The following is a 288,358-nucleotide window of genomic DNA, read 5'->3' as shown; positions in this document are numbered from 1 at the left end:
TCAAAGCAAAAACCACACTTTGAATGTGTGTCCACAAGAGGTTTCAGAAGCAAATATGAAAATAAAAGGCGCAGAAGCAGGCAACCAAAATGATCAGGGATTTCAAGTACTTTTCTTATGAGCTGAGGCTACACCATTACTTTAGGGGGGGAAAGGTGACCAAGGGGGTTAGGATAGAAGCTTATAAAATTCTGCATGATGTAGAGAGAGTGGATATAGATAATTTTTTCTTCATCTCTCATAACATTAGAACCAGTGGTCATCCCATGAAAATATTGTCAGGAAATTTAAGACTGCCAAAAGGAAGTACTTTTCCACACATAACAAAATTAATCTATGGAATTCTATGCCATGGAATCTGATGATGGCCACCAGCTTAAATGGCTTTAAAGAGGGCTTAGACAAATTCATGGAGAACATGTCTATTAATGGCTACTCGTCTTGATGGCTACAGGCTACCTCCAGGCTCAGAGGCAGATCACCTCTGAATACCAGTTTCTGGGGAGGGTGCATGCCTTCATCTCCTGCTTGTGGCCTTCCCAAAGGCATCTGGTGGGCCACTGTGGGAAACAGGATGATAGACTAGATAGGCCTTAGGACAGTTTCAGTAAGGCTATTCTTCTGTTCTTAATTGAACCATATAGTGCATAATTATGCCAAAAAGCAATAATGCTTTGAATTTCCATTAATTTAGACTGATGTCAGTGCTTTTAAATAGGTGATGCATGGTTAAGCCAATTGTGCACATAATGTGCAATGATTATTCAGATCAACTTTGAAAAATGCACAAATATGGATCAACATTCAATCTAACAAAATGGAAGGTGAAACCAGCTGCTAAAATAAAGGGACAGGTTTTTGTACATCTTTAGCAAATGACATTCACATGCTGACTGACCAGAAAATAATCTGCCAGCAATCCTCACCATATTTATATGGAGGTAGTTTCCACTGAAACCAGTGGTACAATTCCAGGTAAATATGTTTAGTATTTGGCTGTCTGTCAACTGAAATCTATTCACTTGAAGAGGGATTATGTGCTGAGGAGTACCATCCATCTCAAGCATTCTCTCTTGAGTTATAACAAAAGTTGCTAGATTTGGGTCAGAACTCTGCTCTTACTGGGATAGCACCTTAGCACCCCAATAAACATACATGTATATAGATTGAATGCGCATTTCTGAATTGCATAGACCAATTGTATTTTTTGTTGATTTTGAGGTTGTTGTGTCTCTCCGTACATGAGAGACCTGTGTATTTCCAAATTAATTGAGATATCAAGCTAGTTAATATCCGGAGTTTTTAAACTCTCCTCCAAAATGGATAAACTTTGACAAAACACAAAGAAGTTATATTTCAGTAGAGAAATTATGGGGACTGCCATAGTATATTTAACTTGAACTTCTAATAAAAATCAAACCACAGCTAGAGGGGTTTTCATTTTATGCCTCAGAGGGGAATCATTTTATTAGAATTTAAAACGTACAGATTAAATAAGGACTTTCTAAAAATTCTTAAACTTACCTGCTCAGCTAAATAAATTTTCTGACTCTGCACTTGGGATAATTTTAATAGAGTTTTTGATCCCTGGGTGGACAGATATAACAGTCATATAAATCCAAGATTTTCTGCATCTTCAAAGACATAAAATGTTTATGAGAGAATATGGTTTTAGAGACATCTGGTGGTTATACAATCCTAAGGAGAGAAATCTACAGTGACAGTATTAAGCATAAATTCTCATTTTCAACAAAAATGTCTTGTAAAGAGAAAAAGAAATTAGCTTGTGTCATGTTATCTATGAATACCAAGTCAATTTGCCACATGAGGTGACCTTGTTTTATGAGTAACAAAGAACTTATTTTAAAAGCAGGAGAGAATCTTTTTGTTGTTGTTTTAAAAAAAAGAATGTGCATTATTTCAAACAAACATGAAACTGTCAAGCAAAACAAAATATCAGAAAGCTGGATGTTCATTAAACAAAAATAAAGATTGCATCACACACGGGGTGGGGATTGGGTGTCCTGAAACGGTAAGCAAGACCAGCTCCAGGATTGAGGAGGCCTGGTATGGCATTCTTGTGGTTCCACCCCCGCTATATTGGTGCCCTATGTAGGCCCAAAGCTTACCAGGGTGGGGGCAAGTACAGCAGCAGCACTATAACAAATACAGGAGGGCTTGAAAGAGTGGGAAAGTGCTGAACATCGAAAGCAATGATGACCAAAAAGAGGACAGTGTGCAGCAGCTGACAAAACACCAGAAGGCTGAAGAATGCACATCATTTTAATTCTCCCACAATGCTCACCACCCTGATGTCGTGTTGCTCTTAAGTGGCACTATGTCAGGGCCAGACACTGGGGGAATAAAAATGCTTCAGCCTGCTTTTGCTGCCCTGCTCCTCAGCAAAAGCAGGAGGAACAAAAGGCTGTGGCAAAAGCAGTTGCAGCATCAAAAGTGCTGGGAAGCTGGAACATGTGCACAGTTTTAATTTCCCAAATGCCTACACCCAGTACAGCATTGCTCTGGGGCCACACTGCATTGGGACAGGGGGGGTGTAGTAAAATTTGCCCTGCTAACTGGGCAAAGAGGCACCTGTTAAACATGGTGATTCTCTTTATTTAGCAGGGGGAGAGTAACTGGCCCTATCCACCCCCAGCACAGTACTTCCAGTGACTGTTGCTGGTGTGTGTCTTATGTTTCTTTTTAGAATGTGAGCCCTTTGGGGACAGGGAGCCATCTTGTTTTATTTCTCTTTGTAAACCGCCCTGAGCCATTTTTGGAAGGTCGGTATAGAAATTGAATTAATAATAATAATAATAATAATAATAATAATAATAATAATAATAAATAGACTAACAAAAAGCTTTACAATATTTATTTATTTATTTATTTATTTATTTTTACATTTTGTATCCCACTCTTCCTCCAAGGAGCCCAGAGCGGTGTACAACATACTTAGGTTTCTCATCACAACAACCCTGTGAAGTAGGTTAGGCTGAGAGAGAAGTGCCTGGCCCAGAGTCACCCAGCTAGTATCATGGCTGAATGGGGATTTGAACCCGGGTCTTCCCGGCCCTAGTCCAGCACTCTAGCCACTACACCACACTGGCTTGGAGACAGCAATCTGACCAAGGTACCTGGCAGGCTTGATGTTAAAAACTTGAATGCCCATCATCATAGATTTGGTCATATGGCTCAATTCTGTTTGCCATTCTGTGTCGTCCACTAACTGTTTAATCATTAATCTAGCCTTTTCATAGCCCGTTGATTCAAGAAAGTCGAAGGAAAAGCCCTAACGACATAGTTTCCTTTCTAACAAACGTTTCCAGTAGATGAACATTTATCTGCATAAAGGCATGAAAGGATGCAGCCAGGCCAGGGAGCTCCTGTCCTCAGCTCCCAAAAAGACCGAGACAACATTTTATTAATCTGTTATTTGCTTCTTTTAATATTGTAAACCGCTGTGGGTGCCTTTGTCAAGGCAGAAAGGTGGTATAAAAATGGAGTAAATAAAATAAATAGATAAATCTAGTAATACCAAAGGAAGATAAAATTTTAACTTTAACACAATTAAAAAATACTAGGCTCCTACTTTTGTGACACTCACTTCCAAGCGGAGTCCTGCATTTGGTGTCAGCAACGAGGTGTCAGCAATAGCTCCTCAATAACTTTGACTGTTGAGCTTCAAATTTTGCAGGATTTGTATATGGTCCAATTTGCCCCTTGTACAGAAGCTGTGTACGGGACTTGGCTAAATATAATTTAACTGCAGCAGGCACAAATGGAGCACACTTGGATCAACAGATTGTTAGAGCAGCCCTTGTAGACCTCTGGGCATTTTGAAGGACATAATTTGCATGTGCTTGCACATCTACATCAAGATATAATGGCTTGGGTCCAGACTATTTGAGAGAGTGCCTCCTTTGTCGTAATCCCTGCCCACCTGTTACAATCTTCTGGAGAGGTCCGGTTATATTTGCCACCAGCTTGTTTGGTGGTGACCCACGACTAGGCTTTCTTTCTGGCTGTCCCAGGGCTTTAGAATAAGCTTCCTGGTGAAATAAGATCATCTTCTTCTCTGTGTGTTTTCAGGAAGAACCTCAAGACCCTCTTGTTCTCTCAGGCTTTTAATTAGAATTAATTTTAATAATTTTAAAAACTTGTTTTAATAATTTTATTCTATTGTTTTTATTGTAATGTATTTTATTTTGTGACTTTTAAATATTTTAAATTTTGTACACCGCCTAGAGATATACATATCAGGCGGTATAAAAACATGATAGATAGATAGATAGATAGATAGATAGATAGATAGATAGATAGATAGATAGATAATCTGAAGCAGGTAACCTGCTCCAAAGTCTGATTATTCAACAGCCATTTTCTTATTTTAGATCTTTTCCCAAATGCCATTATTTTATTTTTATCATAATTTAAGACTTGCCTTAAAGCAATCGATGTCTGGGAAAGCAGAGTGGCATCATCCACATAAAGCAGAATCAGTAAATGCCTATCAGCCAGCTTTGGCAGATGGTATCTCAAATCCTTTAGATAGGAAACAAGAGAATTAATATTAAAATGAAATAGTATCAGTGCCAGAATACAACTTTGTCTGACTTCTCTCGTGGTTGAAATTTATTTCATAAGATGTGTAATGGTGTTATTACACCATACCTTCAAACAGAAATCTTCATATACCTTATAGATTGATAGAAAAAGATGATGGTTAATTGTGGAGTCCAGCAGTTTGCATCATAATTTCCCCTTTCAGACTGAGTCAAAAGCACTCTTCAAGTCCACAAAAGCAGAATTCAGTCTATTTGGTTTCATGGAATACTTTTCAACCAAATGCTACAGTACTAGGACTTGATCTATAGAAGAACAGCTGGCCCTAAACATCCACCAAAATATCTTCTGAATCAATCCAGTCCACCAACTTTCATACAAATGTTGAGCATAGATCTTACTCACCATACTTAGTAGGTTAATGGGATAGTAATTGTCTCATTTTCCTTTCTTATAAAGGGGAACTATTACTGCATTTCCCCAGTCTTGTGACACTCTGGCAGTGAAATCAATTGCTGTAAAAAGAGACGCCAACACAGGTGCAAGGATTTGCCTGTTTTGTTACTGGTGGCCATTTTGGTATGGAATCCTTGTCTAACTCAAGAATAAATTCATCAACCTCTTCCACAGCATACAAATTACAAAACTAATCCTCCTACATTTTAGGTGGAATATTTATTTATTTATTTATTTATTTATTTAACGTATTTGTATACCACCACAAACCAAAGTATCAGGGCGGTTCACAACAACAAAACACTAGACAGAACATTAAAATCAATTAAATGCTAAAAACAGTTTAAAACAAATCAATAAACAATCTAAAATTAAAGAAGTTAAAAAGCCTGGGTAAAAAGATGAGTTTTCAGACATTTTTTAAAAGCCACTAGAGACGGGCAGACTCTTATTCCCACGGGAAGAACATTCCAAAGTCTCGGGGCGACAACAGAGAAGGCCCATCCCTGGGTGGCTACCAGACAACAAGAAGGTAGCCACAGACGAGCCTCCCCTGATGAACGTAGTGGACGATGGGGATCATGCAGAAGAAGACGCTCTTTTAAGTAACATGGACCGAAGCTGTTTAGGGCTTTATAGGTTATAACCAACACTTTGTATTTTGCCTGGAAACTTATTGGCAGCCAGTGCAACTCCCATAATATAGGAATAATAGGGTCTTTTCGAGATGACCCGGAGACCAACCGGGCCAACCCAGAGATCTATGACAAACTGGATGAGATGGACCACAGGATAGTTGCATTTGAATAAGTCTCCAGAAGACCAAAGTATTTTGGGGGCATGCTGCAGCAACCAATTGCTGTCATTACATTTTAAAGGCATTTTTCTTTTTGGAGTTCAGCAACAATTTATATTTCCTTTTCTGGTTTAAAAACTCTTGAGGAGGAGGATTTGCTGAACCTTCTCCATAAGTTTGATAAAGCCAAAGTTCCTTCTTTGTATTGTAGCATTTCTGATCAGACCATTCTTTAGACAAATGGGTTACATTTACAACTTTCCTTGTACTAAGTGATGTCAAGACAAGCCTTAAGACCTGAATCAAATTTTCATCGTGGTCTGAAGTAGAATTTCTCTTATCATTTTGCCAATACTGCAATATGTGCATTTTGCAACAAATCCAACTGGAGGCTGAGGTAAACTGACCCTTTACCCAGTTGGATTTGTTGCAAAATGCACATATTGCAGTATTGGCAAAATGATAAGAGAAATTCTACTTCAGACCACGATGAAAATTTGATTCAGGTCTTAGGCTTGTCTTGACATCACTTAGTACAAGGAAAGTTAACTCCAAAAATGGCTGCCTTTCAAATTGACTAAGCTGTGATAGCCCAGGAAAATGTTCACTATCAGGGTGATTAGTGTAGAATCCAAGGGAAAGAATTGTGGTATGCAAGGACAAGGCAGTGGAGTGGAATCAGGACTATTAATAATTAATTGTAAATGCCCAGAGACACAAGTTTTGGGTGGTACAGAAATATTTTAAATACATCAAATACAATAAATAATAGTCTGATGAAATAGATATTACGTATGGAGAGCCAAGTGCAGACTGCTTTTCAGTGTACTTGCTTCTGGCTGTTTGTTAGCTCCACCTCTACTCCAGAACTGGAAAACAAGTAACTAAAGCCCCATTCAAAAGCTGGCTGAGATCAAGAAATTGATTAACCAAACCCACCACAATTAGCATCTCTAAAAAGGTACAAATAAACTAGCACGTTTCACAAAACCATAATATAATCAATCAGGGACATTTCAGACCCAACCCAATAGGTGAATTATCCAGGGAAATAATCAGGTGCTACACCATTGAGCAAATGCAACTCCAGTTTGACCATGGCTTGTGGGGATGTGTGAACCGGCTCAAACTTGAGCTGGTTTGACATCAAACTGGCCCAACTTGAATTGGCCAGCTCGACAATGAACTAGCCTCAAGCCAGACCGGCCCCGGTTTGGCTCAAGGTCAAGCTGAACCCCCCTGGCTGGCTTAAAAGATTTTTTTAAATTACTCACTGACTCTGGTGGGCACTGCCGCAGTCACAGGGGAGTCTTTGGTGGTTTTCCCTCCCCCCACAAGGAGTGTGCACACTCCTACTTGACATCCCATCCTTTTTGTCCTTATTGACAAAGTGGGAACCATAAAGTAGAAAGCAGGATTTCCCCAATGTAGTTCTCTCTCTTTACATGCACTGAACACAGCAACTCAACGTCTCTGTTGCTGGGCAACAGCAGGAGGAGTGCAGAGATTGTAGAGGGTGGGGCAACTGATTGGAGAGGCAGCCAGCGAGAAATATGGTGGGCATAGAGCTAATGCGTTTCTGGGCTGGTCTGAGCCATCCTCTCTATGGTTTTTGGAGCAGATACAGAACAAAACCCAGGTTACAGCAGAGTCAGAATTTGGGCAACATTATGCTGCCTTCAGACATGAGGTTTCAGATGCAAAACCCACTACAAACTGATGTTTCAGATTATGGTTTGGGCTCAAAAACCTTGGGTCCAAAGGCAGCCTCGGTCTCCCATTCTTCCATGTTATCACTTTGATGCTCGGATGGTATATTCACCATGCCTTGGACTGGTTTAAAGATGCTCTCCATATCTTCATCTCTGGCCAGTAAGTTCTCCATCTGAACAGAAGTACATCCTTGTCTGTCCGGTTGGCTACCTGCCCAGAATTGCCTTCCTTTGAAGATGCTTTATTAAGGCAACTGGGCACAGCTAGTTTCAGGCAGCCATCCAAAGCATCTGACTCCAATCTGCAGGATTTGTTGATGGAATCTTTTAACAAATTTAAATAACTTCTATTTCTATTTTTTTTTCTTATTCAATTTTAATTTTCAATCTTCTCACTTGTTATCTCGTCAGCCGACCTAATTTTATTATTCTGTGTCACTAAAGGCACTGGAGTTATATCAGAGAATACTCTTCATGGAAAACTTTGGAGTGTGGCCAAAAATTATCGCATTTTAATTAGCATAGTTGGAAATAGATTCTGGTGGAATGAGAGCAAAAGCCCTCTACCTGCGGGTCTACAAGGTAATGCTTCATATGAAGATAAATCAGTATCACTGATTTGACAACACAGAAGCTGCCCAAGAGATTGTACCATGTACCATCTGTTACGACACCTCTCAAAATTTAAGGTGTTATTCACTATTATGCGTGCAACTTGTCTAGGCTGCAATACTCTACTAGAGCCATAGCTTGTTGTTTCCTTATTTAGAGTTGATCCTTGTTTTATATCCACAAATGGAATTGGAATTTGAAGAATAACCTGATTCTCATCCCTCCATTCAAACTGCGACTGTGTTTGACTCAGCACAACATGCCATTTCCAAGCTCTCTCTTTTTGCTCCTCCAGTTTTATGTCCAGTTTTTAATTTTAATTATGTCCAGTTTAATTATGTCCAGTTTAATTATGTCCAGTTTTTCTGAAACTTCTGTTAGCCCCGGACATATAATTTTCATAGTTTGTGCTGTGAAACTATTTCATAGTTTGTGCACAGTTTGTGCTGTTAACATCCATCATGAAATTGCCATCTCAGCTGCTGGAAACAACGGTATTCCAGATCCCTCACCTGAGTTTTCCTCATACTTGTTAGAGGCTAACAAACTCTCCAAGTTCATCTGCAACTTTCCAGCCATTTCCAGGCTCCCAGCTGAACAGTCACCAAACTGGGTCAAATCCAACAGGGTTTTTGTATACAAACAGAAAAGAGAATTTTTCCGATCAGTATCAACTTTTTCAACCACAGCAGAGTCTTGAGAACAGATAGTATTTTTCAACAATTCATTCTCTAAAATGGCAAAGTTGTTTTATGTTTCAAATGTATCCACAATACTCAACTATCTCCTGGGAATTCAAATAATTTTCCATCTTTGCTTGTTTGGGGAGTTTTGTTCTCATATCATTAGGGCTGTTTTGCTGATGTTTACTATTTTTCTTTTATTTATTCACCATCTCACAGGAAAAAAATCCACAACACTACACTGTATCTTCTAGTGCTGTAACAACAGCTCCCAAAAACAATAATGATCCAAGGGGGTGGGGAGTAACAAGTAAATTGACTCATTTAAAACTTGCTGCCAAATAGGCAATCCATGAGGCAAAGGAAACAGGAGGAGTAAAAGTCTTTCTGAGCCAGCATCAAAAGCTGCCACCTTGTCAACATCTTAACTCCTCCTCCCTCTGCTTTATCAATAAACTGTATTTCTTGGTGACAAAAGTCTTGTCTCTGAGTCTGAGCCTTCTCTGAGTTACTCTAATGCAATTGCCTATGTCCAGACTGTACTCCATTTGTTATGCACTCTTACAAATTTTGTGTTGAACTAAATCCCCCCAGTTTGTTCTAAAAGCAGAGATACATACTCTCTGCTCATGTAATAAACAGTACATGAGGCTGCTCACACGGTCTGCAAAAATTGGGCTAAGGGAGCCTAGCCCAGTTTTTGCAGACCGTGTAAACCACCAGGCTCGGCTGCAAGCCAGGTGGTTCCTGAGCAAAAGTAACCCTCCCAGCTCAGGGGTCTCTCCAGCATGCCCTGCATGCTCGCGCAGGGCATGCTGGAGCTTCCCCACACGGCCCCCAAACTCCCCAGCCCCCGTCGACTCTGTCACGGAGCCAGCAGTCGTGTGGGCAGCCGATCCAGCCGCCCCGGCAGGGCTTCTGCTCATCTGTGGGGGGAGCGGGCTTAGCTAACCCGCTAACCCAGACAAAGAGGGTCTCACTGATCGTGAGACCCGCCTCCTTGTGTGTGAGCTTGTGTGGAATTGTTGCTAACCTGATTTGACAAATAGATGTGCCATTGATTGATTGATTGATTGATTAAGTGCCATCGAGTCGGTATCGACTCTTAGCGACCACATAAATAGATTCTCTCCAGGATGATCTGTCTTCAACTTCGCCTTTAAGGTCTCTCAGTGGTGCATTCATTGCTGTCGTAATCAAGTCCTTCCACCTTGTTGCTGGTCATCCTCTTCTTCTCTTTCCTCTAACCTTTCCCAGCATTATGGACTTCTCAGGTGAGAAGTGTCTTTCTATTCTACATATCTTTCCTTAGGACCAGCTTTATCATGAAGTGAAATGAAAACAGTCTCCTTCAGGAGGCATGTTGCAAAGGTTTCACCATTTTCCTTCTTCAATCCTATTTCCATCTATGTATTTAAAGAAAATGAGTCCAAGGCGAGAGTGAAATAAGAGTGAAGGGTCACTCATTCTTCCTTTATAATTGTCGATATATAGCCAGATTTGAAAAAGAGATGAAATAATCAAGAGACTGCTATTAGTTAGTTTGTGAGTGCAATGGGATGAACAAAGCCATGTATGTAAGTGGTTAAGCAAGGAGCTTGGACCTTTGTACAGAAATCCATAAAGATGAAGCAGGTGTATGAAGATCTGAAAAGTACAACATTGGAGTGCATTTATTTATATATTTATCAGTGAACTAAGTGGACACAAGGTAATATACAATGATATCACAAAAAATCAAAAGCAGCAACTATCAAACCAAACCAGAGGAAAGCAACAACTAACACTATGATCGCATTTGCACATAATGTGAAACCAGAAGTAGACAAATCTGTGGTTTCAATTTGAAACATGAATCACATCACAGACATTTGGAAGCCTCTGGTTTCAGGTCAGGGTGGTCCCTGCCTGTTTTTATCACTGAAGCCGTATCCCAGGCAGCTGCTCAATGCTTGCGTTGCCAGACTGAGGGCAGAGCATCAGCACATTGTCCAGGTGGCCACCATTGGCCACCATTCAAAAGGGGGGTGTCGATTGCACTCCCCTTGCTCTGGCTTTGCTAACTGGCTTCTTTGGGCTGGTGACAGTTTAACCCTTTCTTCACTGTACTCCCAGCTATGTTATCTTAACCAGTTGATATTGGCTAAATTCTTGACAGCAGAGGGGCACATCTTGATGGAGAGGTGCAGGGTGGGCACAGGCAGGGGCACTGTATGATTTGAAGTTCCATACATTTTGCTGGATGTGAATGGTATTGGGATGGTCACATTCCATTTCACCTCCATCTCCCTCCACACCCTTTGCTTTCAGAACTTGGGGACCCATTGGCCAACATGCTGGGCCCTCTGCTCTCAGAACCTGGGGGCCCACTGGTCAACACACCTCCAGCTTGAGCAAAAGCAAGCCCTCTGCACACTATCCACCCCCAGAGCAGTCCATGCTGTACACAGTGAGTCTTGGTGTGGGGTGGTGGATGCCATGTCCCTCCCAACCACCCAGCTGTTTATCGCCCTCTCCGCCACTGGTGAGGGATATCCCCTGTCCTCCCCTAACCCACCCAACCCTCCAAACCACTCAGCGCCTCCCCATCACTGGCCAGGTGTGAGGGGGCAGTTCTGCACTTGCAATTGGAAAGAAACATGATGATTTAATAAAGAATGTTTTCACTCTTTTAGCATTAATACACTGGCAGTCCTTTCATTAGCAAGGCAGGAACAAGTGTCTCCAGTCTCCGATCCCGCTGCTGCCATAGGTACAGGCAATGACCCCGTGCTAGCGTCAACTATTTAAAGGTTGGCTTGCCCTTCCAACCCCATGCACCTGCCTGCCCTGGCAGTGGGCCAGAGAAGATGCCCCCAGGCATGTCTTGCTCTCACTGCTCACGCCTCCCTGCTGCTGCCAACGGCCCTCTGGATGGGGAGGCCTGACAGCACAGCATCCTCATCTCCATCAGGTGCCTCTACACCACTGCCCTCACCCTCTGGATGTGCAGCTGGGTCCACGGACTCCTCCAGCAAGTCATCTCCCCTTGACTCACATATGTTGTGCAGTAGGCTATGATCACATTTGGCACAAAATCCATCTCCCCATACAGCAAGGTGTGGAGGGTACACCACTGGGCCTTAAGCCTCCTGAACACCTGCTCCACCATGATCCTCACGTTGCTGTGCCTGTGGTTGAAGTTCCTCTCCAGGGCATCTCTGAGTGCACAATATGGGGTGACCATCCACTCCTTCAGGGTGTATCTCTGGTCCCCAAATATTATTGGCCACTGACCTCCATGGGCACAACATTCACCAGGTACTGCTGCAGAGTATTGAGATGAGTGGGGAGGTCCACACAATGTCTGTGTCATGGCTTCTTCCCAACACCTCTGTGTACACATCCATGAATCGGCCCATAGAGTCCACTACACCTGGCAGGGTCATGGTATAGTAGTGCTTCCACCTGAAGCTCTCATCTGGCTGGGGGGGGGGGGACCACAAAAATCTCCACCTGCATACCATCTATACAGCTGAGAATACATGGGAACCCCTTCTCCTGGAACCCCAACATCACCTCCTGCAGGTCACCCATGCACATTGCTTCCTCCAGGAACATCTCCACTAGGAACTCCACCAATTCCTTGACTATCTCACAGATGGTGGATCTTCCAACTGCAAACAGGTTGCTCAGGGACAGGTAGTTCATGTTAGAGGCCAGCTTGTAAATGGTTATGGAGAGCCACTTGCATGCTGACACTGCATGATGCATCACAATGTCCTGCTGGTGGAACACGGGCTCCATCTCACTTGCCAGGAAGTCCAAGGTCACCTGAGCCATCCGAAAGTTGTCCCCAAAGTGCTCGTTTTCCCTCTCGTCCATGTCCTCCATTGAACTCCAGGTGCTGCGTACCTTGGCAGCACCCACCTCCTTTCCATCGTCCTCTCTTCCTGCAGGACGTTGGTAGCAAGGAGAGAGGGCCAACTGTCTCAGGGCTGTTTCAGTGGCTGCCCTGGAGCATGCTATCAACCCCTCGAATCTGTTGGAGACCACAAAGAACCCTACAGTCTCCATATGAGAAGCTGCTGCACCTGTGTACACCCCAGTACCCACAGCAAGCGGCTTCTTTGCTGAGCTCTTCTGTCCTGCTTCCTCCTCCATAATGCTGAGGGCCATCTGCATCATGGTGTGGACCGCAATGCTAGGTGCTGTGCCGCCATGCCAAAACCTTCCCTCTCTGTGTGTGGGCCCCTCCCCCCGCACCTGCCAAGTACCCAGACTTTGATCCCCTCCTTGGCAGGGAGCCTCTGCAAACTGGACAGATAGAAGGAGCAAGCCTGCTTTCTTTTTCTGTTGTCTCCAGGGAACCCTTCAGGACATTGTTGGCAGGTACATGCTTCTTCTTTGATACCTTCTGGGGGTGCCCTAAAATACTTGGCACACTGCCATTTGCATGCAGCTCCCCATTGTATCAAAGCTGCCCCCCCTTCCAGCAAGGACTGGGATTTTTAACAAGTGTGTGTGGGCATTGCTATGGAAGCTCTGTGCAGGCTTGAAAGCCTGTGGTTTCAGGTTTTGCAAACTTGTGTTGGGGGGTTTATAACTGCTGTTGGGTGCCTTCTAAACACAAGGCAATGCAAGGCAGAGTGCAGATGTACCTGCTATATGGCAACCTCCTACTCTGGGGTACATACTAAGAGGTGGGGGGAGGAGTGGATGGGGGTTTCCTACCTGTGGGAAGAGGATTGGGTGGGGCTCTTCTTGGAATCCCCCCTGCCTATTCTTTTGGATCAGTGGCCTGTGCATTGCTGTCACCCCTGTATCCCCCTTCTGTATCCCCAAGCAAGAGTGTGGCTGTGTTGGGCCTCCTTGTACTGCAGGCTTCTTGCAAGATGAGGAGCGGGGGTGGGTGCATTTCCCCGGTGCATGTCCCTGGACCCCCTTGGCCTCAAGGCTCCTGATCTGGGGTGGTGTGCTGCACATGAACCTTATCTGGGCGAAGTCCTTGTGTGGTGGGGGTGGCTATAGGGCCACACCAGAGGGGGACCCTGAGGTGCAGGGGACCCTGGGGTGCAGTGCCCCCGGTAACAGAGATTCCCAGATGTTGTTGACTACAACTCCCAGCATCCCCAGCTGCAATGGCCTTTGGCTGGAGACTATGGGAATTGTAGTCAAAAACATCTGGGAATCCCTGATACAGGGAACACTGTTGGAGTGTCAGGTGCAGAGGGGCTTGTGGTGGGGGCATATGCTCCACATGCATAGGGGTGCTGGATTGCTGCCCTGGCACATCCACTGGGCTGACACCTGACGGCCCTGCACTTGGCCCCACAAGGGGGGGGTGTCTTAGGGGTGTGTCAGGCATGGATGGAAGGTGGCTAGCCTGTGGAACCCTGAAGGCCCCTGATGGTGGGCCAAGTGGCATTCAGGCCTGTGTGTGCTCCTACAGGGGAGAAAAGAACTGCCCCTGCGCTCCTTGAGAGGCTAGAATGGGAGTGGCTTGCTGGCAGGTTGGGCCTTTGCATCAGCAGCTACAGTTGTTAGAATGGCTCCTGAGGGGCAAACTGGTTGGTGAGCAATTCTATGAAGCAGGCCATGCATTCAAGGTAGCCAGTGTAGGGCTCGAACTGCCTCTCAGCAGCCACGTCAGACCACTCTGACCAAGGCACCCACCACCTCCCTCACAGTGTGCTCATAGGCACGCACTATCCATTCTGTGGCCTCCTCAAAGACCTGCCTGTCCTCCTCACGCTTCCCCCCCCTCTCATGTCTAGCTCACACAGCACAGCACAGCAGGGACCTCTTCTCTGCATGTTGCGTGACCAGGTCATTTGCAGGCTGTTGTTGATCAACATGCCTCCTGTTGTGCGGCTGAGCCACACGCTTGGCATTGGTCACTGGCCTGTGTGGGGCAGCATCCACAGGGGCAGGAGTGCTGGTACGGTGGACACAGCTGGTTGTTATGGTGGTGGTAGTGGCTGGCCAGGATCTTCTCTCTCTGGTGATGCTGCAGGGAGGGAGCAAGAAGAAAGAGAGCACCATAAAGATTTAGCTAAAATAGACCCTGTGGTGTGGCATGTCCTGCCCTGGCACGTTGTTGACTCAGGAAGTTTTTTCTTTTCCCTCCCTGATGGGGCATGCCTCATCCCCAGACTCACCTTTCCCTCCATACAGATTCTGCACCTGGCAACTCCACAGTGCCACCCACCCTGGATAGAAACGTGCTCTGGTGGAGAGCAGATAATGCACCCTACACATGCACCCCTCCTCCCTGCTCTGGTCCCACACTGCACAATCTCAAGAAACATGGTACTAACACACCCATCCTGCTACCATCAATGGGCACCCCCCAGAACACCCAACACTACTTCCATCCCGCTAACATAAACTGGTAACACACCACCCCAGCCTGCTCCCCTACCCCCAAGCACCACATGTCCCATTGCAGAGCACATATTCACTCACCTGGCCGATCCCGTAATGTGAAACCTTGATCCCCATGGGTGTGCTGGATGGACCTTGCACCTTCAGCTGCCATCTCCCAGGCTGGCAGTCCTCAGGCACCTGTGCTGGCCCCAGCACCAGACACCACATCAGGGTGAATGTGGTGAAACATTTCCTCTGAAAGGTCTGCTCCTAAACATTGGTCCTGAAGGCTTCCAATTCCAAGTCCTGTCCCCTGCAGGATCTTAAGCTGCAGCATTGAGGGCTGGCTGTCTTCCTCGAAGAGTTGGGTTGGGGACAATGGTTGCAGGTCCCCTATCTGGGTGAGAGCTGGCTGAAAGAGGAGAGCTGATCTTGTGGTAGCAAGCATGACTTGTCCCCCTAGCTAAACAGGGTCCACCCTGGTTGCATTTGAATGGGACCAAATGTGAGCACTGTAAGATATTTCCCTCAGGGGATGGAGCTGTTCTGAGAAGAGCAGACACTTTCAAGTTCCTTCCCTGGCATCTCCAAGATAGGGCTGAGAGAGATTCCTGCCTTGGAGAAGACACTGCCAGTTTGAGACAATACTGTGCTAAATAGACCAATGGTCTGACTCAGTATACGGCAGCTTCCTGTGTTCCTATGGCTCTCATTGTACTCATTGCCCAACTCTATGACATAGAGGGGAGTTTGAAGGGGATGTCCAGCAGAATCCATGAACTAGGCAACCACGTGTTCCCCATGGCCCCTGGCAGACCCAGCCCTTTGCACTCCTGCCTGCTGCTGGGTGGCTGCAGGTGCGTGTGAGAGACTGGGGAAGGTGGAGCTTGCAGACACCTCCATTGTCCAGGAGAGTGTGGTGGACATGAGGGGCTGGCAGGGCACCATAGTTGTCGCCACTGGACCACCAGGACCGGCAGAGGAGGATGCAGTTCCAAAAGAAGGGGCAGTGTGCTGTCCAGGTGGAGACCCAGGTGGAGCCTGAGCCTTCCATTGCAAGAGGTCCAAAAGTGGTCATGGCCACATGGGACACCATGGATGTGCCCTATGTTCATGCTGGGGCAGGCAGTGGAGGCTGTGGCCAGTAGTGCTGGAGTGGTGGCTGTGGTGGCAGAATGTTGAGTGGGCTTGCTTATCCCCTGAACAGCTTCAAATAGGGATGTGCAAGCCAGCTCGACCTCAAGCTAGTTTGGCATCGAACTGGTCTGGCTCAGCTCAAGGTTGAGCCGAGCCGAATACCCCCGCCTGGCTCAGGGCCAGTTTTGTGCACACAGGACAAACTGGTTTTGTACACACCCCTAGCAACAAGGATGGACATCTGGCTGACCCTCAGCCTCCTCCCTGGCATTGGATGCCCAGTCCCCACCACAGCTCCCAGGGTGCCATCCCTCCTGTCCAGCATCATAGTAAGCCATGGTTCTGCGCTCCATTCTGGAGAGCTTGTTGTGCATGGTCACTTCCCTGATTTTTTTCAAGGTGCTGCAGCCTCTCCTTGCACTTGTTGGCAGTGCGATGGTACCCCTGGAGAGCCTCTGGTCTGAGATCGAGCCATAGGTGGCCTCGTTGCAGAACTGGTTCCGCAGCTGGGCTTGTACCCCCGTGCTTGTCCACAGTTCCACAAAGACCCTGGTCTCAGCATCTGTCCAGAGCTTCACTCAGACCTTTCTGGAGGCATCCCCAGCTTGACCACTCCCCATGGTGATGGCAGTGACAGTGCCACCAGTTGATGCTGTGGCAGCAGAAGATTGTTGGGACTCCATGGCTGTTTGGAGCAGCTAGGCATTTGTGTGAAACCATAGGTTGTGGGCCACCAAACTCTTGTGGTCACATGACTGTCAATAGGAGCGGGTGTGTGGAATGGGCCATCTGCTGCATGCACACTCATGCAGAACTGGACATATGTGGGTGCGGGCAGGCAACCAGTTACCACATAGCAGGAAAGGGCCAGGTGCAGAGACATAGCCCTCGTGCCCTCAAGGCCTCATTTACTGCAGACATTGCCTGATAGCGCAGTAGAGCGCGCATCAAACAAAGGACCTGATGCTTGGCAGTAGATACTGCCAAGGACAACTGGGGTGGGCATTGATGACAGATTCAATGAGGAAGGAAGAAGGCAGCGGGCACAAACATGGCTGAGGGCAGCCTTTGAAGGCACCTGGCTAAACATCTGTGCCCTTTGCTTGGAGCAGGACAAATTTCCTTTCACACAACAAGCTTCTCATCCAAACATCCCCGCTGGTTCAGAACTTAATTAACAATAGTGAGGCAAATGCATTGGAAAACAATGGAAGGTGCAGCAGCTGTGTGAAGGGGGTCTGGGGGGTTTGTGAATCATTCATTCATTCATTCATTTTTACACTTATCGGCCTCTCTTATTTGCTCTTCGGACAGTTTTTGGCCTTCCCTCCTCAATGAGGCAGCCATTTTGGAGGCCCATTGTGCAGCTGCGGCAGCCTCCAAAATGGCCACTACACCGAGGGAGGAAGGCCAAAAACTGACCAAAGAGCAAATAAGGGAGGCCAGTAGGGAAGGGGAAACCTCCACGGGACCCCACCACCACCACCACCTTGGACAACTCTCCTGGAGGAGGTAAGTGGGGGAGATTTTCAAATTTCTAAAAAAATTGAAAACCGGGTGGGGGGGGGCTGGTTCGATGTCAAACACGTTCTACATTGAACCTGGATGCAGTTGCACTCCCCTTGAAGGAGCAAGTACGCAGCTTGAGGGTACTACTGGACCCAGCTCTGCTTTTGGAAGCTCAGGTGGAGTTGCTGGCCAGGGGTGCCTTTGCACGGCTTCAGCGAGTGCGCCAGCTGCATCCCTTTCTCGAGAAGGCAGATCTGGCCACAGTTACCCATGTCTTAGTGATGTCACTGCTGGATTACTGTAACACGCTCTATGTGGGGCTGCCCTTGAAGAGTATCTGGAAACTGCAGCTAGTGCAAAATGCGGCAGCCAAGGTTTTATCTGGAGCTGAACGGTGGGAGCACATCACACCCAATTTGAAAGAGCTGCACTGGCTACCAGTTTGTTTACGGGTCCAATTCAAGGTGCTGGTTTTGACCTTTAAAGCCCTTAACAGTTTGGGCCCGGGATACCTAAGGGACCGCCTTCTCCCAAGGGTTGCTGCCTGCTTGATGAGGTAATCTGAGGGCGCTCTCCTTCGGATGTCAACAATGAGGGAGGTTCAGTCATGTACTCGGGACAGGGCCTTCTCTGTTGCTGCCCCCAGACTCTGGAATGCTCTCCCGGCGGCTGTCCGCTCCTTGGTCTCCATCACAGTTTTTAGAAAGCATGTTAAATCTGGACTTTTTACCCAGGATTTTATATGATTGTCTCTACTGCTGCTTCTTTGTATTTTGTGCTGTCTTTATGTTTGTGTCTTAAATTTTTAATCAGATTTGTTTTATATTTTTAGCTTAATATTTTAATTGTGTCATTTTTATAATTTTGTTTTTAATTCTGTGTAAACTGCCTTGGGATTTTTTTAATGAAAGGCGGTATATAAATTTAACAATAAATAAAAAATAAAATAAATAAATCCCTAGCAAGGGCAACTTGTGCCCCTTTTGTTATATTGTTCTGCTTCTGGAGAAGAAAGCCCATGCTGTGGGTGCATTGACACCCATGCCCACCACCTTCTATCTGGCCAGGACACCAGCAATGGTGACTGCTACTGGTACACACCTGTGCAGCAGGTAACACTTTTCCTTTGCCAGCCTGCCTAGGATGGGTGTGGGTGGGAAAATGGCATGGTTTGTCCTGCAAGAGGCATGGTCATGTTAGGGACAAAACCACAGAGGAATTTTTGTGGAGTGCCATGATCAATATAAGGGGGCCCTGCTGGGGTGCAGTGCTGCAGTACAGCACTGTGTTGTGTGCACATGTGTTTCTGCACAGATGGCCAACAGCTTGGCTGGAGTGGTGAGACATGTGCAGCCACTTCCACACTGTTCACCGTCCCCATCTTTCACCTCCCAAAAAACCTCGGGGGGGGGGGTGCCTGGTCACCCAGTCCCCCTTGACAGCAGTGGAAAGCTGGAATAGCCAAAACAGTGGTGTCTCTGTTGCCAGGCAGAATGGAGAAGAGAAGGGAGGATGTCAGGGTTGTGGCACTTTGGCCAAGAGGTGGCCATCGAGAGCTGTGGCTTGAACAGAGCTACCCCGTCCCTGGGTGGCTCTGGGCTGCTCTCTCTATTATTGTGAATCCAAAATCAGCACAAAATCACAGTAATGGTTTGGGTTCAGACATAATTCTTCAGCAGCCAAACCTCAAGTCTCAGCAGCAAACCTTAAAGCAAACCGGGGGGGGGGGGGGAATCCACTGATTGTGGGGTGACTATTCTGGTCATGGCGGGGGACAGAAGAAGTAAAGTTGTCAAGTCAGCAAGTCGTTACAGGGGAAGGGAAGTCAGAGATTTATTAGCACCCCTTCCAGCTGCCCTGCCAGCTCTTTGACCTCCCACAGACCCTCACCTTGCTCCTCAGGACTGACTCAGGTCAGTCCAAAATAAGTTAGAAACCATCCATGATTTGATTCCGGATGAAGGGGCAGACCTGGTATGTATTACAGAGACTTGGTTGGAGGAGGCTGGTGGCCCAGTCTGGTCCCAGCTTCTCTCTCCAGAGTAATCTGTTGAGGGGACGTGGGCGGGACAGGAGGGGACATGGGCGGGGAGGTGGAGTGGCTGTGGTCTATAAGAATAACCTCTCCCTGACCAGGATCCCTGTTGAAGTGTCTGACCATACTGAATGTGTGTACCTAAGTTTGGGGACCAGGGATAGACTGGGACTTCTGTTGGTGTACCAATTGTCCTGCTATGTGATGGAGTCCCTAACCAAGCTGACAGACTTGGTCTCGAGTTTGGCTTTAGAGTCCCCGAAATTTGTGGTGCTGGGGGAGTTCAATGTCCACATTGGGACCAATTTATCTGGGGCGGCTAAGGAGTTCATAGAGGCAATGACAACTCTGTGGGCCTATCCCAAAGGGTCTCGGGACCGATGCACATTGCAGGTCACATGGTTGATCTGGCCTTTCACTCTGATCAGGGTGGTGTTCCATGGGTGGGGACTCCTGTGATTTCTGCATTGTCATGGACGGACTACCATCTGGTTAAGGTTGGACTCACAGTCACACCCTACCTTCACAGGTGCAAGGGACCCATTAGAATGGTCCACCCGAGAAGGTTATTGGATCCAATAGGGTTCCAAGAAGCCTTGGAGGGATTTAGTGTAGGCTCTGCTGGTGATCCTGTTGATGCCCTGGTGGAGAATTGGAACAGCAAACTCACCAGGGCTGTAGACATGATCGCTCCTAAGCGTCCTCTCTGACCCACTTCAAAATTGGCCCCTTGGTATACAGGAGAATTACGGGTGCTGAAGCGGCTAGGTAGATGACTGGAGCACAAGTAGAGGAAAACTTGACTCAAATCTGACAGATTACAACATAGAACATATTTGAAGATCTACGCTCTGGCAATATGGGTGGCAAAGAAGTGATTTTTTTCAGCCCGTATAGCGTCCACAAGTTCACATCCTGTGGAGTTGTTCAGGGTTGTGAAAGGGCTAGTAAGTGCCCCACCTCCCTTTAATCAGAATCTGGAACCATCTATTACCATCTGTGACGTATTTAATGATTTTTGTGTTTGGCCGACGTGGATTTAGACCATACAATAACTGCATTGTCTGAAACAGAGGTGTCCAGCGACTCCTCTTATGTGGTCAGGCTGGATCAGTTTCAGTTTATGACTCCTGAGGATGTGGACAAGCTGCTTGGAGCAATGCGGCCTATCACCTGTTCTCTTGACGCTTGCCCAACATGGCTAATACTATCTGGCAGGGAACTTGTTGTAGAAGACCTAGTAGAGATCATAAATGCTTCTCTGAGGGAGGGCAGGATGCCTCCTTGCCTTAAGGAGGCAATTATTAGACCGTTTTTGAAGAACCCTGTCTTGGATTCATCAGAGTTGAACAATTATAGGCCTGTCTCCAACATTCCATGGTTAGGCAAGGTAATTGAGAGGGTGGTGGCCTCCCAACTCCAGGCAGTCTTGGATGGAACTGATAATCTAGACCCGTTTCAGACCTGCTTTTGGGTGGGCTATGGGGTGGAGACTGCCTTGGTTGGCCTGATGGATGATCTCCAATTGGGAATTGGCAGAGGAAGTGTTGGTCCTTTTGGACCTCTCGGAGGCTTTCGATACTATCGACCATAGTATCCTTCTGGAATATCTGAGGGTGGGGGGTGGGAGGCACTGCTTTGCAGTGGTTCCATTCTTACCTCTCGGGCAGATTCTAGATGGTGTCCTTCGAGGTCTGTTGTTCTTCAAAAACTGAACTTCGGTATGGTGTCCCTCAGGGCTCCGTATTGGCTCTGATGTTGTTTAACATCTACATGAAACTGCTGGGAGAGTTCATCAGGGGATTTGGTGCAGGGTGTTATCAGTATGCTGATGACACCCAAATCTACTTCTCCATGTCAACATCATCAGGAGAAGGCATAACCTCCCTAAATGCCTGCCTGGAAGCAGTGATGGGCTGGATGAGAGAAAACAAGCTGAGGCTGAATCCAGGTAAGACAAAGGTACTCATTGTGTGGGGTCAGAACTCAGGAGATAATTTTGATCTGCCAGTTCTGGATGGGGTCATACTTCCCCAGAAGGAACAGGTACACAGTCTGGGGGTGCTTCTGGACACAAAACTCTCCCTAGTGTCTTAGGTTGAGGCAGTGGCCAGAGATGCCTTTTATCAGCTTCGGCTGATACACCAACTGCATCCATTTCTTGAGATAAATGACCTCAGAACAGTAGTACAGTCTGCACAGCTGACAATAATTTAAAATGCTGTTATAAACAGAGTCGTTTTCAGCCTCCATCAAAAGTAGGAAAAGATGATGAACTTGAGCTCAGGAGGAAGAGAATACCACAAGGTAGGGGAGACTACAGAAAAAGCCCGCTCCTATGTCATCAACAGCTGCATCTCTGATGATGAGAGAATACAGAGAGTAGGCTCCCTACAAGATCTTATGGGCCAGGCAGATTGATGAGGCAGTTTAGTAATTGGCTACATATCTTGATCAGGTTATGATGTGTAGAATTACAATTTTTTTAAAAAAATTATAGGATTTTTATTTTTTTGCTATAATACATTTGCAAATTACTTTTAACAGTCCACACATTCATCTTGTTAAAGGACTACTTTGAATTATGCTATTTACAGTATACATGAACACATAAATTGTTACTTCCTTCCAGACTGGTGCATGATCACTATATTGGATTTAAAATATTTCCCAATCCATACCATTCCAACCCACATCCCAACTCCTAACTCATTAAAATATGTGTTGTTAATCATCATGGTTTTATTTGTTGTTCTTGGCCTACTGTACACATTTTTCAATAGTTTATAGTGTGTGCTTGCAGGGGTGGGGCGGTGTCCTAGGCTTCCTTGCAGCTAACCATTAACTTTCTTTTCCCAAAGCTTACTTTTCCATACTTCAACGGGTTAGAAATTCAGATTTGACATAGAGACTGAAGCTGCTCACCAAGCACTAATACCATCCAAGCACTAATCTGTTTACTTCTAACGTATATATAAGAAAAGTCATGTGCCTCCAGTGCATCTATATCCCTAGCCAGAGGTTCTCTTGACCACATCTAGCCTCAGAGGCAAGATGCCTCTAAATACCAGGGAAGTTGCAATTGGAGAGAGGGTATGCCCTCACCATTTCCCTGTGGGCTTCTCAGAGGCATCTGGTGAGCCACTGTGGGAAACAGGATGCGGGACTAGATAAGCCCTGGGCCTGATCCAGCAGGGCCGTTCGTATGTTCAAAAAGTTCTAACTCTGCAGTATGGAAGGGTAATTTCTCTTATTTTCTGTACCTATCCTAAGCAAACAAAGGACCTCTTGGACCTTTACAGCCCCATTTACAGCCTTCTTAGCCCCTTTGACAAAAGCATTTCGGCTGTCACTTATGGTGTTTGCTGTGTTCTCATTTGCTCCCCCACAGGTTTAAGTTTAAAGAAGTGTTTTTGCAGAAGTGCTTTAGCAATAAAATTGTGTTTTGGCAACAAAATAGTGCTTTCAGCAAGAACATAGACATTGAAGTGCAGTGTAACCATGAGGACAGAGTTCACAATTTTAAAATATGCTCACATTTAAATGCTCCTGTTGGGTTCCCAAGAGATGTTGAAAAAAACCTGTCAGAGTGATGAATCTCCAGAGACAACCCTTAGCACTAAAGAGCAGCAAAGAAGCATCTTCCAACCTTGTGCCTCATTATAGGTAATAACTTTTTTTCGTGCACATTGGAGTTTGGAGACAAAATTCAGTGCCAGACTTGTGTACTGCTGTGAAGTTTTGTTATTTTGCCTCACAGACACTTCTCTTTCTTTAAAAGTGTCACTAACAATGGAGAAAAACAATTCCCCAAATATCTATTTTGCATGAGAGTGAGAAAAAAGAGACAGCCCTTAAGAAAGTTGGGTCAAAGGTGTGTACACTTCCCCATGGCATGCATGCTCTTATCTTTTGTCCTGCATCATTTGTGTTCATATATGTTTTTCAAGAATTCAGAAATCTGCTAACCTCTTTATCAGAGGCAGAAGTGGAATGAATGTACACCCCATGAGAAGAAATCCTTATTTAATATTTCTTTCAACTCTCTGAGAAAGCAATGGGTTTTCTCCACCAAATATACTTTACAGTTCATTTTACAGCACAAACCTATGCAGAAGCAAGTCCCACTGTGTTCAATGGGCATAGGCTTGCAGCCTCCATCAGATAAACCAAGCATCAATTAATCAGTTCTTTTGTTTCTCAGCTATAATACAATTATCCTTTGTATTAGTGATCAAGTGCCTCAACCTCACCCAAATCATTAGTTAAATTATCATCATTTGTCAACTCACAGCTTTTCTTCTAATCCGTGGTTAATGCTAATGTTGTGTAATAAGCAACCTGCTGGGAGATAGTTTTTAAAATGTTAGATGGTGTATATTGAAATGCATTCCTACATCATCTCCATCAAGGCACCCGAAAATCATTTCCAAAGCCTGGGAAGTTAGGTTAGTGTCAGAATTGATATGAGTTTTGTAACGGTTTAATTCTGCTTATCTGTAAACACTGGCCAGCACTATAGTCCAATATGCATTTCTTAAGAGCAGGGGTTGCCCCAGCACACAACATCCCCAGCTCAGCATCCTTCCAGTAACGGTTGCTGGTATCTGCCTTATGTTTCTTTTTCGATTGTGAGCCCTTTGGAGACAGGAAACCATCTTATTTATGTATTTATTTTTCTAGGTAAACCACTTTGAGAACTTTGGTTGAAGAGCGATATATAAATCAATAAATATCCTTACTAGTTGCCAACAAGGTTGCCAACCCTTCTGCTTCCCCATGCTGCAGCCACACACTTTGTCCCCATCTGAGGATCACTGGCTTGTAACAGGCAGCCTCAGCTAAGTGTCTGCTGCAAAAGGGTGTGGGTGGGTGGGTGTGGCGGAGTGAAGACCTTCTTCCTCTGCTCCCATTAAAATGTTGAGATGGACTACTCCAGTCTTCCTGGCTGACTTCCAGATTAAGCTATGGTGGTACAATCCCAGAAACTGACTGTATGTAGGGAGAATTCACACTATAAAGGCTTCACAAGTTTAGCAGGTGCATGGAAGCCTGAAAAATGGGGACACGATTGGGACTATCTTAACCCACAGAAACAAAGCTCCAAGTGGAGGAGATCAGGAAGCCTCGATGGTGTGCTGCAACAGAAAGCTGCACAGAGGGACCAAATGACTTCAGAACGCAGCTCAATTGCTGAGGCAATGAAGCTTCAGTCACTGAAGCACAGACTCTCATGCAGGTTGGAGGCTGCCTCACCAGAACTCCTGTAGCACAGGCCAGCTGTGACAAATGAAGGTAACCCACCCCTCCTTCAATAGGTCTGAGGTTTGGGAGCTGAAACATTTGGAGAAGGTCAGCACAGCAGTAGCCAACAGATGTAGCCATGGAGAGGGCAGCCCCAGTCCCCAACAGGTGTACCACAGTGGCACACTTAGAACTAGACTTCGGGGATCAAGTCCGGTCCTCATTGCTGGAAGTGGGACTCCAAATGTCCTGGGGGGGGCTCTCCCTGCAGTCCCCACCATGTCCCCATGCCCACCCCTCCACCTCATCGCTTTCTTTCCTGTGCCACCATGTGTGCAGCTGGGATGGGTGGGAGCCAAGTGGGCCTCCTAAGCTCTTGGGCAGGCTAGTGAGCCTCTTCGGGCCTGCTGGAGGCCCAAGCACAAGCAAGCCTCTCCCGCACACCTGTGAAGTATAAGTTTCAGGCGCTGCAAGCACATGATGTTTTGGGCTTGTGACATCCAATACTCACACTGCCGCTTGCTTGTGCTCGGGCCTCCAGCAGACCTGAAGAGGCTTACCAGCCCAGCAAAGCCCAGCCCAGCGAAGGGTGCTGGCAGCATGGAGGAGGCCCGCTTGTCTCCCACCCACCCCAGCTGTGGAAAGGAAAGAGAGCGGTCCGGTGGCGGGGTGGGCAGGGGGCAGGGGGGCAGCAGGGGGCTGCAGGGAGGATGGGGGCCTCGTGGGGGGCCTCCCTAAAGTGAGAGGGGGGCTGGGGGGGACTCACAGGGGGGGCCTCCAAAGCCCTTTAAGTCCAGGCTTCCAAAATGCCTAAGTGTGCCACTGCACATATACCTCTACTACATACATGAACTTTTATAACACTCGGGTAAATGGCTCTAGAAAATGTACTTGATCCCTGGGCCTACAGGGGGAAAAACCCCAAGACTTTAATTTAACAGGTGGCTGCAGTGACTATGTCATGTGTTTATTCTACTTCATGCAAAATAGTTTAAGAATACAGCTTCGTTAATACAGCTAAAGTAAGTTGTGATTAAGTCACCGTGAAACCAATGGAAGAAGATAGTCACAGTTAATTTAAGTCCCACTTCTGTCAAAAGGATTTAGTGAGGACTAACTTCAGCCGATCTAGGTCTCTGAGAATACAGAATGCCCATTACCATGGTGCTAACATTGGTTAATCAGGGTACTTGCTGGATGAACATATAGCAGATTTAATATAACAATGCAAACTTCAGAGACTCACGCTGCCATTTTTTTATTATTTATTTTTTATTTGTTTGTTTGTTTGTTTGTTTGTTTGTTTTTACATTTATATCCCGCTCTTCCTCCAAGGAGCCCAGAGCGGTGTACTACATACTTGAGTTTCTCTTTCACAACAACCCTGTGAAGTAGGTTAGGCTGAGAGAGAAGTGACTGGCCTAGAGTCACCCAGCTAGTTTTATGGCTGAATGGGGATTTGAACTCGGGTCTCCCTGGTCCTAGTCCAGCACTCTAATTTTAGAACATTACTCCTAAGTCAACTTTTAACAAGTGACAAATCAACACACAAACCTAAGTGGTTTGTATGTGTGCACTCGCATGCATGAGCATATGTAAATTTGATGAAGACAATCCCAAATAATAATGGGAATAGCCTCTAAAGAACAAATGATTGCTTGCCTTCTTGCTCAGAAATATGAAGGTGCATAAAACATTAGAAATTATGAAGACAAAAACCTCATGGGTCTTTCGAGCTTCTGAAAATGTAGAATCACTTTGAGTCTGGATTTTGGAAGACAGATCTAGGAGGAAAGAGTTCTAGGGCTTTTACTCTCACTGATTCACTGTTTCTTATCTAGATTCTTTATATTGAAAACTAGTTCACTAAATATTATCTATTTATACTATGTGTTCTGCTTGTGCCTATATAACACTTCAAGATTATATCTCTGCTTTGGGACAGCGCACCAGCCATGGAAATTAATTGAATGATAAAATTCATTGCATTGATGCTTGCTTTTCACTAGCATTATCTATTTATTTCATATCTACTTGAGTATATTGGCTTCATTTTAACCTGCTGCCATTATCATATTGTCAACTTTATATATTGGGGCTTCTGAGAAAATATTAGAGCTGATCCAAAATTTATTTTAGGAGCAGTTTTGATGCCATCTGAAGGTGCTGAAGGGTTTCAGGATGAAACAGGACAGCAATTTCAGGGAGGGAAGACATTCTTGTAACATTTCTTGTAAAGTTCCCTAGTGGACATTTTACCATTCTTTGGTGTGACAACAGTATGCCTCATTTTTATTTTATTTTTATTTTTAATAACATACCTCTGTAAGCAGTGGTGGCAGAACTAGTCATGATTGTGGCTGGGTTCAGACATAACACAGAACTGCAAGTCCAGGGTTCCGTGTCCCCCTCTCCCCCCACTCTCCCGTCCATGTTCAGATGTTGAGGAGAGGAGCTTCTTTACAGTCAGCGAGACTGCAGAGAGGCAGGAGAGCTGGCTGTATAGACTTCCCGCTTTCCTGAAGGACAGCCACACAGACAATAGCAGCTGGAGCGAGGTAGGAACTTCCTCCCTCAACTCCGGTTAGGGATAAGGCTAAAAATGGCGCCAGCATCAGATGTACCACTGGCCCTGCCAAACCGGAACTTGGGACAATGGAACTTAGAGAGAACCAAAGGTAACAAATGGAGTTTGGAGAGGAAGACTGCAGGTCCTCCTCCCCCCCCCACTTTAACTGCAGTTTGCCATGTTTGGACATTTGGTTAGTGGAACCGTAGGTGAAGGGACCTATGGTTTTGTGTTACATCTGAAGCCAGCCATAGTGTCGTTCTGACAGAAATCCTGGAAAATAATGGTGGCTGCCAGTAGGCCCAAAATTTTCTCTAACCTATGGAAGAAATTCATGTAATTGGTCTCCCATGTTCACCATCTGACAATGAAAGTGGGAGGTGCATTTCTGGATATGAGAGAATAGGGTGGAAAAATGAAAAGAGCATTTCAGAGCAGCATTAGAAAATATCAAGAAATGTGATTTTGCAGTATAGGACCAAATTAATTAGACAATGCAGATAAGCCTTATTTTATTATTAACTAGATGACAGCCCATCAAAAATGACAGATCATGACAGAGAACAGTTCTTGGTTTTATGTGTCACTTTCTCCCTTTCTGCTTGTGTTAGACTCCTTTCCCTCCCTCTCTTTTTTTGTTCTCTTAAGTTCTTTGTGCTGGAGAAGTTTCAGCCGCCGCCTCCTCTTCCTCCTCCTTGTTCCTTCCTTCCAAAATTTACTTACAATTCCTTCTTGCATTCTTCTTTCTTTCCTTCCACTCCATCTCTTCCTTACCTAAATTCGCTTTACCTATTCCTCCATCCCAGCGCACCACTGTTCCCTCTCTCCAGCTCTTCTCCTCCTCTCTCCTCCTTTTCTCTTGTCAGGTCCTCATCCCTCCCTCCCCTCCCTTTTCCAGGTGCTTCTCCTGCTGTGCAACATTCCAAGAGTGTTGTGTCATTAAAGTGAATCAAACATCTGAGTTGCTCATTTTGTATATGGGCACATGCTGCCCATCAGATGTCGACTTTGTAAATCTTTCAATGCCCTGGTAAGTGAGGGGAAGTCGGTATTTTGAGGTGTGAGCAACCAAGCCACAAATGCAAACATTTAAATTATATAGGATAAAAAATTTAGACAGAATGAAAAATGTTTTAAAACATATATTATGATAAAGAAACAATGAATGATAAAATTATTTCATGTTACAAGTTCCAAGAATGGTTTACAAATTATCTGAAACTTGTCATGAGCTTCTCTCATAAAATAAGCAATTCTCTCATAAGCTGCCAAAAGCAATAAATCAGAAATCCATTCTTCTACCTCAGGAGTATCCTTAGAAAAACCTTGATTAGTTTTTGGTAGAGTTTTACCACAATGCTTGTACAGAGAACAAGAGCACCAGGGCTTTAATAATGATTTTTCTATGCCAGTTATGTTACATTAAATTGCTTCACAAATCTCAGTAGTCCTCTTTACAACTACCTTGTATTGCACATGAGTATTACAATCCTCACATGAAATGGGGGTTGAGGCTAATGAAAGAATGGATATTTCCCATTGAATCACTTTCTTGTTTATTTGGTTGGCTCTGCCACTTGTTCTGCCCCTTGTTCTGCCCTGTCTTTGGCTTTAACTTGGAGAAGTTATCATCTTAATTTTGGAACTGGTGTATGTGACTTATATACATATACAATCACTTATATACATTGATTAGAATACTGGCCCTCTTTATTCACAGTGGTTCTGTTCTCGCTTATAGGCACAAATACAGAAACCACGAAAAAAGAAACCTTACCTCTGTGGGAATCTAGGGGTTAGGTTCCTACACTTACAGAAAAGGCTAAAAACTGGGGAGGGGGATAAATAAGTGTCTCCAGCAATGCCCCCCAATTCCTCCAATTTTTGTGAAAAATTGTGGGGGGTCTCCAGCAATGCCCCAACCCCCAATTCCTCCAATTTTCATGAAAACTTGGGGGGGCGGGTCACGAAAATGGCTCCATGTTGCCTCAGGACTGAAAATGACACCAGAAAATGACACCGAAAATGACACTGAAATTACTCTGGAAGTCATTTCCGGTGGCCCTGAAATCACAGATAGATGGAAATCGCCTATTTTTGCACCTGCGGACATGGAAACCAGGTCTCTAGGACCTCACCACAGATAAACAAAACCACAGTTGCTGGGTTGCTGGACTGCGGATAATGAGGGCCTCCTTTGTGCACCAAAAGGAATGTTGATGCAATTACACAAGAGCCTCAGGATATCCTTTGGTGCCGTTTTAATAAATGCACCAAATATAAGGTGGGGGAAAGCAAAGCAAAAACTGCTGCCAACAATACATGTGAATGTGAAGTCCCAATTCAAAAACAGAAGAATTGGTGGAGGGGAGGCACTAAAACAATCAGTTACTGCTCCATAAACATTATAAGGTAATTGATAAATTTCAAATCTAGGAGAAATTAGAAATCCCTAATTTCAGAGATGCAAGTTTTGGGTGGTTTAAAATCTGTTAATCTGCCCCTTGTTCTGCCCTGTCTTTGGCTTTAACTTGGAGAAGTTATCATCTTAATTTTGGAACTGGTGTATGTGACTTATATACATATACAATCACTTATATACATTGATTAGAATACTGGCCCTCTTTATTCACAGTGGCCCTCTTTATTCACTGGCCCTCTTTATTCACAGAATGAATGAATGAATGAATGAATTCACTAAGAAGAATTTTGTAACTATCCCTAAAATCATGACTAGCCTAAGGTGAAGTAGGTCACCAACTGAGTTCATGGCTGACATGAGATTTAAAACTGGGGACTTCATGGCTCATTGATTACTCTAGAGTTCCACTCTGCACCAATTCTATTTGGGTGCAGTCTACCAATAACTTCTTCCATGCAACCCATATTTATTTCAATGAGTTTTCTTTGGGTGCAAGTATTTATTCAATTCTATCTTCCATAGCAAAGCCCATATGAAAATGCCTGAATATTGCATGTAAATGGGAGGAAAACAATATTGCATTGTCAAATCTGTGAGAAAAATATAGTTTCTGTATTTATTCATTTGGTCAAGTACAAAGCCCTCAAAATATCTATTTACACTTCCTTCATACTTCAGAGAGTAATGTCAATTGTTCATCAAAAGAGACCATAGTTAGCATAATATTTAGAGAGAGAGATAAAAATCTGCATTTACAGCCATTGCTGTGGGAGTATTACCAACAGAAAATTATATGGCCTATTAGTATGAAACAGTGAGAAAGCTGAAAGGGGTAGGTTATAAAAGGTATTGCCTCTTTTCATACACAGAGATCAAATTATGCGTTAATGTGGGCTACACAACTGGGGAAACAATATGAATGTCAGATTGCACCACATTCAAATGATAGGTTTTAATTTCCAGCAAAATGAGCACAGCTAAATCAGTATCCTACTGGGAAAATAATACAATATACATTTCTTCTCAGCACAGTACATCAATTACAAATGCAATTGGCTTTCATTCTCTGTGTGGGAAATTGCCCTCTATGTAGAAAGCCATTCTAAGACCTGCACCCTTACCTAAGCACATCAGCTCTAGTACACAAAGGTGTTGAGGATCTTTAATGCAGCAAATACTTATGTGCTCAGTAAAAACTACCATATAAAGTAGTATCTGAACATGTATGTGAAAAGTGAGCCACATTGCTCTGCTTGTGAGGACATTCAGATTCAGGAAATAGTCTGAAGCTACCCCAGTATGAATATATGCTTCCTAATCCAGGCTCAGGGATCTGATTCAATACAGTAATATTTACATGCTTATTTATTAAAATAATTTCTTCATTTTTTAGACAACTTTCCAGTAGGCTTATGAAATCACCTGGCATTCTGTGTGTCCATGTGTCCATGTATGTGGCCCCCCATCAACTTTGCAATGCCTGGACCAATATGAACCAAAACAGGTACAGTTGTAGGGACACATAGGGACACCTCAACGGTGTAATGATGTCATCCACCCCAAGTCAAGATGGCAGAAGCATAAACATTTGAGGCACAAGTGGGCTAACGTGAACCGCCTGATTTGAACCAAATTTGCAATAGCTGTAGGGACACATAGGGATGCCTCAATGGCATATTTTGTGATGATGTCATCTACCCCAATTCAAGATGGTGGACGTATGAACATTTGAAATGCAAGTGGGCTAACTTGCATACCATCTAGCCGATTTGAACCAAATTTTCTACAGCTGTATGGACAGAGAAGGACACCTCAATGGCATAGTTTGTGATGTTGTCATCCACCCCAGTTCAAGATGCCAGATGTGTAAACATTTGAGACACAAGTGGGCTAACTTGTGGACCGTCTAACCAATTTGGAACCAAATTTGGTACAGTTGTAGTGAGTGACACATAGGCCACCTCAGCCCCACTGCCCATTGAGGTTGTTTGGAGAGATCTGTCTCCAGTTGCCGCCAGCTCAGCTGGTGGCCACACAGGGACGAGCTTTCTCGGTTACTGCCCTGAGACTGTGGAATGTGCTCCTTACTGAGATACAATCCTTCCCATTTCTGACAGTTTTTTAAAAAGCATTTGAAACCCACCTCTTCACCCAAGCTTTTTCAGTTCTTTAACATTTTAAGGTTTTAATTTGTGGGTGATTTTTAAATTGTTAAATTGTTTTACGTTTCTGTATATATTTTAACTGGTTTTATGCTATTGTTAACCGCCCAGAGACAAAAGTTTGGGGTGGTATAGAAATTTGATAGATAGATATTTGGTGTAGAAATTTGATAGATACATAGATAGATAGATAGATAGATAGATAGATAGATAGATAGATAGAGCCGTTTGTAATGATGTCATCCACCCCAATTCAAGATGGCGGACATGTGAACGTTTGAGGCACAAGACGGCTATCTTTAGGACTGCCTAACCGATTTGAACCAAATTTGGTACAGTTTTAGTGTGTGATACACATGGACACCTCAACAGCATGGTTTCTGATGTCATCCACCCCAATTCAAGATGGCAGGCACGTGAACATTTGAGGCACAATTGGGCTAACTTGTGGACTGCCTAACCAATTTGAACCAAATTTGCACCAGATTTAGTCCAGTTGTCGGTACAGTGATAGGAAAGTAGGCAGATTAGTTCTTATTAGAATAACTTGTTAATATGTGCACCATCCCAATTGTGGGATGGAGAAGGCTTAATAAATATCATCTTGCTTTATTTTTCTTCATGGGACTTCGGTACTAGGATAAATATGGTTTACAACCCCTGCTAACTGAGCCAAGCATACAACCCCAGCAAACCCCTGCTAACTGAGCCAAGAGGCCCCCTTTAAAGTGGTGATTCTCCTTACTAGGCAGGGGGAGAGCACTTGGCCCTATCCAGTGGCTGATGCTGGTGTCTATCTTATGTTTCTTTTTTAGATTGAGAGTCCCTTGGGGACAGGGAGCCTGTTTATTTATTTATTTATATCTATGTGAAACGCTTTGGGAACTTTGGTTGAAAAGCGGTATATAAATATTTGTCATATTCTTATCAGAATGGACCAGGTTTGCACCAGATTTAGTCCAGTTGCAGGGACAGTGAAAGGAAAGCAGGCAGATTAGTTCTTATTAGAATAACTTGTTAATATGTGCAGCAGGCTTAGCTGTGGGATGGAGAAGCCTTAATAAATATCATCTTGCTTTATTTTTATATTTATCAGGAATACATTAAAACTCATTGACTGACATGCAGGGTTAGGAGGGCAGACCAAGAGCTCTGTCCTTGCAAGGAGCTGATAAATGATCCATGCTCCAGGCTTGCCTCACAACACAGCACATGGGCAAGGGAATGGAGACAAGATTTTTGATTTTTTTTTTCCCTCTTGCCACAAGGGGCAGAATATGCTCTGAGGTCCATGTGACCCTCAGGAACCTTTTCCTGGTAATGAAAAGGGTATTTGCAGGGAGGGGGAAGAGAAGCAGAAATTGTGTCTCCATTTCTCTCTGCACATACTGTGCTGCCTAGCAAGTCTTGAATGAAGCTCGTTTATCAGCTTCTTGTGAAGACGGAGGTCTTGCTCTTCCCTCCTAACATTGTGTAATATGTTGGCCATTGTGTAACATGTCAGCCATTGGAAACAATCCAGCAAAACTTAGTAGTAATGAAATGCCATTTAGGGCTGTGCATCAAATTGGAACAATAATTTTATCTGATTCAATACAGATCCTATCAGCAATATTTTGCATCATCTTATTTTCCATGTGAAATTGCTAATATCTGCACCATCTGATACAATATTTTGTGTAATCTATCAGACTTTATTGAACTTCATCAGAGCATCAGATGGCTGTTTTAACTCTTTTCTCAGTTATTTATTTATGCCCCCCAAACTGCTTATTTTTAATCTGGTGATGTCCCATATATGGAAAATGCTGAGGGCCAAAAAGAGCAGTTATGTGATTGCCATCTGTAGCTGCACATTGCTTCAACGCTTCCTTAGTCTTGCACTGCTCAAGGCATGTTGCAATTGGCTCATCTACATCTCTGTTCCCTTCCAAACATAGTGCTTGTAGGAAGAGACATAGAAATACCCTCCCTGCCTGTCTCTGTATTAATTCTGCTTGGTCCCCTCAGTCTTATCAGAGCAAAGCAGAAATGAAAGGGAGCTGCACCTTCTTCTGCACTATGGGAAACCAAGAGGGGCTGTGAATGTCTTCAAGCATCCAACTAAAGCAAGGATGCAACAACAGGACTATCTCAGTATTGTGGGCGGGGTGTGTGTGTTCAGTTCTCTGCAGTTACCACCATTACAAAAACGGAAACTGTGAATACTGAGTTACTAAGTCTATGGGAATGTGGGGGTTAGGTTCCCGGAGGTTCAAAAAATTGCATTTAAAATTCAAAAAAGGGTGAAATAAAGTGCCCTACCATGCTGGACCTTCAGCAATCCAGCAATGCCCCCCAGAAGTCAAAATTCTGCCTTTCCCCCATGGAAAACAACAATTTTGTGTTTGCGGCTGAAATTTTGGCCAGAAATGAGCTCTGAGGTCATTTCCAGCCGTCTCTAAACCATGGACACAGGAATGTAACCTTTTTATGCCAGGTTGTTGTAGGGTTTTTGCGCATGTCAAGGTCGGGTGTCAATTATCCAACCACAGATAAATGAAATTGTGGAGGTCCATCTGTATCTATTCAGAGTAGAAGAGCAGAAGTATGAAAGGGGTGGGGAAGATTTGCTGCTTCTAACAATTCCAGGCACTTCTGCAAGAAGTGGGAGTATTAATCAAGCTCTAGCAAGGATCTATCATCAACTCTAACAAGGGTCTATCATGCTTGGAATTTTATCCCATTCTGACATACAATTATATATTCTATATCATTATTTACATTTACATTTACACAATAAACGAAGTTCCTGAAGGAGAAATATATTTATAGACATTTTGATTATTTACCATTATGTCCTATGGTCCCTTATATCCCATGGGATGGTGCATTGGACCTGTTACTATGCATTGTCCAATTCAATCTGGGCTGGTATTAATATCAGATGAACAATACAATACGCCATCCCTCTGCCTTGTGCCGGGCGGAGGGGTAACTCTTTGCCTCACCTGAGTCCTTGGCCAGCCTCCAGGGCAGCCCTGATTGGGTATCTCTGGAGAGGGAGCGGGCTTAGTGGGACTGTTGGCCAGGGCTTGCTACTCTCCTCTCAGTTCAACATCAGCGCGACATTCCCTCCTTCCCTCCCTGGGGTACAGAATGGGTTTTCCCGGTCATCCTTTTGGGGGCCAGGTGGGAATTTCCCCACCCCACTGATGGGCTGTGCTGGGCAAGGGGGGGGGTTCTTTTTGCCTACATTCTGTTTCCCCTTGTTTCCCATTAGTTAGTTGTAGGTCACAACTGGGCAGGTGCAGTGCAAGCTGGGTGGATTTTTAGTTGAGTTCTGGTATTGGCAAGCACCCTAGGGCTTTAAAAGGGTTAATGATTCATCGACCCCTAGGGGCTTCATGGCTCAGGGGCTGCGATTGGCCTTTATACCTGCTTCAGGGCTTCACAAACCTTAAAGGCTGTGCGGCTTGGGGGAGGTAACGCCCTTGCAGTTGCTCTGACATTATGGGTTGGCAAAGATGAGGAAGTAGCAGGTCCATGTAACTTTCCCTTGGCTTTTCTTTTTTGATGAAAAGCAGACAGTTGAGTTTGCAATCCAAAGTGGAAGGAGGGTGAGTGGGGGGACATGCTCAACATTTCCTGCAGCAAGATGTGTTTTTCTCTCAAATTACTCTTCCAGAAGCTTTTCCTCTCACATGAAGAAAAACAGCTTGAGTGGAAAAACAGTCAGCAGGGAAAGGATCAAGCAACCTGCTCCAGCCTTCCTTCACTCCTTATTGTGGTCTCCAACAACCCTTTTCATCCTTTCCCCCCTTTCCTTTTCAAGTCAAGAGAAAGGCACAGAATTCCATGCAACATGTATGTCACCTCCTAGCCCTGCCATGCAGCCAATGGCAAATGCAGCCCCCACCTAGCAATGAGCCCAGCTACCAACCAAGCAGGCTTCTGCTCCCTCCTTGGCTGCGCTGAGTTGGCAGTGATGGGATGTGTGTGGCAGCTGGAGTGGAATTTAGGAAAGAGAGGAGAGGAAGTATTGCCTCCTTGGCAGCCAACCCTACTTTTTGAGGGAAGCAAGTTTTATTGTAATGTTCAACTGGAACATTTTTGTGCAGTGCCAAAAATGAAAAGTACAATGGAAGTGAATTTTGAGTGCAGTTGGATCTATGAAGTTTGATAAGGAAGTATGCTGTTTCTTTAAAAGAGAGAAGAGAAATTAAAGAGAAAACATTCAGAAAATAAGAGAGAAAACATCCAGAAAATCCAGATGAGTACTGTTTCCTTTCAATCTTCATAACCGTATACAAAAAATAATAGAGCCTTCGTTTCTTCTCTCCCATTCTTTGCACTTCATTTTCCTTGCTTTCTCTCTCTCTCTTTCTCATATTTCCCATACTTTCTTCATTATTTTTACTTTCTACCTTCCTCTTTCTAATCATTTTCATTTCCTTTTCCATCTTCCATTCTGTTCAAAAATTCTGGCCTAAGGGAGTGCTTGGGATGTGGTGGGCTACACCCACCATTAGTGCAATAGGAAAAAGCTTAGAATAATTAATACTGGGAACCAGTTGGGAGGAAGATTAAAGCAGCAACAGTAGCCAGATAGGGCCTACTACCTGTACAATCAGCCTCTAGGAAAATGAAAGTCTGTGGGAAAGCACCAACCACTTTACCTCCAGGTCCCTGGGAAAAAACCCATGGTCTGAGCGTGATGGGAAGCTACCCATTTCTAAAGAGACCTTTGGGAGCTGGTAGAGAACTCAGGAATCTTCACTTCCTCTGACCCAGATCAGGGTCCCTTGAATGGGTTACTTTACAAAGCAAAAACCAGCATGCTGTTGCAGAGTATGTCTTTCAAGTAATGTCTACTTTAGCCCTCCTTCTTCAGTCTGATGTGGTACACCCAAAACACAGGCTTACCACCTGCTCTGGTGAGACGTATTCATCTGCTCTTTGGCAGAATGGAGTTATGCTGCTGAAGACCCTGATGGTTTCAGATGAATGTTGATTCATCTAATTGTTTTGATGTTTTATTGCATTCATTGAATTGCTGTTGTAGCACTGCATGATTTTAAATTTGCAGCAGCATTAAATTAAACAGCAGCATTGTACTGTTTTAAATTTGTCATGAGCCACCTTGTGGGCCTACAGGCCACATGGCAGGATAGGAGTTTTAAAATACGTACATAAAAACAACTTATAATCTTATAATGGAATGATTGCAAATACAAGTCTCTCCACAATAGTCTAAAGAAACTGTTTATCCTTTTGTATTTTTCTGTCATGTACTTTGTCAACATTCAAGTCCCACCCCCACCCCCATCTCCCTCCCCATTTTCATAAGACGGTTCTTTCTTTGGGTAATCAATAGTTTTGAAATAAAAATCTTTTGCTTTTAAAACACCTAGGAAAAAGTCCTGAAAACGTCTACCACTTTGTTTTATGCGGTCTTGTACTTTACACAGCTGTTGCCATGATTTCTGTCCCTCCAACCCTTTTTCCCTATGGGCTTTGGGAAATAACTGCTGTTCCTGAGAATTCTTATTGCTTGTTTGATATCCACCAAATGTTAGCATGCACTGTAAGTTAATTATTTAAACTTTGCTGTGAACAAGTGCCGTTAACTTTTTCCCCCTTGAGTAGCGTTTTGATTAGAAAAGTTTTAGAAACATTTTTATTTTCTTTTTTCCCATCCGGAGGCTCACTTTATCATTTCTCTGAACTAGCACAGCTACTCTCATCAGTAAAAACTACAACTAATTTAATAAGGAACAAGGCTGCATAGAACTGAATATTTTAAATAAGACATTAGCTAGGCATTCATTTTTGGACACTTTGGTCTGGGTGCTTTATTTCCCCCAAAAGTAATTTTCTTTAATGAAAAGGAAATTTGAGCATATAACCAGTATGTAGATAAGTGAAAATATTTTCAAGTATTTTTATTTATTCATTTATTCATTCATCCATTCATTCAATTTCTATACCGCCCTTCCAAAAATGGCTCCGGTCAAATGGCTCAATGTCAAAACTAGATCAGGATGAACCATTTGCTTAAGACTTACTTTAATAGTGAATTTTCACAACTAAGCAGAGGATAGGCCGCCCAGAAAAGAGAGAAAGTGGGACATTCTCAAAAGAACTGCTTTATGCTACTCACCTAGTTATAGAACCTAAACATCCATCTTTATTATGTGTACACACACATATTATGTGTGCACACACAAATGCACACACACGTATATTTATGAAGATCTTCAAGATGTGTGCGTCTCTGAACACAGGAATATTTATCTTCATATATAATTCTCTAAGATATAACTGTGGCTAATCCCATCCATGGCAGCTCTTGCGAGATTTCAGAGAGCTGCCAGATAGCCACGGGATGAGTGGGGGAAAGAAAATGGCGGCAGCAGCGGCTGGCCAGCCAGAAAGTAGTGGTTGACTGCGGGGTGGGAGAAGGAGCCAGCGGGCAGGATGGAGAAGAAGCCGGCCAGAAAGCGGCCAGTGGGTGGTGGTGGCAGACGGAAGAAGAAGCCAGCACCCAGCTGGGCAGAAAGCAGTGGGGCGGGGAGAAAGAAAAAGGCGGCCGGCAGGCCAGTGGGAGAAGAAGCTGGTGGGCGGGTGGGCCAGCCAGCCGGCCGGCGGTGCAGATGCTCTGTGCCCGGCCCAGCTAGTATAACATATTCTCCCTGGCATCCCTGTTGGTTATAGGGTACCCACTGTCATGTTTTGCCTCCATTATAATGTTTTCCTCAAATACACTACTTACCTTTCCCACAAAGAAATGAATGACAGCTATTCATGTTTATGGAAGAAACTAAAGAGACACTTTGATATCATTATAAAAGAGTGTTTCTGTGTAGAGTATGTGTCTATCCATATGCTGCCTGTGCTGGGAGAGGAGGGGGCTCAGTCTTTCAAAATGTCTAACATTTCAGATGTTGGAGCACTGAAAGTAGTAATGCTATGTACCCTGTTGTGGTGGGAGATACAAATATGGGGTGGCAGGGCTTCAGTAGTCTCATTGGGCAAATGATACACACTAGTCATCCCATGACAGAAGGAGGGTTGCAAGTCTGCAAGAAGCCTTCAGTGTCCCTGCTGAAAGCTTCTTTCCACAGTGGACTGGGCATGAAGGGGAGAGGGGAAGCCATTTTCAAGTCTCAAATTCATTCCTAAGCACTGTCTAACCCACAGGAACATTCATACAAGTTGAAAGGGCTTTGGGAGGGAGGGGAGAGATGTGAAAATTATTCTCCCCTGCCCCTCATTACCCAGATCACTGTGTAGGGATTATCAGGGCTTCTTGTGGGCCCACAGCACTCCTTCAGTCACCAGAGGGCTTTGCCCAATGTCATCCACTGGCTTTATTAGAGACCCAAATCACTTGGAAAAGGCATTGAAAAAATCTTGAGTGAATATACAGGTTCAGTTTCATTCCTCAGGCCAGAGCCTACACAACTTGTACCTCTTTGAACTGAATACAGCACAGCAACCAGGGATGCAATAAACACCTGCCAGAGACTGCAAAACAAGGGATTTGTCTCATCGTTGGCATGGCACAATATATGGCTTGGGAGCTGTGCAGCTTGGTGGGTTACATTGTGTAGGCTTGTTCAGATGTGGTGGTTTGATCATTATAATCTAGACTTTAGCTAACTATCTCTTCTTTTATTATAGAGTGATAAATACTAATTGGCAACAACTTTATAGCAGAGTGTTGTCTCTTCAACTGCAATTGCCCTTTTCTTTCGATGAAAAGAACTGACTTTTGCCTCTTCTATATATTTACTATTAATTTCCATATTATCTTGACATTTCCCATGCCATTTGACATTTAGTTTGCATGTTTCCCTCCAGTAATGTTTTTCATTCGCTGCATTTTTTGTAAACTACAATTAGAAGCTTGGTAAGGTATCTGCTAGAAACTCACCGCCTGCTTTACTAGCTGAGTGTCAATATGCTTGTTTGCACAGCAGTCTGGTAATTAAACATTTTATTATAGTGGGGAAAAGATACTTCTCTGAAGTGGTTGTTCCTTATTCTAGCCTGATTTCTGAAGGCTAAGGACCAATTTATTAGCCTACTTTCCAGTAGGCTTATGAGTTCACCTGGCATTCTGTGTGAGTGTCTGTGTGTCCGTGTGTTCCTCCCTATCAACTTCGCAATGCCTGGACCGATATAAACCGAATCAGGTACAGTTGTAGGGACACATAGGGAGACCTCAACAGCATAGTTTGTGATGATGTCATCCACCCCAATCCAAGATGGCGGATGAGTAAACCTATGAAGCTCAAGTGGGCTAACCTGTGAACCACCTAACCAATTTGAACCAAATTTGCTACAGATGTAGGTTCCTACATCCCCACATAGGGATGCCCAAAGGGTGTGGTGTGTGATGATGTCATCCACTCTAATTCAAGATGGCAGCCATGTGAACATCTGAGGCACAAGCGGGCTAATTTATGGACTATCTAACCAATTTAAACCAAATTAGGTACAGTTGCAGTGAGTGACACATAGGGACACCTCAACAGGATAGTTTGTGATGATGTCATCCACTCCAATCCAAGATGGCGGACACATAAACTTTTGAGGTGCAAATGGGCTAACTTGTGAACCATCTAACCAAAACTTTTGATGCGCAAGTAGGCTAACTTGTGAACCACCTAACCAATTTCAACCAGATTTGCTGCAGTTGTACAGACACATAGGGACACCTCAATGGCGAAGATTGTGACGATGTTATCCACTCCAGTTCAAGATGGTGGACATGTAAACATTTGAGGCACAAGTGCACTAACTTGACTGTCTAACCGATTTGAATCAAATTTTGAACAGCTGTAGTGAATGTCACACAGGGACACCTCAGTGGTGCAGTTTGTAATGATGACATCCACCCTGATCCAAGATGGTGGGCACATGAACATTTTAGGCACAAGTGATCTAACTTGTGGACTTCGATTTGCACCAAATTTAGTCCAGATGTAGAGACAGTGAAAGGCAAGAAGGCTGAATAGTTCTTACTAGAACAACTGATTAGTTCTTACTAGAACAACTTTTGATCCACTTTTTTCTGTTCAGGCTAAACCAATTTCGTTGTTAATACTGCTCAAGGACTGTAATAAGGAATTGAATTGAATTGGACTGGACTGAATTGAATTGGATTGCATTTCAAACTCTGGCATACCTGCAGCAAGTGGTCATCTGAATTTTCTATTGCAGGCAAAACTAGTAATTAGATTGTCACTACAAACTGTAGAATGATCAAAGACTTTTGCTTCTATTTGGTTTTCACAGATGTTCCATATATAATATCTTTTCATGTGTGTCATTTACTTGTATGAGCAGGATAACATTAGAGGGCAAGATTTGCAAGAGAGTGTTCTTGCTCACATTCAGAAAGTTAGCAGGGCAGAGACTGTATAAATCACTCTTGCTAGCAGGGGCGTAACAAGGCTGGAGTGGGCCAAGAGACAAAATTTTAAAATGGGCCCCTTGCTGATACACACACACACTTCACAATATATAGTCATGTGACTTGCCTCTAGGCATGGGGGGCCCCAGGCAGCCGCCTCCCCTTGCCTAATAGTAGTTACGCCCCAACTGGGGCCATGACAGAAAAAGCCCTGCTCCTACTAGAGGCTAACCTAGTCTCTTCATTGGATGGAATTTGAAGCAGTTTGCACAGCCCATGCTAGAAGAATACCAGTGTGAGAAGCCAGTTACACTTACAATGCAATAATCAGTTGTCATAGAATAGCAGGCAGGGCTTCCTATTAGGGAGCAGTTCATATTTCCACCTTCAAATAACTGATCATTTTTAAAACAATCATACCATAATTATTCCTAAAGTGAGTTAGGAAGCTGCATGCTGAATTGTGCCTGTGATCAAGGAGTTTTCCAAGAATTGCTTTGTTACGGGCAGATGAGAATCTGGTCAGATGAAACATACCTACCTGGATTGAAAAGTAAACTCTCCAGATCCCAAGGTGATGTTAATTACCCCAGACCAACTGTATGAGTCCTAGTATTGTGGAGCAGTAATCAAATATTGCGCTTTCATTGTTGGTAGATAAATCATTGCCATCCAGATCTAGCAATGAACATCTGTATGATGAAACACCCTTCCATGTATGCACGCATCCAGGTGATGCAGATGCATTGTGCAACTGCAGATGCATCCCCATTGCCATCCTCATCTCATGTAGGCTTTAGTGGAATGACTGCATGAGATGCATCTTTTGATGAAGATAGAGAAGCACATACCCATCTGTAGCAGACGAGATAGTTTGGAGCTAGACATATTTTTCGGCCCATCCAAGGAGAACTAGAGCAGAAGGATCTAATATGATAGTCATGAAAGACCTGGATACTTTGGAGAAAAGGAACATTGTTACAAGAGATCATGCCACTAGCACTATCAGTACGAAGTAATACCACTGGATTTGACTTGATCTGGAAGCATACATTTACTTATGGTGCTTTCTAATGTATTTCTAGCTTTGGACTAATCCATTTGTGTTCATTAGAAATTTATTAATGCATTTCTTATTAATTCCCTCTCTTCCAAGGGTCCCTTGAGAACTGATGGTATTGCAGGTGGAAGATGCTTTGCAATTTAGTTTTAGTACAGGCACACAGCCAATGTGTTCCCTGATAATTTTCATAAACACAGCTAATCAGCCTAACTTTATGCATGTCTACTAGGAAGTAAGACCCACTGAGTACCAGACGGCTTATCCCTGTGCAACTCAGCATGGAGTTGCAACTTGTTTACCTTCATCACCATCTTATGCTTTATCTGGAAAGAAAAATGCCCATTCAGCCCTCAAAAGGAATCAGTGAAGCCCATTTTGTGCACAGAGTGGGGAGGTAGGGGAAGCCACTCAAGCAACAACTGAGGTGTTGATGTGGAAGCATCCTTGAACTGTTTGGCTGGTCACACCCCAACCCATGGTGACCCCTGCAGTTTAATGCCTTCCTTTAGGGATGTGCGAACCGGTTCGGATCCGAACCGGTTCGGGTCCGAACCGGTTCTGGTTCGGAGGTTCGGATCGAACCGAACCACCCCTGGTTCGGTTCGAATCCGAACCGAACTGGGGGTGGTTCGTTTCGAACCGGTTCGGACCGGTTCGGAAAGCTGAAAATTGGTCAGATGGTAGCTGGCACCCAGGGGTACCTGTCACCCAAACCCCAAAGCAATCGGACACTCGTACGATTTTTTATGAATTTTTGAAAAATATTTTTATTTTTCTCTCATAGGATATAATGGGACCCGAACCAGGCCATTATTTCTTATTGTGGAGCACTCATGGGTGCCAACAACCATGCAAACCCTGAAGCAATCAGACACCCCTATGATTTTTTATGAATATTTGAAATATTTTTAATTATTTTTCTCATTGAGTATAATGGGACCCGAACCAGTCCATATCCCCTGTTGTGGAGGACCTAGGAGCACAAAAGCAGGGTGGGTGGTAGACAGGCATGGGTGCCTACCACCCAAAAAATCTCAAGGCAATTGGACACTCCTCTGATTATTGGTGAATTGTTAAGTGTTTTTGAATTCCTCATAGAGAATAATTAGGATTGCAGCAAATGTATAGCTTCACGTCGGGGGGAAAGGGGTGTCATAGAGTGCAGTGTGGTGGGTGGTAGTTCCTAGGGTGGGCAAGGAAGCTATCAGAATTATTTGAAAGGAATTGGGCAAAGAGGTGATTTTTAAGTGATTTTTGAAGTTTACGCGTCTTTAAGGTTTTTCCTCATAATAAGTTATAATGGAGCTTTCAGCAGCCCTATAAGTGCACATGGGGGTGCTGGGGTGGCCCAGAGCAAGTGGTGGTGTAGTGCACATATGGTGCCAACCACCCCCATGGGTTTCTAACCCATGGGGTACAGGGATCTCTGGTAGGGGCACCCCCATGGGTACAGGGTTCTCTTGTTTCTGAGGTATTGAGTGTGGATTCTATGATAGCAAATGAGATTTTCAATGAGACACCATCAATCCACTCTAATATGCTATCATAGAATCCACACTCCGCCTCCTGCTTCTTCTCTGTGTGTGTGCTTAGTAGGGGTGTGCAATTTGGGATTTCGGGTGATTTGGCTCGGACCCGAACCGAATCACCCCCATTCTGTTTTGTGCCCAAATCTGGGTCACCCGAATCACCCTTGATTTGGTTCGGATTCGGATTTAATCCGAATCCGAATCGATTCGGGGGGGTAAAAAGGGGCCCAGGGGCAAAATTTTGGGGTGGGGTGGTAGTGCCCAATGGGTAGAGTCTACCACCCCAATTTCAGGGGGATTGGGCAAAGGGCTGATTTTTGGTGAATTTTTAAAGTTTTAGTGACTTTGGGGCAGTTCGGGGGCATAGCATGGGATCTGGGCAAAAGGAGTGGGGTGGGGTGGTAGTGCCTAATGGGTGCAGGCTACCACCCCAATTTCAGGGGGATTGGGCAAAGGGCTGATTTTTGGTAAATTTCTGAAAATTTCATATCTTTGGGGCATATTGGGGCATATTGGGGCAGAAAGTGGGGCCTGGGGCAGAATAGTGGGGTGTGGTGGTATTGCCTAATGGGTGGAGGCTACCACCCCAATTTCAGGGGGTTTGGACAAAGGGGTGATTTTTTGAGAATTTTTGAAGTTTTAGTGACTTTGGGGCAGTTTGGGGGCAGAAAGTGGATCTGCCCCAAAATAGTGGGGTGGGGTGGTAGTGCCTCATGGGTGGAGGCTACCACCCCAATTTCAGGGGGATTGGGCAGAGGGCTGATTTTTTGAGAATTTTTGAAGTTTGGGTGTCTTTGGGGCAGATTGGGGGCAGAAAGTGGATCTGCCCCAAAGGAGTGGGGTGGGCTGGTAGATAGTGCCTAATGGGTGGAGGCTACCACCCATCCCCAATTTAAGAGTGATTGGGCAGAGGGGTGAATTATGGTGAATTTATTTGTATGAGGTTTGTCTTCATAAGGTGAAGTGTGCTAAATTGATTACTTCCTCATATTATTCATAGGAAAGGAAAGTGTGAAAAAGTGAAAGTGGGGTCATGAGAGTTGTTTAATTGAAAAATATCTCATTTGCTATGATAGAATGAGAATTCACACCTTTTCTATTCACCATAATTCACCCCTCTGCCCAATCACTCTTAAATTGGGGATGGGTGGTAGCCTCCACCCATTAGGCACTATCTACCAGTCCACCCCACTCCTTTGGGGCAGATCCACTTTCTGCCCCCAATCTGCCCCAAAGACACCCAAACTTCAAAAATTCTCAAAAAATCAGCCCTCTGCCCAATCCCCCTGAAATTGGGGTGGTAGCCTCCACCCATGAGGCACTACCACCCCACCCCACTATTTTGGGGCAGATCCACTTTCTGCCCCCAAACTGCCCCAAAGTCACTAAAACTTCAAAAATTCTCAAAAAATCACCCCTTTGTCCAAACCCCCTGAAATTGGGGTGGTAGCCTCCACCCATTAGGCACTACCACCATACCCCACTATTCTGCCCCCGCCCCCACTTTCTGCCCCAATATGCCCCAATCTGCCCCAAAGACATGAAATTTTCAGAAATTTACCAAAAATCAGCCCTTTGCCCAATCCCCCTGAAATTGGGGTGGTAGCCTGCACCCATTAGGCACTACCACCCCACCCCACTCCTTTTGCCCAGATCCCATGCTATGCCCCCGAACTGCCCCAAAGTCACTAAAACTTTAAAAAATCTCCAAAAATCAGAGGAAGGTCCAATCGACTTGAAATTTGGGTGGCAGGTAGAACACAAGGTCCCCTTTCAAACCAGCTATTTTTTGAGATCCGAACCGGTTCGGTTCGGATCCGAACCGGTTCGGATCCGAACCGAACCGGGGGGGTGGTTCGGCAAAACCAAAACCGAACCACCCTGGTCCGGTTCGGACCCGGTTCGGACCCGAACCGAACCGGGAGAACCGGTTTTATGCACATCCCTACCTTCCTTTAACCTTGCCTCACTCTAAGCCAATACCCCCTGACACAAGTAGCATTGCCATCTGGCAACTTTTGGCCTGGATTCTCCACCATCTTTAACCCTCTCCAACTATTTCCATCTTAGAAAGAGTGTCCAGGCAGTCAGCCACCAGCCAGCCTTCCTGTCCTCCTGGCAGCACCCACTTGCACTGCTTATATTAATTTTGAATGGCACACCCAACCACCAGCCAATTAAAGGCACTCTTGTGAGCACAGGGAGCCCTGCTTGGCTCCTCGCCCACCCAACACTAGCAATGGGCCATCTTCAGCATGATGTGCTTGTGCTACTGCACACTGTGATTGCACCACCAGTGAGCAGCCAGACTTCCTAATGCCACCGCCAATTAGAAGCACTCTCACAGGGGAAGCTCCTACAGCAAGCATCAGTCACTGTTTCACTCTTAAAGAGCGCAAGCACATGGCAGCAGCCAGTGTTCTGCCCACATGCGCCCAGGTCAATGGTCAACTTGACTTGGCATCCATCGCTGCTGCTTCTGCTGCTTAGCTAGCCTGCTGCTGCTCGGCTCATAGCTCTTCTAGTGCTGCTCCTGACCTGTGCTGCTGCAGAGCTCATTATTGTTTCAGCCTGCTGCTGTGTGCATGCTGGCTGCGCGTGTGGTGTCATGTAGAGCCCCTGGTGGCGCAGTGGTAAAACTGCCGCCCTGTAACCAGAAGGTTACAAGTTCGATCCTGACCAGGGGCTCAAGGTTGACTCAGCCTTCCATCCTTCCGAGGTCGGTAAAATGAGTACCCAGAATGTTGGGGGCAATATGCTAAATCATTGTAAACCGCTTAGAGAGCTCCGGCTATAAAAGCGGTATATAAATGTAAGTGCTATTGCTAAGTGCTATTGCTATGTGCTGCTGCTTGGCTTGCCAAGTGTTTTGCAGAACCCGGTGGCTGCATCCTCTGACTGGCTCAAGGATGGACTACTTGATTCCTTCTGCTTCTTCTCTGTCTCTCTGTCTCTCTCTATTCTGCACTCCATCCATCTCAGGAAACTTATGGGCTGCCCCCCACACACACACACACACTTATGAAATGCACCACTGGAGGGGAAACTGGTGTTTGAACTGTGGAGAAGGGACATGTTGTGGTTCTGCTTTAAAATAAAAAGAAAATGCACCCTTTGTCCCTTGGGATTCTATGAGGAGGCTAGTGTTTGAACTGTGTGCAGAAAGGATGTGTGGTGGTTCCAAACCTTGTTTCTGCATGAATCACTGTACAGCGGGCCAAACCACATGTTACCCTAAGACAGGGATGCACTAATCAAGTGTCTCATTGGGCCAGAACAACCATGACTTGGTGTCGGGGGGCAAAGTCAATTTTCAGCAAATTATTATATTAAAATTAATGATTAAAAAGATTAATGAAAGTGAGGGGCCAGAGGGTTGGAGTCAGGGGGAAAGGTGAAGGGATAGAGGGGTGGTGTCCATGGGCTTCAGCCCAGGGGCAGGGAGCATCTGGTTTCAGGGTGCCAATTGTGGTGGTGGTGGTGGTGGTGGTGGTCAGTGGGACAGGCCAAGTTTTCTTCACGGCTCCTGCTTTTGCTGCAGGATATTCCTACCTTCAGGCCAGCAGATAAGTCCCCATAGACAAGATCTGACGACCCCCAGGCCTAATGTTGTGCAGACCTGCCCTAAACAAATCATTTGGTCTTCTGTGTGTGGTGGTGTTATTGTTTTAAGTTAAAAAGCAGCTTAAAGAGGGGTTGATAAAAGCCAGGACAGTGGTGGTCAGGGAGGGGAAGAAATGTGTACATAGGAACACAGGAAGCTGCTTTATACTGAGTCAGACCATTGGTCTATCTAGCTCAATATTGTCTACACAGACTGGCAGTGGCTTCTCCAAGGTTACAGACAGGAGTCCCTCTCCATCCTATCTTGGAGATGCCAGGGATTATACTTGGAACCTGCTACATGCTGTGTTTCGTTCCCAATGAATGATGCCCCAGAAGTGCTTTTGTTCCAGAAGAGAAGCTTCCTTTTGCACAAATAGGTGCTTCCTTGATAATACTAATAGTAGCTTTGGGGAGGCATTTCTCCTGAGACTATAGCATAAGGAGAGGATTCAATACCCATGATCCCATACCTGATCAGCCCTCCTCCTCACAGCTATTTAAATAAGCCAAACTACATGTTTAACTTAACATGCATTTGGGCCCCAAGTGGGACTCCTGGTCTGAAAGCAGCAAACCCAGGTCAGTGTCTCATGCCAACACTGCAAGCAAAACTACAAGAGGTCTGTCTCTGAAGCAGCAGGAATCTACTACTAAAAAACAAAGAAGCTGCATATTGCTTATTCTGAAATTCAATGCCCTACAGCTTTTGAGCTATTGTTCTTCCTCAACAGTAATTGTTGAAAAATATTTATTATGTCTTATCAAATATGCCATATACAATCCAGAAAAAGTGAAAAGCATTTCTCACAAGTAACATTCCACACACTAAGAGAGCCATGAAGTTAAAAACAACAACATGACACAGTATACAACCTTTCAAGAAAGAAAGAGTGCCATATTTAAGAAAAGGAAGAGCTCATAGATGTCAATTGCTTTTGAAGATGATTTGGAAATTACAATTCGTACAAAACACAGCAGCTAGACTGCTAGCTGGTATGAATAATTGGGAACTCACTTTGTCAGTCTTAAAGGAGCTTCATTTAATTTTGGGCCCAATGCAAAGTCTTAGCTTTTAAAGCCCTAAATGCCTTGTGAACTAGGCACTTGAAGGACTGCCTGAACACACATGAGCATGCCCACTTTTAAGACTGTTTTCAGGAGATCAGAGTACCTGACCTTTCTGAACTGAGGTGGGTTCAAGGAAGAAGAATTGACATGATGAGGGAAATCACTTAAAATAGGTGATACCTAACCTGTCTTTTTAATTTCAGAGGGACTACTTTGAGTCTATTATCTCATGGCAGCCAAAGGCTGAATTCAGATACAATATGAAACCAGACTTAAATGGAGCAGAGGTTGGAACTCTATTACATCTGAATTCGTGAAACAGTGGCTTCAAGCCATAAGCATTCTGCAGTTGGCCTCGCCAAACTCCTATCTGAACCTTCGGTTTGCAGTAAGGTTTGCTGCCAAGGCCTCCAGTTTGACCATCAAAGCATTACATCTGATTGCGGACACCGCCATAATTGCAGTTTCATGCCAGTATTCAAACCATAATAATAGAGATGGCAGCACAGACCCATCTGGGATCATGGCCACTCCATGGCTGAGGTGTTTCTCATTGGCTGAGCACCAGCTCCACCCCTCCTGTCACCTATCCAGCTATACAGTTGCCTAGCAACAGAGATGCTGCCACTTCCCATCCCAATCTTGTCATCCTGTCAAGTGGCACGGTCACATGGGGCATTCCCTCTTCCCACTCTATCTCTTGCTCCCCCTACCTGGCAAGCAGGAGGGGAAGGGGATGGGAGGATAGGATGGGCACTAAGTACTTGAGCCCCGAGAATGAAGTGATAATGTTGTATGTTCACAAGCACAAACACTCCAGGTGACAACATTAGCACGGCACCCCATCACAGCACCGGGTTGGGAACAAATGGGTGGGAGGGAACCCAGGGTTGGATTTAAAGGGCAGTCCCAAACAGGGATGCTCGAGCAGCTAAGTTCTATTTTTTTCACAGAAAGGTTGGGGAAGGGGGCCTCAGCCCCTTGCCCTTGGGAGTTTGTGATCCCTAGACTTACACATGAGCAGGGCTGAGCAGCACGATCAGCATTGCTCCAGTGAAAGGAGCAATCCTTCATATGCTATGAGGATGGATGTAGACCTGGGGAGGACTGCACTTGTTCAAGATCGTGCCAGGCACGGGAACACCCTCTCACAACTCATGAAAAGAATTGTCAGTGGGGAGAGAGTTGCCAAGCAAAATCACTAATAATGTGTGATGACAAAACAACCCCTTCTTCCACCGACTGCTCTCTCATAAGAGTCTCAGGCCATTGGGGTTCTTTACTGAGCCAGGTTGCTCTATGAGGAAAGCCATGGGGATGCTTTAAATAGTTTATTGTGATTTGTAATATGTTGGGAGCCATTTTGTGTGTGTTTTTAATTAAGAGAAGGGGGACAAATGCAGCAAATAAACATATAATACTATAATTATGAAAATAAGTCATTATTGTGTATATAGTCCTTGTCACATGAAGCATAACAATTCTAACTTACAGCATCTGTTAATTTCTATTTCATAATTACACAGTATACTGGGGGATATTTCTTAACAATTTAAGACAAAATAAAAAGCAAAAAATACACCTATATTCCTTGTCTATCCAATCAACTTATGGAATTCCAAAGAAAAGTTGCACAGAAAAAACATAACATAAAAGTAGTATCTCTATGTAGGGATGTGCACAGAACCACGGCTGGGTGGTTCAGAAGCAGCGGGGGTGGTGCTGTAAGGGTGTGGGGAGGATGCACTGACCCCTCCCGCTGCTTTTCCCCTGCCAGCAGGGTTTTTTTTGTAAAAATCTTCAAGGTGGCAGCATCCCTCCGGGCCCATGTGTACACATAAAAGGGCCTCCAAACAGGTTCGTGCACATACCTATCTCTATATAATCCAGCCCATTCAGCAAGAAGATTTGCAAGGGTTGAAAGAACGTGAAGGACCTTACTCTGACTTCAACACAAACTGTCTTCCCATACCTAATTCTAAAGACACCTGATTCTGATGAACAAAGAGCTTACAACAAAGAAGATTTAGAGACCAGGCAAATTATCTACTCCCAGTGGAGGCTGAGGAAGGAAACAAAACTGATGGTAAGCACAACATAGCAAGACAGGGAGTACTGACTGAGTTCCTTCAACACATTTCTTCTCTTCCACCTTATTAAGAGTGAAAGCAATGACAGCACTTCTTTTAATTAATTAATTTAATTAATTAAAATTGCCTTCAGGCAAATTGGCCAGGGCCATCTACAACAATTAAAAACTCAAACTAAAATGGAATGCAAACAGAATAGTGCAGAATTAAAATAACAGCAGCAGCTATATACCAAAGTGCCATGAAAGAAAGAAACCATAAAAAATTCAGCAGAGCAGAATAAAATACCTAAATTCATGGGACAAAATTTCTGAGCAAATAAAATTGCCTTCCCTGGGTAGAGAATTCAACAGCCAAGCTGCCATAATTGAAAAGGTTCGCCATTTTGAATTGTACCCAAAAACTGACCATTAGCTAGTGTAGCTATTTAAGAACCAGCAAGGTATATTCAATGGAACAGAAACTTGCTCATATCTTGGTCCCATTTAGTAAGCTGTGACATTTTGGACTAACTGAATTACTGTGGGCCAGTCACTCTTTCTCAGCCTTACTCTTTACCTTACAACATTAAAGTTAGCAGTCATGGGATAAGGGGACAAGTACAAAGAAGTGGGGTGCCCCAGGGATCTGTACTCAGACTGAGTACAGTCTGATTTAATTTCTTCATAAATCATCTAGAAGTAGGGGTAAGCAGCAAGGTGGCCAAATTTGCAGATGATACCAAAGTATTTAGGGTAATGAAATCCAAAACAGATTGTGAGGAGCTCCAAAAGGATCTCTCCAAACTGACTGAGTCCAAACTGACAAAATGGCATATGCGGTTCAATGTCGGCAAGTGTAAAGTGGTGCACATTGGGACGAAAAACCCCAACTTCATGTATACGCTGGTGGGATCTGAGCTGTCGGTGATTGACCAGGAGAGGGATATTGGGGTTGTGGTGGACAGCTTGTTGAAAATGTCGAGTCAATGTGTGGCAGCTGTAAAAAAAGGCCAGTTCCATCCTAGGGATTATTAGGAAGGGGATTGAAAATAAAACAGCTAATATTATAATGCCCTTATACAAAACTATGGTGCGGCCACACTTGGAGTACTGCATACAGTTCTGGTCACCATATCTAAAGAAGGACATTGTAGAACTGGAAAAGGTGCAGAAGAGGGCAACCAAGATGATCAGGGGCCTAGAACACCTTCCTTATGAGGCAAGCCTACAACACCTGGGGCTTTTTGGTTTAGAAAAAAGACAACTGTGGGGAGACATGACAGAGGTCTATAAAATCATGCACGGTGTGGAGAAAGTGAATAAAGAGAAATTCTACTCCCTCTCACTAGAACCATGGGTCATCCCATGAAATTGATTGCCAAGAAATTTACGACCAACAAATGGAAGTACTTTTTCATACAATGCATAATCAACTTGTGGAATTCTCTGCCATAAGATGTGGTGACAGCCAACAACCTGGATGGCTTTAAGAGGGGTTTAGATAACTTCATGGAGGAGAGGTCTATCAACAACTACTAGTCAGAGGGTTATAGGCCACCTCCAGCCTCAGAGGTAGGATGCTTCAGAATACCAGTCACAGGGGAGCAACAGCATGAGAGAGGGCATGCCCTCATCTCCTGCCTGTAGGCCCACAGTGGCATCTGGTGAGCCGCTGTGTGAAACAGGGTGCTGGACTAGATGGGCCTTGGGCCTGGTCCAGCAGGGCTGTTCTTATGTTCTCATTATTGTTAGGATAAAAGGGGGGAGGCAGGAATCATGTATGCCATCCTGCATTCCTTGGAAGAAGAATGGATAAAATTGAAATGAAATAAGTAAATCTCCTTGAAATGTCATTTCAATAAAATTCAAATGAAATAAGTAAATGAAAAAAGTAAATTTTTATAAGTAAAAATAAGAAGTCTTTAAAGGCAGTCCCACATGGAATGCATTATAGTAATCAAGTCCTGATGTTACCTGTGAATGGACCACAGTGGCCAGGCTATCACTGTCCTGAAAGGTCATAGCTGGCCCTTTGCCTTAAGTGTCATTACCAGACAGCAATAGTTACATAGTTTCACAACATCATATTCACTGAAGTTGTTCTCACAACCATTCATGCCAGGACTGGGGAGAAGGCAGGAAACTACCTATCTTCCTCCACGTGATCCTTGCCACTCCCAGCTCTGCCATGTCGCATACCCACAAGTCCAGTGTGCAAGCAATTCCCCATTGCTGGGCTGCTCCTTCTGCCTGGCTGTACTATGGAAGCTCCGGCTGACAGCAGCCCAAGTTTCCACATGACCGGGTGGTGAGGTAGGAGGTTCTGGTTGTGCCCTCCTACCTCACCTTTAGCCCAGGTACAAAACATGAACTACCTGGCAGAGTAGTCCCACTCTGGCCCTCCCTGTGGGCCAAAATAATATATTTGGTTCTTAGCTCATAATAAGCTTTTATTTCTCATTTTTCCTCTTGTGCAGCACATCCTTGTAACACCTAGCATGTTTAAACATGTAACTTAAATACCAAATTATTTTAAAAACAATTACCATGTTATTTTTCTGAAGAGAATTCCACAAAAATCTATCTCTTTAAAAGATACCATGTTGTTTTGTGGGTTTTTAAAAAGTCATATAATGCTCTTCTGTCCTCTTCCCCCCAATATGTAATTTCTATGTAAAATTTGAGTCACTGCTCTTAATTTCGAGAGTGTCTTTCAAATGCACCTTGTCCATTTTCTAGTGGTTGCTTGTTTCCAAGAACCTGCAAATGGTAACTTTAGAGTACACTCTTGTGTTTCCACAAATCAATGGTCTTTTAAGGAATAAATAGCCCTTTACTGCTCATTTCTCTCTGGAACTCTTCAGTTGGTGATTGGAAAACCATCACACTCCATCAATGTGCCACTAGATTAGTCACCTACTGACGCCAGCTGTAAACCCTCTAATTTTCTACTGTAGTGTAATTAGCAGGCCAGGAAGAAGCCTGACCTACTTGTGTGTATGGTCTCATCCTGTAAAGGGAACATGTCTACCAGGATGACCCTGAACCTGTTGTGGAGATGTTCAAGTGATAACCAGTGGCTATCATCCAAAACAATTTCATTGTGCTTTACTGCCTGTCAAAGTCCTATCTTTTTTCCTTAAAGTATTATACCCATTAGTCCTCTGACACCAAAACAGATGTCCTCGTTTCAGCTTGCTTGTACACTATCTGTAAGAGAATCAGTTGGCAGGGGCCTCCTCTTAAAGGTCACTTTTATCTTAAGGTTTTGGTGGGGGTGCAGAGCCTGCAATAGAAACTTGGATTTAACATGTGTTTGACTTAGGAAAGCTTAACAAGTCATTGGGGCTATGCACATCACCATTGAGGCTATGCTCACACATGGTCAAGCAGGTGGGGGGAGAAGGCAGGGTTGAACCTACCTTCATCCAGATGGCAGCGAGCTGGTCTTGGGGTAGCAAGCATGACCCTTAAGCTGTTGCTTATGAAAGGGAAGCTAGAAGTGTGAGCACTGTAAGATATTCCCCTTAGGGGATGGAGCCGCTCTGGGAAGAGCATCTAGGCTCCAAGTTCCATCCCTGGTATCTCCAAGATAGGGCTGAGAGAGATTCCTGCCTGCAACCTTGGAGAAGCCGCTGCCAGTCTGTGTAGACAATACTAAGCGAGATGGACCAATGGTCTGACTCAGTATATGGCAGCTTCCTATGTTCCTATGTACCTCTGCAGCGTGCAGTCCACACGTCCACACAACCAGCGTGGATAACGCTCTGTGCTGCTCCCAGAAGTGCTGGTAAGCAGAGGCTGGGACAATGAGTCGAGCGCAGTGCACTGGGGGATTCCCATAGGAGATGGGCACTCCATCTCTATGTCAGTGCAAGCTGCAAGCTGCCCGTACTGACACAATCTTTGGAGCCAGGTTAAGGGAGCATTTTTGCCTTTAACCTCGGCTAAGTGCCGGGCTGCGATGCTGGGTTTAGCACCACGGCACTGCTGGGATCCGCACGGATCCTGGCGGTTCTCGTGGGCAACCTTGGCTGAAATTGCGCCCCCCCCCCCCCTGTCCAAGCATCTGACACCCATCTTTCAGATAATCTTTCAGATATCATCTGAAAAATACAAGTCAGGCTCGTTAATCTTTTAATATTTTTAAAACTATTTAGCAGTGGATGTAGCCAGACCAAAAAATGCTGGAAAACTACAAATTTCAGTATGCTGAGGCTCATGAAATACTCAAATACTGTGTGGAGGTGTACTTGGAAAACTAAACAGAAGTGCCTGTCTAATTCTCTACTATGCATTGTAGCATCACCATTACATAAGTTTTAAAAATCAATGGAGAATTTGACTTTTCCCAGATACTCTGAAAATAATTAAAGGATATGCAGAGTAAACTGTGTTACTGCTTGGAATATATTCTAGTCTTTCAGAAAGACAGTTAAAATGAGAGAAAGAGAGCAAGAAACTCCCAGTGGGCCTTAATACTTTCACACTGATTCAAAGACAAACTTACCATTAATAGCCATATTAGCAAGACATCACATTTAACTCACTTATCACAAGAAGCAAAGTAAGAGCAAATGAATACAATCCTAGCTCATAAGCGTCAGCTCAGTATTCACAAGCTCTGATTCTCTGTACATAGTGCCAATCTGAATATGTGTACAGTGTCTTATATTATTATTTTTTTAACCTGTAGTCCCTTTGGGGGGCTTCCTAAAGGCTGTGGGGGGCGGTTGCAAAGGTTCCCCCTCCCACCACTGCCCTCTAGGGCCTCGCAGGTACCATTTGAGCATGTGCGGTGGCCATTAAAAAAAAATCTTTTTTAAAAAATGGCCACTGAAAACAAAATGGCCACCGCACGTGCTCAAATGGCCTCTGCAATGCCTGGCATGACCTAGGGCCTCACAGATGCCATTTGAGCATGCACGGTGGCCATTTTGTTTTTGGCAGCCATTTTTAATTTTTTTTTAATTTTACAAAATGGCGCCCCCCCTTCAAGTGGTGCCCGGGGCACGTGCCCTGACTGCCCTACCCTAGCTACGTCCCTGGCTTGGCTGCATGTGAGAACAGCCTCATTACCTCCACTGAAATGCAAGACAGTTTTAAATCTACATGAAATGGTGTTTTCAAAATGCCCATTATTCTATTCTACTCATCATGTGCTTTGTCTGCTTACTGTTTTAATGCAATTAAGCAGGGGAAGGAAACAGAAACAACTCCCCTTTAAGGAACTATCTGTGTAGCTCCTAATACTTTCTACCGCATTCCACATAAATGTGTGGGAAATGTCTATAAGGCAAAGGTAAAGAACAAGCTTCACATATCGAAGTTCTTAGGTTCAAGCCTTAGCATCTCCAGTTAGATAAAAGAGCTCACATGACAGAGCACAGCAAGACCTCATCATAAATATTTACTGGAGTTATTGGAGAAAGTGGCCAACATACAGCACAATGAAGCGTTGGTGGTTGAGCACCATCCACTTCTTCATGTGCCTAAAACACCGCTGGCAGTGTGGCAGAACAGGGCTATTCCACTGTGATTTAGAACGGCGCATGTGCAGCTGCGTAACACTACCACCATTATTCCCAGTGGCAGCAGCATCACACACCTGTGCTTGTGCAATTTTAAGTCACAGCAGAACAGCCCTATTTCACTACATCACTGGTGGTGTTTTAGGCACACACATCAGCACAGTTGGTGCTCAACATTCAGCACTTTGCTGCATTGTATGTCAGCCACTATGTTTAAGGACAAATGACTTGCAGTAATGATTTCTCCCATTAGTATTTAATGGAGGCAGAACTGATGGTTTGATGTTGAATTCACACGGCACCAGGATTTCCCTCCTCACTGTACAATTATGGGTGTGGTCCCTGGACAACTATAAAGTTGATTAAATTGGCCCTCCAAACAACTGGAGCTTTAAAATGGCCAGAAAACTTTCAGGATTCATCCCCCAGGATGAACTTCAGACTTTAATGTGATTGACTCTACACACCTACAAAGTGTTTCTCTACCACTAAGGCATTGGCTAGCTGTCTGCTAGAGCATGCTGCATATGCTCTAGCTCTGAATTTCCTGCATCAAACAAGGGTTGGAGTAGGTAGCCTAAAAGGACCTCTCCAGTTATATGAGTTTATGTATCATACTTTATGTTGAGTATATGGTGGAGGGAGGGTGTGCACCTGCTCCTTTACAATGGGAAGACTATTGCTACCCAGGTAAATGATCAAAACGTGCCTAAATGCTGAGTAGTCAAATGATGAACATGCCTATGTGAATGTACCCAGGTCAACACAAGCTTTGAACTATGCTAAATGGATACATAGGAGCATTGATCCAAAGGTGTTATTAAATACAAGACACTTCTGCTTGAACAAGGGAGGGCCCTGAATTTATTTAGCAATTGCCCTTTTCAGCCACTGCACTTAATTTAATTTAATTTAATTTAATTTAACTAACACATTTGTATACCACCCAAAATGCAAGTCTCTTTGCTTCTATTTGCCCTTCTGTTCTGGAAGGTGCCCACAGCCTCAAGTTTCAGGGGGCACAAAGGGCTGAAGAAGGAAAGTGCAGGTGAGAATATCCCAAACTAGAACCCAATACACTAACACAGTTGATTGCCTCCATCAATGAATTGGATTTATTAGAGAGATCTGTTGTTCCTGCTTCTATAATTTGATAGCCAAGCTAATGTTAGTTCATAGGATACTGATTCCAATCATATAAGTATACATACATGTACTAAAGACTGGAGCAACATGCTGTCATGGTCCAGACTATCACAAACCCTGCTCATACAAGTTACTGAGTCAGACTCTGAAGAAGCACAGTGAGCACTAGCCCCAGCCTTGAACCCTGGACCATGAGGACAGAACTGGAGGAGGCAGGACCAGCAATAGCCTCAGTCCTGGATCACAAAACCAGAATGGAACCTGAAAGAGTCCTGGGACTGGGATCCCCTGAGAAAGTTCCCTCAGGACCTGTGCTCCCCTAGAATCCACACCCATTAAAGAACTGGCCTCTCCCATACTATTATGCCCCACCACCAATGTCTGGAGCAGGTAAAACAGAGGAGTGCCAATTCCCAGAAGGCTGTTTCTTTAGGGCTTTTCCTCTCCAGGCAGGGAAGTACAGCCCAGGAAGGATAATTGTTCAGAAGTACTCAGGGGCTCCATCTATCTCTGAAAAGCATTGAGTCAACTTGTTCCCTTGGAGCTCTCCAGGGTCCTGCAGAATGTCCTCACCTCACCAGCAACCAGGACAGGACTAATGCAACCTGTGCTAACTCTTTATTCAAATACAGTCTGACTCAATGAATTTAAAACACAGAATTCTTATAAACTATATAAACTTATTCTCATCCAGCCTGGATTACGCATTACCCAGTTTCATTACATTGACTGAATTCATTTAAGGACATCTGCTTATTTCCTACTTTCTGAATAGTATCAACATTATAGTGTATTTAAATTCCACACTTCCATCACTTCATCTTTCAGCCTCAATTCATCTTATTTCCAGCCTGGCAATTTCCTTCCTAGAGGAGGCTTTCAAAATTATATCAAATCAGTGAACAGCAGTAGGTCAAGATGGCTTAAGTTAGGAGATCTCAGGAGAGCTTTGGAGCTGGTTCAAGATATAGATACTGTTTACACTTTTAACAAAGTAAATTCCTTGAAGCTGTAATAAGATTATGTCAGGGAAAATGAGTGAGGGGAGAGGTCATTCAAAAGCATATTTTCTAATATTTTAACTGTTGTAGTGCAAATTAAAATAATCAATCATTCCTTGACAGGAAGTAGCTTTGAAGAAATAGGGTGCAGACTTTAACTCTTATGAGTATTTTGAACTTCTTACACACTTTTCATATTGCTACTAAGTAGAATGGCAATTCCTATATACTGCAAAATCAAGATTTCAAGAAGATGCTAGTTTAATTCCCCAAGAATGAAGCAAGAGACGCTTTAGAAAACCCTCAAAATTCCCAACTCTTCTTTTACGCTAGCTAACATCCTGACTAAACCTGCATGCACACAACAAAAAAGCATGTGTGCATGCAGCGCCAGCATTCTTGCTTCTGAAGCACAGAGGCTCACACATGGGAGGGTTGTCAACCCCCACCCCTTTCCCTGGAAGTGCTTCATGAGACCCAGAAATAGGTTCCAGAGAGATGCATGGCTCTTGGGGGCCTACTGCTGGGGCAAATGGAGCAGTTTGGGGGGAAGGGGAATCACTTCCCTCATGTGTGAGCCCCTGCACTTCAGAAGTAGGAACATTAGCACTGCGTGCATTCTTTTGTTGTTGTTGCATGCACAGAGGTCAACAAGGATGTCAGTCACTGAAAAATTAGGGAAACATTAGATGATCCCAGATGTCATTATAGGCTAAATGCAGATTCCACCTACAGCTCTCCAAAATCACAACATACTGAAATGGTTCTCGAATCTTTCAGAAAGCCTTGGCTCCCCTCAGTTTGCATCTCACATTGACAAAAAGTATTATTTCTGCTGCAGAGGGCTATACAATCCTGGAATATTCTGTTCTCACAGAAAGCATCATCGGCAGAGCATATGGCCCTTTCCTCAATGTCCCAGCATATCTATGTCCAAAAAAAAAAAAAAAAAGATAAACTTGTGTAATAGAAAGTAATTCTCTGTTAGTTGTTCACAGTGTGGACAGCATGCAATCGGTGAAAAGCTGCAAGGAATTGTGGTGAAAATACACTAAAAAATAAAATGGAAAGCCCTTTTGACATAATTGAACATAATGAAACTTGTGAGAATACACTGAGATGATTCACACAACCATGCATGGTTCAACCTACCTTCCTCCAGATAATCCTTCTTGATCCTTTCAGTGTGCAAGCTGCATGCCCACTCAACCTGCACTGCTGGGAGCAGCAGGGAGCAACACAGACTCGTTCTCCTGGCCCTCGCATATCCCACAAGGCACTGCACAATGAACGCAGTGCATTGTGGGATTCCCCCATCAGACAAGCACTCTAGACACCCATCTCTGTGTCTCCTCAGCTCAGTGGAGCCAAGAAGACACACAAGCCCAGCAGCCGGGTTAAGGAAGCACTTGCTCCTTTAGCCTTGGCTAAGAGTGAGGCATCGGAGTGGGGTTAGGCTGGACAGAAGTGCCAGATCCATGCAGATCCTGGCACGCCACACAAGCACAAGCAGCCTAAACCAGGCTAGGCTGCCCAGGAGAACAGCCTCACTGTTTCATAAAGGGTATAAAGGTCTATGGCTGTTAACAGATTTTAGACATATACTGGCAAATGGTTTGCACTTTAATGGGGGACTACATATGTAAGATATTCCCCTTAGGGGATAGGGCCTCTCTGGGAACAACACCTGCATGCTTCTTCCCTTCCTGGCATCTGCAAGATAGGGCTGAGAAAGACTCCTGCCTGTAACCCTGGAGAAGCTGCTGCCAGTCTGTGTAAAAAATGCTGAGCTAGATAGACCAATGGTCTATTGGTCTATGGACCAATGGTCAGTATATAGCAGCTTCCTATGTTCCTAAAAATCTTAGCTACTGGCTACATTTCATCTTCATTTCCATCATTTACCAATAAAAGACAGCATTTATCATGACAAGTTGTTAAATGTCCTCAATAGGCCTTGTGACTAAAACATTTCTAACATTTACCAAAAACATCCCATAGCCAAGCAATACTTTTGGCTAATGACTAGACTTTCCTTCATAGACAATAGGACTGAATGTTGCTTTCCAAAATGTTTTACTACAACTATCTCCATCTTCAGAGCAACCTTGCAGGCTAAGCAGCAAATTACTACCACTTTACAATGTCCAATTCTACTTTCCATGAATGTGAATGTTTTCCATCATTATCAAGTATATATTTATAGAGATGGGGAACTGAAGATAAGAAACAGAACTTGCAATGAAAATCTCGTGTGTGTGTGTGTGTGTGTGTGTGTGTGTGTACGCACAGATGCACACACACACCAAGAATTATACTTTTCTCTGTCAAAGGGCTCGCTCCACTCCTCTCTCCAGTTTTTAGCCTTTCATTCTGTTCTGTCAGATTTCAGGACAGATCATGCCTTGAGGCCCCATGCTATAGTGATTTGACAAGACCAATGTATATTTATTTTCTACATCCAGATGTTCCACTGACCTACCATTCCCTTCAGCTCTCTTTGAAACTCAGTAGTCAAATTCACAGACATGGTCTGGTTGTTACGTGCCACTTGGTGACACAAGGCAGCCATAAACAGAGCTAGACACTCAATTAAGCAGAATTTACAGCTGATATGTTGGACCAGAGTGGTTCAAAAGCTGCCCCAGCCTATCTGGCCATACATTTTTTAATTAAACTAGCCTAAAGACCGATGGTGTTATCAGTTCATTGGGAGAGTCTTAGCATTTGAGGCAAGCTTCAATATGTAGTTGGTGTTATGGGAATGGATTTATAGTCTCTTCTTGTCTTCTCTTCTTGTCCTAGGTGCTAACAATTCCTTACCTCACAATCTCTTGTTTTATGGCAAATGATATGCATAAGTTGATAGATAAATTCATGGCTCCATGTCTTTGGTAAAATGCCCTAGTGTATCACTTGGCAGCTTTCTGAAAATTATTACAGGAACATTAAGATATGTACACAAGTCTCAAAGGAAAATGTATTCTTTCTAAGAGAAATCAAACAGCAAATCCTGAAGTTAGGCTAATCAGTTTCACTCACCTTTCATTCTGTGACAACGTGTAATGTAACTTTTTTTAAAAAAAAACTTTTATGACTTACTTCTGATATATTATCCTACCCTTTGTTTTTTCCTTCCTCTTTTTATGCTTGAACCAAATACATATTTATATCCCACTAAAATGAATATAATAGAATTTTCTGCAATAAAAAAGCAAGATAATGTACATTCTAATGCAAATGCCAAAACATAAGGGCAAGTTCGTACAGATGTATTCATCACACAATGATTCCTACATCAAGTTGAGTCTTGCCAGTGTGAAACAGCCAAATCAAATGCCACAGACAGAATATTCAGTTTGTGAACACAAACTGTTCTCACACCTCACATGAAATACTTTTCAGTCAAGACAGTTCACATGTTCAGCAGTGAAGTGATGATGCATACAGAAAGAAACACTATTCATTTTTTTTAAAAGATGGCACAGTTCCTTCCCACAGGAACGTACTACCTAATGCAGGTGGGGAAATCCCATATTCAAAAACTCCTCACTCAACATGGAACTCTAGCACAACATGGATAAATATTATTATGGCTTCTCTGTAACATGCTGGCTGGCTGTCTCCATATTCAACACATAAGGGAGTGTTAAAACATACAACCCCTCCCCTCTGCATTCTGAAGTGGAACTGTTTGTGGTGGCAGGTGGTTCCTGAATATGCAGGCAACATGTCTCCCTCCCCACCCTGTCAAATCATGTCTACCATACTTTCCTCAGCTCCTCCTTTATGCTGTATCTTAGCCCTCCCCATGGAAACCTCTTCCTATCTGTTACGATAGAAATATGGAACCTCCATGATTCAGAGGTAGCATGCTTCTAAATATCAGGTGTCGGGGTCAAACAATAGAGGAACACAATGACCCTATTAACTTCCTGAAGGCATTTGGCTTGACTGGCCACTGCTGGAAACAGAATGCTGGACTTGATACAAGTCACTTGACCAAGATCACAACAAAGTATAAGGCAGAGTTGGGCCCCAAACATTAACCATCACCTCATAAATTTTCCTTTTCAATCAATTACTTCCCCCAAAACCATGCCCTCGCAATCAATTTTCCCTCCATTGATCCTCCCCAAATATTAAAATTCTACCCAGAACCCATCACTTTAATAGCCTATTTCATTGTTGCAGGAAGTGTGAATGTTGTACCAAGGTACTCCAACAACAATGTACCCCAAGTCCTTGTTTTAAGATGCTCTGAGTTAAGATAAAAGGAACTTGAGATGTTTGCTAATTGCCACCTTGTTTCAACTTTACAAAATTCCATGCAGGACAGGATGCACCACCAGACAGCTGCTGGTACATGGACAGAGGAGAAGGAGATGACAATGCTGGTTCACACTCACCTTGTCGTTGAGACTGGCAGTCCGTGGCAGTTGCTGCTATATCTGAGACTGTGGAGGGAATGGCTGACTTGCCAGCCCAATATACTGTCCACACTTCCACCATTGCTGCTTCTCCTTCTCCTCCTCTGGGCTCAGTTGCTCTGCTTTGAAGGTGAAAAGGAGAGGGCTGAGCCTGATCTCGACCCACAGACCACTTCTTGCTTACCCTCCTTTCTTGCCTGTCTAACCACTGCCCAGGAACAGCAGGAAGTGGAGGTAAGCTATCCAGTTCCCTCTCTTTCTTCTACGGAAAAGTGAGAAAGAGCCAGGATGGGACTGGGAAGCCAGTGGGTGGCAAGGGTGAGCAACCTCTGAGATTCTCCAACATCAATCTGCACATCTGTAGCTGACACACCACTAGCTTTCACAGCAGCAGTGGGTGGGGAGGATATCTGGCCTTGATAGTGTGAGGGAGGCTGCTCCACCTCTTTCCTGTGTACTACCTCAGCCTTTCTCTGAAGAATATCTGGAGGATTTTAGCCATTTCAGTTGTCCAAGTGATTTCTGCAACTGAAAAGGCTAAAATCCTCTAGAATTCCTTCAAATCAAATCCTCTTTTGATTAATTCACCCCCAAAGACAATAACTTCTCCTCTTAAAATCACCACTTTTTCTTACCTTCTTTCTGGATCTCTTTCAGTGCAGCCCAATCCTTTCTACTTCTGCTTTAAAGAAGCGAGACTGAGTAAAGAAGATATGATGGGTAAATGCTGCCCTGTTGGCTGTGACCCAGAGTGCACAGATAGCCAGCCAGCCTGCCTCCACCACCACCACCATTCCTGCACAGCATCGCATGAAGAACTCAGTGGCACCTTTGGAGAAACCAGGAGCAAACCTGCAAACCTTTTTCATGTTCTAGCTTGCATTGCTGCACTGGCTTTCAACTTTTAAAATGTCATCAACCGTGGTATCTGTTTTGAAAGACACTCTGGGCTCAGGCCTGGAAACACTATGTTTCAGTGGTTCAGTTCCTACCTGGAGGACTGATTCCAGAAGGTGGTGTACCGTTAATAAGACAAAGGGAGACAAGTGTCTCCCGGCCCCACAGCCTCTTAGGGCGCCTCCAGCAGTGGTGCCTGACTCCATTGTGCACCGGGGCAAGAAGCAGACAGTCAGTGAGGAATCTTAGCACTTAGCACAGTGAGGAATCTTAGCACTTAGCAGAGGTGTGGACTTTAACTCCACACCACTGAGCAAGCAAGCAAGCAAGCAGTGCACACCACATTGCCCAGCAGAAATAATCTACAAAGCTCCTCTGCACCCCGTAGGCTGGCTGACCAGCTGGAGGGAGGAAGGGAGAGAGGGAAGGAGGCAGGTCAGAAAGCTTGGGAAATGCACGCAAGCTGAAAAGTTTGAAAACATGGGTTGAAAAGTAGCAGCCTGCTGCTGTCGCTGCTCTGCCCAAGTGAATTTCACCAACTCTTATGGAGCAGCTGCTGCTGCTTTTGCTGTAATCAACAGTCACTCCCTTCCATTACCCCAAGATGTTGGGATTTTGATAGGTAGGTGATCAGTGGGGGTCATGGCCACGTCTCTCGTCTGCCCCCTCCCAGCCCCCGCTGTTTCCATACACTTTTGATTTCGGGAAATAAGTCCTACCAAACATTGAGATTTGGAGCCAAAAGAACAGCCTGAGTTGTGCTTGAAGGAAAAAGAGGTGGCTGGGGAAAGAAAGAGAGGGTGAAGCTAAACGTGCCTGCCTTTGGACCTAGGAGGTGGGGAGAAGGAAAGAGCAACCACAGGCTTCCTGTTTGCATAAGGAATCCAGTGGTCGACAGGATCTTCAACTTCGAAAGCTCTTTGATGGTGCGAGGGAAGCTTTCCTGTTTACAGTTGGGACAGATGGGACGTTCTCCTGACCCCCCCCCAGCCGCCACCACCCCCCACCAGCAAATGTGATGAGTGTTGGTCCCTGCATTAAACAGCATTCTTTGCAACGCCCGCTCAGTCTGTGAACCCCTCTTTGATATTTCTTTCCCCATCTCCAAGGGAGTAGCCTCGATAGCCTATAACAGCTAGAAGGCACACACACAGCTCTGCCGCTTGTGGGAGACTCAGTGGCAGGAACCTTTCTGGGATATGGATAGATAGATAGATAGATAGATAGACAGATAGATAGATAGACAGACAGAGGCTGCATGATCAACCAGAAACAAATTTGGAACTTCACCATTAGTTCAATAGTGTTTTTCCTGAGATCATAGTTCTATTTATAACTATATAGTTATATTTATAACTAACTCTAACTCTCTCTACACACACACACACCACCATATTCATATTGGGGATGTGAGTGTGAGTGCACTAGATATTGTGAAGTGTGTGTGTGTGTGTGTGTGTGTGTGTGAGAGAGAGAGAGAGAGAGAGAGAGAGAGAGAGCGAGCAGGGGGGCATTTTAAAATCTCATTTCTGGGCCCACTCCAACCTTGGCACGCCCCTGAGACTACTGCTTGGCTCCATGGCATTTATGCTACAGAATCCTGCATAGCTATATCTTGTTCTCCATGCCTTTCAAGATCTATCTAAAACTGCTGAGAGCTTTACACTGAAGGGCAGCATTATAAATAAATGCATACATTTAATCCAACTATGAAGATCAGAAGGTGCTCTAGGTTGTGTTTCTAAACCTCCTTTTAAAAACTTGAAACTCTATTTTGTGTAGCATTTAAAGCTGTGGAGTCTGGATCTCATTTGCAGATCGACCTGTGTCCTCCAGACCTCATTTTGAGCACACTAATCACAGGCCTTCTGGTATCTTCCTACGATTATCTAAATTTATATTTGTGTGAAACAGGAATATGAGTGTGGTCTAGTACAGGGTGCAAGAGTGGCACACGAGGTGATTCCGCACAGAGGTGCTCTTATCCCTAGACTTCCGGGCCAGGGAAGTCGTAAGATACTCCATACTCCCGGGGGGGGGGGGCAATCCTCTTTAGTCTGTCCCAGGTAGTGTGGTCGCCGTGCCATGCCACTGGCATGTGCTGCACCAGCTGTGACTGTGACCTGCGCCAGGTGGCCGAGCATGACCTCTGCTTTAGAGACAGAGAGGGGAGTGGGGAAAGAAATATGTGGAATGGGAATCTGTTAAGTTGTGAGTTGAAATGTTTCTGCTAATGCATATTTGCATAAATATACCTGTTTCATCTTCTTACATTCTTGTGAGTTCAGTTGCTGTTTGTGCCCTCAAGAACATACATGTTAAAAATACTCTGTGTGTGAGACAGTGTGTGTGTGTGTGTGTGTGTGTGTGTGTGTGTGTGTGTGTGTGTGTAGGGAGATGATGCTTAACTTGCAGTGGGGTGTGAGGCCTTCAAAGGCCTTTTGGTCCAGGCTCCAAAATTACCTAAGTGTACCTCTGAGTCTTCATGGCATGCAAAGGTGACTGGCTGCTGGCTGATGCAGGTAAAAGCTGAAGAAGTACACACGAAAGAGGTGGAGCAGGCTCCCTCACACTGACATCAGGGGTGGGACCAGTCAGTCTCCTTCTTGTACACTTCCTCAGCCTCTCCTGCCTGGCTTACAGCCAGTTCACTAGCTAGGAGGCTTCCTCCTTCGAGAAAGCAAGCCTCCCAACCAGCAAATTGGCTGCAAGCCAGCCAGGACAGGCTGAGGAAGTCTGCAAGGAAGGAGCAGACTGGCCCTGCCCCTAATGTCAATGTGAGGGATGTGTCCAGCTGTCCAGGAACATGGTTGGCTTGGCCAGCATCTGGGCGCTGCCGCGGGATCTGGCATGCCATATCAAAAAGTTTGCCAACCTTGGTCTGGTATCTATAGAGTTAAATGTTTGCTAATGGATATGGCAGGCAGTAGACTGCATTGGAGTTGTTGTTGTGTTAAAGCACAGAAATCCAAAAGGGAGAAACAACATTCAAAAGTGTTATAGATGTAGGTTTAATCCCACAATCCACAAGTGAGAGTTTTCTACCATAATCAATGTGTATATTCATGCTAATTGAACACTATGTAAACTGCTGTCATATGACCAATTATTCTATCTTAACGAAAGAATATTTTTCTGTACTCTAGGGTTGCCCTAATATATCTTACTATTCGTATCATATTATTTGGACATTTTTGTTAGATGAATATGTCTCTTGAGGTTCAAACAATTGATCACTTTAATTCAACAAACCTGTCCCTTTTACTTTCTCTAAAGATGGATTATACTTAATGGAAACATTATGTTAAAATGGAGCATTCGAGAAATCTATAATGTCCTCTGTGTTAAAGTGGGAGAGAGGTAATGAACTGCCAGATGTATCTGGAAACTTACTTTTCATGTTTAAGGTGTTTAAAAGTTTTACAGTAATCAATCTGCTGAGTTACAGAAGATTCATTACAGTTTCAATAATTTTGTTGTTATTTAGTGAGGTGTATAAATTAACAGTAACAACTAGCCAGATTTTGTAAATGCAATCTCTGGCTCTTGACAATTAAAAACATAAGCAATTATAAAAGTGGGAACAATAAATGGAAATATATTCTAGTTGTTTAATTAAAACCATAAACACACTGAAGAGCCATCATCCTTTTAATTTGCACAGCTTGTATGAACTTGCACAAAAGAGAATAAGTAATAACTTGATTGGTTCAACTGCTCACATGAAAGGTGAAGGTCCAGATTTCCAAGGGAACAATTTTTTTTTAAAGTAGAGTACATTCCTTTCTTCCTTCACCTTAGAATAATGAAAGTAGCCTGACTGGAGGTCTTTAGCCTCAATGCAAAGATAAATATGGTGGGCTTACATCCAGATAAAAATATTCAATAGTAGTACTCTGGAGCTATTCTAAAGGACTACTTCATTTCAAAAGAACTACTCAGGAGTAATTTAGTCTGGATGTCAACAGTGGGCCTAGCAGAGTAAGTTCATATGGCCTTCTGACATCTGAGGAAGAAAATCCTCATGTAGCTATGTAATGACAGTCATTAAATGGCCATTAAATCTGCAGCCAGTGATGATGTCAGGTCTTAAGCCTACTAAAGGTGCTGGGGGGACCTAGAACATGCCAGGGAGGGCTTCAGCCAGCTAGCTCTGGACTGCGAAACTCCCGTCAGACTACTGCTGACTTCTCTGTGGCAACCATCTCACCTTTGTCTTCATCTATGCTTGGCTTCTGTCTTGGTGTGATGAATGGAACCTTCAGGCACTGTAAGAGGCACTGATTTCTATTATTTTGTTGCAATATTTTTTAATTTTGTTAGCTTTTTTCTCTAGAAAGAGAGGTTGGATACAAGTGAGGATGAAGCTAGAATTGCCATTTTAAAAAATTATAGCCACTGACTGAGAACAAGATCCACAGAATATGACTGACTTCTAGTTATTGACAGTACTGTAATATTGTGGCTCAGTGAAGTCTGTGCAGTCCCTCTCCTCAATCTAATAGACATGACTGAGATGCAAAGACTTCTTCCACACAACCACAGGTGGCTTTAGAAACAGCAGCTAGAGGCCCCCAGCCAATTTAACATCAAGGCAGTGTGCACTCCTAGTCAAGGAAGTGATTTATTGGTCCATGGTAAATGCTATAGCACCTTCTGAATAAGAAGAATGAGAATAGCAACAAACAAATCCAACAGACTGACCTTAAATTGACAAGCAAACGCTGCCCACGGATTTCTGTATTCATTTGGAAATTGCTTGTCATGACAAGCATTTGAGGAGCTGTAAATTTTTGAAGACAAAAGCCCTGACTTGCACTTTGACACTTGACTTGCAACAGGATTATATAATGAGACAACAATGATAGCCACGCCTAGGATAGCCATGATAACAGCGGCAGCTAGGGAGATGCACAAAACTGGTTTGCCCAGTATGGATCAAATCCAAAGCGGAACAGGCATGATTGGTTTTGACATCTCCGAACTTGGGGACCAGTCTGGTTCAAATTCGAAGTGGTTCTGGACTGGTTTGGAGGTGCCATCCCTGTTAAAATTAGTGTTGGAGCAAGGACCCTGACAGCATCAACTCTCCTCTGCAATGTCTCATAGTGACCACTGGGGGATTTTAGGGTTATGGATAAAAGTGCTGGACTCCTCCCCTCTTTGTTCTTCCATTGTTAGTCTCCATTTTGTCTCTCTAGAAATGGATGTTTGTTTAGTCTCTTCTCCCCTTTCAGCCTTTAGCTCAGCTTTCCTAAACTTTTGTATCTTCTAAATAAATCCTTGTTGTTCTTCAAACTTAAAGATTTGTCTCCAGACCTCTTGCTTGGCTGAATTCTCCCCAAACTGGCTTTGCTCTGCTAATGGGAGTTGAACTGCCATTCTTCTTCTACAAAGGGTTATGGGCCCAGAAGCCAGTGAATAAAAGACAAAAGCATAAATAGAACACAAAGCAAAGAGAAAAGCTTTGAATATGGAGACAGCATGAGGATTCCAGATGATTGAAAAGTTGCAAGGTCCTGAGTATGAGCTCTGGTCTTTCAAGATGGAGATGCTCCTCAAGAGTCATGGACTTGGCAGTGTTCTGCACACCCAGCATCCTGCAGGTGTAGGTAAGAAGCAGAAAGAATGGGACAGAGCAGATGAAAAGGCATCAGGAATTATTTGTTTGGTGGTGAGTGACCCAATCTTAGTGCATCAAAAAGAAAATGCAAAGAATATGTGGGAAACTCTGAAGGGATTATATTAAGAGGTCTGTGGTTTCCAAAGTGCATCTAGTAAGAAAACTGAGCAGTAAGTGAAGGAGTTCTGTCCAAGCACAAAAATGAAATGTTAGAAATGTCTAGGCAACTGCAAGCTCAAGAAGTAATGCCAGATGCAGTTTTGATAGGATTGCTGTTGAATAGTTTGCCACATTACTTTGATAGTGTGACTAGTGCCTTGGAAGTCAAGGAGGATGCAGACTTACAATTTGTAATTAACTGTCTAGAGGACTTTGATTTATGCAGAGGGATGATAAGCAACCAAAGGAAAGTGAAGAAAATGCATTTAGAACTTTGCAAAGAAATAAAAAATTATTTATTTGTGGAAGCCCCAAACACTTGTAGAATAAATGTCCCAAGAATAAAGAGTTTGCAGACAAAAGACAAGCAAAACAAAGTTGCAAAGAGAGTGAGTCATCTGGGAACACAGAGTATAGAACTTACAAGCAATCAGGGACTAAAGCTAATAAGCAAAATATATACCTTGCAAGGACAGATAAAGTTTTGGAAGTGAAGTCTGAGAAATGCAGCAGTGACATCTGCATTGACTCAGGTGCTACAAGCAACCTGATTAGAGAACAGGAGAGATTTATAAACCTAAATACAAATTGTAAAATCCCTATATACTTGACAGATGGAAAACTAATGTATGCAGAAGGGAAAGGATCTGCACAATTGCTCTGCAAACTGGAGAAAGGAGAAACCATTGGATTAATAATTGAAGAAGCTTTGTATGTGCCTACTCTAGAAACAAGTCTGATGTCTGTAAAATATACAGAAAGGGGCTAGGAAAAATTTTAAAGGAAGATACTGTTTCATTACTCATAAACAGGAATTGCTTATGAAAGCAGCTTTACAAGAGAATGGATTGTTTGAAGTAGAATGTGTGACAGAAAAGGCCAAAACTTTGAAGGAATGCACACACAAAGGATGTCTGAATTTGTGGCACAGAAGGTTAGGCCATAGAGAGGCCAAAATGATATGTCAGGCTGAAAAGTTGGATTTGGTAAAGGGTCTAAAAATAGCCCCCTGCTGCACTGAATCAAAGTGTGCATGCTATATGAGAGCAAAGGCAACTCAGCCTGCTTTTCTTCCACATAAAGAAAGAGAAACACAGCATCCTTTGGATCTGATTTATAGTGATGTTTGTGGACCTATGCAAGTTTGTGGACCTATGCAAGTGATGTTTGTGGACCTATGCAGAGCATCAAGAGGGAATAAATATGTTCTTACTTTCATTAATGACTATTCTAGATACACATATAAGTGAAAAGGGACAAGTACTAGAAAGACTAAAAGGATACGTTGCAAGAGTGAGCAACAAGTTTGCAACAAAGCCACAGATCCTCTGCACTGACAATGATGGTGAATACACTGGGAATGATGTCATAAGACTCATAAAGGAAGAGGGCATTGGACACCAAAAGACTGTTCCTTATATTCTGGAGTAAAATGAAGTGGCAGAAAGAAAGAAATGTTCGATTATGGAAATGATGAGATGCATGCTTGTAGAAGCTGGTTTGGCTACTAAATTTTGGGGAAAGGCAGTGATGACCGCTACTCACCTGCAAAACAGATTGCCAAAAAAGGCCACAGGAACAACGCCACATGAGTTATGGTATGGCAACAAGCCCACTTTGAGTCATATAAGAGTGTCTGGATCTAAAGCATACACCTATATAACAAAAGTCATAAGGACCAAACTCAACTGTAGATCTGAGGAAGGAATACTTGTTGGCTATTCCATAGGATGTAACAGATATAGGATTTTAGATCTTGCCACATAAACATTTAAAATATGCAATGCAGCATACTTCAGTGAAAATGAAAAACCAACCACTAGTGAACTGCCAAACTTAGAGCCCAATTTTCAGTTGGAGAAAGAATCAAGGCAATATGACCGAAAGGAAGGATCCACTGTAAGTTTTACACCTGGCAGCAATTCAGCAGAAGAGGATGCCGATGATGAACAAAGGGTGTGGTGTTCAACATGACAAAATAAAGGAGTTCCACCTAAGAAACTTTCCTACATTGCAAAGGGAAAAAGGTTTCAAGAACCAAGCACGTGGAAAGAAATTGATAACTTACCTGCAAGTGAAGCACAAAACTGGAAGGAAGCTGTATAAGAAGAAATGGAATCATTGCACAAAAATAACACATGGACACTCACAGAGCTACCTGGGGGAAAATGACTATGGAGTGCAAGTGGGTTTTTAAAATTAAGCAAAATGCAGAAGGAGATGTCCAGTGTTACAAAGCTCGGCATGGTGGGCAATGGCAAGAGGGGCCTGCTCCCAAAATCAACCCCACTGGTGTTGTGTGCAGGTTGTCCTTGTTGGGGAAGCCGAGTCCTGCCGAACAGCTGCCTGTGGCAGCTGAAGTAGATAGCTCTCTCCATCCACCCCAACCCCCATTGGCAGTGTGACTCCCCTGGCTGAGACTGAGGAGCAGCAGGAATTACTTCCTGGACCTTCTCAGTCCCAGGTGGAGGACAGTTATGGTGGCGGCCCCCAGAATGGACCTGCAGCCCCAGTACTACCATCACCAAAATGGTCCTGGACTGATAGCACCCTGGCATGGGACCACTGTAGGACACAGGTCAGCAGAGGTAAGGACCCCAAGCATCTGACAATGACAGAGATGCTGCAGGACCTGCAACAGCAATAGGCATGGTGTGTCCTTGAATAGCAATAAGGCATCCCCTCCTGCTCCCAAGCACAGGAAGTGTGCCTGCATGGTGGGTACAGTCAGTGCGCAAGTGGTCTGGTTGCCCAGAGCCTCATCCCATCACCCAGACCATTGAAAAGATGATTGCTAAGAATGACCAGCCATTCCAGGTGGTGAACGTTGGCTTCCACCAGCTGCTCCCACTGCTTGCCCCCAACTACGACATCCCCTCACACATGACCTGTACCAGGCATGCAGGTAGGCCGTGTTGGAGCTGCTGCATGCAGCAGCTCCTGTAACCAGCATGTACTTCACTGCGGATCTGTGGGACAGTCCCAGTGGACTGGTGGGGACAGGAGAGTGAGGGGCAGATGCTGATGGTGGTGTGGCCAGCCCCTCCCATGTAGCAAAGCCCAGGTGGGCTGTGCTGCATGTGGAGGTGCTGGAGACTAACCGCATGACAGATGAGCTATCAGCCGCAATAGATTTTGAGGTGAGGAGATGGCTGTCCAGGCAGCCAAACCTTTGTCAAGGTTCATAGTCACCGACAAAGCTGCCAACATCACAAAGGCAGCCAAACAGGGTAGGTTTGTGTCCATCTGTTGTGTGGCGCACACTCTGAACCTGGTTGTGCGGGATGTGCTTGGCCCTTCTGGGGCTGTGGCCAGGTGAGGCATCCCTGCTACAGGTGCTGGGTGCCATCCTGTTGCTGCCACAGCTGCTCTTGTGGAGAGGTGCCTCAAGATAGCAGCTTTCTGCCACCGGGGAAAAAAGGTAAGGCATATGCTCAAGGAGAGGCAACCTGAGCTGGACCTACCTGGATACCTGATCCCTCAGGATGTTCCCAGCCACCTTTCTCTTGCTTCAGTGCCTGCAGGAGCAAGAGGTGGCACCCACAGCCTGGCAAGGAGGCCTGGCTTGTAAGTGTGTGACCTAATCAACCAGGACTGGGCACTCATTTCTGAGGTTGTCTTGGCACTTGAGCCATTCGTTTTTGCCACAAACAGCTTGTGTGCCAAGGCAGCAGCACTGATCCAGGCTTTGCCTGCCACTCTTCTCGAGAAGATGGTGGGCGAGCTGCAGACCATGCTGCCCACTGGGGAAGCAACTGCCCTGGCAGATCGGCTGAGGGCTGGAGTGGTAGATTGGCTCAGCACACCCTTGTGTGCATTGTCAGTGCATGTTTTGTCCTGCTTATGTTTCCCAAGGATGAAGTCCTGGGCCACCCCTGGGCCACCCCTGACCAGCTGCCCAGGTGGAGGGACCTCCAGGCTGCAGAGGTTAGGCAAGCAGAAGAGAGGGTGATGAGGACGCTACTGCTAGTGTGCAGTCTACTCTTGGCAGCTGCATCACCACTGCTACCTCCAGCAGCACGTTATCCCTGCCAGCAGTTCAACCCAGGTGGTTCATTGAGAGGTTCTTTGGAGCCTTGCCAGGGGTACTGGAGGAATCCACCAAGCCCTGCAGCAGTGCTGAGCAGTGTGTGCTGCTGTACCTACAGAAGCCCGTGGCAGGCCAGGAGACAGAGCTGATCCTGTTTTGAGCAACGCGTCACCAAGTCTGGCTGGACTTGGCAGCAGTTGCTAGATGATTTCTCTCATGCCTACCAACCAGCATCCAGAGTGAGAGGATGTTCTCCATGGCTGGGGGTGTGGTGACATCCTATTGAGCATGCATGGATGCCAACATAGTGGAGTGGCTGGTCTTCCTGAAGACCAGCCTCCACCTGCTGAGCTATCCCAAGCTGGCTATGGAGGGTAAGTGATTCATGGTCACCCCCAGCCACTGCAACACCACTGGCAGCTCGCCCCACCCTGACCAACCCCAAATCCAGATATGTCACAGTCTGCCCATTAGTGCTGTTGATATATGCAGATGCGCATGCAAGCCACCACCATGGCCAGTGATGAGATGATGGACTGGTGTCCTGACCCATGTATCAGACTGTCAGCCAGTCCCAGCACCAATCTGAGGCCACGGTGTTATCCAGACACAGGGATGCAGGCAGGGATGTATGCTAGAGAAGAAACAAGACTGTAAGAATAGAGTATAAGCTTTGTTTCTTGTCAAACTATTGATCCATCAAGCCACAACTGCTCTGTTGCAAAATTTGTGCACTCTGCTTGTTTCAGCCACAGGGAAAGCTTAATTTTTTTAAAAAAAATTATCCTTTCCCCTGTCAAAAAAACCCCCTAGGATCCTATGGGTTGTTGTTGTTGTTGTTTTTTGAAACATTAAATTTTTTCTTAAAATCACCTGCTTCCCATTTCTTTTGTGGGTTCATTGGTAGATAGCACCTATCACACCATGCCACCCAACCCACTTTGTTGTCCCTGTGATCTAGCCATGGGGAACAATGGGGTAATTCAAGTTCCCCATTGTTCCCTATGGCAGAATCACTCAAATTGATTTGAGTTGATTTGTCAAAACAGCCGACAATGGCCACTGTTTTGACATATTAATTTGAGTATTTGAGTAAAATACAATTCATGCACATCTCTAGTAAATGCTAGCCTCCACACAAATCCCTTATATATGAAAGCATTAACTTTTCAGAGGAAGGGGGGGAAGGTCTAAAGGCTAAAATAAATTCTTAAAATATGAAGATGACAACAGCGTCATTTTCCAGGCGACTGTAGTTTTGAAATATAAATTCAGCAACATTAGGTGATTAAAAGGTCTCGCTTCCAAAGTAAAGAACAATTAAAATCATAACAGATTTAGCTCTTCATCTTTATTTGGCGTTTTATTGCATTAAAAGTATAATAAAAAAATTAATGAGACTGGATTTCAATACCAAGCTATGACGTTTGACTCATCTCTAATATCTGCCAGCACCAAATGCATTAATTAAAAAGTTGTTTGGAACCACATTGTGTGACTTCCTACTGGAAGCCTCTACAAGCACTGAGGCATGATTTCATGTCTAGAGATGGCAAGCTATTCAGTAAAATCTTTCAGCTACTGCTACTGCTAATGTAACTATGGAGGAGGATGCAAATGTTCAACATTTCCAAGACAGTTCAGTATAGTGCTGAAGTTGCCAATGCTATACAGTAAAGGTCAGCAGCTAGGATCAAGCGCCTGGACCAAATCTGGCCCCTTGATGACTGCTGCTGCCTTCCTCTCCAGTTTCTAATCTGAAGTTAAACCATGAGTGGAGAATTTGGCAGGTGTCCATGTCAAACTTATATGCCTCCCATGCATTTTTCATTTCTTCTGTAGTAATTGTTGATAAAGAACCTTTTTCCCCAAATGGGTGACGTTTTCCCACATAAGTGGAATGTCCCACATGAGACAGTGGTACAGTCTCGTGAAAGCACTGTGCCACCTGAATACTTCAGCCTGCACTCAGTCATTCTTGCAACAATGGTTTTATTTGAAAGAGTTACTGCAAAGCCCACCAGCATAATACTAGTGACCTCTAGTAAGCATTTGCATTTCATTAAATATAAATTTTCCAAGTTGTGGCCTGAAGGTTCTCTTTCCCCTTTCAACTTGTTTATTGAGGAGATAAGGCAGCCATGGCTGCTTCTACTCATTTCCTCCCCACCCTGACATTTGTGCTCCCCCACTGCCACTTCTCTGCCTACTGATTACAGCAGATGAAGGAGGGGATAAGCAGAAGTCATGGATTCCAAGAAGGATAAGCAGGATAGATAAGCAGAAGCCATGGGTGCCAAGAAGGAGATGGAAACTGAGGCAGAAGCAAACTGTCCTCTCCCTTGGTCTGGAAAGGGAGTTAGGGCAAGACAGCAGCAAAAGCTGTGGCCAAAAGGTGCTTGATAACAGAGCTGTTGCATCAGAGAAGATAGTAAGCCCATTGGGCCACCAGGCAGATACTCTCTTCCGGAGCTCTGCTCCAGCCCTTTGTCACTGGAGCTTCTGGTGTTCTAGATGTAATGGAGTGGGTTCTGGAATGAACAAGGATCTCACTGAGGTGCAATAAATCCTTGGTGCCCCCTTGGTGCCACTTCTGATGAGGTGACTATAGGAAGAACAAGTTCGGACTGTTTAGGGTCCATGAAAGCTAAGGGGCTCTCATCATGATTGGAAGTCCCAGCTGGGACTTTAATCCTCCTAAGAGGGCCTCGGGATCTGAGCCCAAATGGGTCTTGACAGAGAGACAGAGATGGAGCAGAGGACTTGGGAACAGGCTCTCAAAGGCATTCAAATTGATTTGTGAAGTTTCTAACATAAGTGGGAAGCCTTCCTGGAGCTCCCCTTCCTGGAGCTAGCTTGGTCTGGGTCCATGGCACTCACTTCCATCTTCCAAGTAGCCTCATATGAAGGTAAGCCCTGGTGACTTGGCAAGTGCTTCTTCCCTGGTTCTGAAGTTAAGCCCAAGATTCAATATCTTCAATGTTCCAAGGGTTGATGGAGGGTTCTAAGAGGTTGGAATATAGGTCAGCTAGAAAGCACGAGATCACCCAAGTTTCTGGGCTTATCAGAAGGGTCATCCACAGGGCCTCTGATCTCTGGAGAACTCCCATCAGTACTAGAAACACCTGCTGGGCCTGTTCCTCCTCTTCCCTGGAAGAGACCAATCTTAGATCAGGATATCTCTTTTTGCTGTCAGAGCAGCAGTAAGATGAATGAGCAAAGGAGAACAAGCAGGATGAACAATTGGATTTTAGCCAGTGCCAGATTTAGACACAAGCTAAGGAAGGTACAGCTTAGGGCCTCATATTATGAAGGGCCTTGGAATACAAAAACGGACAAAATTTCAAGTTTTACATAACTGGTTGAAAAAATAAAGGAGAAAGGGGGGGAAATATCAATGAACATGTGTGCTTTATTACTGATGATTTTGAGGTAGTGTTGTTTTAAGAGATAAAGGCTGTTCTCATGAGCAGCCTAATCCAGGCTAGGGCAGCCGAGTCTGGGTTAGGCTGCTCATGTGCAGCACCAGGATCAAAGTGGATCCCAGCGTTGCTGCGGCACCTAACCCACCTTTTGGACCTGGCGTTTTACTGAGGTTAAGGGTGCGAGCATACCCTTAACTCCAGCTCCAAGGTCATATGACCACTCGGGCTGCAAGCAGCCTGAGCAGACACAGAGACAGGCCCCTTGATGGTCCATTCCACAGGGGTATCTCCCAATGCACTGAGCTCATTGCATATGGAGACGTATCCCACAATACACCAACCCGGCCTCCACATCATCCATGCAGCAGCATGGATCATGTGGGAGTGTGGTCCATGCTTCCCACCACTGTTCCGGGATCATCTGGGGAAAGGTAAATTTAACGCAACTTCTCCATCCTCCCACCCGCTCCATTTCCGATTGCGTGCATAGCCTCGTGATGTTACATTTAGGAGGTCAACACTCTAGAATGCAGAGGGAGGCAGGACAAAGACCAGGATAGAGAAAAATGCAAGAGTGCTCCATCTGTTGGTGAAAACAACAGAGAGTCCTCCCCATCACTCAAAGCCCAAGGTACATAGTGACACCCGCTACCCACAGAAGAGCCTTCACCCTGCCTCCTCCAGAAATATCTCCAGAGATCTGCACTGCCGGGAACCATGCAAATTGAGTGGCCGCATGTGCCACACATCTCACACATGGATAGTGATCTCTTTGGGTGGCAGCAGGGAGGTAAGCTCGACCTAGCATCACAAAAATGATAGCACATTGGGGAGTTAAAATTGAGTGGTGGGGTTCAAACTGACCTAGAATCAATTAAGTTTTTGCTGCTCTTTCAGCAAAATAGCTCCATTTGCTAAGTCTAATTACAAATCAAGCTGTGGGGGAGGAGCTCATCATCACTACTGTTTTGTATCCAGCAGCAGTTTTAAAGAAAAAGGCAAAATCTCTAGGTTGCAAGCTGGCAACCCTATCAATATTTGTCATATGTCCATAGTCATTTTCAGCCACTGGACTCCTGGATACTTATTTCAACATTTGGTAGCAGAAAATAAGCTACTTCATAAGTAGTTGCCTGCCCAAAACGAAAGTACTATCAACAGCTCTTTCTGCAGGATCAGCAATATCTCCTTCCAAGGAACATCATATTGACAGTAATTGCCAAACACCATAATTATCATATTGATGGTAATTACCAAACACCAATCTAGGTTAATTCAATTACCATGAAATAACACAAACTTCAGGAAGAAAAGTCACTCTTTCCCCCATCCTTTCATTTCTGAAAGTCACATGAGATTCTCATGAATGTATCTTTCACAGCAAAACCAGAAACTTTGTTTAAAAAACCCTGCTCTCCTTTACTGTTATATCTCTCATTTTACAACACACACAGTAAGTCACTTAGAGCAGCAAATCACTCTAATTGCATCTGCTGCTGTTGAAGGGTGGCTTTTTTTTTCTTTCCCCAAAGCTGATTCCAGCATTTTTTGATGGCACACTGTATAACATTTTATTGACCAACAAAGAAACATCATGAAATACATTTCCATCTCCCTAATATTGATTTAAGTCAAGCCTGGTAATCATATAAAAGCAAGAATTTTATAGTCTGCCAGAATCAGAAGAAACTAAAATGCCAAGCTAAAAACAATTGTTTTGCAGACAGACTTACTTTCATTCAAACCACAAGTCAAATTCTTAGAACACTGTTTGCAAACTTCTGATAGCTATTTTGCGGAAATCAAATTGGAGGCACATTTCATAGTTAGGTCTGCAAAAAATGGAAGTATGCTCAGTGGAGTGACTCGTATAAGATGCAGCAAGTATTTTCCTCTGAATACAATTCTGGTGCCTTTCTACATTAGGTGTGTCAGTTCTTTCAATGATTTTTGATGCAAAGAGAAAGCAAAATTACTTGCCCTTAGAGGAGGCTTATTACAAGCCTTATGGCACAACCCAAACCTTTAATTATTTAATTTATTTCTCACAGCACATAGGACTTTTCTAAACATAGGTTTATTTCCTGCCGAAGGAGAAGGAGAAGAAGAAGAAAGAAGCAGCTCTCACATTACTTAACAACAGCCTCTCACACAGGCTGTACTTTAAAGTGTTACAAAAAGAGATAAAAAAGCACTGGCAGGTGGCACTACAAAAATAGTGTGTAACTTGCAAGAAGGGACTACAATTTTCTTCAGAACCTGATGTAGGCATCTGAAGACCATTGCTAAGTAAGATGGGAAATTAAAAAGAAAAGAAACAAACCAATATGTGGCAAAGCCCACAGTCAGTTCCCTCAAGCACAGTATGGAGAGGATGTCTTAGAAGTAGTGAATCTCCACAAAGTTTCAAAAGCTACCAAATACCATTTCTAGGACTATTTGTTATATTAAGTGTGTGGCATTTTCTCAATTTAAAAAAAACCTTACAATCCTAATCTGAACTTTAAAAAAATTAGGGAATTCTGCCTAACTCAGCCTGACAACAAACAAAAATCAAACATAACTGCAGTTTGTGACAAAAATATACCTATGGCAATGATTCATATCACAGATTCAGACAAACAGGTTGATTTCATCACAATATTTGCATGGTGCTGAGTATTCTCCAGATATTATCTAGCTTAATTATTATGTGCCAAATATTTGCTTTCTACACATGACACCCAATGATATTTAATTTTAATATTTGATACTAGCTTAACCCACGCAGAGCATCTGAGTACTAGTACTTGATTGCGCCCCTCACCACCTGCCACAGCCCCGCTCACCTCAGAGATCTCCCCACCCTCACCTGAGCCACACTGCTGCTGCTCCTCTTCCATCAGGTTGCTTCCATCCCCCCCACGCCTCTTGGTCATTCCTCCATCCCATTATTTATTATTATTATTATTATTATTATTATTTACATTTATATCCCGCTCTTCCTCCAAGGAGCCCAGAACGGTGTACTACATACTTGAGTTTCTCCTCACAACAACCCTGTGAAGTAGGTCAGGCTGAGAGAGAAGTGACTGGCCCAGAGTCACCCAGCTAGTTTCATGGCTGAATGGGGATTTGAACTCGGGTCTCCCTGGTCCTAGTCCAGCACTCTAACCACTACTCCATGCTGGCTCTCCATCCCCCTCACCCCTCTTGGTTGCGGCTGCAGCGTTTCTGGCGCCTATTGGCCAAGCTGCAGCCCCCTATCCCTAGAGACCTCCCTACCCTTACCCAAGCCCCACTCCTGCTCCTCTCCACAGGAGCAGCAGCATTTGACCGGGCCCTTTCTCGCTGCTGCCACCACCATGGAAGCTCATTCCCTTCAGGCTGCTAACAGGCCCAGGCCTGTCCCTTGCCTCCCTGCCTCTCTCCACCAATGACCTCGGTAGCCTCAAACAGCAGCAGTGGTTGACTGGGCCCTTCCTTGCTGCCAATAGACACCACCACAGCCAGGGATCCTCAGCGTTGGGCCCCCAGATGTTATTGGACTTCAACTCCCATAATCCCCAACCAAAGGCCACTGGGGCTTGGGATTATGGGAGTTGAAGTCCACTAACATCTGGGGGCCCAACATTGAGGATCCCTGACCATAGCCACTCGTCCACCTCAGGCCACTGACAGGTTCAGGCCCATCCCTTGCCCTTCCCTCTTTCTATCTTCCCCTCAAAAATGGTGCTCATAACGGGGTCAGAATGTTCCAACTCAGAACGGGTCATTCTGTTCCGAGCTTGAAACAGGCCCCCTTTCTGGTGTGTTCTGTTCCAAGCTCAAAACATTCAGAACTCTGGAACGTTCTGCACATCCCTAATACATATTCACAATGTTTTTCAAACATTCTGTCTCCAGGAACCTTTTGCTTATAGACATTTTTATCAAACAGTTCTTGCATATCAAAGAGAATTCCAAGGAACGTTCTAAGATGCATACTCAGTTCAGACAGAATATTAATAGACTTAACTATTGCCCATTGTGAAGTGAGTGTGTGCCTTAGAAAACATTCAACTTTTCCCCATGACAGGATATTGCAGAGATATGTTTCATCTGAACGCATTTGATAGGTTACATGCACTGATCAGATTTATGTTTGATAGCTTACAACTTATGACATTTCATATTTAAAGCCTGCCAAACAATAGGAGAATCCAACACATTCAGATTTGAATTTTGAGGTAAAAATTGTACATCCAAATGCTACAAATTGTAAAGTAAAAATTGTACATCCAAATTCAGCTTGTGAATATATGAAATACAGCAAATTTGGAATAATTCTGAATACTGTATTCATTCCATCTCTACATTTATTGCCTCACATTTATTAGGCTTCACCTAATATTGGATATTCTGAAGACAATCCTTTTTGAGGCCTTTACTAGAAGTCTGACTGGTCCCTTCGTCAGTTAGTTATCTTCAACTCAGACTTTTACAAGCAAACACTGAAATTAGTTTTTACTTCCCTACCAACATTATAATCTCAGATGAATAGCTTGCATCAGCTCTACTTATTTACTGGCACAGAATATCAACAAAAATCCATAGCGTATAAGCATCCAAGTCTGCATTCCTGCTCCTGCCTCCACTGGATTGTGCAGAATACACTTTGGGAAGATCTTGCATTGAACTTTATGTCACTCTTGTAAGGAAAGGCACAAAAGAAAACGTCTTGCATGTTAATCATTTTTGAAGCCTTGTAATTGTTTTCTGATGAAAGCTGGTGCTGGTGTGATAGTTCTCCAAAGACAACAAATGACTTTTTCCTATTGTCTTCTTCACAGGATTCAAGCATGAAGAAAAGAGCACCACATTTCCCCTAAGAGCACTAAAGGTGAAATTTATACTTGCACAGAGTCCTGTGTATCACATAAATGACACTTAAAACACATATTAAAGGATAAATCCTACCTTCACCTCCTCCCAAAGGTAGCAGGGAATGTTGGGCTGCAGAAATAATGGGCTTCAACTGCACCAATGGAAAGAGTCTAGGGACCAATCTCAGGAGCTGTTGAAATTCTGTGAAACTAGGCTTTAGATGGATGCCTTTTACACAGACCTTGGAGGTAAGCAGAATATTCATTTTAAAATATAGACATCTGGAAGTCAAAAGGTCTCAGTCCTTCACTCATGTAATTAGAGATATCACCAAAACTCATCTTGGCTCAGAAATATGAGCTTTGGGGGTTTGTAATTGTCAGGCCTGAACTGTGGACATCTTCCTCGAAGTTGCACAGGGTGTGAGTCAGCACCAGGAGGGTCACACCAGGAGGGTCCAGCAGGCAATCAGGTGTCAAGGAACAGGACAGAAGGTGAGAGCCAGAGTCAAAGCCAGGGGTCAAAAACTGAGTAGGTTAACCAGGATTACACAATGAGCCATAGATCTGGGGCAGAGCCAAGGGTTGAGTAGGATAAACAAATCAGACACCAGAGATCAAGCAGTTAAGATGTCAGAGAAGTCAAGTAAACAAACCAGAGAAAACAGACACAGGACCAGGTATCACAATCCGTGAGACCTGGTTTAGGGTGCTGAGCAGGGAGGGAGCCCAGGGCGGCCGGATTGGCCGCCCACACGATGGCCGGCTCTGAGATGGAGCCGGCAGGAGCTGGGGAGCTCGGGGGCCGTGCGGCCCCCAGAAGCCCCAGTATGCCCTGCGCGAATGCGCAGGGCATACTGGGGAGACCCCTGAGCCGGGAGGCTGCTTTTAAGCCTCCAGGCCAGGGGGTCTACTTGTGAGTAGCCATGGCTACTCACGAGGAGATAGCCCAGGTTTGCGGAGCACTCGCTCCGCAAACCCAGGCTAAGGGGCAGGCTACAGGAGCGGGTTAGCCACGCCAGAACCACCAGGTCTCGGCTGCAAGCCCAATGGTTCTTACAATCACAAAAATCAGGCTAGGATTTTCCTAGCCCGATTTTTGTGATCGTAAGAATAGCCCCACACTGTACTACAACTAAGAAGAACTTTTAATTAAATAAATAAATAAGATGGCTCCCTGTCCCCAAAGGGCTCACAATCTAAAACGAAACACAAGGTACACACCACCAACAGTAACTGGAAATACTGTGCTGGGGGTGGATAGGGCCAGTTACTCTCCCCCTGCTAAATAAAGAGAATCACCACATTAAAAAGGTGCCTCTTTGCCCAGTTAGCAGGGCAAATTAGTAAACCACCCGCTGCCAGTGTCCACAGTCCATGCTTTGTCTTGGGCTTGGCTCACTCACAAGGTTCAGTTTCATCCTCCTAACATTGGTTCCACTGGCTGCTCACTCCAGCTGGCTTCCTTCCCATGCTTCCTCTCCTAAAGGAAGAGGAACAAAGCTAATTTGGAACTTCATGAAGCACAGCCCTCAGCACCTCCTCTGCCAAGCTGCCATCTTTTTCTCCCAGCCCGTTCTCTGAGGCCAATTTAAAGCAGCACCAGCTCCATTGGCCTCCTCTCTTTTAACTGTGCGTTGTCCCTGCTCTCCAGCGCTGGTTGTCCCTGCTCTCCAGCGCTGGTTGTCCCTGCTCTCCAGCTCTCTTTTGCCTCCAGATCTGGTTCTTCCCCAGTCCATCTCTCTCTCCAAGTCTCCCTAATCTCATGACAGTCGGACTGGAGAGGTGCAAAGACTGGGTAAAGCCGTCAGGGATGAGTCTGTCTGCAGCAAACAAGGAGAAACCTCGTGGAAAAATTATGCAACATTTCTCTTTGTTGGAATTCCAGTGCATCGACCTTTTGTACCAACTATCCTGATAACCACTAGGGGTACTGGGAGTAGAGATAGTGAGTAGGGCAGAACAGCTCCCTAGCTGTTCTACCTGCCTCTACTCTATGTCCCCTGATATGACTCTACAGGTATTTCCTGAGAGTCAGAATCCTGCTTACAGAGCAGATGGAAACATCTCTCTCACCCTACCTACCTATTCATTATGTCGTTCTTTAGATTGAGGATTAGGTGTTTCCTATCCAAAGGTGTACTTCACCAATAAATCTACTTGGTATTTTATTCTACTGGAATATCCATATGTCTTCTCTAAATAGCTGCAACAACTAAATTCTGCATTCTGCTCTGTAACTGGAGTGGGTAGCTTCTTTAGTGCTCTGCTAATTAACTGGGGGATAAAAATTACAACCCCCAACACTCCTTGGGATAAACCACAACATTCTATTTGACATTTCAGTTTCTCCTCAGAGTAACTCTGAAATTCTTTGAGGCTCTTCTCACGACCACAAGTAAGTGGGCTAAGGGAGCCCAGCCCGCTTTCCTGTGATCACGAGAGCCACCGGGAGCCATGCAGCTCCCAACAGTTAGCCCACTTAAGATCCCCCCCCCTTAAATGAAGTTAGCAGAGCAAGTGCTCCACTAACCCTGTTTTACTGATCGTGTGCCACCACACTACAGCTCTGGGCTGCAGCAACACACAAATAGATCCCCAGAATTCCCTGCACACTCACACGGGGCATCCTGGGACTTCTGGGGGCTGGGCGGACGCCCCTACTGGCTCCATGACGGATCCGGTAGTAGTGTGGGCAGCCAGTCCGGCCGCCCAGGGATGGCTCCCTGCTCATCTGCAGGGAGAGTGGGCCCGCTCTCCACACTGCTCGTGTGGAGAGCCTCACTGAATTTCAGTTAGGAAAGATTTGGGTTTCAGCCCTAAATCTGCCACCAAAACTTCCTAGGCAGTGTGAGCAGCATTCACATATTATGGCTGCTTCATGACACAGCTAGCAAGCAGTAAGTTAAGACCATGTGGTGGCCCACAAAGAACGAGCAAACCAAACCAAAGAGGTTGCATATCCTACAGGATTTCACAGATTAAAACAGGGATGGAACCAGGTCTCGTGGGTCTTAGCCCGCTCTCACTGCACATGAGCTCTGCACATGAGCTCTGCACATGAGCTCTCACTGCACATGAGCCAAACTGGCCTCCCACACAACTGCTGGCTCCATAACGGAACCGGAGGATGCTGGGGGGAGCGGGGGCTGATCGGCCCCCAGAAGCTCCAGCATGCCCTGCGTGAGCGCACAGGGCATGCTGGAGAGACCCCCGGAGCCGGAAGGTGGCTTTTCGCCTCCTCTCCAGGGGTCTACTCATGAGGAGCCACGCCACAGCTACCCACAATTTTAAAAAACAGGTTTCCGGAGCACTCGCTCCGCAAACCCGGTTTTAGGGGAGGGGTACTTAGGCGGGTTAACTGCCGAGAGGCAACCAGGCTTGCCTGCGAGCCCAGTGGCTCCCACTATCAGCCAAAGTCAGGCGAGGCTCCCCTAGCCTGATTTTGGCTGATCGTGGGAATAGCCTCATGGTCTTATGGACATGCAGCAGTGGCCCTCAATGGCAGGACCCATAATCTGTTCAAATACTCAGAGTACATTTAGCAATGAGGCTTTAGTTGTGGCGCAGCTTTTGGTCTGGAATATGGGCAATATTGCCAGAATGGATGACAAGGAGGACATTTGGGCTCACGCTTTTTGTTCACGAAGGAAGTGTGGTCAGTGAAACGATGTTTATGTTGTTCAAAGCAAATGCATTTTGACCTGCACAAACATTATACTCTATATTATTAGCAGGACAAGAATGGAGTAATTCCTTCTCAGGATAGACAACAACAAGGAAATGAAAAGCGACTTTTTTTTTTTTTTAAGGAAATCACACACAAAAAATGTGAGGTTAGCAACCCACACCTCAAAATATCTGCCGTGTTCCAAAGGGAACCTCTTAGGCCAAACTAAATCTTACTTGAAACACATGATTGAAATGAGTCTGCTCATTTTTTTAATCCAGGAAATAGTTAAATCAGGCCTCACAGATCAAGACTATGGCATGTGTGTGGTGGGGGTAGTAATCCTCTGCCTCCACCATGGTAACCAATCAGGATCAGGTCACCACAGCTGCTAATTGCTCTAGGGAGGAAAGTCCCCATTTGCAGAGTGGGAGCTGTTTTCCAGGGCAAACAACAGCTGGGTGGGCCTTACCTAAACCAAAACAGGAGCACAGCAGAGGAAAAAGACCTTTCCTCCATGCTATGGTTCCAACCCCATGAGGGGAACCAATCTGGCTGCTGCTTATTCAGTTAAAAAAAAAAACATGTTAGCTACAAACATATATTTAAAGTAGCATCTAATTTTACCGTTAGTTTCTGCTTGAAGGAGTGAATTTACTGTGAGCAGCCAAGAAAGTGAAATGGTCAGAAGGGAGGTCAATTCCTTCACAGCAAGGGGGCGGGGCGACAGGAACTTCTCAAGAGCCAATCATTTTATGACTTTTGGTCCTGTCATTTCAGAAACATGGATAAAGCACTTACTCCCTTCACCACTGAATAACCACAACTAGCTCCTATATATGTGTGACTGGAAAAAGAGGGGTCTAGATGGTGAAAAAAGTTGATATCCAACACCAAAAAAGGGGATTTTTTTTTAACTTTTCACCCCCAAAAACGTCTTCAAAAAGTCTCCACTTTGCATAAAATTTGCATATGTTTATTGGTATTATATATGCATATTTTGATACAAACTGGATAATTTGAGAATAAATACAGCTCACCACTGTGAAGCTGATGACTAGGTAAGCTGTATATCTGTTTGGACATTCCTCACCTGGTTAGTTTTCACACACACACACACACACACAGACACAGAGTCCTCTGTCCTCCACCCAGCCAGGCTAGAAATTTCACCTCTTGGCTCGAGGCAGGGCAGGCCAGTCTCTTTGCATGCTGGCACAGCAGTATTTATTTATTTATGGATTTATATACCACTTATGTGCATATATCGGCATGTGCATGATCTCCCACTCACCTGCTGTTCTCCCTGACTACAACCATTTATATACCACTTTTCAACAGAAGGTTTTGCAGTGGCTTTCAAAGAAAAATAAAGAATAAGATGCTCCCCTGTCCCCAAAGGGCTCACAGTCTAAAAAGAAACGCAAGGTAACACCAGCATCAGGCACTGAAGGAATGCTGTGCTGGGGTTGGATAGGGCCAGCTGCTCTCCCCATGATAAATAGAAGAGATTCACCACTTTAAAAGGTGCCTTTTTACTCAGTCAGCAGGGGTAACTGCTAACTGAGTAAAGCTAGTTAGCTAACTGCTAACTTTTCACTGCTGCCATCATTGCATGAAGGAAACAAGATGCAACTTCTTGGCCGACCTATCCGTGCTCCTGCATCACATGGCTCTGCAACCAGCCACTGAAGCAGAACCTCTCCTCTGGCTTCCGCATTGGATAGATGGTCAGTAGGAAGGAGACAGAGGGAGAGAAGCTGCTCATGAGAGCAAAGTGTTCTGAGCGGAAGAAATGTCCCAGCTGCTCCCCAGAACTTTGGACACCATAACACATTTTTTAAAAAATGGTTTGGTCCCCAGAGTAGTCACATGTGTTCTATAAAGGTCCCTAGCTGACAACCCTAGGTGAGGAAGAGGAGTAAACTCCTGAGTCTAAGTCTCTGCACCTCTCATTTTCAAAGTTTAAACCATGCTTTGCCATGTATCTTGTCCATCACTCGCAAAGCTTAAGTGGGCCACTTTTACCTTGTCATACTTACATAGATTTCTCCACTCTGAAATGTGGCCCCTTTCTCAACAGTAGTAGCTGGTGCTGCTCCTTTGGGAGTCTTTCAAGCAGTTTTGTAGCAGTAGTCATTTACTTTCACTGTGTAAGGAAACCAGAGAGTGGTTCTGATCAGTGCAAACCTGATTCCAATGGGTAAAAGAGATAGCAGTTGTTTTGTTTTGTTCTTGACTTTGACCTGAGAACTGAGCAAGTTAACTGTCACACTTTAAGGCTCTGTCTAATAAGATGAAAAGACTGGAAGCCTCCATGTTGCTGCATCTCATTCCTTCCTGTCCAACCTGAACGACAGGCAGTCTCTGACTAGATGAGAAAGAACACTGTGCCTCAACATGAACATAGCCTCAGCAGCTCTGTGAAGTAGCTAGTCAGCCAAACTCAAGTAAGGTCTCAGATGTGTTTGGTTCACAAGCCACCTGGGGAGCTTGCTCTTTCATGGCCACTGAGTTACATGATTATCATTGATATTCTCACACATACACTGTGACTCCTCCTCATGACATTTCCTTCTAGATCAGGAACAGATCTACTGCACAGGAACACAGAAGAGTAGCTCCAGGTTTAAAGGGAATAAGGACAAGGTTGCAGCTGGTCTCAGAATCAGAGTTTCAAAACTGCTCCAAATCAGGATTTTTCCAGGATAAGGATAACAAAAATCATAGCTGTCTTGAGCAAACAGAGGGGTTGAGGCATATGCATAAGAAAAATATTTGCAGTCAATAACATTTGTGAATTGGTGCCCCACACAACATGGCACCAATTCTCAAACTTCTTTAGTTTATCCTATGCCACAGTCCATTTTGTCACTTAGTGTATACCTTATTTTATTCATTCATTCATTGTTCAATTTTTATACCACCTTTCATAAGGCATTCCAAGGCAGTTTACAAAAGTTAAAATACATTAAAACTCCATAAAAACCACATTTTAAAACCTTAAAATCAGTTCAACAAACCATAAAATTAAAACAGACAAATTTTAAAAGCTGAGAAAGCTTGGGGAAAAAGATGATACCTTATGTCTATATGGTTGGTGGGGTGGGGGCAGGGGAGCACAATGATCCAAAATTCAGGAATAGATTATCTGCCCATTTGATGCCCATTTCTCAGAGATGCTGTAGCAGTTGCCTGCACAGAGCACTGAACTAGGAGATCTCTTTCCAACTCTACATTTCTAAGATTCACAAGTTTAGGATAAGGATATTTAAAGGGCCACTTTCTCCCACACAAGTCTGCCCACACTGAGATGACATAGATATCAGCTCCATGTCTCACTACCATCAGAGGTACATTGGGTGGAAATATGGGACTTTTTAGTTGTGGGACCCAGACTCTAGAACTCCCTCCCCTGGAAGAACTATTTGGCCCTCACTTTACTGAGTTTTACTGCAAAAACTACTATTTAATCATGCCTTTGCTTGAGATGGGCTTCTTTTCATTGCTGGCTATGATGTTCATTATTATGTGCAGCTAACTTGATTCTATGTTCCTCAGATATTGTATATTTTGTTTGATGTTTGCCATTTCTATTCCTTTTACATATTCACTCTCTTTATTATTACTATGTTTTAATCATTTTTTCATATGCTGATTTGGTACAGAAAAGCAGCCTATACTTTTAAATATAAAAGCACAATACATACATATAGCATCAGATCCAGATCAGATCAGAGACAGAAGGCATTAAACATACAAACTAAATCACCGTTAAACAATTTTTTGACCTCCATTGATTTTTATATTGAATTGAAGTTTGCTTAATAGCTGTTCCGGGAACCTGATACTGCCGTGTAGTTGATGTGGATCTGATAAAGGCCTAGATGGGAGAGACTGCTGGGAGCCCAGGAAAGCTGGGCTCAGGCTGGCTGCAGCCTTGAAGAAGCCTGTGTGCTCTCAGTGAGCAAGTGGAATAGAAGTTTACTAAAGAAATAAGGTCCAATTCACACAGCAATATCCCCAACATGAAATGGGACAAAGACGTGTGAATTTGTCTTCAGGGGTAAAGCAGCAGTGATAATTAGTTGTATACTATATAAGCAAGTAATACAGCCTATCCGTAATGAAGTGGCACGGGAGCAACTAAGGACACCATGTCGCCCCATGAATACATGCTGGGGATCAAAGTGGAATTGCTTGGTACAAAAACAAATATTGGGAAATGTCTATGGGGTAATTATTTCTTATGACTCCAATTAATCCTGAAATAGTATCTTTTGTGCAGGATCAAAGAGATGTGTTTTTCTAAATTGTGTGCCAATGTGCATCAGAATATCTCCCACCAGCTGTGAAATTAGCCTCACAGTATGATGCATGGGTGGTATATTCCCTCCAGCTGTGGAAACCACAAGAAAGGGCAATTCTTTTGGAGTGGAAATTCAGCAGTCATTTATAAGAGAAGTGACTTAATGCAATTAATGCAAATCATTTAAAGCATATTTAAAAGAGTATTAAGAGCATATGGTGATTAATATGCATTAATTAAAGACAACCTAATTATTTCCACATGCAAATAGAGGTTTATTTGAACATGCAGATGCAGAAAATAAAGCTCCATCTTCCACATATAAACAAGTGCCTATTCCAGGCCCTCTCCTTGAGGTCAAAAGAAATTAAACTGTTTAAAACTAAAGAGATTTCTATTTAATCTTAATTTCAATTGCCAAAGCTATAAATTAGCAAAGAAATTGGCCACATTAACAATAAAGAAAGTGCTTACAGCAGAAACACATTTATTGTACAATTAGTAAACATCAGACGCATTCTTGTAGAAAGCCAAAAGGGAATTCTGCCTTTGGTCAACAGCATCATCTATATACTATTTCCAAAACAGTATATATTTGCTGGAAACAGCTGGAAACAGCATGATCCTTGTGGATGGATAACTGGTGTGTCTGTGGGCAAGTGGGAGGTACCAGCAGATTTAGATTGAAATCTGAAGGGAGAGAAAAAGAAAGGGGGGGGAACCCACCCCAAACTGCCCCTGTTAGTCAATGGGATAGGATGTTCATGGGCTCAGACTAGCAGCTGGGCATGGGTAATGGACCTTGGTCAAGGGAGGGACAAAAAGAGCAGGAAAGATCTCAGCTTGAAGACTACTCCCTCAAGACAGTTACAACCCCTTCTACTTCAGAGGAGGAAAGGTGTCTAAAATGCTTTCATTTTCTTGCCAGCCTTTTCACAGCTTTGTGCCTCTGAGGGGGGGGGAGGGGTTTGACATACTTCAGCTTCAGTTTGACATACTTGAGCTCTTGGTGTGTGGGGTTAAACCACTCCCCAGACAAAAACTGTATGTGAACTCCTGAGAAACAGGGGGGAAAGTTGTGCACTGTATCTGTGCTAATTACTGCCCACACATAATGGTGTTTGGATCACCCAAATAAATTTGGGTCAAATCAAGGGTGATTCTCCTCGACCCCAAATCGGGCCTTCAATTTTAAGAGTGAATCAATTTGAGGCTGAATCTGTGAATCATCCCTGATTGTGGGGGGAGAGCGCACGGGGGGGTGCTGTGGGGGGAGAGCGCGCATGGGGGCGCTGCGGGGGGAGAGCACGCGTGGGGGGAGCGCTGTGGGGGGAGAGCGCACGCGGGGAGCGCTGTGGGGGGAGAGTGTGTGCGGGGAGAGCGCTGCGGGGGGAGAGCGCGCGCAGGGGGAGAGCGTGCGCATGTGCGGGGGAGCGCTGCGGGGGAGAGCGTGCGCATGTGCGGCGGGAGTGCTGCGGGGGAGAGCGTGCGCATGTGCGGCGGGAGTGCTGCGGGGGAGAGCGTGCGCGGCGGGAGCGCGGCAGGGGGAGAGCGTGCGCAGCGGGAGTGCAGCGGGGGAGAGCGCGCACTGCGGGAGGGCGAGCGAGCACGAGCTCTGCGGGGGGAGGGCGAGCGAGCGCGAGCTCTGCGGGGGGAGGGCGAGCGAGAGCGCTGCGGGGGGAGGGCGAGCGAGAGCGCCGCGGGGGGAGGGCGAGCGAGAGCGCCGCGGGGGGAGGGCGAGCGAGAGCGCCGCGGGGGGAGAGCGAGTGAGAGCGCTGCGGGGGGAGAGCGAGCGCACTGTGGGGGCAAGCGAATGCGCTGCAGGGGGAGAGCCAGAGGGCTCCGGGGGGCGGGCGAGCGAGAGCCCTGTGGGGGGGGCGAGTGAGCGAGAGCGCTGCGAGGGGGTGCCACAGGCTCAGTGCACAACTGCACAGATGCTCTGTGCGGGGTCAGCTAGTATAAATTAATTTAGCTCCTAATCTTTCTTTGCTGTAGAAGCAAGCAAAAGGATATCAAAACATGAGGGGCCAAATGATACATCATATTAAATGCATAGTTTGGCCTTGTGCATTCATTTCTTCAGTTAAATATCAGATGCAGGAGTCCTTATCCAGGTCAGAATGATGGTAGGGGTAGAGAGACAGTTATGGTTATGATCTTCCTGCCGTCATTGCTAGTATTTCCTCCAGGGGATGTTCATAAAGGGCCCAAATCTGCATCAGGATCATGATAAAGAGAATGTGCCAAGCCTCGTGTCATGGTCCTCAGTTGGATCAGGGTCCCCTGCAACTGATATTGAATTAAACACACACACACACACACACACACACGGCCAAAGTGCACATTTACCCTCACTTGCTGTATGACTCTTTAACACAGAACCTAAGGATCATGCACCCTCCCTCAGCCCTGAGAGTGTTGGAAGTTAAAGGACTTTGCGCTGTCTCTTTCCCTCAGACAGTGGAGGACAGACTAGTAAGTCAGAGGGCTAGAGAGTCAAGACATTGGTCATCACTTCTCCACTGCTCTGATGCTATCCCTTTGAAATGTAGATTGCTACTCTTAGGGATTCAACTTCCTCCTTCCTCTCTCTCTTCCCTACCTGCCTTCTACCTTGAAACATGGCAAGCCTCTCTCCCTGCACCATATGTGCAGAGAAGATGCAGAATCCATCTGCATCCAGCTAGATAGATAGATTAGAGATCCTAACTCCTCACTTTCTATCTAGAATGGAGTTCCTTAATAAATGCCTTTTATATTGATTTGAAACTATGAATTGGCTCCAAGTTACTTTACTCTCAGGATACACACATGCCTAACTAAACTACCGCTGTGTTGTGCCTCTGTGCACTCTGCTATAATGAGAAAGGGATTCTCTCATCACAGAGAATTTCCAACAGAGAGCATGGGCTCCCCACTCCCATCCCACTACTTCCTTTGTAGGCGAGGAAATACCGAGACTTAGGGATTTGAATGTTGCAGCCAGTCTCAGCATGTCCTAATCTACCAGCTCTAGGGAACCCTAGATATGAACCAAGGTTTGAAGTTAGTTTCAGCTCTTTGGTTCCCTGGAGCAAGTAGGTTAGGAACATAGGAAACTGCCATGTACTGAGTCAGAACCTTGGTCCATCTAGTTCAGTATTGTCTGCACTGACAGTGAATCTCCAAGGTTTTAGGCAGGAATCTTTCCAAGCCCTACCTGGAGGTGCCAAAGATTGAACCTAGGATCCGCTTGCATCATGCAAAGCAGAGGCTCTACATTGAGCTAGGGCTCAAATTCCTTTTACGTTAGGCTATGCTGAGGTTGGTGGGTTCAGATATCACCACCCATGGTGGAAATAGGTTCTCACATGGGATGGAACATACACTCCTGGGGCTTAGGAAAGTCACGTGAACCTCAGAATCTGAATTAACTGTGAACCCTCCCTCAGAACAACCATTGAATCATTCATTCATTTGATTTCTATACCGCCCTTCCAAAAATGGCTCAGGGTGGTCTACACAGAGAAATAATAAATAAATAAGATGGATCCCTGTCCCCAAAGGGTTCACAATCTAAAAAGAAACATAAGACAGACACCAGCAGCAGTCACTGGAGGTACTATGCTGGGGGTAGATAGGGCCAGTTATTCTCCCCCTGCTAAATAAAGAGAATCACCACGTTAAAAGGTGCCTCTTTGCCAAGTTAGCAGGGGTAATGATTTGAGGGATAATGAGGGATAATGAGAGTCATGATTTACTGAGAGTTGCACATTGCACAGAAGTACAAAAATTCTGGATTATGCCATTCTGAACAGCAGGTGTGGGTCATATTTTTGTATCCTATCTATGCACAACTTGTGACCCACCAAGTCACCCAGTCCCAATCATATGCTGTTGTCTGTCAGGTGCTTGACAACCCTCTGGTTTTGTGGTTCCCAACTGTGGTTCCCAATCAGCAAAACAAGGAGATTTGTTAAATCCCTGCTGACTACATAGGACCTGGTGAATCACAAGTTGTGCACATTTGTTGTACAGAAAGGCCGTAATTAACCATGTTTTGGATGTTCCCCCATTTTGTTTTCTATACTTCTACAAGGCTGTACAACTGTGGCCCTCCAGCTGTTGCTGGCCTACAACTCCCATCATCCCTGACTACTGGTAGTGTGGCTGGGGATAATGGGAGTTGTAGTCCAACAATAGCAGATGGGCTGAAGTTGTGCAGCTCTGTACTGACTTCTCTTTGGTCTCATTTCTGCCAAAACTTTGAGAAGATATTGAAAGAAATATGCTTCCTTTTCCAGCTGCATTTATGTAAAATAGTTATACTTATTAACTCACAAGGGTATTAGAAGAAAAAAATAGTCAGCAGTTGTGAACACTTTGAAAGAGTGTTTATTAGAAAACTAGCTGTGTGTGTGTATTAGAGAACATGGTATGTTTAGCATCAGTAAATAGCTTTGCATTGCCTCTGGGGGGAAATCTGACAGGAAATTAATTTCCCCCATCTTAGATAATCTAATTTCTTCACCAATGGCCATCTTTTTTTTAAAAAAAAGTGTAGTCAGAGAATCTTGACTCTGAGTGAGGAAATTACAATCCATGGGTTTCATGTCTTTCTCTATGATGCTATTTTCTGTGTTTTGTTAGAATCCACTATTGTTTAAATTTCTAATTCTGTGACTGTAAAAATATTAACAAATATTACCAAAGAACCAATAAAAACACTGCAGTTGTGCTCACAGTACTTCCCTATGAAGCCCAAGTGGGGTCATCTGAGGGGAGGAGAGAGACACACAGACTGTGGAGCTGCCACCATCCAGCTCCCTTATTCCAGTTGAGGTCATGAAGGAAACTCGGTGTCAAGGGCTCGCAGTCTTAGAATGTGTAACTGTGTGAGAGTGCCCAGAGACCATCTTGTTCTGTGGAGAAGGGAGGAGAGTCATACACAGGCTGGGGAGCTGCCTCCAACCATCTCCCCTGTTTCATCGGAGGTGGCCCCTCCTTCCCTGCAACTGCCACCACAGAATGACCAGTGACCATCTTGATCTGAGGGGAGGAAGAGAGATGAGATCAAAGCCTAAAGAGCACAGCACGTAAAGTTGCTTGTATGGTTCTTGACTTATGTTCTCACTAGTGTTTTCTAGCCCGTTGTAATAACGGGCGCTAGTAGGGGAGAGTTTTGCTGCCTCCCGCTGCCGTCTCTGCCTTCCCCGTAGCCCCTGCCCCCGCCCTCGCCCTCTCCCAGCCGGCCCCGCCGCCTCGCCGGGCCCCCGCCGCCGTTTTCCCTGGCCTTCCACTGCTGGGCCCGCCGCCTTCTCCGGGTGAGTCCGCGGCTCTGGCTGGGCCCGCCGCCGCCTTCTCCGCTCGCCTGGCCTTCCCCCGCCGCCTCTTCCGCTCGCCGTCCACCGCCTCCTGCAGGCTTCGCTTCTTCGGGGCGGCCACTCGCCTCGCCGGGCCGCCGCCACCATCTTCCCTGGCCTTCCCCTGCCGGGCCCGCTGCCTTCTCCGGGTGAGTCGGCGGCTCCGGCCGGGCCCGCCGCCGCCGCCGCCTCCTCCGCTTGCCTGGCTTTCCCCCGCCGCCTCCTCCACTCGCCGTCCACCACCGCCTGCAGGCTTCGTTTTTTCGGGGCGGCCGCTTCTGGCCGCCCAAGATGGCCACCGGGTGCCGGTGGTTGTGTCTCCCTTGCCCTGTTCTGCGCCTGCGCTTTGCGCAGGCGCAGAACAGGGCAGGGAGGCACGGACACACGCTTGGTGTCCGTCCACGGACGGACACCAAGCGTTTTATTAGAGAGGATATAAACCGCTTTGGGAGGTTCACCGGAAAAGTGGTATATAAATGCCAAAAACACATAAACAAATAAAGTTATCTAAAGATGCTACTACAGTCAATTGGTAATCTCCCAAATATCACAATCCTAGCAACCAGACTCAGCACACCAACATCCCACAGAAAGATGGATTCCACAGACTTTCAGGAATATGATTTCTGGTAATACCACATGTGTCCTTTAAGCTTTGTCCTCATTCACAATTACTTCAGAGTTGGGAGCAGTTTGTCAGATCAATGGCACCACCAGAGTACTGCATGGCTCCACAGTATATTCAGTTATGGCTGACTTAAAACAGTGCTTCCTGAGCTCCAGTCCTAAGGGTTTCTTCTCTGTCTAAGATACATTGGTGACATTTTAATTGACTCGCAGGAAGGAGGCCCTTAAGAAATGTTACAAGTCTTCAACCATTTCTATCCCATCATCAGTCTGAGCCTGGACCATTGGATATAGTAGGTTCATTTTCTGGACAGCACAGTGCAATTATGCGACAGATATATAAACACCACCAAATAGCAGAAGCTCAGTTACCACTGCACACATTTCTATTACCATCTAGAGCCATCACTTGCCAACAATGACTTTCATTTGTCCTACATAAACCACAGGGCAACAGAACATAAAACAGAATAAATGGACACAAATTGGATATTTAAAAAGCAAAGCTCAGAAACAAGGGAGAAAACATTTCCGTTTCCTAGGACACTCAAAGTCACACTATTTCAACAACAAAAACTCCAGTTTAAACTACTGAACTAGAAGTTATCAGCAAATTCAATTCTATTTCATTTGCATGTAACAGGACTGGTTATCTTTCCACTAATTGTTTATTATTAAATATTAAATTAGCATGACAAGAAAATATATTCAATTAGCTTGCCTTACCTATAGAGCTCATAGCTAAGGTGATAATTGAACTAGGGAGTTCTCAGTGCATGACATTACCCTATACCAACTCATAAGTATCCACAAGCTACATTGTTGAGTAACCAAAATCTGCACTGAATAATTCAAATATCCAAGACACCTCAGGATGATAGATCTCACCTCAAGTTAGTTTAGTCATCTAAATCAGCTTATGCTTTGAATAACAAATATGGTAGAATTGGAGCAATGCCTTCACTAATAGTAAGTGGGCATCCATCATGCCTGTGTCAATGTTACTCAAGTTATGTTATTTACATGCCACTGAAATATTGGCCCTCTTGAGTCATGAAACATTTTGTATGGTCCTTATTGGTCACTCTTGATCTTGACAAAACAGAAGGATGTGATAAATTAACCCATGCCCAAAATGTTAATAGATTTAAAAAAAAAACAAAAACAACTGCATCTACTTTAAGAACAAGGAAAGAGTGACATCATGTGGTAACCTATGTCACTGGTTTCATTATAACCAGTTCCTTACTAATTGTGAAGGAAAGTGTGGTTTTCTTAAAAATTACGTTATCGCTTGAATTTTTAGCAGCTTGTTTGGCAACTTCATAATCCCATTCTCAAATGTTCAAAAAATGTCCATATTCCATATGCAAATATCTGGTACATGTCTTCTGAAAAGCACTGACATTTCTTCCAAGGTAATTGTACTGCTGCATCATTTAAATCATCCACCCAAGCAAGCCTCTTTTATTCCCACTGTAGCTGACACTTGTAACTCATAAATACATCCCAAATTAGGAATGATTTGCATTTTGCTTAATTTGTTTGCAATTCCTTGATTAGATTATTAACAATAAGGGATATTAATTAAACATGAGAGTAGTTAATCTCCCTGACTAAACTAAGAATATCAGATTTGGAAATTCATCACAAGAAGTGTATCCAGGGACTAATCACTGTTGAATCTGCATTATCTTTCCTCCTACAGATCAAAATATGTTGCGGGTATTTGACAAGGAAACATTAAAGAAGCAAATAGAAAGGCATGTTATGGGTGTGGATTGTCTACATTGTAGATTATTTTAATTTGCAAATGTACAGAAGGAATATATTGAATTTAACATAATCATTCAGTATAGTTATTTGAGTAATCAGACATCAGCTATATTAGTCACTATACATAACTTGGAATGACACAGCTCTGGCCACAGTCTCACAGAGGCGGAACCCCTCTCATCTTCTTTTCTGCCAGGGTAAAGTTGGGACCTAACCACAAAGTGGATGCAACAAGATCATAGGTCACTGGAGTCAGGTCTGGCAAGTGCAGGCAAAATCAAGCAGAATGGCAGGAAGCAAACAAGCTGGGCCCCGAACTAGTTAACTGGGCAATGGTATTCAGCAGCAGTGGCAGGTGTGCATAGTGGGTACAATGGCCAGCGCCCTCAAGAGCCACACCCATTGCATTGGCATCAGATGCGTGCTAATACAAGGGGCATGACCAGCACTGGGCAAGGGGGATGTGCAGTCCTTCTCAGTCAGCAAGTGCTTTGTTCGCCGGCTGGGTGTTCTTTCTCTCCCTCAATTCAATTCAATGCTCAATTCAAGCAACAGAGAGAAAGAAAGCACCCAGCCAGTGAATGAAGCACTCACCAGCTGGAAGGGACCAATAGGCAGTATCCATCTCTCCTAGCTTTGTTTTCCCGGCTGGGTGCTTCCTCTTTCTTGCTTGGAGTGAGGGAAAGAAAGAACAGTCAGAAACAAAGCTCTTGCTGGCTGCAATGGGCGAGGGGCTGTGTGTTGCACTCCCAACCAGCAAGCACTTCATTTGCCAACTGGGTGCAGGAGGGGAGTGAAGAGGTGCCCTGGGGCAGAGCTAAGGGGGCAGCGTGGTGACACACACACACCTCAGACCACAGTGGCCCAGGGAAATCCCCCTCCCCTGCTCATCCAATGGTGGCTACGCTCCTGAGGAGCAAATGGCCTTTTACTTCAGCATGTGGAGCCATTTTAGATTTGCCTGATGAAGCATCAAGGGTCAGGTACTGGGAAATAAAAAGTGGTCCCACACTCAGAGGAAGAAGGAGATCCATTGCTGTTACTGCCACTCACCATCTTCAAATAACTTTGCCCAAAGCTAAATGTAGAAGCTTACGGGGAACAGCAGTAGCGAATGTTTTCCTCCTTCAGTGCTGCTGCATGGGTCATGGTGCTGAAGGAGGAGGACATCTCCTCAGTTCACTTCCCCAGCACTGGAAGCCATTGAGTCCCTCGCTTTCTCATGCTTACTGCCCAGAGTTGGGAAATAGTGCCCAGAGTTGGGAAGGCTTACTGGGCACTATTTTATTTTATTTATTTATCAAATTTGTAGACCTCCCCAAACTTTCATCTCTGGGAGGTTAACAACAGCATAAAACAAGTTAAAAACATATACAAAAACTAAAAACAATTTAAAAATTTAAAAATAAACCAGAAATTAAAACCTAAAATTTTTGGAAGCTGAGAAAGCTTGGGCGAAAAGATGTGTTTTCAGGTGTTTTCTGAAAATTGCCAGAGATGGGGAGGATCGTATCACAGCAGGGAGCGCATTCCACAACCTCAGGGCAGCGACCGAGAAGGACCGTCTCTGTGTAGCCACCAAACGAGTTGGCAGTAACTGGAGACGGACCTCCTCAGATGACCTCAATGGGTGGTGGGGCTCGTAGTGAAGAGAGGCAGCACGGGAAGTGCAGGGTCCAAAATGCTATAAGACCACCCAGCAGCACAGGATTTCACTCAAGGATCTCCTTGTATTATCTGCCACTGGGCTGGCTTCCAATATCTGTCCTGAGTAAAACACTGTTTTTAGTTTGTCACAGAATGTCAATCCTCCAGGATCAGCTTAGAGTTTGCAGGAATCAGCATCAGTCTCCAGTTGCCTACTGAAATTAATCCTGAGATTTCAATTGATATTGTGAAAAACACAAGTGGGGCAAATGTATAGTGGGGGAGAAATACTGGAAAAAGAAATCCAGGCAAATCTTCATTCAGAGTTGACAACCCAAATCTTGTCCAGGTGTTTGACTTTTGGAGTGATACTGGGGATTATTATTTTTTAATGTGTTCATATACACACATCAGCTTTAGTCTTTCCACCCTTCTTCCCAGGTCTCTAGAACTTAAATCTCTGAATGAGGGCACGGATGTATCTTGACTCTAGTGCACATTTATTTGTTTGTTTGTTTGTTTGATTGATTGATTTCTATACCGCCTTTCCAAAAATGGCTCAGGGGGGTTTACACTGAGAAATAATAAATAAATAAGATGGATCCCTGTCCCCAAAGGGCTCATAATCTAAAAAGAAACATAAAATATACACCAGCAACAGTCACTAGAGGTACTGTGCTGAGGGTGGATAAGGCCAGTTACTCTTTCCCGGCTAAATAAAGAGAATCATCATGTTAAAAGGTGCTTCTTTGCCAAGTTAGCAGGGATTGCTAACGTAAATATTTGAACATGGACATAAAATGCTATGTCCATTCTCATCTCTTCCCATCACAACACCATCTTCCATTCTCTTTTCAGCACAATACTATCTATCCAAATAACAAATGTTGCTGTATGTGTTTTGACTTGTAGATATTCTGTAGTAAGTACTATCAGACCTACTGACTGCAATCCTATGCATGCATTGTTGGGAGTGAAATGTACTGCAATTTACTCCTAAGTAAATATACATAGGACTGTACTGTACATGTGCTTTTAGAAATAAGCTATTACAGCCAATTTACTGATTCAGATGGGCTAACTATTGCAGAGTACATGGATACAAAGTGCAGCACGGAAGGGGGGAAAGTCTTCCCTCTAACCAGGCAAAATGAATTGCTCTGTGCATTGCAGACAACAGCTATAACAAAAACACTATATATATATTCAATATATGTATGTATGTATGTATGTGTGTGTGTATATACACACACACACACACACTCTCTCTCTCTCTCTCTGTGTAGCTCATTTATTCTTACATAAAGATTAGTCTAGAAGTAGCCACCTGCATGCAACCTCAGGGGAGGAATCAAGAATCCTCCCCTGCCAATACCAAGAGTGCAGCTCTGACTCAGAGATCAATTCCAATCCAAGTCTAAGGAAGAAAGAAAACTGTCCCTCCCACTGTGTAAGACTATTTGTAACTGTGGCTCCTACTGTCACTTGGCTTAGCATTACAATGAAAAGGAAATGCCGCAGCATGTGCTGAAAATTGCCAGTCATTAAGCATGATGAGCTTTGGTCTTCACTACCACGGTTATTATGATGCATATTCCTCAACTCAGACCTATTAGATCATAATGCAGAGCAGGGTAACGTTTACTACACCTTTTGAGGCTTCCAAGTCCTATAATAAAAATGTATGATCTGGTGTATCTAATGAAATGCTCCATTAGATTGCATTAGAAAGCCTCACGTACGAGGCCCTGATTCCTCTCCTGTGGGCTCCCAGGATTTAATAAGCATTTCAAGTTCCTTTCCCGTTTATTAATACATTATACACACAGCAACAGCATTATTCTCACTGTTCATCACAATCTCTTTTTCTACACCTTTGTTGTGCAATTTGTTCAGTACAACTTTCCAAATGCTGAGTAACACAATCTTTCCTCTTTGTTTGCCTCTATTAAGCCTGTTCTGCTAGAAACTCATTAAACTCATTGACATTTTTGCTCAGCTGTGAGATTTGCTATGCCTTTTTTTGCTTAATCAGAGCCTTCCCTTTTCTTTTCATTTAGAAGATTTGTTACGTTAAACATACAAAGAGATTTCACTGAATTGTCGAGCAGCCGTAGTTAATGTATTCATTGAATCCAGCCAAGTGATGGACTGATGAAGTGAATACAATGCAGATGCAAGGGGTTCACACAAATCACCACACACACACAAGTGATCCCCCACATCCATCTCAAAATCAGTGTTTGTTTTTGATGCACAACAGGAAATAAATCATACAAAGTAGCATCATGTGGTATAAAAAAATAATCCAGGTGCTTGTTGCAGTCTTTCCGCGGACAACTTGTTTGCCCCAGCTCCTTGAATGGAGCACGAGCCAGGGGCCCAATTGATCCAGCCAGTTTGGGGGGCAGAGCTAGCCAGGGCACACATTTGGGTGAAAAGAAGACCCTAGCCATGCCCTAGATGCTGCATGGTTCAGGGATTTCTGACTGGGATTTCCTCCAGTCTTCGCAGCTTTGGGAGGATGATGCTGTTTGTTTATTTATTTATTTATTTATTAGATTTATATACCACCCTTCCGATACGGCTCAGGGCAGTTCACAACATGATAAAAACAATTAAAAACAAATTAACAATTAAAATCAAACTTTTAATACTTTGAGTAAAACTATAAGACAATAAGACCAATAAAACAGCTAAACGCCCTGAAAATCAGGCAACAATGTAAAACAGTTAAAAACAATTAATCATTTAAAACTCTGGAAGGCCAGGCCAAATAAGTACGTTTTAAGGGCTCTCTTGAAGGACAGCAATGATCTCAGATTACGCATTTCTGCTGGGAGTGCATTCCATAGCCCAGGAGCAGCTACAGAGAAGGCCCGCCTCTGCGTCACCACCAGACGAACTGGTGGCAACTGGAGACGGACCTCCTCAGATGACCTTAACATGCAGTGGGGATCATGTAAAACAAGGCACTCTCTTAGATAACTCGGAGCTAAGCCATTCAGGGCTTTAAAGGGAATAACCAGCACTTTGTATTTTGCCCGGAAACATATCAGCAGCCAGTGTAGCTGTTTCAAAACAGGCATAATATGGTCTCTCCGGGTTGCCCCAGAGACCAGTCTGGCTGCCGCATTCTGAACTAACTGAAGTTTCCAGACTACATACAAAGGCAGCCCCACATAGAGCGCATTGCAGTAGTCAAGCAGGGAGGTTACCAGATGATGCACCACTGTTTTGAGGTCATCCTCTCCAAGGAATGGATGCAGCTATCGAATCAGCCGAAGCTGATAGAAAGCACTCCTGGCCATGGCCTCCACCTGAGATACCAGGGTGAGGCCTGGGTCCAGGAGTACTCCCAAGCTGCGCACCTGCTCCTTCTGGGGGAGTGTAACCCCATCCAGCACAGGGAGATCTAACGCATCCCTCAGATTCTGAGCCCCCACAATGAGCACCTCTGTCTTGCTTGGATTCAGCTTCAATTTGTTCTCCCTCATCCAGCCCATTACGGCCTGTAGGCAGGCATTTAGAGAATGAGTGCCATTTCCTGAAGATGAAAAGGAGAAGTAGATTTGGGTGTCATCAGCATACTGATAGCACCCAGCACCAAATCTCCTGAAGACCTCACCCAGCGGTTTCATGTAGATATTAAAAAGCATTGGTGACAGAATGGAGCCCCAGGGGACTCCATATAACAGCTCCCGTTTTGAGGAGCAACTGTCACCAAGCTCCACCATCTGGAATCTACCCAAGAGAGAGGAGCGGAACCACTGCAAAGCAGTGCCTCCTACCCCCAACTCCCCCAGGTGATCTAGAAGGATACCATGGTCGATGGTATTGAACGCCGCCGAGAGATCCAGAAGAACCAGCAGAGTCACACTCCCTCTGTCGATTCCCCGGCAAAAGGTCATCCATCAGGCTGACCAAGGCTGTCTCAACCCCATAGCCAGTCCTAAAGCCAGTTTGAAATGGATCTAGATAATCCATTATCTAGATCCAATCAGCTGTTTGCAGATGCCTGAGCCTGATATTAAGACAGCTAAGAAGGGCAGCCTCAGCCATAGGGCAAGGGGGCTGTCTGGAGCCAAGGTGTTTTAGGACTGGCTTGCACCATTGGTTGCAAGTCCTTCGTTATCACACTGTAGCGGGTGGAGAGCCAATCTCTCAACAGTTCAAATTGTTAACAATAACGTTGTGGCCCTGTAATACCAGTTTTTCTTACCTCGTGTCTTCTTCTTCTCCTTCTCCTTCTCCTTCTCCTTCTTCTGGAAGGTAATGGCATACCAGGATTGTGAGGTCCCACGAACGCCACCTAATGGAAATCCGAAAGAATGTTCACAAATGTTTGAAAAGATGAGATGACATCACAAGTATTCAAAAAGATGAGATGACGTGAGGAATCTCCACAAAAGAGACGTAGCAATCTTCCAACTTTGACAGTCCGAAAAAAGTTCCTGAAGAAATCTACCATGGAGATTAACAGAGGGAAGAGACAAAAAGGAACATTCACTCTCATCATAAAAGTGAATACAGTCCCATAAAAGGTGATCAATTGTCTCAATCACACGTAAGACATAAATCGTCGTCAGATTTTCCAAGGAGATACAGCTTATCTTTAGTTGAACAATGTCCCCTTGAATGGCCTGTAAATCCAACAAAGAGTCCGACAAGATTACAAACCCCCCAGGATGCATATCCTGAATCCATTCTAGGGCCAGAACCACCGCAGTCAATTCAGCAGTCATTATACTAACACCACCAGACAATCTATAACCCTTTTCTATTCCCAAGCTGGGTATAACAAATGCAGCGGAGACTCTATCACCCTGAGCAGATTTAGAGCGATATGTAAAAATCCTACAAAAATCCAAGTCAGGAGATAACCTTTCAAAAATCAGGGATTTTATTACAACAGTAGATCTATAAGAAAGACTGCAGTCCGAATCGTCCAGCAAAACCTCAGGGGGATGGAAAAGCCAAATCGGATATAAGTGCGTCACCATCCCCATATGCCGCGACCCTTCAAGAAATTTCAGTTCAGGCCACGAAGATAGTCTAACATGGGGATAGCGATTCCCAGGGAATTTCCCAGGATCACTAAATTCCCAGCACAAATCATACACATTGCCCCAGTTCCCAAATGACAAATTACGCAGACGGTTCCAAAACATGATATCCAAATACTTCCGACGTAAACTTCCTGGCAATACGCAGGTCACACCCCGAAGCACACTACAAGGTGTGGTCACAAAACCCCCACAGATGGTCCGAAGAGCTTTAGTCTGGATTGTGTCCATTCTATGTAGTACTGATTTGGAAGCGGAAGAAAAAACCTGACAGCCATAGTCCAGTACTGACCGAACCATAGCACAATAAATCAACAAAAGAGATCTTTGGTCTGCTCCCCAATGGTTTCCAGAAATACTCCTCAGTAAATTAAGACGAAGTCTGCACTGATCCTCTAGATAACGGACATGAGGAACCCAAGACAACATAGGGTAAAAAAAACAAAACCCAAAAACTTAAACTCGGGAACAATCTTAACTTGGGAGCCATACAGAAACAACCTAGGAGCCACCAGAACCTTCCTAGGCATAAAGATCATTCCCACCAACTTAGAAGAAGAAAACTTGAAGCCCCACTCATTCCCCCAATTTTCCAAATTAGAAAGGGCCTTATTCAATTTATCAACGGCCCCTCCCAGATTTCTACTCGAGCTCCAAATTGCACAATCATCTGCATACATGCTGCAAACCACACCTTCTGGCAAGACTGAAGGCAGATCGTTCACCATTACATACCTCGTGTCTTCATTGTCTGGGCAACCTTATTTGGCTGGAGTTCTGTGAGTGCAACAGAGCCCCTTGGAGCATCAGATCATGCCCTGTTATCATGCAATAGCGTTTGGCTTGTAAATAGCCCTTATTTACAAGTTCTTGGCCCAAAGAAGGCATCTTTGTCTTCTGTATGCATGATGTTGATGCATGGAACATATATGCAGTCACTTTTGCTTGATTTCAATGGAGTCAACTCATTTTACTTTTCAATCTGAAACAGCCGTGCACACAATTATAAAACCAGCTCACATTACTTACTTAATTATTTATACTGTATTCTGGTCATTGACCAGAATTGTCATTGACCAGAATAACAAAGCAGTGTCACAGTCATCAAAATATCAACATAAAGAGAAAAAATCAGTAACAGCATTAAGATACAAAAATAACAAATACATAGAATAGCCAGTCATCCTTTATTGAAGTCATAGACCAGTATTTAGTAAAACATACTTACACAAAACTCAGCATAATAAAACCAACAATCAATGCAATACTGACAGGTTAAAATTAGGACAGTTGTGGTGAACTTACTGAAAGCCAAAGAGAGCAGAGCACCCTCCATTACAATCATAAAATAGGAATCACGGAAAGAAGAAAGAAGAACATTATTGAAAACCTAAGCGGATGTTGCAAATGATATAACAGTACCTTGCCATTTTGCTAATTAGGTTGTCATCAAGACTGGACAGTAAATACTTCAAATAGAAGTCATCCAAATGCCCAGGAAAACGTTGCAGCAAAGGGGACACTAGTCTTAAGCGGGCGTCCCTATAGAAATTACAGTATAAAATGGCATGCGCACTTGTCTCCACTTGACCAGACCCGCAAGGGCAAAGTCGAGCAGAGAAACGAATACCTTTAAATCTTCCCTCCATAACAGCAGATGGAAGTGCATTAAGACGGGCGAGCGTCAAAGCACGTCTGAATTTAGGAATGGTAATTAGACTCAGATAGCTAGCTGGTTTAATGTTAAATATTTGATCCCCCAGAAAGATATTCTTGGGCAAGGGAGCAACTTCTTCCTGAAGTTCCATGTCCATGATACGTTGTTTGATCTCAATCCTGGCTCGATCATATCCCATTTTGATAATCTCATCCTGAGAGAAACCATAATGAGCCAATTTGTCAATAATTTGGGTCTTCCACTTAAATCTGAAACAATCAGTCTTAATAAGGGGGGGCCAATCCTACACAAGAGAAGACAAATTTTAACCAGAATAATATATTCCTCCAATAACAAGTTTCCAAACTAATCATACCCACCTCTCGTCTTAACGCAACATTAGGCACGCATCGGGGGACTAACAATATAGATCTCAGAAATTCAGACTGCAGGGCTTCTAAAGCCGTAAAGTTGCTAACAGGTCCTATTTGGGCTCCGTACAGCACTTGAGAGTGGACTTTAGAAACAAATAGTTTAACTGCAGCGGGGATATAAGAAGCTCCCCTCGAGAAATGAAAAGATGTAATAAGGTTCGTAGTTAGCTGTGCCGTCAACAAAGTAGATTTGAGGTGGGCATTGTGTGAGCCTGATGAATGAAAAACCACTCCTAGGTATTTAAAGGAGTTGACCTGTGCAATCCTATGACCATTGATGGCCCAACAATATTGCCTAGGTCGTTTTGCAAAGACTAGGACTTTAGTTTTTTCATAATTTATCTCAATGTACTCTTGGGAACAAAATTTTGAAAGGAGGCCCAAAGCACGTCTCAAACCAATTGGGGTTTGGGACATGATTGCCATATCATCCGCATATAAAAGAATAGATATATGCTTATTTGCTATTTTGGGAGGATGCGTAGAAGGTGTAGATACAAAAGAGACCACCGAGTTAATATATAGATTAAATAATAAGGGAGCTAAGATGCAACCCTGCCTCACGCCCCTGTATGTAGGTATTGCAGTTGAAAGGAACCCCAGTGCATTACAGCGAACTTTCAGAAAGGCGCCTTCATACAAGGAAGAAGTCAATAATAACAGCCTTCTGTCTATTGAAAGATCCCACAGTTTGCGACAAAGCCTTTCACGGGATATAAGATCGAATGCAGATTTAAGGTCAATAAAGGCAACATAAAGTCCGGAAGCTGGCTTACTGGAATATTTTTCAGATAAGAATTGTAGGGTGAGGGCATGCTCCAGAGTGGACCGGCCCGCCCGAAAGCCAGCCTGTTCCGGTGCCAGAACATCATTTGACTCAATCCAGTCCACCAATTTATAAAATAGGTGTTTAGCATAGATTTTACTAATCACGTTTAGAAGGCTGATTGGGCGATAATTTTTAGGGTCATCCCTATTGCCCTTTTTATAAATGGGTATAATAATGGCTACACCCCAATCACAGGGGATATTAGCCGTGGAGTCGATGTAAGAAAAGAGAGAAGCAAGCAGGGGTACCCACCAATCAAGATTAGACCGAAGCGCATCAATAGTAATAAAGTCGCTTCCCGGGGCCTTACCCCTAGGGAAAGATTTAATAAGCCTTTCGACTTCGGAGCACGATACAGGGTCCCAACTGGGAATCATAGTATTATTCAATTCATTGACAAATACATAGATGGTAATAACAAATACATAGACTTCTAAATTCCCATGACAAATTTGGTCAACATGCTGGAGGAGCTACAAGAATACAGTGAGCCCTTGTAGCTGAGAAACAAAATATTGCAACCTGATATGTGACATTAGAGTCTTTTTCAGCTAACAGATTCTTAACATAAAATTCATCTGGGTGGCCTGGAATTTTTTAAAATAAAGGCTAAATCAACCTTAACCGAGAATCAGAATAAAACACACATTGTAAAAGAACATGAGCAATTCCCTCAACCTCACCTGAAACGCATGGGCACAACCGCTAAGCGATTGAAATGTTATGATACCTATGCTCCAAAAGGACCGAGGGAAAGGCATTGGCACACTCACATAACAGATATTGCAGCCCCTTCTCTCACCTCTGTTTTCTTCTCCATCACATTCCCTGCTTTTTTGTTACCCCCAAATTATTGACTTTTATTCAGCTTTTTGCTTTGTCCAAAACTATAAACCCTTGTCCCATCTTGTTCTTAATTTTAACATTAAGCTGATAAATTGTATACCAGTTTATTTATAAAGAAAAGGAAAGAACATTAAATAAAATATAAATACTAAACCTGCACAACAGAATCACTATTCTGGCCTAGTGTTAGGAACATAGGATCATAGGAAACTGCCATATACTGAGTCAGACCATTGGTCTATCTAGCTCAATATTGTCTTCACAGACTGGCAGCAGCTTCTCCAAGGTTGCAGGCAGGAATCTCTCTCAGCCCTATCTTGGAGAAGCCAGGGAGGGAACTTGAAACCTTCTGCTCTTCCCAGAGCGGCTTCATCCCCTGAGGGGAATATCTTGCAGTACTCACACATCAAGTCTCCCATTCAGAGACAACCAGGGCAGACCCTGCTTAGCTATGGGGACAAGTCATGCTTGCTACCACAAGACCAGCTCTCCTCTACCAGTTATCAGAAAAGGTTCACCTTCCAAACCACACAGAAACATCCTGCAAAGTTAGGCACAGGCTGACTGAGCCTACTACTATTATTATTTTTAAAGAGATTAGTACCAGTGATTGAAATAGATCTCTCTTCCAAGTAAGGCTGGCACTAACATTTCACAAAGTTAGAATTTCAAGGTGTTTCCCAAAGAGAAACATTTGAGAAATTTTCAAGGGAAGTCAAACAAATTTCTATAAATGGAATTTCATGGAGGTGTCTGCACATCCCTACAGTCAGTCTGCATGGAATTGGAGTCATGCAGCTAAGTGCTCTACATATTTCTTCAGAAGTCCAAGTTCAATGAGATTTATTCCCACATATGCAGCTTTAGTTTTACTTTGACTCAAAGGACATGTACAAATGTTTGCCCTTTTCTTTCACTGTCACTGTTTAAGGCCATGATGAAGACGTGTTGTCATTTTCAGCACTAGGAAATGATACTATGTAAGAGGATGAAGAGACATCACCACACCCAAACAATCACAAAGGGCATTATGTTACCCATGGAACACCTGGCCATCAGAAGCAGCAGTGGATTTTTTTAAAAAAAAATGTTTAAAAGAATAGAAACATGTTGTGAACATATGAATTATTATGTTGCTCCGTTAAGAAGCTATTACTTAGGATGCTCAGGGCATACATCCTAACTCTAGGGAATGTCTGTTCCCTAAACTTATTATCACATAGCAGAAATAAATGGGTTTATGTTAAAAGTAACAGGGAAGCATTTTGTAGATGAAAAATAGTACTGTAAAAATCTCCATTGCTCCTTTTTCTTTGCCTAGTTGGTAACAAAGGAAAATATAATCACGATAGGAAATAGGTTTCCAAAGAACAGCGATGTGTCATAGATTTCCTTGCTAGAAAGATAAAGGAAAAAGCGAGTATTTCCTCATCCCGGGACATAGTCCTATGGGACATTGTACCAGTAAATAACTGTATATAATTTGACAAAGGCATTGCTGCAAACAGCTTGTGGGCTTGACCTTGCACAGAAATGTGGGCCAAGGCTACTACATTGGCAACAGCCAGGATTTCCACCGTGGCTGCCAGCTGGCAAAGTGTTCATGCATCAGAGAAATGGATTGGATGAGGCCAGGAGGAGAGCAGGACTCATACAGCATTCTAGAGCCTTATGGCCAACCTGGGAAATGCCTAGGCAGCCCAACCTCATGCACCTGATACATTGTAGAAACTTCTAATGAGCATTGTAATTGGCAGATTACATAGCCATCATTAATTTACTTGGTGTTCTGTTTTATGGAGAACAGGCAATTACACCAAACTACATCATCAAACACATGGAAATTTAGGCACAGCATTTGCAACAGTACTTTAAGTTAAATAAAGTACTTGCATAAGTTAAATATGCAAATCCCTGGATACTAAAATAGAAAGATCTATCACTTCTGCTAAAGCAATCCTCCAGATTACATAGTACTGGGGTGAAATGAAGGATACACTGAATTTTTCAAAAAGCTGTAGTCCGTGTGTTAAAACTACTTCCCTCACAAATACAAAGTGATCTTATACAGATGTAACTAAGAATCATTCAGAAAACAATCCATTTTCTCCTTCTCCTTTCCCTCCCCTTTCCCCCCTGACTCCACCCCACACACTCTACAGGATCCCCACTGGGACAAACTTCTAAACAAAAAATGAAAGACATTGGATAAAATACAGCACAGACCTCCCCTTTATAACAACTAGAACTAAATCAATTTAAAAATCAGTGACAAAGTCCTGAAGTCTTCAAGATGGTCTCCTGTCACATACATTAATTCTTGGGTTTTCTGGCACAGGAGCTGTTAGTAATGTTCTTTCTGGTAAAGAGAATTGTCTATCACTTTCATCAGCCTCCTCTGTGAGGTCAAAACTGGAGGCAATATCAAAGTCATCTCAAGTTCCTCTCTCAAGACCAGACTCCCTTTCCAACTGTCTCATAGTATGCATGCTGGAAAGTTAGGAATTGTTCCATTTCGTTCCATCCTCCAATATGACAGAATCTCTCCTGATTTTGCTTATTTATTTTGATCCAGAATATCAGGAATGTCCCTTTCTCACTTTATAAGGCATCTGTACTCAAAATCCCCCACCTGAAATGCTCGCTGTTTCGTACCATATTTCTGATCCACATACAATTTGTGTTTTTGTTGCTTCTCTGCATCCTCAGGGTAAGATGGCATGGAAAGCCCTATCACTTTTTGCCATTGTGTAAATTTGATGGTAGCTTTCATCCTCTCAGTATTTCAAAACTAGATTTTCCTGTCATGGAATGAGAGGTAGTTTAAGAAGCAAATAGAGTTTCACAGATTACCTCTTTCCAGGGTTGTTGTTGCGTAAACTTTCTTTCACTAATCTGTTCATTCTTTCCACTAAGCCATTCCTTCGAGGATGGTACAAGGAATGAGCCTTGTGTTTTATCCCATGGTTATGCATTTATTGCTGCATTTCAAATGAGGAAAGCTGTGTCCCACTGTCAGTCACTAGTTCTTTAAGAAGACTTGGATTTTTGGGTAGAGTCTCCACATCGTTAGCAGTGGTAGCTCCTCTATTCTTGTGCTGCCACATTCTAAGGCAGTGACATATGAGAAGATTGTGTCTGGAAGAATTTAAGACCAGGGCTCCTAAACTTCAGTCCTCTTGCAGATGTTGGCCTAAAACTCCCATAATCCCTGGCTATTGGCCACTGTGGCTGGGGATTATGAGAGTCCAAAAACATCTGGGGGGCACTAAAATAAGCAGGCCTGATTTAGAGTGAACAGCCTAGATTTCAGGAAGTTGGTCTTGAGGTACCAAAGAGAATGATTTGACACAGTGAATAGCATTTTCCACCCTCCTAGCCATCTCTGTGACTTTATCCAAGGTAACTTTCTGTTCCAGTAGTAGTTTTTCATGCAGTTTGGAGCAGTTTGTTTTCCTAACGATCTGATCCCTGATCATCACTAAAGTTGGCAAACTCACAGGTTACACTTAAGTCACACAATGCTGTGATATGCTGATCAATAGATTCACCAGGCAGTTCGGATAGGAACATAGGAAGCTGCCATATACTGAGTCAGACCATTGGTCCATCCAGCTCAGTATTTTCTACACTGACTGGCAGCAGCTTCTCCAAGGTTGCAGGCAGGAATCTCTTTCAGCCCTATCTTGGAGATGCCAGGGACGGAACTTGGAACCTAGATGCTCTTCCCAGAGCTGCTCCGTCCCCTATGGGGAATTTCTTACAGTGCTTGTATGTAGTCTCCAATTCATATGCAACCAGGGCAGACCCTGCTTAGTTCAGGGGACAAGTCATACTTGCTACCAACAAGGCCAGCTCTCCTCCCAAGGAACTAGAATAAAACTTATAACATTCAGCAATCACATTTAAAGTACAGTTGAAATGCTCATTGCTTGAAGAGCAGCTTCATAGGAATTGGCATCCTCGTCCAAGTTGGCAGGAAAGGGCAAATGATTATATATTCTCTGGCCTTCAGGGCTCAGACAGTGAAACTATATAACCTTCTGCTTTGTTGGAGTAAAATTGGGGGTCTGTATAATGAGGAGGTCATTGCAGAAATGGGACCTCCATTGTTTTGAGTGAAGAGCAAGTGGACAAGAAACAAGGTGATGGTGGGATCTGAGCCATGCTACAATGGGCATCCAGTGACCAACAGAGTCCAGGACTGATAAGGGAAAAGTACCTCCAGGGGCTTTGCAGGTCTGGAAGCTGGAGAAACAATCAGCAGCAGCAATAGTAGAATGCAGCAGTTTAGGAATGCAGGCCCAGGAATGCAATGTAATGAGGTTGCAGGAACATTCACAAACTTTGCAGGCTCAAACAATTATAGCTGGTTCAAAATTTCGCCGCAGCAATAGCTGCTTCCCTCACTAACACAAAGTGATCTTATATAGATTTAACTAAGAGTTTGTTTAGAAACAACTCAATTTTCTCTTTCACTCCCTTTTTCTTTTTAACTCCACCCCGCCACATACACACACATACTCTACAGGATCCCCACTGGGACAAACTTCTAAACAACAAAATATGAAAAATACTGGATAGAATACAACAATCTATTTCTTCTTTTTAAAACACACACACACACGAGAGAGAGAGAGTGCAAACTGTATTCAGAGATGAATAATCATTCTTATGTACAGAAGAAAATTGCCTAAAGGAGCAGAAGGAAGTATGAAGATTAGCAAATTAGGCCTGATCAAAGGCTGTCACGGCATTAGATCAACATTCAGAAGAACATCCTTATCAGTTCTTTTCCTTGAGACTCTTTAAAAATAGATGGTAAAAAGCAAGCTTGTGAATATTCAAATAGTTGATATACTGGCAATGCAATACACATAATTGATTTACACCAAATTCTTCTCTCAAGACCTTTTTATTGCATAGATTAAAAGAAAATTAAAAACTACAAATAAAGAACAGACATTACAATGTAATAACAGCAACTTCAGTCTAGGACCAGGAAGACCCGAGTTCAAATCCCCATTCAGCCATGAAGCTCACTGGGTGACTCTGGGCCAGCCACTTATCTCTCAGCCTAACCTACCTCACAGGGTTGTTGTAAGGATAAACACAACCATGTACACTGCTCTGGGCTCTCTGGAAGAAGAGAGGATATGAATGTAAGTAAATAAATAAATAAATCTCTCCCTAAATTAATCAGGCACCTCATCAGCATATGAAAAAGGGGAGAGATGGAAGTGGAAATTGATGACTCACAGCTTTGCCTGCTTAACACTAATTCTGGCAGAAAAATGTGGGGGAAAGGGGGTTGGGTGTAAACTAAATTACTACTTGCCCTTTAATAGCCTATATACTTTAATATTTCTTTCAGTTCTTCCTTACCAATGAACCCGGCTGTAACTTGTCTAAATATAGTGCCTTCCTTATCGATCTTCTGAGCGTACACTGTTCAGACTCTAAGATGCTTAATTTAAGAGGCATTGTTTTTCCATTGTGTTTATTTTTCATATGAACTGACCATGGCCTTTTCCTGTTTATATGATTGGCATCTACTAAGTGTTCTTTGAATGTAGTAACCAAATGTCTTCATGTTTCCCCTATATAATTTTCACCACATTCTGTACAGGTAATTTTGTAAATAACTCCTTTATCTCCTAGAAACAGAAATTTGTCTAGGGAAGGATAACCTACAGACTAAATGGTATAGAACACCAGCTAAAAAGAATTTAATTATAAATAGCAATTCAGCACACCCTTTAACAATCAAAGTACAGAAGGTGAAAAATATAGTTAAAAGAGCAGCTGAAGTTTCATCTCAGGAACTTAAGGGACAGGCTATCAAAGAAGCTAGGGGTCTAGCAGAAACAAATGGGTATAAATTCCCCTTAAGAAGAACAGGGGTATCCAAATATGTGGCAGGTTTACGCGTGCTTAAGATTCCCTTTATTTCTAACAACTTTATTGGGCAGTGTCAGAAAAGTTTAAGGACACATGGGATCAAGGCTAATGTAGTATATTACATTACCACCAAGACTTTGAAACAGCACTTAGTAAGAGCTAGACTATACGATTAAAAGTGACAAATAAAAGCCTGCCCAGTCTGTGAAAATGGGGAATGGATCTGCAAGCAAAAAGGAGTTTTATTTATTTATTTATTTATTTATTTATTTATTTATTTGATTGATTGATTGATTGATTGATTTCTATGCCACCCTTCCAAAAATGGCTCAGAGCGGTAATGTACATTACATGTACAGAAAATTATATGTGGTAAAAATTATATACAGGAAACAGGAAGACATTTGGTTACTAGATTAAAAGAATACCTAGCAGATGTAAGCCAAGGTTTAGGGCACCAGCGCGAAGAAACCTGGGCTAACAGATTGCGTGTCAGTGCAGTGCGGCTCTGCACGGCACCTACATATGAGTAGCCTCCTGACCGACCTTGGAAGGCTCCCCATAATGCACCACACACTCATGAGGTGTATTATGGAAGTTCCGGGGGGGCTCCTGGCCCCAGAAACCCCCTGCTGTCATCAGAAGCTGGCCATCATCTGGGCAAACGATCCGCCCAGGGAGAGCAATCCATCCAGGGATTGCAAGGGAGAGCAGATTGTCTGCAGGGAAGGTAAGCGTTTCAAGGCTTTCCCCCCTCACCCCTTTGGAGCCCTTTCTCAGATTGTAAGAAAGAGCTCATAGTGTTTGAGAATATTTTTCAAAATGGAATACTGAACTGATTAAAGGTAATCTGAAACAGGTATGGTACCAACTTTCTAACTTCATTTTAAATTGTTTCTCAGCATAACATAGACAAAAATGGTGTGATGACTCCTAGATGGTGAGGTCATTCACACAATCAAAAACTGTGTATTACCCGGGTTTGGGAGCTGTGTGTGCTCCCAGTTTCCAGTTGTGTGAAGCAAGGCAAGAGGAAAACCTGGGTAGAAGTGATTATATGGAAGCAAGGTAGGAAGAAAACCAGGGACACTTTTCCTCCTACCTTGCTTCCACACAGTCACTTCAGGTTTTCCTTCTACCTGGCTTCCACACAACCAAAAATGGGAGCACACACAGTTCCCAAATTTGGGTAGAACAGTGTTTTTGATTGTGTGGATAACCTCAGTGTGGTGAGTATCTTGGTGGAGAGAGGGCCAACTGGGTGTTATTCCCTCCACCCCATCTCTCCAGATCCCTCTGTTCTTTGGGTCCACCACCTTAACATCACCCTAAAGAAAGTCCACCACCTTAACATCACCCTTTTAGAATGTGAGCCCTTTGGGGACAGGGAGCCATCTTATTTGTTTGTTATCTCTCTTTGTAAACCGCCCTGAGCCATTTTTGGAAGGGCGGTATAGAAATCGAATTAATAATAATAATAATAATAATAATAATAATAATAATAATAATAATAATAAAGACCCCAATAAGAATGATTTAATCTCTCAGTGTTTGTTCACTAGGAATCCTAGTGAACAAACTAGTGGATTCAGCCTTCCAGTTTTCACTAATAGGAAGACATAGCAAGCATCCCTTGTTATTTGGGTTTCAGGAAAAACTGTGAGTCAAACAGGCACGTGGGAAGGTAAGCTCCCTTCAGAGCATTCAAACACACTACTAACCCCAAAATAAAAAAAAATTGTTTTATTACAAGTTTAGGAACAAAAAGAGAAAGAGACCATGAGAAAGTAAATACTTGCAAATTAGTTTCTAGCATTGCATAATGGACCACATACAGGTTACAGTCTTTCTAAGGAGGAACCAATAGGGCTGGCTGCAGTTCACCACAGGGAGAAGGAACCTTGGGGAAGAGAGAGATGTGACTTCACAGGTTGAAGTTGGTAGGGCCAAAGTTATAACAAAATAGGTGAGGCCAATGGATAACTACAACTAATAAGAAATGACATCCTTCAGATTCACAGAACACAGTTCCTGGGAGCAGTGATGTAGCTGCAAGTTCAGAAGTTCAGAAGGCACTCTCCATGGCAGCCCCCATGGCCATGCCCACCCCAAAAGCCAGAGAAACCAAGAAGTACCAGCACTCCATCTTTGCGCGGCCCCCATTCACAACACCCCTGCCTGGGAGGAATCAATTAAGCCCCATTGGTGGCAGAGTTTCTTACATCCTCAAACAAAAGCACTGAAAGAAAGGTGAAGGCTTGCTGGCTCTGGCAAACTAGAGCTGAAAGAAAGAAAGAAAGAAAGAAAGAAAGAAAGAAAGAAAGAAAGAAAGAAAGAAAGAAAGAAAGAAAATGTCTGACTCTCTCTGTATGAGGGTTTTGCAAGCAACAATATATACGCACACAATGGGGAGAAGGGGGAGTGCAGTACAGCTAACAGTATTGGTAGTGCATAACAACTAAAAGGTTGAAGCTGGTAATGCACATGCACTATGAGGCACTACTGTACCTACACCCATGTTGGGACTTGGAAACTGTGAAATTTCAGTGGCCACATCGCCAGAGCAGTGTCACTGAATTTAATGGATCACACTCAAGAGAAACAGCTTTTGAGAAGAGCTGGTAATTGGTACGTTTGCACCGAAGACAATTACCTGCCTATGCAATTAGGCCTGTAGACAGTATTTGAGCTGTTGCCATATAATTAGCAGACTTACCATTCAACTTGAGAGCACAAAGGAGATGATAATAACATTGTAGAAAGCAAGACAGACTAGCCCAAAGGTATTCTAAAAGTGACTTTGGAGAGATCTCTCACGAGTCATCTATCACATTTCAAACCTCTACAGTTTGTTGCCAGGGAATTCTAAATACTAAAGGTTGTTCACACAACCAAAAGTCCTGGTGGCTAGGGAGGGCTGGGAAGAAGGCAGGCGTATACCTACCTTCCCCCACACCACCTCCTGGAACCCCATGCCACACCGCCACACACACAATGGCTGCTATGGTGAGCGGTGCAGCATTCTGAAGGCCAGGGAAACGCTGCCCAGCTTTCAGAAATCCCACAATGCACCACGTGAGCAGCACATTGCATTGGGGGATTCCCCCTCAAGCTAGGCACTCCAGGTGCCCAGCTCCGTGTCTGTGTTATACTGCAGGCAGCCCAAGCAGACAACACTACAGGGATCCACACTAGAAGGGTGCACTCTAGGGATGTGCACAGAATTGCAAATGTGCAGTTCGAAGCCAGCAGGGGTGCCACTTTAAGGGTGGGGTGGGTGCACTCTGCCCTCCTGCCGCTTTCCCCCTGCCGGCGTTCCTTCCCGGTAAAAACCTTCAGGGAGGCAGCATACCTTCCTGCCACCCCTTCCCCATCCTTGGCTGGAAGTGGCCGGAAGTACCGCGTGCGCATGCACCCATCGCGTGTGTGCACATGCACGTCAGACAGGAGTGCACATGTGATGGGCACACACGCACCCAGTACTTCTGGCCACTTCCGGGTCCCTCTGACCAGAAGCCAGAGATTGCAAAACCGTGGCTGGACAATCGTCTGTGGGATTATTCCCGGTTTAACAGACTAACCACAGGTTCATCTACCCAAGGTTTCATGCTATGTCTGAACTGGCCCAATGTTTGGATTCCATCACAACTAAACTTGGCTCCCAAAGTCTTGGGGCACCATCAGTTAATCCAGAAGTCTATAGAGTTTTATAAATTTTGCTGGAAAATTCATGTAGAAAGTAGGAAAACAAAAGGGATAAAGTCTGTACAGGAGATATTTTTTCCAATTTAGAAATCAGAACATAAGAACAGCCCTACTGGATAAGACCTAAGGCCTATCTAGTCCAGCATTCTGTTTCACACAGTGTCCCACAAGGTGCCTGTGAGAAGCCCACAGGCAAGAGGTGAAGGCATGCCCTCCATCCTACTGTTGCTCTCCTGCAATTAGTATATAGGGGCATCTTGCCACCAAGAGCCTTTGGTGGGGCACTTTGTCAAAAGCTTTTTGGAAGTCCAAGTATTTTATGTCGACCGGTTGAAGGGGTTTTTCTAATACCATACTACATCGAACAGACTTCACTTGAGCATATTAGCAAAAATACTGTAAAATTGGCCTCTGGGGATGGACATTTGTATGCCAACTATCAGCCTGTGGACATTTTCAATACCATAAATCTCCACAGTATGGAGGGATTCCATACAACTCAAACAATGGAAGTAATGCCAGAACTTTAATAATATATAATAACATAATAATAATTCTGAATAATCTGGGAAACCTATTGGTACAGGAATACAGAAAGTAGAGAATTTAAAACATTTTAATGGAAGAAGCACAGTTTCTCCTTATTACACTTCACACACTCACAAAATATAGTTAGTGGCATACCAAGTGCTGCAAGGTTCATAATTATCAATGATCTCAACTAAAATTCCAATCTAGTCCACTATAATAGTTCCCAAAGGCCCACTAAGCTAATACAAGTAATGGGAGTTTGATGGTGGCATATAAAACATGAAACCTAGATTTTAGTATTAATGTACACACTAGGAGGGCCCAAGAAAGGATTTTGCTTCTTTCAGCAAAAAGCAGTAAAACTGGACACTGCAGTCCTCCACATATTTACTTGGAAGAAAATTCCTTCTGAAACAGAAAAGGCTATAAAAAGCTACCCGATTCAGCTAGGACTATACCTGCATAACCTTGGCTCTGAGTTAACTGTGATTCCCAGTTAACTCATCAGCTCTGATGTCAGTCCTAACTCCTGGCTTACTTCTTGGTCCTGACTCCTGGTTTAATTCTTCAGCTCTGTCTTCTGGTTTTATTCTTGATACATGGCTTGCCTCTTGGTCCCAGCTCCTAGCTTGACTCTTATTTCTGACTTTCAGCCTGACTACTGGCTTCACTCCTGACTCTCACTTGCTTCTTGATCCTCAGCTCCAATTCCTCAGCTCTGACTTCTTTCCTGACTCAGCCAATGCTTTAGTCTTGACTGCCAGCTTGTCTGTCAGTCTCAACTCATGGCTTAATTCTTTGGTTCTGACTTCTGTCCTGACTCCCTCCTGGCTTTGATCTTGACTCCTGGCTGACTTCTGGTTCAGTTCCTCACCTTTAACTCCTCAATTTGCCTCTCAGTTCTGACTCCTGGTTCAAATTCCTGCCTCTGACTTCCAGCATCAGTTCAAACCTCTGGCTTGACTCTGCTTCTGGCTCCCAGCATGTCTCCAGTCCTGACTTCCAACTCCAGACTCCTATATAGTTATTATTCACAGAGGTGAAACTAGGCAATTTTGGAACCTGGACCTAAAGGCCTTTTGGGGGCCTCCTCACCACTCAGCACCATCCCTACTGCCGCAGCAAGATAAGATACAATGCACTTACATCAGAACATGCTCAAGGAAAGCGGGAAACCTTGGGGGGGGGCTCTTTTTAGAAGAAATTATAAATAAGATACTTCCCACTGACCTACACATACCATATTTTGCATGGATAGTTCTGGCACTTAAATTAGTTGAATGCACTATTTTTTACACACCACAACATGCTCAGGGAAAGCTGGAAACTTTTGTTTTGTTTTAGAAGACATTCTGAAGAAGATACTTCTCATTGACCTGCCCGTACCTTATTTGGCTTGCACAGTCCTGCCACTTAAATTAGCTGTACCATGTTCTGTCTGCTAATCAGTGGGCCCAGACTGGGCCTGGGGGGCCCAAAAAATGTCCCGCCAGGACAGAATGAGAAGTAGATGACGGTGAAAAAGGACCACCAAAAAATTAGCACTTTTTCTAAAAGTCTGAGCATTAATATCTAACAACCTTCCTCAAAGCCTTCCTGAGGTTTGATACTGTTCAATGAGAAAGTTTCTCCCAACAGTGATGTTCAAGTTTTTGCAGTTAACATTAACTGGAAGCTTGTGAAGTTATCTGTAAGCTGTACTGGAAATACTTCATATTTACCTCTGATTTGTCAGATACTGCTTTATTTCTAACTTGGCCTCATTAATATATAACTCACACAGGAAATTCTGTTTTTATATTGGTTCTATATAGCAGAGGTTCTATATAGCAGAGGTTTGACAATTCTTTCATAAGTGCCACTCTTGTGTGAACTATAGTACTATGCTGTCCTCCTTGCCTTCATGCAGTTATTTTTCTTCAAGTCTACTAAGCCAAGAAGCAGGCAGCAGCACTGTGTAGGAAATAAGATTGGAGTACAAGCTTAATTCTATGCATTACCTAGGCTTGCAGTCCTTTCTGCTTCTATCTAGAAGGGTCCCCAGTCCCTGCCAGCTGTGGCATTGATGATACTTGTGCTACAGTTGGCCTCCCATGGGCTAGAGTCAAATCTTGGATGAATTTACCTGCACCAACTATACATTGGTGGTGAATTTTTGTACACCAGCCATTGGAGAGCAGGCTATTCATCACTCTCTTGCCCCCAGCACCAGGGTTCATTATGAGGTGGCAGTACATGAGTTTGAGCAGTTCAGGCTGTTGGCTTCACTGCCAGCTAGGTTGCCCATTCCTGTAGAGCACATGTTTCAATACTGTGTACATCTCCATCATCCAGGATTGGCAGCTGCACTGACGCATCTCAGGCCAATTTGAAGGTTATCCTGACTTTCAGGCCAAGTTGAAGGATTATCCTGACATGTCCACTGATTTTAGGATTTGTAAAATGTTGGATGGGTGGGCTAAGATGCCCATTTCTGGTGCCCACGCTCCATTCCATCCCCACCCCCAGTTGTTTGTTAAATGTTAAATCATTTTTCTAAGCTTTGTTCTTCCAGTTTTGGAACTCTACTGTTTAAGGCCACAGTAAACAGTCTGTTCTGGGTAAGTTGTTAAGGCAGCAATTTCATAGGAGAGTTTTCAACCTTGGGATTTTGGTACCCATTCTTTTAGCACAGAGGTGGCTTCTACTGCAGCTTCTTTGGGTCTCCCTGAGGGCCACATTCACCAGATTGGTCACTGGCACTCTTCAGCATGCCACAGCTAAGTTCGCAGTGTCCATCCAGGTATTTGACACTATCTTTCTACCTTTCCCAGTGGCAATGCTTTCTTTTTCAGATGGGAGCATGGCAAGCCTTCCAGTCCGTATGCTCATGTGTAGCCACAGCTCCATCTTTTGAGCCAGTCACTAAGCATGGCATTCCAGAATTGGCACTCAGCTGGATTGCAGTCCTGCAGCAGTGATGGAGTGCTGCACCAGAGGGGGGTGGCTTGGAGCCATCTTTTGCCACTACTTGATGAGTATACCAGGATGAAGCAGCCACCTGACATTCTGCTCTTGCAGCTATGTGGCAATGACTTGGGTTTCCTTAAAGGCAAGACCCCTATTTTGCAGGCCTTAGCAGATGTTACCATTATGAGGGCCTGTTGACCTGGAGTTCATTTATTATGAACTAACCTCATTCCCAGATTATAATGGTGCTGTGAGGGTGACCCTAGGGTGCTTGATAGAGTGCACAAGAAAGTTAATAGGGAGATTGGCAGGGCACTCCTCGTATCAGGTGCTGGCATGATCGCACATCCTGCTATAGAGTTTCATTTGTCTACCTATCTTTACAGAGTGGAAGGGGTTCATCTTTCAGATGCAGGTAATGATTTGTTTCTCATGGACCTGCAGCAGGGCTTGTTTAAATGGCTTAGATTGGGTGGCAAAGAAGACTAAACTGAGGTTTGCCTTCTTTTGTGGCAGGGGAATTGATGGCTGTGGTAGGCAGGTTTGGCTAATGGTGTACAACTGGAGGCACCATTAAGTAAGGGGGAACTCAATGAAAAGGCCCCCCAGAGTTATGCAGCTTGGGGTGGATGGGAATGGAACCCCTTGGAGAGTTGCCCAGCACACCTACTCAGAGTTTTGTGGCTCAGGGGGTGATGATTTTGCTATGTGATTTGGAGGAAGCTAGAAGTTTTAGGACTGCTGGCAACCTGCTTCCCCAGTTGTTTTGCCCTGCAGTGTTCAAGTGGCTGTCCATAGGATGCGCTTTGCACAAAGGGAAAAGTCAGCCAACTCCAAGTTAATTTGTGATTGCTCTGTTGCAATCCCTGTAAATAGACAATAACCCATACATATTTGTGTTGTGTCTTCTTTGGGGTCTGGGTGCAATGCCCCCACAGCACAATAGGGGTGTGCACAAAACTGGTTTGCCCAGTTCGGTTTGAATTTGAACGAGGGGTGGTGGTTCGGTTTTGGTTTTGCTCGAACCCCACTTTGGTTCAGTTTGAATTCAAACCTTGTTTGAACTGGTTTATACTAGTTTGAACTGGTTTGAGCCTCCAAAACTGGGTTGGGTGGTAGGAACCCATGGGTGCCAGCTACCAACCAAACCCCAAAGCAATCGGACACTCCTACGATTTTTTTATGAATTTTTGAAAAAAAATATTATTGCCCATTATTTCCTATGTGGAACACCTAGGGGGTAAAAAACTGGGGTGGGTGGTAGGCACCCATGGGTGCCTACCACCCAACAAAACCCAAGGCAATTGGGTGTTCTGACTATTAATGGTGAATTTCCTTTAAAAAATACTCTACATAGGGAAGAACGGGGATTTGGGGCAGCCCTGAACCTCAGCTTTTGGGGGGTGGCAGGGCACCCCAAAGTGGGTCTGGGGACACGGCAGGGCTTCCCTCAACTCCCCCAAGCCACCCCCAAATCGATAGGATTGATTGTTCTTTATTAATTTTTAAAGATTATTTGTTAAAACTCATAGGAACCAATGGTGGGAACTGGGTCACTGGGTGAAAGTTCACACCATTGGTTCCCCCCGAATGTTGTCAGGTGGAAGAACTAACTAGGGGCTTGTGGTCAGCATCAGGTTTCTTAAGTGGACATGGTGTGTATCAGTTGGCAAGTTGCAGCATATGGGCACGCTGCAACTTGGTTGGCATGGCTGTCACGTCAGTAGAACGTGGAAGGGGGAAGGGTGGGGATGAGCAGAGGCTACTCCAGGCAGGTGACCAACCATGGGCTAATCACTCACCCAGCTCAACCTGCAGCTCGGGCTAGCCCAGCAGGGGGAGGTTGATCTTGAGGAAAACCAACTGCTCAACCATCCCAGCAGGACCGAGCGGGTGTTACCACATCCCCAGCATGTGAAAACACCTGCTCACTCTGGACATTGGTTGGTGGGCAGGAGAGGAGGTGCACAGCAACCTCTCCAAAAGTTAAACCTCTTTTAACTTTTGTAAACCACCTTTTAACTGTTGTAAACCGCCTTGAGATTGTTTTTAATGAAAGGTGGCATATAAATTCAACAATAAATAAATAAAAATAAAAACCACTGCCAGGTCCAGCCAGACTTGGTGGTGGGTCACCCAGAACTGTGCACGGTCCATCATGGTGTCTTCCTCAGGGGTGTATCAAGGGTGGGGCAGGCACGGCACGTGCCCCGGGCGCCACTTGAAGGGGGCGCCATTTTAAAAAATTTATAAAATGGCCACCAAAAACAAAATGGCCACTGTGCATGCTCAAATGGCCTCTGTGGGGCCCTAGGCCATGCCAGGCCTCGCAGAGGCCATTTGAGCATGCGCAGAGGCCATTTTGTTTTCAGCGGCCATTTTTTAAAAAAATGTTTTTTAAAAATGGCCACTGCACATGCTCAAATGGTCCCTGCGAGGGCCTAGAGGCAAAAAGGGGGAGGGGGAACCTTTGCGGACCCCCCCCCCCCAGCCTTTAGGAAACCCCCCAAAGGGGCTACAGGTAAAAAATTTAATATAATATGTCAGTGCACACATTTTGAGTTTGGCACTATGTACAAAGAATCAGGGCTTGTGAATACTGAGCTGAAGTTTATGAACTAGGATTGTATTCATTTGCTCTTAGTTTGCTTCTTGTGATAAGTGAGTTAAATGTGGTGTCTTAACAATATGGCTATTAATGGTGAGTTTGTCTTTGAATCAGTGTGAAATCCTTAGTATTAAGGCCCACTGGGAGTTGCTTGCTCTCTTTCTCTCATTTTAACTGTCTTTCTTAAATACTAGAATATATTCCAATTCTCCATTTATTTTTAAAACTTGAGAACTGTAATAGTGATGCTACAATGCATAGCAAAGAATTAGACAGGCACTTCTGTTTATTTTTCCAAGTACACCTCCACATAGTATTTGGGTATTTCATGAGCCCCTGCATACTGAAATGTGTAGATTTACAGCATTTTTTGGTCTCGCTACATCCACTGCTAAATAGTTCTTGAAATATTAAAAGATTAATGAGCTTGACTTGTATTTTTGAGCTGATATTATGGTAACGTTATCTGAAAGATGGGTGTCAGATGTTTGGACAGGGGGCGCAATTTCAGTGCTTGCCCTATGCGCTATTTTCCCTAGATACGCCTCTGGTCTTCCTCCACAGGCTCCTCCAAGTACTGGGCAATGCATTGCTCAGCACTGGTGGGCCTGGCAGGCCGAGCCTCCTGCACACCAGGCAAAGCGCCAAGGCACACCTGCTGAAATCACTGGCCTGATTTTGTAGGAGGAAGTGCCTGCTGTGTTGGCACCGCTGCCTGGGATGCCATGCTGCTGGACTAGGAAGAAGAAAGGAAGGGGTAGCTGACACCTGGCCGCCCACACTGCTGCTGGGTGCAGGTTGCTTGGGGGGAGTCGTACCCGTACCACCCTCCTGGTCTCTCTGGGTCCTATTGACCTCCTCCTCCCTAACTCTCTGGACCAGGAGGTCCCTCCACCCGGGCAAGTCGTCGGCACGCATGACATTGCCCTCGATGGTTGCATCACAGAGACAAGCGAGGATATACTCCTCTCTGCTACCCAACTCACCAACAAGTCACTTGGCAACCCCAGTCTTCAACCTTCCAGCCAGAGCATGACCCTCTGGCATGGTCAGCGAAGTCTGGAGATTGTTCATCAGGTTCTCAAGGCCGAAAGCTGTGGGCAGTTCCTGGCTCAGGGGAGTGCTGTCAGCACAGAAGCCCTTAGTGGCAAGCTGGAAGAGCTCGAGTGTTGACACCATCTCAGGCATGTGCTTCCACTCAGCATTAGAGAGGTTGCACATGCCCAAGGACACGTCCCTCACCAGGGTGCCAAGGGCTCTTTCCTGCTCCAGAAGGCGCGGGAAAAGGAGGAAGGTGGAGTTCCACTGCATCTCTACATCTGTTGGGATGAGATGACGGGGAAGCCTGAGGTCACGCTGCTTCTCGCAAAGCAGATGCCTGGACTTCTCTCTGCGGTGGAAATGTGTGGCCAGCTTGCAAGCCTTCTGGACAAGCATGGCCAGGGCAACAACAGCTCCTGCAAGGGTGTGGGCCTGTTCCTTGGACACCGAGGGTGTCCCTGACAACCAGATGGAGAGTGTGTGGCATACACCATAGGTTCACACAGCCCATCACTGTCTCGATGGCGGTGGTCATATTGGAGCCATTGTCTGTGACAATGAAGCCCCGGGAGAGGTGTGGACACCCGCCAATCCACTTCTCTATCTGGTGGCTGAGTACAGCCACCACCTCCTCCATGGTGTGCCTGACATCCATGGTCTCCACATGCAAGACATCCCACCTGTGCCACAGTGCAGTGGGAGACGCACTCGCACTGGAGCCAGAGGCAGTGCCCAGGAAGATCCCTCTCTCTCCGGGCCACACCAGTGGGCAGTGAGGGCCAGGAAAGCAGTGTGCATTCCACTGACACTGGTCCAGAGGTCAGTCATGAAATGCACGCTGGTGCCAGCCGGTGCTGCATGCAGCCTGGCTGACACAAGCTCCCTGCACTGTTGGTACAGGGAGAAGACCACGTTCCAGCTGAACGTGGTCCTTGAGGGGATCGTGTAGTCGGGAGCATGGTACTAGAGAATCCGGCGGAAGCCAGAGTTCTCGACCACCTGAAAAGGTTGGTCATCGGTGTAAATCATCTCCCCTATAAGGTGGTGAGGTGACGATGGTCCACCTGACTAGTACACTTGCTGCCCGACACCTGTGTCTACCGCTGGACTGGCAGTGTTGCCTGCTTTTTGGCTGGCACAACACCCTTGTCCACACTAGTTGCAGGCACAACACCAGGCACACTAGTGCTGCAAGCGGGGCCAAAGAGACTTGGGTGATGACGCCACATGGGCATCATCCCCAAGTGCTTGGCATCTTTTCCCCGACTGACTTGTGCCTTGCAGTGGACACAGCGGGCAGCAGTTGGGGCATCTTGAGGGACCTCAAAATGCTGCCAGACATTGCTGCCCTGGGAGGCCTCTGGTGCCCTAGGAGCCGTCTTTGGCGTCTTGCTTTTGGGTGACTGCATTCCTGTGGGGGGCCGGCCGCTGCCGCCTGCCCACCGCTGTCACCCATGCCTCTTCTGCCCTGCGTGGAGGAGGAAAGGCCCAGCTTCACTGGCAGAGGAGAGGCAGACCCTTCCTCATCAGAGCCAGAGTGAGAGGACCCAGCACTGGACTCTGACATGACCTGGGCTTCCTCGGGGGGGCCCAACTGAGCGGCAACAGAATTGGTAAAGGGGCCCCAAGAGGGAGGCAAAATCTGCCTGCACTGGCAGCCGTCACATCCTCCCTGTCCTCTGCCTCCTCCCCCGCACCACCACCAGCCTCCACCACCACTGGTGGTGCACCACCACCTGATGGACCCGCCACAGGTCTAGGGCCTCGGGCTCGGCCTTGTGCGGCACTGGCAGCACGCTACTGGGGGTAGTCCAGCCAGTGCACAAACGCCTCACTTGGGGCAAAGAATTCCCGGATGGGGAGGACTGGGGTATCAGACTCCTCATGTCCTCTCTGCCCCACAGGCACAGGCCGGCCCAGGCCACTCCCACCTCCGCCTGGCAACCTTCTGCAAGGCCTGCCCTGAACATGGTGCTCATGTTGTTGCTCAGACATCTCTAAAAGTAAAGGTGGGAGACTTTAGGAGAAAGGCCAAAAGGAGCAATGATTTTTTTTTGGGGGGGGGACCTGCCAATTGGCGGGGAGGGAAACTTTTTTGGGGGGAATTGCCAATTGTGGGGGAGGGAAACCTTTTTGGGGGTAAATGCCAAGGGGGATTTATTTAACCCTATTTAAAGCAACCCCTTTGAACACAAGAACCTATCCACCCACTCCACCCACAGCAATACAATAAATTATACAATAAGCAATCAATTACAATAACAACAATAACCTATGGAGGGCAGGGGAGGAACCTGTTTAAAAAAAACACCTGTAAACCTCTTCATTCTTTAAAAACAAGGAAGAAAGTTTTAGCCAGTTAATTATATAAGCCGAGTTATGGATCTATTTTAGTTTTAATATTACTTATACTATGTTAATAATAATTCATAGCATTTTATATTTTAATTCTGCAGAGCACTTTACAAAAATTAAATGCCTAATTAGTATTATTAATAAAATATATGATATATTTTCCAACACTACTAATGAACAAGTGCATAAATTTTACAATATTTAGCAAGTGTGCATAAAATATATCTCCTACTGTACAGTTTGTGTTGATTTAAATAATAGCTTCAGGCTTTATTAAATAGCATAGCCAATTTTTTGTGTGCCTATATATTACTAATCTCCAAATCTAAAACTGCTATATCAGCATATTAACTTTAGCTTGGGATTGTTGGTAGTTTTTCTTTTTTATATATTAGCACTCTAAAATGCAAACAACAAAACAACATTAGGGAAAATATTTAAGCTCAAAGACTAATTAAAAAAACAGTTGTTCTTTGAAAATAAAATCCAAAATGTAGTTCAAGGAATAAACTAGTGAATCGTTCTTTTCGCATTTCAAGAGATTTAGAATCAATGTGCATCATATTAAAAAAAACAATGAAGCCACTGAAATAAATTAAAATTAATTAGTTTCACACGATTCATAGTGTGGTTTCAAAGAATAAGTAACTTTGTCAAAGTATTATAGAAGCATTCAGTTCATATATATTCTATTTACAACTATCACAGATATAATCAGCACATATATTCAAGGAAAATGGAGGGGGTTATGGGGAGGAGAAGAGGGTGGGTTTGCCAGCTTCCTCTCCCTTGCTCGAGGAATAACAGCTGTCTTCCTCCCTGCCTGAAGCATTCCTGCCTCAGCGGAGGGAGTTTGTTTTTGTAGGCCTGGTCCTTCTGAAGAGCCGTGTGTTTACAGCCTGGTTTGCTGTTCTGCTTCCACCTGTCCCTAAAAACCAGAGAGCTCTCATGATAGGGGAGATTTCCTTGGGAGTATACTATATAGGAAGGAGGCAAACTGCAAGGATTTGGGAAACGGAGGGGGTTGAGGTGAGGTGAGGAGAGGAGAGGAGAGGAGAGGAAAGGAAAGGAGAGGAAAGGAAAGGAAAGGAAAGGAAAGAAAAGGAGAGGGTGGGGTGGGGTGGATTTGCCAGCTTCCTTGCCCTTGTTCAAGGAATAACTGCTGTCTTCCCCCACCCCCACCCCCATCTGAGGTATTCCTGCCTCTGCCAAGGGAGTTTGTTTTTGGCCCAGTCCTTCTGAAGATCAGCGTGTTTGCAACCTGGTTTGCTGTTTTGTTTCCATCTGTGCTTTCTTCCTCATTGCTTATTTCCACCTGTCCCTAAAGACCAAAGAACTCTCATGAGAGGGGAGATTTCTGGAGTCCTTAGAAGTATATAGGAAGGAGGCAAGCCATAGGAGTAGCTGGCGGACCGCCTGTAGCCGGCCGCCAAAGGCACCATCGAAGAGGGCCAGCCTTTGGTGCTGGGCCTTTGGTGTGGGATTGAGGTCTGGGTAGTGGTTTTATTAAGGTGGGGTTGGGGACCTGGGCAAACACTTGTTAGTCCTCTTTTTAGTGGGTTGTGCCAGGGCTTTTACTGTCATGTGTTTGGGCTCTCTTGGGAAGGGTGATGTGGGCAGAGTGTACAGCAGCTCTGTTGTGTGGGGCAGCTATTACTGTCTTGGTGGGGAATAGAAGATTTGGTGTTGGCAGAGCAGCTGGCTGTTACAGGGGAAGGGGAACTAGTAATTTAACAACTGTTTCCACTTCCAGCTGCCCTGTCAGCTCTCAGGTCTCAGGAAGCAGTTCCAACTACCCACAGAACCTAGCCTTGCTCTTTTGCAATGCCAGGTCAGTTCAGAATAAGACCAAAATCTACCATGACTTGATCATGGATGAGGGAGTCAATCTGGCTTGTATAACTGAGACCTGGATGGGTGAGGCTAGTGGCCCAGTCTGGACCCTGCTTCTCCCACCTGGCTACTCTGTTCTGAAGCAGGCAAAACAGAAGTGGGTGGGGTGGCGTGGTCCATAAGAATACCATTTCCCTTACCAAGACCCCTGTGAGACAGTTGACATATTGTGTATGTATTTTTGAGACTGGGAACTAGGGATAGATTAGGGATTCTGTTGGTGCCATCCACCCCGCTGCCCAACCGACTCCCTAACTGAGCTGATGGAGTTGGTCTCAGAGTTGGTGTTGAATTTGCCCAGACATTTAGCGTTGTGGAAATTCAATATTCACTTTGGGGATGACTTGTCTGGTGTGGCTCAGGAGTTCATAGCAACCATGACAACTATGGGCCTATACCAATTAGTTTCAAGACCAACTCATGTTGCCAGACACACACTCGATTTGGTCTTTTGCTCAGATCAGAGGGGTGTTCTGCGAGTGGGGGATCTGGTAGTTTCCCCATTGTCATGGATGGATCACATCTGGTTAAGGTTGGTTTCATAGACACAATCCAGTGATGCAGGGTTGGTGGAGCTATTAGGATGGTCCACCTTAGAAGGCTGTTGGATCCAGTAGGATTTCAAAAAGCCTTGGAGGGTTTCAGTGTTGGTGCTGCCAGTGACTCTGTCGATGCCCTGGTGGGAATCTGAAATAGGGAACTCACCAGGGCAGTAGACAATGATCGCTCCTAAGCATCCCTTCTGACCTGATTTAAAAATGGCCCTTGGTTTACAGTTGCAGGGTCTGAAGCAGCAAGGTAGGCAACTGGAACACAAGTGGAGAAGAACTTGGCTTGAATGTGACAGAATACAGCACAGAGCCCATTTGAAGGTTTATGCAGAGGCAAAAAAAACAACAACCCAGTTCTGGTCTGCGCCCATCACTTCTGCAGGTTTGTGTTCAGCAGAGTTGTTGCGGGTTGTGAGGTGTTTGATTCAGGCTCCTTCCAGTTCAAACCAGTTCCTGGAGACTGTGTTCTGCTGTAAGGCTTTTAATAGGTTCTTTGCGGACAAAATCTCCTGTATTCAAGTCACTGTTTCTGCAGAGTCTGTTAAGGTGGTAACCAGCAAATCTCTCTTGCAATATTCAACTGAATCATTTTCAATCTGTGACTCCTGAGGTTGTGGACAAGCTGCTTGGGGAGGTGCAGCCTACCACTTGTTCTCTGGATCCTTGCCCAACTTGGCTGCTTCTATCTAGCAGGGGAATTGATGGAGCTGGCCTAGTTAATATCATTAACTCATCACTGACAGAGGGTAGGATGCTTCCTTGTTTGAAGGAGGCAATGATTAGACCACGTCTTAGAAGCCTTCCCTTGATCCCTCAGTGATGGATAGTTATAGGCTGGTCTCCAATCTCCCTTGGTTGGGCAAGGTGACTGAGATACTGGTGGCTAAGCAGCTCCAGGCAGTTTTGGAGGAAAGCAATTATCGAGACCCATTTCAAATTGGCTTTAGAGTGGGCTATGGGGTTGAGACAGCCTTGGTCAGCCTGATGGGTAACCTTTACCAGGGAATCAACAGAGGGAGTGTGACACTCTTGGTTCTTTTGGATCTCTCTGTGGCATTTGATACCATCGACCATGGTATCCTTCTAGATTGCCTGGGGGAGTTTGGGATAGGAGGTACTGCTTTGCAGTGGTTCTTCTACTATATCTCAGGCAGATTCCAGGTGGTGGAGCTTGGCAACGGTTGCTCTTCAAAACAGGAGCTATTATATGGATTCCCTCAGGGCTCCATTCACCAATGCTTTTTAACATCTAAATGAAACCGCTGGGTGCAGTCATCAGGAGATTTGGTACAGGGTGTTATCAATATGCTGATGACACCCAAATCTATTTTCCTGATGATAATCATCAGGAAATGGCATCCATTCCCTAAATGCCTGCCTACCGGCAGTAATGGACTGGATGAGCAACAACAAATTGAAGCTGAATCCAAGCAAGATGGAGGTGCTCATTGTGGGAGATCGGAATTTGAGTTAGATCTTCTTGTGCTGGATGGGGTTACACTCCCCCTGAAGAAAAAGATATGCAGCCTGGGAGTGCTGAGTAGTGATATAGGAAGATGCTGAAAGGCATCATCTCATACTGCACAGGAGATGGCAATGGTAAACCCCTCCTGTATTCTACCAAAGAAATTCACATGGTTCTGTGGTCACCAGGAGTTGACACCGACTCGATGGCACAGTTGAGATGGGGCAGTATAGTAATGTAATAAATAAATAAATAATATATTTCATTTATAGTTACCATTAAGAAAATATTTATTTTTATCATTAAAATGGTTTGACTATCATTTTTATATATTAAATTGCATGCTATGTCTCAAATATAAAAGAAAGACAAAATGCTGAATGCAAGCATTTCAGTTGTTCTTGAAAAGAGCTGATTGCATGTTAGGCTGGTAGGAGGATCTTCTGAGTGAATTAACTGTGAAATCAATCAGCATTATTTCCAAGTAAATGTGTTCAGGAGTGAAGTGTAAAAGTCCCATACGCTATATGTGACTTTAACACTTCATTCCTGAACACATTTACTTGGAAATAAAGCTGCTTTTAAAAACCAAGGAGGGAATGACTTTGTGTTACGTCCACGTCTAAGGTAACATGAACATTGCGCCCGGCCCAGACCCAGGAGAAATGGACACATGGTACTTTGGTGAAATTGGCCACTTTTACTGAGATTTCGTTCGTCCTGTGCCTACAAGGCACTCAGCTGGGATTGGCACTCCACCCAGCACAGTGCGGTCCCTAGCAGGTCAGCCACGACCATGGCCGCCCTAGCCTACATGCCCGTGGCTCTAGCACCTTGGCTCTAGGTGGCTCCACTGCTATAAAGCGGCGGCGCCCTGCTTCGCCAACCTAAGGTCAGGTCTCTGATATCAATGCCACCCCTCTGATGCTGTCCAGCCCTATGGAAGGATGTCATTTGCAGAGAGGTAGGAGTTGAGCTGTATCCCCGATCTGTCAGGCCTCAAGGGATCTGCCACTCCTCCTTGAAGCCAAATGCTTACCTAAGGTGCTGCACCGATTTTTCAGCTGTTTCCCACCACACTGTACCTGCCAGACCCGTGACAAAAGTGGCCAGAAAATGATCACACTAGCTAACTACTGAGAGAACAGATATAGCCTGAGGCAGGCAAAAAAAGGCTCATACCAACTGCCAATTAGGTGTGGACCCAAAAAATTCCTGCCCGGCCCCAAGAGGCGATCAGCCAAGCCCAGTCTATATCCAAGGGATGGGAGGGAGGGTGCATGACTGAGAGGCGGACTGAGCCAGCACAGGCACGCAGCTGGCTCACCTGCCCCGTTTCTGCCCAGGAAGCACACGGAGACCAATGGGAGCTGGCTCCCAGCATCCATCTAGTTCAGTATTGTCTACACAGTCTGGCAGCAGCCTCTCCTGGGTTACAGGCAGGAGTCTCTCTCAGCCCTTTGGAGATGCCAAGGAGCGAACTTGGAACCTTCTGCAGGCAAGCATGTAGGTGCTCTTCCCAGAGCTGCCCAATCCCCTAATTTTGCAGTGCTCACACATGTAGTCTTCTATTCAAATACAAACCAGGGCGGGCCCTGCTTATCAGAGGGGACAATTCATGCTTGCTAACACAAGACCAGTTCTCGTCCCATAACTGTGATTCTACTGTGATTCTAACTTATAGCTGCAGTAATTACAGTTGCAGTAATTTGTTATCTCAGCAATTGGCAAAAGTGAAACCACAATCATACTGATGTCAGCTGCCACACCACAGTTTCATTCTGGTTCATATTCTCCTCTGGTAATTCAGTTCTGTATCCATATACACAATTTCATTAAAGAAATTAACAGTGTGAACCAGGCCAGTATTTAGTAAGATGCTGCTTGTGGTGACAAATATTTGACCCCTGTTCTTGGATTGGTTATTCAGTTTCAGTGACTGTATTTAATCTCAGGAGTTCCCAGTAGTTTGAGATGGAGCATTGACAATGATGTTTTAACACTGAAATGTGTTTGCTCAGTTTGTAAGATCTTTGTTTTACCTACACATTAAAGAGGTGTTAAAATGTCCTGTTGTTGGAAAATAGGTCCCCTGTCATTTGCCACAAGAAGCAGCTGTTTTGTATACTGGATGTTGAAATTTTGCAGGCAAGAGAGAGGCTTTTGCTTGTGACAAACTATTCAAACCAGAGCTGGTAGAAGGCAATGGGTGCCCCTAGTGGAAATCAATGGCATCGCCAATCCCTAATTATAACCATAAATTAAAAATGTGAAAATGTACTTCTCTTGAATATCACACAAAATCTGCCATCTGAGGCCTGAAGGATCAGGTCTGATTCAAAGAAAAATTACTTCTGAGTGAGTCACACAGAAACCTCTCCAAAGGGCGCCAAGACCACAAATAAGGCCTGTAGCTTTCTGCAACATGAAGCATAGGCAAAGTTCATGATCAGGCTATTCCACATAGACTTTGGGACCTATTAAATAGCTCTAGAAAAAGCCGACACTTTGCTCACAATCAACCCTTGTGTGTTGCTCCCATTCCCTGAACTTAATTACTGTCTACCAACCTGGCTATCTATCATACAGTTTACTAGTACAGTTTCTGTGCTTCAGCAGTTCTGTTCTTCTCTATTATCAAACTCATTTTGCAGAAGAAGAAAAAAAGCTCCTTCATTCTGCTTTTCAAGGACATCAAATGTGAATTTGTCCTTCTGCCTTCGTCATCTACTCAAGACAGAAAAACAAGGTCAGCCTGGGATGTTGTTTGTTCTTAACTCAAAAGAATCCAGATGCCAACATCATCATGACCACCTGAAGTAAATTATGATGATGATGATGAATTAAGTAACTGACAGTTGAGGCCCTTGAAAAATCTACTTCCTGAAGCAATTGCCTCATTGTCTTACAGTTGGACCAGCCCTAAAAATAAACTATCCTGCTTCCAAGCCGCAAATTAAGAGTGGTATGACAGGCCTTTCCACTTATATTTTTCAATCCCACGAGCTCACCTGCCATCAAGCAACTGTATCATATGAACTGGAAGCTCAAAGATTTTGGGTGCGGCGACTTCTGCTATAATCAATAAACAATTAATTGTGGTACTGATTACACAAGATGTGGTGATGGCCCCTAACTGAGGTGGTTTCTTCAGAAGAATGAGATCAGTTCTTAGAGCCTATGTGGTGTAATACAAGAACTATGGAAACCTGGTTCAAATCCCCACTCAGCCATGAAGTTCATTGGGTGGCCTTGGGACACTCACAGACTCTTGTTGAGTTCATCAACAAGGACAACAGAAGAACAGTTAGGCAAGAATAAATCTGAAACTAATATTACTGTTGAAATAATATTACTACATTCCTTGAAGTCCTCTAAAGTTTCTAATAGCGTCCTGATTCAAAACAATCAGGATAAACAAGTTCACTTGTGCTGAAGTGTCAAGTATACTGTTGTATTGTATCCAGTAATCTCTTGTATTTAATTGTTTTGATGTTTGTCCCAGTGGGGATCCTGTAGAGCAGGCATCCCCAAACTGCGGCCCTCCAGATGTTGCTGAACTACAACTTCCAGCATACCTAGCCACAAAAAAGTGTGTCTAGAGATGCTGGGAGTTGTAGTTCAGCAACATCTGGAGGGCCGCAGTTTGGGGATGCCTGCTGTAGAGAGTGTGGGGGAGGAGACAGAAAGGAAAAGGAAGGGAAAGGGAAGGAGAAACCTGAATAAACCTTTCAGTTCAAATTCCCGCAGATACTATATCGGGCAACAGTGATATAGGAAGATACTGAAAGGCATCATCTCATACTGCGCAGGAGGAGGCAATGGTAAACCCTTCCTGTATTCTACCAAAGAAAACCATAGGGCTCTGTGAGTGCCAGGAGTTGATATCAACTTGATGGCATACTTTACCTTTTAAATCTATATAAGATTTCTTGTGTATATGAGGGAACAGCTATAAACCATTTGGTGATAAGAGTTTGAACCAGCTGCATGTGCAAGCCTGCTTGTGAATGTTTGCAATCTCATTTCACTGCATTCCTGGGCCTACATTCCTGAACTGCTGCATTCTACTATCGCTGCTGCTGATTGTTTCTCCAGCTTCCTGACCTGCAAAGCCACTAGAGGTACTTTTTCCTTATCAATCCTGGGCGCTGTTGTTCACTGGATGCCCACTGCAGCACAAGGGCATATCTAGGGTAGGGCAGGCAGGGCACATGCCCAGGGTGCCACTTGAAGGGGGGGCACAAATTCTTAAAATTAATTTTTTTTAAAAAAAAATGGCCACCAAAAACAAAATGGCCACTGCACATGCTCAAATGGCCTCTGTGAGGCCCTAGGCCATGCCAGGCCTCACAGAGGCCATTTGAGCATGCACAGTGGCCATTTTGTTTTCAGCAGCCATTTTTAAAAAAAAACAACAATTATTTTAAAAAATGGCCGCAGCTGTCAAGGTCTGGCCCAAGGCCAGGGAAGTTCACGGCTCGGCTACACGCTGTCGGCTGAATGACGAAAGTTGAATCTCAGCAATGAGTCGGAGTTTGGAGCTGTAATTTATGGAGCAAGCCGAGAGCTCCCAGCTGGTAGGAATTTACGGCTTGTCAGCCTTCAACAATAACCATTTGCTCCTCCTAACCGCTTCTAATTGTGTCCTGCATTTAGAACACCTGCGTTCTTGCGGTGTCAGCGGTGTTCCAATATCTAGTTCACCCCCTGATTGGTTCCTCACGCTTTCTGTTGACTCAGGCTGCTGAGCCTGTTCTAAATCATCAGCTGGATTTACTGCAGCTGTCTCAGGAACGCTGACAGCCGGGCTCTGCCCTTCAGACATTCCTGACTCGGCTGGAAAGCCAACAGCTTCCCCTTCCTCCTCACTGTCAGAGCTCAAGGGCATGACAGCAGCACATGCTCAAATGGTCTCTGCGAGGCCCTAGAGGCCAGCGGTGGGAGGGGTAACCTTTGCAGATGCCCCCCTCCCACGGCCTATAGGAAGCGCCCCGAAGGGGCTACAGGTTAAAAAAATTAATTTAATATAATATAAGTCACTGTACACATATTCAGTTTGGCACTATGTACAGAGAATCAGGGCTTGTGAATACAGAGCTGAAGCTTATGAGCTAGGATTGTATTCATTTGCTCTTACTTTGCTTCTTATGATAAGTGAGTTAAATGTGGTGTCTTAACAATATGGCTATTAATGGTGAGTTTGTCTTTGAATCAGTATGAAATCCTTAGTATTAAGGCCCACGGGGAGTTTCTTGCTCTCGCTCTCTCATTTTAACTGTCTTTCTGAAAGACTAGAATATATTCCAAGCAGTGACACAGTTTACTCTGCATATCCTTTAATTATTTTCAGAGTATCTGGGAAAAGCCAAATTCTCCATTTATTTTTAAAACTGATGTAATAGTGATGCTACAATGCATAGTAGAGAATGAGCCAGGCACTTCTGTTTAGTTTTCCAAGTACACCTCCACATAGTATTTGGGTATTTCATGAGCCCCAGCATACTGAAATTTGTAGTTTTCCAGCATTTTTTGGTCTGGCTACATCCACTGCTAAATAGTTTTTTGAAATTTTAAAAGATTAACAAGCTTGACTTATATTTTTCAGCTGATATTATAGTAAAGTTATCTAAAAGATGGGTGTCAGATGTTTGGACAGGGGCGCAATTTCAGTGCTTGCCCTAGGTGCTATTTTCCCTAGATACGCCTCTGCTGCAGCATGGCTCATATACCACCACCACCTTTCTTCTTGTCCACTCCAGGAAAACCTGTTCTTCCCTGGAAACACTGGAGGTCCTATTTCTGCAATTACCTCCTCATTATATAGACCCCTGCTTTGACTCCAGCAAGGCAGAAGGCTATATTGCTTCACTGCCTGGGCCCTGAAGGCCAGATAATAAATAATCATTTGCCCTTTCCTGCCAACTTGGAAGGGGATGCCAATTTTTATGAAGCTGCTATTCAAGCCTTAGATGATCATTTCAACACTACTTTGAATGTGATTGCTCAACATTACAAGTTCTATTCTAGATTAGGGATGTGTACAAAACCAGAAAACCCAGTTCGGTTTGAGTAGAACCATACTCGAACTGAACCGGGGTCTGGTCCAGTTCTGTGCACACTAGATCCAGACCTGATCTGGTTATAGTCCAAAGCAGTTCAGGCCCGGCTCGGGGGAGGTTTTACTTTTAACACAAATGGTGGGCTTACACCATTGCCGGGCTCTGGGGGAGGTACTGTTATGGCCATGGGGGCTTTCCTTATGTACCCCCTCCCCCACAGGACCCCCCGGTCAATTCTGACCAATTATGGGCCATTTTTTCACCCACTCCAGAACATTTTTGGCCTTTTACATGCCTCTGTGGTTGTAGTGGCCATTTTGGAGGCCACTGCCCATGCCCAATGGCAAACTGTGTGACCTGGGTCATGAGTTCTTTGCATCTGTCTTCACTGCAGAGGATACTTACCATATACCTTCTCCAGAATTGATTTTTTTCAGGTTTAGCAGCTGAAGAACTGGGTGTATTTGAGGTGACAAGGGAAGATGTTATAAACTGTCTTGAAAAGCTAAAAATTAATGAATCACTAGGGCCAGATGGCATCTACCCAAGAGTTCTGAAGGAACTCAACTGTGAAATTGCTGAGCTCCTAGCAAAAATATTTTACTTGTCCCTACAATAAGGCTCTGTACCAGAGGACTGGAAAGTAGCCAATGTGACTCCAATTTTCAAGAAGAGATCCGGGGGGGGATCCAGGAAATTAGAGGCCAGTCAGCTTAACTTCGGTGCCAGGTAAATTGATGGAAAGCACACTTAAGAAGAACAGGCCTTGTTGAAGGAGAACCAGCCAAGGGAAAGTCTAGTCTCACTAACCTTTTGGAGTTCTTTGAGAGTGTCAACAGGCATGTGGATAAAGGTGATCCGGTTGACATAGTATACTTGGACTTCCAAAAAGTTTTTGATAAAGTTCCCCACCAAAGGCTCTTGAGTAAACTTAGCAGTCATGGAATAAGGGGACAGGTTCATGTGTGAATTGATAACTGGTTAAGGACAGGAAACAGAGAATAAGAATAAATGGACAGTTTTCACAATGGAGGGAGGTAGGAACTGGGGTCCCCCAGGGATCAGTACTGGGACCAGTGCTCTTTAACTTGCTCATAAACGATCTACAAGTTGGAGTGACCAGCAAAGTGGCCAAATTTGTGGATGACACTAAACTTTTTAGGGTTGTGAAATCTGCAATGGATTGTGAGGAATTCCAAAAAGATCTCTCCAAACTAGGGGAGTGGGCAACAAAATGGCAAATGAGGTTCAGTGAAAGAAAGTGTAAAGTGATGCACCTTGGGGCAAAAAACACCAACTTCACATATACAATGATGGGATCTGAGCTGTCGGTGACTGACTAGGACAGTGATTTTGGGCTCGTGGTGGACAGCTCATTGAAAGTGTTGTCTCAGTGCATGGCAGCTGTGAAAAAAACTAATTCCATGCTAGGAATTATTAGGAGGGGGGTTGAAAATAAAAATGCTAATATTATAATGCCCTTATACACATCTATGGTGTGGCCACATCTGGAGTACTGTGTACAGCTATGGTCACCGTATCTTAAGAAAGATATTGTAGAACTGGAAAAGGTGCAGAAGAGGGCAACCAAGATAATCTGAGGCCTGGAGCACCTTCGTTATGAGGCTAGGCTGCACCATCTGGGGCTTTTTACCTTGGAAAAGAGGCGAAGGGAAGACATGATCGAAGTGCATAAAATTATGCATGGAGTGGAGAGGGTAGACAGAGAGAAAATTTTCTTCCTCTCTCACAACACTAGAACCAGAGGTCAACCCATGAAACTGACAGGTGGGAAATTAAGGACCGACAAGAGGAAGTACTTATTCACATGGCGCATAATTAATCTATGGAATTCTCTGCCATAGTATGTGGTGATGGCCACCAGCTTGGATGGCTTTAAAAGGGGCTTAGACAGATTCATGGTGGCCATGTCTATCAATGGCTACTAGTCTGGTGGCTGTGAGCCATCTTCAGCCTTAGAGGCACAATGCCTCTCAATACGAGTTGCAGGGGAGCAACAGCAGGAGAAAGGGCATGCACATTCCTCTTACCTGTGTGTTCCCCAGAGGCATCTGGTGGGCCACTGTGTGAGACAGGATGCTGGACTAGATGGGCCTTATGCCTGAACTAGCAGCGCTGTTCTTATGTAACAGGCTGGAAATGGCAGTTAACTGGCCAAAAACAACCAGGGAGTGTGGCAGAGGGAGGGTGGACATCATGAGACCCCCTCCCCCATGACCATCCCCCCCAGAGTCCATCAATGGTGGTTAGTCCACCATTTGTGTTCTTTAAAAAAAAATCCCAAACTGGTCCTGGACTGGACCAGCAGGTTCAGCTTGACTTTGAGCTGGACCAGACCCGGTCTGGATCAAGCCGGGTCAGTTTGATGTCAGACCGGTTTGAGGTCAAGTCAGTCTGCACATCTCTAATCTAGATCCCAACTGTCTGGTGAATATATCGATCCATATATCACAGCATTCTGTGCCTTAAGTGTCAGGGGCATAGCAAGGTTGGAGTGGGCCCAGAGACAAGATTTTAAAAGCACCACCACCACCACCCTCACTGAAGCTCAGCTCATGAAGTAAAGAAATCTTGAATGAGGGATGATGCAAGTCATTTAATGGTACTAGAGAAAGACATGCTGTTCTGGTAGCTCCAGGTCTTAACACTCGCATCAATTTCGGAGAATAAATACAGCTGACAGAAGCCTAGGCTGGTGCACGGCTGGGGGAGTCAGTCATGTGACTTGCCTCTGGGGCCCCCCAAGGCAGTGGGCCCCCAGACAACTGTCTCCCCTTGCCCTATTATAGTTACACCCCTGTTAAGTGTAACCTGTGAGTCTGCCAATTTTACTGATGAAATGCTCAGGGATCATATTGTTATGAAAACAAACAGCTCCAAACTGTGTGAAAAATTGCTATTGGAGTGGAAACCTACTATGAGAAAAGTTATAGGGATGGCTAGGAGAGTGGAAAATGCTATTCACTGTGCCAAATCACTGTCTTTGGTACCCCAAAACCAACTTCCTGAAATCCAGGCTGTTCAGTCTAAACCCTTCCAAACCCAATCTTCTCTTTTCGCACTGCCCCAGAAAGTGGCAGCACAAGAAAGCAGGAGCTACCACTGCTTCCAATGTGGAGACACTGTCCACAAAGCTTGTTGTACACCACCCAGAGCCTCTGTATGGGGGGTTTACAAATATAATAAATAAATAAATAAATTATTAATAAATAATGCCAATTTTTCTTACTGTCCTGCACGGAAGATGACTTTCAACTAGGCATGTGCATGAACAGGTCCGGAGGCCCTTCGTCAGAAGTACCACTAAGTTCCGAGTTCCAAGTTCCAAGGATCCTGTGCTGAGTTTCAAGCTTCTAGGTTCCTGTGCAGAGTGATTACCTCTTATTCATGAGGATTCATTTCCAGCAAATTGGCACCATCAGCATCATATCAGCCATTTGACATGATCAGCATTGCAGTAACTGTTGTTAAGGATTACATTTCTGAGTTTGTGGAGTTTTTATCAGCCCACATTTTTGTATTTTCTGCTTGTGTGTGATGGATGCCTGTTTCAGTTTTTGATTACATGTGGAGTATTGCCTACCCATTGTGACTCTGCATTTTTTGTTTTGCGCATTGTTCACAAGTTTTGTTGTATTTTTTGGATTTGCTACCCGTGTTCCTCTATTTTTCTTCTTTAGCATTTTAAGTGTGACAGAATCAGAGTCTGCTTCTCTACATTGTCAAGTTAAACTTAATGGCCATGAAGTGTGGATGCTGGCTGATTCTGGTTCTCGGAACACTGTCATTTCCCATCTACTTTACAAGAAACTCCTTATTACATCAGATCTGCACCTGCAGCTTCCTTACATCCAAACATGAGGATATGAAGGTTCCCCTATTACCACAAATTGTTGCTTCACTGGTGTCCTGGAATACAAAGGACATACTGCAGAAGGGGAAGTGTTCGTGTCACAAAAAGAAGAATTAATATAAGGCTGGAAACATTAGAAAGATCTACTGATAGTATTAGACCCAAATAGCATGGAACCTGTAATACAGATGATGGAGCATCAATATGCTGATATGATTGCTTATTTCTCAGATGTTTTTACTGATACTCCATACATTTCAAACATAATATTCAGATGAAGGCAAATGCAATACCTGTACAACACAAAGTGAGAAATGTACCCATAGCTTTGCGCCAGCCACTTAGAGGGCTCTTAAGACTACAGCATGCTGACATCAGAGAGCCTGTTGATTCATCAGAATGGGTCTGTCCCATTGTTCTTGTGTGGAAATCAAACAGTGCACTTTGAATGTGTGTAGATTTAAGACATGTGAACTCCAAGGTTGCTCCATCGCATCTTTTTTTTTAATGTAGCATTTAATTGGGATGCATCCTGCAAGGCTATGACTGCCGAATCGTCCATTGCTAACAGCCCTGCTTTCACTTCTTTTGACACCAACAGACAAACTATTGTAACCACTGATGCTTCTGAATATGGTGTGGGTGCTGTCTTGAACTATCAAAAAGGGGACAGGGAAGGTACAGTTGCCTATGGTTCCAGAGTGCTTACTTCTTTGGAGAAGATGTATTCAGTCATTAAAAAAGAAGCTCTAGCATGTTTCTGGGCAGTGAGGCACTTCAAGAATTAGGAACATAGAAACATAGACAGCTGCCATGTTACTTGTGGGGCAGAAAATTCACTTTATGGTTAAACCATAAACCTCTATCTGCTTTATTTACTGCTCGGGGATCCAGTCGAGCAACCCCAATAACAGCCAAATGGATCACCAGACTTATGGATTTTGATTTCCATGTGTAATATCTTCCAGGTCTTCAGAATACAACTGCAGATTGTTTATTTCAACTTCCACTTCCGGGCCACAAGGAGATCCCAGAGGATGAGGGAGTAGTAACTGCTCTCAGATAGCTTCATTCACTCATGCAGTGATCACATCTTCTGAATGGAAAGCAGCTCTCAGTGCTGATCAAGTGCTTACTGAACTTAAACCTTATAATTAATGAATGGCCATGCAAAAACAAGGTACCTGAACATCTTCAACCATACATGCATGTAGCAAGTGAGCTGTCCCTTCTCAGTCAGCTGGTGCTGAGGACTGAGAGGTTGGTGGTACAAATTTCCTTACGAGCAAAAGTGATCAAAATTGCCCACGAAGGTCACCTGGGCATGACCTTGACTAAAAGGTGAATCAGAGAAAGTTTGTGGTGGCCAGGTATGGAAAAATGCAATCTGGCACTGTATGGCCTGTGCTGTATCTGACAATTTGCAGAAGGCTTTTACTTGACTCCTGTAGAGTATCCCAATGGTCCCTGGGGAGAACTTGCTCTGGATATAATGGGGCCTTTTGATAACCAACCCACAAAACAAAGATTTGTTATAGTGATGGTGGATTACTATTCCAGTTGGCCAGCAGATTCATTTGACAACATTACTACAAACAAGGTGATCCAGTTCATGGCTGCAGTTTTTGCAAGGAAAGGTCTTCCTAGTGGTTCTAGTGGTCCTAGTGGTTTTGCAAGGGAAGGTCTTCCTAGTGACTGACAATCGGACACAACTTACCTCATTCGAAATGGAGCAATATTTGTATAACTATGGGGGGGACGGGACACAAGGCTCTTTCCCTGTTCCATCCTTGAGGGAATGGATTAGTGTAAACCATCTTTTGAACTACTGAGAGGACACAAAGCTACTATCAAACTTACATAAACTTACATAATGGCAATAACTGATAGGGCTTTCCATGCCATCTCACCCTGAGGATGTAGAGATTTGTAATCAGGTAAGGAGGAAGCAACAAAAATATAAACAGAATGTAGATCAGAAACAGCGAACATTTCAGGTGGGGGAATTTGTTCAAGTATGGCTAACTTATAAAGTGAGAAAGGGATGTTCCCTAATCAAAATCCAAGGAGATTCTGTCATATTGGATGATGGAAACAATGGAACAGCTGAAGACTTTCCAGCATGCATACTATGGGACAAGAGAGAAGAGAGTGATCAAGAGAGGAATGGAAGAGGAATTTGATCTTGCCTCTAGTTTTGACCTTACCGGTGAGGCTGATGAAACTGATGGACAATCCTCTGTACCAGAAGAACCTGTGCCAGGAAACCCAAGACATGTGCGTAAAAGGAGACCACCTAAAAGACTTCAAAACTTTGTCACTACATTTTAAATCAACTCAAATTTTTGTTATTTCAGGGAGGGATGCATTGTATTCTATCCAGTAATCTTTTGTATTTAGTTATTTGGACATTTGTCCCAGTGGGAATCCTGTAGAGAGTTCAGGAGAGGAATCGGAAAGACAAAGGGAGGGGAAAGGAGGAGAAGATTGAGTCATTGCTGAATAAATGTTTAGTTAAATCTGCATAAGAGTGTGTGTGTGTGTGTGTGTGTGTATGTGTGTGTGTGTGTGTATTAGGCAAGCAGCTATAAAACATATACTTACTTTGACACATGTTGTGAGAACACTCTGGGATTTACAAGTAAGTATGTTTAAGTGGTAACTCAATATGAAAACCTATAATTCAGGAAGAGAGGGAAGCTTAAGAACAGATTATTTGTGGGCATGGAATGGAAGGTTCTTTCCAGTAGCCTATTTACTAGAAATGGAAATGCAACTATATAAGAGTAGGACATGACTGGTAACATAATAGTGATTACAGAATTTCTGAATTGTCCAGACACATGCACCAAGATGGCTTTTTGTTGTTGTTTTTGCTAAGTGTGCTACACCAGAGAGTCGATGCAGAATTCCAGTGAGAAGCCTGTTTCTGTATCTCTTTCACCATTTCACATTCTAAAGGTTTTCAAAAGCTGGAAAATTACTAAACCTGTGAAGTGCATTTTATATTTATCAACTGACTGTCTCCAGAAAAATGAACTTGCCGTTCTGTCAGAAACCGTCTTCTTCAGGAAATGTGATTAGACTTTAACCATTGGTGTAGAAATGACATCTATTCTTTTGGTTCAGTACCTAAGGCCTAAGTCTTATTCATGGGCTCTAGGTTATCTAATACTTAGGTGACTGATTTGTGGAGCATAAATGACTTTTTAAAATGAAGCTCAATAATTACTCACGCTGAGTGAAATCAACATTGGCAAGAAAATAGGGGTTAAGATTATTCCACATGTCTAAAGAAAATTGCACATTATCAAGAGGCAAAAAGAAGGCTTGATACTTGGGAAGAAAACTGTATAGTAATCATGTTCACATTTTGACATACATTCATTTAGGTACATTTAAATTAACCCACTTTGTCTCTCAGCTAGAGAGATCTGTGCAGGTGGTAAGATAAAGTAGTCTACTTACAAAGATTACATGGGGCTGCCCTTGACAAGTATCTGGAAGCTGCAGAATGCAGCAGCCCTAAATGTTAACTACAACAGTTTGTCGGAAGCATATTACACCTATGCCTTTCCCCCCCCTTTTGCTGTGTTATTGTATTTATGGTTTTATTGTTGTAAGATGCATTAATTGTCTTTTTATAGCAGAAAAGCAGAATATAAGTTTTAATAATACACAGTAATATTTAAATTCTGCTTAGTTTGCTCTAGGGGCCTATTCACCTCCAGGCCCCATTCAAGATACTGTGCTTAGCACTAAATTGTTTGGGAGCCAAGTACCTGAAGGATTGCCTCTAGTATGTACCTCCCAGGTCTCTGGTCATCTTCAGAGGTACTGCTCTGGGTTTCCATTTTATCAGAAACACAACAGGCATCTACAAGGAGCAGAGTCATCTCACCAGTTCTCTGGAATACCCTAGGGATGTGCACAAAACACAATTCAATCTCCAAATAGCAGCACATTCCCCACACCTTTAATAGGAAGGAAAACAAGTCGATACCTGCTCCTTCTCCACTCGCTGCCACGGAAAGTGGTGCAGAGGCCATGTGCATGCTCACGTCATGTGAGGGCAACTGGGAGATGCCCTGCCGGTGCATGATCTTAACTGAGGGAAGCGCTGCCAAACTTCTCTATTTGCTGCCACAGGAAGGAGCAGGTATGGACCTTCTCTCCTCCCCGTTAAAGGTGCAGGGGATGTGCCATGATTCGGAGCTTGAATTGCATTTTGTGCACATCCCTAGAACACCCTCCATGTTGAAGATGGACAAGTTCACACCCTGACTCCAAGAGAGGACAAGACATGGCTCTCTGAGACAACTTTTAATCTTGACACTAGCTGACACCACACAGAGCATCTGTGCAATATCTGGGGCCGGCCAGCTTTTTTGTGCATCCACTGTCTGCCTCCAAAGGCCAGCGGGGCTTCCATTCAGGCATTTTCTTGGGGCCCACGGCTTTCTCTACACTCAAGCTGCTGCTTTCTCTCCCCCCAGCCACCACTTTATCTTGCCCACCGCCGCTTTTTCTCTCCCCGACCCTCCTGTCACCTGCCGCCACTTATTCTCCCCCTTCCTCTCGCCCGCCGCCACCCATCGTTCTCCTAAGGGTGGCAGGGCTTTGCCCACCACCTGTCCTCCTCTCCCACCACCCATTACCATTCCTCCTACGTTCAGTGGGGCTTCGCCCACCACCCGTTACCGTTGCCTGCTGCCCTTCCTCCTCCCCTGGGTGGTGGGACTTTGCCTGCTGCCCCTTTTGCCTCCTCCTTCCTTTACCCTTTCTCCCTGGTGGCGGGGGCACGGCTTGCCACATCCCCATGCATCCCCCTGGTCCATCTACAGGAATTAATTATATAGATTGGTTATTTTAATATGCCTGCCTGGAGGCAGTAATGGGCTGGATGAGGGATAACAAACTGAGGTTGAATACAAATAAGACAGTGGTTATGACTGTGGGGGGTCAGGACCCAAGAGATGGTTTAGATCTGCCTGTTCTGGGTGGGATTACACTCTCACTGAAAGTTCAGGTACGTAGCTTGGGAGTAGTCCTGGACCCAAAGCTCTCCCTGGTTTCTCAGGTTGAGGCAGTGGCCAGGAGTGCTTTTTATCAGCTTTGGCTGATACATCAGCTACTGTATGTCCATTCCTAGAGGTAAATGAGCTTAAAACAGTGGTACATATGCTGGCAACCTCCAGGCTTGACTACTGTAATGCACTCTACATGGGGCTGCCTTTGTACGTAGTCCGGAAACTACAACTGGTATAGAATGAGGCAGCCAGATTGGTCTGTCAGTATATATTAACTGTGAGGTGGTGTGTACAGCTTTAACTACAAAGTGCAAGTCACTGTGTTACAGCAGGTGGTTAACTGGCAACATGTGAAGCCTGTTAATGAGTGATAAGGCCCTGAGTAATGGCCTGTGGTGATTGGTCACTACTAGTATAAAGGTAAAGCTCAAACCAGAGCAACTTGTCCACAGTGGTAAATGCTGCACCACTGTGGTCCACCCGGCTGTTGTTGTATATGTGCCTTATGTTGTGTAGCTGGACTTACTGAGACAATACATCATGTAAGTGTCTTCAACTTCAATATATTCTTTTGTTGAACTTTTACCTGTGTGTGGAGTGTTCTTACTCAACCAAGTGGGACACAGGTGATTTACTCTGCAATAGGGCGCAGCACCCAACAGGTTATGGGCCCAGCACGCCTCCGCTGTGCCACATAAACGAATGTGTAGAGGGAGAAGAAGCAAGTGGAGTTTCCCTTGTGGCGTGCATGGAATTTGAAATGAGGACGATGGCTAGTGGACAAACTCTCCATATCCCGGTGAGCAAGCTGAATGGGACTAATTATTTGGCTTGGAGCCTCAAGATGGAGATGTACCTAAGGAGGGAGGGTTTGTGGAGTGCAATTAGCGATCCTCCTGACCAGCCAGATGCGGATGAGCAAAGGCTGGATGAGAAAGCATTAGCCAGCATCGTGTTGTGCTTGGAAGATGTCTTGTTGGCTCACGTCAGAGGCCTTGATACAGCTTTGGAATGTGTTAAAAGAGCTGTTTGTGAGAAAGACAGCCGGTTCCAAGGTCACTTTGACCAGGAAACTGTACAGAAAACAGTTAAGAGCTGGGGAATCGTTGGAAGAATACCTAGAGTTCATGCTTCGCACGCTTGCCGAGTTATCTGAGCGAGCGCTGGACTTTACAGAGAGCCACAAGGCATACGTGCTTCTGTCCTCTCTAGACCAAACATGGGACACGCTTGTTATGTCCCTGGAAGCCTTGCAAGAGAACGATTTGACTGTGGATTTGCTGTATGGCCGGTTGCTGGAGGAGCAAAAGAGAAGAGAAGAAAAAGCATTGTGTCGGCAGGACAGCAGGAAAGCCTCAAGTCATGAGGAAACTGAAAGTGTGCAAGCCATGAGGAGATGCTATACGTGTGGATCCAGCAAGCACTTACAAAGGAACTGTAAGCAGAGAGTGCCTGCAAAATGAAAAGGAACCCCACAACGGAGAGGTAGTCGCCAAGTGTACCTGATTGAAGAGAAGGACAATGTGAGTAGCTGTGAATGGCTGATAGACAGTGGGTGTTCACAACGTATATTTGCAGACCCTGAACTTTGTCCAGAACTGAGGCCAGCTAAAGGAAAATGTGTCAGCGTGGCCAATGGCAGGTGTTCGGACATTAAGGGGGAAGGAACAGTATGTATTCCTGGGTTATGTGACAATGTAAATGCTTTGTATGTCCCAAGCATCAAACAGAACATAGTCAGTGTTCCTTGCCTGGATATTGCTGGATATGAGGTGTGTTTTAGCAATAAGGAATGCAGGATAGCTAAAAATGGCAATATAGTGGCAAGAGGCACATTGCGTAACCACTTGTACTATATAGAGCAAAAAGAAGCCTCTGCAGTACAAGTGAACATACCTTTACATGATGGGTGTGCTCACTTATTACACAGAAGGCTAGGGCATGCATGTTTTGCCACAATACAGAAAATGCCTGAATATGCAGAGGGCTGTGTTGCTAAGAAGTGTACTAAATACCTTGACTGCTCTGTGTGCAAACAGGCTAAAAGCAAAGTATATCCCGTAAGTAAAAGAAGCAAGAGGGTTACTACACGGCCATTTGAATTAGTACACGCTGACCTCATAGGGCCACTGGTTCAAACCAAAGGAGGGGCCAAGTACGCTATGGTTATTGTGGATGATTATTCGAGATTCGGGTTCTGTTACCTGCTAAAAGATAAAAAAGAGGTGTTTGCTAGATTCAAAGAATGGCTAACCTATGTTGAGAGGAAGTTTGAAACATCTGTAGCGGAAATTCAAACCGATAGAGGGACTGAGTTTCTCTCCCAACAGTTTCAGACATGGCTAAAGAGCATAGGCATGTCTCACAGGAAGACAAATCCGTACACTCCTGCTGAAAATGGGGTGGCAGAGAGACGGAATGGTTTGCTACAGGTTATGAAGGATGCCCTACTCCTAGATGCAAACCTCAAGAGGGTGCTCTTGGGAGAGGCAATATTAACAGCAAACTATCTGGTGAATAGGTTGTGGAGTTCTGTAATACAGCAGACCCCCTATTACATGTTATACGGTAGGAAGCCGTCTGTAAAACATCTGCGAGTTTTCGGGTGTTATGCCTACAGCTAAGGAGAAAGAACCAGAATAAAACAAGGAAACTGAGATTTGTCGGGTATGAGCCAGCTACTAAAGGGTATCGCTTCTTAGATAAGGATAGGATCATCATTTCCAGATCAGCTAAGTTTGCTGAACAATCCAATTGGGAGCGTATACACGACAATACAGAGGTTCTTCTGCCTATCAGAGAACCGATACACAAAGCAGTGAAACCCGATACTCATAAGAAGGAAAGAATAGCAGACAGCGATCTCTCTGAAACTGAATCAGAGACGAAAACAAGTGGTGAGCTAGAGTCAGAAGCAGAAACAGAAAATGGGTCAGAAATGCCCAGGAGATCGAAAAGGGAAACCAAAGTTATACCTCCAGAGCGGTTCAAGATACATAATGTACAGGAGGAGCCTATGACATGCCAAGAAATGCTAAGTCTGCCTACTAGCGAGAAACAGGAATGGCAGAAAGCCATGGATAAAGAAATGGAAGCAATGGAGAGATTAGAAGTGTTTACTCCTACAGAACTGCCCAAAGGAAAGGTAGCTGTAGAGTATATGTGGAAAACTGGGACTGCACACCACCCCAAAGTGAATAGGAGGGGTGTCAGTATAGATTAACTGTGAAGTGGTGTGTACAGCTTTAACTACAAAGTGCAAGTCACCGTGTTACAGCAGGTGGTGTAACTGGCAACATGTGAAGCCTTTTAACGAGTGATAATGCCCTGAGTAATGGCCTGTGGTGATTGGTCACTACTAGTATAAGGGTAAAGCTCAAACCAGAGCAACTTGTCCACAGTGGTAAATGCTGCACCACTGTGGTCCACCCGGCTGCTGTTGTATATGTGCCTTATGTTGTGTAGCTGGACTTACTGAGACAATACATCATGTAAGTGTCCTCAACTTCAATATATTCTTTTGTTGAACTTTTACCTGTGTGTGGAGTGTTCTTACTCAACCAAGTGGGACACAGGTGATTTACTCTGCAATAGGGCGCAGCACCCAACACGGTCTCTGGGACAACATGAAGGGACCATATAAAGCCAGTTTTGAAAGAACTGCACTGGCTACCAATATGTTTCTGGGTGAAATACAAAGTGCTGGTTATTACCTATAAAGCCCTTAACGGCTTGGGTCTAGATTATTTGTCATGAACCCTGCCGCCTGTTACGATCTTCTGGAGAGGTCCAGTTACGGTTGCCACCAGCTTGTTTGGTGGCGACTCAGGACTAGGCTTTCACTGGGGCTGCCCTGGGGCTTTGGAATATGCTCCTAGATGAAATAAGAGCATCTCCTTCTCTGTTTGTTTTCAGGAAGACCCTCAAGACTCTCCTGTTCTCAAGCTTTTAATTAGAATTAATTTTAATAATTTTAATTTGTTTTAATAACTGTTTTATACTTATTGTGTCTTGTGTATTTTAATCTGTGTTTTTTAAAATTTTGTACAATGCCTAGAGATGTACATAGCATAAAATATGTTAAATAGAATGATACATAAATAAATAAAATAAGTGTATGTGTGTACTGCTTATGATTTTACTGACTAATGTATTGTACTTTGTTTTATGATATCTATCTATCTATCTATCTAAAAATAGAGAAAAGCAAGGGAGTGGTGGATTTTGATGAACAGTATGTGTACACATGTCTGCCTGGCACATCCACACTGTGTTAGTCAGGATACTGGCCATTGTATTTTAAACCTCAAGTTGAACTTCATGACATGCTATCAACCAAGTCAGTAAGCTTCTGCTAATCCTCTAAGAGTGGAAGTACTATAACAGATTTTTTTCAAAATTTCAAAGAAATGTTGTGGATAGTCAAAACACGTGAAGTGCAGCTTTCACATAGCAGGATTTTGCATGAGAGGAAAGTAGACATTTTGAAAAAATAAAACTAAAATGTTTGCTGCAGGCTGGTCACAAGGAGAGAGGCATTCTCAGTGACAGGACACAGTCGGTGCAATATTGAGGCTGTATTCCCACAATCCCTCTCCTGGAGGCAAGCTGGCATGGGAACATCCTTTGCTCATCTTGAGCAGCCAGAGAATTCATCAAAATTCAGGGCTCCTCCCTGCTGAGTGCACAGGCAAGCCAGTAATGGGAAGCTCTCCACAGTGTGCATTAGTCAGGATGCAAACCAATGTCCACAACCACATTGCATTAGTCAAGATGCCAACCAATGTGTACATGTTATATTGCTGCTTATTCCAAGGAAATTGTTCATAATTCCTATGCAGGTATGTTCACTTTGAAGTGCAGTATCAGGCAAAATCTAAAACAACTCAAAATCTATAGGTGTCTCACAATGTAATCCTATGCATGTTTGCTTGGAAGTTAGTCCCACTAGTTCAATGATCCTTACTCCCAGAAAATATGAATGAAATTGCAGCCTTATGGCTATATATTTGGTATTTTGAAATATAAAATATGGGTTTTCCCTATTTTTAATTATTTTCTTTTGGAGAGGGAAGGGCAGGAAAGCTGCACCAAGCAGTAAAGTAAAGGTAAAGTTGTCCCGTCAAGTCAGTGTCAACTCCTGGTGACCACAGAGCCATGTGGTTTTCTTTGGTAGAATACAGGAGGGGTTTACTATTGCCGTCTCCCATGCAGTATGAGGTGATACCTTTCAGCATCTTCCTATATCGCTACTGCCTGATATAGGTGTTTTCCATCGTCTGGGAAACATACCAGTGGGGATTTGAACTGGCAACCTCTTGCTCCCTAGGCAAGTTACTTCCCCGCTGTGCCATTAGGTGGCTCCCTGAGCAGTAGTGTATTTTAAATAAATAAATTAAATTAATCTGGAAAGTTCTGCCAGGGTCCTTCTTGGATCTTCTTAATTTTTCATATTTCACTGGAATCTTCTTACTCTCATATATGGAGTTGTATATGTGGTAGCTATTGAACTGGGGGTAGCTGCATTAACTGATAGTCTCCTTCTGGTAAATGATTTCAATAAACTATCATCACCAATTCTTTTAGGTCTATCAACAGCTGACCATGAGATTGTTATTGATCTGTTTACTGGAACTAGAAGAGCTGCTCTCGAGTGGCTTCATTTTTTCTTTCTGAGAGAAACCTAAAGCAAGAAGTGGATAATTGTTCTCTTGGCTCTTCCTTGTAAGGCATCAGGGGTCTGTATTGTCAATGTAGACAAAGCTGTTCTGAAGCTTAATGAGGAGATATGGGGTTTGCAGTGGAATCAGTTTGTGAAACCTAGCCTTCCATCTCCTGAATATTTGGTTTCTCCTCTTCCTCAAAAAACAAATACTTGACACTTCGAGTGTTGAACTCTAGAACAATTTATAAAGAGATTTTTTACCCCCGTGTCTGAAGTGTGAACAGCTCATTGCTAAAGAAACCTCGGAGGGCACCAGGTTCACATATGGAATAAATAATAGTAAATAGTTTTATATGCTATAAGAAGTCCCATAATTTATAGATCAAATACTTTCTCAGGATGTCGTCTGATTCATACCTTTCAGTAAACAGGTTTAATTATTCTAATTGGCTCTGTCAATACATTTCCTGAATCAAACAGGATAGGTACTTAAAAGTCCATTTGCCCCAAACCAAATAATTAAGCTTCCAGTTCTCAGCCTATGATCAACAATTTGCATATCACTACAACTGAGATATATAAACCCCCAAACCATAAGATTTCAAGAGTAATAAATACGGAATCTACTTTGCCTACATTTTTCATGCCTTGTGTTCAAATCATGCTACAGTGAAAAGTAGCATTTCTCTCCTACCACAAACATTTGTTTTCCTTAACAAAAGGTTTCATCTCATGTCCTGAAAATTTTGTATTCCAGCAACAATTCAACTGTTCACATATAATGCAAAACTTAGGTATATTTTGTTAAACCTTGGTTTGTTTGCTCATCCAAGCCCACATCCACAACCGACCTAGGTTTATTGTTTAGGTCACTTTTCCGGGGAAGGCCAAAGGCCTACCAGCTAACCTGGTAGGGTTGCTGACTCTGGACTCTTATTGAAAATTAGCCAGTTAATAAGAAGCCAGAAAGGAGATATTTGCAGTAGTTTATTCAGCTGAGCAAAGCTACCGGGTGCGCACCTCAATACTCAGAGAGAAGTGGCACACCTTACAAGCAATTACAATCATTTTTATAGCTTTCAGATAACCAAGCATTAAGCCCACCCAGTTCCTCTTTCTGCAAAACAATGCTATTGGCTGTATTCAAACAAGTTGTTTTTCCAGACATGTTATCAACTTTCAAGAGGTGACCTTCCGTAACACTTCCCGTCTCCCCTCTTGCGGTTTCCAAACTCAAGCATTTCTCAAGTGTCAGCAGTATCCTGTCTAGCCAATTGTTTGTGGTTTTAACACAGAAATACTTGTGACATTCAGAAACTCCCCTGCTTGCAATTTCACCTCTCTATCTTTTTTTCCTCCAATAGCTTTAAGCAGTGTTCTACAGAAGCAAAATGGCATTAGTTATGCTAAGGATAAAACATAGCTTTTTGCAGGCCCCTTCATCATCTTAGGCTACCAAACCACAATTTGGAACCTAAGTTTGAATTTAGTTTGTAAACCTCCGTTTGTGCTTACCTTAGCTTTGTGTGACATCCAAACTGACTATCTAACCCTAAACAAAGTTTGTTTCAATAGCAGCGCTCATGCAGGGCCATCACAAGACCAGAGAAGCTGGGAAACAAAGCCACTCTAGGCAGCAAACATCTCTCACTGCTGCTCGCTGTGAACTGCACTCCTTTCTAGTTTGCCTAGCTACAGATTAGCTTAGTCTTCCATTCTCTGCTAGATATTGATACCTATGGTCAGGCCTGTGATCATGTCTGAACCATAGGGACTCCATCTTGGAGTCCTGTTAGCCTGACTCTGAGTATACTGTGGGAATCAGGTCAGTGCCTAATCAAGCTAGCTTTGCTGTATTAACAACAGGATGCTCTGTTCGTTGTCATGTCAGCCCACTAGGCTGGTTGACACTATCTCTTTAGCTGTTTATTGCTTTCACTCCCTAGTACTAGGCTCCAGTACTCTCGCTAGGGGGAGATGAGCTGATAGACTATTACCAATGTAGATACATTTTAGGGCCCTTACAATGGTCCTGCTGTGAGCTTCAAGGTTCTGTATGATGGTGGATCACCTCCTGTGATGGGATTGGTGGTTTGCTTGCATGTACCAATCTGTATCAAGTACGCTTTGATGTTTTTTTCTTTACTATGTATAAAAGCTGTGGGCAGACTCCCCACCCCCCACCCCGGTCCGTCTTGTCTTTGGGAACTATCCCCTAGACGGCCACTTTGTTGTTCTGCAGAATCCAATAAAGTTTCTTTGAACTATAAAGTTTTCTCCTTCTTGGTAAAGCGAGAATTGGCAGTTGTCTACCAAGTAGATAATAACCCATTGGTTAACAATATGAACCTCAGCAGCTTCTTTTTTCCTGCCTATTTCATGTAATGCATACACATGCAAAGCAGTCAAAGGCATTTAGTCTTTGAAACAACACACCACAAAATGCACAAAGGAGATTAACAAAGGAATTGTGAACAGGAGGCAGATTCTTTTGTTTTACTAAATCCACATACAGTGAGCTGGAACCCGGCTAGTGCTGCATTTGGCAGGGGAAATGTTCCTTCATGTAATGGGGGAGGGGTGATTTTTCACCAATTCCCCCACCCTCATCTCTCTGCTATCCCCAATGCCCTCAAATAATTGGGGCGGGGGGCGGCCTTGAGGGCAACAGAAAGAAGAATAACCAAAACACCATCCCCCTCTTGTTGCAAGAGTGAAGCACTCTTCCCTGCCATGTACAGCACTAGACTGGATCCACTGGTTTTAAGGAGTCAGGGCATGGGAATTTTGCAAGTTTCTGGGACAAGCCTTAGTGGGGAATGTAGAATTGATTCTTGGTAGGAATGGGAGGCCCTTGTTTAAAAACCACTACTTAATAGTTTGATTGGCAAAAACTACTTAGCAGAGGTGGGGGAATGTTATATCCTATCCAGTATCTTTTATGTTTTGTTGTTTAGAAGTTTGTCCCAGTGGGGATCCTGTAGAGTGTGTGGGGGTGGAGCCAGAAAGGAAAAGGGAGGGGGAAAGATAAGGAGAACATGGAGTTGTTTCTGAATAAACTCTTAGTCATCTCTATATTACTTTGTGCTTGTGAGAGAAGCAGCAGCTATCAAACAGGGAACTATGATTTGTCAGAGTCAGTGAAAGGGGAAGGAGAATGATAATAAGGGCTGTGTTTCCAAAGGAGCACATGCTCAGAATCCACATCCCCTTTCTAATCAAACCAGTGGTGAGAGAAGCTATGCCTTGGTAGTAGCAAGGCAGGGCAAAGCAGGCTGGGATAGAATCTGAGGACTTCATGAAAGGCCAGGAGTAGGGATGGGACCCAAACAAATCCGTGTACAGCTAAACAAACCAACTTTTGGCGGTCATCTGTGATACCAATTCTGGTTTGTTAAATAAATCCCATTTAAAATAAACTTTGGCTCTGTGTGAACTGTGAACCTATCTATAGAAAATTATGATGAATTATCAGATCATGGAACTGTCAGGGGATCCGCACATACTTACTTACTTAATTTATTTAGCATATTTTTATACCGCCCAAAACTTACGTGTCATACTTCCATCAACAAAGCTAGCTATGGTAGCTACATTGGTTAGACAAGAGCTGTTAATAACAGCCATATTGAGGATGATTCTTGGAACCATTTGGGATAAGTTTTCTTAGAACTGTAAGTGTAACCTGAGGGCTCTGTGGTGTAGCCATGGAAACCTGAGATAATTTCGCTTAGTGCCTTTGAGGAGCCACCATTGCCTACTTTGTGTAGGGAACCGATAATGCTTTTATTACTGGCAGCAAAACTATGCATTGCTAAGGAATGGGAAAGAAGAATCCTCCAAAAAAATTAAATGTTAGTTTGATAAAATTTGGCTGTTTCTAGTGCAGAACAAGCCATCTTCCCAGTTAAAAGCCTGTGCTCATCCAAATTATAAGTGTTTCTTTTTACAACGTTGATGATGACCCTTTTAAAATTTTATTGATGCCCAAAAGACCTGCATATACAAGATCTGAAAGACTGAAAATGATTTTTATTTTATAATTTTATTTACAAATATTCTAAATGTATTAAGTCATCTAATGGCGCAGCGAGGAAATGCTTGACTAACAAGCAGATGGTTGCTGGTTCGAATCCCCGCTGGTACTATATTGGGCAGCAGTGATATAGGAAGATGTTGAAAGGTATCATCTCATACTGTGCAAGAGATGGCAATGGTAAACCCCTCCTGTATTCTACCAAAGAAAATCACAGGGTTCTGTGGGCACCAGGAGTCAAAATCAACTTGACAGCACACTTTACTTACTTTACTTATTAAATGAAGTAATGATCCTGAATTTATATTGAATTTTTTCCTGAGCTGAGTTTCACATGTTGTATTTTGTATTTTTTTTCTTTTGTACATTTAAGCAAGAATTTTTTTAAGTTTATAAAAAATAACTTTTTCACAGCAATCCTTTAGTCAACCTATATATATATTTCTCTAAGGTGTCCCCCTCGTTAATCCCGATATGTGGCAGCTCTCGTGATAGTTCATGAGCGAGCTGCTGGCAGTGGGACATGAAAGCGGTGGTGGCTGACAGGCTTGCAGGTGAGGCAGGAAAGATGGCCAGGGGGAGCAGCTGCGGGCAGGGGAAGAAAACGGCAGCAGTAGGCGGGAAAGAAGAGGAGAACTAGAGATGCAGATGCTCTGTGCCCGGCCCAGCTAGTGTATCTATATATTTATTTCTCCTAGGCATACTTGTTGCTAATCCCATGCGTGGCAGCGCTTGCGAGAGTTCACGAGCAGCTGCTGATTAGCGAAGGGACGGGGAAGAAAAAAGGGATGTGGCCACTGGTGGGCCGGCCGCCAGGAGCAGGCGGCGGGGTGGGGCGGCCACCGGGAATTGGCGGGCGGGCGAAGGTGGTGGTGGACCAACTTTCTGGCCGGCCCACCAGCCAGGAACCACGGGCAGGAGAAGAAGTGGGCTGCTCCTGCCAGCGGCTGGCAGGAGCAGGTAGCTGGCAGGAGCAGATGGCAGGCTGGGCCGGCCACCGGGAGCAACAGGCGGTGGTGTGCCGGGCCAGGCTGAGCACCGGGAACAACAGGCGGTGGCAGGCCAAGCTGGCCACCGGGAGCAACAGGCAGCAGGCTGGGCCAGCCACCAGGAGCAATAGGTGGCAGCGGGCTGGGCCAGCCGCCAGAAATTTGCGGGCGGGAGGAGGTGGCGGGCTGGCTTTCTGGTTGGCCCGCCAGCCAGAAACCGCATGACTGAGGGGGGAGAAGCGGGCCAGAGGAGGCGCAGAGCATCTGGCCCAGCTCATTCATATATATCTAATACACTAAGGGCGTATGTGGCAATCCCCACCCACACAGTACTTTACCAATCGGAGGTACCAGAACAGAAGCACTGTGGTGATTGGGTAGTGGGGATTCCATATGCAGATAGGGAAGATGAGTGGGGAGGGGGCGAGCATGTGGCGGGGATGGGCGAGCGAGCAAATGGCGGGGAAGGGGCAAGCGAGCGAGGAAGGGCGACCAAGCAAGCAAATGGCAGGGAGGGGATGAGCAAGTGGTGGGGAGGGGCGAGTGAGAGTGAGTGTCTGACACTAAGCAATAGAGCAGGGTCTGTGGCAGGGGGCAAGGTGAGCAACGAAATTGTAGTGCACAGATGATCTGTGTGGGTTGAGACACCCATATCTATTTCTTCTTGCCATCATCGTCACCATCGTCGTCTTCATCATGAAATGGCACTTATTCCCTAAATGCCTGCCTACAGGCAGTAATGGTCTGAATGAAGAATAACAAAGCTGAATCCAAGCAAGATGGAGGTGCTCATTGCAGGGGATCAGAATTTGAGGGATGAATTAGATCTTCCTGTGCTGGATGGCATTGCACTCCCCCCATTAGGAAAAGGCACGCAGCTTGGGAGTGCTCTTAGATCCAGGCCTCACCCTGGTGTCTCAGGTGGAGGCTATGGCCAGGAGCACCTTCCATCAGCTTCGGCTGATTCAATAGCTGCAGACATTCTTTTTAAGAGAATGATCTCAAAAAAGTAGTCCATCAGTGGTCAATCAGCAGGTAACCTCCAGGCTTGCCTGTTGCAATGCACTCTATTTGGGGCTGCCTTCAGTTAAACTTTACTTAGCCCAAGTATGCCTCTACTTAAACAGTTGCACTGGATGCCAATATGTTTCCGGGTAAAATACGAAGTGCTGGTTATTACCTTTACAGCCTTGAACAGCTTAGGTCCAAGTTACCTTCTTCCATGCACCTTCTTCTATATGATCCCCACTGCACATTACAGTCATATGGAGAGGTCCATCTCCAATTGCCACTGGTACAGCTGGTGGTGACTCAGAATTGGGCCTTCTCTGTAGCTGCTCCTGAGCTGTGGAATGCACTCCCAGCAGAAATTTGTGATTTTGTTTCATTTTTGGCCTTCAAGAGAGCCATTAAAACTTGTCTGTTTGGTCTGGCCTTCCAAGGTTTTTAAATTGTTCTTAAATGTTTTAAACTGTTTTAAAATTGTTTTAAGATTTTAAGATTTTTTTTTCATATTGTTTTAAGCTGATCGTTTTAAAAGATTGTGTGTTAGCTTTTTGTTTTGTTGTTGTGCACCACCCAGAGCCTCTGGATATGGTGGTATAGACATTAATTAATTAATTAAAGTGAAGACAGAGGGTGGTGTCCCTCCCCCCCATTTGCTATATGCTCTAATCTGAAGCTAATGGATGCATTTCTCTAATCTGAAACAAATGGATGCATTTCTAGGATTATCTTCCATTTATAATCGTGTGCACTTTCCAAAAAGTAAAGTGAATGGTATTACTCTGTCACTCACTGACTGTAGTTCATTCCTAATCACAAGAGCTAACCTTTCACAAAACTGAGATATAAATACTAATATTTGTATTTGAAAGAGGTACCAAATATATTACATAATCTCCACCATGGGCTGAAAGCAGCACAATTGTTTTCATTAACCTTTCATTCTTATAAAAGGGCAAAATCAATAACAAATTTATTCAGGCAAGCGAAAGGCAATCTCAAGAAATTTCACATGGGATTTCATTTCCATGCCTTTTTTCCTCCTGCAAATTCTAATAAAAAAATAATATGATCTGTCCAAACATAAGGCAAATATAAAAGCTAAGATATCAGGCTTTCAAAGGCACTGAATGAAATCTGTTTTTTAAACTGCTGGATAGTTGGCTTACTAAAAATACAGCTTTCATTCTTGCAGAGCTATCCTACCCTGACTTACATTCGCTGGGTAGGGATCCTCAGTCTCCTCACACCAGGGTGCATTTCTTTTCTTTAACTCTAGCATGAGACAAGAGATCTCTATACATCTTCTGACTGACATTCCAAAACTTTTTGAAGGAAGATGAGTGTCACATGAAATTAAAAAGAGAATAAAATGGGTGGCAGGGGGATATACCATCAGCTCCAGAAAATAGCCCAAAGGTGCAATAAAAAATGTCTTTAATAAATCCTCCACAATTAGCTTACATGTTCCATGTATCAGGCCCATAACCAGATACTCTGTAGTGAGAGGTCCTATGCAGGCAGAGAATTGTTGCAGAACAGCCAGAAGACAAATACTGATATGTTTCACAGTATTAACAATTAATAAAATTACTTTACAAATAAGGGCCTAGATCTTGTCATTTATCTCAGTGCCTTTGGACACAGTCAGTGACCTGACCACTGAAAGGCTTCTTAGTATATTTAAAAAGAGAGTAAATGCTTCCCAATTGTTTTTCTTACATCATCAAATGAAAAAGTCTAGAAGCCAAAAAATTCAGGGAGGGGCCTGGAATATGATGGGAAGGAGGCGACCCCCACAGGTCCCCGATGGCTATTGCATTGTCAGTATGGCTGTTTGTCAGAGAAATTAAGTACTGATGGCGGAAGATGTGGGTAAGTCATTCAGAAAGTAAGAGAGAAGTAAGGTTATCTCTCTAACATACAGTATCTAGATATTCCTGATGATAGAGGTGGATAATTTATTACAGACTTTTAATGGAACAATTAAGTGACTCCCTTGTATTCTGTATTTGAAAGTAACAAACCAGACCTATTACACACAGAAGTCAATTGTTGTAGGATTTTGATGGAGAATAATTTGTTCACCATAGCCCTATTCAGACATTACATTGTACAATGTACAGATGTACAATTTCATGTTTAAATATATACTATTAGACGGATGGCCATTCATTGTAAGCCTGCAGACTTTGAGGCTATTCACACAATGAGAGAAAATCGGGCTAGCAGAGGCTAGCCCCATTTTCTCCCATTGTGAGAACCAGCAGGCTCGACTGCGAGCCCAGTGGTTCCTAAGCGGGTCACCCACTTAAGTAGCCCAGTGCTAAAACTGGGTTTGTGGAGCGAGTGCTCTGCAAACCCGGTTTTCTGATTGTGAGTTGCCACAGCTCCACACCACAGCAACTCATGAGGAGCCCCCCGCAGGGGAGGTGAAAAGCTGCCTCCCGGCTCGAGGGTCTCTCCAGCATGCCCTGCGCACTCGTGCTTCCCCCAGAGGGCCCCTGCTCCCCCAGCACCCGCCGGCTCCATAACAAAACCAACAGTCATGTGGGTGGCCAGTTTGGCTGCCCAGAGCAGACTGCTGGGTCATCTGCGGGGAGAGTGGGCTAAGCCCGCTCTCCCTGCTAACCCACTCCAGGCGGCTCCCACTGATCTTAGGAACTGCCTCTGAATCTAGCATCCCCTGAACTATGAAATAAAGTGACCTCCTCTCCTGAATTATTTCCCATCTATAAGAAATAAGGTTTTCAGCTTTCTGATGTCATTTTCCCCCTTGATTTTGTTTTCCAGTTATATTTGTGCTTGGGGGGGGAGGGTGACTTTATAGCAGTAAACCAATGGAGAAATTGATTTTCCTGGAAGGTATGTCTAAAATGGTCCCCAATTAACTTGTCAAATTATAAACTGTATTGGCTGTGGCACTGAGCAATGTTTCCTTCTGAATAATTCCAGGTCAGAATCAGATACTTTTAAACCAGTTTAGAGCAGAACACCTTAACTGCATACTCAAACTCATTTATCTATTTTTCATTGTAGTGATTTGATAGTCTGCAAGAAGTTCAGTGTCAGCACCCTTCTCTAATTTGGTTTCCTCAAATAAATTAGCTATAGGGGATATAGCTACATAATGTCTAGTAAAAAATTCAGGCATGTCTCTTCACCTTCTGGTGTTACAGGCAAAACTAAATATCCATTTATAGATTTGCCAGATACATTTTGTTTGATCTGGATGCTATGCTGGTTTGTATGGTTTCTTCTTCTCTACAGGTATTGTAGGTATAGTCTACTATTTCGGTTCTAACACCTAACCAAAACTGAAAGCTTATTGCAATCATTCGGTGCAAATGTGCACCACAAATGTGCTCTCGTCGTCCTTTTGCTTCCTGCCTTGTGATCATTCACCCTGACATCTGACGGATCAAGCTAGTCAATCTTCTGCTGCTGCATCACACAAAGTACAGGGATGACACTTTTTATGTCATTTGTATACTACTGAAGCCACTAGGCAGAAACAGAGAGATTTTTCTTCCTGAGAAATAAACCTACACCATTAAAAGATGTCAAACAGTTGGGTTGGTGTTGACTTCTATCTATGGTGTGGCTTCCAGCCAATGCAGTCATTGTGGTGTGGTGAATAAAAGTGTGGCCCTTGATTCATAAGACTTGAGTTCAAATCCTCACTCAGCCTTGAAGCACCTTGGATACTCAGGGCATGCCACTCTCTCCCCCTCAGCACAGCCGATCTCACAGGGCTGTTGTGAGAATCAGATGGGAGCACCGTATGTATGCCACCTCGAACTCCTTGAATGAAAGGCACAGAGCAAATGTTACAAATGAAAAAGATGAAGAGCTGCTTTAAAAGGGGGGGGGCCTTTTGACTCCAATCAAGTCTTCAAGGTGGCTGACAATAAATTCAGAAGACCTTTTGAACTGATCCTGTGACATCTAGTGCTGTGTGCAGAGACCAGGATGAATTGGCTTTTGGCACCCAATTGCAACTGCAGCCAGTTCCGGCCCAAGGATTGGTGGTGCCCCAGGTGAAGCCTGGCTCCCACCTTTGCCCATTTGGGCAGGCACTTTTCATTGGGCAGGCGGTTGGGCCATATCGCCCACCCAGCCACTTTCTCTCCTCTGCCACTTGCTCTCCTCACTGCTTAGAGGCGTGTTATAAGAACAGCATCATGCAAGGGGCAACATGATTATAATGTGCTGCAGCAGGCCAGCTGCCCAGAAGCAGCTGGCAGAGGCAGAACCAGCAGGCAGAGGTGACAAGGAGAGCAAGCAGGCAGCCGGTCCCTGTTGCTGGCCTGCTGTGGCGCAATATAATGATGTCACCATGCAATGCAGCAACATGATTATAATGCACTGTGGCAGGCTAGCTGCCCAGCAGCAGGCAGAGGCAGTGAGGAGAGCAAGTGGGTGGCCAGGTGGGCAACATATGACTCAGGCCATCGGTGCCCCTCCCCACTTGGCGCCCTAGGCGACCGCCTAGTTTGCCAATTGGACAGGCTGCCCCTGATGAATTCGGCATGTATGCCTGTTGGCAGTCATATTACCAGCAAACCTATAGCTGCATAGCTGAAAGGCAGTCCACACAGACAAAACAAAACAGCTACCTTGAGTTCAAAGAAAGAGGCACTAATTCAAGCTTGCATAACTTGTGACCCACCAAGCTGAATGTGGCCTATTAGTTATGCACATGCATGGCAGCCCATTAGGGGCTCCATAATCATCCTGTAGTCCTTGTCAGACTATAACATGGGAGGACTTGCTTCTTCATTTAAGTTATCAAGCCATGAGTTCAGTGATGCCAGCTCCTGGCATCCAACTCGGGACATGCTACATTTGGTTTAATGGGTCACAGGTTGTCCAGGCAGAGCAGTTCCAGGTTTGAGGGGACCCTTCCTGTGGGTCCTCTCCTACCTCAAAACCCACCCACACCCCAATCTTGTTGATGCATGTGATATCAGGAGTCTAATTCTCTTCTAAATCCACCATCACATCCATCGCCAAATGAAGGACAGAGGGCTGCCCATCCAGAGGCTGCTGATTGGGCCCAATCCTTCCTGAGGGGCCAGGGCAAGCATCAGTTCTGGGCCACCTGGGAGCTATCCAATGGTGCCACGTGCCAATATGGGCAGGGCTTCCCTATTTCAAGTATGTTAGATGATTTAGAGTTTTATGCTGAGTTAAATTATTCCAAACAGTTCACGTTGGAAGGCGAACTGTAAATTATGCCGCACCTCTAAAATACGCCTTCCCCTGGGTTATTTTCCAAATAAATAAGAGATGAAATTTAAATGTTATAAACCTTCCTGCCGTGAGGGCAAACAAGCCGTTTAAGAGATGGCAATAAGGGAATACTTTTCTTCTTGGTGACAGACCCAGGATCTAAAATAAGGAATAGGATCCCAGTTACTTCATATTCACCATCTACTGCATATACTTGCACCTGCAACTTCTGTCCTCTCAAAGTGGACATAATGGCCATGCATTATGTGCCTCAGGGCACAAACAACAAAGTGGACTGCTTACATTCCAAGACGCTTTCAAACAGATACTTCACAGCAGGCTTCCGCAGAGATCAGAAGCAGATGGTACATGATGTTGCAGCATACCAAAACTTGTTTGAAGTTTCTGTCTTCAGTGTCTCAGTGTTTATTTTTAAAGTAGCTAATCTCTAGGCACTATAAGCACCCTGAAAGAATATGATTAGTCTGCAATGTTTGGTTCCATTTATATCATTTCTTGGGTATATATTGAATTCTCTTAATGATGGAATAAGAACTAGGATTAGTTATTCAGGTTCCTACTATGTTTTTCCAAAGAGCTCTAATCAGAATAGTGCCTTGGGATGCCAAGTACATTTCCCAAGGTAATTGCTATTTTTGTTAGCATTCCCTATCCTACATCACCAGACATGTCAAGAGAAATGTGGGCACCTGCTGATATGATGTTTCTCAGGGGCACAATTCTCTTCCTCAGTTATTCATGCTATACTCTTTTTTTCTTCCACATCCACCATCACACCACCCACTGCTAAACACTTCAAATTCCTAAATCAAGAGTATGGAGACAGACTGTAGCTTTTTCAGAGCATTGAAAGGTGGTTTGGCCATCCCAGACAATGTTACCGTTGTCTGGGATTACAGGTGTTTGTAGCACTTCTAAACTGGCACATCTGTTTGACCAGAGATGACAGTGGGATGAAAGAACTGAGTGTGTAGCCAGGGGTGTAGAGAAACCATCTGAGAAAATTCTCCTTGGGAGGATCCCCAAAATTCATTTTTTAGATTTACTTTTGAGGAATTTTGGTTCCATCACTATGTACACCATAGAAAATTATGGGCCTATCATACTATTTGCAACTGTCATAGAAATATTGGCTGACAAGATGTGCAACCTACTACTCCCATAAGAATCCACTGCAGGGGTCTTGAGGATTGAGAGAAATCCCTGTGGCAGCAATTGTGGAAGCTGTGTTGCTGCATGTTTCCCCAATGTCCCAAATGGAATAACGTGCAGAAACACAGCTTCTCTGCTGGTGTACGAGGTCACCCATCGCGAGTTATCCCTACCCACATACTTCAGAAGGCAGAACTTATGCAAATGAAGAAACCATTGGTATGCCCGCAGAAGGTGGTTCCTTCCAGTCTTCGTAATGCTTTCACTACAATAAGCCACAGATAGCCGGCAGCTCTTCCTTGGGCCTTCTTTCCTATATCTAGGGCTGATGAGACGGGGGGGCGGGGAGCCAGTACAAATTGGGTGGGGCCCAACTATGTTGCATATGTTTTTGTCTTGCCTCCTGTCCTGTTTCGCCACTGCCACAAGGCCGAACCACCGATCTTTAAAATAATTCGAGCTGCCATGTGCAGGGGTAGGGGGTGAGTCAAGCACACGCCGTGGCAGTGGTGGGCAGAGTGGAAGTGGCTGCGGAGCCTGGCCATCTGGCCCAGCTGCCCTTGAGAACTGTGAGGCATTCCAGCATGCCTGTGCAGTTGAAATAGTGTCAACACACTATTCAAACTGCTCACAGTTCTCAAGGGCTGCTTGGGCGGACAGTCAGGCTCAGTATCTACTCCCAATCCACACGCCACTGCCACCACAGTGGGGTGCTCAGCTCACCCCCAACCCCCTGGCCATGCACATGGCGGCTAGAATTATTTTAAAGGTTGGTGGTTCAGCCTCATGGCAGCAGTGGGGTCTCACGGCAGAGGGGGACTCATGGTGGTGGTGGCAACAAGGGGGGCCTTGCAGTGGGAACACGAAAAAAAAATTCACCAGGGCCCGAACCTACTTTCAGCGGCCCTGTCCACTTCCCCTGAAAAATTCATCACTTATTCAGATTCTCTCTTCTCCTAATGTTTCTCTTTATTTCTGTATATTTTAGAAAAAAACAATCTTTCTTTCTCTTTACTTGAGCCTCACACACACACACCCTTTTTTCTGTACCGTCCCTCTACCTTTTGGGCTAATGGCAGGTGAACAGAGAAAGGCTTCAATGCTGGCTTTCAATGCCATGCACACCAAACAGCTGTTCTTCTCAACGAAAATGTGGAGACGCCAGAGGGAGCTCTGCTGGTGCCTTCAGGCCTCAGCTGTCCCTCTCCTCAACTCTTCAAGCCCTGGATGGGGGAAAGAGAGGCATCAAGCACAGCAAACACCATCAGAGCTTGACCTCCAACAAGAGGAAAAAGCGGAAATGCTACTCACCCAGCCAGGGGAAGCATGACTCTGCATGAGTAGGGAACGAGAGCATGGCCAGCACACAGAGCCTGATGCCATTGGTGTCACTTGCTGCCCCACCTTCAACTCTCTCTTCTGCCAGGCGGCACCAGATCACTAGCACCAGTAGCTCCACCCAAGTTCAACAAAAAAATCAGCCCACCTCAATGGAGAACAATCTGAGGCTCTCTCTACTTTAGAGCATTCTGGAAGACAAGCAGAGCAGCTCTGGAAATGCAGCCACCATTACCAACAACGAAAGCAAAAGGGAGAGTGGAGAAGTGTTGGCGATAGACGGCATGCCATCCAAGGATCAGGTGAGCCCTAACCTTCCCCCAGGGAGTTCTGCCCCAGTTTCGGACACCACATTATCCCTAAATGAAAGTCCTCTTGAACCAGGGAACCTCCCTACTTGAGATTTACATAGTGGACCCAGTAAGAATGGCAAGCGTGGGTGACCTAGGCCATTAAGAAGTTCATCAAGGCCAACCACAAGGCTTGCAAGGGGCATAGCGGATGTAGACGGTGCAGGCACAGCTTCTCATCTTCTTCTGAAGCAAGCCCCATAAAGAGGCACAGGAGGTCAGGCAAAGGCAAAGGGGAAAGAGTCAGGTCTCCCTCCCCCACCATCCCCAATATTTCTCTAGGGTAGACTCCTCGGATGTCTTCCAATCCTAAGGGTTAATGTATCCTATGGACCGTACTGATTCTGACCAGGACATTTCCACCTCAGAAGAGGGGGAGCTGCTGAATGACTCCACAGCTATCTTTACTCAGCTACCTCTACTCAGAGGCTACTTTTTCTGGAAGAATTCCTGCCATTAATTACTTGAGCATCCTCAGCCCTAGGGCTCAGGGAAATTGCTATTGAAGACACTGAAGACAGTGAGTCTAGGGGGTCACTGGTACTATCTGCCCCTGTGAAGCCTCAGGCCAGAACCACTATGCCAGAGGGCTTTATTAATGCAATCAAGCAACATGGGACAAACCTTCAACATCCAAGCACAATACACTATGGCTAATAAATGTTATAATTTTCAATAATTTCAAATTTGTCAATTTTATAATTTGTTACTGACTTGCTACAGGTCTCTCCCACCAACACCCCCATAGTACCCCTATTAAGTGGTGCGGTTGTCCCCAAGGATGGGTACTCCACCATAAAAGGAGCCGAAGGATAAAAAGGTCAAGGCAGCCATGCACAGGTCCCATGAATTATCAGCCATAGCTATTAGGGCGGGTGCCATGGCATCCAGGGTCTCCATTTTTTGGTTGAACGAATTATTGAATAACCCACCTTCAGATCCCACCAAACCTGCTAACAACAAAACAAATATTTATATACCACTTTTCAAAAGTTTCCAAAGTGGTTTACACAGAGAAGCAAGCAAGCAAGCAAGCAATAAATAAATACATACATACATACATACATACACTCTAAAAAGAAACATAAGTTAAACACTAGCAACAGTCGCTGGAGGTACTATGCTGGGGTTGGATAGGACCAGTTACTCTCCCCCTGCTAAATAAAGAGAATCACCACGTTAAAAATGTGCCTCTTTGCCAAGTTAGCAGTGGTTCAGAAGACTTCAGAAGGCAGCAGTGTTCACCTCAGATGCAACCCTAGAGCCCTCTAGAGCCATAAGCTCTAACATCCTAGCAGGATGTAATATATGGCTCTGACATTGGCAGGCTGACACCCCTCTAAAGCTAACCTGACTTTGGTGCCAAAAAAGGAGACCAAACATTTTGGGGATGAGGCTCTTAAGGATATTTTGGTTGACAAACACAAGGCACTGCCATCCTCCTTTAAGAGGGAGGATAAAGGGAGAAACCAGACATTCAACCAGATTTTCAGGACATTCCACCCCATATTTTAAAACAGAGATTTCAGAGATCTAGCAGACCAGTGTGGAATAGGTCCACAGGCCAAGGCAGACAAACATACCACATACAGGCAAGGCCTAGGTTTTTTTCCCAGGCCCAAAGACCTAGACAACAATCCTGACACCCAGTCTCTAAAGGTAGGGGGCACATTGTGGATGTCTGGCGTGCCTGGGAGGCCTCTAACACAGATCATTGGGTTCTGTCAATAGTGCAGCAGGGATACAGGGTAGAACTTGTAAGGACATCAGTTCGTCCCAATCCCGCACTCAAGAAATCCTTCAAAGTACCTCAGCCTTTTTCAGGCTATTCAAAACCTACTACAAATTGGTGCAATAGAGGCTGTTACCCCTTCCCAGGTAGGGAGGAGTGTATAGTCTATATAATCTTCACCATCCCAAAAGTACTGGTCCTGAAGGTGATCAATGAATTTGTGATCAAGAATGGAAATACTCAGGCTGCCATCATAGGTTTTTGGGCCCTCTGTCCTTTCTTCTGTATCCACATGATGTATATATATTACAGTTGCCAACACTTTGGGCTGTACATCTTTGTGTGTTTACCTGTTTTATGGTCTACTCGGGTTCTACTGTGGCTCAGGCTGTTTAATGGACTGGAAGGAGCTGATCTCTGCAGGAATAATGATGGTTTCTTCATTTGCATAAGTCCTGCCTTTTGTTGGAGTATGTGGGTAGGGATAACCCACCACGGGTAACCTCCGTAACACCAGCAAGAATAAACCTTCACCAATGTTACTTTCTGCAATTGCAGAAAATACCAACGTTACTGTCTGTAATTGCTGCCTTAGGGAAGCATCAGAGCTTTCTTGGAAGTCCACAAGAGAGCTGCAGCTGATGCTTTTGGGGTGGTAAGCTGCACATCATGTCAACCAGAGACTGTCTTTGGTCTTTCTCTCTCTCTCATAACACTAGTTTCACGGGATGACCATGAAACCGATTGCCAAGAAATTTAGAACCGACAAAAGGAAGGACTTTTTCAAGAATGCATAACTAATCTACAGAATTCTCAGCCATGGGATGTGATGATGGCTTTAAAAGGGGTTTGGACCAATTCATGGAGGACAAGTCTATCAATGGCTACTGGTCTGGGAACTATAGGCCACTTCCAGCCTAAGAGGCAAGATGCCTCTAAATACCAGTTGCAGGGAGGCAACAGCAGGAGAGAGGGCATGCCCTCACTCTTGCCTGTTGGCTTCCCAGAGGCATCTTGGGGGCCACTGTATGAAACAGGATGCTGGACTAGATAGGCCTTGAGCAAGGCTGTTTTTATTTCTCTGTTTTATTAACGTGTTACCTTCTGTGGTGTTAGAAGAGAAGGGAATTCCCTTAAGGAATCGGTTATGCCCTTGTGGTGCTGGAGTTGTTGAGTCAGTAGCACACGTCCATTTACACTGTGCCTTTTATAGGACTATTCACTCTATATGGATAGAACCTCTTTTAAAAGACAAACCGGGTGATTCTGATGATTATTATGTTTCTTATTTTTTAATGGATCACCATGTGGAGTATGGGCTCATATTCTTGAAGAGTAGAGAGCATCCCCTTTTGCGTCAATCTGCCATCCGTTTACTGAGTGCCTATAGACAAATATCAATTTATTCATAAATTTATTTATAACACATTTATACCCCACTTTTCCACCCAATTCAAACGCTTCAAGTAGCTTACAAGTAACATAAAATAAAAAATAAAATACATTACCCAAGCACAGAAACAGCATCAAGAAAACCAAACAGCAGCAAACTCATCAACATACAACACCATAAGACACACACATAAATATAAAAACCTAAGAAAAGTTTTGCTTGATGAAGCCCAAAGCCTATCTAGTCCAGCACCCTGTTTCCCACAGTGGCCCACCAGATGCCTCTGCGAAGACCACAACCACAAAATGAAGGTATGTTCCCTTTTCTGCCCATTGCATCCCTGAAACTGGTGTTCATGGAATCCTGCCTCTGAACCTGGAGGTAGCCTATAGCCATCAAGACTAGTAACCATTGATAGTTTGAACAACCATTCATTGTTGTCCATGAATTTGTCTTAAGACCATCCAGGCTGGTAGCTGTCACAGTATCGCATGGCAGAGAATTCCATAAATTAATTGTGTGTGGTGGAAAAAAGGACTTCCTTTTGTAGTCCTAAAATTCCTGGTAAACAGTTTCATGGAATAACATTTGGTTCTAGTATTATAAGAATGGGAGATAATTTGAAGAAAAGTTGTTCTTCATAGCCTCCTAAACACGCTCAAGTTGTGTGCCAGACCTTCCCAGGCAGAGAATTCCATAGTCTGTGCATTGCATGGAAACCAATACAAAGTGCTGGTTATTGCCTATAAAGCCCTTAATGGCTTGGGTCCAGGCTATTCAAGAGAGTGCCTCCTTTGTCATGAACCCTGCTGCCTTTTACAATCTTCTGGAGAGGTCCAGTTACCACCAGCTCATCCAGTGGCAACTCAGGACTGGGCTTTCTCTGTGACTGCCCCAGGGCTTTGGAATAAGCTCCCTGCTGAAATAAGAGCATCTCCTTCTCTGTTTCTTTTCCAGAAGACCCTCAAGGCTCTCCTGTTCTCACAAGCTTTAAATTAGAATTAATTTTAATGATTTGTTTTATATTGTTTTTATTGTGTTTTATGTATTTTAATCTGTGATTCTTAACATTAAAATTTGTACACTGCCTAGAGATGTACATATCAGGAGGTATAAAAATATGATAGATAGATAGATAGATAGATAGATAGATAGATAGATAGATAGATAGATAGATAGATAGATAGATCTAAGGGAAAATAGCACTGTGCTGGTAAAACATGATGACTTTTATGGGGCTCTTACAGCCAATGCTGGCTAGAGTTAAAGAGTCTATACAGACGATGGGTTTTGGTTTTTTTTAGCACACATCTGCATCAGATATAAAGTAAAACCTCATAATCATTTGTAAGGTGGACCAAAGTACCTCTTGCTGAATGAGAACATTCCGGTGTAGATACCTTCTGCACAGGCTCTCTGATGCTGGCATTCTCCTCATTAGTATCTACCTACCTACCTACCTACCTTTCTTTCTTTTTATACCATCTGATATATCCATCTCTAGGTGGTGTACAAAATTTAACACAATATAAAAGTCATAGATTAAAATCCACAAAACACAATAAAACAATGATTAAAACAAATTATTAAAATTAATTCTAATTAAAAGCCTGAAAGAACAGGTGAGTCTTGAGGGTCTTCCTGAAAACAAACAGAGAAGGTGATGCTCTTATTTCAGCAGGGAACATATTCCAAAGCCCCAGGGCAGCCACAGAAAAAGCCTGGTCCTGGGTCACCACCAGACGAGATGGCGACAACCGTAACCAGACCACTCCAGATCATAACAAGCAGTAGGGTTCATGACAAACAAGGTGCTCTCTTAGAAAACCCTGGGCCCAAGCCATTAAAGGCTTTACAGGTGATAACGAACACTTTGGATTTCACTCGGAAACATATCGGCAGCCAGTGAAATTCTTTTTATATTGGTGTTATGTGGTACCTTTGTGTTGTTCCAGAGACCAATCTGGCTGCCACATTCTATACCAATTGTAGTTTCTGGATTACGTACAAAGGCAGCCCCATGTAGACACATTACGGTAGGCAAGTCTGGAGGTTACCAACATATGTACCACTGTTTTAAGGTCATTTACTTCCAGAAATGGACATAGCTGACATATCCGCCAAAGCTGATAAAAAGCACTCCTGGCCACTGCCAGTCTGAGAAACCAGGGAGAGCTTTGGGTCCAGGAGCACTCCCAAGCTATGTACCTGATCTTTTATGGGTAGTGTAACCCCATCCAGAACAGGCAGATCTATACCATCTCTTGGGTCCCAACCCCCCCCCCAGTCAGTACCTCCATCTTATTTAGATTCAACCTCAGTTTGTTATCCCTCATCCAGTCCCTTACCACCTCCAGACAGGCATTAAGGTAAGATATGCCATTTCCTGATGAGGCTGACATGGAGAAATAGATCTTGATGTCATCAGCATGTTGATAACACCCTGCACCAAACCACCTGATGATTGAAAGCCGCAGAGAGATCCAAAAGGATCAGCAGAGTCACACTCCTTCTGTCAGTAGCCAGTTGGGGTTATCAGGCTGACCAAGGCAATCTCAACCCCACAGCCCACACCAAAGCCAGTTCAAAATGGGTCTATATAATCTGCATCATCCAAAACTGCCTGGAGCTGAGAGGCCACCACCTGCTCAATCACCATGCCCAACCATGGAAGATTAGGCATGCATTATGTGTCCCTTATATGCTGATTCAGAAAGAGTAGGTTTTACTTTTTAACTCCTGCAGATCTATCGTTTCCCAATCCTCAAACATCAACACTCCGGGGCGGGGGGGGGCGGGAATCTTCTAGTAACATTCTGTGGCTTTATTTTAACAAATTCACAAGATCTAGGGAGCCACCCTATGAAGTGAAATATGTTTTTCATAATTAGTTCTATATCTGCAGATTGAGAATAGAGGTATGCTCTGTGCAACAAAGACACAAAGACAGCTCCACAACATATGGCAGGGTGCTTTATATGTTTCTTAGGTTACAACATGAAAAGGGAAAGAGAGAAAAGCAAGTGGCTCATATTGCTAGTGCAATGTGTGAAGGGAGAACTCATGTATTTCCCTTTCAGGAGTTTTGTGAGATATTTCCAGTTCTGGACACTGGCGGACCCAGTCTAACGGCCACCTGTGTCCTGCCCCACCAGTGGCCTCGCCAATGACACCCTGTGCATGTGACGTCACACACATGTGGGTGTGCCCAGGTCCAGAAAGCCCTGAGCGAGCTCTCAAGAGCTCATTGCCAGCCAGTGTTTGCTGACTGGCAGAATTTATTTTGCTTCCCCTCCCTTGCCGGAAGGAGAGGAAATGAAATCAATGCAGCAGCCATTTACCCTTTTGTACATGACATCATGTGCATGTGGGTATGCCCAGGCTCCAGAGAGCCCCGAGTAAGCTCTCCAGAGCTCATTTCCAGCCAGTGTTTTCTGGCTGCTGCATTGATTTCGCTTCCTCTCCCTCCAGTGAGAGAGAGGAAGCAAATGAAATGCTGGCTGGAAATGCATTTGGGAGGGCTGGGGCAGGCCCTCCAGAGATCAGACCACACAGGGTGTCTCACCTGGCCATTCCCATTGGCAGTCTGGGTTCTTTGAACCCTGCCTCTCAATTATAGCTCTGCCCCTGGTTTGGGGGTACACTGCATCCCTTCAATGTTACACACCAGGAGCATGGAAGGATGGGGGTGGGGAGAGGTAATGGATTCCTTGTGCATCTTCTTTCTTTTCTTCTCCTCTCATATAAGGTACAAAACCAACCACAGCTGGAAACCACTTCCATAACTAACAGCAAATCTACAGTTCCAGCAGCAAAGTTGTGTAAAATCCCTAATAGTACTGACAAACATCATTAATGTCACATCTTCCTGTTGCCATAGCTGTGTGAAACAGACCCCCCAAAGAGCTTTCAGCATGTGTCGGACTGCAAAGAGGTCCTTAACCTTTCATTGAGACTTTGAAAATCAACATTCCCCACCATGTAACTTGCATTTGATTTTAGCTTTTATAAGACAGTACATAAATTAGAAGTATTCCTTCTAGAGTTGTCTTCATCACTGCATTGGCAAGGGAAGATTAAGGCTCACTCCACAGAAACAAAGCAATACTCTGACGAGTCAGCACTGGCCTTTTCCAGATTCACATGTTTGTTCTTTTGCATGTCCCTGTTCTTAGGCTGTCTTTATGTCCAAGTGGCAGCTGTCACTCTCTGTTCTCTATCCCCAATAATTAGGGAGTTAGAGACCAGGCCAAAAACCTCACTCACAAGAACATCTGTTCGCACAGAGGAGGGGGTCTATTCAAATGTATACTCATTCAAATGCTGGTCTTATCTATTTTGTATCTTAACGAACTTTTCATTATGAAAATCTGAGTGTGTCTTGCATTTTCCAAAAGATGTTATGAGGAATGGCAAAGATTTCATTATGCAGCATATAGCAAAGCTGAAATGAATCTGCTCTTCAACACGTTCCTCTGCGTATCTGAACGTTGAATATTCTCTTGTGTTGGATATTTGACATGGTTCTGTCTCTTATATTTAACAATATTTTGCAGCATTTAATAGTTGACATATAATAAAATTTAATGTTGGACAGCACTGATAACTGATATGCAGTGGTACATCACACTAGTTTTTAAACTTTTGGTCTTCTGGGCAGGCTGGCCCTTCAATGAGCCTGAATGAAGCAGTTGTAGTTTGAAGGCAGCAGAGCAGGGGTTCTGCTGGAGCACACGCATCCCCATCTCAGTCGCTGCCTCACTGAGTCACTGCTTCTCAGAGTCATTCTTGTCATCATTACCAGTTCCTAGTTTCCCTGCTCTCCCTACTTGCAGGGGTCATGTAATGGAGCAATAGGAAGTGTCAGCTCATACTTCCTGTTGCTGCATTCCTTGCAGGCATGGAGGGAAAGCAGGGAAATTAGAAGCCAGAGAGAAAGACAAGGATGAGTCTGAGCAGTGGCAGCAGCTGCTAACATGACAGCCACACCATGCAATGAGCGGGTGAAGGGGAAGAGTGAGATTTGGGTTGGCAGCAAGGCAAGACTTTTCTCCCCAGCACTTTTCATGCTCCATGGAGGGGAGGGGAAAAAAGGTTGCCAAGACGTTTTGGGGTGGTCACCACCTGGGGGTGGGGGTGGTTTGCTGCCATGAGAAGGTTGGTTGGAGCTTGGTCCACTGCCTCGGGTGCTGGTTGGGTTTGGGCTAGACCTGCTTCAGGGAACACTTTCTAGATTGACATCTGCCATGGAAACTCTGCACATCAGTCACAGAATCCCTTAATGTTACAGCATATTTCAGGAGATGGGTAGTGCTGGGCTTCTTCACCATCTCGCATTCTGAAGTGAACGTGTGGTCTCGAAGATGCGTAACATTGACCTATGGCAGCACATTGGAGGAGAAGAGTGGTGGTGGTGGTGGTAGTGGATTTTTCAGTTGCTCTTCTTACTGAAGAGCCTGGATAGTTTCTAAAGTACCCAGGGTTCACCAGAAAATAGCTTGAAAACCACCTATTCTGTTTGACAGAATATTCTGTGCCTGGCATACAGCAGTGTTTTATGTTGGGCAGTACGGCTCTTCTAATGACTAGAGATCCCTGGGTGGGAGAAGTTTAATCCAGGTGTCACTGGTCATCTGGGGCATTGGGAATCATCCTGACACAGCAGCTCTGGGCCTCAGGTCCACTATCCAGGCCAAAAGTGAGGTAGGAGGGAAACAGAACCCATCCTACCTTTTGTTCAGGTCATCTGTGCCATCACCACCCAGGCAGCTGGTGGCCATGTGTGCCAAGAAGTTCAGAGGCTTGTGAGGCCAGGGAGAAGAACACTGTTGTGGTGGTGATGGGTGCCTCTCTGCTGCTTATGTGGTGCATTGTGGGATACTGAAGGGCCCCAGGTTGGTTTCCCCCCCTCCAGATCTCAGCTACGGAGACTGATCATGCTGCCATACTGTTTTAACATTATTTAATTGTTTTATATAGCTGACTGGTATGCTAACTGCATATGATTTCCTGTGTCTCAAAAGGCAAGGGAAAGTAATATGTTATAGCTGTAGAAGAACATTTTATATATCTTATATATACACACACAAAATGTACATGGAATATGTATGCATATGAAATAGCAATTTCATCTACATTTTCAGTACAGGAGACCCTCATCCACGGTTTCATGGATTGCGCTTTCATATATCTGCAGATGGGTCTTAGAGACCCAGTTTCTTTATCCACAGCATGAAATACAGGCAATTTTTTCCAATCCTTGTTCCTGAATGGCCAAAAATGACTTCTGATATCATTTCCAGTCACCATTTTGAAGCACAGAGCCATTTGTGTGGCTCTTTTTTGTTTTTAAAAAAATTAAACAAAAATTGGGGGGGCATTCTTGGAGACCAAGTAACTGTGCTTTTCTACCCTCCCTGCTTTTTTAGCATTTTTTTTTCCAGAGTAAGGAAACTAACCCCTGGATTCCCATGGGGTAAGGTTTTGTTATTCGTAGTTTCTATATTTGTGCTAATGGACGGGAATGGAACCCCCTTGAATAACAAGGGCCACCTGTAATCACCTTAGCTTTGGAAGCTGCCATATTCATAGTCAGAAAAGTTAAATATGCTAATGATCCTATAGTGACTTAGACAAACCTACAAATGAACTGAGCAAGGATGTTGAAGTCAATTGTGTCAAAAAGCAGCAGATTAAAGAATCATCAAGTAGACTTGACACAATGCATTTTAGCAGCTCATGTTGTTGCATTTCCCTGTAAGATTTATAAAAGGTAACATCAAAGCAGTTTGGTGCTAGCACTTTCACTTGGCCTAAAAGAACCAATTACATATTTGATATCATCTAATGTACTCTTGATTAAGAATAATGTTATCTTCTTGTAGTGGAGATGGAAGATTAATGTCCTCTACGTAGAGCAATCATCTCAAGTCCCATCAACTGAGTGACAGCATGTGCAAGGGAGATCTGGAAGTAATTGCTAAATAGGGAGTTAATTTCAGTTGCGCTAAAGGTTATTTGTCCTTTTCCATTTCCAGTCTCTGTGATAGCATGCTCATTCTCAACTTCTCTGTTTTGTGAGACAAGAGGTATTTCAGATATATTATTCTGTTCATAGGCTTTGGCTTTGTTATTATATCATGCATTATCTTTATTAAATAAAGCCTATAATTTCTTCCTTTGGTCACACCATGAGAAATGCCCAGTAATTTAATATTGGATAATTTAGGAGATCCAATTAGAAAACCCACAATGAAGGTCACCCAGAGGAAGATGATTATATGATAATGAAAGATACTGACATTGTTATTTGTGAAGCTTACAGGATTTCTCAGGCTATCTGATCCTTGGCATAGCCCAATGTGGGGGAGCGGGAGGGGAGCATTTCAGTTTCTGAATATTCTTATCAAATGCAATACTAGGAACCTCCATCATAATTTTAAAAACCCAATCTCCAGGGCCAGCCTTATCAATAGGAAGGGTGATGTGGCAGCAGATTCGGGCTGAACAAATAGGCAATAGCCTAGTCCTCCTCTTTCTTCATTACTAAATTAAGGAAAACAGGGCATGTGTTCTGTGCTTGTCTAAGACTAATTATCCCTTTGCTTAGGTTAACCAATAGTTTCTGTTTTTGCTACCATGAGCATTCTGGAGGCAGAAGGTATTCCAGTGCAGAGAGGTGTGCACAAATCATTTTCTGTGATTTGATTCAACCTTGAACCAATTTCAAAAATTTGAATTGATTCATCGAACCACCCAGCTGCTGCCAACCAGTCCAACAAATCAATTCAAAAATTCACCAAAAAAAACCCTACACAATTTACCCATAGGGAAAAATGGGGGGGGGTTCAAATCACCCCATTGTTTGGCATGTGTAGCTCCTAGGGACATAAAAGTGGGTTCAGTGGTACGAATACAAATATGACAAATATTTATATACTGGGGCTATTCTCACAACCAACAAAAAATGGGCTAGCAGAGGCTAGCCTGATTTTTGTTGGTCGTCAGAACCACCGGGCTCGCAGAACCCCTGGCAAAAAGCAGGTTTGTGGAGCGAGCGTTCCTGCAAACCTGCTTTCTGCGATCGTGAGTAGCCGCGGTGCGCCTTCGCGGTGTGCCTACTCATGAGTAGACCCCCGGCCGGGAGGCTTAAAAGCAGCCTCCCGGCTCAGGGGTCTCCCCAGTATGCCCTGCGCACTTGCGCAGGGCATACTGGGGCTTGCGGGGGCCACATGGCCCCCGCTCCCCCCACTCCGCCAGCTCCATCTTGGAGCCGGCCATCATGTGGGCGGCCGATCCAGCTGCCCAGGGCTCCCTGCCCGCTCGTGAGCGGGGAGAGCGAGCTTAGCCCGCTCTTCCGCTCACCGGACAAAACCAGGTCTCACTGATCGTGAGACCCGGTCCACTGCTTTTCAACAAAAGTCCCCAATGTGGTTTACAAAGTGGTTTAAATAAAATGTCTCCCTATCCCCAAAGGGCTCACAATCTAAAAATGATTGGGCATGGTGGGTGCTACCTACTGCCCAGCCTACATAAGAAATGGGCAAGTGAGTGATTTTTAATTTTTTTTAAAAACGTTACCAAAGAATACCTATAGGATCCTATGGGTGTTTAGGTTTTTAAAAAAATTTAAATCACCCACTTTTCCATTTCTTTTGTGGGTTGGGTAGTAGGTAGCACCCATTACACCATGCCACCCAACTAACTTGAGTGTCCCTAGGGACTCATGGGGAACAATTAGGTGATTCGAGTTCCCCATTGTTCCCTATGAGTGAAACAAGCAGAGTGCAGTGCACACATTTTGCAACCCTAACTTGAAAAGCAACACTGTAGAAAAGAAGCCCATACATTTCCTCCCAACACAGAATAGCAGATTTTGCCATAGCTAAGCAGGGCTGCCCTGGTTGCATATGAATGGGAGACCTGATGTGTGAGCACTGCAAGATCTTCCCCTCAGGGGATGAAGCCTCTCTGGGAAGAGCAGAAGGTTTCAAGTTCCCTCCCTGGCTTCTCCAAGATAGGGCTGAGAGAGATTCCTGCCTGCAACCTTGGAGAAGCTGCTGCTAGTCTGTGAAGACAATACTGAGCTAGATAGACCAATGGTCTGACTCAGTATATGGCAGTTTCCTATGTTTCCTAAGTGTGCTCCTCAAGAGCACACTAAAGGCTCTTTGCCTCCCAGGCCCTTTGAAAACATTCTGTAATTCCCTCCTTTTTGTTCCCTCTCATTCCTCCTTTGCCCCAGTCAATGGGGCACAGTTACCCATGACAACACATGATTTGAATGACAACAAGCCAACAAAGAAGCAAGGAGATCTCAAGCCAATCAACAAGGGGGGGTGAAGCCTGCCAAAATGGTTGCCCAAAACATGTGAACCGATTCGTGTTGAATCAGGGCTAATTCTATTTTAATGTGAATAAGCTACATTATTTTTAAAAAGAGTTGATTTGCATTGAAGTCGCACAAATTGATTAGCGCACAAATTCACTTGCATATCCCTAGTTTGCACTAGAACGCTGATGCTATATAAACTGGCCTCTGAAGGCCAAGGTACATAAGATGTGGGAGAGCTGTAGTTCAATCTCCGGAGGACTAAGGTAGAAGGTGTTTAACCCTTCTATGCCCCAGGCTATTTTTCTGTTCATGCAACAAATATAATATGTACTATACACATTGCAAAAAGACTGTGCAAAAATAATTTGGTTTCTTGTTTCGATGAAAGTCTAATTTTATAAATAATATACACTATTTGGAAATGTGTGTTGCTGACACTTGGACTTGATTTGCCACTACTATAAAGTACTGCAGTGCTGAAAAATATTTAAGTAGAACTGTCAAACCTTTCTCTCAAATTTAATGGAAGGAATAGTGGATAAAAATGTTTGAAAGTGCAAAACCACTAGTCCCAAGTATTAGAGATCTGCACAAAGGTTCATGCCCCGAGTCAAAGCCAAACCGGCTTGTGCTGCTGCCGCACCGGTTAGGCAGTTCAAGTGCAGCACCAGGGGGCGGCGAGTAGGACCTTTAAAAGTGAGTACAGCAGGTCCTCACCTGCTCACCCACCGCCCCATGCAGCTTCCTGCTGAAGCAGTGCTCTCCTCAACAGCCCGTGCACAGCGCCAGTACACACGTGGCCTCAATGCATGCATGGAGGACATGTGCGTGCTGGCACCAACGCGCGCTGTTCCTGCCACAACAGGAAGCTGCATGGAGCAGCGGGTGAGCAGGTAAGGACCTGCTTCACTGACTTTTAAAGGTCCTGCTCACACACACACACACCAGTGCTGCACTCAAACTGCTGAACCTGAACCTGTTCAGCAGTTGCACAGACCAGTTTGTCTTTGAACCAGGACACAGACCTAGGTTCATGCACATCTCTACCAAGTAGAATTGATGAAATATCACTATTCGACATTTGGTCACAACATAAAAAAATCTGTACCTTAACTTGTCAAGTTTTAAAGAGATATTCCTGTCTCTTCCTTTAGTCCAAATCATAAATTGTCCATAAATTTGCTCTTCTGACCTACCTGTGGAAGACTTCTGACAGTCTGACAATAAATCAATAGGATATTTGGAAATGCTAGCTGACTGCAACGTTTCAGAAATAAGATGCTCAAGAAGAATTCTTTCTGTTGGCAGTGTGTGTGCTCTTCTCTTCATCTTTGGAGAGGGATGGCACTTGACATTCAGTTTCCTTTCCAGTGTAATCAGACTGCAGAAATGCAAGTTCACTGAGATCTGAAAAACTATCATACAATATATGATTTAAGAAGGCCTTCACCAAAAACAATATCTGATCAATTTGAGTCATGGCTCAGAAATGTAATGTGCAAATTGGCTATCTCACTGTCAGCAGTGGCAGGGGCAAGGGCACTCACCACGCACCATGCACCCACAAATCTCTTTCTGCCATATCCTATAATGGCTATACAACAAGCACTTGGAGACTTTGTTGTTTAAGACACAGTCCCCACAATTCAGATCTTTACATCTTCACCAAGAAATAAACCCAAGGAAAAGCTTGTTCACATATAGCTGAATCAACATATAGTTTGTTTATTTGTTTGTTATTTCTCTGTGTAAACCACCCTGAGCCCTTTTTTGGAAAGGCAGTATAGGAATGAATGAATGAATGAATGAATGAATGAATGTCCCAGTATCTCAGCCCTACATCTGCAAAATGATCTTCCTGAACTCATAGCGGGAGCTCACCCATTTATTTTTACTGGAAAATCTCACCGCAAGATGAAATATCACTGTAATTCTCTTGTGTTTGTTCTTCATAACCCTGAAATTTCTTCATTTAAAACATTCAGAGTCAGTCATATCTATTTTTCCCTAACAGAAGGCACAATTATAAGAATTAACTAAAGAAACATTGCCCCCACACCCACAGGCACAGCGCAAGAAAAAACACATAACAAGTTCTTTGGGGGAAAGGGCCACAACTTTATTAACAAATCAAACAAATTGGATGGTGTGTGGGCCTAACTAAGGCAAGAGTCAGACTCTCTCATCCTTCTCGAGCCTTTGGGCAACACATCCTGGCTCAGTGCCTGGAAACAGGGTGTTCTGTTTCCCGCTCCTCTTTGCCAACCCCCCAGGGCTGGGCCTTTCATGGACCTCACCAGAAAAAGCCACACAGCCTTTGAAGTGATCAAGCCCAGGAAGCAGGCATGTGTATCAACCACATCCATGACCCATGAAGACTCTAAGGACAGGTTAACCAACTACCTCATTTAAATAACCCCAGCATGTTTACCATTAAAGAAGCCCCACTCTAACACTATGCAAACCCCACATGGCCTCTGCCACAGGGAAACGTTAACCTTGCTTGGCCTTCCCCCTCCCCCTCACATCAAAAATTCTTGGAGTCCACGCTTCAGGTCCAACAAGTAGTAGTCGCAACCTGAGGCAGACAACTGGACTCCATCAGGCTGAAACAACTCAGTGGTGAAAGTTGATCTAAGGATGACAAACATCCCCCACACACGAGCCATATCCCTGCCCATAACCCTGCTGGCTTTCTTCCTGGCCCTTTCAACCCCTCTCAAGTTCCGGTCCCCTACAAATGCTACACTGCAGCTAGTTCACCCACAGAATGACTACACCGGGGATCCAAGCCTGGATCAATGCAAAATCATGCTGTGTTCATTGAATCAAAGAAACACTAGATCTTTGAGCCAGGTCATTCTCCCCCAAATGAACCAACAACTCTGGTGGGGCGGTAGGGCTGACTGCCAAAAGCTGCCTAACCGTAGGTAAAAGTTGGCCCCAAAGCAGACCCCTCTTACTCAACCAGGAAATGGACAAATGCTCACTCAGACCCAGCTGGGCACCTAACTATGAGGCGGGTGCACCAGTGGGCCCAGAAAACAATTGAGTGACCATAGATAAGAGTACACTGAGGAGCCACCACTCGATCAGCACCTGCAGAAACAGAATGTATGTTAAGATGAATAGTAAATTAATGCATGTAATGCATAAACACACCAGAACGCCGACACCCAATATGCAGGACTTCAAAATCCTGGAATCCCAAGCAAGACGCAGCAGATGCCACCCCAATCCAAAAAGGATGGAGGCCAAAACCAAGAGGGGATTCTATGCACGCCAATAGCACTTTGCGTAGCACCATCCATAACTGAAACTGCCTCGATGGGAGCCCAGCAGCATGGACAAACAGGCAGCCACTGGGATCCGGGCACAACACGACATACTCCGTCAGAATATGGAACTAGACACAATGCTGGGCCAGGCACCTGGTGCAGCAGTATCTCCTGGCCCTTGCCTTGCTGATCAGTCTTGGACCTGTGCAAGAAAAGCTTAACACACACACACACCAGTGAAACACAGGTCAACAAATTGCAAACAGTAGGGTCTGCCAGTATGCCAGCTGTGAGGTCAGACCTCTAAAGGCTGGAATGCACCAAACAAGATGGAAGCGCTAAAAACAGCAACTTCCCAAGGTGAAAAACACAACTTAGGAAGAGTTTCCAAGTTGGACCCCAACAAGTACAGCATAATCTGTCTCCAAGCATCAGGTGCAGCCAGGCAAATCCTACTCCAACATCCGCTTGATACAGAATTGACCTAACCCCTCACCTTGACTTCAAAAGACAGGGCCAGCATATACCCAGCTAGAGCACTGGCCACCCCATTGACTTGAGCTGAACCAAAATCTGCATAATTGAAGCCAAGGCATTTTTACAACGTAAAAATCTTTGTAACACAAAGATAAAACCCCAAAGAAGGCATCAGAAATATGAACGGCACCTTGCTGGTAGCACAGAGACAGCAATGTCGAAACACAGGCAGTACGGAAGCACACTTAACAGACACATTGTGACACTGTTGTAGAATGTAATCTGGAAAGCACTCTGCAGAAATGAGCGTGAACAGAACTCCCGCAGATAGTACTTTTAGCAGAGGTACAGATGCTGCAGAGTGGGAACAGGCCCTAAAATCAGAACTGGAACCCTTATCGTGTCCCTCCTGAATTTAAAAAGGGGGAAGCTCCCTTTGGTGACAATTTTTTTTAAAAGAGAACATTTAAGTGTTTAAATTAACACAAAAATTAAAATTAAACACACTATTCTAATGTAATGCATTATGACTGTAAATTACTTTCATTTTTGTTGTTTGGGGGTACTGTTTTAAATAGAAATTGTAAATTGTTTTGTATGAATGAATGAATGAATGAAACTCACTCTCCCTTTATATATACTCTCTAGATAGATAGAAAGTGGGGTGCTGGGGAAGAGGGCTAGGCAAAGGGAATGCAGGCAAGGAAGAAGTGCTGGAGAAAGAGTGAAGGTGCAATGAGAGAAAGAAGAGTGGGGATGGTATTGTAAGGCAACTCTGGAAGAAACTGGGGACTGGAGAGGAAAAAGGAGCAGCAGGGAGATAATCTGGAGAGGAAAAGGGGGGATAGATGGGGGTTAGAAGACCCAGAGGATTTATCCAGGCACAGAAGCCCTATTCATAAAGTCTCTTTTCTCTCCTGCCTCCTCTCACTTCCTTTTGCCCTGTGCACAGACTATGAAGTTATTCTCACGAGTGAGCAATACCAGGCTAAGGGAGCCCAGCCCGGTTTTGTTCGCTCGTGAGAACCACCAGGCTCGAGGGTGAGCCCTTAAGTGAGGTTAATAGAGCAAGCACTCCATTAACCCTGTTTTCCAGATCATGTGTCAGCCACAGCTGCTTGCATTACTGGGGCTCCGGAGGACGGGGCACCGTGTGGCGGCGCTTCCCTGAGCCCAACCCCCAGAGCTGCTAGGGAGGTGATGTGAGCGGGCGATCTGCCCGCCTGGCGATTGGTGAGTGATCGTCTGTGGGGAGAGCAGGTCAAGCCCGCTCTCCCTGAAAACCTCCTCTAAGCACTTCACACTGCTCGTGTGAAGCGCCTCTATGAATGCCAGCCATGTTCACACTTACAGCTGCAAAAGCAGGGAGGAAGTCCCTGCCTGCACTGTCACTCACCCCTTCCAGCTTATGCCCCCATTTGTCTGATGGAGGAGGCACCATAAGTGTGATGACTGGCACCTCTGTGAGCTGCAACCAAGATTTCAGCTCAAGGAAGTGTCATCATGCTTTGCCTCCCACTTCAGACAAACAGGGCCATAAGTGTGAACAGGCTGGCTGGATGGAGTGAGTGAAAGCACAGGGCAAGACTTCCTCTCTGCTTTTGCAGTTGTAGGTGTGAGTGCAGCTGGCACTCATAACATGTGAATAGGGTTAGAGAAAGAAAAGAGAGGAGGCAGGAGAGAGGGAAGGAAGAGACTGAAATAAGTAGAGAGAAAGAAAGGTGACACACAAAACCAAGAACTGTTCCCTGTCATTCCACCCATCATTTTTTATGGTCCTCCAGCTAGCATAATTATAAAAATGTATACAGGATTATTTCAGTAGGAGTTTCTTTTTCCACTTTGTAACCATCAAAGTGAATGGGTGGGGGAATACAAAAATCCCTCCTCTAGCTGTGAGGAGTCCTGGGTAGGCTACCACCATCCAGATTTTTATATGAACAGATTCACCCTTCCAAGGGAACATTGTGAGAGAGTAAAGTGGAAAACCCCTCCCCACAAAAAAGACTTGAGCAGTCTTAGGCCTTCAGGAGCATGTGACTAGGGCAGGACCCAATAAAGAGTGACACTGTGTCACAACAAGGATTTATTAATAATTGGATGATAAGGAAAACTATAGAGGCATCAACAATCACTGCTTCCATTCAAGTAAAACTCTTCCCCAGGAACTACAAGAATCAGGCAGTCAGATCCAAGTACTGAAACAAAAATAAATTCTCTGATGCATATCTAAACAGGTCCCTAGCCTTCCTACTTACATCCAGGTAAGGAACTCCCAGTTGATTCCCAGCCCAAGGCTGTTGGACTCCCTTTGTCCTACAGTAGTTGCTGATGAGAAACTCCTTCAGAAGCCTCCATGCAAGAATGAAATTCTAACACACCCCTCCCCTACTCATCTATTGGCTGTTGTCCAGTAAACCTTGCCCTTCACTCTGGATTGGGCCATAGGGATTTGATTCTCCCAGGCTTTCTTCTTTCTTATTTTGAGAAGCCCATCTTACAAGCAGTTACTCTGAGGCCTAGTCCTCTCTCAAGTTTGACTATCACTACACACTTTGATTTCCATTTCTGAAAACATTTCAAAGTCTAATTCAATATTTATTAGCCAGCATTTTGCAGCCTAGCTCAGCTCCTTTGCAACCTCATTATCTTCCAAAGCAGGTCAGCTTTCTTGGGGGAGGGGGGGAACACATCATTCTTTGCTCTAACAAGCTCAATGTTTGGACTTCTAATAGCTGCAGGCACTCAGTACAGGACCCACTGAACCCTTCAGATATTTTGTAAACTTTGTTATAATTCAGCAACAATCTTTCAACAGATATATAGTTGCCACCTAAAGTGTTAAAAGGTGACTTTGTAAGAGATGCCTACTCAACATTTACATAAAGACTGAAATGTACTGTTCAGCTTTGATGAATGGCAGTAGGAAAGGTAACACAGCTATTATACACAGGCCACTGAATCACGTGATACACTTTTTTCTGGCACCTACTACATCAGACTCAAACCTGGCCCATAAAAGAACAAAACAATCCCTATACATGGAAAAAAGAAAAGTTACTCGCAGAAAAAGAAAGTTATGTTCTCCCAGTTTCTTGCATCCTAGTTTTCTAAATGCAGGGAGCATTTTAAATGCAGAACCCATTTTCCCCCCTATGGGACAGCACATGGCCTTTTTAAGATGCTGAGAGTCCAAAGGACACACTATTCATTTGAGCTGCCGCCATCACCGCCATTTTCTTCTCACTGCATCCTGTGTCAATGTAATATTTTCTCAGTTTGAAAAAAAAATGCTGGATATGCATATAATTAGGTATTGACAGGGGAGTGTGGTTCTGCTGATCCTTTGGATCTCTCGGTGGCTTTCGTTACCATCAACCTTGGGTGGCACTGTTCTACAGTGGTTCTGTTCTTGCCTCTCTGGTAGACTCCAGATGGTGTCACCTGGAGACTGTTCTGCAAAGCAAGAGTTACTATATGGAGTTCCACAATGCTACATACTGAGGCTATTCTGGAGATCACCAGAAAGTGGGCTAAGGAGCCTAGCCCACTTTCTGTTGCTTATCAGAACCACCAGGATCGTGGGTGAGCCCGGTGGTTCCAAGGGGGCTAGCCCACCTGAACCCCTCACCCTAGATGAGGTTAATGGAGCGAGTGCTCTATTTGTTTATTTGATCCTGTATCAGCCACGGCTTCTTCACATATCATTTCCACACACCTGAAAGAACTGCGGAGGCCAAAATCAAAACAATTTCCAGTAAACCAATACAATAACATACAATTAGCATCAATCTCACTCACTGCTAATGTGACTAGGTAACAAGCAATAACTGGATATGTGACAGATTGACAACGTTTCTGCACAGACACAAAAAAACACAAAAAAACTGTTTCAGATTTGGTAGGTTCTCTAACTTCTGTAGAAGTGGTGCAAATTGCTACTCATTTCATTTCGCTGGCCACAGTACGTGTTAGAGCACTTTTGTGCTTCAAAAAGTCAGATAAATAAGTAAACAGCCACAGGTGTCTAAGAGCAAAATGGCTCATCTATGAAGGTCACAGATGAAGTGACTGAAAAGCAATTAAGTGCAACCAGAGACAAGTTATCTTTATAAGAGGTTAACTACATTTTTTAAATGGCCAAGGGTTGTGTGACCATTGAGTGAATTTTCAGAATTCTGACCCCATTGCAAATACCTATAAACAACATTGTGATTTAATCTATCTATCATTAACATAGGCAGGTTATATGCAAATTCTAGAATGGTACATGGATTATTATCAAAGTTGCAATTAATTTTCACCTAAATCAATTTTTAAACATTTACATTTACTGCACGGTATGAATATTTCAGCCATTCTCAAACATGGGCATTTTCAGTTCTGATGAATACATCCAAAGGGAATATAAAGCATTTGGTAGCTCTAGCAAACCATCAAGGCCCTTAAGAAATAAACCCCTACAGGTAATGAAGAATAAGAGATAGCAACACAGTTTAATATCTTTTCTCTAAAGGGGAGCCTTCGCTTCTTGATGAGCAAAGGTGTTACACAGGAAGCTGCCTTATATCAAGTCAGACCACTGATTCATCTAGCACTGGCATACCGTAGCAAGGGGAGAGTGAGCTTGTGTTCACTACATGGGGCCTCCCCAATCCACATGCACCCCCCAGTGGTGGCACACACACACACCCTATTCACAAGCTCCTCCACCCATCTTCCATCCATCAATCCTCCTGGCTGCTGGAAGGAGGATTGCAGAGACTGGCCAGCTGCTGAAGGAGGTAGTTGGTAGTGGCAATGGGCCATGTGGACACCCTCCTTCCAGCAGCCAGGAGTCCGGACAATGGAATGAGGATGGGCAGACCTGGTGTCTGCAGGTGGCTGGCGGCAACAGTGGTGGGAGTTCAGTGGCTCCCCTGGATGCTCTTGCACAAGGGGTTCTTTGAACTCGTCTGCTGTATTACAGCTCCGTCTCTGCCTTCTAGCTCAGTATTATCTATTCTGCCTTGCAGCAGTCAGAGATGGGCAGTATCTAAAATACAAGTACTGTATTTAAAATACATATTTTCAGTACTTTTGTATCTAAAATACTTTTCAGTATTTTGTATCTAAAATATATCTGCTCAAGTATTTTGTGTTTTTAAAATACATTGCTGAAACCAAAATACATTTCAGCCAATCACTGCTTTGCTTTCTTGCTTCAGGGGCTGCCTTTTTATTCCAAGCAGGCAGTCCATTGGCTTCTGAGCACCCGTGTGTGTGTGTCTGTGTCTGTGTCTGTGTCTGTGTGTGTGCTCTGTTCCTCTCTCTCTGCCCCCTTAAGTTTGAATAGTTTTACTCTGCTGCTGACTGGTCAGCCAGCCACATTTGAAAATCAAAGAGAAAAGAGAGAAACTGTCCCTGTGATTAAAATGTGAAATGATGGGTGAGGGTGGCATGGGAGTCCATGGTGGGAGGGGCGAAGGAGCAGCCCCCCCCCCATTTTGGATGCAAGAAAACTCCCTACTTCACAGTTTGCTTGCTTTAAAGTTTCCCAATCCCTCTAGCTGCAATGCTGCAACTAAAAACCTGGCCTAAACTGAAGAGGCTGAAGTTCTTCTGGTCCAGTCTTTGTGTAAATTTGCAACTTAAGGCTTAGGCAAGTTCTTTTGCAGAGTAGTTTACAAATATCTCCCTTTCTGTGTCCCATATTTTTTACTGTGGCTGACTAATGGTAAAGGTAAAGTGTGCTGTTGAGTTGGTGTTGACTCCTGATGACCAAAGAGTCCTGTGGTTGTCTTTGGTAGAATAGAGGAGGGTTTTACCATTGCCATCTCCCATGCAGTATGAGATTATGTATTTCAGCATCTACCTATATCGCTGCTGCCCGATATAGGTGTTTCCCATAGTCTGGGAAACATACCAGCGGGAATTTGAACCAGCAACTTCTGGCTTGCTAGTCAAGTCATGGGAAGACAATACTGTCTGTGTATTGCCAGTCTGTGAAGACAATACTGAGCTAGATTGACCAGCTTCCTGTGTTCCTATGAATCACCTCATTTTTATGGAGAGGAGAGCTGGTCTTGTGGTAACAAGCATGACTTGTCCTCATAGCTAAGCAGGGTCTGCCCTGGTTGCATATGAATGGGAGACTTGATGTGCGAGCACTGCAAGATATTCCCCTCTGGGGATGAAGCTGCTCTGGGAAGAGCAGAAGGTTTCAAGTTCCCTCCCTGGCTTCTCCAAGATAGGGCTGAGAGAGATTCCTGCCTGCAACCTTGGAGAAGCCGCTGCCAGTCTATGAAGACAATATTGAGCTAGATAGACCAATGGTCTGACTCAGTATATGGCAGTTTCCTATGTTCCTATGACCAAGCCATAGGAAGTTCTAGGGCAGCTTTATGAAGCTACTCTATTGTAACCCTTATGTCCAGCTATGTAGAGGATAGTTAATGAAGTCTATTGTTTTTACTGCACCCAATGCTTCTTTATTTGTAAATGTACAGGTAGAGCGGGGGGAAGCCAAGCAAGCATACACACAACCCGTGCTAGTCCTAAAACAACATCAGCCCTCACAAGAGCAACAGGTCACCTTGCAGCTTCACTGGCTGCTCTCTTATTCTAGCTACACTGAATTCTACTTCTCACCCACCCCACCAATGCCAAGCTACATGTTACATGCAAGCACAAAGCAACTTTGGGACTCAGGATTACTAAATGCTGCCAAGGTCCTTTGCACACAGTGCCTCCACACTGTTAGTGGGGATATCATTTGGAATTCAGGGGCACTCCTAAGCTATATTCCCTGCCTCTCTTGTTTTCTAAATGCTTATTAATGCACAAGGGTTTGCAGTTCCCTATTCATTGCTATTTACCTAACATTTTCACTTTACCTTCATTTGTGTTTTCTACCTCCACAGACTGTAACCTTGACTCTGCAGTGCAGTCTGTGTATCTTTGATCTACTGTGATCTTTACAAAAGTATCATGGGTCATGAGATCAGCCTGAAGTCAGACTCGGGTAATTAAATTTTCTATTTTCTTTTCATTTAATTGTGATATCTCCCCCTTGCCTTTTAACTTTCCATAGGGATGGTGAATGCATGCGGCAATGTTAAATTTTGACATTACCTTTGCAGCTCATAGGTCTCTGGAATAAGAATGTGATTTGTAAGTCAGTCCAGCATCAATAAAAACATATAGTGCAAAGTGCAAGGCTAGGTGTGGAAGAATATAATCCACAATGGTGAGTATGTGGGTTTTTTCCCTTTTTCACAGCTTTGTTCAGCTGTTTTAGGTATATATGCGTGGGCATATACAAACAGTGCTCTCCTTTGGTACTGGCACCTCTGGCAGGCACCGCTTAGTGGGTTCACTGATTGGTTCAGTAATTGCACATATTCAACCATCCCCTCTAATTCGGTTTTTACCAAAGAAAGTAGTGGGACTGAAATTGTTCTAGCTGTATGGACTATGTAGGGAACAGCCCCCTCCTTGTGTCTTATCTTTAATCGGTGCTGTCTTCAAGGTTCCTTCCTCGCTGTGAGGGTCTGTGGAAGGTTCTTCCAAGCAACTCATCATGCCCATCACAGTAGCTGTTGGGCATGATGCAGCTCCAGAGGTTGCTGGTCTGAGTAACAGACACTTTAAAGTTGTGTTATATACACCTTGCCTAGCTATTTGGTAGTGACTATAAGATACCTCATGCAATTTTGATTCTGCCCTCCATGGTCAATGAAGCATACATTTGTCTGCTGGAGATGAGGCGGGTTGCAAAAACTCCTGTAGATGGATTCTGAAGTCACACTTACATCTGTTTCTGTGTCAATTCTGAATCTTACCTGTATGCCATTATTTTGCAACTGCACCTCCCGTGGGTCAGTAGAGCCATCTAGGCAGGTGACTGATCCCAAAAAGCTTTCATCCAGGAGTGTAGCTACAATTGAACAGATGGTCTTGTGGTAGCAAGCATGACTTGTACCCTTAGCTAACCAGGGTGAATGAGAGACTTGATGTGTGAGCACTGTAAGATATTCCCCTCAGGGAATGGAGCCTCTCTGGGAAGAGCAGAAGGTTCCAAGTTCCATCCCTGGCATCTCCAAGATAGGGCTGAGAGAGATTCCTGCCTGAAACCTTGGAGAAGCCGCTGCCAGTCTGTGTAGACAATACTGAGCTAGATGGACTTATGGTCTGACTCAGTATATGGCAGTTTCCTATGTTCCTAACCCAGGCCCCCAGCTCCTGAGGGCCTTCAGCTCCACCCGTTCCTATTTTCTCCATTATCTCCCTCACTTCAAGGGGTTGCTGGAGAGAGGGGTGAACACAGGCCCCCTCTCCCCTAGCTATGCCACTGTTTCATCTATGTAACACTTAGCAATTTCTCTCACCCTTCAAACGTGACAAACAACTGCAAAATGACCCCTCTTTGCACATTTGTGGCATACTATAATGTCTGCTGGACACTGCTTTCTGTGTGTATGCCTTGCCACAGTGCATGCAATTAGGCCTTTCCTATTAGCCGCTATGATCTTTGCAATTGACTTTGGCTCCTTTTTGATGGTTTGATGGCTCCTTTTTGGAGAAGAGAGAGGACTTCTTCTAATAGGTGATGAGTTGGAGGTGTAACTTCTTGAGACAGTGAAGCAAAGCCATGTGTGATGCTCAGAGAAACTGCAGTAGCCATGGAACAAGAAGAACCACAATGAGCACTGTGGTGAGAGGAATGAAGTTATTGTTTATCCACATATAGACCCTCATTCAATAAGACCAGAACCGCAACTTTCTGATCCTGCTGAAGTTGACTGAGAAAAAGTGCCGGCTTCTCCAAAATAAAATGATGATATCTGGCCCAGCAAGTTTGATGGTTTGCCACTCCAACTAGCAAATTCGCAGTGGAATAACTTTTCTTGCCCATGGTATCCAATTCTTTGTCCTCACTATCAGATGGAGTGGAGACATTCATATGAGATTGGGCAGAGTCCATAATCACCAAATTGGGTACAGGGTGCTTCAAAAGAAAGGCAGTGTCTTTTTGTAGTACTCTATACATGTTATCTAATTTCCTAGAAGTCGCTGGTACTGATGCTGGTTTTCCCAAAGTCGCCTTCATAACCTGAACCAGTGTAGGGATCAGTGGCAGGGCTATAGGAGTATGTAAATCTGATTGGATAAGCTCAAAAATTGGTTCTTCAACAGAAGTGGTTTGCTGGTGAACTTACCTAACAGTTCTGCATAATATTTTGTCTCTTCAGGTGAAGCATGATTCAACTGATCCTCCCCATTGTCTACTGGGGGGATGTTGGAGAGATCTTTTGGGAGGTGGCTTGGTTTGCAAGATGTCTGAGCCCTCATCGAATGACAATGTGTGATCCTCCTGTATGAGGTCATCCTGAATAGGAGGGAGGATGTGCATCTGCAGGAGGATGTGTCTGTAGGTTTTGGGGTAGGTTTAGGGATCATTTGATTCAGTTCAGGATCAGATGGTGTTGCAATTGGTGCAATTGGGCGAGTTGTCTTGGCAGATTTTGCTGAACTATGCTTTGTTGAAGTGTAATGCCTCACAGTTCAGTGTAGGGATCGAGAATGGAGAGGGGTTCTCAAGCAGGACCAAGACTTTGATCTAAAATGAGATCTGTGAGCATGATGTTCCCTAGAGGAGCAGCAAGAAGCTTCTTCCCAGTGCTTATAACATCAGAGGATATTGCAGTAAGCAGTGGAATGTAGGGGATTGAGACTCTGGAGCAAAGAATTCATAACAAGATGCAAAGCAAGGTCTAGATCTGTAACCCCTCCTGTAGTCCTTCCTGTTGTCTGCTCTCCCACACAGCGAGTAGTTACCGTCCAGGGAAGATGAAGATCTCTTGTGGCTCAGTCTCTTACTATCAGGCAGTGGGTAATATCTGCCCTGAAAATGGCTTCTGCGTATTTTGTCTGGACGGTATGGAGGGCACTACCAGTGCTTTGAGAGGGGGTGACTCACGAGGAGGAGACAAACTCAGATCAGGCACAACAATGTGATCTAGGTCATCACCAGCATAGATATCTACATCAGGATGATGGGGAGGGGGTGGGATATGAAAAGTGATCCCAATAGCCTCTCCTCTGATAGCACAGGAGATAGAGGAGGCAACGGAAGCTGCTTTTCAGACTCAACTGGGGCTGGATTTAAATGCTGTTTCTTTTTAGGTTGCTGGTGGCTGTCAATGGCAGTAACAGATTTCTTTTTTGTCAGTTTTGATGGGGTTGTGGGAGGCCTTCTCTTTGCTTTTGGTACCAATACGCTGGGTGCTGAGGGTAAACTCCCCTGACCTGGAGGCACTGCTCCTTTTTCAGTCCTGGTTGTTTAGGAGCTGAGGGAATGGGAGGAGTTGGCACCGGAGCTCGTTCTGGGGTGGGGGGTGATGGCTCCACAGTCACGCTTGAACCCAGTGGGTCAGGAGGGGGCATGGAGGTGGCCTGAATACATTCAGTCTCAAAGGGCAGCCCTACCTAAAGCATTTTACAGTAGTCTGACCGTGAGACGACAAGGATATGGATCACTGTGGCAAGGTCAATTTGGCCCAGGAATGGATGCAGCTGGTGCACAAACTGAAGCTGGGCAAAAACACTTCTGCTCATCATCATAGACAGATGAACCATTCCCATTCCAGCAGATCTGTTAACTAGGAAAAACTGTCTTCTCTGGATTTATTTTAGCTCTCATCCCATTCAAAACTGCCTCCAAGCACTGATTCAGGACCGTCACAGCCTCTCCAGCTTGAGATGGCAAGCTGGGTGTCTTCTACATCAGGGATTCTCAACGTTGGGCCCCCAGATGTTATTGGACTTCAACTCCCATAATTCCCAGGCCCAGTGGCCTTTGGTTGGGGATTAAGCCCAGTCCTCAGCCCAGCCCTCTCACAGACATTTGCTAGACCAAGAAAGGGGGCACCCTTGCTACCAGGACCCATCAGTGGGAAGACCCCCAACCAGAGCAGATAATTTTCACATGCAGAGCTTCTCCGTGGGAATGCCATGGCTCCCACAGCTGCTGCATTGTTCAGCTTCTTAAAGTGTCTTCCAACTTCTCTTGTAATAACCAGTATATTCACACAGCTTCAGCCCTCACAGGAGAGCAAGCTTCATATCCTGTTAGTCTGCTGGAGAGATAACACTGATAGGGACTGTATCATAATGAAATGGCTCTTCTTCCATCACCACCTTCCCCTTGAATTGATGTGAAAACCTTCTTCTTGAGCCAGCTGGAAGCCCCAGGCTAAGTACCAAGAGCCATTTTGCTTATGCCTTCAGGTGAACCTCCTTGTCCCAGGTGTTGCCTCTCTCCCCTGCCTTCATTCCAGCCCTCTCCATGTACCTAATACAGTGGTCCCTCGACTTACAAACTACTCGACTTAAGTATTTTTCGAGTTACAAACGGCAGTTTTAGATCCGGTTTTAGATGCGGTTTTTTCAACTTACAAATTTTTAGATGGGGTTTCCTCGACTTACAAATTTTTAGATGGGGTTTCCTCGACTTACAAATTTTACATGCGGTTTCCTTGACTTGCCTGCCTGTTTACTGCCTGTTTATTCTTGAAAAGAAATGTTCCTGTGCAGTTTGCAAGCCTTACTGGGGGTCTGGGTCTTTTTTCTAGGCTCCGGAACGCATTAATCCGTTCCCAATGCATTCCTATGGGAAACCGCTTTTCGACTTACGAATTTTTCGACTTACAAATGTGCATTCGGAACGGATTAATTTCATAAGTAGAGGGACCACTGTACTCCAGGTATGTAACGTAAGGATTGGTTGCTAGAAGTGCAACTATTTAGCAGATTTTCATCTGCAAAATGTTGGAAGCTATGGGCTTGGCTCATCTGCTTTGGTAGTCCAACACTGTGCTCTGCATGCACTTTATTCCCTGCTTTTTGTTTGTGGCAAGCTTGTAGTCAGAGCTGTATACCAAGTTGCTTGGCTGCATCCTCTACACATTCACATGCCATAGAAAAGAGGCATGTCCCTATTTTTGTGAGTAAAATATTGGAAGTATTTTTTTCAGGACTCCACACCTGGCTAGTGAAGCCAAGGAGACATCCTTGTAAGGCCTCAAATTAAGAGATGCGCTAGTCCAGTCAGGCGTTTCTTCTTGTCTTGAATGTAATGAGTGATAACAGACAGATCTTCTCAACCATTTTGGTGTCTCAGAATGTTTCACACAAGACCAAAAGGGAAATCGTATTAACTTCTGTATCCCGCTGTCTCAGTCATCTTCATGTAGATTAAGTGCTACATGAAGCCCAATTTCCTGTGTAACACTTCTTTCCGTGTTCGTGTTTTAATGATAAGAGAATGGACTCTTCTATCAAGTTAGTTCTCTCTGGAGAGGAGAGACTCAACAAGGGTGATTTGTGGCCTGGCCTTGCCATAGGCTAGACTTCAGGCTTTTCTTTGTTCCTGGCTAGTAGGGATAAAGAGACAGCAAGCATGCTTCTTAGAATGGCTTAAGATAAGATGTTAAACATTCTTTTGCAACCTTAGAAAACCTGCCTTCTGAAAAATGAATATGCCCTTTTTTACTCTATAGACTGGTTTTATTTTCATGGCTACCCTACTCAGACCTACTTGGTTAAATTTTATATAAAGCATTCCTGTTTGGAGATCTTCCTGAATACTCCAGGAGATTCCCAGTCAATTGCTGAATGTCAAATTCCCATTTTGGAGTGTTCAGGATTGAACAAGGCTGGATGCCAACCTGAAAGGCTGGATGCCAACCTGGCTGGATGCCAACCTGAAAAGAGTAAGTGGTGGCAGCGAAAAGGGGTATTAAAAGATATTTAAGCATGCCTGGAGAGAATTGAGAGCTGGATGTGAGTTAGGCATCCATCCCCCTGTTCTCTCTCTCTCTTTTCCATCTCCTTAAAATAAAGCCTAAAACAAAAAATGAAAATGGTGTCAGTGCCACTAATGTGTACCATCACAGGCATATCCACCAGTTAAAGTCCAATGGACTAAAAGATCTGGCCCGTTTTTATACAATGACAGGATACTATATATACAATCAATCAATCAATCAATCTTTATTACAGTCATAGACCAGCATAAAGTATAAGGGTGAATACATATTAAAAGTGAGAGTAGATTAAAAGTTATTATATATAAGATGGAACATATTAATACTAAAAGGACTAGAAATACTAAAAATAGTAGTTAATACACCAAAAGCATGTGGGCCTAAACACCTGAGAAGTAGTAATAGTGATAATAATGCATGAAAGGCATGAAATAGTAAAAGTCATAAAAATGCATGAAAGGCATAAAAAGGGGGGCATAAAAATGGATGTAAAAAGTTAAAATACATGAAGGGACAGAAATATATAAAATCCTGAGTAATAATATATAAAATCCTGAGTAATAATATATAAAATCCTGAGTAATAAAACGGGAAAGCAGCCAAACAGAGGTTATAAGGAGCAAAAAAAAGGGAGGTGCATGAGCAATAGCAGGGCCTGCTCAGAGTCACTGAGAGTCAGATTAAGACTGATAAGGCTCACTGCCTGTCATCCGCCGACAAATGCTGATCACAACCGCACAGTACCTGGCGACGCTATATGTGATGGCAGGCTTAGAGTCAGAGAGTAGCAAGGAACTGCAGAATTGGCACGGATGACCTGGATACTTGCTTAGCAATGGAAGAATGAGGGAGGCACGAATGTCTCTACAGAATGAGCAGAACATGCTCAGTGGTTTCGATCTGCCCTAGGCCACAGGGGCACAGTCACTCTGCAAATGGGGTACTTCTATAACAGCCTTCTAGCACTGCTGAAGGGAGGCCATGACAGCGAGCCAAAGTGAATGCCCTTCTGTGCTTTGGGACCTCCAGTTGGGTGAGGTATGCTGCTGGAGAAGCAGAATATCTGAGCCCATCAGTGATATGAAATTTTGGGACACTGCTGAGATTGGTTTGGTGCTTGATGTCTATAATGCGCTGCTTGATGGTTGCTTTTGCCTGATCGTAGCCCATGATGAGCAAGGTCAAAGGGGGAAGGACTATATATACAGACAGTGGTGTTCCTTCTGTTTTGGCTCAAGGGATATGACTCTGAGATGCACATTTCTCCTACTCTTCAGCCCTATTCAGGCATTCTGTTTTATGTGCATATCGATATCTATACACTTGTACATGTTTTTGTATGAATGTGTTCACTTCAAAAGTGAACCAGAGTACAGGCTCCCTCAAATATAGGGTAAAATTAAGAACTGTATGTTTGTTGAATAGAACTGTATGTTTATTCGTAGCATATGAATAACTCTACATGTGTGCACTTACACAGGTTGTACATGCAGGGGACATAGAATTGTTCAGTAAGCTTTTTAGCCCCCACCCCAAACCATCTCTTAAAAGCCACATAATTCTTATACTTGAACTGAGAACAATATTGGATCACCCCTTCTCACCTGTTTTAGTCTTTGGCCTGGTTTTCAATGGTACCTACTGATTGGCCTGGCTTCCACCTGCCACGGTCATGTGTGGAGACATCATGAGAGCCAGCAGTGGATGCAGCACTCTGGGTGCATGGACACAGAGTTTAGTGTGCCACTCTAGTATTGCTCCACTAGATAGGAAAATAATGCATCTGAATATTTTGCTGTTATTAAAATATGTTAAATGGGAAATTTAATATGTTAAATAAATCTTCACTGGCTACCAGTTTTCCAGGTCAGACCAAGCAGTGTTCTAGCATTTTGTTTTCAGAAGTAGCCACTAGCTAAAGATTGAGACTTTCCATTGTTTGTCCACGGCATCTGCACAGGATCTCGTATTCAGAGACATGCTGCTCTATACATTGAGGTTCTATTTATCTATCATAGCCAATAGCCACTGACAGGCCTCTCATAAATGTGACTAATTTCTCTCTCTGTGAGGGAAGGTTTAGTCATAAAGTGCCTAACACATTTAGATTAAATAAAATTTCAGGAACATTATATTCTTATCTAGTGGAGTAACACTTTTAAAGAACCATCAAAGCTAGCAATCATCACTTTTTGTGATAATGAGGCCCACAATATGTGTTGTTAAGAATGTGCTATGTCAAGAAGTACAATCTAGGTAATTACTGTTTCTATGATCAATCAACTTCCTTGAGTGACCCTGAATTCAAGCATTGAGAGTGGGAGGAAAATTACACCTTCTCTATTCCCTCTGTGCCAGTTATAATTTTATAAATCCTTTGGTGATTTCCCTCCCCCCCTCTGTGTTAAAAATATCTAATGCTTTGCCTTTCCTCATAGGTAAGGCACTCCAACTCCTTGATCATTTTGGTTGTCTTTTTCCAGCTCTGTTGTATCATTTTTGAGATGGGGCCATCAGAACTATATGCATCATTCTGTTTCAGTGCAGAGTTACTCATATTATCTGGGCAAACTCAGATAAGTCGTATTTTAACACACATTTGAGAAACTGCGCCTGCTCTTCTCTTTTGACCCCTCTCTGTCAAGACAAGAATGACCACTATCAGTTAAGCTATCTTGGAGGGAGCAGGATTTTTAATTTCCCCCCTTGGATTTTTTGGTCTCACTAAGACCAGTTGCGATTTCCAGTATAAATGCTGGACATTTGCTGACTGCATTGGTCCAAACATCACTGACTGTGCAAGCTAAAGACTGAAGGAAAGAAGTCAAAGCTGTCGTATCAGCTATATAACTCTTAAGACTCAACTGTCTGGAACCACACATCGGTGCAAGATGCAGCCCTCTCAATCTCTTAAATACCTAATCTATAACACCAAGCTCCAACAGTGATATCAGAGGATTGACATTCATAGCAATCACTTTCCTTCAGACAGTTCTCTTCCTCATGCACTCATGGTGAAAATGATAGGACTGCTGTAGTTCAAGCGAAGCATCAGAATTTAATATCTTTACTAAAGCACATATACTATATGGATTAGCAATCTCCGCATCAAACAGCAAATAAATATTTTTCTAAACCTCTTCAAGCAAACAGACATTGCTTAACAAGTCTGAAAAATAACAGCATTTCCCAAGACAAGAAGTACTGAGTTGTTCATTGGCAGTACATTGTAATAAAAAGCTACCCACACTCCTTTATTTTGTAGGCCCTAAAATCAGGCTACTGTTTTGAGAGGGGAGAATGAGCATATATGGCTGCTATGAACTATATTATTCTATTATGTGAAGTCAGTCTCTCTTTAGGCTTTGATATAGCCTCATAATTCTCCTGTCAACTGGCTCTGAAGCACCTTTTAAAGTGGTGGCCCTCTTAGATTTAGCAGGCGAAGGGCAACCCAGCATAGCTTTGCTTCAGTGAATGCTGCTTGTGGGGTGTGTGAGTGATGTGTGTGTGTTGTGTGTATGCATGTATTAGGGCTGTGCAAGAGTTAACTATCATCCCAATCCAAAAACCATCCAGGTCATTGCCACCCACTAACCTCTGTGCTCCGGGATGTGAAACTTCCCTGCTAACTTGGCAAAGAGGCATCTTTTAATGTGGTGATTCTCTTTATTTAGCAGGGGGAGAGTAACTGGCCCTATCCACCCCCAGCACAGTACCTCCAGTGACTGTTGCTGGTGTCTATCTTATGTTTCTTTTTAGGTTGTGAGCCCTTTGGGGACAGGGAGCCATTTTGTTTGTTTGTTGTTTCTCTGTGTAAACCACCCTGAGCCATTTTTGGAAGGGCGGTATAAAAATTGAATTAATTGAATTAATTGAAATAATAATAATAATAATAATAATAATAATAATAATAATAATAATAATAATAATAATAATGCATCATACACATGATGCAGGGGGTGGTCTGGGTTGCATCGAGCTGATAATCAGTATTGGCTCAATACATTGAGATGGGGGGATGAAATTAACTGCCTTCTGAGAGAGTTCATATTGTCACCTTTCCTTTGCTGTTCTTGCCCTAGAATATAGCATTGCATCCTTTTCTCGGTGCATTACTTGGGGAGGATGGCCATGCCCTATGGTTACAGGGTATGGCCATTTTTTCTCTAGTACTGCACTAGGAAAAGATGCAATATCATAACATTTCGAGTGAGGCTAGGAAAAGAAAGGTGGCATTTTGAATGACATTGTAGCTACTCGGAAGGCAGCTGATTTCTTCAGAGACGTCAGCTCTTCATTAAAAAGTAAGCACCTCAGCCCACCCTCTGATGCTAATTGATATAATATCAATATGAGTTGTTATTGTATCAAATCATCTGTCAATAGTGGAGACCTTTTTCATTGTTCCTAATGAAAATGCCATGAGAAGGTTTACATTGCCTCGGACCCAATTATCAGTTTGATATGATGCACCGCCTGTGTGTGTGTGTGTGTGTGTATGCACACAGGCTTGTCATTTAGGTTGTGAATACTGTAAGACAGGAAACCATTTCCTCATACTTTTTGCTATGTAAACTGCTTTGAGAACTCATTGTTGTTGTTAGAAAGCAATATAGACATCTTTTAAAGCATCATCATAAAACAACAATGGAAACTAATGGGCAAGTAGGCTAGGTTTTGTTAAAGCCACTTTGGAATAAACCTTAAGTCTCAGACACCTCTATAGGGAGAAGGGACAGAAACTGGTTTGACTAGTCTTGTATATGTTTGTCAGGTCAACTGAATGGCTGCAGGTTTTCATATGTGGTTGAAGTGCTGGTTGAAGTTTTTAGAAAGCTGAACTTGTTTTGGATCCCTAAGGCAGCTTATGATAAGTTACACGAAGCAATAAAAGTGATGTGGCCTCTGGGAGAGCTAAGAGAAATACAAGTGAGAGACCTTTAAAAGTGAGTACAGCAGGTCCTTACCTGCTTGCCCACTGCTCCATGCAGCTTCCTGCTGCAGCAGTGCTCTTGTCAACAGCCCATGCGTGGCACCAGCACACACATGCTCTCCACGCATGCCCGGAAGCCATGTACATGCATGCCAGCACTGTGCACAGGCTGTTGGCAAGAGTGCCGCTGCAGCAGGAAGCTGCAGGAAGCTGTAGGTGAGCAGGTAAAGACCTGCTATACTCAGTGTTAAAGGTCCCGCTTGCCACCCACCTCCCAAATACCGTACTCGAACCACCAAACCAGTTTGGCAGCAGCATGAACCGGTTTGCCTTCGAACCAGGGCATGAACCTCGGTTAGTACACATCTCTCCTCCATTCTCATGCCTTCTCAACCTGTATATTTTGAAATAAACAAGACACCACCAACCTATGGTGATTTCTCTTCCGAAGGAATAGCCACTATTCAAGAAATGGGAAGAACAAAATAATGCTAATGTGATTGACACTTTGGTCAACCTCTTTACATGTTTGTAGATTTTAAATTGCACAGAATCTGGACTTACTGCTACTACTACTACTCTTTCACATTTATTAGGCATCAAAACTGTTGGTCATTAACTGGCAACTGCAATAGATGAAGGGGCAGAGTTGATGTGGGACCAGAGTAGCTGTTTCTCCTTTGCTTCCTTGGTCTCCAAGTATACAGGAACACAACAGTAAGGCTTCATGAAACTGAACTAAAAAGATCTGCAGTGGATGTTTTGTAGGTATTATTTTGCATCCATCTCCAAAGCATTACGCTATGGATGCTCACAGCTGGCTGCTGCAATAATAAGCTGATACAGTCCATCACATCCAATCACTGCTAAAATGAAATAAACACCACCATAATAGCTGTTTGCTCTTGCATTTGCAGCTCACACTTTGGAAAGAAAGCACAAAATAATATCTACATAAAGCTAATATCTTTGTGGGGTCTTGTGTATATGGAGAGTCTGAAAGCAGATTGTTTTGTTGGAGGTGCTTTTGCTTTGTCTGATATTGTTGTTTTCTCATGTTTGATGCTTTTTCTACAGGATTTTTGAAAGCAAAATGGTTCCACTGTATACCATTTGTTGGCTGAAATCTACTTTTGTTCCCTGTCCTCTGCCAAGCTATGAATTTAGGCCAAGCTTGTGGGGCAGGGGATAATGTATATTACTTGGGATGTTCGGCACTGCTTAGCTATAATCTATTCTATCTTATTGCCAAGGCAATGGATGAAATATCATAGCCTTCCTTGGTAAAGCCAATTAATTTGAAGAGTCTAATGTAACAAAGCACCTTGTTTTGTTTTTGTTTTGTTTTGTTTTATAATACTTAGGCCAGAGGAAATCTACTCAACGGCAGGGCAATACTGGATGATTCCTTGTTCTGTCCTTGCATTACCAACTTCTAGTAGATAGTGGAGTGGCGGGGGGGGGGGAACATAACAAAAACCCTTGTGGGGTCTGTTGAACTTACAGTACAACTCTCTTCCTTTAATCCATGCTCTTTGAGTAAATTCTCCCATCTCTAGATATGGCCCTTCTTTAAAGAAGAAATTAATCACACATTAAATATATATTTTGTTAGATTTAACACTTCATATGAGAGATCTACTTAAATCACAATGCTACTTCACTTCACTTCACTGGGCACACAATCAAAGTGTTAGAAAAGTATCCTGGCAGCACTCAGATTGTCGATTAATCAATCCAATAAAAGCAGCTAAAATACACTCTCTTAAATTTAAAATACATATAACTAAAAGTAAAAATAGAGGAAATCCAAACAGGATTCCCAATAAAAATTAAAAGTCCAAATAAAGCTAAGGCCAGTTTTATAAAAGAAAACAGACATGCATAGAAGAGCTCATAAAGCTGCTGACACATTGCCATCTTCCCAGACATCCCCCTTTATACAAACTTCCGTGGCTGGGCAAGGTAATTGAGAGGGTGGTAGCCTCCCAGCTCCAGACAGTATTGGAGGAAATTGATTTTCTAGACTGGCATTTCAGGCTGGCTTTTGGGTGGGCTATGGGGTGGAGACTGCCTTGGTCAGCCTGATGGATGATCTCCAATTGGGAATTGACAGAGGGAGTCTGTTGGTCCTTTTGGAACTCTCGGCGGCTTTCAGTACTATCAACTATAGTATCCATCTGAAGCATCTGAGGGGAGTTGCTGACAGTGCTGACAGTGACTGGGAGATGCAGGAGGAAATCAGGGAGGCGTCAAGGAGAGGCAGGGCTGTAATTATGGGTGATTTCAACTACCCACACATAGACTGGGTAAATTCACATTCAAGTCAGGACAAAGAGGTCAAATTTCTAGATACGCTAAATGACTGTGCCTTAGAACAGTTGGTCATGGAACCAACCAGAGAGAGGGCGACCTTGGATCTAATTCTGAGTGACACCCAGGACCTGGTGTGTAATGTCAGTGTCATCGACCCTTTAAGGAACAGTGACCACAGTGCCATCAAATTCAGCATACATGCGGGGAGAGAATCACCAAGGATGTCAAACACAGACATTTTAAATTTCAAAAGAGGAAACTTCTCCAAAATGAGGAATATGGTGAAAAGAAAGCTGAGGGGGGAAATCAGAAGAGTCACTTCGCTCCAGAGTGCATGGAGTTTACTCAAAACCACAATACTAGAAGCCCAGTTAGATTGTATACCCAAAAGGAGGAAAGGTACCACTAAGTCCAGGAGGATGCCAGCATGGCTAATGGGTACCGTCAAGGAAGCCATAAAAGGGAAGAAGACTTCCTTCCGAAATTGGAAGGCCTGTCCAAATGAAGAGAACAGAAAGGAACACAAACTCTGGCAAAAGAAATGCAAGGTGACAATAAGGGAGGCAAAAAGAGAGTTTGAGGAACATTTAGCCAAAAGTATCAAGGGGAATAACAAAAACTTCTTTAAGTACATCAAAAGCAGGAAACCTGCCAGGGAGGCAGTTGGGCCATTAGACAATGAGGGAGTGAAAGGGATTATTAAGGAGGATAAGGAGGTTGCAGAGAAACTGAATGAGTTCTTTGCATCTGTCTTCACGGCAGAGGATACTGAGCATATACCTGTTCCTGAACCAGGCTTTTTAGGGACGGAGGCTAGAGAGCTGAGTCTGATAGAAGTGACAAGGGATGATGTTCTAAACTGTCTGGGAAAACTGAAAGCTAACAAATCACCAGGGCCGGATGGCATCCATCCAAGAGTCCTCAAAGAACTCAAATGTGGAATTGCCGACCTCCTTGCTAAAATATTTAACTTATCCCTGAAATCGGGCTCTGTACCAGAGGACTGGAGAGTAGCAAATGTAACACCGATTTTCAGAAAGGGATCCAGGGGCGATCCGGGAAATTACAGGCCGGTTAGCCTAACGTCCGTTCCAGGCAAATTGATGGAAAGCATCCTCAAGGATAAAATTGTAAAGCACCTAGAAGAACAGGCCCTGCTGGGAGTGAGCCAGCATGGCTTCCGCAAAGGTAAATCTTGCCTCACCAACCTTTTGGACTTCTTTGAGAGTGTCAACAAGTATGTGGATAAAGGTGATCCAGTTGACATAGTCTACCTGGACTTCCAAAAAGCTTTTGACAAAGTTCCTTATCAAAGACTCCTGAGGAAACTTAGCTGTCATGGGATAAAGGGACAAGTACATGTGTGGATTGCTAACTGGTTGAAAGACAGGAAACAGAGGGTAGGTATAAATGGAGAGTTTTCACAATGGAGGGAAGTAAGAAGTGGGGTCCCCCAGGGATCTGTACTGGGACCGGTGCTTTTTAATTCATTCATACATGATTTAGAAGCAGGGGTAAGCAGCGATGTGGCCAAATTTTCAGATGATACCAAACTCTTCCGGGTAGTGAAATCCCAAACGGATTGTGAGCAGCTCCAAAAGGATCTCTCCAAACTGGGGGAGTGGGCGACAAAATGGCAAATGCGGTTCAATGTTAGCAAGTGTAAAGTGATGCACATTGGGACGAAAAACCCCAACTTCAAGTATATGCTGATCGGATCCAAGCTGTCGGTGACGGACCAGGAGAGGGATCTTGGGGTTGTGGTTGACAGCTCGTTGAAAGTGTCGACTCAATGTGCGGCAGCTGTGAAAAAGGCAAATTCCATGCTAGGGATCATTAGAAAGGGGACTGAAAATAAAACGGCTAACATTATAATGCCCTTATACAAAATTATGGTGTGACCACACTTGGAGTACTGAGTACAATTCTGGTCACCACATCTTAAAAAGGACATTGTTGAACTGGAGAAGGTACAGAAGAGGGCAACCAAGATGATCAGGGGCCTAGAGCACCTTTCTTATGAGGCAAGACTACAACACCTGGGGCTTTTTAGTTTAGAAAAAAGACGACTGCGGGGAGACATGATAGAGGTCTATAAAATCATGCATGGCGTGGAGAAAGTGGAGAGAGAGAGATTCTTTTCCCTCTCACACAACACTAGAACCAGGGGTCACTCCATGAAATTGATTGCCAGGAGGTCTAGGACCAACAAACGGAAGTACTTTTTCACACAATGCGTGATCCACTTGTGGAACTCTCTGCCACAGGATGTGGTGACAGCCAACAACCTGGATGGCTTTAAGAGGGGTTTGGATGACTTCATGGAGGAGAGGTCTATCAATGGCTACTAGTCAGAGGGCTGTGGGCCACCTCCAGCCTTGGGGGCGGGGTGCCTCTGAGTACCAGTTGCGGGGGAGTAATGGCAGGAGAGAGGGCACGCCCTCAACTCCTGTCTGAGGCTTCCAGCGGCATCTGGTGGACCACTGTGCGAAACAGGATGCTGGACTAGATGGGCCTTGGGCCTGATCCAGCAGGGCTGTTCTTATGTTCTTATGATCTTATTAGTGGGAGTGGGAGGCACTCCTTTACAGTGGTTCTGCTCCTACCTCTCAGGCAGGTTCCAGATGGTGTCTCTTGGAGACTGTTGTTCTACAAAATCTGAACTTTTGTATGGTGTCCCTCAGGGCTCCATACTGTCTCCATGTTGTTTAACATCTACATGAAACAGCTGGGAGAGATCATCAGGAGATTTGGTGCAGGGTGCCATCAGTATGTTGATGGCACCCAAATCTACTTCTCCATGTCTACATAATTGGGAGAAGGCATAAACTCCCTAAATACCTGCCTGGAGGTGCTGATGGGCTGGATGAGGGATAACAAACTGAGAATGAAACCAGTTAAGTCAGAGGTACTTATTTGCGGGGTCAGAATTCGGGAGATGGGTTTGATCTGTCTGTCCTGGATGGGGTCACACTTCCCCAGAAGGAACAGGTACACAGTCTGGGAGTGCTTCTAGATCCACAACTTTCCCTGGTATCCCAAGCTGAGCAGTGGCCAGAAGTGCCTTCTATCAGCTTCGGCTGATAAGCCAGATGCATCCATTTCTTGAGATAAATGACCTCAGAACAGTGGTACTACATATGCTGGTCACCTCCAGACTGGACTACTGCAATGCGCTCTATATGGGGTTGCTTTTGTATGTAGTCTGGAAACTACAGTTGGTCCAGAATGCAGTGGCCAGGTTGGTCTTTGGGTCATCTTGGAGAGTCCATATCACTCTCGTATTGAAAGAGCTACACTGGCTGCAGATAAGTTTCCAGACAAAATACAAGGTGCTGGTTATAACCTATAAAGCCTTAGACAGCTTAGGCCCTGGATATTTAAGAGAACATCTTATTCATTATGAACCCCACTGCCCATTAAGGTCATCATGAGAGGTCCATCTGCAGTTGCCACTGGCTCGGGTAGCTACTCAGGGACAGGCCTTCTCCGCTGCTGCCCTGCATCGAAGCATTGGAATGCACTCCCTGCTAAAATAAGAGCCTCCCCATCTCTGACAACTTTTAAAAGTCCTTTAAGGCACATTTGTTCACCCTGGCTTTTTATTAAATACTGTTTTAATAGTTTTTAACATTGTTTTGAAATTTTAAATTATTGTAACATTTAATCTTTTTCTGTTGTCATTGTTATTGTTATATTGTAAACCACCCAGAGATGCAAGTTTGGGGCAGTATAAATAAATAAATATAGTGACACTCCTATACCATGCTAGGCCTTATCCCTGTGCCTGGCCATTCCTGCTTACATTCATCACTCTGTATGGTCCAAGTAGGGTATGCCTAATGACCAGGCAGCCGAACACAGCTGCCTAAGGATATAGTTTGTAGGGAGTGCTATCTTTGCTACAGCAAATGAAAGGACCTTTTCTCCCTGTTGCTGCTTTTGTAGACATCCCTGCTGTTCACAAGCAGGAGAGGTGAAGGAAAGAAAGAGCCTAATAGCACAATACAGCAGTTCTCACAACTTTCTTTCTTTTTCCCTTCCCCCCCCTTCCCCCCTTTCTTTTCTTTTTCCTTTTTCTGTGCAGATCATGTGGAAACTGCTTGGCGTCTTGTCAGGCCACTTACAGTTTTTGTAGTTTTACTCACCAGCAGAGCACTGGCCAGACATACTCCACGAGTGTGCTGTCACCATGTAAGAGCCTCTGAGCAGCCACTGCCAGAGATCCTCTCCCTTCCCTATTCTCAAAAGCAAGGAAGAAAAACATAGAGTGTGCCTGGTTGACTGGCTCTCCTGCTGAGGCAACCTGGGGTGCTCCAGCTGAGCATCAGCCAAAAGGAAATCTGTCATGCCTTTCTTCCCTGCTTTGAAGCGGAGAAGGCAGGCATGGGGATCTTTGGCAGCTGCTCAGTTTGGCATTTGGGTATTGCCTCTAGGCTAGCCAGCTATTTCTCCTCCCTTGTTTTGTTGTCTTGCAGCAGTGTGGGAAAGAGATGCAGAGATGCCATGCATCCACTCAATGGGAGGAAGTGTGAGCAAGGAAGTATTTTTTTTCCCCTTCAGGGTCCGGGGGTCCCCATGGATCATGCCCCCCTTTCCCCAGGGGGGGTCCCCATGGATCATCTGGGTGGAGTTTACTGACCTTTTGTGGTCCACAGACCACAGACAGTGAATGGCTTTCCTTCAAGCAAGTGTCAGCTGTCCTTCAAGCAAAAAGGAAGCCCACACATTTCTCCCTCCTCTTTGCAGTCTCCCACACTCCATTTTGTCCAAAAGCAGACAGGAGAGTGGGGTGAGGGAGCAGAACCGCATTGGACCCATAGTTCCATGTTATCTGCGAATGTGGCAAGTGTTTCTCTTATTTGTTTTTATGCCGTTTAATGAGAATTTTTATTGTAAGACACCTTGTGCCTGTTTTCTTAGGGAAAGATGTAGAATACATTTTAAAAAAACAAATAAAAAGAATAATTTCCTCTGTACATGTCCCCAGTGAAATGATGTGGCTCTCTTGCTGCTCCCTGTGATTTTAGTGGGACTTGCACAAGAGAAATTGCCAGTTTTGTTCCCTTATTTCTCCCTTTTTTGCCTGTATACTGCTTTCTGTTCTTATTATATTGTAAGCCATTTTATGTCATAAGTTGTGGGCAAAGAGGGAATTTAAAAATAGAATAGGATAAAATAAAATAAAATAAAATAAAATACATTTATGTTTAAATGTATCTAAGTGTCAGGGTCCATAACTACAAACTGATTGAATTTACTGTTAAACAAATGCCTAGCATGGTTCTGTAGCTGAGATAATGTTTTGTACATTTCCAATCCATAGCTTATGGTCCATTTCACTAACACTTATCTCATCTAATTTATTATATAAAATGAATTTATTAATTATGCAAATATTGTGGGGAAATATTTACTCACATCCCATTATTAAGAAAGAACCATGAATTTAAATGAATAGCGGATAACCTTTTTATGAAGATTTACAATTCTGGAAGCATTGTATTTTCAGAACTAATGCAGGATTTCTGAGATGTGCTGATTGACTGGAAAGGTTCAGTGAAATTTAGTGCTTGAATGCTTCAACTGTAGTGTCTCCATGATAAAATATTTCCATCTGCTCATTTGTCTTATCATTTGCATGCTCAGTCATATAACTCTTCATCTGCACATTTTATTATATTAAAGAGAGGGCAAATAAGTCAGAATAAAACGTTAAAATTCTTAAAAGACTCCTTTCTACAAATGGAAATAGTTGATCCCTTTCAAAGGACCTTTAAAGTACTTTAAAGTTACCCTAAAGTACCAGGTGCCATTTTTTGAGAGAAATAGAATGCATAGCCTGAGAGAGAGAGAGAGAGAGAGAGAGAGATTATAAAAGAGTTTCACATTCCATCAGAGTTTTGGGCAGATGTCTAAAACATACATCTCACTAAGGTAGTAAATCTGTGTCTGGGCTATATCACGTTTGGAAATTCAGATGATTGAATGCCTCTGTGTTAAAAAAAATAAATCACTGAACATTTTAAAAACCTAGGAAATTATGGAGAATGATTAGAACCTCAGTGAGTTCGAGTATAAAATAGGAAATATTAAGAGTTGAAAAAAGGTGGCACAAAAGCTTGTTGGGCAGCCAGAGGCATATCTAGGAAAAATAGCGCCTAGGGCAAGCACTGAAATTGCATCCCCTGTCCAAACATCTGACACCCATCTTTCAGATAACTTTACCATAATATCAGCTCAAAAATACAAGTCAAGCTCGTTAATCTTTTAATATTTCAAAAACTATTTAGCAGTGGACATAGCCAGACCACAAAAATGCTGGAAAACTACAAATTTCAGGATGCTGGGGCTCATGAAATACCCAATTACTATCTGGAGGTGTACTTGGAAAACTAAACAAGCCTGTCTAATTCTCTACTATGCATTGTAGCATCACTATTACATAAGTTTTAAAAATAAATGGAGAATTTGACTTTTCCCAGATACTCTGAAAATAATTAAAGGATATGCAGAGTCAACTGTGTCACTGCTTGGAATATATTCTAGTATTTCAGAAAGACAGTTAAAATGAGAGAAAGAGAGCAAGGAACTCCCAATGGGCCTTAATACTAAGGATTTCACACTGATTCAAAGACAAACTCACCATTAATAGCCCTGGTGGCGCAGTGGTAAAACTGCCGCCCTGTAACCAGAAGGTTACAAGTTCGATCCTGACCAGGGGCTCAAGGTTGACTCAGCCTTCCATCCTTCCGAGGTCGGTAAAATGAGTACCCAGAATGTTGGGGGCAATATGCTAAATCATTGTAAACCGCTTAGAGAGCTCCGGCTATAAAGCGGTATATAAATGTAAGTGCTATTGCTATTGCTATTGCTATATTATTAAGACATCACATTTAACTCACTTATCACAAGAAGCAAAGTAAGAGCAAATGAATACAATCCTAGCTCATAAGCTTCAGCTCAGTATTCACAAGCCCTGATTCTCTGTACATAGTGCCAATCTGAATATGTGCACAGTGACTTATATTAAATTTAATTTTTTAACCTGTAGCCTCTTTGTTCCTAAAGGCTGGGGGGGAATGCAAAGATTCCCCCTCCCCCCGCTGGCCTCTAGGGCCTCACAGGGACCATTTGAGCATGTGCGGTGGCCATTTTTAAAAATACATTTTTTTTTAAAAAAGGCCGCTGAAAACAAAGTGGCTGCCGCACATGCTCAAATGGCCTCTGTGAGGCCTGGCATGGCCTAGGGCCTCATAGAGGCCATTTGAGCATGCACAGTGGCCATTTTGTTTTCAGCAGCTATTTTTTTTAATTTTTTAATTTTAAAAAATGGCACCCCCCTTCAAGTGGTGCCCGGGGCATGTGCCCTGCCTGCCCCACCCTAGATATGTCCCTGCGGGCAGCAGACCAGGACACTACCAAAAATGTCTCACATTTACCTGATCCAGCAGCAAGAGGCCAGCCCCACTGAGTTCCTTGGAAGTCAAAGCATGAGCTGGTCAAAGAAATGCTTGCTGGAAGTGCACCCCTTGGTATGCTGTAGCTCTGCAAAGTGTGGCCTACAACCTAAGAGATTTTGACAGAGAAAGAAGAAGTGGCAAATTGAGCATCCCAAGAAACATTCACACACACACAAGTTCAGTGGGGGAGAGGTCCGAGGAAATAGGCTACCAATATATTCCTGGACATGGCTTTCCTTAGCCTAAACCAGGGGTAGGGAACCTTAGCTCTCCAGCTGTTGTTGCCATCAACTGCCATCATCCCCAGCCAGTAGGAATTGTAGTTCAACAACGGCTAGAGAGGCAATACCTTTTGTCCACAAACTCATACTTTAAACAAGACCAAGTTGAGAACTTGTTGCTCAGCCATAAAGTAACAGACTTCAAGTTAAATGCATGCCAGAGATAGAGTTGGCATCAGCATTGTCTTTTAAATTCAGCATATATCTACATCCAAAAACGGCACAGAGGAAAAAGAATGGTGGTCCCACCTGAACAAGGAATGCAGGATCAGGCAAATTCAGAACATTTATCAGCAAGTTGTGCCACTGAAAACACAGACTGTGTCAGCTATTATAGCCGCTTAAAGGGTAATTCTACTCCAGCAACTACATAAAAATGACAACTGCTTATTCAACAAATCAGCCCAGCTTTGAGGTTGTCTAAGAGTAGCATCTGCTTCCTTTTAGCAAAAAAAAAAAAAGCTATTACATTTTCACTCTTACAGTACAATAACTTCATTCTGTCAGATAGCTGGCTGCAATTGCACTGTGAATTGAGTTCCACTGGTTTTCATACAGCATTATCTCTGCAATTGCTAATTAAATATCAATTGCAAGGCTATTATGTGCATGAGCCCAACAGATTACAGATCACAAAGTACTGCAGACAGAGGGGTGCAGAACTTGTCCATAATTCTGATGATTTATAAGCAGAAAGAACAAGATTTAGGTTAAAAGTTAGAAGTTCCGTAAATCTTTTTTTAATTTATAAATTTAATTAGATTACATGTTTATTTGCATGAAAGTTTCCATCAAAACAGACAGTCCAGTGAAATGCCAGTTCAGCATCTCGGGCAGAGAAAAGGATACTTGGGGTGGTGGGGATCCTGAAGGGCTGCCACAAAGAAGAGGACAAAGACTTGTTCTCTGCTGCCCCATAGAGCAGGACTAGACCTAATGGGCTTAAGTTGCAGAAAGAAAGATCTCAGCTGATATTAAGAGAAACGTTTTAATAGTGAGAGCAGTTCAACCCCAGAACTAATGATTGGGGTGGGGAAGCTCTTCCTCACCAGAGGCCTTCAAGCAGAGGCTGAGCAGTCATCTTTGGGGATGCTCTAGCTCTGGATTTCATGCACTGAACACGAAAGTTGAACAACATGACCTATAATGCCTCCTTTAAAGCTGCGGGCTAATTCAGATGCCACGTGAAATCTCAGTTAAAGCCAGATTATGGGTGAGGTCTCTGATCCTTGGGAGCTCACGGTCCCCCATCCCATACCCTTGCACATATCAATTTCCACTCCAGGTTAAAGTAAACTGAGATAGGTCATGATGCCTGAACCCGATGATCTTAGTTCATTCTAGTCTACATATTATTTATTTATTATTTATTTATTACATTTATACCCCGCTCTTCCTCCAAGGAGCCCAGAGCGGTGTACTACATACTTGAGTTTCTCTTTCACAACAACCCTGTGAAGTAGGTTAGGCTGAGAGAGAAGTGACTGGCCCAGAGTCACCCAGCTAGTATCATGGCTGAACGGGGATTTGAACTCGGGTCTCCCCGGTCCTAGTCCAGCACTCTAACCACTACACCACGCTGGCTCTGGTTGCTGATGATGATGATTATAACAATAATACTAAGTAATTTTATACTTCATTTGTATACATCCTAAGTATAAAATATACTCTTTTTTTTTTAATTGCCTGGAAAGGATGGATAAAAATATAAATAAGTATCAGTAATGTGAATAAGTATCAATGGGAAGAAAACATGATCTAAATCAGTGATTTAAACTTAAGTTTTCTCTCAACGATTTAAATCATGTTTTAACTCAATCTACCCTGCTGGAAATGCTTTCTGTGACCTACAAAGCAAAGAAGCAGCTACACATTTTCTTTAAAAATCCCCTTATCTTAAGCTGTTTGCTTCTAGTTGAGGCCTTCTCTCAAAATAATAATAATAATTATTATTATTATTTTTACATTTATATCCCGCTTTTCCTCTAAGGAACCCAGAGCAGTGTACTACATACTTGAGTTTCTCTTTCACAACAACCCTGTGAAGTAGGTTAGGCTGAGAGAGACGTGACTGGCCCAGAGTCACCCAGCTAGTATCATGGCTGAATGGGGATTTGAACTCGGGTCTCCCCGGTCCTAGTCCAGCACTCTAACCACTACACCACGCTTGCTCCATATGTCAAATAAACTGAGATCCAAGGGCATAGCAATCACTGAACAAAGGGGGACATAGGTCCCTGGGCCCATGAGGGTCATGGACCTCCAGCTGGGCAACAGCTTGCTCTTCACTCTCCCCCTCATTTTCAGATTTTATCCCAGGGCCCACTCCAACCTTGCTATGCCCCGGCGGAGAGTTGCAACTTCAAACCTTTCATACAGATCTCAGCTTGTTTGAAAACAAATAGGCTAGAATAAACTGAGAACCCATCCTATGATTCCAAGATAGTCCCTGAACAAAAGCCATGATAATCTAAATTTACATTTTTGCTAAGGTCCCATTTCACTTTGCATTGTTTATTTGTTGCAGTAAGTTAATGACTATAATTTCAAGGTGTATTGCTCCTAGAAACAATGTACTAAGCCAGGGATTCCAAACTTATGGCATGCCAGATGTTACTGAACTACAACTCCCATCATCCCCAGGCACAATAAATTGTAGCTGGGGATGATGGGAGTTGTAGCTCAGCAACGTCTGGAGTACTACAGGCTGGGAACCCCTGTATTAACCTATGAATGTCTAACCTGAGGCACAGATGCTGTAACTGGCAGGAGCTACAAGAATTTAGACATGAGCTCTGACTATGGCATAGATTCAGCCCTATACTCCAGCCTGCCTCTCCTGCTCTTTACTGTTGTCTGCTCCTTGTCTCAATAGACCAGATGCAAAAACCACACAAAGTCACAAGGGGCTGCATATGTACAGTAGTGACACTAAAATGGCACCGCCACATGTTTTGAACTTAGCTTGTGGCACGTTTGGCCACAATCATATGAGGACTGTAATCTGTATATCTAACAAGATGCATCTTTGGTGTTCACAAATGCAAACAGCTGCATGGCATTAAGTGACTCTCTGAGAATACAGTTTGGGGAAAAGATTGATGCAAATACCCCCTTACAAATTAGAATACAGATTCAAAAATCCACACAACTATTTTCACATGCCAAAGGGAGATTTGGACTTGGGTTTCTCAAAGAGCACGCGCGCACGCGCGCGCGCACACACACACACACACACACACACACACACACACACACATATCTCTTTTGACACTGAGGAAGCTCTGGAAAGCAGTGATATGGCATGGGAAGCTGCTATTCAAAAGGAAGAAGTCAAAGATTTTGTTGGACAAGCCCAGGCATTTTTTTGGATCTAATCATAAGGCTACAGATTAAAGAATCCAGTCTACATACAAGTGATATGGAAATAATGGTATGTGGATAACCTTGATGCAGCAGTTCCTAGTTTGTGTTGGGAAAGAAGGAATCCTTAAATGTAACTAGGGACTGTTGGCTGAAAAATCTCCTGTGACCTTATTTGGATTAAAGTCCTCTGTATATAGGATAGTGATGGTAAAGAGATAGCTGGACTATGATCAGCATTAAAACATTTTCCATATAAAGCATTTCCTTGGGCTTTTCAGGATGTGACCCACATTTTTAATGCAGCAACATCCTGAGTTTCCTCAGCATCAAGAGCTGTAGCTGTCCACAGTCTGCCAAAAGTATCCTACTGCTGATTGATGGCTCAGATCCTTGAGTATCCCAGTTCAGCTGCAATTGGCCTACACTTGTATGTATCCATGATGGCTGTGATCCTTGTATTGCCTAGCCTATAGCAAGGTTGAGCAGATGTAGAGGAGACTGGACTCCTGTGCTGGAAAAGAGGAAATTTCAGCCGTGCTGATTGTCACGTAGGGGGTCACAGAATTTTAGAGCTGGAAGGGACCTTGCAGGTCTTCTAGCCCAACTGCCGGCTAGCTGCTGGAAACTGCTGCAGCATCCCTGACAGATGGCTGTCAAACCTGTGTTTGGAGACCTCTAGAAAAGGAGAATCTACTACTGCATGAGGCAGACTGTTGCACTGTCAGATAGTTCTTACAGTTAGGAAATACCTCCTGGTGCCAAGCCCCAGGGCTGCACAACTTTGGCCCTCCTGCAGAGGACGAAAATTCCCATATCATACCTGATTACTGGCAATTGTGGCTGAGGATTATGGCAGTAGGGGTGTGCACAAAACTGGTTTGCCCAGTTTGGTTTGAGTCCGAACCAGACTCGAACTGGACTAGGAATGTTTGGTTTTGTGTACCAACACGAACACCCCCGAAGAACCTCCCCCCACCCCCGTTCAGTTCGGGGGTTTGTTTGTTTGTTTGTTTAAAAAAAAACTTTTAGAAAAAGTAATAAAACTCACCACCACCACTCCAGGGGCTTGTCTGCAGCAGCAGGGTGGGGTGGGGGGTGTCTCCAGAGGTTCCCCCTCCACATGCTAGCCTCCATTTAGTTTTTTAAAATGCCCTGTTTGGGCAGTATTCGGCCCATTCTGGGCATCTCCTCCATGGCAGCGGCCATTTTGGAGGCCACCATGCATGCCCAATGGGCCTCTGCATGGCCAGGTCACATGGTCGATGTCAAATGGGTTTGAATTCGAACCCGTCTGCACATTCCTAGATGGTAGTTGTACTCCGAAAACAGCTGGAGGGCAAAAGTTGTGCAGCTCTGGCCTAGCCCAGAGTGAGCAAAGTGCACCTACTGAAATTACACAACCATTAAAGGTGCCAGGGGCCTGCTCTACTTTATACCTGGTCATCCTATCTGTAGCCATTATAGGTAGAATGGTAGGCCTACTCATACAGTGGGCCCATTCTGACATAGTGTGAAACGTGAATTAGACTAACCTGTGGTGAATCCATGAGGCCAGGAATCATCCTGCAGATGATGGTTCAACCAGTTTCCCAAACCCTGTCTTCTCGGCAGAGGGATCTCTCCCTCTTCCTGGTCCACCGAGGTTGCATCCCAGCAAGCTCCAGACCACACACATTGCCAGACTGCAGGCAAGACATCAGGATGACAGTAAAATGGCAACCATTGGCCATGATCTTTGAGGGGGCGTGCCCAATGAGATCGTTCCTTTTTGTTTCCGGTCGCCTTTCCTCAGTGATCGAAGCCAAAAAGGGAAAAGACATTTTAATGCTTTCCTCACACCACTTGCACCACTGTCCTTCCAGGAGCTCTGCAGCTATACAGTCTCCCACAAGCACAACTATTGATACTGGGAGATGGAGAGGGGCACTAGTTTTCTGTTACTCTGGGAAGTAATCATGACGACTTCCTAGGAGGGAATATTTATATGAGGGCTGGCAAAGGATCCTGGGGTTTGATGCACTGTGACAAAGGATCCAGACCCCACAGACCCAGGTCAAGCAGTCCAGGGAGCCCTAACACACACTTTTGGCCAGCTTACTGGCCAAAGATTAGTTCGCTTATGAGAGGACCAGTCCACTAGAGAAAAACAGAGGCACCACGTGCTTCAGCTCTGTGTTAGAATACACTCTTGTGAGGTAGGCCATCCAACTATAGGGGGCCTGCTGACATGGGGCTCCCAGTATCTCTGGTTAATAATAAAACTCATACTCTGCACCTTCCCCACTCCACTCACCCTTCCTGATTTCCAAGGAGTCTGGTCTGCTTCATGTATCCGAGCAGTTTTGGGTGGGCAGAGTTAGGAAAGGTTGTGGATGGATCCTACATCCACAGCAAAACAGGCCAGGCTAGGACTGCTGTTATGGTGTATGTAAATCGGCTGCCGTGGAGTATCCCAGGGCAGGGCAACTACAGATTAGAGCGATCCCTAGCAAACCAAGTGGCCATGCGGAGCAAAAAAAAAAAACCCTTGTGTTTCCATGTGTTGTAGGGAGACCAGACTGTCAGAGGGAGCGCTTGGATTCTTGCAACTGTCGTCATGACCAAGAAAGGTGTTGCCAGGGTACCCTTCCATGAGACTTGCATAGATCTAGCAACCAGGCTGGGCAGCAACAGCCCTTTGGCCCGCCTGCATGTCTCCATGGCCAGGCACTCTCATAAGAGGGTGGTCCTTGGGAGAAGGGAATAAGCATCTATTGCCTGTTCTATAACCACACAGAGCTCATTCCCTTTGTTCCATTCTGTTCTTGAGGTATGACTAAGAATGCATGCTTGCACCACAGGGAAAAGGGCTGAAGGCCCCATTCCCCTACAAACTAGTACAAAAAATAACAAGAAAACAGAAAAAGGAAAAGAAGAAACCAGGGGTTTTCTTTTAACCCAGAGTTAGGGTTATCCCATTCATGGTAGATTTTCCTTTGCTGGTACGCATGATACCACACCAGTCTGGGGTACCTCCAAGCTGAGCGAGGTGGGGGACAAGGCTGAACGTGTAGGTGTAGGGGTGTGTGTACACAGAGTTGAAGACACCCCTCTATACTGCTCCCTCCAACTGTATTGTTGGAGGGAGCAGGACAGTCCACAGGAACCTTAAATATATGGACACTGTCTAGGCATCCATGGCAATCAATGCCCTGCTGCCCAATCAGACAGACATGCAGCATGTTTGAAAGGGTGCCTTGCTAAGCAGTTGTGCTAGATCAGGTGTGTTATTAATGAAAGGGTTCCTTGCATGTGTGCCCCTTTTCCTTCCTCAGATGGAAGCTGTCAAAACATTTTGTATGCTACTTCTAAGGAAAGGTGTGTGTATCATTTTTATTTATTTATTTATTTATTTATTTATTTATTTATTTATTATATATTATATCCTGCTCTTCCTCTAAGGAGCCCAGAGAAGTGTACTACATGCTTAAGTTTCACTTTCACAACAACCCTGTGAAGTAGGCTAGGCTGAGAGAGAAGTGACTGGCCCAGAGTCACCCAGCTAGTATCATGGCTGAATTGGGATTTGAACTCGAGTCACCCAGCTAGTTTTATGGCTGAATGGGGATTTGAACTCGGGACTCCCCGGTCCTAGTCCAGCACTCTAACCACTACACCACGCTGGCTCTGTGTGTGTGTGTGTGTGTGTGTGTGTGTGTGTGTGTGTGTGTAAATAAGAAGGCAGGCAAACATAGCGCTATTCTTGCCATACGCTTGAACATTTACATAACCTGAACTTGCCTTTGTCCAAAAGGGCCCACCTGCAATGACTACATCTACCCTAGCAAAGAACATCTTTGTTTTTGCAAGAATCTCCCTACCCTCCAGGAAGGGATGACCCACCTGATTGAAACATGAACTGCCTGAGGGCAGATTTTCAAGTATAACTGTCCCAAGAGAGCCACATGGCCTCAGAGCTAGAGAGGACCTAGAACTATGGACCCTCACGCTGTGAGCTGTGGCTGCTGCCCCTCGTCCCTCATCTCCATTGCATCCTGCTCTCTACTCCCAAGGAGGCACCTTGCCCAGCTGTTGCACAACCAATGTTCTAGGAAGGACAGGTAGCCACTCACACCTTAAGCGCTCTCTCTCTCTCTCTCTCTCTCTCTCTCGCCCCCTCTCTGCCTCTCTCCCCACTCCCCAGGTACTTTTCATTATTAGAAACCTCTAAGTAGACTCTCCTGTTAGGAATCCTAGCCAAGTTATTGAACTTCCTAACCTAATTCTTTTGCCTTCTGTAACTCCCCATTTTAATCCCAAATAAAGCTTTGAAACTATAAATACATCTTCTCATTCTTTCCAACACACCAGACTTGCTTAAATTGATGCTGTGTCAGAACTGCTCCCTGATTTGAGCTAAACTCCCCATTTAAGCAAAAAGCATAAAGGCATAGCTGAAGCGTCTAGCCAGTGTTTCAGTGCAGTTTTGGAAGTAGTTTGCACCAGCTGCCTCCCATTGTTGGATCAGAGGGAGAGAGAGAGAGAGCACAGTTCCCCATAGAACTTTATGTTTAGATGAGAATGTTAATGTGAAATGTGCTCTGCACCACAAATTCTGCAATGGCACAAGCTTTATTCTCATGTTATATTCAATGTCTATACAAATTGCATATGGTTTACAAGTCTGTATGCACACAGAGTTATGCATATGTTATTGTCAATGCATGTACAGCAATAAACTTTGTATCTGTACCCAGCATTTGAGGGGCTTGTATCCAGGTTCACTTTTAAAATGAATGAATACATGTATAGACATTCACACAAAAACAGATGTGTGCTAACATCTGTACATGTGTCCAACATAATGTCTGAATAGGGCTACAGTGCAAAGTTGAGAATTCCCCCCGTCATCTATTTGTAGCTCCTAACCATCTAGTTCGTAAAAGAACCACCCTATAGTTTTTGCAAACTGATCTTTCTACATAAAAGTAGGACAGTGTCCTACCCAGCTTTAGGGGCTGTGAGTGCTCCTAATTTTGGGTCATGTGCTAGCAAATACTTAGGTAGGAGGTGGGGAGACTGTCTGTACCATCCTACCCAGCACTTGAACTCAGCACTTTAATGAGCAAAGAGGAAAAGCTGTGTTACCCAGATCCTGTCTCACAGTTGATCACTCTTTTATCCTCCTTCCTAGGTTTTCACTAGCACACAACTCAAAAGTGGAAGCACGCACAGCTCCCAAAACTTGGTAGACACTTGCCCTACACCATTAATGATAGTGTGATGCGGCTTACCATACTACTTTCCTAACAGGCTGTTTGCATATATTTTAATATAACAGAGGCAAGGGAAGGATAAAGCAAGAACATTCCCAGCTTTCATAAGACCCTGCACCCAACTGTTTATGCCTAGCGGAGATATTCACAATTGAGTGAATCGATGGGTGCCTCTGAGATTTATTTATTTATTTAATGACAAATAAAGGAAATAATATTCAAGTTATTTATTTTTGGACATTTAGTTTTTCTGTGGTGCTGAAGGTCAACAGAATTGGAGGAAAGCAACAAAAACATGATTTGAACTGTAAATGCACTGATTCACTTGGAAAATGGGATCTACACTATTGTTTAAGAAGCAAATCCAAAGGCTGGCTCAGCACTGTGTTTAGTGAAGAATGTTTCTTGTAGTTTTAGTTGTTTCTGTTATTTAGTACTCTGTTGTTTTCTGCTGGATGATAAAAGATGCGGGTAATTTGTCTACAAAATAAACTTCAGAACTGCAAAGTAGGGGAATTCTTATTCATAAATAATTTAGGTTAGCCCATTATTCTTTCTGCTTGTTTTTTTGGGAAAGCATCCAGGTCTGAAGCAAGCTGCCTTTTATCTGCAAACAAAGTTAGTTACATATTGCTGCTCTACGTACATTTATTGCAGATCAGCCAGCTGTAAGCGCTGGCAAACATGGTATTTGAAGAAGCTCAGAAAGTAGAACTAAAACTTCTGCTCTACAGCAATAATAATTCAGCAGTGCACTGTTAAGTTAAAGTTGGATATTAAGATAAACTTCTTCAGAGGCCACCTTTGGACACAATGCGAAACCAGAGTTGAATGTGGCATAGGTTTGAGTTTGTGGTCATTCAGATGAGTGAAGCCGCAGTTTTGTCACCCAACCACGACTCTATTTTCCTCTCCAAACCTGAATTTGAACCTTTGGTTTCTAGTGAGTTTCACTGCTGAAACCTCAGGTTCCAAAGGGCCATTGTTTCATCTGAATTCTGCCACCTCCATAACCTGGATTTTGTGCTGTGGCTCCTCCTGAAACCATAGAGAGGGCAGTTCAGAGCAGCCCAGAAATGGGTCAGTTCTATGCTGGCCATGTTTCTTGTTGGCCGTCTCTCGGAGCGGTTGCCTTGCCCTCCACTGTCTCCGCACGCCTCCTGCCAGTGCCACATCCCTAGCAGTCATTCATTTAAAGGGAAAGAACCACATTGGAGAGAGCCCTCTTTTCCCCTGCATCTTATGGGTCCCACTTGTCCATCCGTACAAAAAGGATGGGATGACAAAAAATGGGAACAGCAAGAGAGGTACCCAGCAATTCAGGACTGCAGAGATATGTGCACCAACACATGAAGCATGAAACACCAGAAATTGAATAACTAGGTTATTTTCCCACAAAGGGCACACATGCCAGGCCATGGGGCAGTGATACGATGGCACTTGGCAGAAACACCAAGGTGGAGGTGGTTGGCACCCTCGCTCTGGGCCACCCCAGCACGACCCAAGTGCAGTTATGGGGCTGCTGAAACCTCCATTCCTCCCTATGGAGAAAAAACTTAAAGCCACTTGTGGGGTGCTGGGGTGGCCCAGAGTGAGTAGTGGTCTAGTGCAAAGAGGGTGCCAACCACCCCCATAGGTTGCTAATCCATGGGGTACTGGGTTTTGTTGTTTCTGGAGTGTTCTGAGTGTAGATTCTTTGGTAGCACATAAGATTTTCAATGACAAACCATGAATCCACTCTCATCTGCTAACCTTAAAGACACATAAACTTCAAAAATCACTTAAAAATCAGCCCTTTGCCCAATTCCTTTCAAATAATTCTGATAGCTTCCTGGGCCCCCTTGGGCACTACCACCCACCACACTCTACTCTAGGCCACCCCTTTGCCCCTGATGTGAAGCTACACATTTGCTGACACCTCCATGCTTCTTTATGAAGAAAAACCTTAAAGACGCATAAACTTCAAAAATCACTTAAAAATCAGCCTTTTGCCCAATCCCTTTCAAATAATTCTGATAGCTTCCTGTCCCCCCTTGGGCACTACCACCCACCACACTCTACTCTAGGCCACCCCTTTGCCCCTGATGTGAAGCTACACATTTGCTGACACCTCCATGCTTCTTTATGGAGAAAAACCTTAAAGACGCATAAACTTCAAAAATCACTTAAAAATCAGCCCTTTGCCCCATTCCTTTCAAATAATTCTGATAGCTTCCTTGCCCACCCTAGGAACTACCACCCACCACACTCCACTCTAGGACACCCCTTTCTCCCCGACGTGAAGCTATACATTTGCTGCAATCCTCATTATTCTCTATGAGGAATTCCAAAATAATTTTAAAATTCACCAATAATCAGAGGAGTGTCCGATTGCCTTGGAACTTTGTGGATAGTAGGAACCCCTGGTTGTCTACCACCCACCTCACTTTTGTGCCCCTAGGTGCTCCATAATAGGGGATATGGGCTGGTTCTGGTCCCATTATACACTATGAGAAAAATAATTAAAATATTTCAAATATTCTTAAAACATCATTGGGGTGTCCAATTGCTTCGGGGTTTGCATGGTTGTTGGCACCCATGGGTGCTCCACTATAAGGAATAATGGGCTGGTTCAAGTCCCATTATACCCTATGAGAAAAAAATAATAATAATTTTCAAAAATTCATTAAAAAAACGTACGAGTGTCCGATTGCTTTGGGGTTTGGGTGGCAGGTACCCTTGGGTGTCAGCTACCATCCAACCAATTTTTGGATGTCCGAACTGGTTCAAACCAGTTCGAATTGAACCACCCCCTGGTTCGGTTCGTATTTGAACCTGCAGCTCGAACCTGATGGCTGGTTCGGTTCGAATTCAAACCTTAGAACCACCCTGGTTCAGTTTCGAACTGGTTCGCACATCCCTAGCTCCTATGGTGCTGAGGTGCTCTTCAAGGTCTTTTGGAATTGCACCTAGGGTGCCAATTACCACTGGGATTATTTTGGTCTTCTACTGCCACAGCCTTTCAATTTTAATTAATAGATCTTGTATTTTGCTATTTTTTCTATTTCTTTTTCTTCATTTCTGCTATCCCCTGGTATGGCTATGTCGATTATTTTGACTTGTTTTTCTTTCTTCTTAACTACAGTTATATCTGGTGTATTGTGTGGCAGATATTTGTCTGTTTGTAGTCGGAAGTCCCATAATATTTTTACATCTTCATTTTCTTCAACTTTTTCAATTTTATGGTCCCACCAATTTTTGGCTACAGGTAGCTTGTATTTTTTGCAGATGTTCCAGTGTATCATCCCTGCTACCTTCTCATGCCTTTGTTTGTAGTCAGTCTGTGAGATCTTTTTACAACAGCTGATTAGGTGGTCCACTGTTTCATCTGCTTCTTTACAAAGGCGACACTTGCTGTTTGTGGTGGATTTTTTGACTTTTGCTCTTATTGCATTTGTTCTTAGTGCCTGTTCTTGTGCAGCCAGTATTAAACCCTCTGTTTCTTTCTTCAAGTTGCCATTCTTAAGCCATTGCCAGGTCTTGGTGATGTATGATTTTCCACATAAATTGTGCAAATATTGACCATGCAGTGGCTTATTTTTCCATTCTTCTGCTTGGTTCTTGACTTGTTCTTTCTTGTAGGCCTGCTTTGTTTCATTGGTGTTGAATAGTTTCTCAGTATTGACCATTTGAAGTGCATCTTCTTCAATGTCCTTTATATATTCTTCAAGGCCTCTTTTCTCCTCCTCTACTGTTTGATGGACTTGCAGCATTCCTCTTCCACCTGAGCTGCGAGGGAGGTAGAGCCTATTGACATCACTGCGGGGGTGCAGAGCATGATGGATGGTCATGATTTTCCTGGTCTTACGATCTAGTGTCTCTAGCTCTGCCTGGGTCCAGTCTATAATTCCTGCAGTGTATCTGATAACAGGTATAGCCCAGGTGTTTATGGCTTGTATGGTGTTCCCGCCATTGAGTTTGGACTTGAGGATTTTTCTAACTCTCCTGATGTATTCACTTCCAATTTTTCTTTTAACTTCAGTGTGTGCAATGTTCCCAGCCTGGAGTATGCCCAAGTATTTGTAATGTTCATTCTCTTCCAGATTCTTGATCTTGCTTCCATTGGGCAGTTCTATTCCTTCTATTTTTCTTATTTCTCCTCTGTTCATTATTAATGCAGCACACTTGTCTAGTCCAAACTCCATTGCTATATCGCTACTGAATATATGGACAGTGTTTAGCAGTGATTCGATTTCTGACTGGGACTTTCCATACAACTTCAGATTGTCCATGTACAGCAGATGGTTGATTTTACTTGATGTTTTAGATGTTTGGTATCCGAGGCCTGTTTTGTTTAGTATTTGTGAAAGTGGAGTCATGGCAATTACAAACAGAGGGGATAGTGAGTCCCCTTGGAAAATGACTCTTCTATTGCTAACCTGTCCAAGTGTCTCACCATTGATTGTTAACTGTGTACTACACATGCTCATTGCTTTTTTTAATAAATATCTGAATATTTTTGCTGACACCAGTTGTTTCTAAACATTTTAGTATCCATGTGTGAGGCAATGAATCAAAGGCTTTCTTGTAGTCAATCCATGCAACACTTAGATTGGTTTTTCTTCTCTTGCAATTTCCTAAAATCCCATGTTGTCAATCAGCAGCTGGTCTTTTGTGCCTCTGGTGTTCGGGCAATTTCCTTTCTGTTCAACTGGAAGCTGTTTGTTAGTTAATAAGTGTTGCATTACTTCATCAGCTATTATTCCAGTTAATAATTTGAACATGGTTGGCAGGCAGGTTATCGGTCTATAATTACTTGGAACTGCACCTTTTGCTGGGTCTTTCATTATGAGATGAGTTTTCCCAGTTGTTAGCCATTGGTCAATATCACCTCCTTGCAAAATGTGATTGAACTGTTTTGATAGTTGTTTATGAAGGCTTTTTAAGTGTTTAAGCCAAAAGCCATGCAGTTCATCATTTCCTGTAGCAGTCCAAATTTTAATTTTCTTTGCTCTTTCATTATTAATGCTGGTGTTATTATTAGATCTTACATTTGTTGGTTACATTTTTTGACCTCTTTCATCCAGCCTGCTTTTTTATTATAATCTATTGGATTGTCCCATAATTTATCCCATTATTATTGTTATTGTTGTTGTTGTTATACAAAGACATTCCCGATGCAAACGTGCAGATAGTTTTGTTTCCTATGAGTGACTCCTCCCTTATCTTTACCGGGCACTTCATTAAACAGGTGAAATGGCCACATTTGCTTATCCTGCTGAGCATTCCAAATGTTATCTCTTGATGGGGAAAGATCTCACCCATGATCATTTCTTTTTGATGGGTCTATTAGCGGTTTGCCTCCATAAAGAAGGGGCTGTCAACATCCTTTTACAGTCTTTTGAACCTTTAATCTAGAGGCATGTTGTCAAACTCTCACTTGTTCTAATGACCAACTCATGCGAGGCTGCTAAAGCTGCATGAGGTGAAAAGCTATTTAAAGGCTTTTTGCCTATTTACTACATCATATCAAGGGGGGTGCTTTTCTGTGCAACCCCAAAATACTGCTTCTGGCAACAGATGTCCTGCTTCCATCCCAATGTGAGCTCTTATGAGAAACCATTGTGCAGGTTTTCAAATGATGGTAGTTGAATTGGAAAGATCTGTGGAGAGCACCTATTAGCAAGAGATTATAATGTCACAAAATAACCACACACACAGACACACACAAACACCATTCTGGGAGCAATAATGCAATTTTATTTTTAAAGGTATTTTTATTTTATTTATTTAATCTATGTTATTAATTATTATATATTGGGTGTATTTTTATACCACCCAATATGTACACATCTCTGGGTAGTTTACACACTAAAACCAATTTAAAACAACAACACATTAAAGTGATTAAAATAATTTTAAATCTCAGTATAAACTTTAAAACTTGTTAACTAGGATAAACAATGAACAAATAAAACCCATATCTGTACATATGGCACCTTTTAAAGATAGAAAAAGACAGGCAGCTCACCTGAAGAATGGGGGGAGTCAAGACTGATGGCTGAACCAGCATCCAGTTCCCTGGCATGTACATTTGTCATATAGATTGTGGCACCAGGAAATTGCACCGTGCTGAAGAGCCCACTGCGACTTCTGTTTTTATACAATATCCATCTTCACTCTAAGAGTTGAGAAATTGTTACTGTTGTAAATAAGTGAATGGAGGTGAAATTTTCCAAAGTGAATGGCCAGCAAACTTATTTTGGTAAGAAAAATGTCTCAATTACTTACAGTGACACATTCCTGTTCATAAGCTGCACTCCACACAAGTTCTGGTATTAATCGGGGGGAGGTCTTAAATCAGGACTCAGCAGCTCTCCCTGTCCTGTCCAGCACAACATCCCTCCAGTGGTTGTTCTTGGTGTCTACCTTATGTTTCTTTTTAGATTGTGAGCCCTTTGGGCCCATCTTATTGGTTATTTGTTTACTTTTCTATGTAAACCACTTTGAGAACTTGTTGAAAGGTGATATATAAATATTCATAGCCATTGTGTCTGACGCTTTACATCCTGTGCCACCAGCAGTATGGTTTTCATATATCTATTGTGGGGCTACTTTGCTTTTTCTTGGTGCATTATTTATAAAAGGAAAATCAAATGGTATATTAAATGTAGCATAAGCGTTTTTAAAGACAGAGGAAAGGTTATAATATCCTGTTCACTAATCTAGTTTGGGAATCCACTCAAGATGTTAATCCAAAACTATATTCATAGTCTCATGAGTCATTTTCTGTCATATATGCACACATTTCCAAGTTAATCTCAACATTAGACTGAATCAGTATTTGCCTATAAGCAAGAAAGATAAAGAAACATTATAGACTATGCTCCCATTGAGCATGAGACAACATTTTGAGAAAAAGAAGCAGATGTGCGATGGCCACAAATGGCATTATAATACAGTGAGCACTGAGAACCAGGCCCCTCCTATACTTGTAATATTTGCATAGAGAGGGATATTGTGACAGGTACTAGTCACGTTAGACTTCTGTATAAGTGAGGGAAACACTACCTATCAACATTTTCTCTTTTACACAACAGTTAAGGATACAAGAGCTCTGTCCTCTGTGTCACCTGCAAGACTGGCCTGGAGGTGTAATTTAAAGGACAGCAAATGTTACTCAAAGGTATGTTGCTTGTGTAACCTCTGCTCCTTAATGGTTGAAATATTAGAAACAACAGACTTCTCCTGTAGGGGGCTGCAAAGCTGAGTAGGGTCTACCATATATGGGGGGAAAGGCACAATCCTCAGTGGATCTAGAGGGCCTGAAGGAGAAGGTCTCTGCCCAATTGCTCCTGTGAGAATAGCTGTTTGTTTGATAAGGCCACATTTGAATGATATGCAGAAACGGAGTTGATGAACCCGTGTATCAATTTCAAATTGTAAATTGCATCGCAGATATTCGTGCAATCATGGTCTGGCAATTTCTGTTTCAGGAGAGGGGAGCTAATCCCTCTTCCTAGTCCTACGAGGACAATCCCAGCAAGATCCAAAGCACTCATATCACCAGACTGTGGGCAAGGCATCAGCACATCACCAGAGCAGCTGCCATTGGCCACAATCTTAAATGGGGCGTGTCGAGCACAATCTTGCCCTTCTGGAACTGTCCACCTGCCCTCTGCATGGAAAGAGCATCTAAATACCTTTAAATGCCATGCCATGCCAGCACTTTTGTACTGCAAACTGCCTCCCCTGGGAAGCCTTGTACGGACCGAAAGGAGATTGTGATGCTCCATGTGTCAGAGCCCAGCCATGTGTGCGGTCAGGGGGGAACATCGGGTGTGGGGACAGATCTTTACGGTCATTCAACATTCCCAGGTGCAAGCTAGCATTGTGCCGTACGCAGATCTACCACTGAAGGGAATCACGGGACAGGGAAGCCCCAATTTCCAGCTACTGCAGCAGAGTGGGGTTGCCATTTCATGGCACATGCAAAGGTGGACATGTCCAAGTGGGCAGAAGGGCTGGCAGAGGGCACGCTTTGATAGCTTCTTGGCGGTAGTCACCAAGACAGGGAGAGCTGTTGGTGGGGTACCCGTCCCCACTGCTGGCTTGTATAGAGCAATCTGGCTGGGTGGCATAGTCTGGCCCCCATGGCCTGACATTCTCATGAAAGAGCTGTCCATGAGAGAAGGGGCTATTTTGTCCTCACCCATTATTAGTGATTCAGCCTGACACCTCTGTCCCCACAGATGGTTCTTCTCATGAGTTGTAAGGGGGTGTCCCCATGGCCTTACACTCTCATGAGTGAGCGGTCCACTTTTGATCAGTAGCCGTCATTATCACAGAGGAGGAATCTCCCCTCTCAGTGTTGGCAACGCTGTTCCTGCTGCCTGGCCCTTCTCATGAGTAAGCCTAAAGACCACACAGGTATCTCCAAAGGAAAGGGGTTTGGACCCCCTTCCCCAACATCATTGTACAAAAAAATAGACCTTGGCCTTTCGAGAATCACTGGCTGGGGTTGCCTTTTAAACCTGATCCTGGGCATATCCATCCTGCCATGTGTTTCCGTCCTGCAGCCCAAATGGGGTGCCCTGCTTATGTTGCCACCTGGAGTGTTTATTCTTGTGAACAGACATCATTGTCACTTCATTCTTGGGGAGAAAAGCATATGTGCTCCCTTAATTGTCAATCAAGTGCTTTCCAATATATGATCCCAGATCAGGCATCTATATGACTCATATGATGGACATTGCTGAAAAGAGTGCTCAGAGCAAGAGACATTTACACATACGCTAGAGCTGCATTAAGACACCAAAAAAGGGGGGGAGGGGTGATCTGAAAACAACAAAAATTACCAGATATGAGCTGAACCTAAACACATTAACAATGATGCTGGCCTATGTGAATGAGGGTGCAAAAAAGCAGGGAGTCCAAAGTCCCATGGTGCTGTGAAATTGTTTATTGCAGCCCAATGCATATCAGCCAAAGCCTACTTCAGGGGCAAAAAAAATTTCCAATGAAATCCTGTCATACAAAACCAACTTCTCCTCAAACAGATAAAAGCATTTTAGACCAGCCCAAACTCATTAAGCAGACTTGCTGATATCTTCCTCCCATGAGCTTGAGAATGAGGGGCAGTACCTGATATAGTTACAAGAAACTGATGCATAACTTTATAGCAGCAGGTGAGTAGGAATGGGTTAAAAAAAACAACAACCAGAGACATACTAATTATGGACAAATTAACACAACAGTAGATGTTAGGGACATGACCCCCAAGATGATATTACATAGTCTTGTATTTTGCATACATGTACAGCATTATTATTATTATTATTATTATTATTATTATTATTATTATTAGATTTCTATACTGCCCTTCCAAAAATGGCTCAGGGCAATTTACACAGAGAAATAAACAAATAAGATGGCTCCCTGTCCCCAAAGGGCTCACATTCTAAAAATAAACATAAGATAGACACCAGCAACAGTCACTGGAAGTACTGTGCTGGGGGTGGATAGGGCCAGTTACTCTCCCCCTGCTAAATAAAGAGAATCACCACGGTAAAAGGTGCCTCTTTGCCCAGTTAGCAGGGGTAAATTCCATTCCATTACCAAAATAAATTCCATTCCATTACCAAAATAGCCTAGGGAGGTTTGAGGATCTGGTGCACAGGGTGGGGAAAATGATAGTCAAAGGCCACCCCTGCATCAGATCAACTTGATCAATAAATGTGATCCTAAGAAAAACAGAGATAGGATAGGAAATTATTGAAATTATTAATTTCAGTATTAAAAAGAAGATATAAACAGTATAAGGCATAAAACCATCAACAACTATTTCACAATCATTTTACAAATGATTTTACAGGATCAAGATTTTTAGCAAAACAATTATGAAGTTGGAAGTATGGTTAAGATATGTGAATATTACTTGAAAACCTCTTCACATACACAGAGGAGCTACTATAAATTGATGCTTCAAAAAGCTTAAAAAAATGACTCAAAGTAAAAAGCTTCTAACAAATTAAAGTGATGAGATTTATGCAGCTACTGGCAAGGTTGGATTGAAGGACATGAGGGCCCTCGGCTGAACCATAACCTGGCATTGTACTCGTCTGCCCCCATAAATCATGTTTTTTTCCCTCTTGCCAATATTCTCATGCAAAAGCAAATCTTTTGTAGAAAAGCTACTGTTGTGTGTTTCTGTGCTAACACTGGCCAGGCTACAAGTATTGGAAATTCCCCAACTGGCACACTGTCTTTCCTTGTGATGAAGGAGCTGCCATGGACTTTGATCCCAAGGCTTGGATCGTGATGGTTATAACTTCCCACAGTGGGAAAAACTCTCAGACACTTGTACCACAGCAGGGGTCTCCATTTGTTGAATTAAGCATAATCTTTAATTCAACACTAGTTAATGGCTGGCATTTTCAGATTCATGTTCCATTGCAAACTGGAACTATTCTCTCAAGGAATTTCCCTAAAAGCAATGCTTCCTTTCTTCTGACGCCACAGTGAGGAAATGTTTATTTGCTCGTGGAGTGAGAAGGTTCAGTCTGAGGGCCCTTCAGAGTGGAAGGAGGCTGGCTGCTTCTAAAGAGGCAAAACAAACTGAGGGGAAATCACACTCTGAATGAAGGGCAACTGCTGAACTTATGTTGGCTGATGCAGTGAAAGAATCAGCCCTCACAAAACAGAGCAATATCACATAGGCTCCAACTGTCCCTATTTTTCCAGGTACAGTCTCCATTTTCTGGAATCTGTCCATGGTAAATCATTGTCCCTGTTCTTGCCTTTTGGGGAAGCCTTGTGCATATATTTTTAATGTGAGTTGCAGGAGTTGTCATTTTTCAGGATTCAGCTCCCTCTCCAGAATCTCTAGAAATTCAATTTCCAAGTGGGTAAGTCATCATGTCTCTAATGCACCTGTGGCACTCAATCAATCAATCAATAATAAGGCCCTAATGCACAAGATCTAGCAGGAGGAATCCTGTCCTCAGCTATATGTAATAGTATGTGTGGAAGGGTGGACATTAATCCTTGGTGATGAGAATTGGTTATTACAGGTATAGCCTTAATTTCATCTGTGAAATGTTGAAAGGTATGACATTGTTTTACTGACATCAGTGTGGAACAAAACTCCTGGGTCTAGGCCATGAGACATTTCCTTGACCTTTCATGTTTGCGTGGAAACAACAGTTTGACTGGTCTGGATTTTCTCACTAAAATCCTATGTGATGGAAGCTGCACCTAAAGCAATTTCCCCATCTATGCAACTTCTAAAGGTATAGGAAACTTCTTAGGGTTTGGGGGCAATCCATGTCTTGATATTTAGGGAACTTGGTCCAGTAAGTCACTGCCCAGGTGATTTTCTCTCATAGGAGGGCTTTAAGCTTCAGTCTTTATTCCAGATGAAATTGTAATCCTGCAGACTTTCAAAAAGCTAATTAAGAAAGAATGAACAAAATGAGCCAAAGTTTGTTTGTTCCATTTAAAACCTGCTCTTCCTCTAAGACTCGGGGTGGACCATCAATGCACTGCATAGCTTTGCATTCACAAGGTAATCCCAGACTATTTTCTCTTGCCTAGGGTTTCAAGAATATAAATTAGTTTCATTTCTCAAACTCACATCCAATTTCACTTTTTTGAAATTTCAGAGCCAACTCTTTTTTTTCCATTTGCACAAACTTGTACCTCAAAGGAATTTCCCACATGATTTGGGGGATCTCTCTGAAATGGAAGGTCCCAAGGTGACCCTATTATGTATGTATGTATCTGTGTATGTTATATACTGCCTGACCCAAAAGGCTCTAGGCAGTTCACAAAAATAAGTACAATAAAGACAAAAATAAAACAAACTGTTAAAACAGAAATTTTTAAAAAATTAAAACATTCAAAGGTCCCCCTCCCTCTAAGCTCCCCAATAATTTCTTTTTCACCCAAAGTGATTCTATAGAAGGCAGCAGACAGAGGGACAGATACTCAGACTTGTGAACATGGAACATTCTGTGCAGCTAATGATCTTCCAGATAAAACAAGAAGATTAAACTTAGTACCATCTTACATCATCTAAAGGCAGTAGAGAGTGAAAATATTATCCCTCTCTAATACAAACACAGTATTTGGGAATCTAGGCACAATGCTTGCACATAATAAAATGGAATATGAGAACACAGTATTCAATTACAGCCTCAGAACCGCCAACAGCTCACGAGTGGTCAGCCTGTGCCAGACAAAGAGCTCTTTACAAAATTAAAAACTGCAATAACAAGGAGAATAGCAGGAACTACATAAGGGAATTAGGGATTCATAAAGTATTATTTATCACATTTCTATCTAAACTTTCCGCCAACAATTTTAGGGCCATCTATGGGACATTGTCTCCCAGCATTCTCACAAGTTCTTTGTGAGGTAGCTTAGGTTGAGAAATAATTACTTTTCTGTATCCATCCAGGGAGCAGGCAGGTACAGCAGGGATTTGTATCCAGGTCTCTCTGGTCCTAATCTCACACTCTGTCTACCATATACCATAGTGGGCCTTGTCACCAGAGCCAGAGGAGGAGGAGGGAGTTCACTGGGGTTGAATCTTTGTCTGTAAGGGACTCAGAGTAGGCTGCCACCATCCACTTTATTTTGAACCCACTCTCCATATAAGGTTAGGCAGGGAGGAAGGTAAAGTGGCAAAACCCTCCCAAAAGGGCTGAGCAGTCTTTGAGGCTATTCTCACGATTGCAGAAAATCGGGCTAGCCTCCCCTAGCCTGATTTTCTGTAATCGTGAGAACCACCGGGCTCAGCTGCAAGCCCAGTGGTTCTAGAGCGGGTAACCCACTCAAGTGCCCCTCCCCTAAAACCAGGTTTGCTGAGGGAGCGCTCCACAAACCTGGTTTTCAAGATCGTGAGTAGCTGTGGTGCGGCTCCGCACCACACCTACTCATGAGGAGACCCCCTAAGGGGAAGTGAAAAGCTGCCTCCCGGCTCCGGGGGTCTCCCCAGTGTGCCCTGCGCACTCGTGCAGGGCATACTGGAGCTTCCAGGGGCCGCATGGCCCCCAAGCTCCCCAGCCCCCACCGGCTCCCGGAGCCGGCAATTGTGTGGGCGGCCGATCCGGCCACCCAAGGCTCCCGCTTGCTCGTGTGCGGGCTTAGCCCACTCTCCCCACTCAACTTCGCAAACCAGGTCTCACTGATCGTGAGACCCGGCTCCTTGTCCTCCAAAGGTATATGACTAAGGCAGAAAGGCCAAAATGAAGAGTAGCACACTTCACCAACAAGGATTTATTATCTGGCTAAAAGAAAAAGGTATACAATAAGAACAATTATTGTATTTTCATACAAGAGACTGTAAGAGAGAGTTTTCATTAACAAGGCAATGCCAATTCCAGCAATACCAAAAAGAAAAATATAAGTCCCCTCACACGTCTACCTGAAGACTCCTAATGTTCCTAAGACTCCTAATGTTACTCACTGGCTGAGGCCTTCCCATCTGCCCAGCAGCTATCAGCCTGCTGAGAACAAAGCTTTCTCTTCTTCAATAGGTGGCTGTGTGAGAAATCTCCTTCCAGTCCTCTGGATTGGTCTTTTGCATTTGAACTTCCTGGGCTTTTTCCCTTTTTTTAAAAAAATGCCCACCTTCCAAGCAGTTGCTCTAAGTGAGGCCTAGTCCTCCCTCCAGTCCTTAATATCACTACAGGCCTCCTCAAAGAATTACCATTTCAGAAGTATTTCAGATCTAATGTGCTGCAGTGCCTAGAATGTTGTACTGGGATTAGGGAGACCTAGGTTCAAATCCCCACTCAGCCACGAAGCACACTGGGTGTGCTTCATGGACCAGTCACTATCTCTCACACTAATGTACCTCACAGGGTTGTTGTGAAGACAAAATAGAGGAGATAAAAGTGTACTGCCCAGCATTCTTTGGAGGAAGAACAAGATAAAAATGAAGTGTCTGTAATTGTAAAGAACATCATAGGGGTGCAGAATATTGCACTCATGGGGTGCATATTATACTCAAGATATGTTTAAAATTCGACCTTGACTTTGGGGGAGGGAGCCAAGCATAGTATTACTAAAATATATAGCTTTCCATGCTTGATTTGGCTGTATGAAAACCAGGCATTTGTTGAACCATTTTGGAATTTTCAGTGTCTCAAATGTCAATCTTAACATACAATTTTCTAAAAACTGTTTGACTGTGACAGTCAGTTCTGACCTGACGCTCAAGTGTGCATGCCAAAAGAAATATGCCAATAGAAAGAAGCTGTCCTCAATTGAAAGCTGAATTGTCTCCAAATGCGAAAATCTAGCATGTCCCTTTTTCCCCATTTGATATTTTAATAGTTTTCACAATCCTGCCAGCACCCTTTAGAGCAGATGATGACACCATAATCAATCCTTCAAATGAATGAAAACTATTCATTGCACTGAAAGAGGACTAATATTTTATCTCAGTGACTCAAGGGGATCGCTAACCTCCACCATATGACACAGCTACCATCTGTCTCACAATCCATTTAGGAGGACAGTCTGTTGTCTAGGCAAAGCAAGTGATGAGTATTGTTTTTTCCCTGCATGGAATCTTATTTTTTAAAATCAAATTCTGGCACCTATCTACATGTGTTCTGATTAACTACTCTTTAGATATTTGCAACTGAATAAGGTCCCATGAAGATAGTCCTGCCACAAACTACCCTAAATCTATAGCATAATTTACTCATGTTTTTGCTCTTCAAATTCAACTTTCAAACTTCAGTCATGAAATTAATTTAAATCTTTAACAATAAAATATTAAGACAATTGGTCTAAATAAATGCCAATGTTACCACTCTACCAAAGGGGGGGGGGATGCTAATTCATTCATTCATTTCATTCCATTCACTGCCCAGCCATATACAGTAATTACAAAGAACCAAGCCTGCCTGTATCTTCATGTCTTTGAAGAAGTTTCCAGACCGATTATTACATAGATCTCAATTTGAGTTCCATCTAAAATATTATTTCTAATGTATGTTTGGTTAGATATTTAGAACCAAGACTTGCTTAAGCAACACCTCTGCCTGTTGATCCAAAGATATCTTTCTGTTACTCAAGGGACATAACCTAGAAATTGGCTGCATTTGCATGTAATGTGGAGTCACAGGTCCAATGGACTCGCGGTTCTCATTCCCCAATCTGCTTTCCAACATTCAGGACAGCGTCCTCTCTGCAGTCTGCAAAGAAGTGGGGGAGCGGGCTGTGTGGGCTTCCTTCTTGCTTGAAGGACAGCTCACACACCAATCATGGAAGCAGAGAGGGAGAAGGTTCCTCCCTCAATTCCAGTTCAGATGAATGCAGCCTAGCTAATTGGGCAAAGAGGCACCTTTTACCGTGGTGATTATCTTTATTTAGCAGGGGGAGAGTAACTGGCCCTATCCACCCCCAGCACAGTACTTCCAGTGACTGTTGCTGGTGTGTGTCTTATGTTTCTTTTTAGAATGTGAGCCCTTTGGGGACAGGGAGCCATCTTATTTGTTATTTCTCTTTGTAAACCGCCCTGAGCCATTTTTGGAAGGGCGGTATAGAAATCGAATTTATTATTATTTATTTATTTATTTATTTATTTATTTATTTATTATCCGAGTGCTTCATTCGGATAAACAGGAGGCTGCCTGGATCCTCAGTTGGGAGCAGCAAAACTCACTATAAACTGAGGATTCAAACCAGAGTCTTGTCAGCGTGGCCTTGGGTCGCACTATGGATGGAACTGGAGTTTATTTGGTTTGGACATAACGATAAGGAAATTACAGGTCCCTCCAACTCTGGTCCCCCATTACATTTGAATGAGGCCTATGTATGCTTAATCAGAGACAGAGACCATTTTAAAATACTTTTTGTTTCCATAAACAATGCAATACATTAAAAGAGACTGCAGTACAAACATTGAGGAAACATTTTAAGAAAATAAGTATGAAAAGTCCAAATGTTGGAGTCTAAAGAATATTTGCAAATAACTTTATTAATATGCAATATCACATATTTTAAACTTTTAAAAAACAGGACTAGATTCATCCCACTGAATCAAAAACTTGACCTCTGGAAGCTTTACTATTTAAATGAATTCCGGTTTTTAAAATATTGCCTCATGTCTATATGATAAATGAAAGTGAAGGTTGCAATTACTTATAATTAATATCATATGTGTAATGGATTTTAAAACTTGTTTACTCAAAAAGTGGATTATAGATGTTGACCTTTTGGTTCCCGTTACTATGGTATCCAAAGAAATGAGACATAGTAGCAACTATGCGGTGAAAATATCATTAACATTCAGTGCTTGGCTAATTAAGGGCCATTTTCTGACTTGCAATTATGTTGGCACAGTTTGGCGGGAGGGGAGAAGAAGAAAAGAAGCTAAGATCTCATTGTAACAAGAAGTTAACAAAACCATAAGTACATCCTTCAGCCAGACACAATTCTATTAAAGTCAACTGAATGTTACATGAGGAATTTTCCATTTAATGGAAGAACAGGCCCCATATTTCTCTAATCACCCCAAAGGAATAAATTGACAGTGTAGGGTAGAGGAAAGACTGTGTCCAAAAGCCATTAGAAGGACAGTTGTGAACAAGGCAGATGGTCTATAGGATGCTACCCCACACTCCCTTCAGAATACCTGCATCCCTGCGCCCTTCCTCCTCTTTCTTGGTAGAGCCAGCTTCCCTGGGCTAGTCCCTCTCCAGAGACCTAGCCCTTAGCTGCACTCTCCAGTATGTACCTCAGACCTGGTGGGTCTAAATAGCCATCCACAACCCTCCCAATCTTGTGAGAGCTCACCCAGTTCTCATGAAATCAACCCCAAGTCTCACACAACCTCATCTGGACTTCTACTGCAGTGGTAAATCCACTGGGGTCTTGCTGGACCAGTATAGGAGGCAGGGAGACAGAGAAGCTCAAGGTATTGCATTGCCTGAAGCGAGGAACAAAATACTGCCTTGTCCCATGCCCCCAGTGGAGGCCAAACTCTTTCAAAACCAACTCAAGCAACTTTTGAAAGAGCACAGAGAGCAGGGAGGAGGGGAGGTTGCTAGCAGCTTTCTCTTCTCTCCTAATGCTTCTTGCAAGCTTCAGTGTGAGAAGAAGCACTCCTGACAAAGCTTGCAAGGATCAGAATGGCCTCAAAGAGCTGCTCTGATGGCAACAATAGGAGGCCCTGACAATCCGCCACCAGAGGCAACTGCCTCAGCTTGCCTTGTGAGATGGCCATCCCTTGCTCCTTTCCTTGTTTAGCCTCATCATCACTGCTGGAGAAAAGCGATAATAAGAAATGAGAGGATAAACCATATATCAGTTATCAGTGATGGAATCTTTAAATGACACATCTAGAATGGGGTTTAAGGCACCCAAAACTGCATACACTGAGCCAGGTCTCACGATCAGTGAGACCCAGTTTGGGAAGCTGCTCTCCCCGCACACAAGCAGGGTGGGAGCCCTGGGCGGCCGGATCAGCCACCCACATGATTGTCGGCTCTGTGACGGAGCTGGCGGGGGCTGGGGAATTCAGGCTCCCGGAATTCGTGGCTCCTGGAAGCTCCAGTATGCCCTGTGTGCTCATGCAGGGCATACTGGAGAGACCCCTGGAGCCGGGAGGCAGCTTTTTGCTCCCACCAGGGGTCTGCTCGTGAGTAGCCACGGCACGGAGCCAGGCCGTGGCTACTCATGATCAGAAAAACCGGGTTTGCGGAGCACTCGCTACGCAAACCCAGTTTAAGGGGAGGGGTACTTAGGCGGGTTAACCGCTGGGAGGCAACTGGGCTCGGCTGCCAGCCTGGTGGCTCCCACGATCATCCAAAATCGGGCTAGTCTCCCCTAGCCCGATTTCGGCTGATTGTGGGAATAGCCTCACTATAAGACAACTGTAAGGTGCCAGGGATTTCAAATCAATAATTCTAGCAGTTGGATCCATGCAGCTGACTCTCTACACTATCATGGCAACTTGCTAAAAGAAGGAGATGATTGCATGCTCACTGTTCTACTTCAATACCATCACTAGATGGAGAGAAGGTGTATTCTAGCTACTAGCTCAGTAAGAGTCAGATAACAGAAGGGGCTGATACAATTCTTCCTGGTTCTATAAAGCTGCTGACTCTGACTTGCAACTCATCACTGAGTAGAGATGCTGATGAGCTTCCTCAAGTGTGTATTCAGAGGAACAAACCCCCCCCCTTTTCCCCACTCCCCTTCTGCCATTGCTACTGACAGACCAATAAGTAAAGGACAGGGAGGAGTGGGGGGGTGGAGCTTGCAGGGGGTGCACATTTTCCATTCCTCAAGAAATGATTTGAGTTCTTTCCAGGTTGGGAGGGAATAACTCAGATCATTTCCAGGTTAATCTATGATGAGCAGGAAAAGTGAAGGGAAGTCTGAGCCTTCAGACTGCCCATAACTTCTTGGCTGCCTACCTATTTTCTGACTGGCCTTTAGCTACCAATCCTGACAGTTGTTCTCTCAATGAGCAGAGCTCCCTGACCACAGGATAATGAAGATAATGGCCCATATTATTAATTTAAGTTGTACAAAAACTAATTATAAGCTAAATGGAAAAACACAAGAATCTGTTAAAGAAGATGCAGCCCCATTGGAACTCTAAATTAAACTCCACTAAGATTTATTTAACCATTTTAAACAAACAAACAAAAAACCCCAGCTACCACGAAAGATCTATTACTAAATGAACTGCAGGAAACAGCAACATTTCTGAAAACAAAGGGTGCTTTGAGATGGAAACAAAAAAGGGGACTTTTTTGTTAACACTATATAAGCTATATATATCATCATTAGCATTAGCCCTTTATTTATTTATTATCATTTTTATTTATCATATTTTTCTACTGCCTGACGTGTAAATCTCTAGGTGGTGTACAAATTTTAATATTAAAAATCACAAGTTATAACACAATAAAAACAATATAAAACAAATTATTAAAATTCTAATTAAAAGCTTGTGATAACAGGAAAGTCTTGAGGGTCTTCCTGAAAACAAACAGAGAAGGAGATGCTCTTATTTCAGCAGTGAGCATATTCCAAAGCTCTGGGGCAGCCACAGAGAAAGCCCAGTCCTGAGTCAGCACCAGATGAGCAGGTGGCAACCATAACTGAACCTCTCCAGAAGATCATAAAAGGTGAGAGGGTTCATGACAAAGGAGGCTCTCTCTTAAATAGCCTGGACCCAAGCCATTAAGGGCTTTATAGGTAATATCCAGCACTTTGTATTTCACCCAGAAACATAATGGCAACCAGTGTAGTTATTTCAAAACCAGTGTTATATGCTTCCCTCATGTTATCCTAGAGACCAATCTGGCTGCCACATTCTGTACCAATTGTGGTTTCCGGACTGCATACAAAGGCAGCCCCACATAAAGCACATTACAGTAGTCAAGTCCGGAGGTTACCAGCATATTTACCACTGTTTTAAGGTCATTCACCTCTAGAAATAGACGTAGCTGACGTATCAGCCGAAGCTGATAAAAAGTGCTCCTAGCCACCGCCTCGACCTGAGAAACCTGGGAGAGCTTTGGGTCCAGGAACACTCCCGAGCTACGTACCTGATCTTTAATGTGAGAATTGTGCATTATCCAACTACCAGACCTTAGGAGGCTTTGTTGTTGTCTGGAAGCACCCCAACAAATGGTGGTGTTGCCTTCACCGCCCCCACATTGCCCCCCCCCACATTGGCACTCTTACCAGTCCTTTCATTCCTCATGCCCAATCCTCCTCTGAACCACAGGTTCAAACACATCTGCATCCTCATTTGTATGTGTGTGTAACTTGAGACAGCAACTCACTTGGGAAATTTGGCTTTGAAACTGGGGGAATGACTCTGTTGCTAGGGGAAACTCTTTTCCCTACTGCAGCTACATCTTACCAGTTTAGAAATCAGGCAGCTATCTGCCTAGTAGAGTAAGCCCAGAATTGCAAGCACCAAACCTGTAAGTATGAATAACCTTGGAGCAGCCATGAAGCTTTATCTTATGATACTTGAGAGGGGCAAAGTGAGTCAGAAACAAAGACTGTTTGAAAAAGACATATATGATGTTATTTTAAAGAGCACAACACAAAACTGGGTATTTTAGGATGCAGCAAAACAGAAGACTGTTGCAGGAGTGAGAGGAAGGAGGGAGATGCAGCACCTTAGGTAGCCTGACAGCTGATAGTGGAAGTGAAATTTAAAATGTAGTGAAGTGGAGGAGAAAAGGGGAAGAGCTTTTGGTACCTCTCCTAAGTCTTCTGCCTTAAGAGTGAAGAAGGGAGAGGACCTCAGGTGAGGAGATTCGGGATTACACACTCTAGGAGTGTCTACAACCAGAGGCGCTCTTACCCCTGGACTTCTGGGCTCAACTCCAGGGCCTCCACAGCCCCTGGCAGCCCCCAAATCCCCTGTACTCTGTCCCGGGTGGTATGGTCACCCGGCCGAGCATGCTGATGCTTAATTTGCATGGCAGGTGGGGCCTCCAAAGGCTAATAGTTCCAAGCTAAGCTAGTGTACTCCATGTGGTCAGGAGAGCAAAGGGAGTCCCAGGTGCAGAAAGATCAGCAGCAAACTCATGTCTAGGAGGCCAGTCTGTGATCAGAGATCTAAGGGTACCCAGGACACACAAGCCAGCCCACTTCTAGGATAACCCTAACCCAATGATTCAGCTCAGAATGTCTTTAGCAATTCAGGCTCAGTGACCTAAGCTTTAGGCTAGAGCACAGCTTGTGAGAACGGGTTGTGCGCAGGGATCAGGCACTCAGCTGAGATGCTTTCTGAGGCAGTAGTGGGAAGGGTGTCCCACCAGTAGTCCCACATTCAGCAATTAATACCTGTTGTTAGCTCTTTGGGGCAATTACAATGTTTTGTTTCCAGAGTCTCCTAGAGGTGGGAGAGTTAGGTCTAGGGGTAGCAAAGACAGGTAAGTAGAGTGGAGGGGTTTATAAAGGTGCAGAATTGGTTCCTAATTGAGGAGAAGGAGAACAGGAGGGGTCTGCTCAGGGGCGTAGCAAGGTTGAAGTGGGCCCAGAGACAAGATTTTAAAATGGGCCCCCCCTCACTGAAGCTCAGCTCATGAAGTAAAAAATCTTAAATGAGGCTGAATAGTGGTAACAAAAAGCATTACACACACACACACACACACACTTATGTGCCATAATAGAACATCATCAAATTGTGGACGATGCAAGTCATTTAATAGTACTAGAGAAAGACATGCTGTTCTGGTAGCTCCAGGTCTTAACACTCACATCAGTTTTGGAGGATGAAGGAAGCCCGAGCTGGGGGAGTCAGTCATGTGACTTGCCTCTGGGGGCCGCCCAAGGCAGTGAGCCCCCAGACAACTGTCTCCCCGTGCCCTATTATAGTTACATCCCTGGGTCTGCTGAACTGGGAAATCCAGGGGTTCTAAAGGCAGGAAAAACTTATTTACATTTTATTGCATTATTTTATTAAATAATATTTTATTGGGATTACCCAGAAGAACCTGTTGACCAGTGAATCAACAATACTTAGCTAGGAGTACAAAAGCAAGAGGGCTCTAACAATCAAATTCAATCGACTACCAGGAATGTCTTGACTGCATTAAAAGAAGGCCAGATGGCCTGGTCACCTCTTTCAGATTAAAAGCTCAGCTGCTTTGTCTGTGTGACAATGCCGGCATTCTCATGTAATGCAGAACCACAGTCCCAATGGTCCCCACCACCACCACCAGTCTCCCATCTGAATTCAGAGAGCTCTCTCTGCGGAGAGGAGGGGGGCTTGCAGTGTGGGCTTCCTTCTTTCATGAAGGACAGCCTGCACAACCAATGACAGCTGGGTTGAGGGAGGAGCTTCCTCCCTCAACTTCAGTTGGAGTTAATGTAGCCTGCTTTTCCACTTTCGCACATAATGCAGGCTGCGTTAAACCTTGGGTTGGAATGGTGAAACTCACTACACCCCGAGGGTACAAACTGCAGTTCAGAGAGTGGAACCTCAGGTTGCTCTCCAAACAGAATCAGAGTTCCGGGGGCCAGGCCAACATTCGGCCGTAATGGTCTGGTAAACTCTTACCCTTGCAACTCTGGTTCCGTGTTACATGCAAATGTGGCTCCTCTGTTTAACCCACTATGGAGGCAGCTTCTTCTGGCACAAGATTTAGTTCTGCAGCACAGCAGTCTAACTCTAGCTAGAGGCTATGTTCCAAAAGAGTGGGGAAGTTGTATGGCAACACCCCCACAGGTGAGGAAGCTCCCAGCATCCATACACTCTTTACAGTCCCCCATTTCCCCATAAGTCCCCAGGGCATACAAGAAAAAGAAGAGGAGAAATATTTAAGGCCACGGCCTATATAACGTACAAAGGAAAATCAGTAGAAACACAGGAGATGGAAGTAAGTCATCATACAAAAAGTACAACCAAGTCCTGATATGTTAACTTTGAAATAAATTTCACCAAATTTAGTTGACTTCACCATCAGGTCAGTGGCCGAAATTGTGACTAAATTTACTCAAGGAGGCCCAGTTAAATTAAATAGTCAAGTTAGGTATGCCTGTCCTTTTAATTTCAACAGAATTTCCTCGAGGACCTTTAGTCAGCCTGTGCCAGTGCCTTAGTCACCTATTTGAATGCCAGCCAGTTGCATTTCTTATAACATTTTTCTCTAGTGCTGTATTTTCAATATATTTTCAATGAATCATATAGTTATCTATAAAAGCCGTTGCCTCTAACAAAATGGAACATAAATACATAAATTCTAAAGTGAATAAACATCACAAAACCTTCATGAACCTTGAAGTGTTTGTGAGTGCTGGAATATATATTTCAGCACATACACAACTTGTATTCCCATAGCAGTGTCAAGGATCATATATCTTGGATTAGAAGTCTAAAAACCCATTATTTCTCCTATCTATTTCCACAGAGACAAAATTCCCTAAACACAGTCACGAGTAATGTATCAGATGATAGACTTTATTTTACTTTTTTACAAAAGCTAATTTTGCCAATACTTTTTTTCTAGGTATCTTGTGTGATGTTATCACATGTGACAGATTATTTCAGAATCCACAAAACATGAGCTGATACACTTAGAATCACATATTTCCATTCATCCCAAGCTCATCATATTTCAAGGTGGATCAAGAAATTCTTGATAATTCTTGACAAGAATTATATAAAATTATCTAAGGCGTACCTGTGGCTAATCCTGTGCGTGGCAATTCTCGTGAGAGTTCACGAGCAGAAGCACCGTGGTGATTGGGCAATGGAGATTCCATATGCAGATAGAGAGAAGGAGTCTGTGAGAGCAGAAGCACCATGGTGATTGGGCAATGGGAATTCCATATGTAGATAAGGAGGTGGAGTCTGTAGCACCATGGTGATTGGGTAGTGGGGGTTCCATATGCAGATAGGGAGGAGGAGCCTGTGATGGTTAAGGTCAGTTGGAATGCAACTGTTACTGGTCAGAGGATGTTTTTTTATTGTAGAGGAGAGGAATATATATATGAGAGATAGTGGGCAGGGGTCTGCGAAGAGAGGGGTTGTGAGGGAGGAAAGAGCCTCTTCAGGAAAAGAGGATGCTGTTGTGTGAGTTAGATGAGGAAACAAGATTAACAAGATCTGTTAACTAAGGGAGAGGGGGGGAAGGGGAGGGGAAGAGAGAAAATAGGGACAGGCCCGAGCCTGTCAGCAGCCTGAGGGGAACGAGTGGCCATGGCAGCACCTATTGGCAGCAAGGAAGGGCCCAGTCAACCACTGCTGTTGTTTGGGGCTACCAAGGCCATTGGCGGAGGGAGGGAGTCAGGCAGGCAAGGGATGGGCCAGGGCATGTCAGCGGCCTGAGGGAAATGAGCGGCCATGGCGGTGGCGGCAGCAAAGAAGGGCCTGATCAACCGCTGCTGCTGCTCCTGTGGAGAGGAGCAGGAGCTGGGCTCGGGTGAGGGTGGGGAGGTCTCTGGGGATAGCGGGCTGCAGCTTGGCCAATAAGTGCCAGCAACGCTGCAGCTGCAACCAAGAGGGGTGAGGGGCATGGAATAAGGGGATAGAGGAGTGACCAAGAGGGATGAGGGGAATGGAAGCAATGGGATGGTGGAGGAGGAGGAGCAGGAGTATGGCTCGGGTGAGGGTGGAGAGATCTCTGAGGTGAGGGGAGCAATTAAGTACTAGCTCGCAGATGCTCTGCATGGGTTAAGCTAGCAACCATTAAAAAGAATGCTGGCATTGTATTAATGGCTCTTCCAAGGAGAGCACATTGGTTTCTACAGTGCAGAAAGCCAACAATTAACTTTCATAACTGTTGGGCATTTAACTGATGGTTTACAAACTCATTAGAACATAAGAATAGCCCTGCTGGATCAGGCCTAAGGCCTATCTAGTCCAGCATCCTTTTTGATACAGTGGCCCACCAGATCCCTCTGAGAAGCCCACAGGCAAGAAGTAAGGGCATGCCCTCTCTCCTACTGTTTCTCCCCTGCAACTGATATTCAGAGGCATTGTGCTTCTTGGGCTGGAGTTGGCCCATGGCCACCAAACTAGTAGCCATTGATAGACCTGTCCTCCATGAATTTGTCTAAGCTCCCAAATCTTAATTTTAACCTTTTCTTCCAATTAAGTTTCCCTACCAAAACCTCAGGTCCAAAAAGGTAGGAAGCTCCTTCCTGCCTCTTACTCAATTGGCTGCCACAGCTTTCTTTCATGCATCGAAGTAGCCAGTGCAGCCAATGTCCCTTTGCAGTCTCCCAGAATGCAGTTTGGGCTCATCCAGGAGTGAGCGGGGTGGTGGTGGTGGAGGTAAACTGCAGGTCTGTTGGACCCATGGTTTGCCGTGATGTCCAAAGGCAGACTTACTTGATTTTCCTTTTCAGTTTTCTTTTCACCAAACCCTCATTTTAAAGGTTTCCTCTTCTGAAGTTCAAAGTGTCTGTTTTAGACCTCTTTGACAATTCTCTTCTTGCATATATGCTGAATTTGACCAAACAGTGGTCAACTCCCTAAAGGTTCCACAACATCTCACACCAGGTGCTGTGCAACACTCAGGATTAAGTTGAAGGTTGCCTTCTCCCTGGTTGGTTCCATGCCCAACTATTCCATGCCCACATTTGTTCAGCATATCTAGAAATGTGGCCTCTTTAAATGTGAATTTACCCCGTCTATGTGTGGGTAATTGAAGTCCCCTGTTATTACACCTCTGCCTCTCTTTGATGCCTCCCTGATTTCCTTATGCAACTCCCAGTTACTAGATCAGCCTTTTGATCAGTAGGGCTAAAGCACATTCCTAGTAGCACATTTCTTTCCAGGCCTAGTGTTGTCGCCCACAGAGTTTCTGGGGGGGACTCCAGTCCTCCTAGGTTTTCTAGCTTGTTGGATTCTATCCCTTATTTAATATACAGTGCTACTCCACCCGCAATTTGCCCCTCCCTGTCCTATCTATAGCGTTTAAATCTAGGAATAACAGGGTCCTATGGATTGTCACTGTTCCACCATGTTTCCATTACACCAACTAGATCTATGTTTTCATTAGCAACTAAGCACCCATAGCTCACCCATTTTTGCTTGGAGGCCACATTGGGTCCTTATCTTGCAAAAAACAGATGCTAATGGACCAAAGAGATTTGGATTACCCAAATTACAATGCTTAATATTTTTGTCAGGCAGCTTCTGAGGGCCTATGGGCTTTAGAAGGATTCATTTAGTGTTATTGGCATATTCATTGCAAAGAGATAGTTAACATTTAGAGCCCCCTTTTCAGAGGAATCCTTTCAAAATACCACATTTCACATTAAACTGAAAAAAGGTATAGATGCTTTCAAAAGCAACCACTGTCTCCTTCCTGTGTGCACTCCCTCAGTTCTTTTATTTGTAAAAACAAGCATAAAAACTAGTGTGCCAATTTCCTCACATTCATCCAGTGTCACCTGCTATGCAGGTCACATATATGAAAAGACATATAATAATATGTGACATATGACTGAAGATGATACAGCCACCATGATGAAGTGAAGCAGGATTAGGTCTGGGCAGTACTTGAATGGGTGACTGCCTGAAAATCCAGATATGTTGCCTTGAATTCCATGGGTGGTGGGGAGAGATGGAATACACCTATAACAAATAACAATGTACCCCATGAGGCAAGGAGAGGCAAAAGCCTCAGGTGGCAAGTGTGGCAGGGTGGCAAGTGCCCCGTTCCCCACTGTGGGTCTTAATCAGCTGCCTGCCGCCACCCCCAGTGTCCTTGCACCCTTTTTGTGGGTTTCTCTCCTTGCTGACCCCACCCCCTGCTCAGCTCCTCTGGTGCTGTAGATGTCACTTCTCTTTCCCATGCACCACCCTCACCTTATGGTGCACTGTGCCTTCTGGATGACCCACACCACTTTTTTCAGCTGCAGCTGTGTTGCTGGTCACACTCTCACTCCTGCTATCACTTCAGCACCAAACTGCTGAGAGAGAGAGAGAGAGAGAGAGAGAGAGAGAGAGAGAACACAATTAAAAGAGGCCAGCTATGATGCTTGCAGCAGAAGAAAGCAGCATGGGCCACCCAGAGGGCAAGGTGTGCCAAAAGCTGAGACTGGAACAGAGGGAAGAGAGGTGACCTGAGGTAGGGAGTGGAGCAACCTCAATGCCAGTTCTGGACATGGGATGGGGACAGCAGGGGCAACACATTACCTTTTGCCTGCAATGGTGAAAGGCAAAAGGCAACCCCTGGATATAGTGTTTGTTCTTCACTGGGAAGTATCAGAAAACTTTGCATTCAGTTGTATGTCTAAAGCAACTTCAGGAAGTTAATCTTTGTTTATAGTGCAGCTATGCATATGTTCAGAAATCTAAATACACCAGAAGGGTGACAAATCAGATCAAATCCCACCCTTTTCATGTATTCAGCATTGCATAGAAATTATATGCGTATTTTGCCATTGTTATGTGCTCTACGGACTGTAATCCTTATCCTTCAAAACTGGGAAAGGGGTGAGAATGAGAAAGGTAAGGATGATGATATGAATCAGGCCTATACTCTTTGCAATGTATGTGTGGAGACACATCACTTCTTTCTTTTATCAAATACCTGAAGGTGAGGCAGCAACAGGAGAGGAGAAGATATTTCTTAAGGCAGGAGTTTTCACACTTTGATACTGTGACTGCTAAAATCACGAGATCTCAAACTGTGCATTGGGACCGCCGGTGGGCCACAGCAACTCTGAAGGGTTGGGGGTCAGGAGGGAGTTGTCATTTCCAAAGTGCAGGGTGAACAGGGAGCCAGGAGCCAGAAACCATCCGGCTCCTCCATTACTCACAAAGCAAAGGGCAGGCACAGCAGCAGAACTTTGGTCCAACAGACCAAAAGTAAGCTCCCTCTTGGGAGACGAGCCCACAACTCCTGACCGTTCCTCCCGTGCCTCTGAGACATGGTTTAGATGTTGTTTATTGGCTTGGTTTTGTGGGCCGCCCAGAGAACACTTGTTATGGGGTGGCTATATAAACAAACGTATTATTTATTTATTATTAATTCCAAGAAATGGAACCCTTTGCCACATCCTGCACATAAAATACACATTTTGCCATACAGGTACCTATTACCTGCAATGTACCAGAAAGCTGTGCTTAACCATCTCTTTTTCAGATGATCTGACTCTAAGTAGGATTTCAGATCAAATCCTATTTACACAGGGCTGTGAGTTTGGAAGTTTTTTGAAACTCTTCAATGAGGACAAACACAATCTTCACAATAAACAGGGCTGCTATGGAGAAGATAATGCATCTGGCTCCCTTGCCATGTAATCAGAGTCATTATCAGCCCAATTACAATGTAACTGCTTTAATGGCAATCAAACAAAGGAGATACGCTGCCCTTCTTTTAACAAAGATACCTTCCCATGTAAACAATCATTAAAATGCACAGTAGAGCCTTCCCTCACTTACACAAACATAAACACATTTCTCCAAGATGACTAGAACTTGCTTGGCTTCATGTTCACACAAAATTAAAGGGACAATGTTTTATTTTATTTTTCTATCGTATTAGGGGTATTGGAAATGTCATCATGCTCTCGGCATTCTCACGCAGCTCTGTTATTTATCCTCACTCACTTGGATGGTTCTGAAGCAGAAGAGTTGATTCATACTTTTTATAATCATGAGGCTTCTCTCCTTTGTACCATTTAACAAACATATGCTCCTTGTGTGACTTGAATGGTTTCATCAGTCTTCATGGTTGGTGCATTCACATCATCATGTCTTTAAGCAAGCTCACCTATTAGCCACAGAGCTGTGGATATTCTCTACATTAGAGAGTTTACTTCAAATTGTTTACCTCAAACTGTTCATCACTCAAGGGCCAAACTTGAGGATAACTTTATTTTAAAAGCAGCCATGAGGCCCCAAATTGGTTTGGGACCATGGCATTGGGCAGAGTTGGGTTAATACCTGCCACAAGCTGCTACGAAGGAAAATATATGGGTAAACATATGTATTCCTTAATTGAGCAAATAGCAGCTGAGGAAATGATGCAGGGGGAAAATTTTTTTAAAAAAATGTCTTGCACCACCTAATCCAATCTCCCTACCTCCACCTCCAGTGTAGCTGCTGTTACAAGAAACTGAAACAGACAGAAGATCTGATTATGGATCTCCAGCATCTCATTGAGTTTGGCCCTCGGCTGATTTTATGGGACAGTGTGGTGTTGTGGATGGATTGTTGGACTCAAAGCAGGGACACCTGGGTTTAAATTACTCAGCTATGAAGTTAGTTGGGAGGCTTTGGGCTAGTCCAATTGTGCCATTCCCCCTGGACTTCTGTGCATAAGTCTGGTCCCCCACAGGCCTTGGGGGCCCCAAATTCTTATTTTTAAGTGATTTTTGAAGTTTATGTGTCTTTAAGGTTAGCAGATGAGAGTGGATTCATGGTTTGTCATTGAAAATCTTATGTGCTACCAAAGAATCTACACTCAGAACACTCCAGAAACAACAAAACCCAGTACCCCATGGATTAGCAACCTATGGGGGTGGTTGGCACCCTCTTTGCACTAGACCACTACTCACTCTGGGCCACCCCAGCACCCCACAAGTGGCTTTAAGTTTTTTCTCCATAGGGAGGAATGGAGGTTTCAGCAGCCCCATAACTGCACTTGGGGGGTGCTGGGGTGGCCCAGAGCAAGGGTGCCAACCACCTCCATGGGTTGCTAACCCATGGGGTACTGGGTTTTGTTGTTTCTGAAGTGTTCTGAGTGTAGATTCTTTGGTAGCATATAAGATTTTCAATGACAAACTATGAATCCACTCTCATTGCTAACCTTAAAGACACATAAACTTCAAAAATCACTTAAAAATCAGCCCTTTGCCCAATTCCTTTCCAATAATTCTGATAGCTTCCTGGCCCCCCTTGGGCACTACCACCCACCACACTCTGCTCTTGGACACCACTTTCCCCCCGACGTGAAGCTATACATTTGCTGACACCTCCATGCTTCTTTATGGAGAAAAACCTTAAAGTTGTGTAAACTTCAAAAATCACTTAAAAATCAGCCTTTTGCCCAATTCCTTTCAAATAATTCTGATAGCTTCCTTGCCCACCTTGGGAACTACCACCCACCACACTCCACTCTACGACACCCCTTTCTCCCTGACGTGAAGCTATACATTTGCTGCAATCCTCATTATTCTCTATGAGGAATTCCAAAATAATTTTAAAATTCACCAATAATCAGAGGAGTGTCCGATTGCCTTGGAACTTTGTGGATAGTAGGCACCCCTGATTGTCTACCACCTACCCCACCTTTGTGCCCCTAGGTGCTCCACAATAGGGGATATGGGCTGGTTCAGGTCCTAATATATTCTATGAGAAAAATAATTAAAAATATTTCAAATATTCATAAAAAATCATAGGGGTGTTTTATTGCTTCAGGGTTTGCATGGTTGTTGGCACCCATGGGTGCTCCACAATAAGGAATAATGGGCTGGTTGTAGTCCCATTATATCCTATGAGAAAAAAATAAAAATAATTTTCAAAAATTCGTAAAAAATCGTACGAGTGTCCGATTGCTTTGGGGTTTGGGTGGCAGGTACCCCTGGGTGCCAGCTACCATCCTACCAATTTTTGGGTGTCCGAACCAGTTCAAATCAGTTAGAACTGGTTTGAATTCGAACCGAACCAGGGGGAGGTTCGAGCAAAACCAAAACCAACCACCCCCTCCTGGTTCGAACCTGGTTCGAATTCGAACCGAACCGGGCAAACTGGTTTTGTGCACATCCCTAGCCCAGAGCCACCCAGTGAGTTTCATGGCTGAATGAGGATTTGAACTCAGGTCTCCCTGGTCCTAGTCCAACACTCTAACCACTATACCATACTGGCTCCCCCTTTTCGGGGGGGAGAGTTACCTCCACGAGCCTTATCTGCATTCTTCCTGCTGAGTTAATAGGTACATTAGCTTGCTGCTATCATTTACGAAAGGAGGGGAGGCTGAGTAAGTTCACTCTGAGTGCAGAGTGGCCTTGACTGAAAGTTAACCTGCTTTAGTTAACTTCTGGGGTCTACTTAGGGAGGGCATGCATCTGATCCCCATTCAAATTTGCTTGTTAGTAGCCAAATCTAGGAGTGACTGGCCCACTGTCAACTAATTGACCTGTCCCCATGTGCCAACAAACAAAGAGCTCACAATGTTGTGAGGCTCCTGAGCATGACAAGAGTGAGATCTCCAAGCCTGGAGACTCAAAAACACAACCCGGGGGCAGGGGGTGGGGCTTCTGAGAGCATGCAGAAAATTGCTAGTAACAGCATATTGTGGTGTATAAAGTGGTGCATCCAGCTAACTGAAGTGGCAGGACTGAATCTATGTTTGTCACTGCTGTTTAAATATTGGCAAAAACAATTATGGTAAATGCTTTTGTTTTTATAAAAGCTTGGGGATTACAATATTCATGGTGCCTGTAGTATGATATAATGGTATTATACAATGATATAAAGGTGTAAGATATAAGTTTCAAGGCTACAATGAAGTTTGGATAACAACGTGGGGCTAAAATCAACAGTGAATAAAAATTTCTTGCTTATCCCCAGCTAGCATGGCTACTTACATAATTGATTTTGATTATCTGCTTATTTAATTATCTATTGTGAGATGGTCTAAGACTATGTAACTGGTGGTAAAGTAGGAACAAGCTCTCAGAAACTTTGCTTACTACACTTTGTTTATTCTGCAGGTGCTTTTATACTGTTTAAATGTGCATATCCAAGTAGTTCTTCAAAACACAGCCTGATTGCACGTGTGTGTGTGTGTGTGTGTGTGTGTGTGTGTACGCACACACACACACACATACAAATAGACATACACACATATATACGTGGTGGGATGCCTATCTTGAAAAGGAGAGCCCCTTAGCTGTACCCCTCAACTAGTCACTGTCTCTCTGACTAACCTATCTCTCAGAGTGGTGTTGAGAGGAGAAAATTGGGAGGGTGAGGTATTTGTTTTATCACTTACATATTGGCATTTATTCATTCATTCATTCATTCATTCGATTTCTATACCGCCCTTTCAAAAATGGCTCAGGGCAGTTTTCACAGAGAAATAATAAATAAATAAGATGGAACCCTGTCCCCAAAGGGCTCACTATCTAAAAAGAAACATAAGATAGACACCAGCAACCGTCACTGGAAGTACTGTGCTGGGGGTAGATAGGGCCAGTTACTCTCCCCCTGCTAAATAAAGAGAACTGGCCCCTATCCAAAAGCTCAGGGCAGGTGACAAATCCAAAGTAAAATATTCATGAGATAACATTCACAATGACATTGACCACTGTGTCAATTTAAAATGGCTCCAAGGATTTAGCCCAAGCATTAAATGCCACACAGGGCTTTCATAATATGCTCATCTTCAAACTGTTCAGCACACTTCCTCTGGACAGCAATGAGGCAATAGGCAAAAATTTCTTTCTATGTCCTTTTAGTATATAAACACAGCATAAGTGATATGTATTCAATATCTAATGCTGGCCCATGACATTGTGGTACCCCAGTCCCTTCCCTCTCCTTTCTCTTTTCCCGCCTATTACAATCACACAGCCAATCAGAGGGAGTCCTTCCATGAGGCAAAATGAAGCAGTCATCTCAGATGGTAGATCATTGGGCTGCCCATTGAAACAGTTCTTTGGGACTGATGTAACTCATGCAAACTTTACAAGGAGCACTTCTCCTCACACTACTTGCAAAGCTTACAAAAAGCATGAAGAAATAAGAGGAAACTGCCAGCACCTTTTCTCCCTCTCTGCTTCCCATGCATTTTCAAAGCATTTGCAAAAGTTGGTTTTCAGAGACAGCTGGTCTCCACCAGGGACATGTGACAAGGTAGCATTTTGTGCCTTACCTCAAGCAATGCAATGACTTGGATCACTACTACCACCAATACATTCTGACCTCACCTCCTTTCTAGTAGAAAAAGAAGGAAGGGGATGAGAAATGTTTGAGACGAATGTTTGGGCGGTATATAAATGTGATGAATGAATGAATGAATGAATAAAATGGTAGTGTGCTGCCATTTCTCCTTTGTTTTTCTGCAGACCAACTATAGGGAGTTAGTGTAGGGCAGGGGTGTGCACAAAATGGTTTTCACGGTTCACTTCAAGTTCAAACCAGACTCGAACTGGAGACCCCTGGTTTGAGTACCAGTTCTACTGAGCTGGCCGCTGGTTTGGCTCAGCTTCGAAATGAGGTCAAACCGGTTTAAAGTGGTTCTGCCATAGGGAGTTACGGGCATTCAAATCGGTCCATTATTTTCTATGGGTAGTGCCTAGGGACACCAAAACAAGTTGGGTGGTACATCATGGTGGGTGCTACCTACCACCAACCCGCAAAGCAATCAGGCAATCGGACTATTTTTAATGAATTTTTGATTTTTTGTCAGGGTCATCAGTAGTTCAACCCTTGACCTATTGACCCCAAAAGCACAAACTTGTATGTATCCCATGGCAGAAACCTGTTATGTGTCCCATGGTGCTGCCTCCCCCCCCCTTTTTTTGGAAAGGTGAGTGAGAGGGTCAGGCAGCGGAAAGGTGGGTGGGTCAGGAGGTGGAAAGGCGGGTGGGTCAGGCAGTGGCAGAAAGACAAGAGGGTCAGATGGCGGGGGTGGAAAGGCAGGTATGTCAGGCGGCGGAAAAGTGGGCAGGTCAGGTGGCAAAAGGTAGTGGTGGTGGCAGGCAGGGGTCCAACCAGGCAGGCGGGGAGCAGATCTGAGAAGCAGGGGGCAGGGGAGCATGGAGTCCACACAGCAGCAGACCAAGGCAGAGAGAGCAATCCTCCAAAATGCAGAACAAAGTAATCCTCCAGAATCCAGCAGCTCCTGGAGCACAGCCAAAGCTCTTCTCAAAAAGCAGAAGGCGGCACTGCCCGGCTTTTATATATATATATATATATATATATATATATATATATATATATATATATATGAACTCCCTCCTTTTTCTTCCCTCCCTCTGCCAATGGGGGCAGAGTTGCCCTGAAAAGAAAAAGATTTGAAGGACATCAAGCCAACCCAGTTGGAAGGCAGTGGCCGAAAACCATTAAAGGCTAAATTTTCCTCAACAAAACTTCTGTATTGGCAGCCACCACACCACTGAACCAGTTTGAACTGGTTCGATTCAAACTAAATTTGGCTTTGTTTGGACTCAGACCGGCCCCCTCCTTTCAGGGCCAGTCCTGTTTGAACTTGAACCATCAAACTAGGCCAGTTCAAATCTGATCTGGTTCAAATTGAACTGTTTTTACACACCCCTAGTGCTGGGTGGGCTGCTGTGAGGCTCCTGTGAACGGATTCACACTTTGCTGCCGGAAGCGGCCTACTTCTCATTGATTCCAAAGGGCAGCCAGAGCTTTGGGAGAATCACCAACTATCATAACAGGAAAATCCCTCAGAGCCTCCAGGATCCATAAACCATTAGCAGTAGACCATTCTAATATGTCCATCAACCAAGTTTCAGGTTTCAAGGGACCTTTAGTAAACTGTCCTCCATGGACTGCTTCCTATCTGGGTGAGTCCTAAGACAGTTACTCCATAACAATCTCACTAAGCTTATGAGCACAGAGTTAGTCTCAGGAATCAGCAGTGGACCCTCAGGAGCAGCCCTGTGATGCTCATCTCCAATACCAGCCTTGACCATACCATACAGAGCCACTGAGGTACAAAGTAGACTATGCCAGCACCACCTAACCTACTCTTAGGTCATGCAAAGACAACTTGGGCTCATGCCCAAGCCATTTCTGACTTCTGGTGTCAAAACCAGTGCATTGAATTGCTCCCAGGAAAGCTATAGGGGACCAGAGCATACACCTGAGCAATATTTGTGGGTTGTTGGTTTTTTTAATGTGCTCCTTCCATTTAGAAACAGGACCCTAATTTATATAGTTTCTAACTATACTCATCAGCTTGTAAACATTCTATACATTGAATAAAGTTAAACTTTTACAAAAAATACAGCACTCTTATCCAAATAACAGTTTGTTCTAGTTAGAAATGTAAGTACAATAGCCATAAAACCTGTGGATGTCTGCTATAATTTCAGGAACTCTATTACCTTTCCAATTCATTGACAGATCTTGATCCTTTACAACACTTCTGCTTACACTGCCATCTATTTAGTGGTCCCATGACTGCAGTGACTACTTTTAAATATTTGCTTAGGCTTCTCTTGTGCTACGTTAAAATGAATTCCAACCAGGGTGCATTCGAGACACTTGTGAGCAGGTTATAAATCAACATGCTTCTCTCTCCAAAAAACAAAAAATCATCATCTCTCTCCAAGAGCAATATTACAAACTTTCCAATTTCCCAGGGTTTAAGTCTCCCTCATTTCAATGTTCCTTGGTGCAGTTTTCCAATTGAGTGGATCAGTAATTTCATGTTAATAACATCAAATAGCAATTAAATAAAAGAAATTTTGTATTCTACTCATATTTTAGCATATCTAAATATGCTCAGTTTTGTGCAATGGGGCAGAGATTCAAAACTTTTCACATGCTAAACCAGCTTCAAAGATTTGAATTTAAAATCTTCCTTCTGAATTTGCATTAGGGGTGTGCCTTTGTTTGGAAAATAATAGAAAATGGAACCAAATTGGGCACCTTTAGTTGTCTTGATTTATCACAAAACAAATGGCATATGGACCATGTGGTTCATTCAGGCCTTCATTTTCAGAATGAGGGAGCAGAAAGATTGCCTTGTAGTATGACAGATTGGCAGGCCTGTTTGTTTGTTTGTTTGTTTGTTTGTTTGTTTGTTTGTTTAAATCATTTTCTAGAGAATCAGAATTCCTTTGGTGGCAGTCACCTGAGAGCTACAATGTGTTTTTCCCACAATACTCTAGACTTGTATCTGTCTGGGGCATCATTGGAGCGTAAAACCTGGAAGAATTCTGACATTTCATTTACACTTTTAAAACTGTTCTTTAAAAAGGAAAGGGAAAGAAAAGGGAAAAAAACCACTACATGCCATGCTACAAAGCAAGCCCTTCCCACCCCCTTCATTATGAAAATGAGAGGTATTTGTCTAAAATGAATGTGATTTTCCTTGATAATCAATTGTATCTCATCTGTGATGTATCAATGATAATACCTGCAGTTTATAGTTATTCATGTTAAACGTATCTGACTGATTGTGATCAATGTTATTTCTGTTGTGCCTAAACTTTGAAAAATAATGTCAATAAAATGGTAAAAATAAATAAATAAAGGCGGGAAACTCCTTGTACATCCCTCATTTCTATAGGTGAGAAAATATTATACCCCACAAAACTCAAAAAGAACTTCCATTCAAATTTCTTCACAAGGAAACACTTTGTAAAGTGTAATTGCACTTTATGTAATCACATTGTACATTAATTTAAATTGCTTTCCCCCACCCCAATAACAACTAACCCATAGGAGATGGGTTGAAGATAACAAACAAATAAACAAAAAATGATGTTTTATTTTACTAATCTATTTAGTAGGGTTTTCTCTTTTCAGTATTAATGATATAAGTTTTTATTGTTATTTGTAAATTCTTGTTTCATTCAGTATTTCAGATCCTTTATACGCTTCTATGGATGCTGGTGAAATGTAGTAGCTAAGAAGTGTGAGCTATGATTTGAAAAGTTCCCAGTTCAAATGTAACTTCAAGTATGATATAAGTAAGTGCCCTCACAAACATTTACTCTAATTATCAATGCTCCCTCCCTCAGTGTTTTTAAAGAACTACAGACACACCTTTTTAATGAGGCTTTTTAATGCTCCATCTTTGGTCAGAACTGGTAGGCTCTTTAGTTTTTATAATTTTCCATTTTTAGCTTTTAAAATAACTTTTAATTTGAACTTAATACTGATTGTGGTTTTTAACCTGACTTTTAACTTGTTTACTCAATTTGGTTAATTTTATTACTTATATTGTATATTGTATCTCTTTTATTGATGAGAGCCACCCCGAACAGTAGTGTATTGGAGGGGCAGAGTATAAATATTTTAAATACATACATACATACATACATAAATTAATTAAAATTATCAGCACAAAATACAAGGGACCATCTGTGCAAACCCTAATGAATGCTATTTGCTAATGACTAGGGATGTACACGGAACCTGTTTTGCTGGTTTAGTTCAAATCCGGACCGCATTTGAACCAACCCGGCCCAATCGGGCTTCAGACTCAGCCGAACTGGTTCTAGTCCAGTTTGGCCATTTAACCGGGCCGAACCAGTTCACGGCCCGGTTCAGGGATACTTATAAAGAGTAATCCTTGAGGAGTCACCTTTACAAGTAAAGGGGGCATCCCTAATCTCTATGCTAAAGGTGTGGGGGCAGAGAGAGAAAGCAGCTTCTGTACCTTTAGAGAAGGCCATGGCAGAGGCAGCAGAAAACCATTGGAGGCAGCAGGGGTGGCAGTGGGGACACCTCCAAGCCCCCTGCCTGCTTCCTGAATGGGGAACAGCCCGGGGCCCCAAGCCCAGAATAACCAGGAAAATATAAACAAAAGGTTTCCTGCTTAATTACGCTTTTGCCTGACAGTTTGATTATTTATTCTGACCATCTGACAGTTTGGTTTCGAACAACATGAAGATGTTTTCAGGTGTTATATCTTTTAACTGCTACTTGAAATTGTCTTCTAAGTTTAAAAAAAAAAGTCTTTTAATTAAAATTAAGATTTAATTAAATGGGCTTTCTCCATAAAGCATAACCTGAGCCTTTTGGAAGGGCGGTATAAAATTTTTAATAATAAAATAAAATAAAATAAATAACACATCCCAGATTCTGCCCCGCCCCCTCTCCCCATAGCATACATGTGGTCACTCAACTCATCAGGCCATTTCAGAGAACAGCAAGTCTATGTATATGTCACTTACATCATTTCAACCCTCATTTCACCAGCCCCACCCCTGTGGTTAAAGACTGGGAGCTCCAAGCACAATTGATGTGAATTTGGTTCGTCCCTGGGTCCGCCTTTTAGCCAATCAAACAGACTCAGTGGGAATCATCTTAGAGGCGTTTATTGCTACTGCAGTTTAGCAAGGTATACAATGGGCTATCGCTCTGCATTGAATACAAATTGGTTATAGGTGCATCTTACATTTATACATACAATCTGAATGATGCTGATACCCTAGACATAGTATACGTGGCAATAAAATGGTGGACTAAGTATCTAGTACGCATGCGAATGATTCATTGTTCATCTGGTGATTACTCCTTATTTGGTTACATCCTGTTTTCTTAATTGTCAGCAAAGAACAGTGAGAATCCTGTGAGAACCAAGTTTCCTTAGATACAATTTAGTGGAGAGAGATAACGACGTTGATCATGAGAGGCCGTGATGGCCCTGAGCTGGGCAGGGGTTACTTTAAGCCAGACTGAGGTTTTCTAAGTAAAAAGGAGTTACTTTGGTTTTCTAAAACACATCACAATGATGTACTGAAAAAGGGTGTTCACACAACCTGTGTGTGAGTGGGTTCCAACTCACCTTCCCCCAGATAACGGTGTGCCTCTTCTGGACACACTACTGCATGTCCACATGGTGCATTGGGGGATAGCCTCATGAGACAGACACTCCAGACACATGATCCCAGCAGTCCTTGGCTAAAGGCTGGGCTTAGAAGGTGGGTTTGGCTGGGTGGGAGTGCCGGGACTCATGTGCTCCCACTCAGCCTAGCCCAGGCTAGGCAGCCCTGGACTGGGCTGCACATGAGATCAGACTTTAAGTGTCTGTGTATTTTCCCCAGTGTGTCAACAGCAATCTCAGGCTGGTGTTTTGACTCAGGTCCCTTCATGGTTACTGTTAGCAAAAGAAAAAGACATCCAAATTTCAGAAAATGCCTTCATGGGTCTCTCAGATCACATTTAGTTTGACTAAGAGGAAGCAGTGGAATGGTGTACAGACCTTTCATTACCTCCTCAATGGCCTCCTTTCATGCCTTCAGATCTTGAACAGGTCTTTGCTACAGTGTCATGTAGCTGCAGTTAAGCAGGACTGGGTTTGGTCAATGCCCAGATGGGAAATGGTCCATGGGGAATGTTATGGATGCTGTATTGCACTTTCTGGAGGAAAGCAGAATATAAACTATAATCTATTTATATTTATTTTGAAATGCACAGACTGCTCTTGCAAACAATAGATGATACCCACCTTTCCTGTTTTCATATGTAAACATTTACTTCAGGTAGCATCCAGACTAGAACTTCTGGGAACAGAACTTTGTCTTGTGCAAAGGGGAAGGGGCAATTTTGGCTAATCCTTCCTTCCCTCTGCAACCCTCTGTGCTCCCGCAATATGCCTCTGAAGGATCCTTAGGAACAGCGTTTGGGGGGTGCATGGAGCAGCAGAGGAAAGGAAAGATCAGCAAAAATCATCCCTACCCCCTTTATGCAAACAGAACCTCTTCCATTTTTAGTGGTCTGGATGCTATTCACTGAAATAAATAATAAGATTGAGAATAAAATATATTAACTTTAGGAAGCCTTGATAGAGGCTCCATAAGCCTGCCTCTCTGAGGAACTCTGTCTTACATTATTAACAGTGATAATTCTCATCACGCATTATTTAGAATATTTAAAACAAAGCAAGAATGACCAGCTTAGCTTGGTTTACCTAGATCTATTTTGATCATTTGGGCTCAAGTCATTGTTGAGACAGAATTTCAGTCCTGGAACTGTCAATACTAAGTCACATCACAGCAAAGACCTACAGATCTGTCTCAATCACTTTGGTGTACTCAAGAGATCAGTGAACTGGAAAAGGAGCTCATAGCCCAGATGAAGAGAAAACATTCACATGTAACAGCTAAGGTCATGCCTACTGAAGGGGTGAAACGTATTTACTGCTTCAGAGAGCTGAGTAAAATTTAGTAAAGTTGACTGAGTGCATGGTTTCCAAAAATGCAAATATGACCAGACTTGATTTCCTTCACACTTTGTCTCATGCCATCCTGTCTAAAATGTAATGGTTCAAAGTTCACAATTTTTCAGTACTTCATGAGAAGTGAAGTGCCACTTGCTAAGGCCAGAGTTTATTTCAGATTTCTTGTGACTGTTAATAATTCATGCAGCGATAGCAGTACAAATCTTGTAGGTACACACATCTTCTCACCAACATTAGCCCAGCAATATAGAAATGACCTTCAACCCTCACTAGAGAAGTTGCTTTAAGATTAAGTGCAATTCAATGTCAATATTGGGTGGGTTTTTTAAATTCAGGGGCACCGTGTCAAATTTCAAGAAACTCATGCAAAGATTCAGCAAGTTCCAACGGCCTGCTCTTGGATAGTTTCAAGCTAAACTGAGAAAAAGAAATGGATTTTAAAGAGCAGTTGCTAGGGTCTTTTATACCTCATAATAAACATGAAAAAGTTATGAGCACAAAATTAAAAGGCAAATGGATGTGTACATTTACTAGCCCACATACACTGTAGGCCCAATTAATATAAGATTCACTGTTTATCATAATAGTTTGTGTTTAGAAGAGCGATATGGCCAGATGGGGGCAAAAAGACCCATGCCCAGACTGTCCAGGAGGTTTTTCAGACAGCAGACTTTACCACAGGTTTACCCCTAGGCTTTGCTGCAATTTCGGGACATAACGGATACTCCAATGCAAAAAGAGGATCTTTTTACCCCGGACATAAATCGGGCTAGGTTCCAATATGGAGGAGGAAACCCCAATTGTGTGTGAAGTGCTCTCTGAAATATTGCACAGACTTCAGGGTAAATCTGGCTGATATGTGAACACACACACACCCTCCCAAAGTGAAGTCACGGTAAAATCGCCATCTGAAAAATCTCCAGTCTCAATCTGGATCTGTGGTTTCAAGCCCCCACAGCTGCCATTGATTAAAAGATTTACTGAATACATCAGGGCCAATTCTGCATTTAATGTCACATGTAGTTTAGCCCCTACAAAGAAACTGTGTTAGGGTGCTTAGTCTGACACACAGAATTTCACAGAATCTTGTTTTATATTCAGTTAGAGAAGAACTGGGGGGTGGGCAGGAAACTTAGCTTGATTCAGAATTCAACCAACTATTACAATCCGGACATATGTGTATATCGAACTAGGTATTTATGAACCACTAACATCACTATTTTGGTAGATGAGATTTCCATGTTTAGCCAATAAGGCTAATAACCATTGATGGAACTATCCTCCATGAAATTGTCTAATCCATTTAAAGCCATCTTAAACTAGCATCCATCATTGTGTGTTGTGACAAAGTGAAATGCGTAAGTTAATTACACGTTGTGTGAAGAAGTTCTTCCCTTCCTCTTTCCTGACTCTACCATCAATCAATTTCACTTATGAGATTGAGCTATCACCATCTCTGAAATACAGTATGAGAGAACAGATTATTAGCGTTTTGAATGACCAGCACTATCTGACAGCAATAAACTTATTGTGTCGAATACTAAATGAGCAGGAAAAGTCTGTGTTCTCATGTTATTACAATTTTTCTTGAAGTCTGGATTCTACCCCAAGACAAAAACATATGCATTACCAAAACTAGAATCTTTTAATAACACACTTGCCAGCACTCCATGCATACCTTTACAGACATCACTGCAGAGGTGTGTGGGCATGTTATTCAGCTTTAAACATTTGAAGCTAAATAAGTGCACAGGCCTTCTGCATGGTTTTATTTATTTATTTATTAGATAGTCCAAAAACCCTGCCGGTTTAAGACCAGAGTTATGCTTATCTAATTTTGGCTCAAGCTCCACATAGCCAGAAATTTGGAACCTAAGGCTGATGCCTTAAATATGTGCCATGTGATCAGAAATGATGTTGAGCAGCGTCACAAATTCTGTTTGCTTATAACTTGCCCTCCATGTACCCACACTTTTCTTGGTTTTTTGAGGCCTAACTGAAGATGGGGAGGATATAGTGCCTGGCACCAGCAAAGATGCCCCTTGGTTTTTTGAGGCCTAACTGAAGATGGGGAGGATATAGTGCCTGGCACCAGCAAAGATGCCCCATTGTATCCATGTGGGTGCATCAAAGGCAAACTGTAAACGAGCAGAATTTGTGACATTGCATAGCATCATTACTGATTGCATAGCACATCCATTGTAGGAATGTGTGAACTGGCTCGACCTTGAGCTGGTTCAGCATTGAACTGTTCTAGCTTGAGGGCTCACCCTTGACCCAGACCAGCCCCAGTTTCATTCAAGGTCAAGCTGAAGCCCTCCACTATGGCCAGCTTGGGACCAGTTCGGGGGTTCAAATGTAAAAAAAAAAAGAAAAAGAAAAAATTTAATGACTCACAGTCATACAGATGGCCATTGTACATGCACAGCAGCCTCCAAAATGGCCTTCACCAGTACACAGAAACCCAGAACAGGCCAAAAACTGACCGAACTGGGCTGTTTCAAGACAAAGAGTAGGCCAGTGGGGGGAGGGGGAACTGCTGGAGACCCCCTCCCGTGGCCGTGGCAGTGCCACCCGGAGGCGGTGAGTCCATTTTTAAAAGAAAATGTGTGTGTGTGTGTGTGTGTGTGTGTGTGTGTGTGTGTTTATGTATTTATTTATTTTCCCCCAAAACCCCAAACATTCGAGCCGAGCTGGGAGGGCTGTTCAGGGGCGCACAAAACCAAATATGCGCAGTTCTGTTCAAGTCCGGTTCAGATTTGAACCAAACCAGGCAAACCAGTTTTGTGTACATCCCTAATCTGTTGAGGCATCTGCCTTAGGTTCCCATTTCCCAGCTTTGTGGAGCTTGAGCCAAAATGAGATAGTCTTAACTCTGGTATTAAACCAGCAGGCTTTTTGACTATTTTTTTAAGAAGACCAGAGGGGTGAGTGAGAGGCCTTGACTCTGCCTGCCTACCTCCCCTACTGGACTGTCGGGAGATTAGGAGCAGCCTCCCCCTTCTTGCTTGGCCAGAAGGACAGCCTGAACATTGGCTTGGCTTAGTTCTGCAGCCTGATTGGGGCCTTCCCTTGAGTGCCAATACTTAACACCTTTCTTGAGTACCAATACTTAACACCTGTTGGCATTCATTACACCAGCTTTGTCTAAGTCTCTTGTGAGAGGAGAGACACTGAGGGCATATATAAGGAAGTTTTGATCTCTTAATAGTGCTGTAAGTTTTGCCATCTCCGCATATTCCAAAAATTTTATCAGCCAGTCTTCTTTTGAAGGCAGTTCACTGGTCTTCCATTTCTGTGCATATATAATTCTAGCCGCAGTAGAGGCATACATAAAAAATGTTAAATTAGTTGTAGAAATTGCACCTTGTGTTATTCCCAGCAGGAAGGATTCTGGCCTCTTAGGAAATGTCATTTTAAATATTTTCTTTAATTCATTATATATCATATCCCAATAGGCTTTAGCCTTCTCACAGGTCCACCACATATGAAAGAATGTGCCTTCAAAATGTCCACACTTCCAGCATTTGTTTGAAACATTTTTATACATTAATGCCAGTTTTTTTGGTGTCAGATACCATCTATACATCATTTTATAATAGTTTTCTTTTATAGCATAACATGCGTGTATTTGGGCTCTCTTGAGAGGGATGGTGCAGGGGGTGTATCCAGCAGTTCTGAGACAGCTGTTACTGTAGTGGTAGGGAATAGAAGAATTGGCACAGGCAGAGCAGCTGGCCATTACAGGGAAAGGGAGATCAGTAATCTAGTAACTGTTTCCACTTCCAGCTGCTCTGTCAGCTCTCAGGCCTCGGGGAGCAGTTCCAGCTACCCACAGAGTCTAGCCTTGCTCCTCTGCGATGCCAGGTCAGTTTAGAATAAAACTGAAATCATCCATGGGTTGATCATGGATGAGAGAACTGACCTGGCATGTATAAGTGAAACCTGGTTGTGGGAGGCACATAGTATAGTTTTGTCCCAGCTTCTCCCACCAGGTTACTCTGTTGTGGAGTAGGCTAGGGGAAGTGGAGTGGGGGGAGTGGCTTTGGTCCATATGAATACCATCTCCCTTACCAGGGAGACACAACTGTGCCACAGTTGACTTATACTCAGTGTGTATTTCTGAGGCTGGAAACTAGAAATAGATGGGGGATTCTGTTGGTGTACCGTCCACCCCACTGCCCAACTGATTGAGTTGCTTAATTGAGTGGATGGAGATGGTCACAGAGCTGGTGTTGGAGTATCCCAGACTTTTGGTGTTGGGGGACTTCAATATCCACTTTGGGGCTGGCTTGTCTGCTGTAGCTTAGGAGTTCATAGTGGCCATGACAACTATGGGTCTAGCCCAATTAGTTTCTGAACCAACTCATGTTGCTGGCCACTCACTCGATTTGGTCTTTTGTTCAGATCAGGAGGGTCTTCCATGGGTGAGGGATCCCTCCCTGGTTGTCATGGATGGACCACGACCTGGTTCAGGTTGGCTTCACAGCCACAATCCATCCCTACAGGGGTGATGGACCTATTAGGATGGTCCTACCCGAAAAGGCTGCTGGACCCAATAGGATTCCAAAATGCCTTGGAGGGTTTTAATGTTGGTGCTGCCAGTAATTCTGATGATGCCCTGGTGGGAACCTAGAATAGGGAACTCACCAGGGCATTAGACACAATTGCTCCTAAGAGTCCTTTCTGACCTGCTTCAAAAATGTTTTGGATCAGTCCCCAGAGATTTTGTTCTGCAGTAATTCTTTTAATAGGTTCCTTGCAGATAAAATTTCCTGTATTCAGGCTGACTTGGACTATTTATGCAAAGTCTATGAAGGGGATGTCCAGCAATCCCTCTTGCAGTATTAGATTGGATCAGTTTCTATCTGCGATTCCTGAAAATGTGGACAGGCTGCTTGGGGCGGTGCAGCTTTGTTCGGTGCAAGGATTGTTCTCTGAATCCTTGCCTTACTTGTCTGCTTTTATATAGCAGGGAGATTGTTGGAGGTGGCCTAGTTAATATCATTAATGCATCACTGAGGGATGGTAGGGTGCCTCCTTGTTTGAAGGAAGTAATGGTTGGACTGCTGCTTAAAAAACTTTCCCTGGATCCCTTAGCAATGAATAGCTACAGGCCAATCTCCCATGGTTGGGCAAGGTGATTGAGAGTGGTGGCCAACCAGCTCCAGGAGGATTTGGAGGGAAATGATTATCTAGGGATAACTAAGGGATAACAAATTGAAAATGAATCCAAAGGCCATTGTAGGGGTTCAGAATTTGAAGGATGAGTTAGAGCTGCCTGTGCTGAAAGGGGTTACACTCCCCCAGAAGGAACAGGTAAGCAGTTTGGGTGTACTCTTGGATTCAGGCCTCACCCTGGTATCTCAGGTGGAGGCTATGGCCAGGAGTGCTTTCTATCAGCTTCGGCTGATTCGACAGCTGCAGCCATTCCTTGAAGATAACAACCTCAAAACAGCAGTGCATCAGCTGGTAACCTCTAAGCTTGACTATTGCAATGTGCTGTATGTGGGGCTGCCTTTGTACATAGTTCAGAAACTTCAGTTAGTTCAAAATGCAGCAGCCAAACTGGTCTCTGGGGTAACCTGGAGAGACCATATTATGCCTGTTTTAAAACAGTTGCTCTGGCTGCCAATATGTTCCTTGGCAAAATACGTGGTGGTTATTAAAGCCCTGAATGGCTTAGGTTCTGGTTACCTTAGAGAGCGCCTTCTTCTGCATGATCCCCACCGCACATTAAGGTCATCTGAGGAGGTCTTCAGTTACCACTGGTACATCTGGTGGCGACTCAGAGATGGGCCTTCTCTGTAGCTGCTCCTGTGCTCTGTAATTCGCTCCTGGCAGAAATCTGTAGTTTGAGTTAATTGTTGGCCTTCAAGCGAGCCCTTAAAACCTATCTGTTTGGCCTGGCCTTCCAGGGTTTTTAAACTTTTTAAATGTTTTAAGTGTTAATGGTTTTAAACTATTTTAAAAACTGTTTTGTAGTGATTGTTTTTTAAATGACCAATTCACAGGTTTTGTTGTTACTGTGCACCACCCAGAGCCATTTGGATGGGATGGTATAAAAATGTAATTAATAAATATCTATTTGCCCCTCCAAAAATGGCTCAGGGCAATTTACAACAAATAAAAACAATTAAAATCAATTAACAGTTAAAATCAAAAGAATCAATTAAACAATTAAAATTACTTAAACATTAAAAACATTGACATCAAAATAATTTAAAACCAGCATTAAAAATTTAAACCATAAATCTAATTAAAAGCCTGGGGTGAATAAATGTGTCTTCAGTGCCTTTTTAAAAGTTACCAGAGATGGGGAGGCTCTTATTTCGACAGGGAGCACATTCCAAAGTCTTGGGGCAGCAGCAACGGAGAAGGCCTACTCTCGAGTAGCCGCCAAATGAGTTGGCAGCAACTGCAGGCAAACCTCTCTAGATGAATCTACATTTAGTCTTGATTCTAATCAATACTGCATATCCCTCCTCCTTCAGACTTCCCCCACCCAGTTCCGCGCACACCTCTACTTCTCCCATCTCTTCAAGTGACATCTCTCTTAGCTGCTATTCTTGAAGCTGTCCTACTACTCTGCTGGGTTGTTCTGATCCTCTGCCTTCTGTGCTGAATTTTTTCTGGATGCATCAACTACCTGGCCAAGAGTCAGCCCCTTTTTATACACCTGTGGCCCAAAACCCTTCTCATCAGGTCTTTTATGGATTGGGCTTTTAACTCAGACTTCTGATTGGAGCTTTTTACGACACCTTTTTGACCAATGATGATCTGGCACTGCTGTGCAATCACCTATTTGAGATTTCAGTCCTTCATTTGCATCTCTTGAGGGAATGTATGTATGTATTGTATGTTTTTTAACTTTTGTAAACCACCTTGGGATTGTTTTTAATGAAAGGCGGTATATAAATTTAACAATAAATAAATAAATAATGCAGTGAGTTGCCTTTTATTTCTAAATTGTAGGATATTCTGCATTACAGTCAAGTCTTACAATGGTGTAGTAGGACCAGTGTGATGTAGTGATTAGAGCGTTGGACTAGGACTGGGAAGACCCAAGTTCAAATCCCCATTCAGCCATGCAACTCATTGGGTGAACTCGGGCCAGTCACTTCTCTCTCAACCTAACTTACCACAGAGGGTTGTTGTGAGGATAAACATAACCATGTACATCACTCTGGGCTCCTTGGAGGAAAAGCAGAATATATATGTAAAAATAAACAAACAACAACAAAATATATAACAGTATGTACAACAGTATCATGGAACACTATCTTGCATATGGAGACTACTTTAGTTTAAAAAACCCCAACTCTCCAGTGTGAGAGCCATGTCCCACCTCCACGCAGTGCTGTGCTTGTCCCGGCCCTGGAGGGCAGTGGGGAGGGCTATAAGAACAGAGCCCTGTAAAGCCCCATCCCCATCTTGAAAAGCACACAGTCTTCCCAGTGCTCTGTGTGTGACTTTCAAGATGGTGCTGGGGCTTTACAGGGTTCTGTTATTCTTCTAGCCCTTCCCCACCAGCACTGGGAAATGCACAGCATTGCATGGGTGGGAAATGGCTCTCCCCCACTCTGAAGTCTAGTAGATAGAGAGAAGTTAGCTGTTGTGTGTGTTCCTCTCAAGTCTCTAGGGAACTTCTGTGGTTTTCTGCCTGCAGGATCTAGCAAGCTGTCCGAAGTGCCCTGTCTGCAAAAGGCCTCATCAGATCTAGTCCTGGGCAAGGCCTCTGGGCCTATAATAACCAATCAACAGTTTATTCACACTTTGTGGATATTTCCAATCGAGATACAGCAGTACTGCCATCATGTGGGGATTCCATCCTCGGCGCCACTGTTAAATCGGCAGGCTACACAGGACATGAATCCACTGTAACAGCCTCTTTATTATACAGACAGACACTTCAGGATCCTACAGGCAGAGCAACCACACAAGCCCCCTAGTTTGGGATGTACCCAAAGCGCGGTTCGAAGCACTGTTCAAACACTTTGAAGAAAATGAGATTGGGAACTTTAAGGTACCTATCTGCTCTCCACCACCCCTTCCAGATTCCTGCTGGGTTGGAATCCCAAAAGGCCCCGCACACCAGCACCATCTTCATGATCCGCAACACCATGCGGACCACACGTATGGTGCCTACCCCAGCAAGAAGCTGAATGGGGCAGCAGAGAGCAGATAAGGACCTGGTCTCCTTTTTCTTAAAGTTCCCATTCGAATGTCCTAAAACATGCTCAAACGATGGCTCTAACCATGGTTCGTGCACATCCCTAATAAGGGGACAGGTTCAATTGTGGCTTGGTAACTGGTTGAAGGATAGGAAACAGAGGGTAGGGATAAATTGACAGTTTTCACAATGGAGGGAAGTAAGAGAAATAAGGTCCCCAAGAGCTCTGTCCTGGGACCAGTGCTCTTTAACTTGTTCCTAAATGATTTAGAAGTTGGGGTAACCAGCAAAGTGGCCAAATTTGCAGATGATACTAACCTATTTAGGGTAGCGAAATCCAAAACAGATTGTGAGGAGCTCCAAAAGGATCTCTCCAGACTGGGTGAGTGGTCAACAAAATGGCAAATGCAGTTCAATGTAAGCAAGGGCAAAGTAATGCATATTGCGGGGGGGGGGGGGACCCACCCAACTTCACATATACACTGATGGAATTGGAACTGTCAGTGACTGACCAGGAGAGAGATCTTGGGGCCATGGTGGACAATTCGTTGAAAGTGTCAACTCAGTGCATGGCAGCAGTGAAAAAGGCAAATTCCATGCTAGGGATGGGTCTGAAATAAAACTGCTAATATTATAATGCAAATCCATGGTGCAGCCACATTTGGAATACTGCATAAACCTCTGGTCATCATATCTTAAAAAGGACATTGTTTAACTGGAAAAGGTGCAGAAGAGGGCAACCAAGATGATCAGGGTCCTGGAGCACCTTCCTTATGAGGCAAGGCTATAGCATCTGGTGCTTTTTAGTTTGGAAAAGAGGCAACCAAGGGGAGACATGATAGAGTACATATCTATCATGTACAAAATTATGGATGCAATAGAGAGAGGGGACAGAAAGAAATTTCTCTCTCACACACACAACGCTAGTACCATGGGTCATCCCATGAAACTGAAGGCCAGGAAATTTAGGACCAACAAAAGGAAGTACTTTTTCACACAGCACATAATTAATCTATGGAATTATCTGCCACGGGATGGGGTGATGGCCACCAGCCTGGGTGGCTTTTAAAAGGGCTTAGACAAATTCATGGAGGAATGGCTACTAGTCTGGTGGCTATTGGATACCTTCAGCCTCAGAGGCAAGATGCCTCTAAATACCTGTTCCCTGGGAGCAACAGTAGGGAGAGAGGGCATACCTTCATCTCTTGCCTCTGGTGTTCTCAAAGGCATCTGGTGGACAACTGTGCAAAACAGGATGGACTAGATAGGCCTTGGGCCTGATCCAGCAGTGGGGGAGGAAAGTAAGAGCACTCCTGCCTCTCCCCACCCCCACCAAGCCCTCCCTCCCCAGATGTCCTGGGTATTGTGATCAACCTTTCTATTCATTATTAAATTCACAGCCCTTTCTTTTGCAATGAATAGCAGTAGTCTTTGGCAATGCAGATACATTTTTCAGTTGATTCCAGCAGGAAACAAACAGTCATCAGATGAATCAATAGGAAGACTAATTTAATGAGTGATATTATATCAAACAAAGGAACAAACTTTTGTTGTAACATACTGAAGAAATGTTTTTGTCCAACTGATCAGGAACAGGATAGTAGTGGAGCAGGATATTTTGAACTGATGGCCCTCCTAACTCTCTTAAGATGTCTTGAAAGTGATCTGCAGGAAGGAATTTTTTTAAAAAAATAAAAAAAATAGAAAATTCACTTACGGAAAAATATTAAACACTACAACCATATTGTATTATGATCTCAGTCCTAGTTATTTCTGGGGAATCTTGCCAAATCAAAAGGACTAAAGGAGCAAAAAACTAATATAGAATTGATTTTTATTAAACAAAGAAGAAAAGCAATCCAGGCATTTACTGTACAAGCTTAATTTTCATCTCTAGTAAACTGCTTTAAAATGGGAATGCAAAATCTTATATATCTTTAGGGCAGTGGAATTCTGGGTAACATGTACAATCAGTTAATGAAGAAGAAATTATTTTATTTATTTATTTTTACATTTAAATCCCACTCTTCCTCCAAGGAACCCTCCCCTACCCTTAATGTAAGACCCCCCGCCGAACCTCAAACCCACCCAGTGTTCGAACTTGTTCAGAGGCCCGTAAAAGGGCCTCCAAACAGGTTCGTGCACATCCCTACTACCAGTCTTAATGACAAAGTCAACTTGAACCACCATTGTCACCTCCTCTTCCTCTAGCCTACACACTGGCAGCCATCTAGCAAAGCATCCCTTCCCATGGTGAGTGTTGCAAAACTGGAACAAGGTGGCAAATTTACAGATGTCTTCAGTGTCATTCGTCTTAACTCAGAGCATCTTAAGCTGTGGACTGCATGTACCCAAACCAGCAAAACCTATTTTAACTGAGGCAAAAGTGAAATGAAAGTGATCCTGCTTTTGAAACATGTCTCTGAAAAACTGACCATCCATCTCTAACTTAAGGGGACAAAATAAGGACTTTTAAGAGAGTGTTTCCTACTCCCTCCTTCACCCTCCTCTTCAAGAAAAAATTATTATTATTGGCAACATCTTTTACATGTCTTCTGTCTTCTAAGACTGCCTAGAAGAATTTAAAAAATCTTCTAGAAAAGAACATAGGACCTGGTGATAAGAGCAGCCACAGCAAACTCCAGCTGAGCAATTATAAGGATTTCCGCCCCCTAGTGTTGGTATAACCCAAATTTATTAGAACAATCCTTGGGGTGCCAAGAGGGATGCCCAATGCAACGTTACAGCTGGAACTGGGGTTAGTACCAATTGAAACATGTCTGGGTTGCATTAAATCTTGGTCAAGCAGGCCTTGCACCTCTGGTCCTGAATATTTATTTATTTATTTAGATTTATATGTCGCCCTACTCCCATAGGACTCAGGGAGGCTTGCAAGCAATAACATACAAAGCAACACAGTTATATAAAATACAACATACAAAACATCATAACCACAACCCCATACAGTGCTCACTACAAGACATAATAACCATGGATTACCAGATCACTCTATGAGCAGCTATCTCAGCGACTGAACACCCGACGGAACATTTCCGTCTTGCATGCCTTACAGAAAGCCAACAAATCATGGAGAGCTCCGATATTATCTGGGAGACCGTTCCAAGGAGCCCAGAGCAGTGTACTACATACTTGGGTTTCTCCTCACAACAACCCTGTGATGTAGGTTAGGCTGAGAGAGAAGTGACTAGCCCAGAGTCACCCAGCTAGTATCATGGCTGAATGGGGATTTGAACTCGGGTCTCTCCGGTCCTAGTCCAGCACTCTAACCACTACACCACGCTGGCTAAGTATTAGAATTAATTATTAAGTAGTAGAAGAAATTAGAAAGTTATGGGCTAAGTATCCCCATGTTGATCTCCTTAGGGACAAGGAGATAATTAAGCAGCGGATTTGAGACATAGTGATTCAGGAATACAGGGCCCGAGTCAGACATTTACTTGTCTTAGGTAATGCAACTCATCGTCATAGACCAGCTAAATATTTACATGAGCTTGTTCTTCCCAAATCGAGAAGGGCATTTGCCTTGGCACGCTTGAATGCGCTGCCCTCAGGTCTCTTAGAGGATCTCTATCTCGGTATTCCTTTTGCTCAAAGGTTATGCCCGTGTCAGTCAGGAGCAGTTGAGACAATTGACCACGTGTTGCTTCACTGTTTATTTTATAGAGATATTCGGCTAGCACTTTTGTCACCTAATGTGTCTAGATTCCCAGGTAGGTCATTGGCCTTTTATGTGTCTCTCCTTTTGTCTGACAGTGATATTAATGTTTCTACCAAGGTGGCAAACTTTTGCCACATTGCAAGCTGTGTAAGGAAGCAATTGATAAAATCATGAGTGTCGACTGTACTATATATTGGAAATGGTGTTTTGTAAAAAAGTACCGGCAGAATCATGATTTCTGAAGGTTACTACTTATGTATTATGCTGTATTTTTGACTGGTCGATGACTGAAATAAAGATTCCATTCCATTCCAAGCCACAGCAAACAAGATAATAATAGAGAAACAGGAGACTTTTTTTAAAAAAGCATAAAGAAAGTGCGGGGATAGGGGGAAGTATAGACAAAGCTCATATATTAAAAAAATCTGAAGGACTCTGTTTTGCACTTGATCTCCATCTCTCCTACACCATTACATTATTGTCACTCTACTCAGCTGAATTATATGGTGATTAAAATTTACAGGCCTTTTATGCACGAACGCCCATGTTTTTGAAGCAGTTTGGAACATCTCTCTCTGTGGATTTATGATACACTCAACCGTTTCTGTGTGAATCTAAGTGATGGAAACTTGGGGACAGAAAGGGGAGGGAGCTTTGCTCATTGTTGGGGCAGCGTGGGTGGGGGGACAGGAAAATCGGCTTTTCCAATATGCAAACATGAGCCATCAGCATTTCTAATTTATAGAGCATTGCAGAAGAGCTGTGCACTTGCAGATAAGTCCTCAAAGAAACAAATATCGGAGGTCGGGAGCGCTGCATTTTTCATGCTTTCAGTGGCGCTTAAAAAGTCATTCATTTGCCCACTCTTTCATTTTTATGTGGAACAGAATAAAATATTTATTCTACATAAAACTCTGTCCTTGTAAAGCTCTAAATGCTGAAAATTACAAAAACAAAGGGCTTGAAGTTCTGACCCTGCTGGAGTCTGTTAACAAGTCTGCAGCTGACTGAAAAGGTATTAGAACTTTGTCAGCACTTCAGCAGAAGCAGAGTCTTCTCACCTACCTTCAAATGGACTGTCAGTGTGCAAGGCACTCAGAGCATAGGTTTATTGGGGTGGGACTGCTTCCTGCTTGCCTACTGAAGCAGGCGAGAAACTCTTTGTATCTCCACAAAACTATCATGTCGAAGGGAGGAGTATGATCTACACATCATATGGTTTCATCCCTTTATTCTTTATCCTCACTCCCTACAGAAACCAGGCTTCAGTATATGAACCTGTATTTTTCTACACATTATTCCCATCATTTTTTGCTTCTGTTTTTCCTCCCTTCTCCTTCTCCAGTCTCCTCCTCTGTCAAAATTTAGATTGCAAGCTCCTCAGGGCAGGGACTTGTCTTTTTGCTCATGTCACTCTGTAAAGAACAATGTACATCAGTGGTTCTTTCTAAATTAATCCTGTATGACTTTTATATAGTGGCTCTATATAAATTAATCAGCACTTGCTATGCCTCACCCTCTCTCACACTCAACACCCTTCTCCACTTTCCCCTCCATGCTTTATGTATCCTGAGGAGAGCTGGCCTTCTTCAGTGCTAGCTGACCCCAATCAGCCTTTCAGCATCACCATCAAGCTGAAACTGATTTCCATCTCCCAGAGTTATTTGAACAGGAAGCCAAACCTATTAACCCCTGCAAGGGCCACTTACATGGTAATGTCTGAGCTAAGGGTTGTTGTTGTTGTTGTTTTAATCCTGCACTCCATTGAAAAGGCAAAGGGCTGTTCCCATTTTAAATGATGTTACAGTGATATTAAAACATGGGTATCGTTTCTTGAAATTGGGCTTCATTTTTTAATTACGCAGATGTTGATAAAATAAGAATAATCTAAGCTGAGAAATGCAAAGTCAACTATAAAGTCTGAAGGTATTTATTTTGGTCATGCATAATGGACTGTAAATTATCTTGCACTTGTAAGCCTTTGACAGGATGGGACTAGGGCTTTTACCGTTGTTCTTTATTCTTGGTCAAAGGCTTGCACCAAAGGATGCTCTTGCATAAGCAGGGGACAGAAAGAGGCAATACAGAATATCTCCACCTCCCAATGCAATTTCTAGATTGGGAGAGGGCAAGTGTTTGATTTGAGGAATAGGGGACAGGGCTAGGGTTCCAAATCAGCCTTAGCTTCACTCCCCTGATTTGTCTAAGGTAATAGCCTTTGGGATGGATGGGTAGATGAGTAGGAATGGTGACTGAGGAAGAGATGGGAGCTTTCCATCCCTCCTTCATTCATCAAACTTGTCATGCTTTTAGCTCATCACATTCATTCATTCATTCATTCATTCATTCCACCTTTCTATAACTGAATTGTATGTAAGGTAGCTTAGCATTCAAAGCAACAGGGACATGGACATGAAATAGAGATCTAAGCAAAAGCATAACAGGACAGGACTGACGTCATGCTTTTGGTTCAATTTTTGCCAGGATGTCAACTGGCTACAATCCGAGATGCATTTGAGAGGATGCCATGCCTGCCCCTCATCCAACACACTGGGGTCACCATAGAACAGGTTTAGCCAGCACCCCTAGGTGTCCCTTGGCATCTCCAGGGCATTTTTCACACAGGGCTTTTAGCTCGCTTCTCCTCTGGAATGGAGGGTGTGCATTCACATATCAGCCAGATTTACCACAAAGTCCCTGCAAGCTATCGGGGAGCACTTCACCCATGATTCAGGTTTTTCATTGCGCATTAGAGTGTAGCCCAATTTATATCCAGGGTAAAAAAATTCCACTATTTGCGCCAGGATTTTTTTGGACAACTTCAAACTCACAGTAGAGCCTCACAGCAAACTTGCAGTAAAGCCTACTGTGTGAAAGTTGCCCTGGTAGGGCTGGGAAAGATGTCATTCTGAGACCCTGGAACAGAGGTGCACCTAGGTAATTTGGGAGCCTGGACCTAAATGCCTCTGGAGGCCCCCCTCTCCCCTGCAAATTAAGCATCATCATGCTCAGCTGGGCAACCACACCACCCAGGACAGACTAAAGAGGATTTGAGGTGGGGGCAGGGGCTGTGGAGGCCCTGGACTTCACAGTTCAGGGCCTCTGCAGGGATAAGAGTGCCTCTGCCCTAGAAAGCCACTGCCAGTCAGTGTAGACATTACTGAGCAAGATGGACCAATGGTCTGACTCAGGAGAAGACAGCTTCCTACTGTATGTCCAAGTCTTTTTGGACATAGGAATCTCTTTGCTTTTTCCTATAAGGGACTGGTTGCCATTTAGTCCTGTGTGGAAAGGTAAAAGCACATGCAGGCAATGTACAACATGCAGGCAATGTACACATGTACATTGCAGAATCTTTACAGCAAGAACTAACCTAGGCACAGACATTGGAATGGTACAAAGGCAAGACCACAAGCTTCTAATGCAAAATATTATACATTTTTAACTAACCATCAAAATATACATTCTCATTTGGGAAATCAATAGAATAGGTAGCTAACTGTATTGCTAGTAGACCAAATTGTTAATGTGGGGGATTTCAATAGACTAAATTCACTTGCATGTAGAACATAGAAAATGAATGTAACCATAACATTTTAAAAAGTAACCATAAAGTTTTAAAAGACAAAAATCCTAGCAAGCCTCTTTAGTTTTATGCTAGCTGCTAAACATGACAACACTATGTGAGGATGGTTTCTAAGACAGACAGGGAGTTAATTGACACTTGGAACTACAAATAGGAGAAATAGATGGGTAAGAAAAGGAAGGGATAGGCAAAATACATTAATGCAATGCAACTATGTTTCAGGAGAATCAGGTGACTGTTGTGAGCCAAGCCTGATTTGTATACTAGATATGCTCCGGAGCTAGCATATGAAATTAGGCTTGTTCCACCTGTATCACAAAGTGACCAGTTCTTTATATGGTGACCATGTATGATCTGGGCATGAAGGTAGAAAGAAGACCAAAACAATTCAATGGGCTTTATTGAGTATAAAATATTGTCAGAGCAACAGCATCAATCTAACTGAGCAGACAACAAAACAATCAATTATAGCTACTAGCAATAGCAAGGCAGGGTTCCTAACCATCATCTGTGTGTGGATGCCTGTCATCTCAGTAATTACGTCTAACTAGCAATAGATAGAGAAACTGGAAAGGAGGAGGGGAGGGAGTTGCTTAGAAAGAGTGGGGGGAAGTGGCAGGGTGCCAGGGTTAGTAGAGCGGGATGGGAGGCAAAGGCTGGTTCTTGAAAGAAGCATTTTACCAGATCTTGTCGTGGAACAGCAAGTCTATGCAGCTTGGGTCTGATGCTTAGGAGCAAAGTTCAGACAAGGTTTCAGATGAAGAGTTGATGCTGGGGTTCACAGACAGAGATAACCCCTGATTCCTTGCCCTGCGGCAAAGAATCACCAAGCAGTTTCTTGTCTGCAAGCCAAGGGCCTCTGCTAGCTATGCAGCTAGACAGCAGGCACTTGGGATATGCACATGAGCAAATATTGCTTGTTAGGAATGATTGCTGAAGCTATGCCCAAAGAGCTGGGTTCTTATAGTCATTCATCCTTTGATCTAAACGTAGAGTTTTCTCAAGATATCAGCATCCTTCCTGAATCTGAAAGTATTAATTGCTCATGACATGTCTATTTGTCTTTCCGAGGAAGGCTAAGAAGATGAGGCCCACTTACTGCATAGTGTCAGTCAGTGTTATCAGGTAACATTGTATTTTTGTGTTATTAAAACAATCCACATTTCTGATCTTTGCAGATGGGCATTTGTCCACAGACTTTTGGTTTCTGGCCTCAAAGAGTGTTAAAAAGTCAAAAGGGGTTGTTTAAGAAGGAAGAAGCTAAGCTATATGTGTGAGACAGCAATTAAATTACTTCTTGTGTACATCCACCTGGTGTGCAATTCTAAAAAACATTCCAAAGTAACAGCATATGTTTGAGACTAGTTAATCAGTGCATTTGACTAAGGCAAAACAATATAGGTGACATCAACATGGTAAACATTCTGTCAGAGGAAGTATAGGATTCGCTTCCACCTTGTCTCCTAGGAGTTAATCATTTCACTCAGAGTTCAGTGACTCCTTGCAACAGGGAATCTCTCAAGGGTATTGCTGGCAAAGACACAGGCCTCAGCCTGGCCCAGTGGGCTATGAGTTCTGGTCAATAGGAGTGACCTGGGCCACAACATGACTTACACTAACAACACCTGCACACAGTGCAAAAAGTGCAGGGGCAGGCTAGACCTTGTGAGAAGATTAACATGAGAGGGCTAGGTTCCTGGTTTCACTATAATCAAAGTGGACAGTAGAGGGAGTCTGGATGGGGTTTTTTTTGGGAGGGTTAAAGCAATCTTTTGGGTGTATTTGGAGAAACCTATTCCAGAACATGGCTCTCCAGTATGCCTTACATTTGTCAGGTGGGGAAAGCACCTGGATGGCAGTTTGCTCCCATGGAGACCATGGCTGATAAACCAAATCATCTTCACCACTGACTACCAATGCATAGGGAAAGGAGAGAGAGGGAGAGAGAGAGATCTCCTTATTCTAAAGCAGACAATTGTGGGGAAAGGACTGTATCTACCTGTCTTGCAGCTTTGGCTTGTGCTGGAGTGATGAGATGAGAGATTCTCTGGTGAGGGGAAACTCCGGGCAGCTATATTCTTGGCATGCAAGGAACTGAGCAGCCCAAAAATAGTGATTTCAAAATAATGATTTCATCTCAGACATACTCAGGCTTGGGAATCTCTAGGACTTATCCACAGAATGTGCACTCTCTCTGGGCTTTCAATGGGATGGATCACCAGGTCAATGAGAGGTGGACAACTTCAATCCTTGGGAACAGTGGGGCAAATCCAAAAAGGCTAACCAAGGGATGGAAAGATGACCCAGGTGCTGAACTGAAGTTTACCACAAAGGTTGAACACACACTGAACAAAGTACTATTTTGGGGAGGGGGCTTTTATATCTAAAAGACTACGCTTGTGGGTGGCTGAGCTAAGCACCTTCCACCTCTTGAACCTTAATCTAATGATCTAGTGTTTCTGGATAAATTCAGATAAGCTGAATTGCTTGTGGGTGGATTTCACTGTAGGTGTGGGGCTTGATCTTTGGGACTGATCTAATCATGACGCTCTGGCCCTCAACATTAATTCAATCTGTTGTTGGGGAAATGGGTTCTTACACATGGATGCGGGAGATTGCTCTATGGAGGAATTTTATTATCAGTGATTTGATTACCATTAATTTCCCAAGGAAACTTTATAGGATATGCATACCAAACCTAGTTGTTCTCCATGTAAGGTCTTCCTAATTCTTCTGGGTTACTCAGAGACTGAGAGAATTCTTTCATTATTTTTATCAAGCATGGGGAGAGAGGTGCTGCGGCCAAACATTATCTCACCTTCTATTGCCAAATATGTTATTCTGTTTGGTGTCTGGTAATGTCATTGTGGACCTGAAAAGTCCTGATACTGCCTGGGAGACCCAAAAGCATATTGTTTGGGCAGGAAAAGGAGGTTACTTCTAGCACAGTTCACTAGGAGATACTGTTGCAGTGAGAGCAAAACCTGGGTCAACACCACAGACCTTGAGTGACCTAGCCCTCACTGACAGAGAAGGATATAAGTGCAATGTGTCCACATGAGCAGACTGCACACAAAGATTCACTGCGTCTGCTGAGGTTGTTTGTGTTTTCAGTATACAGACTTTCCTCTACAGCAGACCTGCACAACATAAGGCCCAGGGGCCAGATTTGGCCCACAGGGACTATTATACTGTGCCCCAGGTATTCTGCAGCAACACAGGAGCTGAAAACTGCCTTATAGCACCATCCTGTGCATGCTTCCTCAGAAATATGCGCCATGGTGTGCCCAGTGAGGCTTACTCCCATGTAAGCATGCCTAGCATTGCAGCCTGAAAGCAACAATTTAGGGAGACGAGGAGAGGACTAGGCATTTGTTTGGGGCTGGCATGCACTCTAGGGGCCCCGCTGATTGAGCAGGGACAGGACCTCTTCTCTGGCCACTATCCTCAGTTAAAACTATGGATCCATTGACAGGAGTTATAGATCCACAAGTAACTAATAATATTTTTAATTTTAAGGTAATAATGTGCTTAAAAAATGACCTTGGCCCCTGCACACCAAGTTGTGGATTATTCCGGCCCACCAGGGCATTTGAGTTGTGCAGCCCTGCTCTACAGTATACAAACAATTCCTGCCTATCATAATGGTGGCATTTTGGAAATGTATGAACAAAAGAGAACAGATCATAACTCTCACAATTCAAAATATGATGTCTAAGCTGTAAAAACCCTCCTTTTAAAATATTTAATAGCACACTCTAAGCTTGTGCTCTCTCTCTCTGTCATTCATATATATATATATATATATATATATATATATATATATATATATATATATATATGAGATATGATGAACTAGCTAGGTATGCAAACAGGCCCAGAAAAAATATAAATGCAGTCACCCCCGATCCGTCTTATCTGTTTTGTAGTGTTACAAAACACTAGGACACCCTACAGAGCCAACAGATTGGCAGCTTCCCTTCTCTGACTGGAGTTAAAAGATACATTTGATTAAAATAATGAGTACTGCTTTTGCAGTCACCAAGACCGACAGATTATTTGTTGACTTATTTAACTGCCAAGAAGTGCTTGAGGCTTGGAAAGCAAATGATAGTGCCTGAGGAGTTCACCCTGTATTACATTTATGGTAGGAGGATAACACAAACCATTGTTCAATTCATCCTATTATGATAATTAGCCAGCACAATACAAATTAGATTGCATTCCCTCACATACAACATCTGAAAGAAGGTTGTCTCTTGACTGGGGGAGGCGGAGTGGGTGGGACAGGCCTAAGAGCAGGATATTTCTTTTGTTTAGTTTTTCACATCAAAGTGCTAAACTAAGGTTCTTTAATTATACATGGATCAACCTTCTTGATATTGTTGAAAATTCTGTCCTCATTATGAGCAGCTGATTAAAAAAATATTTTTAAATGTGGGGCACCCCTTCTTCCCACTAGATTCCTTGTCCCTCTTTCTACTGGATTCCTAAAACCCTACTTATTACTGCTGCTGCTCCTGCCAAGCTTCTTGACAGGGCCCACATTCATGATCAGATCAGTGCCAGATTTAGTTGCAAGTTAAGTAACCTACAGCTTAGAGCCTCACGCTGAGCCCTTCTGAACAGCAATTTGAACCAGCTTCACTGCTGATTTCAGCTGAGGATGTGGCTGTCTGTATACATGATGCACATAAAAATCTGGAGCTTTCTGCCATGAATGTCCCTCAAATCCATGCTAAATGCGTACGGGGGGGGGAGGTACCACTTTCCCCCTGGATTGAGTGTGGGAGGACTGCTTTGTGCATATTAGGTGGACCCATATATACAGTTCTTGTGGATACCCACAGGAAGTGTGGGGCTTTGGTGATTACCCTCCTGAGGAAGAGGGAGGAGCTTTTTCCACTTTGGCATGCACCTTTGCCCTCCTCCACTTTGGCATGCACTCTTCCAGTCACCCATCCTCTCCGTCAAAAACATGCTACACTCTGTCCTTTGCCCCCTGCCCGCCACCCTCCCCACCACACACACACACCTTTCCCTGCTTTGCGGAGCACTTCAGCACCTAGTCACTTTCTTTTTTGCAACACTCCAGCACTCAAACAGCACACCACATGCTTGGCTGTGCGAGCACTTCAGTTGGGTGGGGTTTTTTGTTTTTTTTTAAGACATGAGCAAATGAGGACACAGTCTGAGACACGAGTGCCACAAGGAAGAATACCGTCAAAAAGAAGTTAACAATAAAGCATTTATCCTTACAAGTAAAAACAAGAACACATTTATTCCTGCAATTAACAGTAATAATTGTAAATATTATGCTGTTTGCCCACGGTGCACACACAATTGTTGCCCAGCAGCAACAGCAGGCAGTGACAGTGGGCAGAGAGGAAAGAATGGTGGTACTTTGCTGCACGGAGGGGGGACATAAAAACAGCATTTTTAAATGAGGTGCATCCTCAGGAAACAGTAGGAAACAGTTGGGAAAGCTTGAGTGTTTACACACCCTGCAGAAAACCCTCTCATTTAGAAAGGCTCATTATGAGGGTGCTCTGAAAACACACACACACACACACACAATTTCAAGTTTTACATACTGAATGTTCATTTAAAAGTGTTTCTAATGCAAATAGGCTTACTAGAAGAGAACTGTTTGTTAGATTATTAGTTTTTTGTTGCATCTTTGCCAAGTAAAAAAGAAAGCTTTATAGTTTCTGTTTTCAATGTCCTTTTTGTTGCAACATTTATCTTTTGTAATGTTATGGGACTTTTAAAGCTTGGCATAGCTTAGGGCCTCAGCATGCCATAATCTTGCCTTGGATCAGTTATTAGGGGTGTGCAAGAGAACAAATAGTTTAATTTCTCCATTTGTTTTCCTTACTGAAAGCCACATTCATTCTGATATTGACAGATTCATTAAATTCACATTTGTCAAATTAGTCTGTTTCAGTCATTCATTTGTTCCAGTAGATCTCAGTGGGAAAACGGCTCCCACTGCCTCTAACTTTGCTGTTTTTCAGCCAATCGGCATGAACATTAAATAAATTCTAAGAACAATTCTAGGGTTCAGGCATACCAAATTTCAGACAGACAGGAAATTGGGTCCCCCCCCCCCCCCCCGAGACCATTAAGTAGGGTTATTCAGATATAGCCAAACTGCTACTTAAACTTACTTACTGGTAAGTAAGTAACTTACTGAGCAGCATCCAGACTAGCACTGTATCCATGGAAGCTCCAGAGCAGTGGAACACTAATCTGGATGCCACCTGTTGTGAACAGAAATAAAACCTATAGCCACAGCAGAGACAGCCAAGTGGGTAGACCCTGGGTTTGAGCATCAGAAGTAGGCAAGATTGAGAAGTGACCAGGCCATTGGGCTTTAGCTTAGGAGCAAGTTGGACTTCTGAGGCTGAGTTAGGAAATAGGAAGTGTCCCAAAGCTTGGTGACCAACTCAGACCACACTACCAGTCATTCTGAGCCCTGAACTCAGTTCTTTGGGGAGCCAAGGGACATTTTTAAAGAAGCCTCCAAGCATTTTGTCCTCAACCATACCTATTAACATTTTTTTAAAAAATCACAAAATCATAGTACAAAAAGCCAGCTCCCCAAAAGAACACTTGTTTACTTACTAATTTACTACCATTTACTACCATTTTACTACTGTAAAATGTATGATATTACCTGCTGTTTTTTGTATATATGTACTGGTCAACAATTGTAATAAAGTCTGTCTATCCATTTATCAGCATTTCTATCGTGCCTTCCCATTTTACAATGTCCAAGGTGGCTTACAACTTAAAACCACAATAAAATATCGACACTAAAACAACCCCTAAAAAATAAAAGAACATGGCAGCAAATATGACACATACTTAGTCATTAAAAACCACAAAAACTTATCTTTAAAAAAAGAAGAAGTAGTCCTCCCCCAAAATACAGTTATGCAAGGTGAAACACATGGCAGAACAGGGAGCTCTTTACTTGATTGCAGACAATCACCAGAGAGGGCAAAGTGCACTTTCTGCAAGAAGGAATTCCAGTCTGGGTGTGATTACCAAGGCAGCCCTCTCCCACATCACATCAAGAAGTGCTGAGTGCAGAGGAGTATCATTAATTCTTAATATGGTCAATACTGTTGGAAGTGAAGGACTTTGCGCTGTCTCTTGTCTCAAAGACAGTGGAGGACAGACTAGTGAGTCAGAGGGCTAGAGGGTCAAGACATTGGTCATCCCTTCTCTACTGCTCTGACACTATCCCTTTGGAATGTAGATTGCTACTCTTCAGGACTAACTTCCTTCCTTCCTGGTTTGCACTTCCCCCTCCCTTTCTCTTCCTGTTCCTTCTACCTTGCAACATGCAAGCTCCTCTCCCCTACACCATGTGTGCAGAGATGCAGAATCCATCTGCATCCAGCTAAATAGATAGATTAGAGATCCTAACTCCTCACTTTTCTATCTAGAATGGAGTTCTCCAATAGATATTTATATTGATTTGAAACTATGAACTGGCTCCAAGTTACTTTACTCTCAGCATACACGCATGCCTAACTAAATTCCGCTGTGTTGTGCCTCTGTGCACTATGCCATAATGAAAAAGGGTTTTCTCCTACGAGAGAGAATTCCCAACAAATACAACAGTGCTTTCTTCTTGCTGCACTTCCAGCTCAAGCACTCAGCTCAGAGACCTGGTATGGATTCAGGTATGGCCACCCATGAGCTCTGCCACCCCAACAGCCGCACTAGCCTGACATTCAATTGAACAACAGGGACAGAAGCAATGCTGTTGATAATGGGTGCCCGTGATCATTATCATTAGAGTGACCCATTCCTCCCCTGGGAAGCCTATTGCACCCATGATCAGCCACCATGCAGCTGGGAAACTTCCCAGTGCATACCCATCTCCAACCCACTGGCCTATATGAGAAAGGTATATGGAGTACATGAAGCAGACTGAAGAACTGCAGGAACTAACAGCGCTGGCTTCTCTGCAGTTCCTCCTTTCCTTACCCACCTACTGTACCGTGTATTTTTAATGTCTGGTGCACAATCCTAATAATAATAATAAACTTTTTTTGTGAGCCGCCCCATAACAAATTGTTCTCTGGGTGGCTCACAACAGAGGATTAAAACATATTATAAAAACACATAACACATTACATCTTAACAGACAAAAGTAAAAAGAAAATACTAAATACAATACAAAGCAGCTTAAAAACTCTCTTAAAATTAGTTAAAAATCAGATCAAATTTGAAAGCCCAAATTTAAAAACCTGAATTTAAAAGGCCTGGGTGAACAAAAAGGTCTTTACCTGGCGTCTAAAAAAACAAAGTGATGAAGCCAGGCAAACCTCACTGGGGAGGCTATTCCATAAATGGGGTGTAACCACCAAATAGGCCCTCTCCCTGTTAGCCACCCGCCTCACCTCATTTGGCAGGGGCACCCAGAAGAGTGCCTTCAAAGAAGATTTTAAGGTTTGGATAGGGACATTTGGGGCAAGGATCTCTCTCAGGTAATCTGGTCCCAAGCCATTTACAGAAAATATACCTATGAAATCATTTTCCCTTTTTGCATGTGTTTCATAGCTGCACAACAATGAACTGGTCCAACAAGGGGAATCCACACATGCAACTTGTTGCATCCACTCATGGATATATAGAGATATTGCCATGCCCATCTGCTCCCTACTGCATTTGATACACCTGGGAATGCACAATCCCATCTGAGGCTGCTAGTTGTGTGCAAGAAAGTATGACCAGAGCTGAGTTGGAGCCCAAAGAGAAACTCTTCAGATGTGGGTCTGGTTTGTCCACTTAATCTCCATGCTACCTTTACATGCTCTACTCTATAGACATCTGAAGGAGATTTTTATTGTCAACTTCTAGTTACCTAGAAAAATGAAAACCAAGTGTGAAATTTTTAAATTAATTGCATAATTCTTTTGGAGGCCCTTCTTCCTTTTCTTTCTAGTACAAAGAATTTGGCCTCCTGGGCACATGGCAAGTTGGTGTCTCTCCATTCATCTTGCAGGTATTGCATTTGTCAAACTGTTTCCTTGCACCTTATGAAATCGAATCTGTGCTTATTACTCAAGGGATGGGAGACATCGATCTTGTCATGTTTCACTTATAAACTAAGTGGATGGGTTTTAAGTTGTTGCTCAGGTTGTGGAAAGAGGTTTTGCCCAACTCACAGCAATTAAAATTGGTAATTGCTCCAGACCTGTTCTTCCCTACTTCATTTCACAGTGTGCTGACTGAAGTTAGCTATCTATACGTGTTCTCTAGTAAACACCAAGGACATCTACAGGTCTTTTAAAAGTATTATAAAGCAGAAGACATACTCCAATCCAAGCTAAGCAATTTTCATTCTTATAGTAGATTTCAATGAGAGTGGAATGTGAATTTGTACCCACATTTTTCTGTTAGTGGTATGCTGATATATAATTATTCTAATCCAGTTCCAGTAATGGAAGATGCTCCAAGGCAGGGTTTCTTAACCTTGGGCCCCCAGATGTTGTTGGACTACAACTCAGATCATCCCCAGACATGGCCTTTGTGGCTGAGGATGATGGGAGTTGTACTCCAACAACATCTGGGGGCCCAAAGTTAAGAAACCCTGCTCCAGGGGATTAGTTTTCTTTTCTTTCTCTTTCTTTCTTTAAATTTATATACCGCCTTTCATTAAAACAATCCCAAGGTGGTTTACAGCAAAATTTAAAAACAAGATTATAAAAAGACACAATTAAAATGTTAAGCTAAAAATATAAAACAAATCTGATTAAAGATTTAAAGCACAAGCATGAAAACAGTACAGAATACAAAGAACAGCAGCAGAGACAATCATATAAAAGCCTGGGTTAAAAAGCCAGGATTTAACATGTTTTGTTCCAAGATGGACTTGGAACAATTGTTGTTGTTTTTTAATGGCACACATTAATAGAAATAGGAGAGAAAATGCTAGTACCCATTTTGGAATCTGCTGTGTGAAGCAACTGCTTCACATTGCTTAATGGTATGGCAAGCTTACATACTTACTTATTTGCTACACAGACATCCTGTTTCCACTGTTATGCTTGACATAGATATGTGCACTTGCTGTGCATGGAGCTGCTAGGTTGCAACCTAGTAGTCTGCACTGTATCATTACACTGTATCACTGATGAAGTCAGATAAAAGGTGGTCATGGCTTCTCCTGCCCATTTTCCCCCTAGACCTTTGGTCATTCTCCTCCATCACTTGTTGTGCAGTGAACTTGGAGTCGTGCTCACTACAGCAGGCTGTGGGGTGGATAAAAAGACTGGAGAAGAAAGGGGCAGGGAAAGGCACAACTGCTTCATCTCTCATTTCAATGATGATTCTAAAGATACAGCATGAATCTCCAACCTGGCAGACAGAGCTGCAAAAACTAACTGGGGCAAATAGTTTAACTTTCATTCGCCTTCTTGTTAGGCCCTAGATTTTTGCTCTATCAAATAGCCTTGTACTTTTTCCTCTTGCTTTTCCCTATGCTCACAACACTTTAAGGAAGGAAAACTTCAGGAAACTAAAAATGCAGATGTAAAAACCAGTAATAAGGTGCTCTGGATCCAATTAAAAACCAATAGAAGGGCCTTTTATTATTAAGAAAACCCTACGGAGGATCAGAAATATATCTGAATTTCTTCACAGCAGCAGTCTTTAAAAGTCTTGATAAACCCCTTTGCCACATGATACCTACCAAAGTTTTCAGTCACCTGTTAATCCTGGTGTGAGACAGGCATCTCCCAGATTTTCAACCTTCCTTCTGCTCCCAAAGGCATCAGTTAAAGACCAATCATCTTTAGAATCCTGCTAAGACTTTAGTAGTCACCTGGAGCAGCAGGGAAATGCTTGACTAACAACCAGAAGGTTGCTGGTTTGAATCCCCGCTGGTACTATATCGGGCAGCAGCGATATAGGAAGATGCTGAAAGGCATCATCTCATACTGCATGGAAGGAGGCAATGGTAAACCCCTACTGTATTCTACCAAAGAAAACCACGGGGCTCTGTGGGCCCCAGGAGTCTAAATCAACAGCACACTTTACTTTTAACTTTAAGACTTTGGTACTGGCTAATTTCTACCAATCCAAGAAATCCTTTTCGCCCCCATGCATCAAATTGTTTCAGACGTCAAGATTACTGGCTAATGAGCAGCTGAATCCATTCCATCCCATTACTCATTTTCAGCTGCCTTCATTCAAAAATCACCATGGCTACATTCTGACAGAACAGAAGAAGGCCTGTTCAAATGCACTTCAAAGAGTAGACAAGACAGTGTGTCTATTAGCTCCATCCCTGCATTGATGCACTCTGAAAATACTGTGTTCTGTGAAAGATTCTCCCTGTGACTGCAAATCACATTTGCAATCACAGGGAGAATCTCTCTCCGAGTATAGCATGTGTGTCTTCAAATAAACATTGTCCTTGTGGAGTGGGGAGGCAGGGGTTTGGGGACACATCAGCACGGGTTCAGGGCTCAAAGGCATGCTGACATGGGCCCAGTACCTGGGTACCGTATCCATGATAGCTGAATGCCTGAATGGAGCTATTGCAAAGCAGAGATGTCTAGGTCAATTCCTTTGGCCTTTAAAACATCATGCATGCAGTGTGTTCCATTGTTTCCAGCTCTAGTACCGGTGAACAATCCTTGGCATGATGCTTTGGAATCACTGACCCTTCAGCCCTTCTTAAGCAGCCATCACTGACCCTGCATCCCTTCCTAAGCAGTGACCCTTCATCCCTGCCCATCTCCTATATCAGATCATGGCTTTTTGAATTGAAAGGTGGGGAGCAAATGTTTTCATAAACAAGAAACAAACATGCATGGTCCTTGCAAGCAAAAAAGGCAATTCACACCTCCATGAACTGGGTAGGACAAACATCCTAACCAGCTTCCTGTGCATGCTCCCAATTTTTAGTAGTGTGTGAGCTAAAACCTAGGGGGGAGAAGTGACTGGGTGGGAGGTGGGCACAGGTTCCAGCAGCACATTTACCCAGCAAATTACCAATTGTGGAAGCAACATTGTCTGAGCATGCGCCTGCCTCCCACACAATCACTTTCCCTTCCTCCTACCTCACACACAGGTCACACTCAACCAAAAATCAGGACCATTCACGACCCTACTGTTTGTCCTACCCAGTTTATGATCATGTGAACTGACTTACTGAGAGAAGGAACACTGCTTATGTAACAGCCACTGGTCCAGGTCACTGTGCACAGACAAAGTGGTGGCAGTAGATTGTTAGACAGTGGCTAATAGGGTCAGATTAATAATTAGTTAATGGTACCCCATGTTGCTTTACCTGCTAGAAAGATAACATATAAAGAATGCCAATCTACCAGCAAACATCTGGAATTGATCTGTCGATGGCTATTAGTCATGATGTTTAAAGGTAAAGGTAAAGTGTGCTGTCAAGTCGATTTTGACTCCTGGCACCCACAGAGACCTGTGGTTTTGCTTTGGTAGAATACAGGAGGGGTTTACCATTGCCTCCTCCCACGCAGTATGAGACGATGCCTTTCAACATTAGGGATGTGCACAAAACCGGTTCGCCTGGTTCGGTTCGGATCCGAACCGGGTCCGAACCAGGAGAGGGTGGTCCGGTTTTGGTTTTGTCCAAACCACCCATTAGCAGCATATTAGAGTGGATTCATGGTGTCTCATTGAAAATCTCATTTGCTGTCATAGAATCCACACTCAATACCTCAGAAACAAGAGAACCATGTACCCCATGGGTTAGAAACCCATGGGGATGGTTGGCATCCTATGTGCACTACACCACCACTCGCTCTGGGCCACCGCAGCACCCCCCAAGTGCACTTATGGGGCTGCTGAAAGCTCCATTATAACTTATTATGAGGAAAAACCTTAAAGACACGTAAACTTCAACAATTAACCAAAAAACAGCCCTCTGCCCAAATCCTTTGAAAAAATTCAGGTAGCTTCCCTGCCCCTAACCGGCACTACCACCAACCCCACACTGCTCTAGGCCACCCCTTTTCCCCCGACGTGAAGCAATACACCCTTCATTATATCTAATGGGGGAAAACCTTAAAGACATGTAAACTTCAACAATTAACCAAAAATCACCCTGTTGCCCAATTCCTTTCAAATAATTCAGGTAGCTTCCTTGCCCACCCTAGGAACTACCACCCACCACACTCCACTCTAAGACACCCCTTTCCCCCCCGACGTGAAGCTATACATTTGATGACACCTCCATGCTTCTTTATGGAGAAAAACCTTAAAGACGCGTAAACTTCAAAAATCACTTTAAAATCACCCCTTTGCCCAATTCCTTTCAAATAATTCAGGTGGCTTCCTTGCCCACCTTAGGAACTACCAGCCACCACACTGCACTCTACAACACCCCTTTCCCCTCCGACATGAAGCTATACATTTGCTGCAATCCTCATTATTCTCTATGAGGAATTCAAAAATACTTTAACGATTCACCAATAATCAGAGGAGTGTCCAATTGCCTTGGGATTTTTTGGGTGGTAGGCATCCCTGTCTTTATACCACCCACCCCGCTTTTGTGCCCCTAGGTGCTCCACAACAGGGGATATGGACTGGTTCGGGTCCCATTATACTCTATGTGAAAAATAATTAAAAATATTTCAAATATTCATAAAAAATCATAGGGGTGTCTGATTGCTTCAGGGTTTGCATGGTTGTTGGCAACCATGGGTGCTACACAATAAGTAATAATGGCCTGGTTCGAGTCCCATTATATCCTATGATAAAAAAATAAAAATATTTTTCAAAAATTCATAAAAAATCATACGAGTGTCCGATTGCTTTGGGGTTTGGGTGACAGGTACCCCTGGGTGCCAGCTACCAACATAACAATTTTCAGGGGTCCAAACCAGTCCAAACCGGTCCGAACCAGTTCAAAACAAACCACTCCCAGTTCGGTTCGAATCTGAACCGAACCAGGGGTGGTTCGGTTTGGATTCGAACCGCTGACCCGGTTTGCACATCCCTATTCAACATCTTCCTCTATCGCTGCAGCCCAATATAGTACCAGCTGGAATTCAAAACTGGCAACCTTCTGCTTGTTAGTCAAGCATTTCCCCACTGCACCACTTAAGGTGACACAGTCATGATGTTTAGGAGCCTCCATTTTCAAAAGCAGTATACTTCTTTAATAGGGGGGGTTAGGGGGGGCACACAATGAGAGAAGGGAGCTATCCTCAAGCCCTGATTGTGGACTTAACAGAGTTATCTAGGCAGCCATGGTTGGAAACAGAATGCTTCCCTGAGTAGACTTTTGCTCCGACCAGTAAGGCTCATCCAGCATTCTGATCATCTGCAACTTCTTTTCCAGTCGTTAGCCTTCCTCCCTTCTGAAACAATGGACCACCCACGTTTGAATGATTTTAGTAACTGTGCAAAAGCACACTTTCCTCCTCTGTCAAGGTCACTCTGCCATAAGACTCAGTACTAAGCCCAAAGCTATAAATTAAATAAAAACCAGGAGGAGAAGTCGTCCTCTCAGGAGAACATATGCCAATAATGTCAGGAAGCACTTTTTGAGGGAAAACACAATACTCAACTTTTTAATTATTGTGCAACCTAGGAATGAAAACTCTGCAGATTATCACAGAAATGTTCATTGTTGGTAATGATTGTTTTGTGCAGCTCTGTTGCAATTGATGGTTCTGCCTTGAATCACGTTTTTTCTTTTCTCAGAAAAATATAAACAATGCTTGTTGGATTTTCTTTTTCTTTTTTAAGCGAGTTCTTTCTTCACTACCATAATCTGTTCAGGCAGATCTACTAACACCCTCTTTCCTTGCAAAGCATTATTTATAATTTCTGCAATATCTGGGCAGAATCAAGCCCAAATTAACCAATCTGGCATCTCAAGTATTTGAACACGAGAGAATTGC

Source organism: Hemicordylus capensis, chromosome 3 (assembly GCF_027244095.1).
Source record: "Hemicordylus capensis ecotype Gifberg chromosome 3, rHemCap1.1.pri, whole genome shotgun sequence".
In the NCBI taxonomy this organism is placed as follows: Eukaryota; Metazoa; Chordata; class Lepidosauria; order Squamata; family Cordylidae; genus Hemicordylus; species Hemicordylus capensis.
Note: the sequence above shows the minus strand (reverse complement) of the source record.